We start from the raw sequence: 288,358 nt of genomic DNA, 5'->3' as shown, positions 1-288,358 counted from the left end.
CCCGAAACCAAAATATAAATCACCTCCATTCTCTGCAAATGGGCTCTGTGTTTGTACTGGAGTATGGCTTCTGCAGTCAGCTGGGCAACTTACAACTTTGCCTATACTTCTGCTTGCACCGAGCCTAAAGGTGAGCCTGAAGTAAGAGATTTAGGGCCTTCCAATTTCATTTTTCAACAGAACCTCGTTCTAGGAATTCAGAAAATCGTCTAGATTCCCAGGAATATGTCATAGCTTTTCAAAACCTCTTCTCTCCAAGTATCTCATTCCTCAACTTTTCATTCCATGGTTTTTTGTCTATTGTTTGCCCCAGCTGCTACTCATTGCCATAAGTAACAGCGGCTAATACATTCATCTTTAAAAATTTTTGACAAACACCCCCTAGAAAATAATTCCACCCTGGGAGAGCTCTGAGTTAGGAGAAATAAAAGGAGTCCTTTGAACTCATCCTTCAGAGAAACACAAAACAACCATAATTCCCAAGAAAAAGTGCTTTCTGTCCTCTCTGGCATGAGGGACCCATATCTGGAAAGGAAGCTCCCATCCTCAAGGCTATCCACTGACTGGGGGAGCCAGATATGTGGTAAGTAAAATTTCCACAAAGATCTCTTACCAAGATTCAGCTACCTTTCTTTAAGTGGTCCCCATGGTTTTTGGAAATCTGTGATTAACTTCCAGAGCTCTAATAACGTTGATTCTGACAGTTTTTTAAGAGTTTATTAGATTTTCTTTGTTGCAGAATAGACTTTTGGAGTTCTCTACTCCACCATTCGCAGATTTAACTCCATTCCCCTGTTTTTAAGAAGAAACAGCCTTAACTTCTACGATTGTGAATTGTTTCATAATATGTTTGTGACATTCCTCCACATGTTTGAAATGAGAATGGTTAAGGCTTATGTATTTCTGGCCAAAGGAAAAAAAAGTGGTTGAATATGATAAGGTATATAATGAGATTTTAAACAACCTAATAGTAAAGGCTTTTATGATGGATTTTTGGTTTTTCAGCATTCTTTCTAGCCTCACTGAATTAATCCATCAAAAGGGAAAAATTGTTTAGAAACATTTTTTCCAACAATAATGTTTAAAACACATAGCATTTCTTTTTTTTTTTGAAGATTCTATTTATTTGACAGAGACAACACATGGCATTTCTAAGTATTTTCTATAAGATCATAAATTCTTTACTGTGACTTATTTTTGTCATCTTTTTTTTTTTTAAACATTCCTGAGTTAGGCAAATTTTTCCTCATAGAGACACAATAAATGCACAGCTAAGTGGTTTGCAAAATGTCACACAGAAGTAGTGATGACATTAATATTATAAATCTTATCCATAATTACATAGCCTAAAAAATCATGAAGTCATTCATTTTCTTTGGAAATCTATGGATAGAGCTACAGTGTGACCACAGACAGGTTTGCAACAAAAGTAACCTCTGCACGATGTAACTTATATATAATTATTAGAAAATACAACATTTTAAAATACTGATTTCAAAAAAACTACTTTGGTATGTTAAGGTTTATGCATGCATGTCAGATAATAAAATAGTAATGCCCATTCTTACGAAGAATTCATATCATGAATACTGATGGGAATCTCATAAGAATTAATATGTACAACTGCTTTCACGTCATGAAAAGCAGTTTGTGAAAATTGAAATTTAAAGCACAATGTCAAAATACTGCATGGGTCCCAGGCCCCTGCTATCCATGAAGACAACACTGCTCTTAAAACAGTATTTGGAAATTTAGGTTTGGCATATACGTATTATTGGAATAGTTCGCATTATACTAAGATTATTTTTTTAAAATTAAATGTGACTAGTTCATGATATGGTGCAGTGGTGTATAAAATTTCTTCAAGAGAAAAAATGTTTTTGGACCAGTGTATGATACAGAAACTAAAATTTCCTCCTTTGCCTGTCCCTCATGTGATCATACTTATTAAATAGGCTTTCAGACCCTCAAAATACTCTTTTTTTAGCTTTTGCAAATGGGGTATTATGTATTTGGTAAATAGGAGTTAATCACTTTTTGACCTGCGGTTTGTCTAGCATAAATTCTTATATGTAGTGAGGTGGGAATTCTTTAATTACAGCAAACCAAGAATAAGTGAATTCCTTAATTCAATAAAATCTTTAAAACAACATACCACATTATTCCTTACAAAGTAAAAGCATTGCATTACATAGGCCGTGCATTACAGAAGATATTATTTTTATCAGACTGATGAGGTTGTGGAATATCGGTGAGGTTCAATGGGGTGGAGTCCTGAGTTGACGACCAAGAAAGAATTCTTGAGACGTCTTTGGTGCAAAATGGTGGTTTATTAAAGCACGGGGACAGGACCCGTGGGCAGAAAGAGCTGCTGCCCCGGGTTGTGAGGGATGGCTGATTATATACTATGGGGTTGGGGGAGGTAAGGAAAAGGGTGGTTTCAAGAGTGTACTTTCATATGTTAAAGAAGACTCGCAGGATACCAGAGGCCTTGCCATTGTCAAGTTAAGGTTGTTTACCCCTCTAAGGAAGGCATTAACTTGAAGATAGTTGGGAACTTCCTGGAGGCTGCAGATTATAAGGACATTTAATTGTATCTACATTCCCTTCCGGAAGCTAGGTTATTGATAGAAATGCTTCCTTCTTGTAGATCGCAAAGACATTTGCAAACTGAGGGAGACTCAAGTCTTGCAGGATTGTTGTCTCTATAGGTTAACTATTTCTTTGTCCTTTAGGGCAGGCAGAAGTGCCTGAGGGTTGTTACATACATCCTGGGGGGGGGGGGCGGTTGGCGGGGTGTCAGTTTCTGCTTTGTCCTCAGCTTGCCTTCTGTTCCCTCATCAAGAATGTCAACTTTATCATCACATCCCATTATCCTTCCAAGCCAGGTGATAGAAAAAATACTATGTAGAGCAAATGACCAAAATACCTTTGAACTTTCACAACAGATATCCATAGAATATGAGAAGTGAAAGAGACCATAAAGGTACTAGAAAGTGTTCACATTTAAAATCGCCTCTTTGACTTGATGTATTCTAAAAAATAAAGCGGTATGGATAATGACAAAAACCCATTCAGCAAGCTAAGGAAACAAATCATTTAGAAATTATAGCTCTGGACTGTGAAGTCAGTGTTCAGGTAACAAAACTGATGTTAAAAAAGCTTTCAAAGTGAGACAAAACGAATGACTATTTTTATCAATTCCACTTACTGCTTTAGAGTATCTAGCTGTAAAATGCCAGAGAGGTTTCTGCTGATGGACGTTATGTTCCTCTCCTCTTTTAAAGCCGAGGGGGAGCAGAATTTGCCATACAAAACTTGCCCCCTTGTCAAGAAGATTATTTTGAGCAGATAAAACTTTTTGTGATATTCAGACAAAGAAGCAGCTCTGAAAACCAATCTAAAGCTACCCTTTTTGTAATAGACATTTACAAGGGAAATCTCCATTCGTGAGGATGTCTCCCTTTCTGTACCTGGTAGAGACAGATGACAAGATGATTCTAAATCTCTAGAAACTCTTTATCATTGGACAAAGTGAGGATGTCAACTGTCCTAAAAATCATAACCTATATTACTGGTCTTTTCTTTGTACCCCCATTACAGGCTTCCCCTCCTCCACCCTTCACAACACGTTTTTTTGTCTTTAGCTGGAAATGTTATTTAAGGTGGTGACTTGAGAGCCGGTTCGAAGAGTTAATTCAGTTTTCCTGGGTATCCTATAAATGAGGTACCCACGTTACTAAACCTATTAAAATATTAAATTATTAAACTTAATTTTTCTCCTGTTAATATTTTACTTGGTTTCTCAGCTAAGAACATAGAAGGACAGAGGGAAAGTCACTCTTCCATTCTTGAAAAAGTGTATTTATTAAAACACAGATTTCATCACATACCTCATTTTGCTCATTTTGTTTTACCATTTTGCAAGCATTATTACTGTTTTGGAAATAGTATTTAATTACTAATTATTCAATAAATTGCCAAACAGTTCAATAGACTTCAGTGAACTCTAAAATACTTAATACATTAAAATCCCCCCAAAAGTGCAAAAAACAGGCATACAAGCTGCTTTGTGCAATCCGGCAACTGAAAGACTGTAACTAAGATGAATGCTATCAAAATTCCAAGACATTTTTTTTTAACCACCAAAACGAAGAGAAGGAGAGGAAAGTATGAATCCTCATATTATCGCTGCTCTCTAGGATACAATGTTAATAGATTATTTGAAAAGCGAACTAACACAGCAGCTATATAAAGACACTATTGAAATGCGAAATCAAGAGAATCACCATTAATCAGCATATGAAGAAGACCCATTACAAACTGGTTGCCACAGAGCAGACACAAGGAGTGACCACATATTTTGTATTTAATGTTTAAGCAAATATAACTATAAATTCAAATATCTGACTGACGACCCAGGACAGAAATACAATGAAGTAGGGAAGAAGAGACAAGAATATGATAAGATGAAAATTACTATGGCAAAGCCGAGAAGCATCATGAGGGTGCAACAAAGCATCATAGAAAGTAAGATGCACATTGGAATGAACCTTAAGGGGTGCAGAACAAGTTTCCCCAAAACGGGTCACTTTGGCATGTGGACTGTTTTGAGTTGAAGGCCATCAAAACCCAGTGGACTCAAGAAGAAGTTTTTCCTCTCCCTTAAACTACCTAAAATAATTTATTTTTTGTTTAATTATTTTTTTCAAGTAGGCTTCTTGCCCAGTGTGGGGCTTGAACTCACGACCCTGAAATTAAGCCTTGCATGCTCTACTGACTGAGCCAGCAGGGTGCCCCATACCTAAAAGAATTTAGATAGCAATCCTGGCACAGAAAGACAGCTATTACCCAGAGGTAATTATCTGAATGACCTATCTAGAGGTCAGGGCAACCTTCTGATTACCAAACAGATGCTTTTTTTTTTCTTTTAGTAATTATCCTGTAAATGATCTTACTCCCCCTTGAAGCCCCAGACCTCAATTGCCTGACTAGTCCTTTAGTCCCTATACTTACGTGGCCCCTATAGGTATGTAATTATGTTCATTTTGCTACTGTTAATCTAGCTTATGTTATTTGATTATTAGACCAGCCAAAGAACCTAGAAGGAGAAAATAAAATTTTTTTTCCTCCCCAACCAACTCAATAGATAGTTTAGGAAGCACAATAAGGAATATTGAGGATATTAATGCTAAAGGAGTACATTATAAAACCGAACCCTATGCTAACCTAAACCACGTCCAAAAGGGACAGTGACAGGCCCCTTTCTGGCAGTGAGTGGTTTCAAATAACCAAAGACCCTGTAGAGGCCACTTTTAGGCAGCGGGTTTGAGCAATGGAGACCTGAGTGAGATGAAAGGGTCCGCGGCCGCCACCAAGGTGAATGCAAACAGGCCCATTAGGTGACCCAATATATCTCAAAATACCCATAGGCCCTAGCTGACCGACTGGCTTCTTCCAACCAGGCACAGGTACCAAAAAGGGAAAACTCCCTATGTTCCCGAACCTCCTCACGCTCCCCTTAACTAGAGTCACCCACCAGGGCCGCCTCCTAGCAAAAAGTCTCTCCTTTGCTGTCCTGCCCACTGCTTCCTTGCAGTGTATTCAATAAACTTTTTTTTTTTTTTAAAAAGATTTTATTTATTTATTTGACAGAGAGAGACAGCCAGCGAGAGAGGGAACACAAGCAGGGGGAGTGGGAGAGGAAGAAGCAGGCTCATAGCAGAGGAGCCTGATGTGGGGCTCGATCCCAGAACGCCGGGATCACGCCCTGAGCCAAAGGCAGACGCTTAACGACTGCGCCACCCAGGCGCCCCTCAATAAACTTCTATCTCCTTTGTTTTGCCTTGGGTAAAGTTTTTCACTGCCTGTGCCACCAGCCTTCACCAGATCCGGTTGCCTCACAGACGCGATACAGTATTGAAATAGAAAAACTGCTATTTTGAAGGTTATTATATACCTAAGAACCCAGTAGAATGAGCTTGTAAGAATTGGTTAAAAAAAAAAAAAAAGAATTGGCTTACTTGTGTTACTGATACTCAAGTATCTTTGTACTTTTGTTTTTTAAATTTTATTAAATATATGGAAAAAATAATTTTAAATATATGATTAAAATGGACATAGATACCTTATTTCTGGTGTACCCTTTCTTTTCATTTTTGTTTTTGCTTGCCCCTCCTCTCTTACCTCCCTCCAATCAGTAAATGCCCCTTTTTCTGCCTTAAAGATGACCAATAAAACGTAGTCTGTACCCTTACATATACTGTATAAATAGGTGTACACTATGCATAAGGCTAATACTGATTTTTGTTACTGCTGATTTTATAGCAGTGTCATTAAACTGTACACGTAGGTCTGCATCGTGGGATCTCAATACCTCATGAGAAAGATCCAACTCAACTGGTAAAGTTCTTTTTTTTTTTTTTTATGATTTTTTATTATATTATGTTAGTCACCATACAGTACATCCCCGGTTTCCGATGTAAGGCTCGATGATTCATTAGTTGTGTATAACACCCAGTGCACCATGCAATACGTGCCCTCCTTACTACCCATCACCGGTCTATCCCATTCCCCCACCCCCCTCCCTCAACTGGTAAAGTTCTGATTCAGTATGTCAAATAGCAATATAGTAACTGAGAGGACAGACATGCTGCAATATAACCTGACATTTCGTGACAGAGATGCACATTGTTTTCAAATTTGGGTGTTTTTTTTTTTTTTAAACGAATACTGCGGCAATAAACTTTCACATGCACGTGTCCTCTGCACTTTTTATTTCTATGGGATGGGATCCCACTACGGGCTATACTAATTTTTAATTTTAGTGTATGTTGTCAAGTTACTTTTAGAAAGCTTTTAATGCATCAGAATTTCACTAGCAATTATGACAGTAGCTGTTTCCTCATTCACCATCAACAAGAGGTTGTAGCTCTTTTTAGTTTTAGCCATTTTAAGAGATAGAATGGTATTTCATTGTTACTCTGATTAGCATTTCCCTCACTGAGGGTGAATTTGAGCTTCTTTGCCTATGTCTGTTCTTTTTGGATTTGCAACTCTGTGAACTATTTACATTTTTTTTCCACTGGATTGCATGTAAGATTTTTACATTTGTCATATCCATATACTATCTGTCCAATATTTTGTTGATTTTTAAAATCTCCTTTTGTATTTTTACAAGTACTCTAAATGGAAAGTTGGTATCATTGCTATCAATTAAAATAGTTATGTTCAGGGGCGCCTGGGTGGCTCAGGTCATGATCTCCAGGTCCTGGGATCTAGCCCCTCATCAGACTCCCAGCTCAGTGGGGAGACTTGTTTCTCACTCTGCCTCTCTCCTTGCTTTGTGCTCTGTCTCTCTCTGTCTCAAATGATAAATACAATCTTTTAAAAAAAGTTATGTTCAAAGTGTACTAAATCCACATCAGTGAATTAATGAATGAATGAATAAATAAATAAATAAATTTAGTGGTAGGGGGGTGGGGGGGCGACCCAGCTGCTTTCCTCTTAAAATTACAGCTTCTACCATTGGCGTAGTTTTGAATATACCAGTCCATATGAACCCAAAAATTTGATTTGACTTAATAAAGTAATAATGGGCAGATTTTGTAACAAAATAATCTACTGTTGAATGGCTTTTAAAATATATATATTCAATAAGCAAACATACACAATACTATGTTAGCTATGATGCAATGGGAAATTACTCAAATAAGAGGACTGATAGCTCTCAGGAAAAAGGAGAAGGGAGAAAAGCAGGGAAGGGATGTGTTTTGTTTTATAGAACCAACAGTTCTAGCCAAGGAGACACCCAACTAGGTCTTTCACCTGAGTCCCTTGCTAGGTGCCTCTGGCCTGACAGCTTCTTACATGAGCCAGTTTGAGTTGGATTGGAGATGAAGACAGGGGCAGAAGGCCCCTGATGAGACCTGAAGTTACCTTTAATTCATTCTATTCCTAAGATTTCCTCTCCTGGGTGGGGTTTCCCTGCCACCTTCTGAACACAGGATGTACGCACTATTGCGTTGACATGCTAGGCACGCACAACTGACCCATAAGTGCATACGCAAGCCCCCTGCCCCTACCCTGTGATACGATGAATAAACACTTCCTGCGCTAACTCCATGTGAAGAAAATGCTTTTAGTGCTATCTCCCTGTCTCCTTATTGTAGTAAGTAATCAAAAGTTCTTTGTTTTCAACACTTGTTGGGATGCATTCAATTTGATGCACCCCAAGCAGGGAACCCCTTGAGTTCGGTTACATTTAGTCTGTGCCAGTCACTAGGCATTCTGCTAATTTACTTGTCATACCAACTCTACGAGGCCAGATATTATGTATTGTAGAAGATACAAAATGTCACAGACTTTTATGAGATCAATACTCTACTCACCGTATACCCTTGAGCTGTTTGTAGTAAGACAAAAAACAATATAGAAGAAAATAATTCCTAGGGAGAGTTTTCTTTTTCTCTCCTGATTACGTGGAATGATTGGGAGTGATAGGTATGTATTTGCTACAAAGCATCATTATTCCATGCTGTCATTTTCTTTTTCATCCCTTATGCCAAGGGAACGAACAACAGATTTTCCACATCTCCAGTGGGAATGCTAGAGCCTCTACTCTGATGACTAGATATTTAATTAGTGTCTTTTATACCCTTCTCTCTGGGACTAGAGAAATCAGGATGGCAACTGTAAACACTTCCCCAGGAAACATTCTTCTTTGGACTAAATTTCTAAGTCAATAACAATGTCATTAAAGGTCAAATAAAATGTGATTCCACCCTTTATTTTTCTTCACCTTTTCTTTTTCCATTGCCTAAAGCCTTCAGAAAAGACCAATAATTTTTTAAAATTTCTTTGTTTATATTTAGCTTGTAGGCAAACTATTTGAACTTCTATATGATTTTTATGTAAGTATAGATTCAGATATATAAATTCCACGGCTATAAATCTGGAAGGAGGGGCACCTGGGTGGCTCAGTTGGTTACTTGTCTAACTCTTGGTGTCAGCTCAGGTCATGATCTCATGGGTGGTGAGATGGAGCCCGGCATCAGGCTCCAAGCTCAGCGGGGAGTCTGCTTGAGGATTCTCTCTCTGCCCCTCCCCCCACACCTGGTTGCACCCATGCGCGCACGCTCTCTCTCAAATAAACAAATAAATCTTTTTTTTTCCTTAAAGATTTTATTTATTTATTTGACAGAGCCAGCCAGCAAGAGAGGGAACACAAGCAAGGGGAGTGGGAGAGGAAGAAGCAGGCTCCCAGCAGAGGAGCCTGATGTGGGGCTCGATCCCACAACGCCAGGATCACGCCCTGAGCCAAAGGCAGACGCTTAATGACTGCGCCACCCAGGCAACCCACAAATAAACAAATAAATCTTAAAAAGAAATCTGGAAGGAAATTATCAAGATTGTCTCACCTCCAGATAGTTTCTGTTCATATCAACAAAAATGTTTATCTGTCCCACTCTTTCTGCTATTTTCCTTAGCAACTTCAAAGATAATGTCAATTAATCCGAATTACTGTTATCTTGAAAGCCAAGAAGATGTCCTTGTCTCACTTGAATATTTATTAAAGCCAAATATCAGTATATTTTTGTTGCTTTTCTTGCTTGCTCTTGTATTTCATTAATTTTATGAAATTAAAAAATATATTTCATTATTACTTTTCCTTTAACCCTATTGTTAAAAGTAAAATAAACTTCATTTTAATGTTTGGTATTTTTGGTGTATACCACTAAAGCCTGTATCCAAAAATATAACTACTAGCCTAAATGATCATATTCAAAGATGATATAAAACACATCTTTCATCCTGAACACGTACAAATATTTAGTAAGAATATTCATGATCTGTTCACGTAAACATTTTTCAAAAGTGACATCTAAGTTCTGATTCATATATGATTTCATGAATCTTCATATACCAGGGACCAAGCACAAATTGTTATTAGTGTTTATATTTTCATCCTGAGTATTTTTTTAAATTTTGCAACCTGAAGTCAATTCATCAAATATATTTGTTCAAAATATGCACAATGCATTTTGGCTTCATTCCAACAAACTTCTTCCCATCGAAGTGTCTGCTTGCTTGTCACTGTCAGCCAGTTGTAGTCTCTGTAGATAAGGTTGTTTGACATAGTTCCACTTTTAGTTTAGGTTACATTCTAAATCTGAAGTGTGAACGGTACCTTCTGTTCTTTTACATCCTCCCTACTATAAATGTTAAAATTATTATGTTTCAAATAAAAGAACAAAATCTGCTTTTTGCCAATAAATCCATAGAGTTGCCAGATGGCTTTATCAGCATTTTCAGTCTATTCAATTTGATGACTTATGTTTGAAGCATAAACACCGATTATATCTCCTGTCATGAAAATATTAGGGATGGCCTACCCTCATCAGCACTGATCTATGCATATTAGATTCTCAGAAGGCTCTGATTTCATAATCAGCACCTGCTTTGTGTTCCACAAGGAATCCAAATCATGTAACACTTTCCAAATGAAAAGAGGCATATTATATATATTTTTAACAGAAATTGTTAAAAATGTTTTTGGAATTAAGTTGATAATAATTTTAATGTTCATAGTGTATTTCATATGTCCAATTAAGTTAGATCATATTTACTAATCAGGAAAAAGCCTTATTTTCATAAATCAAATATTATTATAATTCCTTAAGTTCACCATTGTGCACAGCAGATAACTTGCATTTTTGATATTATAGTTGACTCTAGCTGGACATTTTCATTGCTTTAAAAATTACCCTATTTTTTCTTCTGTATTGTAATTTGCAAATGCACATATAGTTATTCTACCTTTAAATTAAAACCATTCCATTATTAATTGGTAGATAAAATTTAACAGAATTAAACACAGAGTTGAAAAAGGAATGGTGAGAGAAAGTAAAATAAGACAGAATAAACAACCACAAAAGCAAAAACAAAACTCAGTAGAAGACATGAAGACCAACATCTGCATGGCAGGGAATAAATCCATTAGCATAGAAGACAGAAGAAAAGTACAAAACTGAAAACAGGAAGGGATGAGTTGAAACAGGTAGTTTTGGAGAAAAGAGAGTGAATAATCATTCTACAAATTCGCAGTGTCCTTGGGGGTGGGGAAAAACCAGAAGAACTGGAGCAGAGGTGACTATATATATGAGAAAAACATCTCCTTGAGAGGGTAGAAAACTCCAACTTTCAGACTGAACAGTTAAGGAAAGTGTCATTAAAGAGATACAATCAAAAATATACAGCTAGCCAACAGGTACATGAAAAGGTGCTCAATGTCACTAATCATTACAGAAATGTAAATCAAAACTGCAATATCACCACACTCTTCTTAGAATGGCTATTATCAAAATGAAGTAGTAAGTGTTGACAAGGATGTGGAGAAAATGGAACCCTCGAGTACTGTTGGTGGGAATGTAAATTGCGGCAGACACTATGGAAAACAGTACGGAGTTTCCTCAAAAATTTAAAACAGAACTATCATGAGGTCCTGCAATTCCACTTGTGGGTATTTTCTGAAAGGAAATTGAAACACTAGCTTTAAAAGTTATATGCACCTCCATGTTCATTACAGCATTACTTATAATAGCCAAGATATAGAAGCAATCTTGGTGTCTATCAATGGATGAATGGATAAAGCAAATATATAGTAATATTTATTATATACTATTTATTACTTAAATATTAATAACTATTATTTGTTACATATGAAAAATATATATAATGGGATATTATACAACCATAGAAAAGAAGGAAATCTTGCCATTCTGGACAACATGGACGGACCTTGAGGGCATCATGTTAAGTGAAATAAGTCAGATGGAGAAAGACAAATACTAGATGATACAACTTATAGGAGGAATCTGAAAATTAAACAAACAAACAAACAAACTGAGCTTACAAACACAGAGAACAGATAGGTGGTTGCCAGAGGTGGGGGGGAAAGGGTGGGTGAAAAGTGTAAAGATGGTCAAAACTTACAAAATTCCAGTTATAAAATAAGTAATTGGGATGTAATGTACAGTGAAGTGATAATTTTTTTAAAGGTTTATTTATTTTGGGGGGGAGGGGCAGAAGGAGAGGAAGAGAGAGAATCCCAAGCAGACTTTGCCTTGAGCACAGAGCCCTATTCAGGGTTCGATCTCACAGCACTGAGATCATGACCTGACCCGAAACCAAGAGTAACAATCTCAACCAACTGAGCCACCCAGGTGCCCCAAAGTGATTACAATTAATAAACTATACGGTATATCAGAAAATTGCCGCATCTTAAAAGTTCTCACGAGAAAAAAAATTTGTATGTATTTGTGGTGATGGATGTTAATGAGATGTTGAGGTGGTCGCTCACAACACATACAGGTATTGAATCATTATGTTGTATAGCTGAAACTAATATAATATTCTATATCAAGTATGAAAAATAGATGTAATCACATATGACCAATTAAATATCTAAAAATAAAGATGAAGGAAAATTCCCCATTCATCAATCCAAAAATGTAGTTTAGAAAAAAAAAAAAAAAGCAACTTTGTTTTTAAAAAAAGTAAAGACACCCTGGCAGGACAAGACACTTCTTAGAAGGCACATACTGAATCAAGAAGAAAATGGAAAAACGTTATAGCTAACCCATTCAACAATGACCAGCACCCCATTAAGTAACACTTCCTACCATGCTGTAACGCTAACAAGATTGCATGACAAGTAGCATCAGGAAGGTGAAGAGTAACCAGTAAGTCAAAAGTTAAACTGAAGCTTTTATATGCTTTCTCTGATCAACTCTACCTCACATCCTCCACTTAAGACAATATATAACAATGCAGGAAAATATCTCTATGTATCTATGGACAGGTATGTATCTATATAAAAGTAATAGGTATGTATATGGTTATAGGTAAATATGTAGGTATTGAAGTCTATATGCTTTGCATAGGTATATAAATCTATATGCATATATATGTATATATGTACACAACTGTTTACCCATATGAGTGTGTATGAGGACAAAAATGAAAAACCACACTAATTATTAGGTAATTCTGAAGAATATGTAAACATGTATGGGTATGTTATACACACAATTATATACAAAAATAATGAATAAAAATGTTAGTGATGTTCACTAAATGGTTATATTATAGGAAAACATAAAAAATGCAATTTTGAATATTTCCTATTTTACCAACAGTGAATTTGCATTTCTTATAAAAAAATCACTAAACAAAACATCATTAAACAATCAATTAAGCTTAATAATTTAATTAACAATTAAAATCTTAATAACCGTTGCTTAAATAATTAAGCAGGAACACATTCTTTGGGGCCCATGCATTTGTGAAGTATCCATAAGCTTACCAATTTCTGGCTTTTGAGAATTACCAGCATTAAAAAAGGAATAAAATTTCCACCACATCACAAAGAGCAGTGTAATTTTTAGTTCTGCATAGATTACTTAGGTCAAAGGCCATTTCATATGGCTGGAAACAGTATTGCTCTGAGTATCCGAAGTCTGAGATTTTTGTCTTGGTTTGATGCTAGCTCAAACTGGGCAAGCTACCAGGAAAAAAAAAACAAACAAAACTTCATGTGTGAGAAGCATTACCTGAGAACTTGCTAATCACTCCTGTTATCAGCTAAGTATGCATTAGCTACTGGTTTACATACGCACAGAAGGCAATGTGCACGCAGCTGGAATGCACTACACCTGCCAAGGGAGAATACCCTGGAGACAGTAACACTGCAAAACAGATCCTTTCAAACCCTGAACTGGCACGTTACTACTTTCTTTCTTTTTCTTTTCTTTTTTTTTTTAAAGATTTTATTTATTTATTCGACAGAGATAGAGACAGCAAGCGAGAGAGGGAACACAAGCAGGGGGAGTGGGAGAGGAAGAAGCAGGCTCATAGCGGAGGAGCCTAATGTGGGGCTCGATCCCATAACGCCGGGATCACGCCCTGAGCCGAAGGCAGACGCTTAACCGCTGTGCCACCCAGGTGCCCCACGTTACTACTTTCTAATGTTCACTCTCTCAGTAATAAAATGGTCACTTCCACTGTGAAAAAAATGAAGAAATAAACATTTTGGATCATTTGATAATACTGAGGACAGAGTGATGTGTGAAAAACATTTAAATGAGTTAACGCTCTGCAGACTGGAGAGTCAATTTCTAAAAACACTTTGGGGAACAATTAATAGAATACATTAAAATAAGAAGGCACAAGTTTTCTGACCCAACAAGTCAACTTCTGACTATTTACATTAGAGGTATTCACACATGTCCCTTAAGAGGCATGCACAAAAGTGTTTTATTTATTTGCATTGATATCTGTACCTAGGCCAAACGGAATAAAAGCTAAAACTCCATCAAGAGGGTACTGACAGAAGCCACAGCATTCCATGGAATACTCTGCAGCCCTTAAAATGTCTGTGAGTGATACATGTATATTGATTTGTAAATATATTAATCAAGGTAACTTACTGAGAAATAAAAAAAAGTACAAAATGGTTACATACAAGTTATATTTAAAACCACCAAATGATCTACGGTAAAGACAAGTTAAACCGTACGTCATGGGAGAGGTCTACCTGATACATATTAACCTAGGAAAGGGAAAGGGCTTGGTAGTGATATTCAAGGAAGATTTGATCTGTAATGGTGATTTTTGAAAATGAGAATATATTCATATATTGTTTTGCAATTGGCATTTGATAAAATTTAATTAAAATAATGGGAATATATTCCATTCATATAATGCTGTGGCCTAAATGTTTGTTTCCCTCCAAAATTCATGTTGCAATCTTAATGCCCACTGTGCTGATATTAGGTGGGGCCTTTGGGAGGTGATTAGGTTATGAGGATTCTAAATGAGATTAATGCCTTTATAAAAGAGGCCCAAGAGTGCTACATTGTCCCTTCCACTGCCTGAAAACCTAACAAGAAGTGTGCAATCTACAAGAGGGTCCTGACGTGAGGACCATGGTGGCAACCTGATCTCAGACCCACCAGCCCCTAGAATGCGAAGAATACATTTCTGTTATTTATAAGTCACCCAGTCTCTGGTATTTTATTTAAGCAGTCTTAATGGACTAAGACATATATCCACTGATTTATACAGACACAATGCTTACTATGCTTGAAATAGAATATAAATATAAGGGCTCTTATATTAATATAAGAAAAGTATAGTGCTCTAAGATCTTGGGGTGGGATTACATTTATTTATTAGCTGGATAATAGTTACCAAGTTCATAGGAAAGAGTCAAACAGCTAATTTATTTCAGGCATAATTTTTATGTAAAAAAGATGGCCTACTGAGTCAGAGCCAAAAAATGTAAAGAGAAGGGGTGTGGTTGGCAACATGCTTGACTTCAGTGAAGTTAATGAAGAGGTATAGAATATACAACCCCAAAGTATACCTTTAGTTGTAAGGATTGTTTTGAGCAGATTATTTTAAAGAAGCAGCAGACATAGGTAAAGCTCTGAAAATGAGTGGAAGTTATGCTTTTATAAAAGACATTTACAAGGGTGCCTGGGTGGCTCAGTTGGTTAAGTGTCTGCGTCATGATCCCGGGGTCCTGGGATTGAGCCCTGAGTCAGGCTCACTGCTCAGCAGGGAGTCTGCTTCTCCCTCTCCATCCTGTTCTCTCTCTCTCTCTCTCAAAAATAGATAAAATCTCCCCCCCCCCAAAAAGACATTTACATTAATACAGGAAATCTTCATTTGTAAGGGCGTCACCCTCTTTGTTACAGGAATAGGATGACGAAAAATATCTAAAAACTCTTATCAATGCAAAGTCGTGACTTAAATCTGCATAACAACTTCACCCTTGATTACTGTGCTTTGCAGGAAAACCTTTCATAATTGGCTACCCCTGTCCCCCACCATCTTTCTTTAATCTTTAGATGGAAATGGTATTTAAGATAGTGGCTTGAGGGGTGCCTGGGTGGCTCAGTTGTTAAGCCTCTGCCTTCGCCTCAGGGCGTGATCCTGGCATTCTGGGATCGAGCCCCGCATCAAGCTCCTCTGCTGGGAGCCAGCTTCTTCCTCTCCCACTCCCCCTGCTTGTGTTCCCCCTCCTGCTGGCTGTCTCTCTCTCTCTGTCAAATAAATAAATAAAATCTTGAAAAAAAAAAAAAAAGATGGTGGCTTGGACCAGTGGGGGAGTTACTCAATTTTCCTATGTCTCTCCCATTTATACAGGAGGTACACATCTTTTTAAATTGTTTTTCTGTTAATCTGTATTTTATTACAAGGGGATCTCAGCCAAGAATCCACAAGAGTAGAAGGAAAATTATTTTTCCTTCCTGACACTATGATGGATTTGCCTTTTCTTTGGGGCAATTCAAAAATTCAACAAGAGGAAATAGTTTCTGAACAGAGGAAGAAGAAAATCTTAAGGCTCCTCTCTGCACCCCCCTCGTCCTTAATGTAATAGGTAAGGAAATGCTATAGAGGAAAAAAGCACCTGGGGCAGGTATGTGGCTAGTATACGGAAAGCACTGAGCAGGGGTGAATCTGTTGTATCAGAAAGCGCAGCAAGAACTGTCACTAGCTAGACCCCAAGACCTGACCTCTACTGTTCAACTTTGTCCCACACTTCCGCTTAAGCTCTTTATTGCAGTTTCTCTCTTAACTCAGGCAAAAGACTGGAGAGGCGTATTCATCCCATGAATGAAACCAAGCACCTCTCAAGCAGTAATGCCTACCTGGAGGAAGAGCTCTTAACTGCCCGGATGACCCGGACCAGTTTGAATTTATTCCCTGACTCACACCTGTGCAGATGGGTCATGGAGTGACCCATGGAGTGACCAACGGTTACTTTTACCTTATTATAATACTAAAATCTCTGCCCAAGGAGGAGCAGAAGCCTGATTTACATAACGTACAGTGTATGTATAGGCATGTTTCTTTAAGGTGCATACACAACCTTCTGCCAGGCTCTACAGAGGATGATACGGCTCCCCTTTCTCAATGTTCAGTATAACCCTAAATAAATGGGTATTCATCCTTGACTGGGGATTCAACGTTCGAAGTTACTCGGCCATGATCTCCTTATCTGCTGCAAATAAAGGTAACTTTGTGCAACAACTCACCTGTTGTAGTTTCTATTTGTGATTCACCAAGGCGCGAACTCACATTAGCTAAGTTACAATTTGGTGATTCAGAGAGGACAGTTGTCCTTTTGAGGTTCTGCCCTCGCCTTCCCTGGTCTCCAACAGCCAGAGCAGTGGAAAGGGAGAGCTTGCCCAGGCTATTCTGCTCAAGCTACTGCGACTGGGAGTGGAGTCCTTTGAGGGGACTCTCCCTTCTTGGTGCTTCTGATTACTGGCCTGGCATTCTGTCCTAACCTCAAATCCAGTGATGACTCTGATTACATTTACTCGGAAGGATTTCTGTTGGGATAAGTTACACCACGTCCATGCTGCAACTTTTAGAGGTAGAACTAGAGTTGTCTCACAAAGTCTGGGCAAGCCGGTGTAACAGTCAAAATACTTGGGAAAATGACAGGGGCCTTCTGGTAAATACTCTGGAACACTGAACAATCTGATTAGACTCGAGTCTAGATATCCCTGGATGAAAGAAGATCACACAATCTGGCCATTAGAGGCTTGGATGCCCCAGCCTGGCAAAACAAGAGTGATCTAACAAAGACTAGTCTAGGTTCTGGGAGATTAAAAGAAACCTCCATCCAGCCTGGTTGTTTGGTAAGGCCTAGGAGGTCAAAAGAAAACTCCGTCCCTCCTGGATGTTTGGTCTGTCTGTTGTTCCCTGTTTAAATCCCTACCCTTGCTACTTGCTGTGGTGCACTTTCTCCTTCCCTTACAACCATGGACAAAGGAGGCAACAGCTCCTTGGGTCAATGGAAGCATACACTGCGGAACAGGTAAGATCTCTATTTAGTAGGTTAAAAGAAAAGTGTTTGTAAAAACTAGGTATTCTAAAAACCAGAAATATAAAAACTAACCCAAATGTTTTTCAAGTTCTTGTGATCTGGGATAATGTTTGGTAAATTAAAATACACATGTCTTTTGGTGTTATCAGCATCAGATATAATAATCAACTTTTATTCTCTCTTAATTTACTAAATTCATATTGTATCTGTTGCATTGTGTCAGCAAAAATGACTTATATGGTTGATCTTGTCTGTCTTATGAAGTTTTCATGGGTAATTGTTAAGAGCAAGTAGACTGAATAGATAAAAAGGTTTGTAAGTAAAACCTTTAAATAGCTTTCAAAATCGTTGGTAACCTGAAACATTAAAGTTTTGCTAAGTTAAATGATAAATTGGGTTGAATTCATTGGGTATCTAAGTCTTCAGACTTAGACTTTACTGAATATAGGTTTGTCTGCTTTTGGTTACATTTGCAGGGAAACTGAGGATACTTGGTTCTGTCAGTAAACATGTTTTATGTTTTATTAAACAGCTGAACTATGAAAAAAAACATGATTCTAGAAATTGTGAAATATATTCATAAATTTCTGATCTAAAAAACTCTGGCATAACACACAGTTCACAATTGATTAATATTTAGTTTTCACTGGAGACTAAGGTTCCTAAAAGAAAAAATTCTGATAAATATAATTGAGACTACTAGAAATAATAAGGGAGACAACTCTGTATGCAAGTAGAGTGAGATATATTTTTGATAAGAAAGATATAAAGTATGGGGATACATTTTTGTTGAAGGAAAAAAAAGTAATTTTGTTGTAACACGAGACTGGTTATTAAAGAGAGAAGGCTTAGGACAAAATATAAATGAAAAAGAAAGCTATAGCAGGTTTATGAGGGGAGTCTTAAAAAAATTATATGCGTGGTCAGGAATGAATGAGTTTTAAAAGTACAACAGTATTAGATGGAGATTTGGTTTTTCTCTGTTGAAAAGATAAAGTTTTCTTAGATTATTGGTCTACTCTACATAAGAAGTTGTAAACAAAGTTTTTCTTTATCTGCCCAGAAAAACAAAAATTCTATGCTTTGTCCTTATCAGGTCTTTGATTAGTTAAAAAAGTTAAAACTTTTCAATATTAAAGAAGCTTAGTTTTGCTAAAAAGTATATAATCTTCTGTAGAATCTCTTATTGCCAGCTTGGTTAAATGGATAAATATTAAGTTTTACAATAATTTATAATCCTATTCAGGCATGTGCTTTAAAACATTCTGAGGTTTTTAACAGAATTACCAAGATTCAAATTCTAAATGAAGTCTTTCTGACTAATTAGGCTTGTTTATTTGGTACATTATGCTACATGGGCAACACTGTAAAAAAAATGATAATAAACCATCTTAGGCTATATTATATGCAAAAATGCTATAATTGTTCTACAAAGCATATGAAATTCCTTAAGTTTTAGTATGTCCTGGTATAGGGTCATCACTCAATATTCTAATTATTGAAATGTTGTATGTCATAGAAATATCCAGAATGCCTTGTCAACTGCATTATAAAGAACTTTCATCAGATATTTAACCATGTCCATTTTTGAGTATTTTTGTTATTTATAGTTACTGTTCTCATGCTCTTGCAAAATGTGTTTCATCTTCAAGGACTTTCATTGAAAGGCCTTTTTGACAAACACAGGTTTTCTTATATCCTTAAGATCATAAAACTAAGCTGAGTAATAATTTCCAGAACTAATGGTGAAGCTGCATTCAAACAGAACAAAAATTAATAACATGGGACTGAATGAACTGAGGAAGTTGATTATAGATCTACGAATCTTGTTTGAAACACTGGTTTTCTAATGTCCACTCTTCCAGATTTGAGGAATCTTTTTCTTTTAAAATATCTATGACTTAAAGATACAATAAAATATTTTTTGTGAACAAATTGAAACATTTTATTTTCTCCCAACCTGAACCCCGCAGAATTCAGAAACTCTCAATGAGTATTCTTCCACTTATGACAATTATAATTTTTTGCATAAGTTCAATGAGAATCTGCTCTCTTTGAAAGAGAACACCATTGGAAACATTGATTATATTACCAAGACTTTGAATGGAATGACATATCTGAGAAAGACATGCATAGACTCAGATATGACCCCACAGCTTTTAGGAACAAAGTTTGACTTTATGGAGCTAATAAAGCTCCTTGAAAATGTTGGCCTGATTATTACTTACAGAGTTCCCAGCAGCCTTACCAGCTAAATAAAGAAGGTCACTTCCTGGCAGGTGCAGGAAATGTCAGGATATTTTGGGAACCTTGAGAAGAGGAATTCGCCCAAATCTGCAGGTATTGCAAGCAGATCAGAAGTCAAGTATTTGGCTTAGCTTCTGGCTTTGAGAGGCTATTAAAAGTTCAATTTGACATTCCTTATAAAAGTTTCAGAAAAGCAAATTAAAAAAAAACTTACATGGTCAATCACTATTCTTGCTCAGCTTCTGTAAATAATTAGGCCAAGTTTGTTAAAACTGTACTAGTTTTACAAACGATTTATCCTCAATTTGGCTACCTTTGAAGGAAATGTGGGTGATTTCAGGGAAAAAGTATGTTTCAATAACACTTCTTTGTGGATGCTAGACTCTAGTTCTGATTTTCTTTTAGTGTTTGTTGTGTCCTTATAAAACTGGTCTGGATCCTCAATTCATCTGGTTTCCTGAAATATCTGGCTATGACTCACCAAACTAAGGTTTCCAATTTTCTTTCATTCACTCGACTTGGAATCATTGAGAACTAAAACTGCCTTTTGCCCTATAGCCTTGCGAACTGAAGCCTTATTTAGGAAGGCTCCGGCTTCCGTATTATCCGATTTTGACAAACTGATCTGTAAATACATGAAAGGCAAGGTATAGCTGTTATCGAGGCTAACCCAAATGCTGGGGCCCTTACAAAAAACGGCGGCTTATTTTTCTGAACAACTGGACATGGTGGCCAGGGGTTGGCTCCCCTGCCTAAGAGTGGCAGCAGCCACATGCCTCTCCATAAAAGCAGCAGAAAAACTAACTAGAAGCCAACCTATGACTGTTTGGACACTTCACCAGGTTTCTGTTTTACTGGAAACCTAGGGACATCTGTGGCTGTCACAAAACAGAATGTTATAACATCAGGCCAGGCTGACAGATAACTACCACTCCCACCATTACAGCTGCCACGCTACTCCCCCAGCATCAAGTACTCGATCAGATTTACTCCAGCCACAAAGATCGCCAGAGTGAACCAATGCAGAGGAAATCTGGTTTGTAGATGGCAGCAGTTTATGGAAAATGGACTAAAAGGGCAAGATATGCAGTAGTATTCCTGAATGCTATTGTAAAGACTAAAAGACCAGCCCTGGCACCTCAGCCTAAAAGGCAGAAATAATTGCACTTAACCAGAGTATTAGAATTGAGTGAGGACAGGTCTTAACTATTTCTACTCATTCTAAATATGCCTTCTCTGTAATTCATGCCCATGGAGCCATCTGGAGGGTTGGGGCACTTCTAAAAAGCGAAAATGGAGAAATTAAATATGGCAAGGAAATCCACAGACTGCTGGTAGCTATACATAAGCCTCAAGAATTGGCAATGACTCATCGGAGAGGCCATCAAAAGGGAAATTCAGAAGTAACCGAGGCAAATAATTTGGCTGATGCACTTAGAAAATGGTCTGCCAAGTACGGGGAGATTGTGCAAGTACCACTAATTCCCTCTCTACGAAACCCTCCTACTTCCAGGATGAAACAGAAAAGCCTGAAAAATCGGCCTATAAATGGTCCCTGATAGTCAAAGGATGGATGATAAATAACAATAGGATAATCTGGCGTCTGAGCAGACTGCTTGAGGACTCCTTAAGACTACATGTGACTCAACTCATTACGTAAAGGAAGTTTTATACCTCCGGTAAATAAGGATTATCAGCACCCGAACGGGGAAGGAAATTATCGAGAAAACAACAAAGTGATGTGCTTAATGCCAGACAAATAATGCACAAACCAGACCTCCAGGACCCCCTCTAGTTAGAGCAACTCAAATCGGGGCTACAATGCCAGGGGAGGATTGACAAGTTTGCAGCAATGCCTACAGCCCCTAGAGGGTTCAAACACCTTTGGTGTTTACTGTAGATAGACTTACTGGATAGATTGAGGCTTTGCCTTGTAGGACAGAAAGAGTTAATACAGTAACAAAGGTTTTTATTAAGAAATAATTCCTTGATATGGATTACCTAGGTCAACCCAAACTTAGAATGGGTCAGTTTTTATATCAAAAATTATTTCTGAGGTAACCAAGGCTTTACATATTAAGTGGAGGTTACAAGCTGCCTGGAGATCTCTGGTTTCCGGGAAGACAGAATGTGCTAACAAAACCCTGAAAAAGACCCTGGCGAAGTTGTGCCAGGAAACACTGGAAGACTGGTTAAGGTTACTATAAGTAGCTCTCAGCAGAATGAGAGCTGCCGCAAAGGGCAAACTAAAAGTTCATTCCATTTGGAATAACTTATGGGGGGCGTTTCCAAAAGGCTCCGACTCCTCACTTCCAGACTGGAGGATTCTCTGGCCATTAAGCACATAATTAATCTCTGACAGGCGGTGGCTGCATTCAACAGGCATGGAAATTGTTGCTTCCCCCAACCCACTAAAAACAAGCTTCACCCAAATAAACCCGGGGACTGGATATAGCTCAAAATTTGGAAAAATGGGTCATCCTAGGGTCAACTATATATATGAACAGAGCCCTGCCTAGTACTATAAACCACATCCTCTTCCTTAAAATTAGAGTCGTACCTTGGATTCACCATACTAAAGTAAAAAGGCATCTGACCAGGGCCCTAGGAGGAGATACTACCAGCACTGGATGACAATAAATATTCCCAGAAGCCACTCAGTGAACCTGAAAGTTCTGTGCCGGGGACACCCGCAAGGTAAGCGGAGCCTCATTAAATAAGCGTTCTCAAATTTATATACTATAATGATCTCTATCTGTAGGATACTAGTTTTACCGTTCTGGTTTCTTTAGTCTTATTGTTTGCTACCAGGTCCCTTAAATAGATGAAATCATTCTCTTTGACCATTCAATAATGAATGTCACAGCTTAGTGGTAGTATAAGGCAAAACAGACAATGTTCTAGTCCCCTCTGCCTTGGTCTGATTTTAACATGAACACCTTCTTGATGTTAGTCCTGGTGATGATAATCCTAGAAATGCCAAAAGCTATAAACATACTTGAACATCCCTGGGAACTAAATTTCCTAGTAAATATCAGTAGGAACATAATACAGGGGAAAAAAAAAATAAAGACTTCTCTTATTACTGTTTGGACAGTGCATACTTAACTGATAAAATTTCTGTCCAATTGCATACAGACCATAAAATTACAAATGGCAGTAATATGAAGATATGAACAGATTGGGGTTAAACATGGTGACCAAAACATATCTAAAATGAGCTGAGGAAAATTCTGCTCCTCTATTAATCATGGTGACTACATCCTTGTCTAGCAGTAGCTACAGAAGATGTACCTTTGTCCCTTCATTCTTGGGGGGGGGGGCACGAATGAAGAACAGAATAAAACTAGAGGAAAGATTTTTCACCAGCTAGACCTCAAGACCTGACCTTTACCACTCATCTGCTTGTTCTCACCACCTCTGTCCCATATTTTCTCTTAAGCTCTTTTTGCTAGTTTATCATGTCTGAAACTATCCCTTGAGCAATAACAACTGCCCAGAAAAAGAGTTCTGGCTGGCCCAGACCACCCACACCGGTTTGAGCTTGACCCAGAATCATACCTTCACAGATGGATCATGGAGTAACCCATGGAGTAACCAACACTTACACTGAACTCATTATAATACTAAAATCTCTGCCCAATGAGGAACACAACCCTCACACAACATACAATGTATGTTAGGTATATAATCTCAAGACACATATACAACCTTAGGTCTACCTCTACACAGGATGACAGGGCTCCCCTTTCTAATATTCATCCTACCCCTAAAAAAGGAACCCAGTCACCCTTGCTCAGGGAGTGAAGACTTCGTAAGTTATTTCCCATGGTCTCCTTAAGTAAAGTATCCTTTATGTGACAACTACACCTTCTGTAGTTTCTTATCTGTGACTCACCAAGGAACGAACTCACCATAGTTCAATTACACAAAAACAGACTAATAAGTAGAATAGAATTAAATCCAGAAAATCCAGCACCTGATGCACAACAAACGTGATATTATTATGGTACTGTTCATCTTGTTGATAAATTGAACTAATAAATTTCATACCACAGTCAATAATTCCCTTTACCTCACTCCATTAAGAAAGTCAATTCCAGATGGATTTCAGATCTACATTAAAAAGGTAAATAAAACTTTTTGGAAAACTCCTACAAGAATATCTATGCATATTTGAAGGATGGAAATATTTCATAAATATGATCTAAAAATATCCAAGCATGAAAGGAATTTTGATAAATTAAACTCAACATTAAAATTAAGAACTTCTATTCATAAACAAACAAACAAACAAAAAACAAGAAACACCACTGAGAAAGATAAAAGGCAAATGACTAAGCAGAAGATAGGTGCAGCATACATTAAGAGATAAAGGATTCATATTCATAATTTATGTTTAAAACCCTACAGGAAAAAAGAGACAATCCTTTAGAAAAATGGGCAAAGCTGGTGAACAGCCCACACTAAGAAGATTTATATGTTTAAAAAGAAACCCAAATCCACAGCAGATGTGTAAACAAAGAAATAATGAAAATAAATGAGATATACGACACAGCAAAATATATCCAATAAAGACGCTATACATATTTTTTGTATTCATGTCTTCCTGAGAACACCATATATAGTAATTACAGCAGACTATAATTAATTTCTTGAATGACGTAAAGTTTTCAAGAGTCTAAAACCAAACAAAAATTTTGTGAAATAATTTGCAATTTTTTACAAACTGCTAATATTGTCATTATATAAAGATATATTTTAAAATTGTAAAGAAAAAGACCAAAGCCCATTAAAAATGTAAAAAAGAAATATTGGCTCAGGGGCGCCTGGGTGGCTCAGTTGTTGAGTGTCTGCCTTCGGCTCAGGGCGTGATCCCGGAGTCCTGGGATCAAGCCCCACATCAGGCTCCTCCACTGGGAGCCTGCTTCCTCCTCTCCCACTCCCCGTGCCTGTGTTCCCTCTCTCGCTGGCTGTCTCTCTCTCCGTCAAATAAATAAAATCTTAAAAAAAAAAAACAAAAAAACGGCTCAATACAAAATGGTGTTAAATGTAGTAAAATATGCTGGGCATGGAGCCTGACACGGGGCTCAATCTCAAGTCCCTGAGATCACGTTCTGAGCTGAAATCAAGAGTCAGACACTTAACTAACTGAGTGACCCTGGTGCCCTATGTAAATTTAAATCTTAGACCAGCTAGAAGAATTGAGGTAGAGTAAAACTTTTCCTCCCCAATATTATGATTTTGACAATGGAATCATATATTTTCCATAGTTACAAATATTAAACTGGAAATGAAAAAAACTTTAAAAATCTAACCCAAAGTAAGCAAACATATCTAGTTGTATATAGTTGGTAGGCTAGCCATAGGGAGAAGTTAATTAATTCTAAAATACAATACTTTCACATAATTCTTGTGGGTTACACTCAAGTGACAAAAGAAAACATGAAAAACTTAAGATTTAATTAATTAATTAATTAATTGAGAGAGAGAACAAGCATGTGTGAGCAGGGAGAGGGGCAGAGGGGGAGGGAGAGAAAAAATCTCAAGCAGACTCTGGGCTGAGCACGGAGCCTGACTCGTAGCTGAATCCCACCACCCTGAGATCATGATCTGAGCCAAAATCAAGATCCTGAACCAACCAGGTGCCCCAAAAACATGAAAAACTTTTACATTTCATTTAGTCCTATTGTATTTTTTAAAGATTATTTATTTCAGATAGAGAGAGCATGAGTGGGAAGGGGAGGCAGAGGGAGAGGGAGAAGCAGACTCCTCACTGAGCAGGGAGCCCAACGTGGGGCTCGATCCCAGGACCCTGGGATCATGACCTGAGCCGAAGGCAGACCCATAACTGACTAAGCCACCCAGCTGCCCGTAGTACTACTGTTGTTAGCAAAATATATTGATATTGTTATTTTTAAAGTACTACAGATATACTGTACAAGAAAGCAGATATGTAATTATGGTATTGTCATTAAGAACCAAAACATTTGGACTAGGAATAAAGAGATGCAAATGTAAAATAGAAGACCTCAAGTAAAATGACTGGAAACTTACATTTGACTCAGAAAATCAGCATAAAAAAATAAGGGCACTGATAAAGCCTAGGACAAATGACAAACTAGTGGCAATGATTACTACTAGGAAGCGGAGTGTGAGCTCCCCAAACCATTTTCCATTAAAGAGAATCAGAGATTTTCAGCGGAATTCTTGATTATAGGTAAAGGTCAAAAAATTGTTCAAGATGATTCTGGGCTATCTTGTTATGCCAGAAAGCAGTGAAGATCTTAAAGACTAAGATGGTCAGGTAGAAAAGATATGAGTCAATGTGGAAGGGTCTTCCACAGGAGTAAGGCAGAGTATACTGATGATCAAATAGAATAACTAAATATTTGAAGTATATAAAAATCCATGTATTCATAATATTACTACATTACACATTATTCTGTCTTATTCCTCCTCATTGGGGTTTTTGGAGGACAGACTCATTTCTCTAAAAATTCTAACTAGTGAAATAGAATCACACATTTTTCTCTGAGTTTTTTGTATAAACTGTGCTTCAAGGTAACCAAAGAGTGGATGAGAGAATGCTCGATTTAGACTAAATATTGCTAATAAATTATTAGAATATCAACATTTGCCAATCTCTGATGAGATACTGAACCACAGACAACCACCATCAATGAGTGGTAAGATGTTTTCGGACAAAGCTTGACAGGAAAAAATTACTATGGAGCATCAGACTCAGACCACGGGAAATCAATGACAACATTAGATTCACTTAAACTGGACAACTAGACTTTATGTCTCATGATGTGATACAGTAAGAAGTAAAGTAAGTAGCAGTGAAATGAAGATGTGCTTTTGCTAAAAATGAATAAAATCAGGACTCTCTATTTAACTAACAGTTTACTGAGAATATAGAAGAGAAACAAGGTAAGAGACAACTTGAAGTAGCAACCTGGAAAATTATGGAATACAGAACATTTCACAAGACAAATGATGTGTATCCTTCTACCAATAAATGGCACAAAAAAGTAGGAAAGACTGTAGCCATAGAATTCGGTTTTTAAGAATCAAAACAACCAAAGGCAATATATGGGCATTTGTGAATGTTGATTTTTACAATTCCATGGTAAAAAGATAACTTTGGGACCTTTGGTGAAAGTGAGATACAGACTGAATGTTATATGATGTTAATTGTTGTTAATATTAATGTGTGCTAGTAATATTTTTGTTATACTAAAAAATGTTTTTATTATTTACTGATGTCTAATAATTTTTTTGTACTGCATAAATTGACATGATCTGGGATTTTCTTTAAAATACTATAACAAACAAACAATACATGAAAGATACATGAAATAATTACATCAAGTTGATACTTTCTGAAACTGAGCGATGGATGCATGGGATTTCATTCATTATAGGATTCTATCTGCTTTTCCATATACATAAACATTTCCACATAGAAATGTTTAAAAAGAAAAGAGGCATAAAGTGCATCAAGGCTTGAGCCTGAATGACTGTGTCCATGCCAGTCTTGGCCTGCCACTTACTAGCACTGCTATCTTTGTCAAAGATAAACGATTTAAGTGACTTAATAGAAGTTAGGTCCTCTTTATTTAACAGATACACATAAGGGACCACCAGAAGACCAAAGAAGGGGCAGAATTTGATAGGATGGGGGAATGTGAGGACATATCCTTCATGTTTGGACTTACAGAGCAGTTTTTTTACTTGAAGCAAATCAATGCCACAGGACTGTTCCAAATTTTATCTTCCTTCTTCCAGGTTACAATAATCAGGAGAACAGAATGTTCCAGGACTATTTTTACAAGCCTTGTGGTTTACTGTCTAGTCAAATTTCAAAGACAGAAATGTAAAAAGAATGAAAAAAGAGCAAAGGTAGAAGACAAAGGGAAAACCGAGGACCCTTGTATTAGCCCCTTTACATCTTACACAACTACTTTTCATGCCACAGTTTGCTCAATTGTAGAATGGAGATAATAGCAGCACCTGACTCCTAAGACGACTGTGAATACAGAATGGGTGCGTGTATATCAGCATTTTAGATGCTCCTTACACACATCCCTGGCATATAGTAATCTCTCTAGAAATGTTTATCATTGTTTTGCAAGGCTTCACACAGGCAGCGCTAGAATTTTATTCTAATATCACATAAATCAGAGTAGCTAAACGATCCTCATGGATGGCATGCCATTTTCTCTCTTCCAAGTTGTGATCACTCTTCCTGTTTTCTTGAAGGTTTTGATTTATTTTAATCATTTGCGTATACATCAGAAAACTATGTTATGAAGAAAAATCATGGAAATGAAAATATAATGGACTTCCTAAAAACAATATGAGAAACACCAGCATTTGGCAGTGCAGTGAAATGTAAATTAAATTCTTCATTTTATCAGTGGAGTAAAAAGTGCTGGATAAATGCAATCAGTGTGAATACAGCAGCCTCCACATCCCAAGTTTAAGAGAGCTTAGTGAGGATAATTTGCAATGTTGGTAATTCAAACAGAAAGAGTGCTCTGTAATCAACAGCTAAAATTTTTCTCAATATTTATAGTTTATCTGGCTGTGGCCTAAGCGATTTAAACATTTTCATATTTAATCTACACGTTAATCCTATAAAACAGCTACTGTGTTAATCCTTGCTTTCCAAATGAACCCATAGTAACTCAGAGAGATTTAATATCTAGGAAACAGCCAATGCACCACCAGTAATGAGCTAAAGAATATATCATATTCTAGCTCTGTCTGGAAAATAATTTCAATGTGGTAAAGATATAGGAACTACCTGGAATCAAATAGAAAATAAGCCTATTAAGATTTTTAAAGATATCATTTTGATTATGTTAAAAAAAAAATCACGGTTCCAGATTTACAAAAGCAAGAAGGAGCCCCATGTAATGGGGTGCCTGAGTGGCTCAGTTGGTTAAGTATCTGACTCTTGACTTCAGCTCAGGTCGTGACCTCAGGGTCATGAGATTGAGCCCCAGGACAGGCTCCACGCTGGCTGTGGAGCCTGCTTAACATTCTCTCTCTCCCTCTTCCTCCCCCACCCTGCTCATGTTCTCTTTCTACAAACAACAACAACAATAACAAAAACAGGTGATATTGAAGGAAATTATAATCCCAACAACTCACTTCAGGTATAGAATAATGACAGAAGAGAAACCTTGCAGAAGATGGAGCTGGGAGTGTCACTTAAAAACAAGGAATTTTCCATCAAAGAACAAAATCAGCTGTAATTAGGAAACTCTCCTAATTATCAGGGAAAAGAGGAGATCATAATGACTTCCAGTCAAGGTTAAATTATTGTAGTGAGCCAATATTGCTGGGTATCTCCCATTTTCTTCTTCCCAAAATGGGAATGCTTTGCTGTTATCCTGTTCCAGCACTCCCTTTGTATACTGGATGTTTAGAGAGAGAGAGTTGTAATAGTTTCCTATTGATGCTGTAACAAATTATCACAAATTTAGTGACTTAAGACAGCATAAATTTATCATTTTATAGTCTTGGAGGGCAGACGTCGAATAAAGGTGCCACTGGTACAAAATCAAATTGTTGGCTGGACTGTGTCCCTTTCCAGAGACCATAGCTGAGAATTCATTTCCTCCCCTTTTCCCACAACTAGTGGTTGCCCACATTCCTTGGCTCCTGTCTCCTTCCTCCACTTTCAAAAGCAGCAGCAGCTGAATGGGTCCTCACATCACATCACTAAGATATCCTTTCATTAATACTTCTTCTCTGACTCTGACTTCGCTTCTGGCTTCCTATTCTACTTTTAAGGACCCTTGCGATTACACTGTGCCCTCCCAGATAAGCCATGATAATTTCCTATCTTAAATTCAGCTGATTAGAAAACTTAGTTCTATCTGCAACCTTAATTCTCTAATGCCATGTAAATTAACATATTCATCAGTTCTGGGGCTTAGGACCTGAACATCTTAGGTGTTCCCCAGAGCAGGGCGGGCGAAGGGGAGGAGGAAGAGGCATTATTCTGTCTACCACAGTGATAGATTGACTTCTCAGTGAATAGATCTCAAGACAAAGAAGAGCTACTTCCCCTTGACAACGTTGCCTACACATGTCCTGGAGATGCTGGACCTGGATTTAGATGTAGTGACTGGACGAAATCTGGGTTTTCCCTTTGGGTATGTTCTCTGCATAAGATATTTGATGAACAGAAGAGTGGGTTGTGGCAGAGTTTCACTAGATGTCCATGAAATTCAGTGCTTCTTGGGCCAACAGCTAGAATACATTTCACACTTCCCTTGCATTTAGGCATATCCATATGAATGAGTTATGAAAAGTGAAAGGTGAGTGTAGGTAGAGTGTGTAGGTTCCAGTTCTGGCTCCTAAGGAACGCCATTCATCATCCTACACATATATGTCCCCCTTGCCTCTTACTTGAGGAAAAGAAAAACAGTGACTTGGAAGTCACTTTTTTAAATGCCTGAGTCACAAACCAAAAAGAACATGGTTGTCTAAATATTCCTCAGAGAACCACTCACAGGTTTGAAACACTAATAATGAACCTTATGTGAATGATCGATAATCTTTTAAAAAGTTGAGCTTTGATTCTTACCTTTTACAGCTACTAATGATACTTTGACATGAGAACATACAAAGTAACATCAACTGAACTGCTATAATCAAAATGTATATTATAAGAATAAGATTTATAACTGATCATGGAAGCTAACTTTTTAAACCACTGACCTCTTATCTTTATTACCTCATCTGTAAAATGAGTACCTGCCCTATTAATTTGATGTAACTCCTGGGAAAGAAATGTAAAGCCCTTAGCCTAATGCTATAAAGCAACATCTCACTAAGGTCTATTATTTTAAAATGGAATTAAATTATAAATTTAAATATTGTCTATTTATACACATATAAACATACATAAAAAGGAGTCAATTTATTTTGTTCACTAGAAATAATCACCATTAAGAAAGATCATGAGGTAAAAACTCAAGCAGACCATGAAACAAGTGGCCATTTTCTCTCCCGTACACCACTGCTGTTTAATTTCTGCTTCTCACTGGAAAACCCTTAGCTGAAGATTCCAGGTTAAGTATTGTTTTAGGCACACTGAATGAACAGATTAAGAATACTACTTCTTATCATATATACGGCAGATCAGTGTCTCACTGTATAAACAGCCAGTCAATAATTAATCTATCCAACAGGTATTCATTGAACATCAACCAACCTCTTATTTTTTCCAAAAAATTATAAACAGCAATTTCCTTTTCATTTTCCTCACTTTTGGTGTAACTGGTATTCTTCACATAGATTTTCACTGCATGTCACTATGTATGATAGTGAAATATATAAAATGTACTCACCTGTGAATATTTAGTACATCTTAAGTTTTAACAATTTCCATTATAACTTAAATATAGACATTACCATTTTCTCACGTTAAAGGTTTTTAAAGGTACTTAAAGTATGCTTCATTCAAATTATATAAAGGTAACATACATTTTATACTCATACATCATGAATAAACAAATTCATATATAGCAGATAAGGCACTTAGAAATTTTACTTAATTTAGGGGCGCCTGGGTGGCACAGCGGTTAAGCATCTGCCTTTGGCTCCGGGCGTGATCCTGGCGTTATGGGATCGAGCCCCACATCAGGCTCCTCCGCTATGAGCCTGCTTCTTCCTCTCCCACTCCCCCTGCTTGTGTTCCCTCTCTCGCTGGCTGTCTCTATCTCTGTCAAATAAATAAATAAAATCTTTAAAAAAAAAGAAGAAGAAGAAGAAAAAAAAGAAATTTTACTTAATTTAGCCCACTCAGACAGAGCTACAGGAGCCTGAAGTTACCATTAAGCTAAAATAATGTCAAGAAAAATAAAAATGTCAATCAACAGGTTTGTTTGAGCTATAAGATGCCAGAAAAATGATTGAGTTGCTTTTATTCTTTGAATTGACAGTACGGAGTTTTTACTATTGACTGAAACTAGCAGATGTTTTGGCATAATGTAGAGACAATTAAAGTATCCTGAACAGATGAAACTCCTATCTTATTCTCAAAGACATGTGAAAAGAATTTGACAACTTCATTTGGAAATAAATTATAATATTTAATGACTACCAACTCTTTGGAAAGCTTTCCTACATCTTTTCTAAGCCCTGCACTCTTTACTTGAAAATCTGAATTTTTTTCTTATTCTAATAAAATTTGAGAGCAGGCAGTCTAGCCCTCATGTAAAATACTTCGGCATGCCATTCCTCATACACCATTATAGCCTTTAGGCACTCCACATGACTATTACAGTTATGTATTGATTTCTTAGTTCATTTAACAAATATTTACCATATTTACAAGACAGTGTAGTAAGTGCCGTAGAAATCCGTAAGTGCCTTCAACATATTGAATATTATAGAAAAAAACATGCACATTTATAATGATAATTAACCACAGTTCTCTATGTTAGTATTTATCATATTTCTTATTACTCGTGTGATATCCACTTTCTCTGCTGAGGTATGGACTTCACAAAAGAAAGGAGTAAGTCTAATAGATTTGTGGCACAAAATAGTTGCAGGATACACATTTCACGAATGAATAAATAGTTTAATAAACATATTTGGTATAAACAATATTATATTTAACATTCTTAATTATCTTGAACTGTGTTTTATATTTTGGATAAATGCCATCTAAAGGTTTCCAAACTTTCTTTTATATATGTCTTGTGAGGAAATAAAATACCAACTTTCAGGTTGTGAAAAGGCAGTGACTCTGTGGTATAGAGTTTATCCTTGCTTTGTCACATTACTAAAAATGTAGTTATATCTTAAGCTGAGGAAAAGTTAATTCAAAATCCTCAGATGACAATATCTAGTTCTGGAATATTGGTAGTTTCACTGTGACTTGTCCTATATGGGCCATTACTTTGAATCTCACAGCTATGTTCTGGTCATAGAGTTAAATACAAAGTTTTATGATAACACCCCCCCCAAAATTCAGGAAAATAGAAATTTGATTTGCTTTGGATAATTTTTTAAGAATTTATAACTGATTTTAGGAATAAACTAAGCGATTTTATGTAAAATTAACAGCGAAGTACTTTTCCTTGACAATCTTACACATCTTTATTGAATTTTGACTAGGAATTTTATTTGAGAAGTTATTATTCCAGATGAGAAATGAGAGACTGACCTAAGCGAATTCCTTGCTTGGCCTATTATTTTTACCGCTTAAGTCAAAGAATTATACTAATTTTAGATAATACCAAAGAAAAAGCTAGCATCGTTTAAGCTGATATGTTGGTTGCACTATCCTTTCAATACATAAGATACTAATGAGGCCTAGAAGGAAAGTGAAAGTTTAAGCTCGGTTCGATATTTATCTAAAGCTACAGATTTGGTTCACTGGCAACTGAGGTACGTAGATGAAGAAGAAATGGTATCTATTTTCAAATAACTTTTAATCTCACAGCAAAAAATGTGACGATTATAAATCATAAATTCTTAATAATGTGGAAGGTGGCACATATCCTAGAAAAAGAAATAGGACACTACGGGAATTTCAAAGAGAATATATAACCCCCAATTTGCCCCTACAGGTGTAGAGGGGTCAGATATGAGGGAAAGAATCAACAGAGGGTATTAAACATTTTTTTTAAAATAGTGGCTCAGTTTGTTTTCAGTCCTTTTGGGGAAACTAAGACTTGATGGGAAGATGTAGAATTAAATTAAAATTCTCTTTTGGAGTGGTATTTTGGGTTTCCATCCTTAGTATGTTAATACAGTAAAATGAGAAATAGAGGCGCATATGTGAATCCAGTAACACACAACAGAGGACATATTAAGAATAGGAGTTCAGACTTTGAATCACGTTTTGTTCACCTAGCCGTTTTCTTGAAGGGCAGACACTGATTTTCAGTTCTGTTTAAAACAACTTTGTAATGTCTTCAACATATTCAAAACACCCAAATCTAAAGGGTGGTGTTAAGATGAGATATCACAAGATAAACAGCATGTATTGATTCCACATCTATCCATGACCATATTTCATTTAAAGAGCTATCAAAAATATGAATATATACTGTCTCCAAAAAGCAAGGTTATTTTCCATACTATCTGATAAATTTTTTTATCCTGACTTTATTGAGGAGTAACTGAAAAATACCATTGTATATATTAAAGTATACAACATGATGATTTGATATATACATTGTGGAATGATTACCAAGATCAAGATAATTAACAAATCTGTAACTCTTTTTTTGGGGATGTGTGGTGACAATGCTTAAGATTTACTCATAGCAACATCCAATGATACAAGACCATACTATGAGCTATCATAACTGTGCTTTACATTAGATGCTCAGAACTTCTTCTTCTTCTTACAACTGAAAGAAGTACTCTTTGACCTACATCTCCCCACTTACTCCTCTCCCCAGCCTCTGGCAACCAACATTCTGTTCTCTATTTCTATGAAATAGGCCTCTTTTTTTTTTTTTTTTTTGAGATTCCACATCTCAAAAAGTGATGCCATGCAGCATTTATCTTTCTCTGTCTGGCTTATTTCACTTACCATAATGGCCTCCAGTTTCAGCTATACTGTCACAAATGGCAGGACTTCCTTCTTTTTTATAGGTGAATAAGATTCCCTTAGATATATCCCATTACCTTTATCCATCAGTCAAAGGACATAAAGATTGTTTCTAAATCTTGACTATTATGAATAATACTACAATGAACATGGGAATGCAGAGAACAACGTGGAAGGACAGCCTCATCAATGCAGGGTGTTGGGAAAACTGGATATCCACATGCAAATCAGACCCCTATCTTATATCGCTTATAAAAATTAACTCAAAATGGATAAAAAACTTAAATGTAAAACCTGAAACCATAGAAGACCTAGAGGAAAACATACGGGAGAAGCTCCTTGACAGCGGTCTTAGCAACGATTTCTTGGATAAGACACCAAAACAACAGACAAAAAATGGTGGGACTACACCACACCACACTAAAGAGCTCCTGCAAAGCAAATGATCGATAAAATGAAAAGGCAATCTACAATATGTGGAATTTAAGGGAAAAAACAGAGGATCATAGGGGAAGGGCGGGAAAAATAAAACAAGATGAAATCAGAGAGGGAGACAAACCATAAGAAACTCTTAATCATAGGAAACAAACTGAGGGTTGCTGGAGGGGAGGGGGGTGGGGGATGGGGTAACTGGGGGATGGGCATTAAGGAGGGCAGGTGAAGTAATGAGTACTGCATATTATATAAGACTGAAGAATCACTGAACTCTACCTCTGAAACTAATAATACACTATGTGTTAATTAAAGGAATTTAAATAAAATAAAGAGAAAAGAAAAGGCAATCCGTCTAGCTGATAAGGGGTTCATACTCAAATATATAAAGAACTCATACCACTCATACCACTCAATAGCAAAAACGTTAATGATTCACTTAAAAATGGGCAAAGGAGAAAGAGATATTTTTCTAAAGAGCAGCTATTTTGGCTAAGAGGTACATGGAAAGATGCTCAACATCATTAATCATTAGGGAAAGGCAAATGAAAACCACAATGATATTATTTCTTATACTAGAAGGGTGACTAGCATTAAAAAAAAAAGATAACAAATATTGGTGAGGAGTTGGAGAAAAGGGAATCCTTATACATTATCGGTGGGAATGTAAATTGGTACAACCATTATGGAAAATAGTATGACTGTTTCCCAAAAAATTACAACTAGAACTAGAACTATCCTATGACCCAGCAGTTGTGCTCCTGGCCATATATCCAAAGCAAATGAAATCAGCATCTTGGAGAGAGATCTGCACCCCCACATTGATGATAACTTACTTTTTAAAAAAAGTCTGACTAAATTGGATTTTCTCTGTCAGCTTTGCTGAACTTTTTAACAGTGCGCTAAAAAACAACTCAACGAGGATGTGCTAACTCAATAAAATCAATTATAATGTAGCGGCTTGCAAATTTATGTTATGAAATAGTTGTCTACCAGTTCTAAAAGACAATGGTGTGCAAGGAAGTATTAAAATACACAAATAGCTACAAGAAAATGTTGGATTAAGATGTACAGTACGAGAGAAAAGCAAGTCCGAGAATTCAGGTACTGAGAAAAAGCTCAACTGATCTATCAGTTCAACAGAATCATCATACATGGAGAAGCAATTCCACCTTAAAAATGGAGATGTTGGATGATGTTCATTGAATCTGACATGGAAGATCCCACTTAAAGTCAGGACTAGAATATGAGGTAGGTATTCCAATTAAACTAAGTGTGAATAGAAGTGCTTGTAAGAGAGTAAGAAGATTTATCTTGGAAGGTATGATTCAGACCAATAGTCTCAAGGCACACCTACATGATTTCCAGCAGAACGTCTACAACTTTTTCCCTGGGTGTTACGTTATCGTAAGTTTTAAGTTATTTTTACACTGTTGGATCAAGACTTTCTCCTTATGATGGAGACTCTCAACTGAAGGGTGAGGTCATTTATCACCTCAACCACCAGAACACCACCGAAAAAACAAGGCTGTAATTATTATTTGCGGGGACCCTACGGAAAGGGTTCATCTTGTCAAACTTCAGGTGTTGGACACGAGAGAAAATAGCTGTTCAGGAAGCCAGCTTCTGTGTTGCCAGTACATAAGAAGGAAGCACATCCACGAAGGTACTTTAGGGCCAGGGATATACAAAAAGCCAGGCGAAGATCTCCACGAAGTTAAGACAGGAATTAAATTCTAGGCCAAGTTTGAATCAGAGATGGCAGAGGCCGCTCGGACGTCACTGTTGGAACAGTACAATGTCAGTCTAACGAGAAAACCATGTTCTGTTCAACAGGGAAGCCACCCGATACTACTCCGGGGAAATTTAATTACTTGAGACTAGCTTCTCCATATTTTCTGTTATTATTGTTATCCCAAGTGATGAAATCTCATTTGCCATGTGGGTGAAAGATGGTAAACTGCTCTCTTGCAAATCATTGCTTTATGTTAGTAAACACGGGGAGAGGAATTGTAAGCGGGAGAACAATGAGTACTGTTACATATGTAGTGTACCTGTGTACGAACGTATACAGAATTTTATCTCGCTTGAGAAAGCTCCAAGTGCCCTTTGTGTGGGATGACAAGAATGCAAACATTATACGGTCTTGTCTTCCTTATCATGCTGAGGACAGTTTCAACATAACACTTAACAGTTTTCAAGTACAAAGGGCCATAAAATTATTTTTATTATTTTTATTTTTACAAGGCCTTATATCAAATACAGTACTACAATTTTATAATGACATTTGGTCACAGTTTATGGCCTATAACTTCTGAAGGTTAAGTGCATTTGTCTAGGTTATTGAATGAATGTGAAATGGGACAAATCTTGGCAGTGCTAGGAAACATAATAATAGATAGATAATCTAGATAATTTTGTACTATGTCAATTGAAACATTTAGAATTCTTACATCTTTATTAATCCTACTCCATTCTTCCTAGTATTTAGTAAAGGTTTATAGATTATTTATAAATAATTTTCATATCAATTTTTAAACATTTTCTATTAATATTAAAACTCAAAATACAACAGGGCTCATTCTGAAATATATATAGAAAATCTTCACCACTCCGTAGCTTACAACTGACTCCCAATATACCTTTTCTTTAAATTTCCAAAATTTAAACTCTAACACATGAAACCTTAAATATATGCTTATAATTCCGTGTCTTGACTAGTTTTAGAAACAAACAAACAAATGAACTATTAACTCAAGAGGAAATATCAATTCCATTGCCCGCACGCACTTGCCTCCAAACAGCTGATGGCCGTAACTAGTTCTTGCTCTGGGAAACTTTACAATGTTAAGTAATGTCTTCACTCCTCAATTTCTTGTGCTGTAAAATTTACTTAAGGCTTTTTACTCTCTTCCGTGTAGGATGAGGATGTCACTGCCTCCATGCATCCCCCACATTCTTTTCCTCTCTCATCTCCCACCATCTGTCACCTACAGTTTTACTTTTACACTTGTCAAGGTTGTTAAATCCTACATTTTCTTCTTCAACCATAATCGTAACTTTCTTGCCTTGCCTATAAATTTGCAAAGCTTAAAATTAAACTCACTGCAAATTCAATAGAATGCAAATAGTATGACTGCCGAAATTGTGTTCAATGACCAACAGAGTAGTGTGTCACGATTACCAATACTTCTGGATAACATGTATCGACTCTAAGTTACTTGAAGTAAAACATTACAGTCATCAAGATTACATATACATATCTGGACCATGGGTGCCTTGTAAAGCTGTTTGTTCCCCTGAATTTTATGAATGTGTTCACTTTTTCTTGAAGAAAGAGAGAGAGAGAGAGAGAGAGAGAGAGAGGATTATTTCTATCCCGAACTCCAACCTTGTATTATCCAACTACCTGCCCCCTGCCCCCTCAAACGTGCTTTTCATTCCCTCTCCTTGTCCCACTAAACGTACACCGTGTTGTTCGAGTTCTTCGCACTCAACACTTTGCTGTCAATCTTGACTCTTCTCTTTTTCTCTCCTACACATTCGATCGAGCCAAAACTCCGGTCAGCTACACCTCTAAATCACATCTCAAATCTATCTCTTGTCATTTCCCCTGTTAGAACTCTATTCCAAGTAACTATCATCTTCCCTCAGAATTACTGTAAAAGTCCCTTTATTGATTTTCCTGCTTCTACTGTTTCCCCCTAACAACCCGTTTTACATACAACAAAGTAACCCCATCAGAGTCATCCATAGGTCTCCTAGCTCTTTCAGAATTAAACCCGGTATTTATCATGGCCTTATGGTCACAGGAGGACTTTCTATACGTTTCTATCTTCTTCTCTTCCAACACTTTGGTTTATTCTCTACACTACAAATGCACTGTCCTCTTTCATGTTCCTGCAACCTTAGGCTTCAGCCCAGGGTAGTGGTTATGAGAATGTCTCAATCCTGTTGAATGGCAGCACTGTCATTCACTCACTACGCTCGCTTTCCCCTTCGAATCCGTTGTAATACCATCCACAATGACACACTTCGATTTATTTGTTTGTGTATTCTATCTCCTACAAGTAGAATATAATCTCCTTGAAAAGACTTCTCTGCCCCCACACTGCTGTGTATACGGAAGTGTGTAGAATAAAGTATGTGCTCAAGAAATGATCACTGAATGAAAAGAATCAATTATATACCTGAGTGTTCTATCCTCTGAGTCATACTACCTAATGGAGTGTGTTGCCTTTTTTGTACAAAGAAAGCTTTCCCAAAGGCCTTTGTCCTCCTGCTTCAAAGAACTGCATTTTTCAGGACTGGTTCACATTGTTACAGGGAATTTCTTAACCCGCTAGCCTGTGAGCTACCTACTGCTTCCTGAGTCCCATGCCTTCCTCTCTCTTTATTTTAATCTCATTTTGCTGAAGAAAAACTTATAGTAAGTTCTCAAAAAGTATGTTTTGGAAGTAAACTACATAATTCATTGCATATCTGAAAATATATTCATTTTGCTGGGTTAGGTAATTCTAGATTTTAAATGCTTTTCTTGGAACTTTTCAAATCACTGTTCCTATGTGTTCTTTATTCAGAATTGCCAATAACAAGTATGATGGTTTCTATTTTTCTCCTTTAAAAATTTTTAAGAACTTTTTATCATTGGTGTTATGAAATCACGATATGTTTATATGTGAGTTTTGTTCTTTCTTTTGTTGAATTTGGTATTCAGTAAGACCTTACATTTTGATGATATTTCCTTTTTCTGTTATAAGATACTTTCTTCTAGTATTTTATTCTCTAATTTCTTGGTTTTATCTTTCTAGAAAACACAGCAGATATTCAAGAATTTAAACAAATACTCTACATTTTGCACATTTCTTATACTTTTCATAGCTTGATTTATAAAGCTATTTTCCAGGACATACTCTCAATGCGAAATTCTCTCTCATTATTTTATTTTAGCAACTAAATTCTTGGTTGCTATGAACTCTATTTTATAATCACTGTTTTATACAACACCTTGTTTTGATAAAGGTTTACTATTTAAGTGCTCTGAAATAAAAATAAAGCAGTTTATCATGATTTTCCATATACTTGAAGAATTAACTCTATTACCTCTGAAATCTACTTTTTTTCATTATATTTACCTTTTTTTTTTTTTTTAAAGAAGTGTGATTTCTTTAAATGTGCAATGGTCCTTAGCATGGATCTTGCCAGTTCAAGCAGGCCTAAGTGACTGGCATACATTTCCTGTGCTTTGGGAATGCAGGTCTGTTTTCATTCAGCTTTTCCTATAAACAGCAATTCTGACATAGGAACTGTGTGTTTCTGTGTAGGATAGGTAAACAGGTTTCTGTCTGTGGCAAGGGAATGGTAAAACAGCTCTCAGGTTGTAATGTCTTTACATGCCAAAAGGACCACAGCATTACAGCATGCCATGAGCCGGCTTCTGCTCTGAAATTGAAATTAAAAAGTTTGGCATGACAGGACTGAAATATTTCATTCTATGTTAATAAGGCTAATGTTTAAAAGATTTATGTATTTATTTTGAGAGAGAGAGAACGAGTGGGGGAAGGGGCAGAGGGAGAGAATATTTCAAGCAGACTCCCTGCCGAATGCGGAGCCTGACATGGGACTGGATCGCACAACGCATGAGATCATGACCTGAGCTGAAACCAAGAGGTGGACGCTCAACTGACTGAGCCACTCAGGTGCCCCTAACGCTAACGTTTTAATGGTGACTGACATCTTTTCACCGAATGTAATATGGAGAGAGACACGAGGCCAGCTTCTTGACTCCTCCGACCAGATGCACCCCTTACCCTGCGTTACCTTGTGAAATCATAAAATGTTGGAGTTATTTCATGTGGAACAAAGGGAGTCACTGGAGGTCCAAGTCTCCTGGTCCCCTCGATTTTGTATGTATCATCTGCACTGCCTCTGTCATGGTTTCACAGGAAGCTCGAGTAACTCAAGCCGATTTCCAGTTGTTCTCATTGATAGGAGCTAGAACTGCCTCTGTTTGTTCTCTCTTCTTTAACATACACAGCAACATCAACCACAACACATTCATGGTTTAAGGGGGGGATAAGGGAAAAACCAACAGGAATGTGAGAAGCCTACACAGTGTGTGTGACCTGAATCAAGTTCATGGTTTCAGCAGATAGCTTCTGACATATGGCCTCTGATGACACTTCAAAAGCACTAGACAAACAGAAGGCCGGTAAGGCAAAGGGTGCCTTTTGATAAATGCTCAAAACAGGGATTTCTAGCTGAAATCAAGAGTCGGACACCCAACCACCAGTGCCACCCAGGTGCCCCATGTGCACACGATCTTCGAGACGTTTTCTTTTTCTTTTTTTTTTTTTTTAAAGATTTTATTTATTTATTCGACAGAGAGAGAGACAGCCAGCGAGAGAGGGAACACAAGCAGGGGGAGTGGGAGAGGAAGAAGCAGGCTCATAGCGGAGGAGCCTGATGTGGGGCTCGATCCCGGAACGCCGGGATCACGCCCTGAGCCGAAGGCAGACGCTCAACGACTGAGCCACCCAGGCGCCCCTTGGAGATGTTCTCTAAGTGGCAAACCCACAGCTCTGGACTCTCACCAAGGGGAAGGGGGACCACAAGATCTAAGCCCAGAGGACAGCAAGCTGCTTTGTACTGGAACCCTTCTGAAGACTGTTGCAGCTGCTTGGAGAACGCATCTGTGTCCAGAGAGCTAGGAAAGCCAGAACCACTGGACCGCTCATGGCCCCTACAGTGGGCCTCCAGCAAATAAGATAATCCATTTTTGTGTCAGTTACCCTTCCTGGGGCCTACTTTGGCTGCATGCCAGCATGAGAAAGGTTTTTCTAAGTGCAGTATACATTTAGATTTTATGTAGTGAAATGTAACATTTTTTTTTCCCTTTTGTACATTCTGGAATTTGTGTTATACTTAGAAAGGCTTTTTTTATGGATGGGGAAAATAAATCTCTTGCTGTTTCCTGTAATAGTTTATTATTTCATTTTTTACATAGATATCCTTGATTCCTTTGGAATTTATTCTGGTGTACAGCATGATGTCAATTTCCAACTTTTTAAAAGCTATTTTTATTACTGTTTTAAATAGCCAACCTCATATTATGGAAATCCTACATATATATAAATTTATTTTAATACACATACACAGTGATCTGGGTTTCTCTATTTATGAAACATTACTTCACTGTTTTAAATAATTTAGCTTTAAAGTAATTTTGCTATCACTTAGGACTAGGGCCCCATTATTATTTTTATAATTTTTTCTGGCCATTCCTACCTTTTTTTTTTTTTTTTTTTTTTTGCTATATATATGGGTCCTTGCAGGAAAGAGACGGCATTTAAAATTTGTTAATTCAGGAAGAAGTAAGTATGTGCAAAGACAGTACCACGTACTATGCCACCAGAGATGGTGCCAAAGGAGAAAAAGAAAGGGATGGTACTGTTCCAGTGACAATAATATCTGGGTACCCATTATATTTAGCCCTAAAGAGGTGAGGAGAAGGGTCAAGAGGAGGAGGGTGTTTGCACAACCCAGAAGTCATGAGGTGAGGACAGTTAACTGACAATAGGACAGGCCACTGAGGGTTAGAGCACAAGCAACTGAAACCAGAAGACAAGGGGCCTGCTGAGAGAGTCCATATGGTTCAGCCTTTCAAGCAAGATGGACAGAAAAGTCTGGATTGGTATATGAAAGTTATTCAACACAGTAAACTGGTATTGGTCCACAGTACTGCTCGTATTTTTCATCTAGGTGACAATTATATAAGTTAATATATATATATTATATATATATAATATATATAAAATGTATATATAAATAAAAACATGAATAAATTTTATCTTTATAACACATATGACATATTTTAAAAGATTTATTTATTTATATGAGAGACAGAGTGTGCAGGTGGGGTAAGGGGTAGACGGAGAGAATCTCAAGCAGTTGTCCCACTGAGTGGGATAACCCACACAGGGCTTGATCCCATAACCCTGAGACCATGAGCTGAACCAAAACGAAGAGTTGGACACTAAACCGAGCCAACCAGGTGCCCCTTTCTATGTTTTAATAAAGAGACCAGTTTATCTAAACTACCTAAACTTTTATATTTTAGAAGCTGGATATGACAATATTTCCACATAATGTTTAAGATTAAGAAAAACTTTAAATTATGTACTCAATTAAGTTGAATCATAATCGTGACGAATACGTTTTAAGGTAGTAATAATTACATTGCATGGTATATATCAGCTTACACAATTTTCACTATCTTCATTTACTTTTAAGATTGTGGGATAGGGGCGTCTGGGTGGCCCAGTCGTTAAGCGTCTGCTTTCAGCTCAGGTCATGATCCCAGGGTCCTGGGACTGAGCCCCGCATCAGGGTCCCTGCTCAGTGGGAAGCCTGCTTCTCCCTCTTCCACTCCCCCTGCTTGTGTTCCCGCTCTCACTGTGTCTCTCTCTGTCAAATAAATAAAATCTTTAAAAAAAATTTAAAAAAAAAGATTGTGGGATAATACTAATCAGAATTAGACTTTGTATACCTAAATTATTTTTAAGTAATACAGAATACTAAAATATCAGTCAATAAGGAGTGTGTGTAGTTCTCAATTTTATGTTCCATACCTTTAGGTTTTATTAACAAACATCTTACTTATTGCCAATTTAACAAAATCTGAGTGATGTTTGTGGCTGTAGAAAATAGCAGTAGATAGATAGACACATATACACATAGAAATAGAGATAAATATTGGTGAATATAGTGGGTTTGCTAAAATACTTGGTTACAACGTGCATTTCTCATGACCTGGGTTCCAGTTTTCTCTGTTAGAGGGTTTAGTAACTGTTTAACTTATTATGTGTTTGAGACTTTATCTAGAAACAAGAATAGCAAAGAGGTATGACTATACATACACAACTTACAACTCAAGGAAAACAGAGCTTTAGCATTGGAATAAAGTGTTTGGTTTTGCACAATGAGAAAGAGGATGGAAAGGACAGAACTAGAATGGACATAAAATGTTACAGAATGTCTGCCAAAGGTGTACTTCATTTCCTTGTTCATAATATCTGCAAATAATGACCCTCAAGAAAATCCATAAAATATACTGAAATTTTTTAAGATTACTCAAGTTTCACGGGTGTATTTGTAAGAAAAAAAAGCATTAAGTAAAATAAGTCAAAAACAAATACCATATGATTACACTTACATAAAATAAACGAAGAAAGAAACAAAACAAAAAAACACCCCAAAAAACAGACTCTTATATGCAAAGAACAAACTGATGGTTGCCAGAGGAGAGGAGGGTGGAAAGATGGTCAAAATGGGTGAAAGAGAGTGGGAGATACAGGCGTCAGTTATGGAATGAACAAGAAACGTGAATAAAAGATACACCATAGGGAATACAGCCAATGGTATAACAATAGCATTGTAAGGGAACAGACGGTAGCTACACTATGGAGAGCCAAGCATAGTGGACTTGTTGAATCACCATATTGTACACCTGAAACTAATGTAATATTGTGTGCCAACTATACTGCAATGAAAAAAAAAACAACCCTCTAAATTCCATAGGAATCGAAAGATTATGAGGATAAAATCCTGCTTGCAGTAATGGTCAAGAGATTCCTAAGGAAGTTTCAGTTGTAATATTTGTTGATAGGAAAAACCACAAACCTATTTAAAAGTACTGATTGCATATATTAAAACAATTACTAGAATGTTTCATTTTTTAAAGGTAAGTAGTATGGTTTCCAGTAAGAATGTCCAGCTTTAGAGAATGTATTGCAGTAATTTAAAGGTTTTATTTTCATAAGCCATGAGAGATATTTAGAGATAATATTAAAAGTATATTAAATATGTATCACATGTATTAGCATTTTCAGAAAGATCATTAATATTTCAATTTTTGCCATTATGTCTGTAAACCAAGGCTCCAGTTAAGTCTTACGGCAAAAAGTTCATTTCCTATTAACCGTAAAAAAAGCGCTCAAAGAGGGACACCTGGGTGGCTCAGTTGGTTAAGCATCTGCCTTTGGCTCAGGACATGATCCCAGGGTCCTGGGATAGAGCCCTGCATCAGGCTCCCTGCTCAGTGGGGAGTCTGATTCTCCCTCTCCTCCGGGCACATGCTCTGTCTCTCTCTTAAAGAAAGGGGGGGGGGGTCGCAAAGATTCTAAGAAGGGACCAAAAATTCCTTCACACAAAGAACTGATAACTGCTTGAATGGCCTTTCTACACCGCAAAATAATAATAACTCCACATTTTAACAAAAGAACAAAATAGACTAAAAGGATCAAATGACTAATTGAGTTTTTAAAAAATATTCAAACATATTTGGAAAATATTTGAGGAATTAAAAGGTCTCCCTAGAATTAAAAAATTGAAATGAATAATTCTGCAAAGGAAAACGTTGGTCTAACCAAAGGGGAAGTGCCTGCCCTTTAATACCAGTGCATTTGAAGTCAATGTCTCAGATTGAAGATTATTAATACGAAATACAACTCCACTCAAACCCATTACATATACAGGTTGAACCATGTCAAATCACCGACGTTAAGTCATTTTTACCTGCAAAAATGGCAATTTCATATGGTTCATGTGAAGGGTTCTATTTGTATGGCACAATGAATTCATCATTTGAAATTATTTTCTAGCAAATGAAACCGTACAACTATGAAATGGTAGACATTGAGGAGTAGAGGACACATGGTCTCTGGATTTAATTCTCTATCTACAGAAGACACTGTTCATTTACCTACCTATAATTAGCTTTTATTTATTTATTTATATTTTAATTTTTTTTGCAGTGTAACAAATTAAGACAAAGAAAGCAACTTGTAACAGCACACTTTTATTATCTCACAGTTTTCACAGGTTAAGAGTCCAAGTATGGCTAATTGGGTTTGTGCTTAAAGTCTCACAGGCTAATAGCAAAGTATAGGTCAGATTGTGTTCTCATCTAGAGGCTTGACTAGGGAAGGATCTACTTGCAGGCTCAAATTTTGGAAGAAACTCACTTCCCTTGTGGTTGTATGACCAAAGCATTCTGGCTTTTTGCTGCTTGTTGGCTGGAAATCCCCCCTAGCTCCTAGATGCTCATAGTGGGTTTACGTGCAATATGAGAGTTGACATGCATTAAGGCTGGCAAGTGAAAGAGAAAGAAACCGGCAAGACAGAAACCAAAATCTTCTTGTAACCCAGTTTTGAAAGTGACGTCTCATTACTTTCACCATTATTAGAAGCAAATAATTTCTTCTAGCTAATACTCAAGGGGATAGTAGATGGGTGTGGGGATTACACAGAGGTATCAATGCCTGCAGCTGGAATCTTTTGGAAGCATCTTAGAAGCTTACCACCATATTCCTCTCTCCGAATATAATTCATGCATGAATCCTGCTAAGTTGAACACCAATCATGATAATCCCTTAGCCTTGCTACGTGTAACTCAACATACTCCATGAGATACAAGAGTGAGCCACCATGAAGAGCTAGGCATTACCATTCTTTCTCATGGTTCAGGCCTATTTAAGACTGTGAAGTTCATTTTGTGATCACCAGGGAGCTAGCTTAAAGACAAAGTCAAAGCTTGGAGTATATCAGAAGAAACTGGGATCTGAATGACAGTTTCAAGACAGAGAATTTGCCAAAGGCGGTCTTCCTAATACAGGACCTTGTTGGTTTAATTAAAAAAAAAAAAAAAGGTAGTTATATTTAATTCCTTCATACTGAGTTCTTCATTGCTTGCAAAGGAACGTACCTTAACTGACACGGTATCTATAAAGTAGAAAAACATCTTGCCTTGTGTGAAGAATTGGGCTGGATCATCCTTACATTTTCTTCCTTCCAACTAGAAAAGTATATGTTCTTTCTTAGATTCCAAGATACCTGGAACATAGATCTACTGAATGCAAAGATCACAGGCAAAGCAGCCCTGGTTTACAAAGTGCTGTTGACCCATGCTTTGGGACTTCAGTGGTTTGAATGAAATACTAAAATACAATAAATTATTACTTCTGAAAATTATGTGTTATCATATAGAATAGTATGTGCCGATCTTCAATGTGCACACAAATCACAGAAGAATTTTGTCAAAACACAGATTCAGATTCAGTTAGTAGGAGATAAGGCCTGAGGATATGCATTTTTGGGCAATCTTCAAAGTGATGTCAGTGTTGCTTACTGTGAAGATCATGTTTTGTGTAGAAAACATGTAGACATACAGACTACTGGGAGTGATTTTATTCAGAAGAGGGGGAAAAAATGAGCTTTTAGCTTTGCCAAGAAAATGATTTCAAAAGTATGTTTAAGTTTGTTTTTTGTCTTACTTTTATTTTACTTTGATCCCGGGGAGATAATCATGAGCTTAAAGAATGCTTAAAAATTTTTAAAAGAAAGTCTAACATGCAAAATAACAGTTTGTTTCTCATTTGTATTTTTATAATTCTGTTAGATCAATGAGAAAAAAAGAGGAGCTTTTCACTGTTAATTATCTGGATATCTATAGGGGAGGAAACTGTATCTGAAAATAATGAGGCCAAATGATTCTTCAATTCAAGGGAAGCACGATGGCAATTTTTTTTTCTTTAAAAGAAGAAAGCTTCCCTTTGATGAGCTGACGGTAACATCATGTTCTCTGCAGTCTCCTGTGACTACTGATTTACATCAAAGCTTTGCTGACAATTCAGCATTTTCACGCTGTTCTTTGGACTGAGTGGAAATGTCAGGTAGTTTAGTTTAGATTATTCACTACAAGGCATAGGAAAGGACTTTTATTTAGGTTGAAAAGAGCTGCAAATTAGTACTATCCCGGAACCTTTCTGGAATGCCACTTCCATTTGAAATCCACAAGACTAAATCATATGACAAAAAATCAGAAACCTTTAAAGGAAGAGCCAATGATTTATTTTATTTGGAATGTATGTATCTCTAACTGAAATTTTAATTACTTTGAATTTGCAGAAGGTGATTGATTGCCCTAAGATTTATCTACCCTTTTCAAAAATTAATATTAAAGGGTTTCCAAGATTCCTGCTTTATCTTTTTCAACTGGTTAGGACACTTAAATACTACTTAATAAAATGTAGTCCTCCGGATGGCAGGAAATATCCAATCTGATGTAATAAAGGATAAGTTTATGAAGCAAGAAATCATCTCCAATTTAAATTTTGCTAACACTAGAGTAGTGTAAATGCTAACATAATGCAGCCATGAAAAAGCTTTAGTTTATTTCATATATAAAAAGGAGTTTGCTATTAAGATAATTATCTCAAATCAACTACAGGTCTCTAATTTTTAAATATAATTTTAGGTAAATACACATATCCCTTAAAATTATGCTTGATTAATTTTATTAGCACAACACTTTTCCTGTATGATGAAAAGGAGGCTTTAATTCATTCTTAACCAAAAGATTTCTAAATTCTGAATTCGAAGGGGTCCCACCAATGATAATTCGTTATATATCAAGTATTTGTAGTAAACTACTTAGAAACCACAATATGGTGAAAAAAAAGAAAAAAAATGTAAAATCTAGAGAAGAAAATATAAATGACTACCCAGAAATAATCTCCACTAACATTTTGGCATACTTTCTTCTAGTACATGAATGCTACTATAGACATACATTCACGAAATTGATGTCATGATTCAAATATTGACAGAGCAAGTGTAGGCATGCACATAAGCAGTTTAAAAAAAAAAAAATTCTTACAGGTATTAGTTGCTAGGGTTACCCTCACAAGGAACTGGGTAGCTAAACATCCCAGAAATCAATTTTCCCACAATTCAGGAAGCTTGAATTCCAAGATCAAGGTGCAGACAGAGTTGGTTTCTTCTGAGGTCTCTTTACTTGGCTTATACACAGCTTTCTCTTCCATGTGCCCTCACATGGTCTTCCATCTGCACATGTGTATTTCTAAATTTGTTCATGTTATAAAGACATCAGTCATACTGGATTAGGGCCCACTCTCATGACCTCATTTTAACTTAAGTATCTCTTTAAAGATCCTGTCTCCAAATACAGTAAAATTTTGAGGTACTAGGAGTTAGAACATTAATATTAATTTTAGGAGGACACAATGCAGCCCATTATACCACTTAAGTTGATATCCTTAACATTTACCCACACCATTAAATATCCTAGTATCAGGGTGCCTGCGTGGCTCAGTCAGTTAAGTGTCTGCCTTTGACTCGGGTCATGATCCCAGGTAAATGGGATCAAGCCGCACGTTTAAAAAAGTGTATACACACACACACACACACACTAGTATCATACAATCTAAATGTAGGAAATCTATAATACATGATTTCCCAATATCACATTTTCACATTATGTTCAGTTTTTACAATTATAACTACATCTCTCTCTAGTAAATCTTTGTCCATATCTTTCTTTTCCTGGATAAATCCACAGAAGTAACACGAACAGGGCAATGGTAGATATTGCTGTGGCTCCTACTACATATTTCCACGTTTCCCTCCCGAAGTGACTTCAACGGATGCATCAGAAAATAGTACACAAGAGGAACTCTTCACAACTTTGAGATCACTCAAGGGTATCATCATTTTATTCTATTCTTACCAGCTTCATCAGGGAAGAAAAAACTCTTACTGTTTTTGCTTTTATTACTATTATTAGTAATGCAGACTCTTCATATACTTATTGGCAATTTGCATTTAAACTTTTATAAAAGAGAATCAGCAGCTAATGTTTTCATAACTATTATTTTGTGTATTTTAGTTCATCATTTGTAGTTACTGCTCTTTGACTGTAATTTTACATATAGTTCATAACAAAGCTCATACTTGAGTTCATAACTAAGGTAGTGTAGAGATATTTTACCTCTTAGTACCGAATTTTAGGGCAGCCTTTCTCAACCTTAGCACTACTAATACTTTAGATGAGATAATACGTTGCTCTGGGTTACTATTTTGTGCTCTCTAAGATGCTACTTTTTCAGTGGTGCATCTTTTTTGCATAATTTGTTCTAAATACCAGACTATTCCATTTTTATGAAAAATGGGAATACCAAGGAAACATGATAATGTGATATTTCTTGTTTTGTAGTAACTGGCCTTAATAAATACGCATCTACAAACACATTAATTATGTAATTGTCACAGCTCTGTCATATATTAAAAATTATATATTGTATGTCTATCATAAAGAGAATGGAAAGTCTTCATTAAGAGATACCTATCACAACAAAACATCTGTAATGAAGTGCAAAACAAGATAAAACTTTGCAGTTTTTCAAGTGAAATGTTATATGTAAACTCAGCAGAAGAAAGCTGAATTAAAACCAAATTGTAGGGGCACCTGGGTGGCTCAGTCAGCTAAGTGTCTGACTCACTCTCAGCTCATGTTTTGATCTCAGGGTCGTGAGCTGGGTGTGGAGCCTACTTAAAAATAGAAAAACTAAAACAAAACCAAATTCTAGATATACTTCCAGTGGAGAGGTAGACTTCTGCATCCTTCCCTTGAGTCTAGGCTGGACTTCAACTACTGTAACCAAAAGAGTAAGGGAGAAGTGATGTTACGCCATTTCTAGGCCTAGCATTTAAGAGGACAGCGGTTTCTATTTCTAGTCTCTCAGAGGTCAAAGCTGCCACCTAAGAACTTTGATTAGCCTGAGACTGCATTACTATGAGGAAGTACATGCTAGGCATGTGCAGAGGTGATGGGAAATAGAGGGAGGGCAATGTTTGGCCATGTGTGGGTATATATCTAAAATAATAGCTGGAGGGGAGGTGTGTCGGGGGGGGGTGAGGTAACTGGGTAATGGGCTATTAAAGGAGGGTGCATGATGTAATGAGCACTGGGTGTTATATGCAACTGATGAATCACTTAACTCTACCTCTATAATAATATACTATATGTTAATTAATTGAATTTAAATGAAATAAAAAATAAAATAATTGAAATCTTGTTCTCAGATATTTGCATTCCAATATTGATTGCAACATTATTCACAATAGCTGAGAGGTAGAAACCAGTTAAATGTATGCTGACAGGGGCGCCTGGCTGACTCAATTGATTAAGCATCTGCCTCTGGCTCAGGTCATGATCCCAAGGTCCTGGGATTGAGCCCTGTGTCGGGCTCCCTGCTGAGCAAGGAGCCTGCTTCTGAACCCTCTCCTCCCAGTTCCTGCTCTCTTTCCCTGTCTCTCTCTCAAATAAATAAATAAAATCTTTAAAAAATATATATGCTGACAGATAAATGGATAAAGAAAATGTCATATATACATATAATGGAATGTTATTTAGCCATAAGTAGGAAGGAACTCCTTTCAAACGCTACAAGGATGAATCCTGAGGACATTATGTTACCTGAAATAAGCCAACCACAGGCAAACAAATACAGAATGGTTCCACTTACAGGAAGTATCTAAAGTAGTCAAACATGTACAAACAAAAAGCAGAATGGTGGTTGCCAGGGGACTGAGGAAAGAGTAACGGGTGAGTGGTGTTCAATGAGTACAAAATTTCAATCATGCAAAACATTCTGGAGAGCTGCTTACCACTAATGCTATTGTATGGTAACCTTCAAAATATGTTAAGATGGTAGAACGCATGCTGGGTTTTTACATTAGACAAGCACCAAGGAGAAACATAGACTTTCTCTGACAAACAAAAATTGAGGTAATATGTGGGCATTGGACCTGTCTTGTAAGAAATATTTTAAAAAGTTCTTCAGGGAGAACACAAATGATAAATGTCAGAAATTCAGATGCATATAAAGGAAGCAAGAATATGAGATAAGGGACAAATGAAGGCAACATAAAATGTGTTGTTTTGCCTTTTTTCATAATTGATCCAATAGATGACTATTTGTTTAAAGAAATAATACCAACAACAGATTTGGTGATTATATCAAACATATATAAAATGAAGGGCAGCAGTGTTACAAGGGCTGGGAGGGAGAAAAGAGGAATCCTGTTAAAATCTATCTGCACTACCAGGGAGTGATATAGTGTATTTGAAAGTGGACTTAGATTAGTTTTAAATATATGTTGCAACTGTAGGAAAAAAAAACTAAAAATGTAAGAAATAAGTGTAAGTGTAACTGATATGCTGGAAGACAGAAAATGGCATCAGACACAAAAAACACTCACCGGAGAAAGCACAAAAAGGGGATGAGGAAGCAAAACAAAGCACTGTCGGTTGAAAACATTTAGAAATATGGTAAATATTACTTAAAACTTTTAAAATTATCACTTTAAAAGTATATTTCCTAGGGACACCAATGAAGATACATAGAGAGGATAAAAGAAAAAGATTTAACCAGATGTTGTTTACAAGAAATCCACGTTAAATGTAAAGACAGAAAGGTAAAAAAGTAGAAGTATGGAGAAAGATGTACCATGCTAACAAAGCTGGAGGTCTACATTAGTTTCAAACAAAGCAGACCTCAGAGCAAGGAAAATTATCATGTATAAAGAGGGGCATTACGTAATAATAGAGGAGTCAGTTCTCCAAGAAGACATACCAGTCTTAACCTGTATTCACCTAGTAATTCGATTTCAGTCAAAATGTCACGAAGTTATTTTGCAGATATTGACAAAATGATTCTAATGCTTATATACAAAGGCCGAAGATAAAGGATAGCCAACACAACCCTGAAGAACAACAAAGCTGGAAGACTGACCCTATCTGACTCCAACACTTCCTATAAAGCTAATATAATTATGACATTGTGCTACTGGCAAAAGAACACATAAATAGATCAGTGAGACATAACAGAGTACCCAGAAATAGACCCCCACAAAAACAGTCTACTGATTTTTAACAAAGACACAAAGGCAATTTAATGAACAAAGGGACAATTCATTGTCTTTTCAACAGATGGTATTGGAATGAGTGGACATTCATATGAAAAACAAAAGAATCCATATAAAGAGTGTATACCTATCACAGAAATTAACTCAAACTGGATTATAGACCAAAATGTTAACTGCAAACTAAAAAAAAAAAAAAAAAAAAAAAAAAATCTGGAAGATAACATAGAGGAAAATTCAGGTGACCTTGGGTATGACTATAACTCAAATATATAACACCAAAAGCATGACCCATTGAAGAAATAAAATTGATAAATAGGAATCTGTTGAAGTTAAAAATATCTTCTGTGTGAAAGATACTGTCAAGACAACGAAAAGACAAATCTTAGGTTAGGAGAAAATATTTGTAAAACTCATCTGAGAGAGGATTTACATCCTAAATTTACAAAGAATTCTTAAAACTTAAGGGTAAGAAAACAAGTAGCCCAATTAAAAAATGGGCAAAATATCCTAACAGACAACTCACCAGAGATATACAGATGGCAAAGACACTTGTGAAAGGATATGCAACAGCATTTGTCATTAGAGAATTGCAAATTAAAACAATAATGGGATGCCAGCATATCTATTAAAATGGCTTAGATCCAAGCAACTGATCACACCACATATGGGTCAGGAGGTTGAGCTGCAGGAATTCTCTCTCAGTGCCACTGAGGATGTGAAATGGTACAGCCACTTTGGAAAACATTTGGGTAGGTTCCTACAACGTGAAACCTAATCTTATAATACGATCCAGCACTCATGCTCCTAGATATTCACCCTACTGATATAAAAACTCATGTCCACACAAGGGGTGCCTGGGTGGCTCAGTCCCTTGCTTGACTCTTGGTTTCAGCTTAGATCATGATCTCATGGGTCTTGAAATCGAGCCCCAGGCGTCCGGATCTGTACTCAGCAAGGAGTCTGCTTCAAGAGTCTCTCCCTCTGCCCCTGCACTCATGCTTTCTCTCTCTCTCTCTCTCTCTCTCTCCCCATCTCTCTCTCAAAATAAATAAATATATCTTAAAAAAAAAAACAACCCTCACACCCACACAAAAACCTGCACATGAATGTTTACAGTGACTTTATTCATCACTGCCAAATACAAGAAGCAGCTAAGATGTCTTTCAGTAAGTGAATGAAATAAGTGGAATATTATTCAGCGCTTAAAAAGAGAAATCAGCTATGAAGCCATGAAAACTGGAGGAACCATATATATACATGTGTATATGTATGTGAAAGATGCCAATCCTCTATATGATAGGATTATAACCATATAACATTGTGGAAAAGGTAAAACCAGAGATTAAAAAAAAAAAAAAAAGATCAGTGCTTGCTAGGGGTTCAGGGAGAGAGAACATGTGAATAGGGAAAACAAGGGGATTTTTAGGGTGGCAGACCTGCTTCAAATGGTGCTGTAATGGTGATACATAACACTATACATTTGTGAGAACCCATACAACAGCACGGAACAAAAAGCGGATCTTAACGTAAACTATGTATATGTACTTCACTTACTGGTTCATTAACTGTAACAAATATTCCACACTAACGTAAGAGGGTGGCAATAAGTGATAGTGTGAGGGAGGGAAAGCCTCGGTATTGTCTCTTTCATTTTCCTGTAACTCGAAAACTGTTCTAGAAATATAGTGCATTAATTAAAAAACATTAATAAGTCATTTAGTTGTAAATTTACAATTTGTTTATTTTACTCTATGTAATTTGTGCTTCAAGATAACAGCCTTCAAAAATACAAAAAAAACCCCATTAAAATACAACAAAATGTAATCAAAATACTTAGTATATTGTAATCAAAATACTTAGTATATTGTAATCAAAATCTTAGCACAACAACAACAACAACAACAACAAATGATTGCGCTCAGTATTTTAAAAGATTGGGACCCTAAAATATAAAAATAAAAAAGCAAGGCCTGGAAAGCCCAGATACGGAACCAGAAGGTAGATTATCAGCATATTGTGGTAACCATTTTTAGAATTACTATTACAGTTATTATTCAAAAAACATGTACCAGTGTCATCAAGTAACATCAGAAATGTCTACTTCAGCTAAACTGTATACACTGATAGATGCCATGGCTTTAGGATAATCTTCTCAAATTTTATTTGTTGTTTCCTGAAACTTTGTTTATACAACACTCGAATGAGACAGCATCTTGTACGGTTTTTTTTTCCCCTCCCCATTTCCAAATGTCTGATGTGAAGGGCAGGACACGGTAGGAGTAGGTTTCATGAATGTTTGCCCCGAAGCTCAAAGTGTTACGCCATCCACTGCGTTACACTATTCCTTGGATTTCTTTTTGAAGGAACAGATTACACAAAACTACTGCTTAATTAAGAACAGATATAAAAGCAGAATTCAATAAGAATATGTGTGGCATGCATACGCAGAGCATTAAGAAAAGTTTTAGCAAAAAATGCAAATAAAGGTGTTTTTAGGCATAGAGGTGGAACTAGGGAATATATCCAAACACCAGCACTTCCAGAAAGTGCTTTTCTAGCTCCTGCTGGTACTGGACTTCATAAAACTCATATAATCATGGTGCTGAGGAAACAACCAGCTGGATCAGAGACGTGTTCGCGCTTGCTTTTCATCTAGTCAGCCCAAACGAACGACTTTGTTCTGACAAGGATTTCTTTCACAAGGGTCCTACAGACCTACAATATATAAATACCAATGCCTTTAAATAGCTCTACCAGCTTACATACACAAAAAAAGAGGATATTATTAGAGTATTTATATAGATTAAAATGTCAACATTTTGAACTGCAATTAAGATTGTTCCAGCTTTTCTTTTGTGAAGCTTTATTTTCAGGGATTCATAATTCAACATAATAATCATTCCCAATATATAACTTGGCTCACAAATGCACAGGATGCAAGGGTTTTATTTTGATCTTAAAATAAAGCAAATTTGAATTTAAAGGAAGTGACACAGTGTAACTCTATTCACTTGATACTATTTTTCAGCCTAGTAACTATTGCAATGGATTTCGTTTTCTTTAGCATATGGCAGTAACTAAATGTATTGTGATTGGCCTTCTGAGTTGCAAAAGTTTGTCTATCTATCTCCTTGAACTGCAGATAAAAAAGGGCAGTATACAGTTGTTTATTATTTCAAAAAAATTCATGCATCGAGTATGTGTAGTCAAGGAACTAGGGATGTTCTATCTGGAGGACAGCTATCTTCCAAGGAGTTTCAGATTCAGTAGGGAGTGGACTTGCACTGTTTGGACATGGCTGGGATATGTGAATTAAAGACACGAGAAAATTAGGGGTGCCTGGCTGGCTCTGCCAGAAAAGCATGGGACTCTTGATTTGGGGGTCATGCATTTGAGCCCCACGTTGGGTATAGTGATCACATAAATTAAAAATAATATTAATAAAAAAAAAAAACTTCAAAGGCATGAGAAAACAGTTGAAACAGCAGAGGGAAAATACTTTTAAATAAATTTGGCCACAGAGGGTACCCTCAGTAAGTAATGAGTTTTATATCCTTAAATGTTTTTCCAGAATGGTCTAAAAGATCTTGTCTACGAGATGTTGGGGGAGATGGCTTTGGGAGTACTTGAGATTCTTTCAAATTTTGAAATCCTAAAAGTTAAATACTTCAAAATTTTGTGGCGCATAAAGAAAACTAGAATATTCGTACTTAAAAGATACTGTTCCAAAATATGTAAGAGCTGAACTTCAGCGTCAACCAGTCCTTTCCAACGATTTCAAGCTGTCTATGGGGTATGAAGTATCTGGACTAAAACTACGGAATATACTTGTAGGATTCGTGTCTAAAATTGGGATAGCCCGTAAAAGATGCATAGGATGATGTATTTCTGGAGTATGTTGATATATTGCTCTTAAAGTTTCATACTACTCATTTTCTCACCACTCTCCAACACTAAGAATTACTACATTTTAATACTTTTAAAGTGATCTCACTATGGCTTTTTACAACTGAGGTGAAATTCACATTAGAGAAATGTGATCCTGTTAACGCGAACAATTCAGGGACATTCAGTACATTCACAAGGTTATACAAGCACCACTTCTATCTAGCTCCACAACATTTTCATCACCCCAAAAGAAAACCTCATATCCATTAAGTAGTTGCATCCCAATCGCCATTCTCCCCAGGCCTGGGAGACCAGCAATTTGCTTTCTGCTTCTTTATGCACTTATCTATTATGGATGTTTCTGATAAATGGAATCACACAACAGGTAACATTTTGTATGCGGCTTCTGTCACTTAGCATCATGTTTTCTAGGTTCCTTCATAGTGTATTATTTATTCCTATTCTTTTCCTTTCTATGGCTGATAATATTTCATTGTACAGATATACAATGCTTCCTAGGTCTTCTAAAAAGTACATATTTTAAGAATCATTTCAATGATGTCTCTTTTGTATGTCATTCGATAATTACTTCAGATCAATGTAACATCTTCTCATGTTGTAAAAAATAAGCATGACTTTCACTTTTGAAAGCCCTCATAGTAAGGAAAGTATAACCTTATAAAATCAGGCACATTTTAATCAATCTCATTATCTGGTTTCAACTTTGTTTTGGTTATTATTCCAATCACCTATCACCTTTGACTTTTTTTTTTTTTTAAGATTTTATTTATTATGTGACAGAGAGACAGCCAGCGAGAGAGGGAACACAAGCAGGGGGAGTGGGAGAGGAAGAAGCCGGCTCCCAGCGGAGGAGCCCGATGTGGGACTCGATCCCAGAACACTAGGATCACACCCTGAGCCTGCGCTATCCAGGCGCCCCCTGACTTTATACTCATATATTTGTGCCTATAATGTCTAACCTTTGGTGGATCAAAAATTTAACTGGAATCCAAATGGAGTTCATCACCAATTTTTTGGTCCTCTTGGGGAGGTACAAGAAGTACCAGGCACGCCCAGAAGTAAGAACCAAGGCTAACGGTTCTCAACTGATTATTCATCCTTCCCTACTTTCAACGGGGAACCAATGCTCATTGTCATCACCCAGACTCCCACACCTTCAACTATCAGCAACTGTCACCACTTGTGCGAATGTGATTCAGTCTCCCCATACCACTTCTCCCACCCGAAACCTGTCATAATATCCCTCAGTCTCCAGAGCTCCAATGGACAAACTGCATTATATCCTCAAATTTTAACTTCTGGGTTTAACTGACATCTCAAGGTCTTTCTAACACTACCTCTCCCATAACCATATCAAAATAAAACTGGTTTGAGTTTCTGTCTTTGCTTCCTTCCCAACACAGGTAGCTCACTCCTGGGAAATGAGGTAACTATTCTCCCTTGCTCCAAATTAATGTTTGCAATCCTTTTTCTACTTTCCTTATTGGTAACCACAGATCTGCTGTGGTCCGCACCATTAGATGACACCAGTCTTCCCTGCTTTCATCCACTTCACTAGCAGTCATGGCCCCCTCGTCCCCGTTCCCCTCATCAGCCATACACTGAAGAATTAGCTCCTGCTTCCCTAGGTTCCTCCACGGTTACAACTATTCTGGATGATTTCAGTATACAAGTAGACGTGAAAGCCACGAAGCTAGCCACTCAGGTAACCCATTAAGAAATACCGTGCCATTCACCTGTGGAGAAGGCAGCTGGCTGACAACCCACAGCTGCCTCACCGTTAGTATCTACTGTAGTATTTGACTTGAGGCTATATTCTTCCCGAGGGGCCCCTGGGCCACGACTAAGCATAGAGATGGTACTAGGTCCTTGTCTGTTCTGACCAAGGCAGGACTTCTATAAGGGTCAATCTTTGCTCCAGACCTATTAGGCTAGCCACATCACCACAACCACATGCAAGTCCGAGGTTCCCTCTGGGTTATGCTCCCTTCTCTCCTTTCCTTCACCTGTGTCAGATACGCTTTGTGGTCTGAGGATTTCCCTGACCAATCTGGTCTCCTCTCTCACAGGAACCGTCCTCCGCAACAACGCTCGGGGACTCCAAACTGCACAACGGTGTGGGCTTAGCGGAGGAACTGGCCTGTCACAGTGGATGTTCAATCCAAGCTCCCAGCCTCCCTCTCTCTTTACCAGTCACTCAGCGATCTTTACCTGTACCTTATTTGAGTACCTGATCTCACATGCACACCCTAAACACTGCTACCACCAATAATTACCATGTTCGAACCAACACTTCAAAGTAGCACAACCTCTAGTCGTGTGTATTTATTCAGTTACTCTAACTCAAACAATTCCTCATTTCATTAAAACCCTATTATATTCTCTAAGAAAAAAAAAAAAACAGGTCTAGAGCCCTGTTAACTAGCAACACACAGAAATTAATATGTCTAATCCCTGACAATTACAAAAACTCTGAAATTGCTTTAACTATAAAATCTCCCTTTGTCCAGTCACAGTGGGATTATGTTAGAGAGCTAGCGGCAGGGAAGGGTCTTGGCCTCCTGCCCCTCTCCATCCTATTTTAGCATTCAGCTTGTTCTGCTAACATGCTAACGCTACTCTGGGTATAGGTGTATATTTACTTTAAATCTTCACTTCATATTAAGGCCCACGGGAAGGGAAGATCAGGTGCAGTAACAGTTTTGTATGTCAGGTGCAGCTGTCCCACCTGGCACTGCCGCCCCCTTGTGGACAGGTGTAAAATAGCTATTTCTCTGGTTTCATGGGCTCTGTGGAGGCCGTTGTTGCCTCTATCCCCACTGCTGTTCACAAAGAGGATGCATGCCACTAGGTGATAATCATTTAAAATCAGTCTAACTGGGAGAAGTTAATACTTTGCCCCAAATAACTTTCTGTACTCCTTCTCTCCTGAGCAGCTTTCAGGTAATACAGGAGACTTCTGTCTGAAGAGTGTCCAGGCTGTACTAGAAACCATCTTCTCATGTTTAGGTAATGCAGTGAATATGTATCAAGCTATCAGAGAGGTTCCCTTAAAGCACCCTCTGAACACATTTGCAGGTGGAAGATGGCACCCCTATTCCTCTCCTTTTGTGAGGGAAGGAGGCATGGACTCCCAGAACAGTGACAGCTCTATCCAAAAAAATCTCCTAACAGAGCCTTAGACATTTCTTGTTTCTCCAACCTTATATATCCTACCGGGAAATGTGGAGGGGTTTTTGGTTTGTTATTTTCTTTAAGTCATGGAACTATTGTTGGATATCTGCAGATACATTTTAGATTTTAAAACAATTTTCCTTGACAACCCCCATGTGATGTTTCTGAGAACTCACCTTGACTGATAACCTTTTATATTTCAACATCTTTGTCAGCACTTTCCAACTAGCATCATTTTTAAATATGAAATACTTCATACATACAAAAGAGTTTTGAGACTAACATAACATCTAGGTACCCATTACCCCAAACTAGCGAGTCATAGCATTTTTGCCACAGCTATGGTTTTCAATTTTTATATGGGGTATTTTGTTGCTAGCCACAGAGTCTATGATGATTTAAGGACATCGTTCCAAACTTCCAACCTCATGTTGGAGCAAGACTTTTTTTTTTTTTTTTTTTTTAAGACTGTACCTTGGTAAGCTTTAAAAACGCAAGCCTTAGCCTTAGTATGAGTTTATATGTTCTATAGAGCTCTTTCCACGTTCCCTATCACCAACCCAATAACCAGGTCACGGCGATGGCCCTATCTTTTCATTTACTCTTTGTTTCTGGCACTTGGGGATTTTCCTTTCTTTCTTCCAAGTTCAGCAATACAATTTGCTACCATTATACTTCATCTGGGATTTTTGAGAGTTTACAGCATGGGAGGAATTTTATGTTGATTCAGACTGTCTTATGTCAGAATAAGAAATCCCCACTCACTCCTCCACTTCCTCTACTCTCGCTTTCAAAATAATACTTAAAATGCATTTGTTGAGGACACCAGCCTTGTTCATAATGATAAATACAGCGACGAATTATGCCTATCATCCTCTCATCAGACTAAACGGAGGCACCGAATGCGTCTGACCACATTATCTTATTTGAGAAAGCCTCTGGCTCTGATCACAAGACTTCCTCCTTTTGCCATCTCCATTTCATGCTTGATCTTCATGCTGGAGTGTTCCAGGGTCAGTACTCTGCCCTTCTCTATTCCCCAACTTTATCACAAGCTTATGTGATGTGCACTGAAGAGCTGCTCCCAAACATCCACTTCTCCTTTGCCACTAGTAAGATTATTTATTGCTGACCATTGACGGGTGACAGGCGGCACTACCCTGTGCGCAGAGTATGCTTTCCTATTCCATATGACTTGCATTAACAAGGAATGTGAACAGGAGCAATGAATGCCAATGAAGAGTAAACACTTAAAAAAATAACTGTGTGTTTCCACAAAGTTTCTTCCTCATTTTCTCATTGCTTTGAAGCTAGGATTACCCATTAGTAGCTATTCCTTCAGCCTAATTTGGAGAATGAAGATGGGTAGAACAGGGCTAAGCAAAGCCCAACAGAGGCACAGCTGTCTCTCTTTCCAAAAATAACATGTGGGAAATAAACTCTTTTGTTGTGGTAAGCCCCTGAAATGCTGGGGTTATGACTGCAGGATAATGTAATACGAACTGATTACTACAAAAACCATCTCATCACCTAAAATTAATTTCTCCAGTTCTAAACTATGGACTGAGTCTCATTCAAGTAACTTCTTATTGATGTCTCCACTTAGGAAAAATATGATTGTTAGATATAGAAAGATAAGCTATTAAGAAAGATTGAAAGATAAAAAAAGTACTCCTTGATAAATGGCCATGACTTCTTATGATTGAAGGGGAGCAACTGTCCGTTAACTCTCATGATTATTAATTAGCACACATTTAAGGAACTAATGTTGCTATATTTACAGGTGTGGCCAACATCCTTTGAAATATGTGCAATATGACAATCTCTCCACAGGGTTTCTTCTCAAAAGTCTAATACATTTACTAGTTGTAATAAAGCAATTTTATAAACAAAAATTAGTTACTGAAAGGTATGTGTTCATGTTTTTGAGTACCAATGACCCATACTCGTAGGATTAGAGGGATATTTTAAAATTATTTTTATGTATGTTAACTCTGTATGGTAGATGTTATTACAATTATTTAGGAAGATTAATACAAAGACATGAATAAATTTCATGATAGGTACATATTAGGAGGAGAAAATAAGAGATCATATTTTTGGATGTAATGTTTATCACTGGTAGGCATGGGATTTGATCTCAAAACCAACACTAAAGCAAGCTGTAACTGTATTTATATGAACCACAGGAGTAAATTACGCTCTAATTCCTTAATATTTATTTCTATTCTTTCATAAAATAATTGAGTTTTATTCTCAAGTAGTATATAAAAACATTTAGTGAAACAAACATGAAATATTTCTCTTTGAGCAAAAACATTGAAAATTCAGTCATTCCCTTGGGGTAGAGTACATGTAGGTAAATTCACTATCGATATACATTTAAAACGCTGAGCACTAAAATGTGGAGCTTTAATTATTGAACTTATGAGGATTATTTAGTATAATTTCACAAACCAGAGGGTAGTTACTAAAAATTACCTTAAAATCTTTCTTTCATGTATAAGTGTGAATACAATTATTTTATTCGAAAAATGACTTCAAAGTATTACAGAGATGTATGTGAAATAAATCAATGAGAAACTATGGAAGAAGGAAAGCTGAAGGCAGAACACCTCAAATTCCAAGGGTTCTGAATGTTATAATGAAGATAAACCTAATAGCAGCAAAACCAAATAGGAAAACATGATTAACAGTATTTTAAGGTATTATAAAAATACTCTAGTTATTTCTAACCAAATATATATATCCAAAGACAACTGAAAAAACTTCAAGTATTTTACTTTTTTAAAAAAGGATTTATTTGCGAGAGAGAGAGAGAGAGAGAGAGAGCGTGAGCAAGAGCAGGAGCAGCAGGGGTGGGTGGGGAGACTGGCAGCAGGAGAGGGAAAAGCAGACTCCCCACTGAGCAGGGAGCTCCATCCCAGGACTCCAGGTTCACGACCTAAGCCACAGGCAGACACTTAATTGACTAAGCCACCCAGGTGCCCCGAATGTATTTTTTAAGTACTGATACATGAGGGAAATTTGATAGGTTGTTATAATAATAATCATTACTACTGTTCTCTGCTATCTATTTCTCTTCTCCTTCTGAGTACAGGGGAATCTGAAATTTCTTGACTCCATAACTTTGAATGGGACAATACAGCTAGTTGTAATCCATCAGTTTTTAGTGTAAGAAATATGAACTACTTCTGGGTTATGGTATTTAATTGTTGGTATAAAATCCTAAAGACATATCTTGCCGTTAGGGTCAGAGATGAACAAGATCTGAAATAGTGGATCCCTTATCTGAACAAGGACCATCCCGTCAACCTGTAATGAACATGAAACTTAGAGGAGAAATGCACCTTTATTTCAAACCACTGAGATTTTGGACATTGTTTCTTATGTGGTATAACCCAGCCTATGGGGATAGATACAGTCCTCATAAGAATATTCTAGGTAATATGGTTACTCATCCTCAACAACAACCCTTAAAGTATTTTAAAAGTATTTTAAAAAGGTCAATGGTATGAAAAAAAGCAAAAACAATACACTGATGACTCCTTAGAGGAACAAACATCTTGTGATCACTGCACTCGATTACATTATATTTCTAAGAATTACCCTTATAGAACTGCTATAAAATAGCAAATTACAACTACAAATAGGATGTAAAATTTTAATAATTTTTAACCATATGTATATGAAATATTATCATTTCATCATATAATCTACATTAAATATTAATAATGTAATACTAAGTCTATAAAATCCAATGGTTTTCAAATGTGTCTACATATATAACATAGCTCAACTCAGACTGGCCACATTTCAAGTGTTCCATTACCACATGTGGCTAGTGATTACAATACTGAACAGTGCAACTTGATAGGCTATAGAATCTAGTGAAATAAATGATATGCAAAGCATTCAGGTCCTTTTTAAATAAATCTTATTTTATCATTTGTGCTTTTAATAGATTATGACTAATAAAGGTATTTAAGGTTACATTCTTTTATAAGAACACAGCAAGAAGATATCCTTTGTAACTAAATTTAAACATATCTATATACTGTGTAAATGAGTAAAATGTACATGTAAAACCTTTTACAAAAATTGAATAGCCTAACCTGAGACTTGTCTGTATATATGGCAATATGACCTATGCATAAAAGTTGGCCTGGCAATAACAATTGGCAGACAGAAACAACATTTTCCTTAAGACATCAAGTGAGTCTTTTTTTCACACAGAGACAAATGGGAATTTAGGATACGTAAGTTCTCAGGTGTAAAGCATAATCACAATAATTTCAGGTTAAAAATATTTAATGTATATGTAATCAGTCAGTTTCTATGACTATAAAATAGTCATCAATCATCTAATTTGAGTATTGTGAGACTAATGATTCTCCCAAGATAATCACCTTGCAAATTCTATTCTTAGATAAAATGATCTGATCTGCCACACAAGTTGCTAAATATAAACAATATCTAAGAACTGTGTCAAAAATGATTTTTGTTTTGAAAGAGTTGGGTATGTCATTCTTTCTAATGATAATTATATAGCAAGCAAAGTGAAAACTCACACCATTATTCTTTAGGAAAATATTCATTTTGCTATTCACCTCAGTGAATGGGAAATACAACTAGCACATTCAGAATGGTTTTCAGTCAGTAACATAAATGTGGAGAAGACGAGAGGGATATGGAAAGTATCACTGTTTTATTCCACTAGGAATTATTACTAAGGCTGACAGGAGTACTTCTCGATCATTTTGACTTTTGGAGAAACTGATATAAGCAAAAGTAGCTGAGGGCCAATACTGATTTGGTACAGTAAATCTTTTATAGAAAGTAAAAGGCGAAGAAAAAACAGTAAAACATGACCATATTCAGTGTCTCATAGATTTCTCCAGAGGGTGGTAAAGAATAAAATAAAGGTGAGTAACTTTGCCTAAGTCAACCTATGTAGAATATTCAACTCATGTAGAATATTAGTCGAGGAATCCAAAGTGGATTCTCCCTTATAAAAACTGATTAGACTAAACTGAGAACTCTCCCATATAAATAATGGAAATTAAGAAATTGAAAAAGATTTGATTTTCATTACAACTGACACAGATTCCAAAGGAGGAAATCTTTACCAAGTATTTATTTGTCTTAGACTTTTAAATGAGTTTATGCTCTGGTTATTTATTGCTATATAACAAATTACCCCAAAATTTAGTGAAGCAAAACAAATGTTTTACTTTGCTCAGGAATCTGTAGGTCAAGAAATGTGAAAATACTCCCTGAGTGGTTCTTCCCTGGGAACTCTCATCTGTGAACTGGGGGCTGCAGTCATCTGAGGTCTATACTGTGATGGACATCCAAAATGACCCATTTTACAAGGTTCATAGTTGATGTTGATTTTTCTGCTTGAAACTGAGTTAGGGTAGTGGGCTAGAGCACCTTAAGAGCCCTCCCTTGAATGGTGATCTCAGGGTAGACATTCCTTTTACAAATGGCTGACTTGTTGTGTTGTTGTTAACCTAAGTACAGCTGACACACAATGTTGAATTAGTTTCAGGTGTATAACACAGTGAGCACCAAATTAAAAGTAATAAACGAATTCAATAAAGTTATAGCATACAAAATTAATATACAGAAATCTGTTACTTCTCTATGCACTAATAACAAAGTAGCAGAATGAAAAATTAAAAATTCCATTTACAAATGCACAAAAAAGAATGAAACACCTATGAATAAACTTAACCAAGGAGGTGAAAGATCTGTACTGTGAAAACTCTTAAACACTGATGAAAGAAACCGAAAGGGAAACAAATGGAAAAGTATACCATGCACATGGATGGGAAAAATTAATATTGTCAAAATGCCTGTACTAACCAAAGCAATCAACAGATTCAATGCAATCCCTATCCAAACACCAAGAGTATTTTTCACAGAGTGAGAACAAATAATCCAGAAATTTGTATGCAATCATAAAAGAAACCAAACAGCCAAAGCAATCCAGAGAAAGAACAAACATGGAGACATTACAATCCCAGATTTTAAATTAAACTACAAAGCTATAGTAATCAAAACAATGATACTGGCACAAAAACAGACAAATAAATCAATGGGACAGAATAGAGAGCAGAGAAATACATCCATCCTTACAAGGTCAATTAATCTACAGCAAAAAAGGTAAGAATATCCAATGGGGAGTGGACAGTCTCTTCAATAAAGTCAAAATGGATTAAATATCTAAATGTGAGACCTGGAAGCATAAGACTTGTAACAGAAACCAAAGGCAGAAATCTGATTGACATCAGCCTCAGCGATATTTTCCTAGATATGAAACAAAAGCAAAAAAAAAAAAAAAAAAAATTGAGGCTATATACAACTAAAAACTTCTTGCACAGTGAAAGAAACCATCATCTAAATGTTATATCCAATAAAGGATTAATTTAAAAAATATATAAAGAACTTATATGATGCAACATCAAAAAAACAAATAACCTGATTAAAAATGGGCAGAGAATGTGAATAAACAATTTTCTAAACTCATACAGATGACTGACAGATGCATGAAAAGATGCTCAACATCACTTATCATCAGGGACATGCAAATCAAAGCCACAATGAGATACCAAATTATACCTTTTAGAATGGATAAAATAAACAAGACAAGAAATAACAAATGTTGATGAAGATATAGAGAAAAGGGAACCTTTGTACACTTTTAGTAGGAACGTAAATGGGTACAGGCACTACGGAAAGCAATATGGAGGTTCCTCAAAAAATTAAAAATAGAAATACCATCTGATCCAGTAATTCTGCTACTGGGTATTTACACAAAGAAAAGGAAATCACTAATTGGAACAAATATCTACACCTACATGTTTACTGATGCATTATTTACAATATCCGAGACATGGAAGCAGCATGTGTACATCAGTAGATGAATGGATAAAGACGTGTACACGTGCGCACACACAAATGCACGAATTTTACTCACCCTTCAAAAAGAAGATAGTATAACACTAAGTTTAAAAAGTCAGAGAAAGACAAATACCTTATGATTTCACTTATACGTGAAATCAAAAAACAAAATAAATGCCTGACTTCTTAATGATCTATTAGTAGAAGTCCCACGGCATCAGGTCCCCTGACTCTATCAGTAAAAACAGTTACAAGTCTGTCCACATGCAAGGGAGGAAAAGCTGACCCGAAGCATATTTACAAATTGCCACAATTTAATATATAAAGCAGTACTGAAATGATCCAGTTCGAGAGTAAATGAACAAACGGCAGGATCACTATATTCCTTTTGCCAATACACTGGACAACATTTTGCCAGGTAGACACTGCAGATAAAACAAAACTCTAAATAAGGTTTGTGTAATTGTAGTTCAAAGACTTTTTCGCAGTTAATAATATGATTTATGTTTTTCTCTATTAAATATTGTACAGTACAGACTTTATGAAATGAGAATTAAAAGTCTTATTCACAAATGAACACAAACATTCCTTTTTCATGATTTAAAAAATATGAAGTTAAAATAACCCAAAATTCCATGGAATATTTTTAAAGGAATTGACATTAAGAAAAAAATGCCCTGCTCTACTTCTTCAAGTAGATGATCAATATTACAATTCATTTTGTATTAATAAAATTTATTTTCTGTATTTAAATACTCATTTATATGTATGTATATAAAAGCATATATTTTAGAATATGAAAGAGGAAAACCAGATTATGCTATACATGGATTTACCTTCAACTGTCTTTTTTCCCCATTAATACATTACGAACACCTTCCAGATAAGACCTTATAGATGTACCTTATTCCCTAAAATGGTTAAGAGTATTCCACTGTGAAAATTTATCTTATTTTACTTGATCAGGGTCATCTGCACGGATAATCAACTTAATTCCTTATTTTTACTGAAAAAATAGTAAACAAAAACATTAATAGTACAGATGTGAGTTATTTCTAAAAGACAGACTTCTAGGAGTAAAATAACTGCCTTTAAGATGTGTTCCTTTTATTTTATTTTTGTAGATCCTGCTAACTCGCCTTTTTCTGTCCCAGCTTAATGCCTCAACTGATATTCTCACCGACGGTGCATGTATGTGTCTAATCAACACAACAGTGGTTATTATGTATCTTAAAATTTCTTGCCAAGTAATGGATAAGGCTTATTAGACTTTCATTTAACTAGTAATAGGGCTGATGGTACGTCAGGAAATATTTTTGAAGCATCTGGATTAAGAGAAACTTTAATATGGATTCAAAATGATTATATTTTAATATTCCTACAAAATAAAACACCAGACTTTGCTACTTCAAGTAGGTTTTGCTTTAAAATAACTTCCTTTAAAAATTTGATAGTTACATTCAAATTTTTCAACTGTATGAGGAAGTTTATCCTCTTATTATTCTCTTCCATCCAAGGAAATATCCAGGAAATATTTGCTGAAACGTGATTCCAAAAGCCATTTGAAGTTTGAATAGGGTGTATATCGATATGACTTAGTTACTTAAAGGTTCATAACACATTCTTGATGGATAATTACGTTTTAAATTTCATATTTTCTCAAATGTAGTGCTGGTCTAATAATGAATGCACTATCTTGACTAGAGATTACAGGACACTGAAGCATTATTTTTTAACTGTAAGCTCAGGTGAACCCAGACAATAAAACCTCGATCCTAGGCTTGTTTGTGGGCAGGGAAAATGGATCTAGCTGAACAGGAGCTACATTGATTGTCGATGTAAAAAGAATACTTTTTTTTTTTTTAATAAACTTTCACTAAAAATGTGAAATAAAACTTTAGGGAAAGTCAGTGAAGCTAGGCCTTGTGGTATGTTGGTCTGCTTTGTTGACTGTTGTGATTTGGTGAAAAGAGAAACAGCAATTATTGCAATTTTATGCACTTTTCTGAGTTATATTCCAATTATTCTGTAGCCGCAGACAGTGGTTTGTTCTCAAATTGTTATAAGTAAGAATCAATATTTTCCTCTATTTATGCAGTTATGATGATCTCAGGGGAAATTATCTATTTAATAATATACTGTATTGAAGGAAAAGATATTCAGAAGGTACTCTCACTGTCAGTCATCATGTGCTAATGGCTACTGAAAAATTAGACTTTGAAAACAAATTTAATACATAGCAACTAAGTGCTTTGTAAAGTTTTATTTGCTTTTCCTATCAATTACAAGCAAGCTCTGTATTACAGAAACATATATCATTCACAACCTTAATCTTCAATAAAAAGGTGTGAAATTTTGATTTTTTTAATCAATCTACCATTGCAGCTCAAATTTGTTTTACGGAAAAATATCACAGAACACTAGTGCATCTGTTTGTTTTGAAATGCTCTATCATATCTGACACAGTAATCATACTCTGTATCTTCAGTTTTGCATCAACTTAATCAACGATTCCCTAAGAGCCAATTTGGAACATGCTCAATGACTTCACGAGATGATTCTATAGCTTAGGTGGCATGAGGCACCATATGAGAAGTCCCACTGGACAGGAGAGCGGAGAGGCATTGTCAGCTCTCCTCCCCCTCTCTGGGATCGTCCAGTTCTAGCTGAGCACCCCCCCAAAAAACACTGCGGAAGCCACCAACTGCCCCGCTGAGTCTGGCCTACCAGTTGGAGCACCGCCTGCCACACGCCAGCTAGTGTATTAGCTAACAGGATGACAGTACCGAAAACCAATAAAAGGTTCTAACTGCGTGGAGTATATCGATCGTTAGGAGCAATCCAAGAAATGCAAATGAAAGAGATTTAAAAAATCTGTTACTAATAGAGCAAAAATCCCAGCAATTTTGAGACCTTGCAGAAACATTCTGCAATGAAAATGAAGCATCCTGTTTTCCAAGTAGATGCATTCACAGTGAAGACATTTTGTGAGAATCCGGATGCTTTCCACACAATTTCTGCTTTGGGAAAAGCAGTTCATGCAGGCACGTCGACTCCCTCTCTGGGGTCAAACCGCACTGTCTTCTGGAGTTATGTGATTTCATAAAATAAAAATTGTGATTAGCACTCTAACCTTTGCCACCGAGGGGGGGAACTCAAGACTGGATTCCACCCAACCAGACATGAAAAACAGTCCAGGACATCTGTTTTCCTCTGAATACTCAAATGTTCCCCAATGGGCTGAGTAACACTTTAAAAAAAGTCATGTCTGAAAACCCGACAGTGAAGACATGTAATCTACTACAACATGAAAGTATAGAGAGAACATGTCTGATGCCCGCTTAAAGGAAGATCTATTTGGGAAACTCAAGGCTCTGACTTTTATTCCATCAATGGATGAGGTGTGCACCTAGTCATATGACCTGCATATACACGTCCCAGCAATGGAGAAGAGAAGAAAAGCATGCCTTTCAGGGCACCTGTGGAGAGGGAAGACTGTGGACGCCAAAGGACAGCATGGAATTGTTGATATTAGAACCGATGCTGCTAATATTTAGAGAGAAGCTCAACATTCTTCAAGTGGCTGGGTTGAGATTCTGCTACAGTTAATTATTACATATTTTCAACATAAATAACAAATAGAAGGAGATACTTTTAGTAAAAATGCATTGCATTTACGTAATCTTCACACTGCACATGGAAAACTGAAAGCATGGTAATAAACGTTTTAAAATCCTTCGAATTGATTTAACAAATTTTAGCTTTACTTTTGATTGTATTTAAATTTTAAATAAACCAGCAACAATACTAAAATGATTACCTCTTTTGGTTGTGCCTCTCTATCACAAAATGAATAAAAAACAATGAGTAAGTTTGAGTACGAGATGGATAATTAGCAGCCATTAGAAAGACCCAATAGATGGGGGAAATTCAGATATTATTTCATGACATATTAAGACAGGGAAGCAGGAAGAGAAGCGTTGCCAGGGCTATGTAACATCTTCATGTGAATTCATACAGACAAGGACAGGACAGGAAGATTGAAATGTAGAAGACAAGATGATATCGGGGAGCATTTCCTTTGCTGTTTCATCACGGTACGATACCCTACGACCAGAACAAAACTCACACAATTAAAAAAATAGCGTGTATGTACTCGGCTATTCCTGTGGCAGTGAAATTAAAAATTAAATTAATATAAGTTGTTAATTCTTTTCCTGGAATGGAACAAGTGTAGAAAATTAGCGTGAGTGTCCTGAGTCTTCTCTTACTAAGATGGATTTAGTATCCTAAAGAGGGGAAATAGGGGTGTATTTTTCTTTTTAAAGCCTTATCTAATGCATGATTACGACCATTTCTAGCTTCACAATCTTTATGATCTTAAGCTTTTCCACACTCAGCTAAGATCCATAAAATGAGAGGATATTAATGTCTGACCTGCCAAATAGGCAGGTTTGTGGTGACGGCCCCAGGACGTAACAATGCACTTGTCACCTGCGCAGTTTCATAAGGCTACGTGCTGTTTTATGATCTGAATAAAATCATGTGTTTAGGGAGCCTCTGTCAGGTTCCTTAGTCCATACTGCCCATGATCTACATGTGTGCATGCTCGACTTGTTTCGGGTTCTTGTCGGTTAGGAAAAAGCTACGTTTTAGACTGTGGGCGATTCGGCGCCCCGAGTGTAATTCAAATCTTCTCTCTTCCACATGTCTACCAGCGACTAATGCTGGGACTGAGAAGGGCTACCCTAGACCTGTTTCCCAACCAATGAGGCTGAAACCTCTGCTACTCCTTTGAGCACATTCGGTTCCCCTTTCCTCTCTCACTCCATTGTTTCCCATGATTCCTCCACCCACGCCTGTAACATCCACCGCAGTTCTTCCCCTTACCTGCCACCACCACGGAGAGGGAGCACACAATACCGAGCCTACCACTGGATGCACAAGCCCAACGTATGTTCTCCTTGTCCTTCAGCTTATGAGATATTTAAGATGTACATCACAACGATTTAATATATGTTTACTGTGAGAATGGCTCCGTCACTTCTAGGTCATTAATATAACCATTATGTCTTATATATATCTTTTGAAAATTTTTTTGGTGAGAACTTTTGACTCCTAACCTCTGCAAATTTCAGCTACACAATACAGTGTTATCCACTATTGATATTTTCAGTAACATTTGCTGAAATGTTTTTATAAAAGCTTCTTTTAAAAAATATGCTCAGGTAAACCAGCCATGTTCTTGGTCTGGTCCCTTTTTATTTTTTTTCTCTCTGGAATGGCTTTGTACAGTATTACTCTAGGTTAACTCAAACTATATTCTACGAATTCCCTTTGTTACGTACTTCCATTCTGGTGCTGGACTCAGTGAGAATGTGAGCATTATCTAGAAGGCAGAGTGAAGGCACAGACATCCGAATGCTCTGAAGGATGATGAAAGGCAGGGCCTCTTGCCACTTACATAGGTTGTCGTCGAGGTACTGGTTTACCACGGCAGGTGTGGTGGCAGCCAGGCATGCAAGTTTTAAATTGCCAGGTCCTTCACTAGATCCTAAGCCAGGTTGTGGAACAGCTCTAGGGCGAAGGGGCCCAGCTGATCCGACAGCCACCCACATGACCAGAGATGGAGCTGATAAAACACAAGCCTGTATTCTAGTGTGTCTTCATCTTCTCCAGGTTGTCCATAAACGTTTACCGTGCGCGGTCTGTCCTTGTAAATTCCAGTTTGCCTTGTTCTCTCCCCCTTGCTAAGTTCAGGCACCAGATAAAGAAGCAGGAGCCTTAGAGAAACATGTCCAACCAACCTCCACACTGACGTAACATGTAGTATGAGACTGGATCCCATATTCTCTATCACTCCTAGTGGGTCTGTGTGTCTGATCACACCTTGACTTATACACTCTGTATGGTCACCTGCCTCCAAGACTGTCCCCAGGGGCCCCCATCTATTCACATCCATGTGTAGGCCCCCTTCACATAGTTTCAGGGTTGGCCTGCGTAACAAACAGAATAAAACGAAAGTGACAGTGTGCACCTTTGGAAGCTAGAGGTCATAATGGGTACTGTGGCTTCCTGCTTGCTCTCCGTCTTTTTGGGATTACTTTCTCTAGGAGGAAGGCAGGTGCCACATCGTGAGGAATCCTAAGGAAAGGCTTGCACTTGGAGAAACTGAGGCTTCCTGACAACTGAGTGACCCTGGGAGCAGACGCTCTAGCCCCGGTCAAGGCAAGGTGACTACAGCCTCAGCCAACAGCTTCATGCCGACCTCATAAGGGACTCAGAGCCAGAACCACAGGGCAAACTTGCTCTGAAACTGTTGAGCATCAGAAACTCTGAGGTGATAAATGTTTGTTATTTAAAACCATTACGTTTGGAGGTTTTACTATATCACAATAGATAATAAATTATTAAATACAGTTAATAAGACCAAAGGCTAACTGAAAAATCCAAATATTTCTCAAATCCCAGAAATCTTGTCACAGCTTTTAAACATATTACTTGTTTACCAAAAGAACTCTCAGAATCATCACAAGATGAAATGAAAATAGACTTATGCTCTAGAAAATCACTAAGAAAATTCTTAAGACACTCTACACACAGCACCATGAGATGTTTTCTCACTAAATAAATCATATTTTTGAAACTAATTACTAAATGATAACGTTCATTAAAAATAACCATTTCAATCACTTAGTAGTAGAAAAAACAAAACAAATGAAGAGACTAAAAAAAAAGTACCCCCTCCCCAAATCCCCCAACACCTTAGGATCAAAATGCTTAAGAAAAATATGCAGGATTTTAGACCTCTTATTTGGGTTTCATTACACTCCACTGAAGTGACTTAAAATTGAATAAAATACCATAGTTACTTAGCACTAAGATGCTCACTGCCTAAATATTCCCTTTCAGGCTGTTATATTCTATATTAGAACTCAATACCCAGTGCAACTTCTGCTAATACTTCAATTGCATGGCTTTTATGTAATGCCACAGATCACAACCCTCATTAAAAAAACAGGAAGTTTAAAAAAAAAAAGTCAAAATAACTTCTTACCTCAGCGAATAAATTTAACTAACCTGAGAATATATCATCTCAGATTCATTATCATTGTGTTCATTGACTCCTCTAATCATTTTTTTACACCTTCTCAAAATGGTGTAAGGGGGGGATGATGTCAGATCTTTCAACAAAAATAAAGCCCCTCCACAACGCTGCTTCTGCTGCTTACCCACCCTGCGTAGAAGCCCACCCCAAGCCTCCTGCTTTCCTTGTCTACCACATGTCTCTGTTGAATGTGCCTAAGGCGTTAGGATGGTTAAAGGCCACATCAAAAACAAGTATCAGCAAAGTCCTCCAAAATAATGCAGAGTCACAGTAATTTAATCTTTATAGGCATTAAATATATCTTTATTATTTCACGTAATAAAAACAGTAATACTTTTTAGAAAGGAGATGGAAATAGGAAGATTTAATAATGTGTGTCTCTCCCTCCCTGTCCCCCTTTCCTGAGGAAGACACACTTGCAGTCTGGTAAATGTCCTTCACTTACTCCTCCCCATTTATGCAAACAAATGAATACATAGACACACATGAGCAACCCACCACAGGGACAGGTATCAACCAGGTGTGTGTGCACATGTGTTATGTCAGACAACGTTACGTCCCCATGTGTGAAGGTGGAGTTTCTGTCTTTTCAGCCAGAAGATAGGGATGATTTTATTTTCATTAAGAGCCATAGGCATTTTTGGAAAGGTAGGACACTACCTGCTGTCTCTTGCGTTATGTGTAGAATTTGGTAAAAATGAAACAAGCAATTTCTGATTGCTACATGCTGTGTCGATAGATCAGCCGCTGCTTTTGTTCTTGGTTTCCACAGAGTGGTTTTAGAGAAAGACTTGAGAAAATTGGTTTTGACACTGGTATTTTATAATGCATAGGAACTCAGGGATGATAGTTTATGGCAGATGCCAACAACCAGTGGAATGGGAACTATCAGAAACCTCTGAAGCCTCACTCCGAAAGAAGCTTGCCACGTTGCAACCTAATGTTACCAATTTCTTCGGTCTGTGGTATTTTGGCGCCTTATTCCACTCACAGATGCCACCTTCAGCAAATCTTAGCTCTCTCTTAATAAATTCGTTATCTATTACAGCACCCAAAATTGCCCCAACACTTAGGATCTCACGATTTCTGTGGAACAGGAATCCAGGCACAGCTTAGCTAGATGACTTGGCTCAGGGGATGTCACAGGCTGCAAAGTGTCAACATCATCTCCCGGCTCGAATAGGGAAAGATCTCTTTCTAAGCTCGCTCGCTCTGTTGTTGTGAGCAATCAGTTCCTCTCTGGCTGTTGACCCGTGACCCCCCTCGGTTCTTTAACAGGCGGGCCCCTCCATAAGGCACCTCCCAGCATAGCCCCTGGCTACAGCAGAGCAAGAAAGCACAAGAACACCTGCTAGTGAGACGGAAGCCAGCGCCCTTTGTAACCTAATCTCGGAAGTTATATCTCAGCTCCTGTGCTGTATTCTATTATTTTATTTTATTGTTAGAAGTCACGAGGTACAGGCTACACAAGATGAAAGGATTACACAGGAAGAGGATATGAGGAGACAGGCGCCACTTTAGGGGCTGCGCACCACACCATTATCTCCCTACCGAAAAGATGCCTTACTTCCCCGGGAAATGTTTGGAGGCCACTGGTGCTAATAATTAAACAAAAAAAGCTTTTAGTTTAAAACAACAACAACAACAATAACAACAAAACAAAACCAAAAACTTTTTTTTTTCCTCTTCTTCGTCACGTATCTAATCTGATCTAAACCTAGAATCTTAAGTGTAATCAGAAGCTGGAAATTACCGGGAATATGTGAAATTCAAATCACTTATGAATTATGTTTTCCCAGCCTGGTGGATGGGAAGCAACACTGTTCCTGAACCCGGAAGAGATCTGAGCACTGTTCCCTGCAATCCTCTCTGGTGGTTTTTCCCATGGCCTGGGGTAGTTTCCTCACATGCAGGTAGCAATCAGTACTCTTGAGGACCAATTGAGGGGGGCCCCCTGAAGATTCTTTCTACTTCATCTCCATTAGTCCATCCTGCAAACCCCAGCTACCTTGCTCTCTCTAGACTCATACTTCCGTCTCCAAAATACAAGAAGTCTAGCAAGTTCTACCTGGGTTCCCCTCCCTGCACCATGGTTTGGACAGTCTCTCGATGCAATAACCTGGGATAATCACAGCGCTCACCTTGCTTGTAGGCTACTTCTCAGAAATCAATGTAATTCACTGCCTGGTATCCTATGTCTTCAAAACCATTAAAAAAAAAAAAACTGCCTCTGAATTGTTTCTGGTAAAAGAATAAATTCTGTCTTTGACTTCATCTTAAAAGCAGAAGTGCCAGAGGACCTAATAAACATTTTAAATTATGTTAAACCAATTTTTCCCTGCTTCAATATTAGAATGAATCTTTAGATTTCTGTTATTTTCAGTAACTCTACACCAATGTGTCACTCAAATAAAGACAACTGCCATTTTAACAGCTGAGGTGTATCTCTAGCATCTTATACCTCAAGGCCAGTTAATCTTTTGAGAGGATGCTACCTTTCAAGAAATGATTAATGCTATGAGACATCCACTTGGAAGTAAAATGTACTAAAATCTAAACTTATGTGTTAAATATCAAAGAGCTCAAGGACCTACAGAAGTTTCATCACAAATCCTAATGTGAGAAGATCTTCTGTGCCATTTAGCAGTCAAAGAGGACAATACCATTCCTCTATCTCTAACCTACCATCGGCCATTTCTATGTACAATGCTACTCTTCAGTATGCAAAGAAGGTAAGCCTCATTCTTTCTATGAATAGACAGAAAAAAAGATAACAAATACTTGAAGAAAGCTTCCAACATGAAAGAGACGAAAGTAAACTCAAAGTAGATAAAAATGATGTAGGAAACAAGATAATGCAGGAAAAGGAAGAAACCTCTAATAAATATAGTTAATATCTTCAGAGAAATCAGAGCAAATGTTGATGAACTAACATTCACTGGAGGCACTGTGTACACGGAACCAGAAAAGAATGTGCATGAAGAGGGATATGAAGAAAAAAGATGTCTTGGAAATCAAAAATTACAGCATCAAAATAGAAATGCAATAAAATAAAGTCAATAAAATCTCCCCCAAAGTAGAAAGAAGGCAAAGAGGTATTAAGTAGGAGAGAACTGGTAACATTATCAAAGGGTCAAACCAGAAAGTTCATTAGTGGCTTGTAAAAGTTCTTTAAAAAAAAAAAGTGCAAAAGAAAAACACCACTGAGAGAGACAAACACCATGTTAGCCAGAAAGTAGAGGCAGAAATATCTACAGGATATTAATACACAAAGGAGAAAGGAAAAAAGCAAACGCTTTCAAGAAGAAAACTAAAATTAAGCCAAGAGCAACAGCACATAGAACAGGTAAACTACAAATGGATGGAGATTATCATGGCACAGAAATTCCCAGTACTAACATCTGGAAACTAAAAGACAACTTGGACATGCTTTGAGAATTCTGAAAAAAAAATGACATTCAAACTAGAATGTTACAATGACATTAAAATGGCAAACAAACATCAAGGTAAAATAAAGACATTTTCACACTTACAGAAATAATTCACCCTCAAAACAATTTCCCTTCCATGGAAACTCTCAGGAACTTAACGGGGAATGTAATCTACTAAAGGAAGGTAACACACCAAGAGAGAAGACATGACTTCTGGGAGCCGAGAAGCAAATCATCTAAGATGAAAAGCAAAAAGAAGTTCTAGAATAAAGGTAAAGGGAAATCTCAGGACGACTGTTACACAGTATGCTAGTTGTGATTAAACTGTAGAGGGGTCACCAATGAAGATGACTCCGTAAAGAAAACAGAAATGGTGCATGAACAACACTGCTAAAATACATTTTACAGAGAATACAGAGCATGTGGAAAGTATTACCAGTGGGTACATTAAAAAAAGCAAATAAAAAATGAAAATACTGTTCCTCAGGAAAATCTGAAGTTTTACAAGCAAGGATCTGTTACCATTATATATTATTTGTCTTAGTAATGGAAAATTTTTATAATGTCAAAATACCATGAAAATTGAGTTACCCCAAAATTGTAATATAATGAAATTGGAAAAAGAAAGGGAGGGAAAATTGGAGAGAAGTGAGATAATGTGAAACATTAAATTCTCAACAGCAGGGGCTCCTGGGTGGCTTAGTCGGTTCAGCATCTGGCTTTAGCTCAGGTCATGATCCTGGGAGCCTGGGGATGAGGCCCCATGTCAGGCTCCCTGCTCAGTGCGGACCCTGTTTCTCCCTCTGCCTCTTTCCTCCATGCATGCGTGCTATCTCTCTCTATCCCTCTCTCTCTAGAATGAATGAATGAATGAATAAATAAATAAATAAATAAATAAATAAATAAAATCCTTTAAAAAAATGAAATTCCCAATGGCCATAACTGGAAAGTGATACAGAGTTATAAGATGGATAAATCACGACACGCATATTTAGAAATATGGAGGTAAATAAGAGAATGTTACGGATTGTAAAGGACGGCCTCTAGAAGCACAAGGTGTAAAGACAGGGAAAAGGCAGAACGAGCAGCTACGCTTTCGGTTTTTGTAAGCATTTCAGATAATTTGCTTTTGTTAATCTATGTAAATGTAATACATTTATAAAATCATAATTACCGCAAAACAACCCAAACAAGATGGAGGAGATGTTGATACTCCAATCCCATATCCCCTTGCCCCAAATGAGTCAGCTGGCATCTCTGGTAGATGATTCCCACACCCTCTGACAGCTCCTCCCTCAAGGGCTTGAGTGGCAGGCAGATCTTCTCTAAGAGTTTTCTAGGCAGCAGGGGATAATGCTTACCATAAACAAAAACAATGGGTAACTGTGGAATCCCTGATACACCTGGTCCCAAATCTCTATGGTATGGTTGATGGTGGTAAAATGTTCCTGCTTCTTATTCACCTAGACAGTGATTCTGAGGCATGTTTACTGTGTTATCTCAGATGGTCCTCAGCACCTTGAGCCCCAGTTGAACACAGCAAACACCTAGCCATTAAAATACTCTGTTGGCTTGTCTCACTTTCCTTTCTTACTTAGGCTTCCTGGGATCACCTCTCAAATAAACTACATGCTCCAAAGTCCTTTCCTTGCTGTCTAATTTTTGGGGAACACAAACAGACAACTAAGAGATGTTCATTAATATTGCTGATTTACATGCTTCCCTTTTATCCCTTTCTTATTATTTATTGTAAGCTTGCTCTTGAGTTGTAGCGATTAAACAACTCGAATGACATACTTGGGTCAGTAGAACCCTAAGGATCATAAAGAAAATTTATGACATGTCATCAAGAATTCCAAAGCAGAATTCAAAGCTGAGCATAGCAACCCAGTCCCAGCATCGTGCCAAAGGGATCTGTAGACCCCCAGAGTGAGGTTCTGCCTGCCCGAGGCTGCCACTGCCACTTCCCTGTGGAGACCCTGAGTGAAGCCGCTGTCACCATGGATGGCGAGGAGGAAACACCTTCCAATGAGGATGTGGGCGATAAGAAGGCAGAAGACTACATTAAACTCAAAGTCATTGGACAGGATAGCAGTGAGGTACACTTCAAAGTGAAAATGACAACCCATCTGAAGAAACTCAAAGAATCCTACTCTCAAAGGCAGGGAGTTCCAGCGAATTCACTTCGATTTCTGTTTGATGGTCAGAGAATTGCTGACAATCACACCGCCAAAGAACTGGGAATGGAGGAAGATGATGTGATTGAAGTTTATCAGGAACAAACCGGCGGTCATCCAATGATTTAGGTATTCCTTTCATCTTTTTTCCTTTACCCTCAATCCTTTTTATTCTTAAAAATAGTTATTTTGTAATGTGGTGTTCAAAACGGAATTGGTGAAAACTGTGCGCACCACATCTCTTTAAAGTATCTGATAATTTGAATTCTAGTGCCCGTTATTCATTATCACTTATTTTCATTGTGCTCATCTTGTGATCAAACCTCAGCCTCCTTCATATATTGTCCTCAACTTTTAAAAAATTACATGTGTGCGCAGAGAGGCCCGGACTGTGCATTTTCAGGCTTGTGATAAAAAAGATCAACCAATGCTAGTGTTCAAAATGACTTCTCAATGGGCACTGATGTTCTAGCATGTGACTGCTTCATTCCTGGACTATGACTTTCTGTGGGAGATGGAAGTTTTTCAGAGAACTGAACTGTGGAAAATGATCTTTCCTCAACTTGAAGCTACATTTAGAATTTGAGTGTCTGCACCAAAAGAAGAGAACTATCAGGCTGGAGCTGAAATAACAGCGATGGTGAGAGTAATGACTAACCTCAAAGATGGCTTCACTAAGGAGAAAGCATTTTAAGATAAAAGACTCATCAGAAGATTCCAGGAAAGCCCTAATGTCCATTAGCAGTTAATAAAGTTATTCATGCAGAAGTGTATTCAACAGAACACTGCTCTTTTTTATTTTATGTGTACTTTTCGGCCTGGGGTATGGGTTTTTTTTTTTGTTTTTTTTTTTTTTAGCTTTTATTTATTCGAGAGTGTGAATATGAGTAGGGGGGAGGGGCACAGGAGAGGGGCAGAGGGAGGAGGGCAGAGGAAGAGGGGCAGAGGGAGGAGGGCGGAGGAAGAGGGGCAGAGGGAGGAGGGCGGAGGAAGAGGGGCAGAGGGAGGATGGCAGAGGGAGGGGGGTGGAGGGAGAGGGAGAAGCAGACTCCCTGCTGAACAGGGAGCCCAATGAAGATGACGACGACGATAATGATGGCAAGGGGCTCCATCCCAGGACCCTGAGATCATGACCTGAGCCAAAAGGAGACGCTTAACCGACTGAGCCACCCAGACACCCCTGGGATGTGGGTTTTAAGTGAACACTGTCTATACCAGCTACATTATGATAAACAAAATATTAAAGCAAAAACCAAAAAATAACAAAGTCAAGCATAACATAGATGGTGAATACTTTGTCAAGCTCTCTACCTGAACTTCAGTGCATTTCCTAAGAGTTGAGGGATGTGTCATGTTATATATAGTCTACAACAATCTGAAGCATACAGGGAAAAATTACCTGTCATATATCACTCTCTTAGATGAGACATTTGTTATGGTCTTAAAATATATCCACAGAACATTTCAACTTCTGTAATTAAGTGGTAGGTTCTGTGTCTTTTCTCCTTGAATCTAGACTGACTTCTGGGATGGGCTTTTAGCTATTTGGAGGGGATGATGCCAGGTGAATTCTGAGGCTCTGTTACCTGGTGCTCCTGGAATGCTTGATTTTGGCATGCTTTCCTCTAAGACGTTTTACCTCAGAAAACTAGCCACCACGGAATTAAAACCAAAAATACCAGGAAAGGCTGTATACAGGTGTTTCAGCCAACATTCCCAGTTGAATTTCCAGACCTTTAATAATACCAGACTATGTGCCACACATGTATGTGAAAGAATTCCAGATTTTCATAGCTCTCAGCCATTAAGTCATCTCTAGTCTTTGAGTCTTGCCAGCTGAAGGCCCAGACATCATGGATCACAGTCAAACCATCTGTGCTATGCCATATCTAAGTATCTAATCCACAGAATCTGTACACATTATAAAATGGTTGCGTTACTCTAAAACGTTTTAGAATGATTTGTTACACGGCAACAGTAACTGGGACACATTAACTTATTCTAATTAATTACTAAAAATGCATACTGAGGTATATGTCATTTAGCTAAACAAAATTTTAAACATTATCATTCCTGTTCCTGACCACATTGTTGAAGAATTCTGGTTTAATCCACATTATTGCCCTTTAAGGGTCAAGAAAAACATGTCATCTCCTTCAAACAGGAAAACAGAAAAACCCAGAATTAGAAAGGAAAGGGCACAGCATACATTGTTATTAGTAATAAGAAAACGTGCACCATATATAACAGAGGAAATAAATGCAGATCTTCCATTTGTGCAGAATACTGGGTATTTACTGGAGCAACTTACTGTTATGAAAGAGTCTTTTTTTTTAAATCACCATGGCATCCAACGTAATGTTCCAAAGGGATTAATTTGGTAGGAAATTAAATGCTTCGCCTAGATACAAGATCTTTTAAAATTATATATGTGCCAAATTGTGCTAAAATAATTGGGTAGCTGAGGACATCTGCTGCAATAAATTCAAATAGTGAAGATTCAATTTAAATTAATACAAGACGCCAGATCAAAAAGAGCCTTTATATTTCTCCTGCTTTGCATGGAGAAGAGCCTGGAAATAGTTCATTTTAACTATTAAAAAAATTACTTGAAAAAAAGCCTGCAGTAGTCTAATCACAAAGTAATATCATGAAATGCTATTTTATGAAGTAGGGCCACAATTCATATTAAATCACATCTAAAGGCTTCATGGTCACTTCCTAGATTGGGTCATATCACCTGAAAGTGGGCAAGGACTACATTTTAGGATCTGATGTTACTTTACTCAGTGACATGGAAATAAACTGTTTGGATTGCTTCTTGTCTGCTTGTTTTAAAGCTCAAGAAATACAGCAGTTAGACGTCAATACCTCACTGTCTATACCAGGATAAATATACCTATGCAAGCCAGTCATTACTGCGTACTACTGCATAAAGGATAGTCCCTTGTACAGAATGTTCTTGATTAAATTTAGCAAGGACTTCCGTCATATTCATTGTATATTTATGCGATCCAGAGGCTTTAAAGAGCTGGCGTGCAATGACCTGGTTTAGATAAAGCCTAATTTAGCTGAGAGACATTTACAATCTCATTATCTAATCCAGCTACATAATCTTCTTGAGATACCATAAAGTTTGTAAGATGCCAATACCAATGGCCCTTCACGGCATATTTATAACTTCAGTTTTCCCAAGGAAACTCCCTCAAAGAGTCCTTTAGCCTTTTCCCTCCAAAAGGGCTTAACTGCTGAGCGCTCAAGAAACAAAGTGTGAATAACCAGATACTGATGGCGAAGTCAGCTATGTCATTTACTGGGTCAAGGTAGTTGGCTCATCTGAGCTTCAGATACTGCTATTGAGATGAAAAAAGAATATTTACTTCACAAGTGCTTGAAAAAGAAAGTGAAATAATTTTAGAAAAGACGCTGTTATTTGATACGTGTTCTGTTCGGGCCTCTACCAACATCTGACCCAGTGCTACAAAATCAGAACCACACCTGCAAAACTCTAGATATGAACCAACGAGGGCTAGAGTCAGTGGGAAGTAGTGGGAAGTCCTGTCTGTGGTAAGCACAAGCAAAATTTAGGAACGTGCTCAGAAGTCAGAATTTGTACTGAGCCATCAGATTCCAGTATAATGCTTTTAACCACTTCCTAAACTAGTCATTAAACCCATGCTCAGAAGGCATCAGTCAATATGGGACTATAATGAGCGAAGGGGGAGGAGAGAAAGTAAGATCTTTTCTCACTATAAAATGCTGGGAGGAGTTTCAAGAATGAAGGAAGCCGAAGAGTCAAATGCCATGAGGAAGTCCATCTGGAACATTAGAGAAAACACAGTTCTGGAATTGGTCCTTGCATGGGGACATCAAGAAAAGTTTTATTTGAATGGTACACAGAGACGATTGCTTTTGGTGGGCTTACAAGTGAATTTACATGAAGAAAAAAGGGAGAGTGAGAACCAAGTATATTCTTACTATCAGTTCAGTTTTGAAATAAAAGGAAATAAATTAGATGGTATCTAGACAGATTAACTCAGATTTTCTTTTAGTTACTTCATTCAAAAACGTATAGAGAACACTTACTATTTTCCCAGCACTATTCTGAGCACTAGGGATGTATCAGTGAACACAAGCAGAAAGATGGGAGATTCAATGAGGTTATTTGTAGGCCAGGGGAAGGGCCAGTGGAAAAATAGTAAACAAAGCATTTTCTTACACATAGTAAAGGTGATTTGCCTCCAGTGCTGAAACTTGTTCTGTCGATGGAAATAAAATTAATTATGAAACACTCTCCTTTTTCTAAGACACACTTAGTAGCATCCCTGGGCAGTCCATCAAGATTTCCATGTCGGGATATGGGTAGTATTCGATACATCTATTAAAATGTATGTGTTAAATATGTTCTTTGCTTTATAAATATATATATCCTTTGCTTTGTAAAATCAGGTTACTCTTCTGCATAATTGTTCTTAAGACTTTTTACAATGCGAAACATGTTCTCATATAGTTCATTTTGTAGTTAGTGCTACCAGAAACAATTCCAAAATACACAATAAATGAGTTCGTGAACAAAAACAAAAATTAAAAATTGGAAAATGTGACATCATGTGTAAGATCAGGAATTGAAAGAATTAATGAAATCTCTAATACTGGCCATAATGGGGATATAAGTTGTAATATACAAAGCTTTCAGTGGGACAGAAGTATCCTGCTGTTTTCAAAATGGTATGATTGTGATGAAATTATAAATACATATTTTAGAGGTAGGGATTTCAAATGTGGGCTTGGAAACTTAGGCTGAGAAAGTGATGAGGAAAAACAGTCAAGAAAAGTTTGCAGAAAATCTGGGACTTCTCATTATTTAGGACTAAACTCTTTAAAGGTCTAAAAGGACAAACAGCTACAAGATGCCCATGTCCTAAAGTGATTAAACTTGAAAAGGGTCTAATTTGTAAGAACACTACTAAGAAGAATGCAGGTAGAGTGATTCCATTTTTATTAACACTTATAAGTATATATAATGTCATTATGAGACCAACAGACCAGAGAAACATGCCTTACTTGGCAAATTCACTTTTTCTGATTTCTGTGGAGCCTCAGAATTCCATGATCACTTGTTTTTACTAGATGTTATGCCATTTCTTTCTTTCTCGTTTTTTTAAACATTTTTTTTTCTATATACCCATTTAAATCTACCTGGTTTTACTCTGTCTTCTGCAATGGAAAACTTAATAATCCACCAGAGGAGAAATGGTCATGGCTATTACTGAAGAGGATATATTTTAAAAATTTCTATCAAAATTATATAACGTATAACCCTAAAAATTATGAAGACTAGCATGCGGTGGTATTTAGTTCTGGACGATCTCAGGACACCAAAAGAATAAATGGGGGTAAATGAGGATTGTGTTCATTGCCTTTTAGTGTCTAATTATCTTCACCTTTCTTCTTCCTCAAAATCTTGATTCCCCTTCGGTATGCTCTTTTTGAGGAGCAATTGATTTTCCTATCAAAGAATCTGTACATTTGTGTGTTTACAAATAAATAAGTAGAACAGCATCAAAACAAACACAAAGCACTTTAGTGAAAAAAATGTAAATAAAGCAGAAAAGAAAAATGGACTCTAATATTTGCCAACTGAAATAATTTGTGATCAAAGACTATTTACAAACCGACAGGAACCATATTTCAAATCTTGATCAACTGTAATGCTATTCTCTGGTACAGTTTCGTGCCATGAGTCACGTATGGAAATCATGCATGTAAGTAATTCTCAATTATTAATCCTGTATATATCCAAGTGTGTTGTTATCAGTCACTTTTTATAAGAAAAATTTTATCATCATATTTGACACAACCATAACCAGCATATTAACTTTTTAACCCTCAAATCAGGATTTATGAAAACGTATGAGTCAATCCCTTCACAATTAGGTCAGCAAAATTTCTAAATTCATCCCTCATTTCTCAACTTCTAACACTGGAAGTAAAACTTCCTGGGGACATATTAACAAGTGATTATTAAAAGTAAGACTAATTTTCATACATGCTTATGGTTCAAGATAGCAATATGGAAATATTTGTGTTTCATGCATACTTTATTTTAGGTCTCTAAAGGCATTAAAAAATAAAAAAAGATGTGTTTTCAGTCTGTTAGTCTTTTATGTATTAGTCCTATACAAATAACATCCAACTCTGAAAGGAGTAGAGGAAAGAATACTGCTGAATCTAGACTATAGTCAAACATGACAAGCAGTCTACAATCGCCCCATTATTGGGATAAATGCCTGTACTAGAACAATGTTTTCTCACCTTTTTAACACCTAGTTGTCCCCTCTCCTGTTTGAGTTGCTAGTTTCTTGCCAGGTCAAATGGGAAAAAGCACAACGTTGATGTTGTGGCAATTCTGTTATTTCATTTTTCCCTGGTGCTGTAAATTATCACAAACACCATACAGCATGAAATCCTAAAGTCACATCGGTTTGAATACCAGGATCAATTGCCTGTGGTTACTCAGAGATAAATGCTAGGGCAAGATCAAATCCAAATAGAACCCTTTTAATCTTGAGGGCAGGAGTCGAATATTTGGAAAGGTCAGCACTTATGAGCAGAGTCTCATTCCAGTTAGTCTAGGTTTGGAGGCAGAAATCTACACAGTGAACAAGGGATATCTGCTCATTCCTGGCCCTTTCTCACCTTGCCCTCTTGTAAGTGAAGGGTATTTAGAGGAATCCCTACAATGCCGAAGGGTAGGCCCATGGAGAAGGAAGTCTTCAATCCATGTAGCGCTCCCTCGTCCTATGTGTGCTTTCTCTTCCTGGAGAATATTAGTTTCTGTACCTGAACAAGGATAGTACAGACATGTGCTGAATGAATAAAAAATAATTGACTTAATTTTCCTTAACTTCCCTTAGAGGAAATTCAGATAGATTGGATGGAAGTTCCTGTAATTATTTTTTGCTGTTTCACATGATTTTTCTAAGATAATGAAACAAATGAAGTCACTGAGGAAAAAAGGAGCAACCAATCCAAAATATTCAATGAAAACTACTGGACAGAAAAAACAGATATAAATTATCATAGTGGATACATTAATATGATATATATGAATAGTTTATAGAAAAACAAAAATGTGAGTTTTCTGGAATTGTGGCATTTTATGTGCTTTATCTTATGTTTTCTTCCTTTTCTAAGTTTTCCAACAGCAAGCATATTTTTTTATACATTCAGAAAAAATGTGTACACTTAAAAAAGTAGGCAGAGGCTACGTGAGCTCAAGTGAGAATCATTTTTAAAATACTATTTCTGGAACATGTACATTAAAGGGTGCCCTGTGATTTCACACTTTCAGTGGAGAGAAAAACATATGTTAATACTATTTACTGAGAGGTGGAATTCCAGTTTATACGAAAATAAAGAGGGCATTTCTGATGTTTTAATTCCCATCTTCATTTTCATCTTAGTAATATGCACAGGAACCTCCAGTCACTCAGTCCCTTACCTGCCATGATTATTTTAACAGTATCCCCCAAGGCTTAGCATGTCATTTTGTTTGACCTTCAGTTAACTAACTCCTGCTGATTTCTTTAGTGTCTCCTAAGACAGGTTTCCCTTACTTATATAGAGTCTAATGGAGATACTCTTGTAGGTTTTCTTTTTTACTATGTCTCAAAAATCCCATTAACAGAATCTCTATTGTAATACTCATCTAATTATAACATGCTCCTTGCTGAGCTCAGAGGGCAAGCATTCTAATAAAACTGTGGTCCCATACTGAGAGGTGGAAAGAAATAACTGTCATTCTCACATCAGTAGTAAATTTCAATAAATTAGAGTCTGCAGAATTTTAAACCCACTTGGCAAAGGTAAAGTGAAAGGGTGAACCTACTACTGATCTGGGCATTAACTAGGGATATATAAATGTCCCCTTTTGATTTTAACTGGATTCTGGTTTATGTGCCTTAACTACACTGTCTCAATGCTATTTTCAGAAGAAATCCTAGGATCGATTCCCTCTGTGGCTCTACTCATTCAGTTTTCTTCCTCTCAGTCATTTCCCTCCTGCTAGTGTTTGGCCGAGTTGTACAGTTTCTTCAATACTCCACACAAACAGCACCGTGCTTTCTGATTTCATCGTAGCCCAAAATGGTCCTACTCTCCCCCTCTTCTGAACATACTAGAATCCTGTCTGCACTTGCGTAAATGTGCAGATCATTTTCCATGTTGAATACATTTGTTTCTGTGCCCATCTGTGATAAAATCTAAAGAGGTGTTCATCTGATCGAAGAGGGAGATGTTATTTCCCACACTCCTCTGTAATTAAGCTTGGGGACAGTGACTGAGCTCTAGCTAACGGAACTTAGGCCTGGTTCATAAAGTATCTTACACTATCCTACTCTCTCTCTCTCTCTCTCTCTCTCTGCTCATTGGACTACTGAATACAAAGAATCCAGTAAAGAATTTGAGGAGTCCCTTAAGTTAGGGGAGCCATAAGGTGCAATGATGTGGATTCCCGGCTCACCATGTGGAAGACTTTTTGATGAAAACCTATTTAAACTGTTAAGTAAGTAGAAAAACGTGATTATATTATCATAGAATTTTGGATTATTGTTGTTATAGTGGCTAGCTCTAAAGACCTTGATTAATGCAATATGTATGTCCTCCTCATAGGTTTTCAACTACGCCTGATATACTGAAGTTTCCCAGAGCCACATTTCTAACCGTGACATTGTCCCTAAACACTGAATTTGTATTTCTTACTGCCTGCTCTACATCTCCCCAGCGGGTGTACATTTCCTTGTGGGTGTTCCAACAGACTTTCACATAGGGCATTTACCAAACGTAGGCCAAGGTCATCAGCTGGATTAGGTTCCCAGGGCTGCTATAACAAAGTACCATAAACTGGGTGACTTCAAATAATAGAAATGTAGTACCTTCTAGTTTTGTAGGCTAGAAGCCTTAATGAAATAAAGGTGTCAGGAGTTTCATACTTAGTGAGAGAAGAGTAGAGCGAAGAGAGCCCTGAGCAGTCCCCCACCACTGCCGCCACATCAGCTGCCAAAGTAGGCCCCAAGCACCATCACCATGAGTATGAGCAATGAGGCCAGATACAGCGGCCGCTCCACACCACCTCCCCTCAGACCCCACCGTAACTGTTGACACCAAGCTGAGTACCAGGGAGCAGTGGCCCTGGTTGGCCTCACATCAGTGGTGCCTGCCGGTAGTGTCGAAAAGCTACTTCCAACGGTTTTGGGAACAGTACAGTGTTTCAATGTAAGAAACACCAATGGTTTTATCAAGAAGAATGACACCAAGGAAGATGTATTTGTACACCAGACTGCCGTAAATGAGAATAGGCAGGACGTGGAACAGACCGTGGTGGAGCTCCAGCAGAAGACAGTTACTATGCCACACACCTTAACCATTAGGGAAACTATCCAAGTCACTGGGGTCCTCCAGGCAAATACAAGCAGAATTAGCAGAATAGTGAGAGCAGGGAAAAGAATGAGGGGTCAGTGAGTATTCTCCAAGGCCAGAACTAACAGCCCAAGCCCTACAACAGGTGACGGCTACCACCTTATTGTATGTGGAGACCCTAAGGGCGGTGATGACGGTTTTCCAACCCTCCTGCGCAGGGAGAAGGGATGGAACGTGCCAACAACTATGGCACGGGACAACAAGGTAGACCAGTGAGACAGCTTATATATGGGAGTTATAGACCGTGATTCTACTGGGTCCTCCTCCCTAAAGATAGTCTAGAGAGGGCAGCAATGAAGAAGATAAGGAAAATCAGGGAATCACAAGGTCAGCAGTCAGTCACCTCCACACTGGTACCACTGCAATGTCAATTGCCCATACAGATGCCCAGAAATCCATGAACAACAAGATGGCAAGTAGATAATCCAATCCACCTGCTGTTCTGGAAGCTAAGGAGGTGGGAACTGAATAAATGCCACTTACCATCTCTAACATCATCTCGTTTAGTCATCCACCAAGAAGAAATGAATATGAAATTCCAGCAATTAGAAATTAACTAAAGATTGCAGCTGAAAACCTTATGTGCTTGCTTTCTGTCCACTGACCAAACAACTAGAACTATCTGCATTATCTATCTAACAGGGAGTTGGGTTTTTTTTAATCATTTTTACATAAAGACATCCTTTTTGTGAACAACAAACATGTTTTTTTGGGGGGAAACCTAGTTTTTCTCGATACACCTTCAAAGGTTTTTAATTTGTTTCATATCTGGTCAAGTTGAAAGCTTAAGAACCTCTTTTATAATTTGTAATAAAAGTTTACAGACTGATTTTTTTTTTAAAGTCAACAAATGGCAAGTACCCATTATTAAAGGTGTGAAAATAATGAATGAAACAAAGAAACTAAGAAAGAAAGGGAAGGGATGGAAGAGAAAAGAAAAGAGAAGAAAGAAAAGAAAAGAAAAAAAATAAAGTTGTCAGCAGGGCCGTGTTCCCAATGAAACCTTTGGGGGAGAATCGTTCCTTCCTCTTCCTAGCTAATGGTGGTAAATATAATAGTGGTAATTTCTTGGCTTGCAAATGCACCACTCCAATCTCTCCCTTTGTGGTCATATAGCATTCTCCCTGTGTATCTTTGTCTTCATATGGTGTTTTTCTCTTTTTATAAGGACACTAGTCATACTGGATTAGGACTCATTCTAACAATAACATCTTCATTGCATTAAATCTACAAAGACTCTATTTCCAAATAAGGTCACTTTCATAGGTTGGCGAAGGAGAAGGGGGTGGTGGTGGTTAGGATTTCAACATATCCCTTTAGTGGTTACAGCTCAACTCATAACATCAACCTGCAATGCAGCTTAAGAGAATCACTATAATCTTCTGACTTGGTACTAGAACTTAAGAGTCATTCAATATATACAGCTTTCTTGTCCTTGCTTGTCAATACAGGATAAGATTTCTCCCGTGGCTTCAACTCTGAGATCAAGCATCACATGTTCTATTGACTGAGCCAGGCAGGCATCCCAAAACAAAAGGATTTGTATTTGACATTCTTAAAACATTTTTTTTTAAAGCATCCGGCTTTCCTTTTCCATTAAATAATGTTTATACTACAATGCTCAATGATCTGAAATTGCTATGAACATAACTAATAAATTAGATGGTAAGCTCCAACCTGAGAATAGAAGTGGATGGGGAGTTAGATATCCTCTAGGTAGATTTAACAACATATTTAAAGTGCTGGGAATTGGCCCCTAATCACAGAAGACTAAGGCATGAGTGGGAAGAATAGATTCCTATTTTCAAGAATGTGATATTTAAGGGGAAATTATATATGGTAGTGCTGGCTCAAAAATAAATTTCCTGTTTTAGGGATATTTGAGCTCACTGTAGTTATGTGAAAGTGACTGTGATATGAGAATAATTAAAGGTACAAAAGAAGGAGAATTACTGATGGTGTGTGTCTTGTAAGAAGCCATCAGAAATAGGAGGCCAGGTATTTGTTGAGCCAAATGGACACTAAGAATGGAAGTTTCCTTCTAGAAGGCTAGGAATGGTCTCTTATACCCAACGTTGGTCACTGACGTCAAGTTCCATTCTATTCTTAAGTCCTGGGTTCTTTCTCATCTTTTTTTTTTCCTTAAAGATTTTACTTATTTATTTGAGAGAGAGAGAGAGACAGAGAAGCAGGCTCTTCGCTAAGCAGGGAGCCCAACATGGGGCTCGATCCCAGGACTCTGGGATCACAAACCAAGATGAAGGCAGATGCCCAAAAGACTGAGATGCCCAGGAGCCCCCTCATCTGTCTTGAAATATTTGTCTTTGTAAGAGTTATACCACTGGTCTAATATCTATAAAAGGGAAGCACTGTTAGAAAGGCCTATAATGAGTATTCTATTTTTAGTTCTACTGTGACAATGTTTCTTCAGCAATACAGGTGTCAGCCTTTGAAAATACTGAATCAGGCTGACCTCTTTATCCAATAAAAAAATGGAGACCTTGAAATAGAATGGTTAAAGTGTGTGGACTCTGGAGTCAAAAAGACATGAGTCTGGGTTCCACTCTTGCTACTCACTAGGTATGGATCATGAAAGTTTTACTTAAACTAAACGTCAATTTCATAATCTATAGCTTCTAGTAGTTTGAAACTCATATGGTTGTTGTAACATTGAATTTTAACATGGAAATTGGCACCCTAAAAAAATACATTGTACCTATGATTTTTATTATTTTAAAATTCCTTATTAGCTATTATACATGACTGTAGATCATGTGGATCAAAAAAGGATGATTTTATTCTTTTTCATGTGTGTTCAATTTTGTTTACAGGGAAGCAAGAATATTTAAAAAGTTTTAAATAGGGGCGCCTGGGTGGCTCAGTCGTTAAGCGTCTGCTTTCGGCTCAGGTCATGATCCCCGCGTTCTGGGACTGAGCCCCGCATCGGGCTCCCTGCTCAGCGGGAGGCCTGCTTCTCCCTCTCCCACTCCCCCTGCTTGTGTTCCCTCTCTCGCTGCCTCTGTCTCTGTCAAATAAATAAAAAAAATCTTAAAAAAAAAAAGTTTTAAATAATTATTGAAACCGTACTAAGATGCGATGTTCAGAAATATAATGTAACAGCAACACCAACAACGATTTAATTTATATTCACATACTACGTGTTCTTAGAGCTTCATAAAAAGCCTCTGTAAGTGAAATTAGTCTTTGTACAATTATTTGGTTCGAGGGTATATAATTTGTGGCATCATTATTATCTTAGGTAAAAGTAAAATAAAATGCTTAAACCTACCAGTCAAACAGGTAACAAGATATAACCTATTCCAAATAGTTTTGATTTCCCAATTACATGCAGAAAGTAGCAGTTCCTTAACACCTGAAAAATTTAAAAAACTGGGTCAGAAATAAGGGTTGCAAAAATCTCAAAAGGTTCAGATGATATCTCCAAGGCTCTGATTAAACCTGAATAAAACATTTTCCTAAAAATTAATGTTCTAATATAGGAAGCGCCAAATGATTTGTGATTTCCAGACCTTTTATACATCAGTCCTGAGGCATGTCTTTTTTTATATTTATCCTTTTTTTCCTTTTGCTAGACAATAAAAAGCCTGAAACAGGACTCTTTAATTAAAACAAGAGAGTGGATGTTTAAATCAAGGTGGAATATGAAGAGCAGAACAAGTGCTCAGCAAAAGCATGTTAGAGTATTGTTATGGAGACAAGTCTTGATGAAGGCAAAATTATTTTCCAAGTCATGATTCTCAGGAACTATCACATAAATAAATTAGCTGAATTTTAAAAATTAATCACAAGTAAAAGAAGCAGCCAAAAGAAGCATGACGAGGATATATGCTCATCTAGGCACCAGGATTTTTTCCTCTAAGTGAGAACTGAAATGAATTGTAAAAGCCAATGAAGCAGCAGAAAGATGGTTGACTATAAATCCCAGCCAATGTCCTAGATATGTCATTCTCCATGAAAGGCATGCTTTCTGATGTTGCATTTTCCATTAGCAAATGGGGCAGCAGAACACCAATGTATGTGCTTTCCTGACTCATTTGCATGTCACCATTTATAACTTTCCGCTGCCCTGTGGCATTGTGGCACTCGCCTCCCAAATGAGGAATATGCAGCAGTAATAATTTTTTGATAACACCCTAGTAATTACATGACCCTTGAAGGGCTTCTTTTCAAAATTCAAAACTCACCTTCCCTCGCTTGAGTGTGAATCTAATCTCATTCTTGGCTTGGAACCTGGTTATTAACTTTCCTTTTCTTGACAGATCTGGTGGGTGATGGTAGAATGAGTCAGAGAGAAAGGTCAAAAAGAAGGGAGTTGGAACCAAGAGATTTGCTACAAGTAGCCTAAAGAAAAACATTAAAAAGGTGCTTACCACCTCTTAGAAAATTAACAGTCACTGAAGAAGGCCTCTGCTCAGCGACTTAATTTTTATTCTAAACGAAAAACTGTGTCTATTATAGGAACTATATTAAGAACAGGAAAAAAAATCGAATACGGGATTATATATGTGAACGTATGTGTATTTAAGGCCCAAGTAAGAGAGCTTCTGACCTTTTGGTAGCATTTGTTTACCTGTATGGAAATCCTCTTGGAGATTGTATTAGAAATATAGAATTTTATCTAAGGGAAACTGTATAAAAGCAGAAGAAACAAGTCATATACAGTTCATGACTGAATGCTACACACATTATGTTAAGGAATCCTGTGATTCAAATGCTGGTTTTGGGGTTTTTTTTTTTTTCCATTCAGGCTTTCATGTGTCTAATGAAAATCCCTAGATTAAAGCACACTGTCTTGAAACTGCTGTCAATATACAAATTAGTGTTTACCTATAGAAGCCAATGAATGGGTGATTCTCAGGAAGCTCTAAAAAAAAAACAAAAACCCTAAATAATCTTAGATGCTCGATTAATACACTTTAATACTTCTTTGTTAATCACTGAACTCTCTTAGAAATGGAAGCATGGGCAATAGCCCTTTCTCTGTCATAGTTTTCACTATCACTTAAACTCCCCTCTCTTCCCTATCCTGGTTCAGAGCCACTCTGTAATGTCACTGCAGTGGCCACAATGCACTGAACAATTCCGTGCAAGGCACATTTACATACATTAAATGAAAGGTGCCCCTTGAGCTGCATAATGCCTCAGTCATACCATGATAATTTATTAATTAAGCACTTCCTTTTCACTATTTATTGGGCTAGGTCCTGAAGATCCAAAAATGAATAAAAATATACATGGTCCTATATAAATATAATGATTATACTCTAATGGTGGAGCCAGAAATTAGTCAAGCAATTACACTAAGAAATGTAAGGTCAACATGATGGCAAATAAAGCGAAGGAGAGGGTTATGGTCTAGAATTGTGCTGTCCAGTATGATAAACATGAGCTATCTATGATTTAGTACATTCAAATTTGAATTTAGTAAAAATAAATAAAATTAAAATTTCTTTTCTCAATCACATTAGTATTTTCTTTCTCACAAAACATTAGAAACTTATATTCTTAGATTCATCATGTAGATTACAAGAAAATAAAATGACTACATGAGAAATGTGCAATTTGATTTCAGACATTCAAAGTTTGTAAAAATGGTAAAAATAACATTGATATAATAGTTGGATAAGCTCTAAGAAAACTGTGTTAACATTTACAAACAGAAAGACTGGGGTAACCACATGCTCTAATTCTAACAGGTCAAGTTCAAACAGTGGCAGTTAAAAAAACAAAATCTAGACCTTGTGATTCTTAAGCCAATATTGTTTCCACTTCTTGAAATAGCCTTAAATTATTTGAACGACTCTAAACAACATTTTAAAAATATATATTTATAAGTATATCCATATATATAACAATACTTTCATATTTATTGTTCAATTAAAACTGTGAGAAATATTATTCAGTTATCATTTTGTCTGAATTAATCAAAGATCTAAATGTTAACAGTTTAAAAAGCTAACAGACATAATATGTTAAAGGTTTATTTAGCTTAAAGATGGTTTCATTTTCTCTATTGAAAAGTCATGAATAATACGCACCATAATAATTTTTCCTCCCTCTATTGGCTGAGGTAAGTGTGAATGTGATTATCACAGCATTCAAACTGGGCTGCTTAAGGTAAGGGGTCACATTCAATATTTACAGTTTGAATTTGGTTTGCTGGAGGTTTACAAGATAGGATGCAGTGATTTGCGCCGTGATGAATTACACTTTGTTTACAAATGTATTTTTAATTTGCTTAAATACAAAGTGTAAAACAGCTATTCAAGTCTGTTGTAAAACTGGAAAAAATACTGTTTTTTCTGCAAACCAATGACCCATATTTTTATATCATCTTATAGAATACTATAGTTGATTATATTAATGTATAAAAATAACACAGTAAGTTAGATTCACTTCATTGTACTTTCATATCAAGATTCAATGTGGATCAAATCCATCTAGAGAGATTGTTAAAGAAAAAGCCTAAGTAAACTACTCCTTCAAATTGGAGGATTGCCCTAGAATAATTATTGAATTAATACTGTGTGATAGACACAGTTTTGTAGATGTTATAATCAAATATAAAGATGTTTATATAATCAAATATAATAAAAAATATAGATGTTTAATATCTATTAATTGCCTACTTTCATGGAACTTAAATTCTATTGTGGGAAAAGAAAGAATAAAGAAAATAAATAAAACATTATCTCTTGCTCGATGGCAGTAAGTATTATGGAAGAATGGAAACCATGGAAGAAGAGGGAATACTTAGGAGGGTTCAATGTTTTTAAAGAGGATGACCAAGAAAGGCCCTATCTAGAGAGTGGTATTTGAATACAAATGAGAAGTTGATGAAGGAGTCAGGCATATACATCTGCAGAAAAGAACAATACAGGCAGAGGCAACAGCAATCCCTAAATACATAATGGGACTCCATGTTTACAGAGCTCGAGGAATCACAGAGAGCAAATGCCTAGAGGAGAGCGATCAAGACAGAGGTAATGGATTATGAGGTCAAGGACTTGGAAAGGGAAACATTTGTGACACTTGTTGCCCACTGTAACAGCATGGGCTTCTAGTCTGATTGATCAGAGAAATGACATGAGCTGATCTATTTTTCAAGTTCACTGTGCATGCTGTACTGAGGAGAGACGGAAGTAAAGCAAGGAAAGAAGTAGGATATTGAGGAGACAACTGCAGTGATCCACATGAGAAATACTGATGCCTTGGGCTTGGCAATAAAAAGGACGAGAATTGATGAGGTTCTGGACACACTTTGCATTTATATCGCATAGAGTTTGCTAAGAGATCGCATAATGGACATGGGGAAATCAGGAGTCCAAACCGACTCCAAGATTTTTAGCCTCAATAACTAGAAAGATGGAATTTCCAGTAATCGTCATGAGAAAGACTGAGGTACAGGTTTGTGAGGCAAGACAACAGGTGAGTTGTACTCATGTTAAGGGCAAAATGTTTCTTAACCATCCAAGGAGATGCTGAGTAATCGGTTGGGTATAATAGAGTAGTTCAGAGAAAAGGCTCAGGCTGGAGTTATAAATCAACAAATTGTCAACTCGGAGATTAGTTTCAAAGCTCTCTGACACCAAAGCTGAAGGGTTTAAAGGGGAAGAGGTTTAATGACAGCCCTACATAGAAGCCAAGGACCTGAGAAGGAATACATCTGATGGGGCTATCAAAAGTGGCTGAGATGAGCTAATGAGTTCCCTGTAGACACGTTTTTTGTTTCGTTTTGTTTTAGTCTAACTGATAAAACAGAGAGTAGAATGGTGGTTGCCAGGGGCTAGGGGGTGGGGAAAACAGGGAGAAGTTTCTCTAAGGCTACAAGCATCCAATTATTAGAGAAGTTCTGGAGACCCAATGTACAACATGGTGACTATTGTGAGCAATACTACATTACATACTTGAAAGTTGCCAAGAAAATAGATCTTAAATGTTCTGAGCACATGCGCGCACGCGTGCGCACACACACACACAGCAATTTTGGAAGTGATGGATGTTTTAAAAAACCTTACTGTGTTAATCATTTTACAATATATACAGGTCTCAAGTCATCGCATTGTACACCTTAAACTTATACAATGCTGTATGTCAACTGCATCTCACTAAAGCTGGAGAAAAGAGTATTTCAAGAAGAGCATGAACATTTGTCAAATACAGCTACTATGTTAAGAAAGATCAGCATGCCACATTCAGCAATGTGTAGATCATCAATGACTTTATGAAAGTAGTTTTGGAAGTGTAGTGGTTAAAAAACCTAACTGTGAGTGGGTTTAAGAGCCATCAGGAGGAAAAACAATGCAGTTAATGAGCATATGCATGGCACTTTCAAGAACTGTGATACATAAAAGGAAGAATAGAGATGGGATGACATCTAGAGAAACAAACAGATTGGATTAAAAAAAAAGTTTCAAGCTGAAATAATTATAGTGGGATCGACAGAACAAGCAAGCTCAAGGGGAAAAGGATGATGCAGGAGACAATGATAAGAAATGCTGAAATATGGCATTGAGTAAGTAATCTAGACAGAAATCTATCACGGGGTACACCTGTCAACCTATACTGGGAACAGAGGAATCCCATCCAGAAAAACAGGAAGGGAGACTGAAGGGAGGTGAAAACTGTAGGTAGGTGAGTGAATGTTATGGTTGAGATTATGAATATTCTTCAGGATAAGCTTAAGTCCTCAGTGAAATAAAACTAAAGTCCGTGAACTAAGAGACAAAATAGAGGGGAAGGTTGAGGTATTGGATGAAACAGTCGCTATGAGAGTCAGAATAAATGGACTAGTGGGAAATGGTATAAATTCTGGGAATTATGAAGGGCCCATCCAACTGATCACTGTGGTGATTGTTTTTTCCTTAAATTCTCGACTACTCTGAAATAAATGTAAAATTGGGGAAAAGTTAGATTTAACAGAATTGTGATTTTTGTTAGGTGTTATAGGTTGGATTGTGTCCCTCCAGTGCTCATATTGAAATCCTAACCTCCAGTGCTGTAGAAAGTAACGGGATTTGGAAACAGAGACTATATAAAGAGGTGATTAGGTTAAGATGAGGTCATATGTGTGGGCCTTAATCCAATTATGACTGATGTCCTTCTAAAAAGAAATTAGGAAAATGCACAAAAGAAAGATCATGTGAAGAAAGACCAAAAAAGATGGCTACTTACAAGCCAAGGAGAAAGACCTCAAAAGAAGCAAACTCTGTGGATAACCTGACCTCAAAATTCTAGCATCTAGAAAAGTGAGAAAATAAAATTCTGTTGTTGACATTACCCAGTCTGTGGTATTTGTTACAGCAGCCCTAATGATGTGGGAAACAAAGGCAGAAGGAAATGCAGATAAAATTAAATGTTCTGGAGTACCTGGGTGTCTACCATAGGCTCGGGTCATGATCCTGGGGTCCTGGGATGGAGCCCTGCATCAGGCTCTCTGCTCAGCAGGGAGCCTGCTTCTCCCGCTCCCAGCTCCTGCTCCCTAGTGCTCTCTGTCTCTCACTTTCTTAAATAAACAAATAAAATCTTCAAAATAAATAAATAAATAAATAAATAAATAAATAAATAAATGTTCGCACAGCCAGTAGCCCCTTGAGGAATACCTGAGGCAGACAGAGATAAGGTTTCTCCGGGAAACTGACAACTGTCTTAACGTTAATGCCTTGCTAGAGGGAAAGACTACCTTAGCTTGATAATAGCAAGGCCTCCAGCATCCTGACAGTCTTCTGTGTCTGAAAATCCTTTTTACTTCCCCCAACCCCAAAGCATATAATCCATCGATCCTCACAAACCCAGCGCAGCAGCTCTTCCCCCCACTGCTCCTGTCCCCGTGCTTTAATAAAACCACCTTTTTGCACCAAAGATGTCTCAAGAATTCTTGGCCATCGGCTCCAGACCCCAACAACACTGCTCCAAAAATACCTGACATTTGTTCAAAGGTTTAACCTATCGTTTTAGATTCCTCGTGGCAACATATGCAAGTTTTGGCTGATTCACACCATTTCCGAAACTTGGTTTTGTTGATTTCCTTCAGCTACTGTAATGTGTATGTAATGGGTGTCATTATGTTAACTTTTATCTCCCTGATGCCTAAGGATATAGAGCACCTTTTAATATGACCTTTGACCTCTAATAAATTTTTCCTTTGGGAAGTTCCTGATCAAGTCTGTTGCCCATTTTTGTCAGGCTGCTTGCTGTTTTACTTTGGATTTGTAGAAATCTTCTGATTTGTTCTGCATACATATTGCGTGTCACATATATGCATTGTATTTTCTCCCACTACGTAGACTCCCTGTTTTCCTAACGATGTCTTTTAATGAAAAGAAATTTTTAAAATGTAGGAAATAACTTATTTCTGTATTATTTTTAGCACTTGCACAGTTCCATCTAAGAAATCATTTGTTCAAGTTTATGAATATATTCCTGTTTCACAATATACATTTTACACATTTTAAAATATCACATGGAGATCTATGATCCATCTTGAACTAATTTATGTGTGTGGGTCTGCTAGATGTTAATGTTCACTTTAATCCCTATTGTATACAGTTGCTCTAGCATCATTAGTTGAAAAAAATTAATTTCCCCATTATGCTGCTTTAGTGCCTTTGTCAAAACGCTATTTACTGTATAAAGGTGGCTTTACTCCTGTAGTTTCTATTGCATTCCATTGATCTATTTATCTTAGTGCTAACATCATACTGTCTTGGTTACTGTAGCTTTATAGTAAGTTTTATACATTTCCTTTTCAGGAATATTTTTACTGTAATAGATACTTTGAATTTTCATATAGGCGTTAGAATCAACTTGTGAATTCCTACTTTAAAAAGACTGCTAGGACTTTGATTGCATCGAAATTACATAGCAATTTAGAAACAACTTCCATCTTAATAATACTGAATCTTCTATAAACATGTTTTCTCTCACAGTTTATTAAGGTCTTTTAACATTTTTCTCATTAATGTTTTATTTCAGTGTAGAGTCCTTAGGCATAAGCTGTTAAATTTCTCTCGAAATATTTTATTTTTGACACAACTAGAAATGGTAATACTTTAACTGTCATTTAATTGTGAACATTTTTTTAATACTGCCTTGGTATTCAGTGACTTTGCTAAAATCACTGATTTTTTTCCTGATGCATGGGTAGATAAATAGATGTAGATTGCTTTGGATTTTTTATATACGCGAAAGGATGTTATCTCTGGATAAAGACATGTCTCCTTCTTCCTCTCCTATCTTCATGGGTTTTTATTTATTTAACTTGACTTATTAACTGTCTAGGAATTCTAACGCAACGGTGAAGAGAAGTGGGAATATTCTAGATTCGGTACCAATCTTTGGAATACAGCTTTCCCTCTTTCAGCATATGCTATGCTAGCTGCTGGTTTTTCAGGGATTTCTTAGGTTGGAGATGTTCAATTTTGTTCTTAGATTGCTGAGAATTTTTTGAATACATTATTTTTACATTTTGCAAATGTTTTACAGTAACTATTGAGATAATCATATGTTATGTTGGTATCTTTTCAACATCAATATGGTAAATTACACCACCTAATTTTTTAATAAGAAAACCTTGCTTCATAGGATAAAGTTTGCTTTTCCACTTGGCATTAAAAAAACTATATATTTAAGAATGATTTCTGATAATATTTACAGATATTTCTGGATGCTCATCAGGTATAGTTATCAATAGTTTTCTTTGTTCATAATTTTGTATGGTTTTGGTATCAGGATTATGGTAGCTTCATGAAATGAGTTGGGGAGTGTTCAAGCCTCTATTTTCTGGAAGATTTTGTTTAGAGTTCTTTTTATTTCTTCCTTAAATATTTATTACTTACTTTGCAAATTTGTTCTAAATGAGAATCTAAGGCCATACATTTTGAGACGCTGCTTTTTACATTCTACAAATTTTGATTTTCCAGTTCTTTTAGTTCAAAGCATTTTCTAAATTCATTTCTGATTTCCTTTGTTAACCATAGGTTATGCTTAAGTGTGTGATTCCTAAGTATTTGCTGATTTTTTAAAAAATATATTTTGTTACTCATTTCCAAATTGTTTGGGCAGGTGACAACCCTATGTACTTTTCAATCCTTTTCAAAGTGCACTGAGGCTTCTTTTATGACCCTGAATATAGTTTATATTGGTGAATGTGTATGCCATGTGTAGGAGAAAAGAATATGTATTCTGTACGTATTTTGTGTACTATTCTAAAAAATTGGGGGTGCCTGGATGGTTCAGTTAAGAGTCCGACTCTTGACTTCAGCTTCTTAGGGTCATGAGATCGAGCCCTACATCGGGCTGCACACTGTGCCAAGAATCCTGCTTGAGATTCTTTCTCTCCCCCTCCCTCTGCCAATCCCCTGCTCTCTTCCTCTTTAAAAACAAACAAACAAACAAAAAACTTAAAGCCCATTCACTTGGTTAAGTTGAATGTTAGTATAATGGAAATGTTTTATACTTTTACTGCTTTTCTGTATTATATAAATTACTGAGAGAAGTGTTGAAAACTACAACAACTGATGATTTTTGTATTTATCCCTCTAATTCTGTTAGTGATTGCTTATTGTATGCCTAGATTTATTAATAGGCCATACATAGGACTGGTGTGTGTATTTTTTTTTTAAAGATTTCATTTATTTAAGAGAGCACATGAGAGAGTAAGCACGAGCAGGGGGAAGAGGAGAGGGAGAGGGAAAGAGAAAGAAGCAAACTCCCTGCTGAGCATGAAGCCCTGCAAGGCGCTGGGTCCTGGGACCCTGAGATCAAGACCTGAGCCGAAGGCAGAAGCTTAACCAACTAAGCCACCCGGTGCCCCAGTACTGTTGCAAGTTTTTAATGAATTCACCATTTTGAAATTATAAAGTAACTCTCTTTAACCTTGGCAATATCTTTATCCTGAAGTCTACGTTGTCTGACAATTACATAGATTTTCAAGCATTCCTATTATTATGATTTGTATCTTTTATGTTTCTCATCAGTTTCTTTTTATCCTATCTATATTCTTGTATTTAAGGTTCATGCTTTATAAACAGCATATAGTCAAGTCTTATTTATATTTTTATCTCGTTTCAAACTTTCTGCATTTTAATTAGAATTTTTAGTCTATGTACATTTCACTTAATAATTTGTAAGCTTGGCTTCAATCTATCATCTTGCTATTTATTTTCTTTTTGACCCATACATTCTGTTACTTTTGTTCCATTCCTACCTACTTTTATATTTCATTATATTTCTTATACAACCTATTGTTTGAATAAGTATTTCCTTTCTAAATTATTGTTTGTGTATAATACACATCGTTAAAATATAATACGTGACAAATCAGTGTTCTATCACTTCGTATATAAGAACTTGATACTAATATACTTCTACTTATCGCCCTGTTGCCCTTTGTGCTGTTTTTGTACACTTATTATACACATATATTCATTTATTTATGGTGTATGTATACACACAGACATATATACATGATAACTGTCCATCTTTCTCATGTTTTTTCTCACAATGCTCCACCTTGGACAGTTTATACTGTCCTATCTTCAGTTCAGATACTTTCTTCAATACTGATCTTTTCTAATCTTTTGAGTCTGTACCATTAATTGTTCATTTCAGATATTGTATATTCCAGTTATAGAATTCCTACATTGTTCTTTCCCATAATTTCAATTTTTCTATAAGATTCTTATTATTTTCATAACTTCTGTCTAAATTAATAAAGCATTTATAATAGCTTTAAGTGTCTTTTCTGCTAATTTCCATTGATTAATTTTAGCTTCATTACAGGTCACAAATTGCTTCAACTCTTCTTTTTTTTTTTTTTAAAGATTTTATTTATTTATTTGACAGAGATAGAGACAGCCAGCAAGAGAGGGAACACAAGCAGGGGGAGTGGGAGAGGAAGAAGCAGGCTCATAGCGGAGGAGCCTGACGTGGGGCTCGATCCCATAACGCCGGGATCACGCCCTGAGCCGAAGGCAGATGTTTAACCGCTGTGCCACCCAGGTGCCCCTGCTTCAACTCTTCTTGACCTAGAATATTCTAAGCTATACACGTACAGCTTAGTATTCAGCCAAAGATTCAAGCAGATCCCTACACAAATTTTTGGAGTTCATTCTCTTTGTGAAGTCTTCCTTTCTGATACCCTGCCCCACAAATTCCAGCTACTTTAGTAGGGCTGAACTACAATTTCAATCTCCCAAACTTAATACAAGATCTTTACGCTCTCTTTGGGCTCCAGCCCTATGCCATGATCTAGAAAGTGCTTCCAGTCATAAACTCAAACACTTTGTTTGCCTTCGCTCAGGTACATTAATCCTGCCCTACTTGTTATCTAGTCTGTAAATGGTTGTTTCATATATGTTGCCCAGTTGTATAATTTTTTTATGTTGCAGGGTATAGTCTAGTACCAATTTTTCCACCATGCCTGAATGTAGAAATCTGTTATGTTTCATTCACTTTTAAAATCATTAGATGATTATCTCCTTGAACATGTATTTATGAACAGTAGATGCTAACAGAAGTATACAATGATTAATAACATAATATCCCTGCCTTGAAAGAGTTTTTAGTCTTTTGGGAGTGGAAACTGATAAAAATAATTTCAATGCAATGTGATAAGCATAGAAAGGGAACATTTAAAAGTAAGTGGCATGGGATAAAAACAGAAGTGTTTATTATACATTTTATTTAGGCCAAAGTTTTGTGGTACTCTCTAAGATCAAAGATTTCAACCATGGCTGCAACACTGCAAGCCTGCTGGGAAACTCAGGGTATCGGTCCTGACGTATGGACCCTGCCCCAAATTTCCTAAGTTAGTTGTCTGGGGTGTGGCAAGGAATATTGACTTTTAGAAATCTCCCGTTAATATCTGCTTTGAATCCAAAGGTGACAATATCAATCAACAGTGATTTTTATCACATAGGTTTTATAAATAAAATGTGGATTGGTAAAAACATTAAATATAGTTCTACTAGCAAAAATATTTACTCTGCATTTTCTGTTGCCAATGTCTCAAAACAGTTGTTTCGTATATTTTTCCAGTATTATAGTTTTACCCTGTTTTGATTAAATTATAGTGATTAAGTGGGCAACGTATCCATTCATCTAACAAATATTTATGTTGGTCCGTGTGCATCTGCATTCTTGTTAGGGTGCCTATATTTATTTGAATGTACAACTATATTTATGATCAGATTCCCCATTCTGAAAATCACAAGAATTAAGCAGATTTTCCAGATTCTGAGGATATCCCTCCCAGAGATAAAACAGTACACATATAATAAATTCATATACTATAAAAAGTAATTAAGGAGGGAATTTGGGAAAGATATCAATAAAGCAATCTGAATCTCTAACATCTACTTATATTTTGAAAGAGATATGCTGATAAAATCATGGAAAAAACAAGATTTGAGAAACTAATTCATACATTACGTTAAAATGTATTTATTAGTGGGGGGATACGTGTGGGGCAGGATCAAATTTGAAAGCTAAGTGCATGTTTGCCGTACTAAAAAGGGGCATGTGACCTAATAAAATTTGCAACTCTCCAAGATCTAAAATGCCATGACAAGAACGATGACGACTCTTTTTCCACCTAAAGGAGAATGAACTAATAGAACATAAGATAACCACAAACAATGTGCCAATGAGAAATGCTAAATAGCTTATCTCACCCAGCTACTTGGTTACTTATACAATATCCATAGCAGAAAACCTGCTTATGAACACAGTCGGTTTTGGAAAGTGTTGGAAAAGATCACATCTAATTTGAAAAGAGGAAAAGATCACATCTAATTTGAATTGTCACACAGAGTTAGTGATTTTCAGTCTATTTAGTTTTGCTGCAGCAAGCCTGGACCTTCTGCTTCTTGCTTGCTATTTTCATGGCATAGCATTCGACTAGCAGCAACCCGTTCGCTATTTTAATAATAATTATTTTATATTGAGGTGTCTATATGACATTTGGTATCTTGAGATTGAAACTCTTAACTGTATACTTTACTTCCAATAATTCCTTGGCATGTCACATTTTCTAAAGCAATTTCTGACTCTCAACATGTGTTATCTATAGACCAATGAGACATTTGGTATGTCAATGCTAAATCTTTCTCATCTTGAGCATCTTACACCCTTAAGTACAGCAATGACTCGAGACAGTCTATGAGAAACTTCCTTTCTCTCTTTCTCTACAGGCCTCAGATCACTTTTTCAAGAACACTTCTCCAAGAAAATCGAGAGTAAAATAGCAATTAGCACTATCTTTTTCTGATGTCAAATGCCCACGTTCTGATAGATGCTTAAGTAATTTAAAGTGAAAAAATTACTTCTGTTGAATTTAATGCTTAAATCACTTAGCAGGGTTTTATTCCTTTTAAGTAAAAATATAATGATGCTGAAAAGGCTTAATTTTTCCAGCAATGCATCCGAATTCAAAGTCCAATCCTGACAAATTGCACAATGATTTGACTGAGAACAATTTAAAATGAATGCATGTTCTCAATTTCATATTTGAAGATCTAAGAACCAGATTTTCCTAAAAAGCATGTTAATATTTTTTAGCACTATAATATTCTTAAAGTAATTAAAACCAAGTCCTTTCTTTATAACGTTTGCAATTAAAACTAGTTTTTTTTTAATTGAGATATAACACATATAACATCATATTAGTTTCAGGTATACGACACAGTTGTTCAATATAGACACCTATTGTGAAATGATCACCACAGTAACTCTACTTAACTAACATCCATCTAGTTTTTTTATGATAGAAAAAAGAGATGGGACAGGAAGAAAAAAAATGGGTGATTTCACATGGATACCATGGAAAAACAACATAAAGGTGACCGTACTAGAAAAATACCTTACTCAGAGTCACTGGCAATTGATACTTTTCAGAGGACAATATTTATCACAATATCTTACTTCCAGGATTGTCTTACGGTCCCCAATTACAGTGTACGAGGAGGAGTTTCATAGGAAAACATAACACTGTTTCACTCCAAGAACTATCTTGTTCTCTTCCACTAGACTCTAAGCTTCATGAGGACCAAGTCTGTGACTGCTCAGCTTACTAGCTCATCTCCAGAGCTGGGGGGCTGGAATAATGGGAATTATCTGAAATACAAAGTGTGGTGAAAAGAATCCTTACTAGGAAGTCAAGACTTTACATCACCCAAAACTAGAGGGGTCCCCTAACATCCCCTGACCTCAGACATTAGAAGAAAATAAGAATCAGACAGTTTTTAAAGTTATCCTCAGCTCGAACATATACAACCCTAAACGAATGAGTACCTCCGAACTCTACCATACAAACTGTGCTTCTACTAGTGAGCTTCATCAGTAAACTGCGGCAGGGAAGTCATGTGTAATGGGACCAGCATGGCACTTGGAGTCACTTATTCATAGCAGTACATCAACCTTCTCTGTCCTGCAATTTGTACTCACATATAATAAAAATGAAAACAAGCTGCAATGTTATGATTTGATGTTGTTATGATTGGTTCATCTTTGTTATGATTCAATTAATAATATACTACACAGAAAACCAGTAATTACTCAATAAACAGTAGCTACTAAAACTTTAAAATATTTTTATAGGGGCACCTGGGTGGTTCAGTCGTTTAAGCACCCAACTCTTGGTTTCAGCTCAAGTCATGATCTGAGGGTCATGAGATCAAGCCATGCATCAAGCTCCACACGCAGCATGCAGTCCCCTCCCCCCACTCCCGTGAGAGCTCTCCCTTTCTCTAAAATAAATAAAGAAAATCCTTACAATATTTTTTAGAAATAATACTATAGGCTTCATGGAGGCTAATGCCACACCTAGCCCATTTCCCAAATATCCCCAACGCTTGGCCCACTGCCTTATACATAATGGTCATTAGTTAAATCTATGTTGAAATAAAATTAATTCCACTATTAATTACAGAAGAATTGGACTAAAGCCCAAACTCCTTATCTTGGCATTATAATTCCCTGGCAATTTGGCTTTCAATCAACATTTCTTCCAGCTATTGTCCCTATACTGCACATATTTTTGAATCATATTTAAATATTTCACCTGTATGATTTTCTCCTCTGCCACTCCTCCTCCCATGTGACTGAAAGAGCCAAAGCTTCTTTCAGAGGGATCAGTGTGGTTCCCCCTTTCTCCCACCCGGTGCTCCTATGGAACATTTAATAGCCAATTCCTGGTATAGAGGGCAAGTTCCCTATGAGGAGGACTTCTTCCTTTTTTCAAACCAAGTATCTATTTCTGACATATAGTAAGTCCTCGATATATATATTTTATAGAGTTAGATCTTGAGTGAATAAGTGAGAAGAATGAATAAGATACATATTAGTTATGTTTTCAGGCATGAGTTTAAGACAAGAAATGTGGCTGTTATTGTCTCGTTAAAAATGGAAATAAGACGGTAAATCAATCCCTGGAAATACGTTAGTCATGTAACAAAATTGACTGCAAAATGTCTTTTTTGCTTACCAGGCCTGTTCACTCCCAAAGGTCCTTTTGGAGAGGCATAGCATTGCTCATTATTATGTTATCTGAACAGAATTTTAAAAACTTTTATGATTTTTCTGCTTACTTGGCAAAATCATGAAAGAGGAAAGTTGGCCAAGCAGAAGTTGTTTTAGGGGATTAGAAAAGAGTTCATATATTGCTACCAAATGACAAATTCAAAATTTAAATTATCCAGAGACCTGGACATAAGTTTTACATCAAAACACACAGTTATGCTTTGGAACTGGTTTTGGAATTCACTATTAATTGCTCTAATTTCCCACGAATTTAACAACGTGTTGATGGACACAAAAGTAAGAAAATCTTTCTATTCTTCACATTAATTTTGCTTCCAATGCTGTAGAAAAGAAGGCAAATACTAATTATCTTGTTTACAATCATCTAATTATTGGCAAGAGAAGGATTAAGAACTTCCGCCTAGCAATATGTTTCTACATGCAAAATAAACAACACAATTAGGAAAAAAGGCAGCAAGTAGATGGAAAAAGATTTTTCTGATTTTCCCATTCCAGATGCTTAAATTAATAGCTCGAATGAAACAAGAAAATTTATTGAGAATTCCAGCTAATTCCCAATGTCCGGAGGGAACTGACAGTGCAACCTGTCCTGTCATTTACTAAACATACCATTAAAAAAAAAGTCGAGGGTATTTAACAATTGTAGTTTCTCTTGCCTCCAGCAACAAATAGTTCATATAACATAAGTACGTATGGAGGAGTCGTTTAGACAAGTCAATGCCAACACTGAAATTAGAAAGAGATGTCAATTGCTGACAACTGTTATACACTTGCTAAACACCAAGCACTTTTTTTAAACTTTTTTTTTTTTAAAGATTTTATTTATTTATTTGAGAGAGCGCGAGTGAGAACAGAGGGAGGAGCAGAGGGAGAGGGACAAGAAGATTCTGCACTGCTTGGGCTCCATCCCAAGGTCCTGAGATCATGACCTGAGCCAAAACCAAGAGCTGGTTGTTTAACCTACTGAGCCGCCCAGGTGCCCCTACACCAAGTGCTTTTTGAAGTTGTGCATATATTACCTCAGTTAATTCTTGTGGTACGAAACAAAACATGAAGTGAGTTCTATTATGATCCTTTTTCACAGATAAGAGTAACTAAGTTTGTGGTTTTGTGACTTTATGAACCTCATCCAATGTCACACATCACCTTCAACACAATCCCAATCAGTGTAACTATAGAACCCAGGTTCTTTACACATTGATCTCACCACTATGGTCACTGGGTGAATAGGGAAACAATGGCACAAGAAGAGATGGCAATAGAAGGCAAAATACCATACCACTTATGTGAAATAGTAAGAAAAAAATACTTTGTAACTCAGGCATGAAGGTAATTAGTGTCCCACATCCTTCACTGCCTGATAGAAATGACAGCTGTTTAATTATTTGATTTTCTAATGCTGTCTCAAGTGGCTGATTGACTACTCTGAGAAATGTGGTTAACTTCCTCAAATAATGAAATTTACCTGTCAATATACTAGGAGAAAAAACACCGTGTAGATTTATCCATTAGCCTGCACCTACCTTCCTAACCAAAATGTAAATAAGGTTTTTTTTTCTGTTTTCTTTTGGCTGATTTGTTTTGTTTTGGGTTTCTTGATTTTTTAAAATTTTCTTTTCGTTTTCACCAGAGAAAACAGTTGCACTATGTGACAAAAGAACCAAAGATACACACATATACATGTACTCACAATGTGGAGGCGCCTATATACACAAGGCAGGCTATAAAGGGCCAGGCAATGTAGAATCCTATTAAGAACTAATCTGGAGGGGACAAAGACCAGCAATAATGATAACCTCTTAGAGGAATCAAAGATTTCCTTGGCTTCATTTCACACAAGAGATGAAAAACGTTGTAGTCATTAAGAGTAATATGCTAGAAAAAAGAGAATTTGGGTCGTGTCCAAAGTATCCAAGTATCCAAAGTATCCAAGTATCCAAAGATACTTATCCAAGTATCAAAAGCCTAAAACAAAACAAAAATACTCTTGCTCAAAATAGGACTGAAAACAATGTCTTTTCAACTATCTTTTGGCCCCAACTGCCTTAGTGTTAACAAAGCTATTTGCAAACTACATGCACTGTCCAAAATTGGAATATATTGTATCGTACAGGTAGAAATGAACAAACTATGCATTACAGTAAGCCAGAAGAAATCTACTCCAGCATAAAACCTAAGTACAGCTCAGAAGTCACAACTAACCATAGCCTATTCTTAGTGGTCCACAAACGCATTTGAGGAACAGATGAAAGTGAAATTAAGATAATTAGGACTGTACTACACACAGTACACCTAGCAGATTTAACAGTGATAGTTACAATAGCATACTGCCCCATACTTCCTTTGGATCCTTAGTCAATACTGGCTCTGACTCATAAGATGGAGAGAACATCTGGTCTACCCACAAGTAAGTATTAAAAGGGAAAGACTAGGGCACCTGGGTGGTGGGGTCGGTTAGGCGTCCTACTCTTAGTTTCAGTCCAGGTCATGACCTCAGGGTCATAAGATCAAGCCCCCCATTGGAATGTATTACGTATGTCAAGTAGAAAAAATTCTAATGTATTTTTTAAAGTAAATTGAAACTGGATTAAACAGTAGGACAATATTAAAAAGAATGCTATGAAAGTCTAGCTAAAATACATATTGTTAAAAGGAATGGCTTCCTCATTTATTCATCTAAGTGAAAAATAGATAAATACCAGACAATCTATACACACAAAATGTTTTTTTTTTTAATTTTTTAATGTTATCTGTGTATATTTTTTCTGGTAAGAAAAGAGGTAAAATAAATTTGGGTCCACTTAAATACGAATGTAAAAGATTAACCTGAATTTTAATGCTCCTCTCACTATCTTTAAAATGATTAAAAATAAAAAAAGGCCTTGAGAACAAGAAGAAATGTATCTCATCTATGCAAAATTAATTAATTGTCAAAATACATTTCAAGAAGGTTGTAGAATCCTATACTGTGAAAATTAGCAGTTGTTTCCTCTATATGAGACAAAAACATACATTCTTGACATGTAAATTTTACAGATGTTCTCAATCCTAATTTATTTACAGCACTTTGTTCCTGTTTTGTTCCTCTTTAAATTTCAGCACTTTTAAAAAGAAGCTGAGAACAGAATCTGAAGAAAACATTAACTACTCTATTTTCTGCTGAACAACAATACAAACCAAATCCTGGCACCTGTCAAGAGTAAATGAATGTTAAAAACAAATCTCAGATTTTATTTTTTTCTCACATCTCAGATGTGAGTCACATGACACAAACTCAGATTTGAATCTGGTACTTGAAAGAAGCAAGCGGTCGGCTGTGCAGAGAGCCAAGGATGCAAGTTTATCACCAGCAAAGGTGTGAATTATTCATCAAGGAAATACTGTTTTTACTTTATTTTTTAGTTTTAGAGATAAATCAGTCACTAAACTGCTGAACTGAATTGAACTAAACTGGCCAACAAAAATAAGGACAGTAGAGATTCCAAAGACTAAGCATCGCAAGACACTCTTGGACTCAGCACTTCGTTAGAATCGGCAAGGAGGGGGCAGGGTATTGTACAAAATTTCCTTCAAAACACTCTATGAATTCATGTTTGTGTTTCAGTTTTCTTTGTGACAGTATTACTTGGGATTATTACCCTGTTCAAGTGTATGTTCCCTAAATGTTGCAAAGTGAGAATTCCCATTCCTAAAACAAATGCTAAAAAATATCATCTTTAGTGGGTAAGTCCATTTAAAATTGCTGAACAGCAATATCTCAAATTCTTTGAATGTGTTGATAAAGCTCTGGGTACTTTTTTATGAAGGTTAGAAGAAACATAGTAAATATTTCTGATACCCTGACAACACGGCTGTGGGACAACATTTTGATAAAATTTCTAATAACTGAAAAGATTTTTCATGTCTTTTTACAAAGATCTTTTAATTCTCTCATTTTTTAAGCCACAGCAGACAAATATGCATCTGTAAATATAAAATTATGTCCAAAATCTCACTGGTGTAATTTTTTATGCTAAGTCATGAAAACTTCTCAAAATATGTAATAACACTCATGTATATTCATATATTTATAGACAGACATTTTGAGTAACAGTTCATTCCAATACTTCCCTCCTCTTAATATTTCTGCATAAAATGCACAAGCATATAAACTAATTGTTGTGAATAAACAATGGAAATACTCCACCAAGTTCATTGCTCTTTTATAAATATATATACACACACACACACACACACACACATATATATATTTCTGAAATGCTCTCAGTGAACGTTGTTGCATTTTCAACTAATCTACTCTGTAAACAATATATTCAGTAGTCTTAGTCTGGAAAGAGCAAGGTTAGTAAAGAGAAAAAATACTGGTGAGGATGATGATAGAGTATACTTGTGGTTAAGGCAGTATAGACCGAAGATTAAGGTTTTGGTAACACCTAGGGTAATGGAATGTCAGGGAAAATGAAGTGTCACGAATATTATTGCCAGACAAAGGCACAAAGAAAGAGCACCTTTGCAGTTGTGCTATACTTGAGACCATCTGAAGCTGATAATCAAAAGATTGTAAGGATTGTGTGATTGATCACTGTGGACCCGTGAAATGCCAATCTCTTTTTTTGAACATTAAAGTGACCTAAGAGTTGAAGTTCAATGGTATTGTTGGTGGCTCAACCAATCAGTAAGAATTGCAGGGACTAAAACATTATCTACTTAATACAGCAATTATTGTTTTTACCCAGGATCGCTATCACAAAGTAACACAACAGCTCTCACAGAAATAAACAAACAAGATGGTTGATGCGGCCTTATTTTCTACAGTAATTGCCAGGAAGACAGATGAATAGTCAGGTTAAATTCTTCAGACTTGATCCTGGAAAGCTGGAGAAGTTGGAGTAAGTGATACTTTGCAAATATGTCTCTTTTCTGCCTTATGGTAAAGTGAATGATGGCTCAAGCCAATCTATGCTGTTTTGTGTGTGTGTGTGTGTATGTGTGTGTGTGTGTGTGTGTGTACGCACACACGTGTTTGGGTCCCTCGCTTATCATACACCGTGGGTGGCTCTTTCTCAGGACTTTTAAAGTACAGTCAGAAGAGACGGCCATGAGGAAACATCTAGCTGCAAATTAGCTCCAAGAGTGGACAATGACTGGAAATATACAGTACAGTATTAATCACACCACAACCTCATCTCAGGTACATTCCTTCTTGCTGTACTTTGGGGTAGCGAGCAGTCCTTTTGGCCGTTATGGATCAGGGTGAACTTTCCAACGGTACCTTTCTACTTGAAGAATACTGCAGTTTGATTTCAGCATTTCCTCTAGACAGATTCTGAACTTAAATAGCTAGAGAACTTGGCTCCACCATACATTCATTCTATTATATATATCTTCACAGAGTTCAGAGTACATAAAACCTACCAGCTTTCCAAAACAACTACTTCATGAATCTTAAGCAAATATGCTATAATGAAGAGATGACTGGGTTTGAATTAGGAAGAGATGACCCCTACCAAGTTATGTATTTGCATATGCCCATCCAATAAATTCTACTAGGTGTCTGGTTGTGGAAGGTTCTGGGGGATATTACGATAACCTGAACCTAGACCTAATTTTAGAAACCACAGTCTAGTGGTTTGCCTGGCTCATAGTAGACACAGTTATTATTTGTCATATAAACAAGTTTAAATGAAAATCTCACGTAACACCCAAGCAGATATTTGCCCCTTCAAAGTATGCCTCTTGGGCAATGTTTACGTATTTCAATTATCACCATATAAGCCTTAAGTCATTGATTATAAAGAATATAATGAAACCAATTTAGATATAAGTAACTGCCGGCTCACGTCCTTGTTCAATTAATACATGAAATATTTATTAAGTACCAGCCATGTAACGGGCACCATTGTAGGCATATGTAACACATAAGTGAAAAAACCAGAGCCATTTTTCTCATGATACTCTATATACTTTTCAAATAGTCTGAAAGTAAATGCGTCATCAGTAAATGGTTCCAATTCACATTTGTACAACTGATCCCATTTTTAACCATGTATTAGCTGGCTCAAATTCTGTATCTCATGATAGTTAAGTTGATTTAAATATTTCTATGTGAATTATAAAAGTAGAACCACACAATAAGTACATAATGGCTTTGTATTTGGTAGGTTACATTAAAGCTTATAGCCAGAGATCGACTTTTGACAAGTTATGAGTATCCCAAATTGCCCCAAGTAGAGAAAGATTATTAAATGAAGCACAATTGTTACACTAATTTTATTTCAACTTTCTATTTGATAAAAGCTCTGAATACTATGAATAGGCGTACTTTATTTGGCCAATGTTTATTGTTCTGCCGGTTGTGATAAGGGAACTAAATTGCTAAATGTGAAAGTAATGTGAAAATAATTTTATTTTTGAATGCTCTAAATACTGCTATGTCACTTATCCTGAATCTTAAAAAATACCTAATTTAGTAAAATTTAATGATTTTCAAATGTATTTTTCCATGATTTTCTATACATGTGACTTATAAACATGAACATTTTTATATATATGCTAACTTCTTAGTAATAATGTTTATTAATCCTGGCTTTTCATCATTTTTTGAAACATTAAGTATTGCATTGATTCTTGACTACATTTTGCAAAACAAACTACCAAACAAAAAAACCCACATAAATACACATAGCAAGACATATAAAATAAAATTTTAAAGTGTTATTTGTAGTAAATAGCATTTTTATTATTTCAATCCTTTGTTGATTGTACTTTAATTACTGCTCTGAGAGCTCATAAGAAATGTCTACTAAAGATTTTTTTCCTAGCTGGAAGAACTTGGATTGCTGAGATTTGGAAATATGTATATCATTTCTCTACTTGAAAAACCATTCGATTCTTAACAACACTTTAGTTCACATATTTACAACAAGAAATGTGTTAAAAAATGACCTAATGAGTCAAAATTTTAAGTAGTTTCCTATCTTTAAATGACAGGTTTGTGAACGTTTTAATTTCCTGACTGAAACAAACTGACTTTTTCTGGATAGTCTAAAATACATACTTTGGCAGCTAACTCAGTCTTCGTAATCAAATTTGAAAACAATTTTTCTTTTTCTAAGAAACATTTCTTCACATTAGTGTAACTGTTCATTTTTAGGAAATTTCTCCTCGCAAGTAAACGCTTCTTTTATCATATTAAATTTTGTTATTCATTATTGTTGTGACCCTATTTTCCAAGGCACCTCTAGCAGAAGACTAAATATTTTAAATCAGTAATATGCAACAATTAATGAGATACAAATTCTGGCTCACATTCCCTTTTTCAAGCTTATAAACTGACTGCCAAGAATTAGCTGCGATGCTTCATAAAAAACTGCCAAAATCAAAACAAGTAAGTTCCACAGGGACAATCAAATACAGCGAACTAATGAGAACTTCCAAACCATAGTAATATTATAAAGGAAGCAAGTGAAATTGTATCATGGCTGTGAATTTGTACATCATCTTAGCCAATGAAAACTGGGACCTAAGGGTTAATGAGGCCAATATCAAGGTCTCTATTCAGCAAGGTCCAAAATATATAGACAATTATTCTGTTTCATGTGGAGATTAATAATCTTTAACCTGAATGGCAAATTCAAGGATGCATGTAACATGTCTCCAGAGGAAATTAGGGCCATATATGGATTCCCTTAAGCACTTTACAACAGAAACAATTTATTAAAAATCTGAACTATTCAGCAACTATGTAGCTGACCCTAAAGAACTTCACAGACTAATAAGGGAGGTAAAGGGTAAGCAGACATTAAAAAAAGAGTATTTTAAAACAGGATAATTAGTGTACTAGGGAAAGTACTCAGTGTACAATGTTAGCTTAGAGGATATGTGTTTCAGGAAATTCAGGAAGGCTGTGGAGGGAAGATACTAGTACTGAGAAGTACTGCAGTCAGAATACGCGTATGTGGATATTCCAAAAAGAAAGAAGATATTCCAAAGATAAAGATGGTATATTGCACATGTGTGTGCAGATGTATATTCATGTGTTTGTGGAGCATGAAATACATGGAAATGAGGAGAAATATGCAGGAGGAAATCATTAAAGACTTGATGAGCACTTAAGAGTTTTGATTTTAATTTGGTAAATGAATAGGGTTTACTGAAGGGTTTTAACATGTAAGTAACATAAATGATTTTGTATTTTCAAAGGATTGTTCTGTTGATTTAGTGGTCTGAAGAGAGCCTGCAAAACACATTACCCCCACACATAGTAACCTGACAAACCAATGGTGGTTTATTTATTATTTCTGACAGTTTGCCTAGTTCAGGAATTCAAAAGCAGCTTGACTCAGGGTTTCATGTAGTGGCAGTCTGGATACTGGGTGGTGTGAATTCATCTGCAGGCTTGATTGCGCTACAAGATACATTCATTTGCAAGGTGACTCACTCACATGACTGACAAGTTCTTTCTGGCTATTGGCTAGGAACATGAGTTTCTCACTGTGTAGACTTCTCTATGGGGCTGTGTGAGTGTCCTCCTAGCATGGCGACACAACAAGGGACCAAGAAGGAAGCTGCAAGACCTTCAAAGTCAAATACTATCACTTACACCATATTCTATTTTTCAGGAAAAACAAAACAAAACTTAAAACTCTGATTCATTGTTGCAGCAGCTTTCACAATAGGCATGAGAGATGATGATTATCAGGGGCCATCTTGGATGCTATATATTATGGAAAAGATCCAAGTATCAGGGCAACGAAACCAGATATAAAAGGGAATTATTTGTGAGAATCAAAATCAGAAATAATGACCATCCTAGTTATAATCATAAGAAAGGGGATAAAGAAAAGAGGCCTTACTTGAGACACATTTAAAAAGTAGAATTCACAAACATTCTCACTGATTAGCTGTGGAAGGTAGGGGTGCACAAAGAGCCCAAGATGATTACAAGGTTTTAGGTTTGGGTTAAGAAAGGGGTGGGGCAGGGGTGCCTGGGTGGCTCAGCCGTTAAGCATCAAATAAATAAAATCTTAAGAAAAAAGGGGGGGTGGGGCAGGAAATCATGATAAAGGAGAAAAGGCAAGATTAAATAAGATGGAAAGGTGATCCTTTATTTGCTAAGATGGCATTCAATTTCCTGAGGGACTTTTGTGTGGATATAGTAATCATAATCATAGATGGCACAAACTGAGAAATTTTTATGGGCAGGTACTCTTCGAAGTTCTTTACATATTCATGTATTAACTAATTTAATTCTAATGACAAATGTTAGAAGTAGGAACTAACATTATTCCCATATTATAAATGAAGCAAAGACAGATCAAGTAATTAGTGTAAAATTCCACACGAAGTATCTTTATTTACATTAGAGCTAGCGATCAAAGTCACCTCTAGTTCTGCCTTTTTTTTTTTTTAAGATTTATTATTTATTTATTTGAGAGAGGGAGTACAGAGGGAGTGGGAGAGGCAGACTCCTTGCTGAGCAGAGAACCTGATCTGGGTCTTGATCCAGGACCCTGAGATTATGACTTGAGCTGAAGACAAATGCTTAACCAACTGAGCCACCCAGGTGCCCCTCTGCCTAACTACCTTAATTGCTATTACCATTCACCCTATGGTAACCATCCCTTCTGTCTGAACATCTGATAAAATCACTCTTACAAAGCTGTTTAAGCATTAAGATGCCAGATGTACTGGAAGAAATTTCCCAATGTGAATTACGAGAAAACTGAATTCCAATAGATGAGTTTCCATGATAGAATTTCTATTCCTAAGAAGAAAAGGCATGGGATTGGATATTACAGGGTAGTGCATCAAATTATACTATATCTGATTCACCAATAGTTAGGAAAAGATCATAAACATGGATTAAGAAAGAATAATTGTAAATTGGTGAAAGAAAATTTTAATATTTCTGTCATCCTATCATGTAATTATATTATACAAGGTATGCTGTCTTTTGGAAAGGCCATTCGATTTCTTAAGTGAATGAAGTGTGTTTGAATTCCGAAAGCACATAAATGTCAGGCATGCCACATATCAGAGCAGTAAAAACATTATCAATAATTCAAGCAAACTATAACATTCACTTATAGTAATAAATGCTTACCCTTTCCACAGTGATTTGAAAATTCCAAAACCATATGAGCAATGATCTTTCTTTTTCATTGTGAGATTTTATTATGATATCTATAATTTAATCCCTATCTTGACTATATCTACCTTCAATCCTCCTGCACACAACTGTGAAGTAGGAATTTTAATTCCTATTTTACAGGAAAAGGATTTACTGCGTGAAAGAAATAAGAAATTTGTAAAAAACTACGCATTCAAATCAGGGGAAGAAAAATCTAAAAGTAGTTACACCAGAACGTGAGAGTCTGTGACACTTCTCTGCAGCACCATGGACTACCACTTGTGTCCAACAGTCACAGAGGCTCAAGAATGAAAGAAGGAATGTCAAAACATGCTGGGTTTCAATGAAGAAATACACATTGGTAAAGACAAAAACATTTGAAAATAATTTAATTTTCTTAGACTCAAATGTTTTAAATTAGAAGATGAGAAATGTATACACATTTATTTAACAAGGTATCTGTAACAAGCTCCCAAGGAATACCTTGGAAGGAAGCTTCGTAACCAGTAACCATCTGTGACTGAGCTAACGGAAACTTTCTCTGCTAACCATCTACACTATAGTTCTACTTATGTCAACTTACAAACATTATGCTCAGCACTTAACATTTGCTCGGAGTCATTCTTTTCTACACTATGCTTATTCCGCTACTGGATTTTTTAAAGTATGTCAATCTTCTTAGTTATAACCCCCCCTCTAGCACTCATTACTTTAACTGTAACCAGGTCTCAACTAACTCTCCCGATTCGCTCAGCAAAAAGAACTTGAGCATGTTTTATCTCTTAAAAAGACTGTGTACTAGTCACCAAACTTGAAGTAAAAGAAATGCAGCAAAATGTAGCAAAAATTTTTTTTGGCCCAAGCTTTTATTAATGTTGGCTAATGATTCTTGCTACACATAAAATAAAGATGTCATGTACTTAATATATAATAGTCTGCTACAGGGATGCTTTTTATATGAGACTTATTTTATTTACGAGCCAAAATGAGAGCTTGCAGGGAGGCACAAAAGGTAGGTGATGGGATAACGAAGTAGCCAGGGCTGCCACGAACAGCTGTGCAAGATGTGCCTTGACCAAAAGTACTGGGCACTGGGGCAATTGAGCTAGGCGTTAAAGCCTATGCTTTCACCTGAAAAGACGGGCATTTTTCTAAATCTCACAAAGATGGCATAAGCGTAAATCCAGGTCTATAGGAGAGAGATTGTTTTTTCAGAGCAATAAACACGCTAAGCCATTTTAACCAACACCACTCCCATTACGTAGAATGGTTTTTCCTCCTTTCCTTTACCTCTCTCTTTTCTCTTTTTAAAAATCTACGTGACTGTTAACTTCCTATGAGTTATTGCAAGTTGTGAAGTAATGAACAAACAACTTGTGGGCCCAGTTCAGTTCACATCTTTTTTTGTACACGCTGCAAGCTCCAAAAGGATTTTACATTTTAAATGGTTGAAAAAATTGAGTATTTAATGACATAGGACAATTATATAAAATTCATATTTCAGTGTGCATGAGATGGTTTTAGGTGACACAGCCATGCTTACACATTTAAAGATCGTCTATGGATCCTTTTGTGCTAGTGATTAGTAGTTGCAATAAAGACAGTATGGTGTCCTACGTTGAAAATATTCAGTATCTGGAACGTTACGGGAAGTTTGCCAGCCCACGAGCTGGTAAGTTCACGTTAATTGACATGTTTCGTCTCATTTTATTGTGTACATTCCTCCTTTCCCTGTGACCTCAACCTGGAAGTACAAATATCAGGACTTACGACATGAGTAATCAGAGAACTCTTCAGAATCTGGTTCCAAACAGTTACTCAGGTCTCCACCCAGCACTAAGCTCTATCTTCCCAAATCCCACACTACAACCACTCTTAATGCCCCAAGGTTCCTGACCATATATTCTTTCATACCTCAGAGGGTTTGAAAGTGCTCTGGGTTTTCAGGCCAGGATAGAAGTCCCTTCTGTGCCACTTGAAAGTGGCGTGGCTTTAGATGACTACTTCAGAATTTAGGTTCACGGTTTTTAATTAAAAAAAAAATTTTAATAGGATTGTTCATCATTTCCTCAAAGGACTGTTCTGATAAAAAGATTACAGAATATGAATTGCCTAGAAAATAAGCTGATACACAGTAACTTCTAGTTTTCTTTTACTTTCCTTCAACTTGCCTTTTCTTTGGAAATTCGAATTTTAAGGCAATTCAGGTATCACCTCCTCTGGGCAACCACCTTGGAATCTCTCACACAGAGCTAGGTAATTTTTTTAAAAAGCTGGTTGTCACCGTGTGCTCCCATAGCCTTCTCAAAGGGGAATTTGTAACATTTCAACAGAAATACTAGACTTACAAGGTTACTACGAAGTCTAAATGATCTTAGTTATGAAAATGCCTTGTCAAAGAATAAGCTCTCAAATGGCCACTGTTGGTGCATTAGTTCTTCTGTTAGCCCCAGATACTCATCTAGTACCTGACATGTGGTAGGAAGGTAGAAATATGAGATGAATGAATGAATGCATAAACGAATGAATGAATGCATAAACGAATGAATGGCCTAAAGCAATGATTCTCATACGTGAGCTCGCATCAGAATTAGCCAGAGGGCTTGTGAAAACCCAAGGTACTGGGTCCAAAGGCAAAGTCTGATTCCATAGGTCTGGGCTATGGCTCACTTTTGCATTTCTAACAAGTACCTGAAAAAAGGTGGCAATGTTGATCTGGAAAATACAATCTGAAAACCACCAGCTTAAAATAATCTTAAATAAGTACTCAGTACCAACGATGCTGTCACACACCCAGTGATCAATTTCTGTTTTGCTTTGCACATTTGGCTGCTCCATACTTGAAACTGGTGTTTTAAACTCTAGAATATTCTGCACTCTTATTTACCCACATCTTTACTGAAATGATTGGCTGAAGACAGAGTCAACATTACATGGTTAAATTAGAGAATATTTTATCAAGTGTGCATTCCAATCTTATTTGTGAATAGCACTTTGCAACTTGAAGAAACACACAATGACAAGAGCTAAAATGAAACCCACAATGTTGTATCATTAGTTTGTATTTCAATAAAAGAAATGATTTAACAAAATAAAATGTGAAGTACATAACAGATACAAAACTATAAAAAAATCATTGATAATTTTGTAAAAAGACATCGCTATAAGTTAAGAGGTGGGATTTTAATGGCACTAGTGCATTGCCTCCGTTGAAATCTAGAAAGACCTACAATCAATGTTATATTTAAATTCGTTGTGCTTATATTACTCTTCAAAAAGATTACTTTTTTACTATATGGAAAATGATTACCAACAAAATTTTAAAATGGTTGATTTCATATGTTTTTACTGGTAAATGCCTTTTACAAAAACTGTAAATAAAATTTTTAAAGATGGAGAATCACTTAGGGCCTGAAACTGACCATAAAGTATGTGTATGTATGTGTGTATATATATATATATATATATATATATATATATATATATATATATATATATATATGTATGTATATACCTATATATCACACACTGCACATTGACATTTCATTATGATAGGATAATTCAGATGTCAAGGAGCTGTGATTTTACTAACTCAACGATGCAGGGGTGGAAAATTATTTTCACTCTATACTTTCAGGTTCTTGGGTAAGACCCACTATTACAAAACACAGATTAACAGGAAAATAAAAGAGTGTGATCACATCTATACCTCCTCAGTTTCTCCTGTGTCTCTCCCATGTGTACAGGAAGTATACATGTTATTAAACTTAAACACTATTTGTTTTTTCTCCTGCTACTCTCTCTTTTATTCCACAGGAGTCTCAAGTAAGAACCTAAAACTGTAGAGGGAAAATCATTTTTCCTTTGCCATACCAGGAAAACTGAATTCCTCCCTGAAATGGTCCAAGCCATAACCCTAAATATCATCTTTAGTTAAAAACAAAAGAAGACCCACCCCTATGTTTACTGCAGCATTATTTACTATAGCAAGACATGGGAGCAACCTAAATGTCCATCATTAGATGAATGGACAAGGAAAATGTGGTATATATACACAATGATATATTACACGGCCATAAAAATGGATGGAAATTGTGCCATTTGAGGCAACATGGATGGACCTAGAGGGTATTACACTAAGTGAAATAAGTAAGACTGAGAAAGACAAATACTGTATGATTCCACTAATAAATGGAATCTTAAACAAAATGCATAAATAAACAAAAAGCAGAATCAGAACTATAAATATAGAGAACTGGTAGTTGCCAGAGTGGGGTACGGGAGTTGGGCAAAATTGGTGAAGTGGGAGATACAGGCCTTTAGTTATAGAATGAGTAAGTCACAGGAATAAAAAGCAAAGAATAAGGAAAACAGTCAAAGATATTGTGACAGCAATGTCATGGGACAGGTGGTAGCTATATTTGCATTGAATAAAACATAAAGCATAAACTTGTCAAATCACTAAGCTGTAAAAAAAAAAAAAAGATGATGCTGGGGCGGGGGGGGGGGGTAGTCAGTTATAGGAGGTTACCAGAAAGAACACAGAAAACAAGGGTATGATTGCTATGCAGATTTAAGTCCTTCTCTCCTACATTGGTAAGAGTTTCTAGAGATTGAGAGAGATCTCTGCATTCCTAGTACAGAGAGAGAGAGAGACAACTTTACAAGTGGAGATTTCCCTTATTAATGCGTCTCTTAACAAGAGGGTAATTTCTATTCTGCTACTTTGTCTGCTGCTTCTTGAAAATAACCGGCTCAGAATAATCTTAATGCCAAAGAAACATATTTGGGGGTGGCATATTCTGCTTCCCTTCAATGAATATGTTGACTATGGCACTATGTGCAATAGCTTTTTCCATTTCATTTTTCATTCTAAACTCCAAAACTTTAAAGGTCAAAGTGGATGTAAACTCATGTCATGGGCTGATTTCACTGTATAAGCAAGACTATAATATAGATGGAATCTAAAGCCACTTTTCTGTTTTAATAAAGAAGAAAGTGAATAGATCCAGGACATGAAAGATTATCCACGTACAGTGATGTGAGCAATTCACTGAAACTGATTCTGAGTTACACCTCCAACCCTTTAAAGTGGATGGATAATAAGAAAAGTATTACATTTTAGGAATGTTTGGTTCCTTTAAATCTCCAAACTCTGTACGTTTTATTTTCTTCTGAAGTGTCTAGCAATCTTTTATGCTATTTTGGACTAGTCTATGTTTATTTTTGTCATAAGAATATTTAGAATCAAAGGACAAAAATGAAAATGATGTTCTCCCTTTTAATTCTAAACTGTGAATGTCTGTGGATTTCTAACCTCATCTGTCCTTTACAAGGCTGTTCCCGTTATCAGTGAAAACCAGCCATCAGGGCAGTTAGTTATGTAATCTCCCTGAGCAGCCTTAGAAGCAACATTCTGAGCAAAAAAACTTGCATGTCATTTCTCTTTCAGTGAATTTTTGTTTTGCACCCAAATCAATGATAGCATGCAAATACTAGTACGATGAAGAGCAGTGCAACAGATGGGTAGTCATACGTATTCTCTATCAGAAAGGAATGACCCAGCATTCCTCCTAAGGAGATGTTTTCACAGATTGGTTAAATACACCAGCTTTGCAATCAAAAGGATCTGTCTTTATTTCTTAACTCTACCACATGATCTTGTCCAAGTTTCTTAAACTTTCTGGAACTTTGTACTCTAATCTGCTTAGTAGACATAATAACGTAGACTTAGGACATTTGAGGGGGGTAAAGCTAGTGTGTAATTTGCACAATATGGTATTATGTTATGCCATGTTTACATGGCAATATTTTATTCACTGATTTATATCAGGATAATAACAATCATGCCATAATTCATTTTTGTTAAAAAGTCATTCTTTTGACAAAAATTAATTATGAGATTATCATCATTATTGGGTATAAATTACTGAATATAACATGGGGTTTGTTTAATAAGAAACAAGGTAATAAACTATGAAACAAAGATAAACATTTTTTCTAAATTCCATTCACTTATGGTGATAGGAAGGGTGAGCATTATTTAGAAAAGCTGATGAGGATACTTAACTCAGACAGTTGAGAGAGAGAAAAACAGGAATGTGACAAGGAAGAGGAAGAATGTTCAAGGCAGAATAAAGAGTGTGAATAAAGTGGGAGATAACATGAGGGGGTTCCTTATTAGCAATACTATTTGGATAAATTGAACGGATTTCAGCACACTTGCCTCTATTCTATTATTTAAACATGTGCCTTGTTGGGGGGGGGACTGAAGAGTAAGCACAGTAATTTTTTTAAAGATTTTATTTTTGAGCAATTTCTACACCCAACATGGGGCTCAGACTCACAACTCTAAGAACGAGAGTCTCATGATCCACTGGCTGAGCCAGCCAGACACCCCCAGAGCAAGCACAATAATTCTGATTTGATTTTAGCAAACACTAGGAGAGTCTAAGTTTTTATACATATTGACATTTGCTTAACACTGTGAAAGAAAAAATATTCTGACACTTGTTAAAAACAATGAGGAAGATGATTCAGGACGATTGTGATAGGTGTCAAGACTATGGCCAAAGAGAAGGGAGATGGGGCTCAACTTCAAATACAGTAGAGACAGATGAAGATTTATAGCCAACTAGCAGATTAGTTTTGGGGAGCAGTGTATGGAAAATTGCTTAAAGGAGACATCAACGGTGGGGGGCATTCTTGCAGAAGCCAGGCCGGAGTGACAAATAACAAGTATGGGGGATGAGGAATTTGATAAGATATCCTGTGCAATGTGATATCAAGGGTGGGGCATTCTCACTAAATTAACCTAAAAGGATCCTTACTACAACTGACTCCGCAGGATGAAGACAGAGACCAGGACAAGGCCTAGTCAAAAGAAGGTTCAGAGGATTCTGTCTAAATTTTGGTCAAGGGGAGTCCTATCAACACAATCACCCTGTCACTAATTTTTGTTTTAGGCTTATTAGATTTACTATATTTGACTAGCCTTCCATTGAAAACTTTTAAAATTTGTAAATCAAATAGAAGGACCCATACTACTGCCTATCACAATCTCCTACTGCAATAAATCCACTGACATCTTACTTCCTTTTGATGCTAATATAAGACAAAAAGATGGTGAATCATGAAAATAATGCTATTTTCCTGCATTACAAATCAACCACTAAATAAAGAGAAAGAAACATTTTTCCATTTGTTCCATTGCCTTCTTAAAGCCTGTATCACGAGCGTCTGCAAAATGAGGCAAAAAAAAAAAAAAAAGAGAGAGAGAGAGAGAGAGAGAAGATCATGGAATAATAAATTGTGTGGGTCCTCCAAGCCAAATTTGGGGTTTTTAACAGAGTCCGAGGATGTGAGGCCTAAAGCTATGCAAGGCTGTAGAGGGACTTAGCAGGAATAATTAGAAGAAATTAGGACTGTAATTACCCAGAATGAAGCCTACAGCTAATACCAGGGAAGCTTGCTTTATCATAGGTATTTCAGAATAGAGCTTACATTCTAAGGTCATATGAACTCAGTGGGGAGGCATTTGCAGTTACTGCATAATCTGGCAATTAGTTAACTTTCCAAAATGTAAAAGGCAATCAGACTCCATGTTCCTTAAGGGTGGACATCATGCCTTATTCTTTGAGATGCTTGGACTTATGAGCATTGTCTTCCTTCATTAATTCATATACACTCACTTAACATTATTGCAAATCAACACAAATTTCAGGCTCTGGGGTACGGATACAGACATGAAGTATACAAATCTTTGTCTACTTGGAGAGACAGATAATGGAATATCCACAATATGGTGCAACAAACTATTACATTAAGGATATACAGAGTGAATTATTAGAAAACAAGCAAGGACTATACAGAGATCAAGAAAGGGAAAGTAGGGTACTGGAAGAAGTCATCTGATCTGACAACAGGAATTAACTAGGAAATTAAGTACATTTGTAGGAGTTACTACTGATGGGGCAGAGATTCATTTTTAGAAGGAAATTTGAATGTATACATTCATAGACTTTTTATCACCTGGAGAAGTCAGGAAACTGAAAGCATCATGGCATGGATGAGCCATACATTTCACATGGGAAAGACAGACCGAAAGTGAGCACGGGTTCTGGGAAGGTGAGCAAGGAAGGCCATGGATAAAGAGTCTGAACTTTATTCTGAGAACCTTTAAAAGATTTTAAGCAGGGTGAAATTGAAAGGGAGACCAGTTAAGAGATTTCTTCAGTAATCCAAATTAGTGATTATTGTGAGAGCCTTAACGACAGCATGGGCAGGAAAGACAGAGAGAAATAGCAAGGCATAAAAGGAATTTTGGAGTAAAATTCGTAAGGATGAAAATCACTTAATGTGGGGACTGGAGGACATTATAGACCATAGAGGCCAGATGTCTGGGTTTGTCAGTTTCCATCTTTCTAATACCTTGCCCATGCTGAGTAAATAATAGGTGCCAAGGAAGTGTTGGTTTAAAATGTACAAAAACTAATTATATGACATTGTTGATTTGCTGAGAAATTTTTCCTAGTACCTATTCTGAGTTCAAATGCAACCACTGTAGACAGTTTCTATACAAATGAGCAGATTCTCACCTCAAGTGTTTAGCTCTTTACTTCCCTGAGGACTTACTCTATGGCACCTGACCCTTGATGGACACACATTCAGAGGAGCTAAGAAATGGCACCAGTTGATCAACTGCATGGATATCCCTCCACCATGATAAATGTGCCAACTTCCCTATTCCTTATTGGGACAGATGTGAGATCTATTCTACACAGTTGAGTTTCCAAAGTAGGACTGAGTTCTAGTTGCCTAGAGCAGTTAATTCCTTCTTAACTCACCCCTGATTTTTCTCCCTTTCCTATCTCAGTTTCCTAACTTTCTTGCTTCTACTTTCTGGGCTCTCTTCTCTTGCTGGAGTTCTGCTTCTGGGTAATCAAATTTAATACAGGAGTAAGGTGATTAAGTAGACTTTGGAGAGAAAATTGGAATCCTCTTTCCATCACAACAACAAACAAATATTAACACAATAATATAAATTCGAACAGGTCCTTAAAATGATGGGTTTGCATTTTTTTTTTTAAAGCTAAAGCAAAGAAAGATAAATCCACTTGAGAGTTGCCACATGAGATGGAATAATCTTTCTCAAATAATAAACAGAGAACATAAATTATATTGTTACCACACAATGGAGAAAGAATTTGGAAACTAATTTCGCTCTCCTAATACATTACAGTCAACTATCTCAGGCCTGTCTCTCCTTTGATCCAAGGGATCTCTTGGCAGCCTTGCTCCAGGTGGTGTTATTAAGCCCAAAGCCGGGGTACAAAGCAGAAGTCCAAAGTCTGTTGAATTTGTTTAGCAGCTCAGGGATTTTCTATCCTCACCCAGTTTTCATCTTTCTGAAGAGTAAATGAATTTCACATTGGACCAGTTGGTATCCAGATATTAAATTTACCTTCAACAAATTCCTAGGATTTTTGACAAAACGCAGACTCACAGCACTCTTCAAGGTTAAAGAAATCAGTTACTCAGAAGACTAATCACAATGATTAAGCACATATTATATTTCTCAAATGCTGTGCTTGGTTCTTTCTTAGAAGCCATAAGGAGAGATACATGAAAAAAGATGCAAACTGAATATACAGCATGGTGATTATAGTTAATCCCGCTGAACTGTATACTTGAAATTTGCTAAGGATGGATCTTAAGTGTTCTCACCAACACACACAAATGGTAACTATGTGAGGTGAGAGGTGTGGTAATTAGCTTGACTGTGATAATTATTTTGTTATGTATATTATATCACATTATACCCTGAAAAAATTCATATTCTACAGCAAAAATATCCACAATTTTGATTTGTCAATCATACCTCAATGTAACAAGAAAAAAAATTTTAAATAAAATTAATTTTTAAAATAGAGGGCCTGGCTTCAATCAAGACATCATCAGTGATGTAGAATCTCTGAGATATATAGTGTTCTTACTTTTCACACATAACTAAAAGGTACTGTAAAGATAAGTCATTAAAATATATAAAAGTTCTTTATAAATTATCTATCACCATATATAAAAAATAGTACTATTTTAGGTTCTTGAATCCAGGTTTAGATATTTGAATGAATCCTCTATGCAGTGAAGTTCTGGTAAAATGTTTTAAGAATGGTACAAAGAGGGCACCTGGGTGGCTCAGTTGGTTAAGCGACTGCCTTCAGCTCAGGACATGATCCTGGAGTCCTGGGATTGAGTCCGGCATTGGGATCCCTGCTCAGGGGCATGCTTGCTTCTGCCTCTGACCCTACCCCGTGTCTCATATTCTTTCTCTCTCATTCATTCTCTCTCAAATAAATAAATAAAATCTTAAAAAAAAAAAAAAAAGATTTGGTACAAAGATTTAAATTGATATTTTTTTAGAAAGAGAAATATAGCAGGATCACATAAAATGAACAGTTCTTCAAACAGAGAGATTAGAGATAGCAGAAAATTATGTTTTGTAATTCTTAACTAAAGCCCTTAACTAAGATTCTGGTGGTGGGCAAGGAGAAAGAATTCTAAATGTTCCATTAGAGGAAGGAATGAAATGATTTCAGAATTATTTAGCTTAAAAAGATAAAGGAAAAGGGAAATTGAAAGCAGCTCTGTGTTTGGTAAGTGGCTGAATAATGCTGCCTTTGATCAAAACAAGAGGTTGGGATGGGAAATACATTTCAGGCGAAGGGATGCATTTACCTCTTACACAGTTCGCCCTTGGTAAAGTTTTCCACTTCTCTATCATCTTGAATATTGTAGGGGGCAAGCAAGGGCAGATTGGCCCAAGATGGGCCACTTAACACGAACCTTATTTTGAGTTAAAAGCAATCAAGACCCAGCAGATTCAGAAAAGGCTCTTTACCTCCCCCTCAACAGTCCGCCTATACCAAGAAGACAGCTACTGTGGCAGATTCCTCTTTACCTAAGAAATCTATCTGCCCAACAGGGCAACCTTTGTTTTCCACCCATCTCTTCTCACCTTTCCGTTAACGGTCCCAATTTGTATTCTCCCTTTTCCTCCCCTTTATATTTTCTGACTCCTATCCCTCTCCTTAGCTCACATAAACACCTTGGTGCCTAGCATTCTTTGCAATTTCCACGCCTGTGTGGATGACTCATATGTAAGCTATTAAATTTAATTTTCTCCTTCTAATCTGTCTCAGGTCAATTTGCTTCTTCGTACAGCTACAAGGACCTGAGGAGCAGAGGAAATTCTTCCTCCCCCAAAAGTATTAAGGATTTTAGCTTTGTTAGATAGAAAATGGCTGATTATGCAATAATATTACATGATTTGTAAATCCTTTCTTTACTCAGGAAATCATAAATAACCTCTACAAAATTAATGTCTATTCATTGGCACTATTTTTAATACTATAACTGAGATAGGGAAACTGAAGGAACTCCATGAAGAATGGCCTCTTTTTTTTTTTTTTTTTGCTCGTTTTCTAGCTTCTATTCTTTCTAGGATCTGTACCTCTGTCTTACACATGACTTATATTACAAATTATTACTGTCCTACTTAGAAGCGTCAAGATGTTAATGATTTCCTTGGACTCTTCTAGCACACTTAGATAACATCTAAGGAAGGCTAGGCTGTCATGTGGGTATTCCAGACCACTGAATCTAGACATCTTGACACCAAGAACCCCTGGCTCCACGGAATAAGCAACACGGAGGACAGCTAGACATTTGTCCTCGCTTTGACCAGTTCCTGGATGCCTGAGAGGACAGCTACACCAGACCACAATCCCCAATAAAAACCCCAAACCCTAAGCAAAGATGAGGCTCACTCTTCTTTCTAAGTCTCCTAGAAGCTCTGTTTGTATCTGTGCTTTCTCTCTGCCTTCAATAAGCTCTACTTTCACTTCCTGCTGGCTCAAGTTTGACTTCTATCCTGTGCTAGAGGCAAGGACCCTCTTGGGTGGTCCTCTGGGACCCACTCTCAGTCCTGGGACCTGGGCTGCCTACATCATAACTGATAACACATTGCATATCTGTTATGAAAAATTTTTTGTAATTTCAATTTATAAACATCATTTATCTATAAGATCCCTATGAATCAAACTTACAAAAACACTTTTTGTTAAAGTCAAAGTCACAATTCCAAAAAAAAAAAAAAAAAAGACTACGCATCATTGCTACATATCATATCTATTAAAATACATTTTAGGACTAAACTTTCATCTCTTATTATAATGGTCATTTTTTAAATCTAGTTCTCTATCTAATTCTGATAAAGATGATACTATAATTGTACTAACACATTAAAATTTGGAACAAAAAATTAAACATGAGCTTTTAGTATCTTTCACCAATTATTCCATTTCCTTAAAAGAACAAAAAACAAAAAAAAAACAAAACAAATTTCATCATTTCATCCCTAGGAATATATGCTCTTAACTGTACTTAAATTACATCATTCAACAATAGAGAGAATTCCTTTTTTAAAAAGTTAATTTTTGTTATTTTGATATATCTGCCTTCCTTAAATATTAAAAACTACCCACAGATAGTCAATCTAAAAGTAACAAATTGGTAATTGTATTGAATTTTTGGTGATTGAAATATTATGTGTATATGGATCATTGTAACTATTTTAAACACTGAAGAGAGGTCGGAATTGTGAATTGAATCTTAATGGATTTGTATTTATATGGGTAATAAATTCTACCTAAGGGGCGCCTGGGTAGCGCAGTCGTTAAGCGTCTGCCTTCGGCTCAGGGCGTGATTCCGGCGTTCCGGGATCGAGTCCCACATCAGGCTCCCCCGCTGGGAGCCTGATTCTTCCTCTCCCGCTCCCCCTGCTTGTGTTCCCTCTCTCGCTGGCTGTCTCTCTGTCACATAAATAAATAAAATCTTTAAAAAAAAAAAAATAAAAAATAAATTCTACCTAAAACATTCAGTTAAATGTGACTACTGTTATCTTTTTAGTAACATCTAATTAATTGGAAACAACTATGTAAATGACTACATTTCCCATGGCTCAAAACTGTGTTCTGCATTGAAAAGACAAGTCATACATCTATTAGAATTATTTTGTTACATACTGGGTCAAGGAGGGTTAGGAAACATAATTTAAACAATTAGAAGATATGCAAGAGTAAATTTGATATTATTTCATGAAAGTAGCAAATTCTTCCAGATAATGTTGTCACCAGCACCTTGATTCAAGATGTGTACTTGTGGTACACAACATTGTAAAATATTATAAGGAAACCTTTCATAAGAAATTCCTAAGTGAGTTAAATATGTTTCATATATTGTCACAGTTGCTAGAGCCAAAAATTTAATTTTGTTTTTCCAAAAGCGTCTTTTTAAAAATTAACATTCTTCTCTTTGGTCCTCTATCAACTACAAATAGCCTAAATCATAAGCTTCAATGTACTGGAGCACAGGAATAATGAAGAAATGACCAAAAAAAATACTTTAATAATGGAATTATTGTGTAAAAATAAATGGCCTCCATATTGATGTCATCACAAAAGTATAACACAGTAATGCACAGAATTAAGCTGTAATGAATAATTCAAATATATTAAAAAATTTAGGCCTGCTGTTAATTCCTATGTAGTAATTTCAATCATGAAAGGAAGAGTTTATTGGTTTAGAAACTACAGGCTAGATTGTTTACTGTTTTTCCAAGGTACAGTTTTACTAAAATCATTCACTGATTAAATTCTTTAATGATGTGAACAAGCCAACAATTTGTTAGTTTTACTTCAACACTTAGTTCAAGTGAAATAATAAGGCCAGATTAAGAGGTGCCTAAAATTCACAACCTGATAAAAAATATATTTGTTACTAAAAGTAGCACTACCATTATACGTTCAAAATCACTCCAGATCCTTGGTATTAAATCTATTTATAACTAAGCTTTTATTTTTAATGATCTATGATAATTATTACCCTAAAATTAGAGGACAAGATATATTTCAAAAACGGTCCATGGATATGAGATTATTTTGACTTCAGTTTGTTTTATGCCTCTTTCATTGATCTCCAACTCATATTGTTATGTTTAATCATTAAGGTAATAACCCAGAAACATCAGTGTATAATTTAGTATTTGCTATATTTTGCTCTGAAGAACGAAGGGAATGCAATGGTTTCCAATTATTATATATAATTATAAATCTTTCTTTAACATTTTTTATTTTAGGAGTGAGTTCACAAGAAATATTCACGGGGCAATAATGTAAGACCAAGTAAAGATAATCAACACAGTTTATAATGATCAAACCGAATGTAACTTCCCCCAAATTTATATCCTCTTGGAAACATAGAATGTGACCTTATTGAGAAAGAGGATATTAGCAGATATAATTAAGGATCTTAAGATGAAATCATCTTGGATTCAGAGGGGACCCTAAATCCAATGACTGATGTTCTCCAAAAAGAAAGAATAGGGAGACTGGGCACAAAGAGACACAAAGATCAAGAGGACAGAGACACATAAAGAGAAGGCCATGTGAAGTTCAAAGCAGAGATTGGAATTATGCTTCCATAAGCCAAAGAATGCCACGGACAATCAGTACATTCAGAGAGGCAAGGGAGGAATCTTTCCAAGAGCTTTTGAATGATACGGCCCTGCTCACAGATGACTGTAGACTTCTATACTCCGCAACTGTGAGGAAATAAATTTCTGTTATTTTAAGCGACAGAGTTTGTGGTTCTTTGCCGAAGCAGCCCTAAGAAACTAATACAAATATAAGGGTACTTTTCGAGTTATAAGAGATCTAGTTGTCTGTGAATGGAATTGAATTCCTAAAGAATGTTCTTCCAAATTGTCTCTTAACCATTTTTGAAAATTAATAATAAAAAAATAAAATGGTTGACAACAGTTTTGCCAACTACTTTGTCAAAATTAGAGTAAAAATATAAAGTTGGTTATATTTTACTAAAGTTTTACTGCTTCTTTTTTTCTTTTTAGCTCACTGCTTCTGAGAATCTTAAAGAGTCAGATTTAAAGAACATTTATTCTATGAATTTTCCAAAGACACACCATATCTTTTATTTTTTCCTTTCAAGCTCATAAAATAAACCAACTATTTGATTATGTGGGGGGAGAAGAATTTCCTCTGCCCTTGAGGCTCCATCAAGGAGGAAGTCAAGGGACAAATAAAATGCTTTCCTGAATCAGCTGGGTTTTGATTGTTTTAACTCAAAATAATGTACAGGGCAACCATGGCTCATCTTGGGGCAGGCTGTTTTGGCCCATACAATTGTTAATTACCAGATAATGGAACTTGAGAAGAATCAATAAACCTATCAATGCCATGATCACATCTCTCTACATTTTATGATTATTCCTAGTAAGACAAAGTTTAGACACAAATCTACAAGTATGTTATAATTTAGGATTGAAGAAAATGTAGTTAAAGCTTATGTCAATCATAAAAACAGGAAGGAAATCTTAATTCACAGTTCTTTTGTTAACTTCTTGCAGAAAATTAATTTATTTTGGATCTTCTATTCTTGCCAATAAAAAGTATTCAAATACACAAACTAGCCTAACACCTTAATGAACTAGAAAAAAAAAAAAACAGATGAAGCTCAAAGACAGCAAATAAAAAAAATAAAGTTCAGACCAGAAATAAATTAGAAAATAGTTGTGAATTTTTCTATTGCTTTCCTAAAACTTGGTTTTTATGAAGATAAATAAAACTGACAAACCTTTAGCTAGACCAAGAAAAAGGGAGCCTCAGATAAGTAAAATCAGGAATGAAATAGGAGGTATTACAAGTCATACCGCAGAAATACAAAAGATCATGAGAATACTATCAACACTTACACAACAACATTTGGATAACCCAGAAGAAATGGATAAACTCCTGGAAACATATCATTAACCAAGACTAAATCATGAAGAAAATAGACAATCTGAACAGACCAAATTACGTATACAGGAAATGAATTAATCATCAAAGACATCCCAACAAAGAAAAGTTCAGGACCCAATGTCTTCACAGGTGAATTTCACCAGATATTTAAAGGGGAATTGACACAGATGCTTAAAGTCTTCTAAAAATTGAAGAGGGAACACTTCCAAACTCATTTTATGATGCCAGCATATTACCCTCATACCAAAGCCAGACTAAGACATTACAATATGACGAGGAGCCAATATTCCTGTTGAACATAGATGAAAAAATCCTCCACAAAATACAAGTAAACCAAAATTCACAGCACGTTAAAAGGATAATATACCATGACAAAGTGGGATTTAGCCCTGGCATGCAAAGGGATATGGGTTCAACAGTCGCATATCAGTAAGTATGTACATTACATTAACAGAATAAAGGGTAAAAATCACATAATTATCTCGATAGAAGCAAAAAAGACATATTGATAAAATTTAACACCATTTTATGATAAAAATTCTCACTAGCAAGGTATAGATGGTATCTACCTCAACATAATAAAGGCCTTACCTGACAAGCCCACAGACCACATCATACTCAATGTTGAAAAACTGAAAACATTTCCTCTAAAATCAAGAACAAGATTAGGATGTCCATTCTATCCACAACAATTCAGCAGGGTACTGTAAGTCCCAGCCAGAGCAATTAGGCAAATAAAAGATATAAAAGGCATCCAAATCAGAAAAGAAGTAAATGATCTCTGTTTGCAGATGACAGGAATTTGTATGTAGAAAAGCCTAAAAAATCCACACACATAAAACCATTGGAACAAGTAAACAAATTCAGTAAAGTGGTAGGCTATAAAACTGACATACAAAAATCAAGAGTGTTTTTACACAGTAATAGTGAGCAATCTCAAAAAGAAATTATTATAAATTCCCATTTAAAACAGCATGAAAAAGAATTTAAAAACTTATGAATAAACTTAACCAAGGAGATGAAAAACTTGTACAGTGAAAACACAAAACATTGCTTAAAAAAAAATGAAAGACACAATAAGTGTAAAGACATCTAAGTTCATGAACTGGAGACGTAACATTGTTAAACAGTCCATACTATTATCCAGAGTGATCCATAGATTCAACATAATCCCTATCAAAATCCCATTGCATTTTTTGTGTGTGTATGAAAAAGAAAAAGTGATCTGGAAATTCACATGGAACCACAGAAGACCCAAACAGCCACAGAAATCTTGATAAAGAATAAAGCTAGAGGTACCACACTTCCTGTTATCAAAAGTAATACAAATCTACAGTAATTAAAATGGTATGATACTGGTTTAAAAATGGACATATAGACCAATGGAAACAGAGTTCATAAATAAACCCACAGATACCTGGCCAACTGATCCTTAACAAGGGCACCAAGAATACATAATGAAGAAAGGTTGTGAAACTGAGTATCCACATCAAAAAGATCGAAATTGGACCCTTATCTTAGACTTCCAACAAAAAACAACTCAAAATGAATTAATAAATTAAACCTAAGACCTTCAAACTATAAACTCCTAAAAGAATACATAATGGAAAAGCTTTATGACAGTGGTCTTGTCAATGATTTTTTTTTTGGATCTGAACCCAACATCACAAGCAATAAAAGCAAAAATAGACAAGTATGACTGTAACCAATTAAAAAGCTTTTGCAAAGCAAAGGAAATAACACAGAGAAAGGCAACATATTGAATGGGAGACTATAATAGCAAACTGTATCTTCAATAAGGGGTGAAATTTAAAATACGTAGCTAAGTTCTATTAACTCAATAGTAAAACAAACAAACAAAAAACCCCCAATTAAAATTCGGTTACTGGTCTTAAATACACATTTCTCCAAAGAAGGCATACGAATGGTCAACAGGTACATGAAAAAAAATGCTCAACATCACTAAACATCAGGGAAATGCAAATCGGAATCAGAATGTGATATCATCTCATACCTGTTAGGATGGCTACCATCGAGGAAAACGAAAGATAGTAAGTATTAATGATGATGTGGAAAAACTGGAATCCTTTTATACTGTTTGTGGGAATATAAAATGTAACAACCCCTAGAAAAAAATGGTAGGGAGGTTTCTAAAAATATTAAAAATAAAAAGACCACGTAACCCAGCAATTCCACTTCTGGGTTTATGTCAAGAAGTACTGAAATCTGGATCTCAAAGAGATAATATACACTCCCAGGTCTATTGCAGAAGTATTCACAAAAGCCTAGAGGTAGAAACAACTTCAATGTACATCAGTGGATGGGTGGCTAAAAAAAATGTGGTATATACATATAATGGAATATTATTCAGCCATAAAAATGAAAGAATCATACTTTCACCTTAAAAAGAAATCCTGCCATATGTGGATGAACCTGGAAGACATTATATTTTATGAAATATGAGTTAAAGAAAGACACGTACCCAATGATTCCATTTACATGAATTATCTAAAATAGTTGCATTCATAGAAACAGAGTAGAATGCTGGTGGCCAGAACTGGTGAAACAGGGAAATTACAAGTTGTTCTTCAAAGAATATGACGTTCTTTACACAAGATGAACGAGTCTATGGATTTGCTATACAACATTGTGGTCCCTAATAATGCTACATCATAACACTTAACAAAACTTAACAGTGTTATATGTAATAAAACTATATTGTGCACTTAAAATTTTATTATAAGAGTAGCTCTCTTATAAGTCTTACTGCAGTTATTAAAAAAAAATTTAAGGGGATTGTTAAAGCATTTTAACTTTCCAGTATATAAAAATTTAAAACACTTTGTAAAACCCCCAATACAAATATTCTAACAAAATGAGTATTTTCTTCTTCAAGAACAAAATTGGTATGTCTTTTCTCAATCAAAGCAAAAATCAACTGTAATACCTAAGAATCTTCCATCTTTAAGTACTGAAGTTAATGGAAGTTTAATTATAATTCCCACAGCTCATTATAGGGTATTGCTATTCTTACACAAGTTTTATGTCTGTACATTTAATCAAATAAGCATTTAAGTAAAGAGCCACAGTTAGTAAAATAAGCAAAGAAACAAAGAACTTTATTTCTATGTAATTGAAAACTAAATGGAAATCATTTAAAAATAACAATAGTATAGAGAAATCCAAACTCATTCAAACACACTAACAGTGCCATTTAATATCCACTTTTGAAACTTAAGAAATGGTTCAGTTCTTAAAACATTAACGTACTGATTAATGGTTAAGTGATTCTGTATCTACATCACCCGTCTTATATATTTATTTATTTAATTTCAATCAGCCAACGTATAGTACATCATTAGTTTTTGGTATAGTGTTCATATTTAAACAAGAAAACTATAGGACTTTTACTCTGTCCTACACAATCAATATAGCCAAAAATAGAACATTTTGGTTTATGATTTAGGAGTCTTGAACAACTTCAGTATGGAAAAGTGACATATGACTAAAGAATGGGGGCCTGGTGGAGAGTTACATAATTTAAATCTACACATTAACATACACATCTAAACTTTTAAATGTCTCATTTTCAGCATCTATATCACAACAGTCCTGTGAGGTTGACAGAGCGGTGCTATCTACTACCGCTAGCCCTGCAATTTACTGCCTGTCAGCCAGGTCACTGAATTACCTGCCCAAGATTACTCCCCAGCTGCCATTAGCTGAGTTAATAGTTAAGGCCCATATTTGCTAGTTCTGAATCCACAGTGCTTTTGACTGTAACATTTACATTATAAAGAGAAAAAAAAAACCTGAGAAAAATCTATGGAAAAAAATTATGCATGTAATTTTGAGGATAAATTAAGATTTTGATAGTATTTAGGTGGGTTTACAAAGACAAGTTTCGAGTGAACATACGTTTTGCTTTTTTGCCTAGAAGATGTAAAGAAACCAACAAAACAATACAGCTTTAAAAAAATCAAGATAAAACATGATTTAAGACAACTTTTGTGAACCGAAATTGATGATTCCATTTGCTTCCATGATTCTCAATTACTGATATAAAAAGTGGATATAGTAATACCAGTAACCACACATATTTACACTTCGTATATTTTCAAGAATTTAAGATTCACTGTAACTCTTTGTAGTAGGGTAAAATATTCTCCCATTATACAGATAAGGAAATCACAGAAAGCACAGATTAATGAAAGAAATTTCCTTAGCTCACAGCTGATGAATATCACTCCCATATTCAAATACAAAGCGCCTATAGAAGTTTCCTGGGCTTCGGATTTATATGAAACAATAAAACCTTGACATACAATGTCTATTTTATGGTTATTAAAGAATTCTGTAATTCTCTCATTCATTAATATACTTGTTGACTCCATTTTTATATGATATTAGGCATTAAAAGATGAATGATGGAATATTTATCACAGCAAAGTCATCTGTAAGCTTAAAATCACAACATTCAGTATTTAATAGAACAGGCAATTTTCCCTATCACTTTTAAGGAAGAAAACATTTTAGATATTTTTCATTGTAACTACTGTACCAAGGCACTGTAGTGACTGCAATTAATTTTGATATTGCTATAATTTTAAATATTATCTCTTTTTTTAAAAAAAGATTTTGTCAGAGGGAGAGAGAACACAAGCAGGGGGAGAGGCAGGCAGAGGGAGATGGAGAAGCAGACTCCCCGTTGAGCAGGGAGGCCAATGTGGGGCTCAATCCCAGGACCGTGGGATCATGACCTGAGACAAAGGCAGATGCTTAACCGACTGAGCCACCTGGGCACCCCTGAGTATTACCTCTTTAAGATAGGAATAAATGATGGGGACAACTGGGTGGCTCAGTAGTTAAGTGTCTGCCTTCAGCTCAGGGTGTGATACCAGTGTTCTGGGATCGAGCCCCGCATCAGGCTCCTCCGCTAGGAGCCTGCTTCTTCCTCTCCCACTCCCCCTGCTTGTGTTCCCTCTCTCGCTGGCTGTCTCTCTCTGTCAAATAAATAAATAGAATCTTAAAAAAAAAAAAAAAAGTAGGAATAAATGATGGAACTATCAGGGAAAAAAAGAAATAAATAAATAAAAATGAAAACCCAATTTTGAAAATTATTTATGACTTGACTGTGAGGAAATACGTGACTCATATTAATGGAACACTCTTAAGAGAACTTACAATTTTCCGTTTTTGTCAAAGAGCTGTAAACTTCAGGGCACCTGGGTGGCTCAGTCGGTTAAGCGTCCAACTCTTGATTTCAGCTCAGGTCATGATCTCAGGGTCATGAGACTGAGCCCCACATCTGGCTCCTCACTCAGCCTGCTTCTGATTCTCTCTCTCCCTCCCCTAGCTTATGCTCACTCATGTGTACGCGCTCTCTCTCTCTCTCTCTCCCCTGCCCCCTACCACCTCAATCAATCAATCAACAGTTTTTTAAAAAGAACTGTAAACTTCTGAGAAATAATACATTAACATTTATATGCAGGAATACAACAGAGGAATTCGTACACACTTAGGATAAAGTAATTTTTGCATGAACCTTAAGAAAGACAGAAGCCCATATTCTGGAAGCCTCATTAATTTTCAAAAAGCTCTATTTGAATATTCTTGGCTTCCCTTGCTTGACTTAGGTCTGTAGGAAGGCTGTACTCCAAGTCAATTACATAACGACATAAAGGAGGTCAGTTGTGTATTTTGTAAACCAGGTACATAATTGAGTCTGTGCCTTGGTTCTACTATTTTGATCTTTCCCCACTGTTTTATATGGACCCTGCAAGACTGTGTGCCAACATCTGCCCATTAGTCTCTGAAATTCACTGTCCTGCTATTTAACGAACCTTCTCATCTTCTTAGTGTTGTCTTTGTATTTGATGAAAACATTCATGACACCTAAGTAAACACTACCTTGTGTTTACTGAACCACTACCCCCTCTACTCACAAATACACAGATGCACACACATAATGAAAGAAAAAATAATTTTAGAGTCTTTTCAGTTTTTTTCAGAAATTCTTCCTAATTTCATGTTGGAAGAAATTTTACAAAAAGCAAAGCTTCTTTGAAAGAACTTCATTTAATACCATCCGAAATCCACTGGCATTCACCCACTAGAAATCTCACAGTTTCTCAGGAACAATGGCTGTAGCTGATTATTTGATTATACTTAAAAAAAGAATTTAAACGGAGTTTGATGTGAATGGCCATTGACCTAGAGAAGACCTGCTCTTTCTCCTTGTGTTCCAAAGGAGAGCTAGCAGTTTCGGATTAATTAAAATGAACAAGTCAGCTGTTAGAGATAAGTAACAGAGAAGTTCACATTAAATGAATTGAAGGTTTCAAATACCTATCAAGCAAAAAGGTATTAAAGTTGTCATCCCAATGACCAGTGCGTGCTACACCCAAATACCCAATACATCCAAAATACAGATCTTGAACAACCCCTTTCACTGTTGTGCTGTATTCTGGGAATAACTGCATTTAGATTCAGGATAAAAATGTTTTGTAAATCTATCAAAATGAAATATACAGTACATTACGTGTCACTTTCATCAATGTATTTGGATAGTCAGAATATTTCAATGTGTTAAATTTACTTCATCTAATTTTAAAATACTCTCCCTAATATCATACAGCCAGGAATGACCCCTCAATAAATACTGGTTGACCAAGGACAGCAAATGTTATAAAAGATGGCTGTGTTCTGCTCAGACTCACAGCCACTATCTCTCATACACACGCACAATATGACAAAATTAAAAAGAGGAAAAAGCCAGCACAAAAACGCTAAGGCCCATCTATAAGATCAACACCACCAGCAAAACCAGACTTGTTTTTGCTTTACTGTAAGGGAGAGACTAAGGTGAAGAGTAAAAAAGAAAAAAAAAACAAAAACAAAAACAAAACAAAGACAAAAACAAACCCTACAGTAGCCGGGACTCAATTCAGAAGGGTTTTATAAACCGAAGCCAACAACGGGAATTGTTCTTGGAAGCAAATGTACAGTCATAGCCAGTCTTGGAGCATGGATATCACATGCAACATATGGCAGATTTGTTCAAGCATATGCTACAGCAATTTACACTCGTGGAAACTTCCTCCTCTCCCCCCATCCTTTCATATGGGAGACTGTGTTTCTGGGGTTAACAAAGCAATAGGAATCTAATATAGAATACAAGAGACTTGTATGTTCAAACCAAACTAGAAAGTATAGGTTGAGATGTGGTTCTAGGCACCATAGGAAAGATCAAGTAGCTACAGTGTTGGGAGGCTACAGCATTACAGACTGAACAAGATCCTAATATGTTACCTTTGGTAACCAGCATTCATTACATTTCTATTGTATTTTCAGAATCCTTGGAATAGGTTCCCTTTAAACCGGGGGTTAATCTGGGGTTCACAGAAGCACAAGGGCTCTGTGGATAGAATACAGGGGTCCCTGAACTCAGATGGAAAAAATGTCTTCAGTAGGTTTAACTCAAATTAACCTTTTCCCTTCATCATGATTAAGTAATAAACAACAGTAGTATTAGCAGTTATTATGATTTTTTTAGCCAATAGAAGTCACTACATTATACTTGTTGCAGATCTCTTAAAGTATCTATTACTGTTATGACTTCAAAATGGCTATAGCTATTAGACCTACCAAAACATATTGTTATTAAAACATTAATAAAGACAAGTTTGTACTCTTATCACAAATTTAATATTTTGATGAATGCATTTTAAGTGGTTCCACTATCATCCTATTTATTTAATTCTACCCATTTAATAATGTTATTCTGAGAGAGCACATACACAATTCACCAGAGTTTCAAGAAATTTGTGACTTTTCAAAGGTTAAGCACACCTATTTTAAATATATAGAGAAACTCTAAGGGTTTACAAATGGTTTTGGGCAATGGCAACAAGACACTAGATATGGCCCTTAATACAAGATTTTGCTTAGTCTGAAGTGAGAAATCTGACAATTATTTGAAATAATAATACTATGAATGTTGTGTCAGAGATCTAAGCTTTGTTACTGTCTGTGAAATTTACATGTTTCCGGGCCAGTCAGAAACTTGGAAAGTGCTTACAAGCAGTAGTCTCATTGTGTGAGAATGAAGAAAGGGTAAAGTTACATGTGTGCTACTAAAATTCTAAGTGGGAAGATTCTTATAAAAGTGTGAGCTCACACCCAATGGACCTATGCATATCTACAACAACGCAAACACACATTCATGTCAAAGAATTTCAATCCCCCATTCATCCAAATGTGAGTATCTATCTGCCCATCTTCTTAGGAATCATTTCTGGGTGAATCCCTAAAGCAAACTTTCATCTGTTCTTATTATCACACATCCTTGAAAGTTTAAACTATAAAATTGACATTCTAATCTTAAACCTCTATACATAAAATTGACCCTGAATTTTAAAATTCTACACTTAAAATTGACATTTTATTCTGCTGAGCTAACCATTTACACTGTCATGAAAATGCCAATTGACTTTCAGCGTTCTAAATATTTTTTATTTATTTCATTGCACAGGGCACTTGAGGAAGTTGTGGGGTTTTTGTTTTGTTGTTGTTGTTTGTTTTTCTGTGTTTTTTGCCAGAGGGTTTTAGCAAATTCTTTTTCAGTAAATGTGTTTATTTTAATCTCGGTGACCAGTGGGTTTAATAGCGCTCAGAGGGAATTGTAGCCTTGTTCTGTGTGGGCAAAGGGCTCAGAAGAATTTACCAAAGTCTCAAAAGAAAGCCACAGAGAAACCAGGTAAACAAGATTATTATAATTGTCTTACCCTACGTTCAGAGCCTGGGGTGGAAGTTTCTTGGGGACTTTGCAAAGCAGGAGTACAAGAAAAGTGACACAGGGAAGGGGGAGGGCCAGTACTGAGGATATCAAATGCCAACCGTAAAGAAAGCAAACACCAAGAGACCACAGAAAGCCTTCAGCAGGCAACAAGCCGCATAAATGAAAATTGGGGTCAAGACTATCAAAGCAGCCAGGATATGAGGGGTGAGGGACCAAGGTCCAGAGGTGAGAGAACCTAGCAAAGTAAGTATGACAAAGCCTCAACAAGTTCTAAAACCCAAACTATAATAAACAAAAAATAAAATCATAGATAAGTATATCATAGTTTAATGAAAATCAAATATAAAGAGAAAATCTTGAACAGGGCATACATTACCTTCAAATAAACACTAAGACTTAAAAGTTGGTTTTTCAATGGAAAATACAAAAGCCATGAAACAACAGAAAGCCATTTTTAAAGTACAAGTAACTACTAATCTAGAACTCCCTACCCATTTAAAATTTTTTCCATAATGAATATGAAATTTAGATTCTTTTACATAAATGAAAGAGAGAGCTTATGACCAGCAGTAGCACACTGTAACACAGGCAAAGGAACTTCTTCAGGCAGAAGGAAAATCACCCCAGGTAGAAGCATTTGTTCCTGGAAATGCAGGAATAAAGGAAGATAACTACACAAGGTTAACAGGTATTGTTATACCAATTAATACAGAATATTATACATAATATTCATTGTGTGTCCTGGCATTAAATATTTATAAAATTAAAATATATAACAATATTGCAAACAATGAGATGGCAGTAAAAATATGTTCATACTTTTTAATACTGTCTGGAAAGTATAAAAATACTAAATTATAGTCAACTCTAATAAGCCACCAAAAGAAGAATAAAGAGATAACTAATGACCTAAAAGGAAGGGCCACTTGAATTAAAAAAAAACAAAACAAACCTTGATCGTTCCAAATACGGGCAAAAAGGAGCGGAAAAAAACCCACTAATAACATTAATGAAGAAAATATTAAGAATGATTTCTTATGTTTAAATTTGAACATACCAAGAGAATGAGAAGACAAGCCACAGCCTGGGAGAAAATATTTTCAAAAGACACATTTGTTATCCAAAGACAGAACTGTTATCCAAAGCATGCGTGCGCGCGCGCACACACACACACACAAATTCTTGGAAGTCAACAATAAGAAAACACACAACAGGATTAATAAGTGGGCCAAAGACCTAAACAGACACTTCACCAAAGAAAATATCCTAAAACCCATATAAGCCTATGAACAGTTGCTCCACACCTTATGTCAGCTGGGAAGTACAAATTAAAACAACAGTTAAGACACCACTATGCACCTATTAGAATGGCCAAAATCCAGATCACTGACAAGGCCAAATGCTGACAAGGAAGAGGAACAACAGGAACACTTCTTCTTTGATGGTGGGAATGCAAAATGGTACAACCGTGTTGGAAGACAGCTTGGCAGTTTCTTACAAAACGAAACAAGGACTCCTTGGTATTTACCCAAAACAGCTGAAAGCTTTTATCTACACAAACACCTGCACATGGATGCTTATAGCAGCTTTATTAGTAACTGCCAGAGTTTGAAGCAATCAAGATGTCCTTCAAAAGGTGACAAATAAACTGTGATACACCCAGACAATGAAATATTATTCCGTGCCAAAAACAAATGAGCTATCAAGCCATGACAAGACATGGAGGAACATTAAATGCATATCATTAAGTGAAAGAAGCCAATCTGAAAAAAACTACCTAGTTCGTAATTCCAATTATATGACATTCTGGAAAAGGCAAAACTTAAGAGACAGTAAAAAGATTAGTCATTGCCTGGGGGGAGTGGGGGAAGGGGAAGGAAGAGAGATGAATAGGCAGAGCACAGAGGATTATTTTGGGCTTTATGATACCATAATGATGGATACATGTCATCATACATTTGTCCAAATATACAGAATGTACAATACTAAAAATAAACCGTAATGCAAACTATGGATGGACTTTGCATGATAATGATGTATCACTCTAGGTTCATCCTTGGTAAAAACTGTACCATTCTAGGGGTACCTGGCTGGCTCGGTCGGTAGAGGGTGCAATTCTTGATTTTGGCGTCGAGAGTTCAAACCCCACACTGGGTGTAGAGATTACTTTAAAATAAAAATCTCTAAAAACAAACCAAACCAAACCAAACCAAACAACCCTACCATTCTGGTGAGTGATGCTGATAATGAGGAAGGCTATGCATGTGTTGAGGCAGAGGTTATAAGGAAAATCTCAATACCTCTCCCTCCCAGTTTTGCTCTAAACATAAAAGCTATAAAAAAAATAGAAGTCTTAATTCTTTTTTATTAAGTAAGTTCTACACCCAACACGGGGCTTGAACTCACAAACCCAAGATCAAATGTCAAATGCTCTACTGACTGAGCCAGCCAGGTGCCCCCAATTCTTAAATTAAAAAAAAAAAATTATACAACAATTGGCAGTAGACAAGACTACTAAACATTGTCCAAAAGACAGTTGATGTAACCATATTTACGTCAAACGAAGTAGACTTCAAGGCAAGACTCTACTACTAGAGGCAAAGAGGGACTTAATTGTTCAGAAATTGTTCAGACTTACTAGATACCTATATCTACCTATATCTATATCTATATCAAATGATGAGGGAGCAGAAGGCTAGCTGAGAACAAAGCACAAGCTGACACCCTGCAACCCGCCCCCCCCCCCCCCCGCGTGGTTGGGTTTTGTGTGACATTCATCCAGGAAGCTCCCAACTGTCTTTATGTTAATGCCTTGCTAGAGGGAAAATCAACCTTAATTTGACAATGGCAAGGCCTCCACTATCCTGTGAGTCTTTAGCATATGAAATTTCTTTTAAAAATCTCCCTTTTTCCTTACATCCCCCCAAAGCCATAGTATATAATCAATTGCTTCTTACAACCCCGGTGTGGCAACTCTTTCTACCCACAAGTCCTGTCCCCGTGCTTTAATAAAACCACCTTTTTGCACTAAAGGCGTCTCAAGAATTCTTTCTTGGCCATTAGCTCCAGGACTCACTCCAACACACCTCAGCTATATTCCAAATCAACAACATATGGTGCCCAACATGTGTGTGTGTGTGTGTGTGTGTGTGTGTAATGCTTTAATCAACAACTCCTAGAATATATATTATTTGAGGCACTGTTGGAACATAAACTCAAACTGACCATATTCTGGATCATAAAGCAAAACTCAAAAACTTTGAAGGGACGGACAAAGTTTAAATATTCTCTCTGACCAAAGTGGAAAAAAACCAGTAATGAAAACAATTGAAGAAAGGATATCCTTAAATGTTTATAAATTAGGCAACATACTGCTAAATATTCTTAAGATCTTTTTAGATACAGAAATTTTATAAAATTAAATACCTGATAATAATAAAATCTCTTCTCAAACTGAAAATGGAAGGAAACTTTTTAAGCCTGATAAATGGAATCTATTATAATACAACAGGATATGTAATCCCATGCTTGCTTAATATTAAAATGAAGAGGCAGCAACAGCTGTCCCATTATTATTGAAACCGGGAACTCAAGTCCTGGCTGGAGGACATGGCAGGTAATTGGACCAATCACCTAGGACCACCTGGGGTTGAAAATGAATCACCCTGAAGATACTAGAAATCTAAGTCTGTGCTATACAGGAGTAAGTTTGCAGTTGTAACGATCTCTGAGGGCAGGAAATAACAGGCAAAGAGTTAACATGATAATCAGTCCAACATTGTTGACATTTACACAGATAACCAACTAAAAGCTCACTGGAATGCCTCCAGTCAAAGGCAAGGAGAAATTTCAGAGAAAAATAAACAGCCTCCTTAAGTATGCAATAAAAAAAATTATAGCATTCAAGGAAACCAAACCATGATAAAGTTGGAAGACTGCATTAATACTCTGAAGCAGGGTGTCTGGTGGTATAGTCGGTTAAGCATTTGACTCTTGGTTTCGGCTCAGGTCATGATCTCAGGATCTTGAGATCAAGTCCTACATCAGGATCCACACTCAGTGCAGAGTCAGCTTGAGACTCACTCTCCCTCTGCCTCTCCCCTGAGCTTGCTCTCTCTCTCTCTCTCTCTCTCAAATAAATAAATAAATAAGTAAAAAGTCTTTTAAAAAATATTCTGAAGTAGAGATATAATAAATCATTCTTTAAGATATAGTTTCAGGATATAAAGACAGGTGCAGAAGAGTGTTTATAATATGCCATTTTTCCTCAGAAAACAATACGCACGTGCACGCGCGCACACACACACACACGCACACACACACAAACTCGTATCTTTGGAAAGAAATCTAAGACACTGTGAACTGTGTTTGCCTCTACAGAAATGAACAGAGTGGCGGAGTAATAGGAATGGGAGGGAAACCATTTGTACAGCTACTGTACCCTTTGAATTTCATTTCTTGTTTATGTATCAAGTACAAAAAAATTTCTTTATCATTGAAAACAAAAATAAAATGTACGACATCAAGAGGATAGTTATAAAACCAAGTAATGGCTGGGAAACCTGACATAACAATGGATTTTAATCTGTGTGTGCCTGTGCCTATATGCGCACATGGGTCTCCCTGAATCATCCTTTAATACTTTGTTTGGAAGACTGTGAGAGGCAATATTTTGAGCTAGTCACTGCTCAATTGTCCTGGGAAATCTGAAAGCAAGGCTAAGCACTGTCCCTTACAAACCCTAGCTTACCCCTAGACACAATATGTACGGAATGAAGCAAGTTTTAAACCTAACTCCCCCATTTCTCCCTTCATCAAAAAGGTAGCTGATAAACTAGGTCTTTTCCCATCAATTCTTCTTTGTTTCCAGGGGCCCCCAGGCATCCTAAAAATCATATTAACAGTATGCATTATTGCAGAAATAATTTCCAAACGCCTGCAAGTTTATACTAAGAGGGCATATTAAAAGAGGTAGGGATTTCATGTAGTATATCTCCATGTTCCCTGCTAATTCCACAACTTTCCACTTTTCTTCTGTTAGCTGAAGAAAGTACGGTCTTTTCCTTGTTGCCAGTTCCTTTCCCTACTCCCTCCTAATTACTGTCCGAAAGACTAAGGATACTTACGAAATAGCTATGAACAAAAAAATATATATAAATGGGCCATCCTCAGGGCTGAGTTTGTATGATGATGAGTTTTGGTAAAGGAAAGGAAGGAAGTTCAGATACTGGACCTGCTGCCTGTGAACTCCATTACACCTTTGCTTTCATTTGTGAAACGGTTTCATGAGGCAACAGATCCAAACATTCCAGACATCAGAGGACCTTTGTGCGCTATGGTGGGAATGTAAGTTGGTATAGCCATGATAGCAAACTGGATAGGGCTTCCTCAAAAAAGTTAAAAACAGAACTGCCATACAATCCTGTAATCCCACAATTGGGTATTTATCCGAAAGAATTTTAATTTAGATCTCAAAGAGATATCCACACTCCCAGTTCACTACGGCATTATTCAACATAGCCAATACTCGGAAACAACCTAATGTCCATCATTGGATGAACAGATAAGGAAAATGTGGCCCATTCCTGGGATGGAATATTATGCAACATCTAAAAAAAAAGAAATCCCACCAATTGCGATAACATGGGTGGACCTGGAAGACATTATGCTAGGTGAGAGAAGACAGACACAGAAGGGCAAATATTGCATGATTCCATGAATATGAGGTATCTAAAATAGTCAAACTCATAAATACAGAGAGTGGAATGATGTTGCCAGGGGCTGGGAGGAGGGCGAAATGTTAGAGTTGCTGCTAAACAGAGTGCATGTTTAACATAGCACATGCAGTTAACAATACTGCATAATGCACTCAAAATTTTGTTAAGAGGATAAATTCTCATGTTTAGTGTTCGTAAGAACAGTTCCTCTGGTAATAGAGCCAACAGCTGTCAAATGAAATAAGCAAAATCGCTATGGAAATCAAAAGCTGCATTTGAAATTGCTAAAATCAGGGGCAATAGCTCACCCTCCAAATTGGTGTATTTTCACATATGAAAGTCCTTTATGTTTAGCCATTAGGAATTTCAAAGTCAAAGCAAAGGCTGGTGTGCTGCTGCACTATAAACCGGAATTTCCTTGAGCGGATTTTTTGGTAGAATTACTCCTACAGCCTGCAATTCAAGTGTTAGCAGGGGGCTGACTCCGATCAGAAAAAAGAGAGAGCTTCAGCAGAAAATCCACACATTGTCCCTACAGCCTGTTCTAGTCATTGTCAGCTTCAATGTGACACTGCCATCACTGAAAAAAAAAAAGTTCTGACCTCAAATTATTCCTAAATGTAATTATTACTGTATTTGAAAAAAAAAATCGGTAGTTATTATCAAACATTTCACGTGAAGGTTTTTTGAAGCAAGGGCATTTTACTTCTTGTTGTTAATTTAAGCCACCACCACCACAACAACAAAATCTTCATTTTACTACGTGCTTGTTCCAGGACAAGCACTTGTCTAAATATTCTATATATGCACTGCTTCATTAACTTTTAATAATAACCCACAGGAAGTAACGATTATCAGCATCATATTATGGATGACAAAACTGATCAAGGAAGTTAAGTGACTGGGCTGAAGTTACAAAATTAGTAAACCAGGTACTGAACACCAGACTACATAATCACCATATTATAATTTTTAAGCAGCAACACATCACATGGCCAGACAAATACTTTTTCATGAATATATACTGTCAATTTTGCTTAATTAGGTAAATTTCATTTGCCAATGGGATCAAAGTAAAAAGAATAAAGAAACATTTTTTAAAATACAGACAATACTTTATGAAACATATCCTAATCCTAACTGTATAGATTGGCTTGAGTTTTGTTTATTTACTTGTTGATTTTTTATTGCCTTCACAAATATCGAAGTCCTATAAAGAGAAAGAACTGTTTGTTCTCCAAAGTATCTCTGTCACTAAGTGACAGGAACTGGCACATGGTAAATATGAAATAAATATTTGATGAATGGATGACTTAATGAATAACAGGACAACATATTTCCTGTTAGTTCCTTAACTTGCATTTTATTTAACACTGTACATATCACTTAATACTTTTCCCTCTGTCTCTACCGCAGATATCAGTATGCTATGAAAGTAATTTACTTCATAAGCATTTCCTGAATTATTACATTAAATGGCACATGTTTCGAAAAATTGCAGACTCTTCCCTTCATCTGTTTCTTCCTGCCCTTATTTGAGCCTTCTTTTGTAATTTTCAAAGTGAAGATCAGGAAATTGAGAAATTAATGAAAGGTAAGAGAGAACAGAAGACAATGGAACACTTGCCAAAAGACTGGTCCTAAAGAAATTGTGAGAAACAAGCAGTAATAGAATAGAACAGAAGAAGCCTGTAGCAGGAGGTGGAGAAATTTTTAGTGACGGTCAAGATTAGGCTGCACAGGAAGCTAAACAGACGGTGAGGAGACCAACAGAAATGCTTACTAACAATGGGTTTCCCATCTATGGTTGCATATACCGCTCAGCTCAACTGGACAAGAATTGCTACGGTAGGGGCGCCTGGGTGGCACAGCGGTTAAGCGTCTGCCTTCGGCTCAGGGCGTGATCCCGGCGTTCTGGGATCGAGCCCCACATCAGGCTCTTCCACTGTGAGCCTGCTTCTTCCTCTCCCACTCCCCCTGCTTGTGTTCCCTCTCTCGCTGGCTGTCTCTATCTCTGTCAGATAAATAAATAAAATCTTAAAAAAAATAAAATAAAAAAATAAAAAAAAAAGAATTGCTACGGTAGCAGAAGAAGCTGATCTCCATCTGATACTTAAACAGCTACTGTAGAAGAATGGGGATTCTTCCCTTGTGATCTCTGAGGTTTTCCATGAGGTGTATTTGTCATAGTGTTCTGCTGTCAAACAGCTAGGTGGTTGGGAGGGTCAATGAATAGCTCTCCCAAGCACTCCACTGAAAGGCATAAGGGAATTTCTCCCAGGCTGCCAGGCCCCGGTAACACAGTGTTAAGAATTAATTTCTGGTGACTATAAGACCTACATTCTGGGAGAAAAATTACACACACACACACACACACACACACACACACACACACACACACTTGTCAAATATCAGTAATTAAAGAAAACTATTTCTGCAGAGTTCATGATGGCCATCTGGAGTTTCTTTGACCTTTCTCTTTAAGTTAAGAGTCAGTTGAGGCATAGCCATTAGGCACTTAAAAAAACATATTTTCATCATACATTGTGGACCACAAAACTGCACTATTAGGCTGTTAAAAAAATCATGAGGAGTGCAAATGTTCTCCTACCATACCTAGCAGGAACAGGATTGTAGACAGAAATACCTGATGGGTTTCAAGGTGACATGCAGTTTTCCAATCATGTCTTCTACGTGCGTTATGTGCACGTAGCTAGTCACCTAAGTGATGTAATTAAAGGACTAAAGTGTCATTTCATTACTTCACCTTTTAGGATCCAATTTATCCAGCAGTTTTTTGTTTTTTTTTTTAAACCACTAGTTTGAAGCTCAAATCTTTTACAACTCTCAGAACAGATGGCACAGCCATATTAGCAATGACACTATATATACACACCAAGTGAACTGGTGCTATTATCTGGTTAAGTGACTGTCAGCATTTCCATTACAAACCCCAGCTTTCAAGGGTCTATAATTCAGATACTTTAAATAACATCTGGCTGAAACTTGGTGTATAGAAATGATGAGTGTTGAGTAAAAATTAGTATAATTTTGTGAATGTGTAAATACTTCTGGAAGACTCAGCTTGATCAATCGAGTCCTTTTTTTAAGGGCTGACTTCCACTTATCAGTATATTTTGGGGGTCCTAACACATGCCATTCATTTACTCAAGTCAGTCATTCATTCATCAAATATTTCATATTTACCATGTGTCAAGCCTTGTTCTAAGTGAGAGAGATATTCTGGAGAACAGAGTTTCCTCTCCCTACAGCGATTATATATGCATCAAGAAAATAAAATAGATACACCAATAAATATATCTCAAGCTAGTATGCACAGTTAAGGATTAGAGTACGTTTCATAAAGTATTCTCAGTATTTTATTTTATTTTTTAAAAGAGTTGATTTATGTATTTGTCATAGAGAGGGAGAGCACAAGCAGGGGGAGCAGCAGGCAGAGGGAGAAGCAGACTCCCTGCTGAGCAAGGATCCCAATGCCACACTCAATCCCAGGACCCTGGGATCAAGACCTGAGCCAGAGGAAGTTCCTTAACTGAGCCACCCAGGTGCCCCATCACTATTTTAAATACTGTATCTTAGTCCTTCTAATCTTTAATTTCACTGTTGAGAAAATTATCTCAATCACAGTTAATGGGAATAGATTCAAAGTACACCACAAAACAGTATTAGTTGCCACAGAAATTTCCTCAACTGGCATCACAAACTTTAAATGGACAAAAACATACTTTAAAACATAGAAAATGGGATTTAAAAACATATCATGTCAATTTTAAGATAACTAATATTTTATTGCCAAAGGGGAAAGAGGGACTCAGGTTTTGCAGGTCGTGAGGCTTATACTACTGGGGGAGTCTTCTTGTATGAAAATGTAGCTCCAGTAACAAATCAAAAACATAAGTACAAAAGTTAGTATCTAGATTGAGAAAAGAACAAAAAGTTATAAGTTGATAAAAGCTTCCACATATTTCAACATCCAAACATCCAAAAATCCAGGTCCTAGATAGAAGCCCATTTAAGTGACAATGTCTGAAGCTTTCATTTCACAATCTCCAAGGTAAATCTGTCTCTGAGTAAATTAATCGCCAAAAGTCAACATGGTGAGTTGATACCAATCTTAAAACCAAGGAATTTTCTAAAACCTAGACGCAAATTTTTAAGAAAATATAAAACATACCAAATACTGATTGAGTTTTAAGAAATAAGAACCAAAGATTCAAACAATGTAAGAGTAATCAGAAGAAATCACATTTGTAAACACCTGTCTGCTGCCTAAGATACTTTTACCCGGTAAAACCACATATCGTTGTCTGAAAACGTCTGTTTTCAAGGCCAGAATATTGCTTTCTCCCTACTCAATAAATTAATTTCATGTAGCAAACCCTGTCTATTTTGGGCACACGTAAGATAAGGATCCTAAGGCCATATCTCATTTTGGTGAAAAAGAGCATTACACTAACCCACAGGTCAAGGGCACATGAGCGATGAATGATCATGGGTGGCCCACAAACTCTACTTGTTAAGCCTAAGGATTAGGGATACAGAGTCAAATCTATTTTTTCACACTTACTATATTAGAGTACTGAGGTAAATGGATTTCTCTCTCTACATCTCAGTTGTTTTATCTACAAAATTTCAATAATGGTGTCTCTAAGGATATTTTCAGGCTTAAATGATATTCCTACGTATAGAGAACCATGCATAGAGCACAGAATCAACAAATACTAGCTTCGCGTCCATCTGTACTTCCAAGTAGTGTGAACTAGAACATTTGTAGAAAAGCAAAATATGTTGTGTATAACCCAGTCTTCTTTCTGGTAGTGTCCAATCACCATAAGGTGATCTCAGCACTGAATGATAATGTCTTCTATTATAAGAGCTTCCAGGGACTTACTCTATCTTCTTAAAAAAAAAAAAGAAGAAGAAAAAAAAAAAAGAACAAACGTTTCTGCATCTATGTGCATTACAGAATTATTTGTTTATCAGGTGAACCATCCTGTAGGTATAATGATCACAGTTGCTTTGTTCGAAGATAGCCCATTAGCCAGCCAATTATGTTGGTGATCTGTTAGCCTCCTTTACAGTCCAAATGCTCCCTGCTCTCCAATTCATATGAACCTTTAAGAATGCCATATGCTCAAATTGCCTCACTCTGTACTTAGTCCCTTTCCTACTATTATCCCCATCTGTGTAACTGCATGCTTTGGGGAATGAATACTTGACTTTTCGTTGGTTTTAAATCCAAGTTACTGCCTGGTTTATTTACATGTGCTTTCTTTAATTGCTTTCTTCGGGTATTGGTTTCATGTTTACATGACTAAAAATCTTGGTTGAAACAGTCTGTTATGAGAATATGTGGAAAGTTTCCAAGTTGCCATTCTTATTCCTGGTCTGCTGTTATAAGGATATGACCATTTATGTTTCAATATGGATGACAAGACACATCCTATCTTTGTGCCATTATCAAGCGCTCCTTGGTTAAGGACTTTCTGAAGAGGTCTAGCAGAAGAACTTTTGGGTGGGGGTGGAGGGGAGCGCCTGGGTGGCTCAGTCAGTTTAGGATCCGACTCTTATTTCTACTCAGGTCATGATCTCAGGGTATTGAGATCAAGGCCCATGAAAAGCTCCACACTGGGCATGGGGCCTTCTTAAGGTTCTCCCTCTCCCTCTGCCACTCCCCTAGCTGCCCCTGTCTTTAAAAAAAAAAGGGGAGGGGGGGACTCTTTGCCATTGTTCTACAAATGGAGGAAGTTTAAGAGAATACTTTTGTACACTGCCCCTACCTCATGAAAAGAGTAAATGACTTAATGAATGCTATTAGATTATCCTTCTGCAGCATACAAGTTAAAAAAAAAAAATAGAAAAGCAGGTTGTAAAGCTATTTGGGTCAAGATTTTCCCTATTTAAAGGCAAAAGTTTTTCTATATATTTCAGAATACACATTCTCTAAAAGCAGAGTATGGAGGACTTCAGAAAGAAAGGTCTAAGAGTTGAACACAAACTTTAAACTCATTTATAAGTCCCCTTATTAGTGGATAGATGTGAGATCCGTAGAAGTGGTATTATTTTGCCAATATTTCTCCAGTTGGAGCTCCTAAGATACATATCAGGGAATGTCGTATAAACACAAAACTCAAACAAAGTAGGATACATCTTCTGTGAATATTCACTCGATCAGAAATTGGAGGTGACTATCAAATAATTTAATAGTATGTCATTTTTGGAATTAACACATAGATATCATGAAATACAATGTAAAGTCTTTTTGATTAAACATGAGATATCAAAAATAGTCGAGTCTGGTGGCGAACCACCACGTGTAATGAGCCACTCTGCAAGGGGAACATGGCCATTCTCTGCTGTTACTGGTGTTACCGTGGCAGAAATGTTTAAGGAGGTATGGCGTTATACAACGTGAAGTACCATTCCACTGTCTCTCGTGGCAAAGCCTATCCAGAGGGAATTCCCAGAGAAAACATGTTCGGGCATAAGGAATGATACACAATTAAGAGGAGAAGTCAGAAACACAGTGCAACATGGTGTATAATGCCTTTCCATATCTTATCACTGTCATGGACGTATGCCAACAAAGGGTAGACAGGGATCACGACACAGATATATCAAAGGAAAAGGACAAGCAATGCATATATATTTTGATACCTACTTTATTTGAACTGAGGTGGGACTAATTCTTCATCACTTTACTTATAGTGATAATTAAAGAGTAAACGGTACCTCAATTGAGGAAATTCTTAAATGATACTATGTATAAGTGTTCATGAGGCACTTAGACATGGTTCATAGGCTGAAGGCATAATTCAGGTTACTAGAACTTTTCAATAGGATATTGTTTTTCTGGTAGAGTAAAATTGAGGAAGACAGCATAATATTAGAACCTCAGTCATTGGAAAGTAATGATAACCTAAACTATGCTGTACTGATCTGAGCTGGGCTTTTACACGACTTACGAAGACAGTAAAAGTACCATAGAAGATTTCATAATAGTAGACTAATATAAGGGGAGAAACGTCATTGATATTTTATTGCCAACATTCTAATTACATAATTAATTCTGCCCAGTACAATCAGGGGTTGACAGTAATTTCAAAATGTTCACCTTATGTACGTAAGCTAGCGATGTAATAATTGCATTTCTAAAGGTAGTTATTTCTATTAAACTTTTCTCCAACCCGGGGGCGCCTGGCTAGCTCAGTCAGAAGAGCATTTGATGGTTGATCTCAGGGTCAGGAGTTTGACCGCCAGGTTGGGTACAGAGCTTACGTAAGTAAATAAATAAGGAAACCTAAAGAAAGCCCCAAGGACCAAAAAAAACCCCAAAAAACAAAACAAAAAAATCCTCCGTCTCACAACTTCTCTTTCTAATTGATTTAAGATACGTTAGTCACATCTAGTGTGACATCTAAATCCATTCATAAGAGATTTGCAATAATTATTTTCTAACATTACTATATTTATAGCCTCTTGGACTGAAGGCTGAATGAGTATGTACGTAAAGTTGTAACTTGCCCGTTGTTCGTGTACATTTAGGTATAATTTTGACTAATAAAACTGGACAAAAAGAGGTAAAAAGACTATACTTCATAGATATTAATTTTATTTAGATCTCTCTTGTCATGGACTACATATATGAAATTATTTCTTAAAAGCTTTGGCATCAGTCCATTCACACTATTATCGTTCTCTGTCTCCTCCTCACATTTAAAATAAAAATAATGTTCAAGACATATATTGCTAAAAATAGGTTAATGAATAACTGAATAAAATGATCAAACACTTAAGGTGCTCAGGGAAAAAACCACAAAACCCTGCTTTGCCTTTTCTGGCTTAGCAGATCAACACACAGATCCCAGTCTCCTACAGGGGGAGCTGCCGCACTATTAAATGCTGAAGACCTGGCCTGCAGGGAGAGGTCTACAATTTTAAGCCTACTTTACATAAATAGAAAAGAAATAGCAAGGGCTTATTAACATGTAATTGTGGAACACGATTTTTTTTTCTTTCTTTACAATGTCACAGATGTCAACTGAATGTTTCTAAGGAAGTTGATACTACAATCTGTTGGTAAAACACGGTATTTTTTGTTTTGTTTTTAGAAGATCATAGATCAGGTGTCAAAGCAATGTATTAAATGTGGGCTGCACAATACTCGAAAAGACAGATAACATTACAAAAGAAAACAATGATAACAATTTCAGAGGAGTGAGGGACAAAGGAGGGACAATTCCCCCATTCTTCTGCACCAACAAGGGGAAATATCACAATACAACACAAATTTTATTAAATTTATATCAAAACTTAATGGCTGATCCTGGAAATGTGGTTTTGTAACAGCTGATCAAATCATCATGAAGGGGAGAGAGGAAGTAATTAAGATGAGATTTGTCAACTCTTTTTTATGTTCTGAGAAGCACCAAGCTATAACTTGCTAAATTTAATTAAGTTCTGATGGAAACCTCAGTGTCTTTATTTGTTTCCTGACTCTTAGCTAAGGGTTATGAATAATAATTATTTTCAGTTATTGTTTTCAAGAGAATCTAACAATCTAAAGCATAAATCAGTTATTAGCAAACAAATACTTTAATATTAGATAACTATAATAATGCTAATGATGAACTGAAATAAAATAATTTGACGATTTAAGGCAAAGTTCCTAGGGTTATAAAAAGTAGTCAATAAAGACATTTGACATCCAGCAAAGCTGTGTTTATGCAATAAAATTATATCTTTTCTAAAATTAAACACCTAAGTGAAAAATATGGTATCTTTTAATGGTGAAAGTTATGGAAATTGCTGTTCGCCTTCCCATTTTACTGAAAGAACTGTACATTCGTTAGATTTCTTATTTAAATTCAAGAAAAGTATTCAATTTTACTATCATGTTTTTAGATAATAGAGTTGGTTATACTACAAAAGTTTAAATATTTACAATGCTCTATACCTAGATGATTTATACAGACATTGAACAGACCATTTACAATATTTCTCTAAAGCTTTATTTTTCCCTTTTACAGTCACTGAATTCAATGCCTGAATCAAGCTCATAAATTACATAAATTATTGGTTAGTACAGTTACTATTGCTTTTTCCACATGCTAAACTCTTAATCATACCTTTTATAATGTATAAATTGACAGTGAATGGGCTAAAAGTTTTTTGACTTCAAGCAATTTTTAGTGATTAATTATTCTGAAATTTACTAAACTGATGACAGAGAACAATACATTTGAAAGTTTTCAGCAACTGCACAGCATGATTCTTATTCAGGATCTGAAAGAATATAATATGCACAACAAAGAAAATGGAGTTTGTAGCAAAAATATTTTTATAGAAATAGAAAAATATATTTTTTATACCCTTCACAGGCTCAGAGTTTTACCAGTATCAAAAAATCTCACTGATATTATTTCTCTGAAACTGGAATGTATCAAAAGAACTACTGAAAATTGTAGGATAAATGATTATTTTCATCTACAAGGCTGTTTTATACTACCTTTCATCTAAAGAATTTCAGAGTCCTTAGCATGTGAAATGACTGAGTAAATCATGCATGCACTCAACTTCATTTGAAACAAAAGAAGAAAGTGAAATCCGAGGTTAATCAATTAGTTAATGTGAAAAGTAGTATTATTAATGTAGCAAACGTTCAGTGAGCATTATACCTGGCAATGTAATAATTCTTGGAAGCAAACCATACAGTGAGATATCATGCTTATCTTCCACTAGACAGTTCTAAATACATATCAAACCTCAGGATCTGGACAGGGAGAGAAGAGACTTGTAAAACTGAGGATCAGTATTTATACAGATAGCACAAAACTCAGAGATGCCAGTAGAGAGACAAGGAAAGAAAGAAAGGCATTCAGAGAGAGCTTTCCTAAGGCAATCAATATTGAAGTATACTTGTAGGTGCAAATATAAGTCAATCCCCCGCCGCCCCATTCTTCCAATGAGACAAAACATACGCATATTTGCATAAATTTGCAAACAAATATTTTGGTTAATTTAAATAGAAAACTTCAGGTAAATATAGAGGGCAAGTTCAAATACCGATCCCTAATCTCTAATTTCATTACTTCGGTTACATATATTTAAATCTCAAATATTAAAATACACTATTTTGAAATAGTTCTTTATTCCACTCACAGTTAATAAAATAATTTTATTAAAGTGCTTCAAAGCCAACATCACCACCAATGTTCTCCCATCACCTTGGTACCTTTTCTGAGTCCTCTAACACTGTTTTAGAGCACAGACTCACCACTTCACTCTAAGTAATTAGAGTCAGCTCAGTGATGAATTTGCATTTGATATTCTCACTGGAAATGTTAACTGAAGCCATGAGTGCCCAATTGCATATTACGGAGACTTGAAAAAAATCATCCTTTTGGCGTACTTTTGTGATCTCCACAAAATAACTACTTCTGATAATTCATTATTATTATTATCATTGTTATTAAAGATTGATTCGTTTTGGGTGTAGGCTTGGAATAAGGCTTTGCAATTTTTTTTTTTAAAGTAAACCCAACCCCATGTGGGACTTGAACTTACAAGTCAAGATCAAGAGTCCCATGCTCTACCAACCTAGCCAGCCAGACGCCCCTGATAATTCTTTTAAAAGCAATCTTGAAAAGATTTGTTTTTAGTGACATTTGGAAATATATAAATTGACATAGGAGGTAAAAATGTTCTACTGGGTCAAGGCAGGGTGGTGGGGGAGGACAGGCAATTGCTAAATGAGCATTCGTCAGAGTTAAGGGGTACTTAAGTGTTCACAGTGTGAACGTTTTGGGTAATGTTCACTGAAGTTTTTTGGAAACTTTATTTGCTGATATGCAGTCTGAATTTACAAGAAGAAAATATAATAGGCTGTATTTCTCTTTTTTTAAATGACATAACTTTTTTTTTTTTCTTTTTTTGGTGGAGCTTAAGAGCGAGACTCTGGCACATGCTGCAAACAAGAAAACTGTGTTTTATCTCCGAGGGTACAAAGAAGGGTCTGCAACACTGTCAAATGTAAAGTGCGGAGTGACAGCACATAAAAATGGAAAGGTCCTTGGGGCCCTTGTACACCATGCTAAGGATTTGGAAATGGGTGGAGTTGGCATTTAGTTGTATTGGGCAGTGGGAGTGGGGCTGGGAAGAGTTATAGGATATGTTCCAGAAATCACTGCACGTGGTCATATTCAAGTGATTTTTAGGAGTTAAATTAAATAGAATCAGGTGGAATAATCCATTAGAAACATACGTCTAAATCTATCAAGTTTGAATCCATTCAACATCTTTTCCCAAAAGGATACATGTATTTTGTCAGGAGCTACGAACATGCCTTACTTTCAAATATTTACACAATACAATTGCCATTCTGGAATCCTAGTTGAAACCATTAGTTACACAGTGGCATTCCGTGAATTGGGGGGGGCGGGGCAGCAGGGGGGCAGTAAGTATATATATATTCTAATATAGATTGCTGGCTTTGAATTTTGGAAGGGCTAACATGACTCCAAATGACTTCTCCCAGCTAAATTGACAATTTTGGATCTCCTTTGACTCAATTTCTCTCTTTGACGAGTTGGCAACACTTCTGAGCTAAAATTAAGCTTTGAGTCCCTTACCTGAATGGCCTCTTGCCTACTGACATATTCATATTTTGATGGCTAGGACAGTTACCTACCCAGTGCCTACATTTATATTTTCAGGAGAAAAAACTCTTGTTACTTGTTTTTGTCCATTTTGCCATGGTTTACACTTATGTGTAAAACAAAACAAAACAAAAAATCCCAAACTTTTTCACATATTATGGAAAGTATTTGTGGTACAGTTTGGGCAGAAAATAGTGAAAATGGCTTGTAAGAACACATATTCCAGTTCCTTTCTCTTTACTTCCCTGTATGCTTCCTACATCATGGGTTGAGAGGCCTTCTTTCAGCATCTATGTATCTCCTAGGGGGTTACTGGCTGTACAAAGAGGTCCCATGGCTTCTCGGAGATAAAAACAGTCAATGAATATATCTGAAGTTGAATATTTTTGTTCCCAGCCATCAATGGGTGTGTAATTCACCATTCCAAAATGTAGTGATTTCAAACAACATTTAGTTTGCTCACAGCGCAGGCAGGGCACGGCAGGGACAGCTTGACTCTGTTCCATGTGCCATCAGCTGCTGGGGCTCAAAGACAGGAGCCAGGAATAGACTGAAAGCACGTCCCCTCACATGTCCCGGGCTTGCGCTCACAAACACCAACGGCAAAGGGCTGGAACGGATGAGGCTTCTTTGATTTCTCTCTGTGTCCCTATGTGGTCTCTCCAAAAGGTCTCTCCAGCATGGTAGCTTTGAGGTAGCCAGACTCCTCAGATATCAGATCCCAAGACTGGTGTCCCAAGGGAAAGAGAGCCTGGCAGACGCTTATCTCCTCTTAGGACCCAGCTTCAGAAGTATCCGTCATTGTATTCTATTCACAGAAGCAGACACTAAGCCCCTTGCAGCCCATTGTCCCAGTTTCAAGGGGAGTTGAAATACGTACATCCTCCTGATGGGGATGGTTCAAGAGTCTAGTCACTTAAGCAAAATACAATCTGGCAAGTACGTGTGGCTGAGAAAATTTTTCCTCTTGGTCCAATTAAAGTCGGTGCCACATATAGTCACATCATACTGAACACAGTTAATGAATGGTTAATGTATTATAAATGGGTATTTTGCTTGGAAAAACTGACTAGCTAAATATTGCCATGCAGTCTGGATTAATACAAAATATTATCTAGGACCTCAAAATAAACATCTTGGAAGCAGTGTCACTAAAGCAATCCAAGAGATATAAATGGGTAACCCATTAACACAGTTTGAGAAAAATATATTTAAAATTCTGCCTATCCCTTTTAAAGCTCTAAATGGACATATCCTTTTCAGCAATTAGAGAAGTAGCCAGAACACTAAAAGTGCTCTTCAAATATAAAGTATAGGATCTAGAAAATACATCACTTCCATGTCATTTATATTTCATTTTTAATTTAAACCTCAATCAGTCTTCTTTTTCTAATTTGATCCATCCATTTCCCACTCTCTACAGTACAATACTCATTTAAAATATAAGCCCTTTTTGTAATAGATGGTTTTTCTAAGAGTAAAATAACTTCAATTATAAGGCCGGAGGAGGGAAGGTTGAAGTTAAACGCTTCAAATAATTCCATATTAAGTACCTAAGAAGAGGAAATCAAGAGCGCTGCCATGGCAGAGCAGAGGAATAGATATTCAAGGAGAATCTTCTTTAACAACTACTGACCCCTGACGATTTCTGCATCGAGCTCTACCTTACTGGCTGTGGCACCATGCTATCAAAACAGCCCAACTGAAAAAAAGAGTCATTTTAGCGCATGCATTATCTTAGGAGAATTGTTCCTAAAATTTAGCCACAGAGTGGTCTTGAATTATCTTCTTCAAATAACTGACTCAAGTTAAAGTGGCAGATGCTTTTTCTTCACTGACCACACAATCATGTGCACGTGTATTTCTCACTGTTCGCTGACTTGCTTCCTCTCCTCTTCACCTAGCTCAATGCAGCTGGGCTTCTTTGCACCTGCTTTAATACTCAAAAAGCCCCTACTGGTATCCAATAAAACAACAGAGTATATATTGTATATTGATCCCTTAAAATCATATTCTCTTAGAGACTTACATCTGCTGAGAAGCACAGGGAGAGAAATTTTGGGAAAAAAAAGAGAGAGAGAGAGAGAGAGAGAGAGAGCAAGAGTGAGAGACATAGGTATGAGGAGACAAATGAGGGGCGCCTGAGTGGCTCAGTCGTTAAGCGTCTGCCTTTGGCCCAGGGCGTGATCCCAGGGTCCTGGGATCAAGCCCAGCATTGGGCTCCCTGCTGTGCTGGGAAGCCTGCTTCTTCCTCTCCCACTCCCCCTGCTTGTGTTCCCTCTCTCACTGACTGTCTCTCTGTCAAATAAATAAATAAAATCTAAAATAAATAAATAAAAAAATAAAGAAGAAGAAGACGACAAATGATTACTTTCTTTTCTAACTCAACAGGTAAAATCAGACCGCAATCTCTAATGTATTAGAATGAACATTGTCCCATACTCCCCATCTCCAATACTCACTTCTCCTGATGTGGGGAGGGTGACTAACGTTGTGGAAATGTGTCCTCTAGTGGGCACAGTTAATGCACAGCAGACCTCAACCTTTCAAGCTGTCTGCACTAAGCTGAGCTGGAGGTAACAGGTTCAGGTAACAGGTTAGTTAAGTGTCTGCTCAGAAGACTCATCTTAGGAATGGATTCCTAGGAATGGTAGACTTTGAGAAGGAGAAGATGCTGACAACTTCGTTCTAGTGGATATAAAATAGCAGTGGTTAAGTGTCTGCCTTCAGTTCAGGTCATGATCCTGGGGTCCTGGGATCAAATCCTGCATCGGAATCCCTGCTCCCTGGGGAGCCTGCTTCTCCCTCTGCCTCCACCTCTCTCTCTCACTCTCATGAATAAATAAAAATTTTTAAAAAAAGAATTTATCTGTCTCTACTTTTATAATTAACTTTTTACAACTGCTTGGAAAGATCCCTCATCCTTGGATCATAATGATAATTCTCCTGTATTTTCTTCTAAATATTTTGTTCTCCTTTAACATTTGAGAAATTAATCCATCTAAATAGGTATTTGTGTGCGTGTGTATGATTTAAAGTAGAGAATGTTTTTGTTTCTTAGATAGAGAGCATCATTTGTTCCATTAATTTAAAAGACCATCTGTTCCCCACAGATCTTCCTTGGTACCTGCGCCATTCATTCATTCACATACACACACAACACACATGCACACTAATCTCAGAAGCATACTTGCTAGCATCTTTGGCTTTTACATTGTTTCAAACAACAGTTTGTCTATAACTACAAATACCACCCTGTCTTTACTGCTACAAGCATATACTAATGAGTCTTATTTGTTTTTTAGAACATGTTGCTTTCTTTGGATTTTGCTCCTACTTAGAGATTTGTCAAGCTCCTTCACGAAACATATTAAGAATATTATAATCTTGGGGCGCCCGGGTGGCACAGTGGTTAAGCGTCTGCCTTCGGCTCAGGGCGTGATCCCGGAATTCTGGGATCGAGCCCCATATCAGGCTCCTCCGCTATGAGCCTGCTTCTTCCTCTCCCACTCCCCCTGCTGTGTTCCCTCTCTTGCTGGCTGTCTCTGTCTCTGTTAAATAAATAAATAAAATCTTTAAAAAAAAAGAATATTATAATCTTCACTGGAAATATATAGAACAATTTGGAGAATCAGCATCTACATGAGACACGGATTATATCTATTTACTTGTCATCTTTTCTTCTTTAAACTAAAAAGCAAACCTCATAAAACTCAGCCATCTTTTGAAACTTGTTAGTAGGTAACGTAGATTTGGGAAGGTTAATACTATCTTTTTACTCATATTTTTGGGCTGCTTGTTATACAACTTTTTGTTTGTTAATCATCTATTGGGTTAAATTCCTATATTCTCTTATTTAATTCTAAAAAAGACATTCTCTCATTTTTGAGGTATTTCATGTAGACACTCAGACTTCTTGCTACAAATGGTAGTATCCTTTCGTCATTTCTAAACCACAAACTGATCATGTATTTTAGTTCTGTTATTATACTATATAGACCCTACATAAACTTTGGGGTTAAAGTAATTGTTCTGGGCATCGGTGTCTTTTTCCCCCTCCAAATGAAAGAAAGAATTATTGTTAAGAATTATGTTGGCTGGTTAATATGCCCAGATATTCGTTGGGGCAGAAAACAGATCAACGCTCCCTAATCCTTTCTTACTCTGTGGCACAAAAGAAACGTACCTTTCTCAAACTTCCTTAGGGTGTGAAGGGGGGTCCTATTACGGAATTCTGACCACTAGCACATGGGAAAAAATCAAGTACATGCTTCCAAGAATAAATCATGACTTCCAGGCATAAATCAGCATGCAGTATCATCCAAAGTGCTTTCTGTGTGTAAAGCTGGAAGCAGGGGACACCAGAACGTCAGTGCCATGAAAGAGAAGGGGCAAAGAAGCTATGCTACTGTGTTTCAGTCTTGGTTCATCATTCAACAGTCTCTGAGGTTTACTGGAGTACTCACAGGAAAATATCCGTGGGAGGGAAAAGGAGAAGTTGAGAACAATGGAGTCTCCGTAGAAGCTTCCATTAAAGCTAAGAAGCACTGTAAGTGGGCTCACTCTTCATTTGTCCCAGCCCTTACATCCACATGTCAATCGGGCTTTGGATACAGGAAATCCTAGAAATAGCCATGATCTTGGGGCACAGCACTTCATTAACTGAGGCAATCCCAAAAGAGAACGACAACTTAGGGCTTTGTAGCAGTAGCACTCATAGCCTCTGGGGGAATAGGCTCTTTAGTCTTTAAGGTGACTCTAACAGGTGGGTCACACCAACTACCTGCTTCAAAGCGAGATGTCTAAAGCACAGCACACTCTGACGAGAGTGAACACCAAAAACCTAGTAAACATGTTCAACTCCAGAGATGCAGGAGTTTATTCATGTCCATAGCTGGGGTTCATTACCCTACCTGCTATAACAGTTCAAGGAAGGTTCTTTCTATTCCCTCTTTGCTCAGAATTTTTGAAATGATGAATGGTATTGAACAGCAAGTGTGTTCAGCTAATTTTCAGTGGTCTTTTCTTGAAAATAGCATGGGGAATCGATGTTCCAATGTCAAGCAGCTCTTGTACTACTTGTTTGAACTCAAATTTACTACTGGCTATTATTTGTATACATAACTAGATGTCATATATTTATATTATGTTTATGTAATATCAGTTTTATAGAATGATGTCATTAGTAGTTCTTATTTACCTATACTCTGGACACTTTACAGAAGACTACAAGTATCTTTTAGTTAAAACTTGGAGGGAAATGCCTATAATTTGGGGTCTGGTGCTTTCTTTCTGAAGAAAAAAACAAGACTTTTCAACTTCTCTCATGACCGTAAGATATTTTGGTTATTTCATGTCTCCTTGAAGTGACACTGTCAAGATTTTAAAAATTTACAAGCTATATTTTCCTCTTTTTAAAAATTTGGTATTTTTTATAGCCTCTCATCACATCCTCAGTTTTTATTCCCGTGGTTAATTTTTGAAAAATATTTAATACAAAACTATTTTATATTCTTCACCAGATGATTCCAACATTTCAACTCCCTAAGGGAGTTATGTACTGTTCTGTTATGTACTGCTTCGGCTGAGTCTGTGTCATTGTGGCTTGTTTCCCTGTTTTTGGTGACATTTGCTTATGAGGATGTACGTGGTTGACTGTAATGATAGGAACCCAAATACAGATTTAGAGGCCGGAACCAAACTGGGATGTCCTCTCTTCCTCTGAGGATGTTTGCCTACCAAGGACTCTCAGGTTCTACTCCTCTACTTTGTGGAGGACCCAGGGGTCGAACCTGTACACTTAGCACGTATACTCATAGATTTACCGTTTATTTTCAGCACACTACCCACTCCCTTTACACTTTCTTCTCCATTAGAAACCCCTTACCTGTTTTCAAGTCAGCAATGCATTCAGTCAGATATTTGTTACAAAATGTTATAAACAACTGCAAGAGGGAAGTAAATCTGTAAATATGTCATCTATTCTTAATGACCATTTCCCTATTTCTACAGTAGAAACAATTAAGAGAGAAGGACAAACAGAAATAATATAATTGACATACTATGGGGCTACTAAGACATCCTCACTGCTGCTGCCACCACGGCCACTCTAACTTCCACCTCTTTAATTATACAGGTCCAGCTACTTGTTCCAACAGATGCCGAAGTCTCACAGATCTAATGAAATAATGACAATAAATGAAGAGACTTTTCCTTCTCTTTCCCCTCCCCTTCCTTTTCACATCAATTCAGTTGTAAAGCTCTGACAGACAGCTGCGTGAGGGAGGAGGGGTGTCATGGCATGAGCAGTCAGAGTCTAAGCAGAACGATACAGGTATCTATCTATATGACGGAAAATGGCCGGGCATAAGGGGCCAAGGCCTGAGCACAGTGCAAATGGCATCCATACATGTGAGCAGTCAAGAGCCCGTGGGGGGTTAAGAAGGGCTTCTGTGTGGGGGTAAGTGATCCAGTGAGATGTTTCAGAACCACAGTAAAGAGGTCCTCCATGAACGGATGCAGGCCAGCCAAGTGCCAGAGGCCAAGCAGAGTGGATGGCTCTGTGCAGGGTTTAAAAACAAGAGAAGGAAGCAAAGTCTTCAAGGAAGTCAAGTTTGTCATCAGGGGTCAGATTCCAAGTGGGGTGAAGATACCATTCACGTGTATGGGAGTCCAGCATGGGAAGTCAGAGACTACACAGAGTGAAGAAGGTGTCAGTATATCGAGAAGGAGTGTATCAGAGCCTGACTACAGTGAAGTGGGCATCCATGTGGTAAGGAGGGGTGTGACCAGCCAGATAAGGGGTGAGGAGGGCAACTACAGTGGCAGCGGTAGCAGATTGGTCATATACAGGGGGTTTTATCAGATACTGAATATATTAAGGTTAACAGGAGCCAGGATTCTCACTGGTGAAGAAATAATTTACAAATATGAAAAGGAGAAAAATAGAATAGGTCCTATGATTTTATATATACACATGTCTGTATGCTTTATGTACGTATGTGTATATATATATATACACATATGTATACATCATGTATAAGATACCTATTTCATACATATTCATAAGATAAATAAGTCATGTATATTCATATATATAATATCATGTATAGGACATACACCTTGGAGCAATGACCCACACAAAAGCACCAAAATTCTGGCACCCATATCTTGGCTTCTCAATATCAATCTCCACTAGAAGAAACCAAGGCTTTGGAAGATGGATGAATCTATGGCTGGGGCAGAGAAAATACAAGATGTAACTGGAATATCCTGTTGTGTCAGGTAATAGGAAAGTGGTCCAAGAATGATGGGGCAAAACAAAAAGATACAAGTTATAGAGGCTTCTATTGGCCAAATCTGAGCTCAAGATAAATAATAATAGTGGACAGTAGGACATTTAATACAATAAGAAATCTGTCTCTATGCTTAAATTGCAGAATGAATAAATAAACAGGTATTTATTTAAATAATTTCAAAGTACCTTCCCCCAGAAAATACTTAGTAATTAAATAGAAGGGTAATTTTACAGTACCTAGAAGATGACATTTTACACAAGAGAACAAAGTGAGCATAATCAGTAATAAGGCAAATCAAAATTGTCCCCATTCCTATAGGAAATATTGAGAACAACACAGCATCACTTACTAACTTGAAGATAATTCTAAGGAAATGTCAGAAAAACCCAAACTGAGGGCATCTCTACAAACTAATTGGCCCGTAATCCTCAAAACTGTAAAAATCATGAAAGTCACAGATAGAAGAACAATTTCAGACTGACAGAAACTCAGAAGATATGATAAACTACTGTAATATCTCATTCCGAAGGATACCCTTTTGTTATAAAGAACATCACTGGGACAACTGGTCTATGAATGGGATTTGAAATCAGTTGGTGGTCATCTAATAACAGTAATGTCCTGACTTCAAAACAAGGGCATCCCCTATATCATTAGATGTTTTAGAGGGGTTAGGACATCAGGTTAGCAACCTATGCTCTCGTAGTTCGGGATAAAAGAAATTATTTGTTCTTATAACATTTCCACAAGTTTGAGATTAAATTAATTAAGCAAAAAGACCACAGTATCATTTGCAGATAGGGTGTGTGCCTGAAATGTAGTATGTAAGCAAGAAGTATTTGTGACGTGATTTGATGAATGAATTTTTTTTTTAATTTTATTTATTTATTCGACAGAGATAGAGACAGCCAGTGAGAGAGGGAACACAAGCAGGGGGAGTGGGAGAGGAAGAAGCAGGCTCATAGCGGAGGAGCCTGATGTGGGGCTCGATCCCATAACGCCGGGATTACGCCCTGAGCCGAAGGCAGACGCTTAACCGCTGTGCCACCCAGGCGCCCCAATTGATGAATGAATTGAAAGAGAATGAAAAATAAAGTTTCTTTGTTACAATGAATTGATATGCTTGGAAAATGAATAAATCGGAAGGTATACACTGCACATTTGAAAAGAACGAAAAGAATCATATTCAACATATAACAATTAGGTCATAGCAAACTTTTCAGGAATGCATGTATTGGATATACTTAAAACTATTATACACAGAGCCTCTATCTCTGAGATCGCAAGAACACTGTAAAGAAAAACATGACCAAAATAGCAGGCATCGATCACTGTGTTTTTTTTTTAAAGATTTTATTTATTTATTCGACAGAGATAGAGACAGCCAGCGAGAGAGGGAACACAAGCAGGGGAGAGGAAGAAGCAGGCTTATAGCAGAGGAGCCTGATGTGGGGCTCGATCCCATGACACTGGGATCACGCCCTGAGCCGAAGGCAGACGCTTAACCGCTGTGCCACCCAGGCGCCCCCGATCACTGTTAATCAGCCTCTACCTCCACTCACTTGTGGAAATTCCTTAAAATCTAAGTGTTTCAAAATGGCTCCAGGAGCACCTGGCCTAGAGAGGAATCATGTGCCTAAGGTGGCAGCAAGGATGATTTTCCTACAATGCTGTGGTTCGCTATTCTAGTAAGGTTTCCTCTTTCTGTTGAGGCTTAGATGCATCGCCAATTTTGTCATTGCCCCCAGAAGTTCCTGTCCTATCTGTGCCTGCCAAAAGCAGCGTTTCAGCGGCTGGTGCTTGCTGATGCGTGCAACATGGTGGCTAATACCTGGTATGGAGAGTGACTATGTCTGAGATGAGAATATAATCCCGTCACTGCCAAAGTCACTAACAAAACGATATCATTCTTCAGAAGACATCACTCAATTTCTTCAGGAGAATCAAAAATGGCTCTAACAACTTCTTGTTAACACGATCTGCTTGTAACCAACCTGCTTCGTGTATTAATTCAGTTTTACGTTGTTTTCTGATCACTAGGACTTATGCTAGGCCATAGTCAAGAGTTTAAAAGGCTGAAAAGGAGCACAATCTGAGTTGTAAATGAAACCGCTCCTTCTAATATGTTTCCTTGCTTTGAGCTCAATGTGTAGAACTTTTTTTCTTTTCCATGTGGTCTCTCCAAAGAAGCTAACGGATAAGGCTACCTCTACCTACCTTTCCGATAAACACAGATACGAGTAAACCTAAGAGTCATTAAAGTTATGACTCAAGAATCGCCCTAGTACACACAAATGCCCTTCGAGTTCATACACAAATGCTAACACGTGCACGGTTTACTACCCGATAGCTTAGAAAAGTATACCAAACTCCATTCATCTGGATTGCATTGTTAGTTCATTACTCTGTTCCACTGTTAAAGGCATTAGTGAGTGGCTTTAGGTAAAACTTGTACCAAATTCCAAGGACACCTTGGAAATTCCATGAAATACATGGCCTCTTATTTCAAACTGTCCACTAAATTGTCATTTTTTATTTTACACTTTCTGTAAACATATATACAGAAAGCATCATACCATGCCCTATTACATCAATTATGAAGTGTACCTGTGTATATACAGTCCACAAAGTTGTAGTCAAGCCAAATTATCTATATTAAAAATTATGCACAACTGACAAATTTTAATATTTTTAGTTAAAGCAATTTAATACCCCTTTAAAAACTATTTCATTCGTTGGGAAAAATAAATTTAGCTCCTTTATTTTAATGAAACTAAGCATCACGTCTGTATAAAATAATTTAAAATTGGGACACTAAAATACACAAGTTTTCGGATCCTTCAATATATTAGCTAATGTAGGTTTGACAAATAGAGAATGGCTTTTACTACTCCAGTAAATAGCATGATCATGGAAGAAGTTTTATCTTTCAAGAAAGCAAGTTCGTAGTAATTAAACATGTACATTAGATGAATAATACAGTTCCTTTTAAGAGAGGGTCTTCATTTGTAACACTTGCTTAGATGCTAATGTATAATTTAAATTCTTTGGGGATTTTCAAATAAGGCAGGATAAATAATACACCGATAAACACTCTCATCCTAAAATAAAAAAAAAAACAAAACTCACACAACTTCATGAAGAGAAACCACTCCAAAGCAAACGATTAACATTAAAAATGGGGAAAGAAGTAAGGGCAAGATGACAAGGGCATGACAACACTAATTATTTTTGTGACATCATCCTGTCATTTAAAATGACAATTTCACTTTGTTAATCTTAGTTTTTTTTTTTTTAAAACATCCTGTCTCCTGTGGTTTACATTTTTATTAGATAGCTTATTTTTTTATCTTAATGTACCAGCTGGGTTATAAATAATAATCTGCATGCATATATATTTTCTTTTTTAAAATTAATAATGTAGTTTAGGGAGGGAAAATTTAAACATAATAAAAACATATTGAAATGAGGAACATTAAGAATTTTTGTAAATGAGCTCTGAAATTTGCTTCTGTATTATGCCACATAGAACTATGGGCTGCTTCTTGGGAGAAAGGGTAGATGAACATCCAGGAAGCTCTTATCTGTTTCTTGACCATTTTCACTTAGTCCATTAAGGCATTTCTACCCTCCACCATTTTTTCCCAAATTGATTTTATGCTCCATTAAATTATATATTAATAATCATGTAGTTAAGACTGTCTCATGTGTATTCTCTCTCTCCCTTTAAAGGTTAGTATTTGCGTCAAGTAGATTTTGAATATTCAGGCATCTGTGTAAGAGTTGTTATGTTTCCTCTTATTCCCAGCTAATTGAGATAACATCCTTGTATTAAGATCTGAGATTTGCTTAGAATCTCCTCATCCCTACTTGTAAATACAATAAAAATTGTAGGCTTTTGGAATATATTTTTGGTTGTTAAAGCTCTGCCTGGGACACCAATTAGTCTCATGATAGCCTATAAAGAAATGCAAAGAATGAAACAAATACCTTTAATATCACAAGCTTCTCTGGCCAAAAGGCAAATAGCTGCAACAGTGAGATCATTTAATTCCTGTCTTTTCAGACAATACGCTTTATAAACCCAACCAGACCTCCTACAACTGGGAATACTGTGGTGGAAGGGAAAATAAATCGGTGGAAGAGAAAAGGTCAGGCCCAGCTTAAAAAATCATTTGAAACCTTTTTCTGGCAACTAGCTTCGATGTACAATGGAGACTGTTAATAAGATATCCTAATACCCTGTTGACCAAATGGTCTCTATTTTTAACATATCTGATTTCCAGAATCTAGGGTTTATGACGAGGAGTAAAGACCTAACAGGGTGTGTAACAGGAGGGATCCTAATTTCTAAACACAAATTTCCTCCCTGGCCATTTTTCTACACGATTTTTGCTGGGTATGTTATTATTATGATTCTGTGTAGGATGGCTTATTCTCTATGCCTAACAGTTATTCCCTGAAGAGCTGGGGATTGGAGACTATTCCAATAACCAAAATATTTCCTGAAAATAATCCCTTGCCTTATTACAGTGTCACGCGAGGATACACATTTGTCCCTGTGCACATAGGTTTACTCCCCCCAACTTGCCATCTGATTTCCTTTTGTCATGGTAAAATATGCAACACATAAAATCTACAATTTCAGCCATTTTTAAACGTACAGTTCAGTGGCGTTAAGTGCATGCAGAATGTCATACAATCGTCACCAATATCCATTCCAGAACCTTATCATTCCAAAGAGAAACTCAGTAGCCATTAAACAATAATTCCCATTTACTCCAAATGCCAGCACAGGGCAAACATCATTTTCTTTCTGTCTCTACGAATGAGCCTATTCTTCATAGCTCATATAAGTAGAATCATGCAATTATCTTTTTACGTTTAGCTTATTTAACTTAACATAATGTTTTTAACTTTCAGGCACATTGTAGCAAATATTATAATTTTATTCCTTTTAAAAGATGAATACTACATCATATACACACATACGCACACACGGATATATATGTATGTGTATATATGTACGCACATTTATGTAAATACATATACATGTATACAAATATACACATACATGCAGGCATATAAACAAACCAAACATGGTTATTCATTCATCCGTTGATGGACATTTGTGGAGTTCCCACCTTCTGGCTGTTTTGTATAATGCTGCTATGAACAACGGTGTACAAATATCTGTTTGAGTTCCAGTGTTCAATTATTTTAGGCATATACCAAGAAGTTCAATTGCTTGATCATATGGTAACTCTATATTAAGCTTTATCAGCAACTACCATCCTGTTTTCCCTAGTGGCTATACAATTTGACATTCCCATCAGCAATGCACAAGGGTTCCAACTTCTGAAGAACTTCAACATTTGTTAATTTTCCATTTTTTTGATAGCCACTTTAATAATGTATATACACTGATGTACACGCCATTTCTTTAAAAGATCTTATTTATTTATTTGATAGAGAGATCACAAGCAGAGGGGAAGGGAAGGGTAGAGGGAGAAGCAGACTCCCCGCTGAGCAGCAGAATCTAATGAAAGCTGAAAACAACAAGAACCCATCTTTTCAAATCTTTTTTATTTTTTTTAAATACTTTATTAGAGGGGCGCCTGGGTGGCACAACAGTTAAGCGTCTGCCTTCGGCTCAGGGCGTGATCCCGGAGTTATGGGATCGAGCCCCACATCAGGCTCTTCTGCTAAGAGCCTGCTTCTTCCTCTCCCGCTCCCCCTGCTTGTGTTCCCTCTCTCGCTGGCTGTCTCTCTCTCTGTTGAATGAAAAAATAAATAAAATCTTTAAAAAAAAAAACTTTATTAGAACGAGAGGGAGCTAGAGCAAGAGAGAGCATGAGCAGGGGGAGGGGCAGACAAAGAGGGAGAAGCAGACTCCCCGCTGAGCAGGGAGCCCAATGCAGGACTCGATCCCAGGGCCCTGGGATCATGACCAGAGCCAAAGGCAGATGCTTAACGAACTGCACCACCCAGGCATCCCAGGGTTTACAGAGTTCTAATGCTAAGGTATACAGTACTTCTACTTTCTTCCTCATATTGCCTCATGAAACATCTACTATTTATTGAATACCAAACTCTACTAATATTTGTTAACTGGGCATTTCCTAATCTAGGGTCCCATTCCTTCTTAATACCTTGAGGATAGCATGGAAACTCAAGATAATTATCAAACACTTATTTGAATGGGGAAAAAACCACTATTCCAACAGGCAGATAACAGAGAATTTAAGATCCATGAAGAAAATCATGGAGAGACAGCTAAATAAGAAGCCTAGGAAAAATACACAGCTATCATTATGGCTTCACACCTAATATTTTAATCACTCAACATTGCTAAAAGGACAAATGTGATATTAACTTTATGCTTGTTATTATAATAGTAAAAATAGTTTAGGTTCTTTTCTCATTAGATTAACAAAACGATCTTCATTTTACTTTTGTGTCCCTTCATTGTGTTAAACACAGCTGAAGCCAAAATACGTATTTTACAACTAGGCTAAAGAAGAAGTACAAAGATTAGGAGAAACACTGTCCACATTGCTCCATGGTGGGAGGAAACGCAAGGGGGTAACATAAGTGGAAGCCTTCAGATCTGGCAGGTTTCAGATTATCTTAATGGCAATTACTTCTACTTGCTGCTTCCCAGTAGCCCTCCCTAGAGTAGTACCTAAAAGGAAAAGGGAACCAGACACAAGGTGGGGCATTTGTTAACACAGAAAAATTAGCTAACACACTATAACCATGGAGTGCAACCAGTAGAGTGTATTCTCCCCAACTGTTAACCCAACTGGGTTCTTTAGGAGTCACAAGATTAGGAATTGTGATTAAAGCCTTCTTATGTATAAAAACAAAAGTGGTGTATTTAAAAGCACATTGTAAATATAAGAGTTATATGCAAATATAAGGTATTATCAGCATATTTTAGAATGTAATATGTAAGATATTCTTAGGAAAAAGATAAGGCTTTTAAAGTGTTACTAAAATGTAAGTTATTATAAAGGGCAGAAGTAATCATATTTTTCAGCAAACTGACCAATCTGCTTCAAGATAAGTCTGCTGTTTAACAAAAGAATGGGGAGTCTATATTTGAAAAAAAATAGATATAGAGCATTCATTGATTTAATGAGATTTTCTATTTTTAGAAATAAATTCAAATGGATATACATTAGCTATGATCCTATATTCTAATTATATTAATTTCTAATGTTAAAATGATATTTTACCTAATATTTAAATCACTTCTTTTTATGTGTACAGTAGTTATCTACTCTGCTAAAATTGAAGAAAAGCCCACTAGATTGATTAGGCATCCTCTCCCAAATCTACTTTAATTTTCCAGGTAATTTAAATTAAAGTCAGTTTGGGAATAGCGTGTTGCCATAAAATGCTGATTGCAAGTGGATACTAGTGATTGTTTCTCAAACTCTCTTTCCCTGTGGGATAGGAAAAGGAAGGAATTGCTGCTTGGTAACAACTGGAAATAGTTTGGGAGCTAATGAAGTTACAGATGCCTTAAACTTGTCATTCTGAGCATTCACTGAGGAGACGGAACCGAAGAGTGAACCTTGCATTTAGAGTGGTTAGTCTCTTGAAAAGTATATACATAAACACTTGATTAGTTAAGAGGTACCAATTGACCTTTTTTTGTACTACTTGAACTGTAGAAACATTAATTATAAAACTTCTAGAAAGAATCCATATTGTACATTTCATCTTCTCATCATATCTCAAGTAACTGTAATAATTAATTTAGATAAAGTGTCCAGAAAAATCCATAATATTACCAAAAGAGTGGAAAATAGATCAGTGAAACAGAATTGCCAGGTAAGACCAGAAACATCTATACATGAAAGGTGAGTATTTGATACAGATGCCATCATCAACTAGTAAGTATGTTAGATACTAATTTAGAGAAAAGAAATTAAAGATGGGGGGCGCCTGGGTGGCACAGTCATTAAGCGTCTGCCTTCAGCTCAGGGCGTGATCCCGGCGTTATGGGATCGAGCCCCACATCAGGCTCCTCCGCTGTGAGCCTGCTTCTTCCTCTCCCACTCCCCCTGCTTGTGTTCCCTCTCTCGCTGGCTGTCTCTATCTTTGTCAAATAAATAAATAAAATCTTTTAAAAAAAAAAGAAAGAAAAGAAAGATGGATATGTAACTTATTCCATTCATAAAAGTCAAGATGCATTAAAGACTTAGTATAAAGAAAACAAATTAAGTGTAAGAAGGAAGACAATGCTAGGATCTTGAGCTAGGAATGGATTCTTTAGCAGTAAAAAAAATTTTTTAAAGGAAATCATATAAACTTGACTACACTAAATTTGTTTATTTGCATGGCAAAAGACAGTATAAAATTATAAGTCAAGTGTAAGATCATAGAATTGTATTTGCAAAATACTTCACAAACACAGGATTAGTATCAATAATATGCAAAATATTACTATAAATCATAAAAAATAAAACAACCAAATAGAAAAGCAGACAAAATTCCCATGAAACAATTCACAAAAAGAATTTCAATGAATACGGAGAAAAAATGATCTGTAAAAGATGTACAAGCAGTAAGGGAAATTCAAATTTAAAAAAAAGATAATATACACCATTGCTTTTAACCCATCAGGGTAGTATAAAGTTACAAAATCTGAAAATAACATGACTGATACAGTTGCAGAGGAGTAAGATCTCTCCTACACTACTGTTGAGAGTTTAACTGGCACTTTGGTAAAATTATTAATCATAAAAATACACATAGCTCATGACTTCGGAATTTCACGACTCCTTGTTTGTAAGGATAATAACTCAAACATACATGAAAAACATTTCTCTTTATTTTAAAGATATTGTTTATTTATGTGAGAGAGACAGAGATAGCGAGAAAGAGCATAAGTAGGGAGGACAGGGAGAAAGCAGGCTCCCTGCTGAGCAGGGAGCCCATACTGGGGCTCAATCCCATGACCTGAGCCTAAGCAGAATGAGCCACCTAGGTGGCTTTTTTCCTTATTTCCTTCCTTCCTTCCTTCCTTCCTTCCTTCCTTCCTTCCTTCCTTCCTTCCTCCCTCCCTCCCTCCTTCCCTCTCTCCCTCCCCCTTTCTTTCTTTCTTTCTTTCCTTTCTTTCCTTTTCTTTTTTCTGTCCTTTCTTTTTTCTTTTAAGATTTATTTATTTTAGAGACAGAGCCAGAGAGGGAGAAGGGGCAGAGGAAGAAAATCTTAAGAAGACACAGCACTGAGCATGGAGATTGAGACAGGGCTCAACCTCATGACTCTGACATCATGACCGGAGCAAAATCTAGAGTCGGTGGTGGCTCGGGGACGCCTGGGTGGTTCAGTCAGTTAAGCATCTGCTTTTGGCTCAGGTCAGGAAGTTGGGGTCCTGGAATTAAGCCCTGCATGAGGCTCCCTGATTAACGGGGAGCCTGCTTCTCCCTCTCCCTCTGAGGCTCTCCCTGCTTGTGCTCTCTTGCTCTCTCTCCCTATCAAATGAATAAATAAAATATTTACCAAAAAAAAAAAAAAGCTGGTGGCTCAACCAACTGAGTCACTCAACCCAGGTTCACCTACATGGAAAGCATTTCTAATTCATCTTTATAATAACATAAAATGGAAGCAATGTATATGTCAATCAGTAGTGGAAGAACTAAAAAACTTGGTATATCCACACAACGGAATAGTATGTAGCAGTAAAAAGAAGGAGACGTAACTCAGTAAATTTGAATATTTGTCTCCTCAGGACACAACACTTACTTTAAAAAAAGCATGTCACATGACCCATTTATATAAAACCCAAATAAAAAAAAACATAAAACACCAAACACTGGTATCTCTATGACATATTTTATGTTTTAATTTCATAAGAATATTTCTGTATATTTAGAAATGTATGCAATATGATGGCATATGAAATCAACAATATCATAGCTATCGTGATTTTAGTGGTACACATGGATAACAAGATAAATGAAAACAACATACAATAAATCATAAAATGATAAATGGTAAGGAAAAATGATAACACAAGGAAGGAGAAGAGGAATTGTGAGAGACAAAATAAAAAAATTAAGTTGCATTGCCAGAAAAAGTATCACTGAGAAGGTAATATTGCATAAAACTTTCCAGAAAATGAGATAGTGAGCCATAAAGGTATGTGGGAGGAGAATATTCCAGGCAGGAAGTGCATGGCCCTGAGATGACAGCATGGTTGACATGGTAAAGAAAGGACAAAGAAGCCAGCCTGGCGGGAGTGGAACAAGTGTGAGGTATATAAGGTCACAAAACTATATGACAGGGAAGGGGCACATGTCAGAAAGATCCTTGATTATCACAGAAAAACCTCTCATTTTTTCTCTGAGGGAGATATAATGCACTGCAGAATGCTGATTTCACGCGTGACATCATCTGACCTAATTTTTAACATAATCGTCTAGACTGTTCACTTAAGAATACACTAAGGGGGAAAAGATAAAAACTGGAGCAATGGTCCAATTATTGCAGAGTACTGGCCAAGGGATAATGGTGATTTATCTTAAGAATGGAGAGGGTGAAGCAACTATAATTTAAAGGCTGAATCTACAGGATTCATTACCAGAGAGGAGGTGGGATGGGAAATAAAGTAAAAAGTCAAGTATGCTGTCCAGATTTTTGACCAGAGAAATGGTAAGGATGGAATTGCCAGTAACTGTGGGGGGGGGGGGGGAGGAAAAGGAAAGGAACATCTTTGCATAGGGCCTACAGGGTCAAGATTATACATGCTAAGTTTGAAATGCCAGTCTAAGTATCACATATAAATGTCAAAAGTCCAGGCTAGAAATATACACAGAGGAGTCCATAGGAGAAAAATGACATTTTGAGCTAGGTCCTGGATGAGGATGCAGGTTTTGGTGACAAATGGGTGAGTTTAGATAAAACAGAGGTCCAAGGACCTTGTCTGAGGGCAAGCGAACATGTAGAGGTCAACAGACGAAAACAACAATTTCAACAGTTTTGCTGTAGTAGAAGGAGGGAAGAAAATATGGCTGAAGCTGAAGCTAGAAGTGAGGTCAATTTAGGGAGAATGATACCCTGTTTTTATGCAGATGGAAGGGATTCAGCAGACGAAGAGGTTTTAGGAGATAAAACTCAGGAGAGAAATTGCGTGACACTCTGGAGAAGGGATATGGTTCATTCGTGGAGGATTTAGCCTTACCTGGGTGTAGGGACAATTCATAGATAATCTAGAGCGTACAGACAATGATAAAGGTAATTGGGCAGATGTGGCGGTGGTGAAGAAAACTTGTGTTTTCTTCTGCTTTATTTTTTTTGGTCAAACGGAGGATATACATCATCAGCTGAGAATGATCATAGAAAAGGAGGTGTTGAGAATGTAAAGAAAATGAAAGAATTAGAAACTAGTTCCCTAGGAGAATGGACTGGGGAAAGATAGTATGATTGTTAGAAAGCATTAGGATAACATAAAGTGAGTGACAAATGAATTTAAGTGAGCCTAAATACCATGTATAGTGTGTTCTCCAGCTATATTTAACTATGTGGATGCCATCAAGGATTAGGCAAAAGAGTGGAGTCAATCCGCTGCAGTGTATCTGAGAAGGTGTGACTGAGGGAAGGGAAAGAGATTTGAGATCTGTGTAAGGGACGAAGAATAGCGATTGAACATGGAATTAAAATTGGGCTTTAAAAAAGGAAGTGAAGACAAGAGGGACGTGAATGAAAAAAAAAAAGATAGAATCAATGAATTGAAGGTACAATGATGGTTGAGTTGAGGGATTAAGTTGGGAGATGGCAAGTGGTATTTGGATGGTGGAGGCTTGAACTGGAATTCTGGAGAGGATGTACTTACTGGAAGTAACACATCTGATGGCCATTAGTTTAAGGTTAAGGTATGATGGAAGACAAAAATCACTGGACAAAAGAAAGGGAAGGGACTGAAATCCGAGTAATGGAACGGTCACCAAATAGATGCTGGAATCCACTGTCAGCTACATTTTTAACAGCAACAGCAAACCAGAACATGACAGTGAAGCAGGATCTAACACTAGTAAAATAACAGGCCTAAGCCTGAGGAGCTGTGAATAGCTGCAATAAGGAGTCATGGATACTCTGAACTAATGACATAATATTCAAACATTGTGGTACTTTAAGAAGAAAGAAGGAGAATAATCTGGAATCAACAATTAAGAGCAATACCACTTGTAGATTAAAAAGGTAAGAGTACAGAAATCTAGGAAGAATACAGTCACCAATTATGAGGGGGTCAGCAGAAGCAGTGTTTTTTTAGGAACAATGCCTAGTTTCAGTCTAATTAAGAAGGTAACTTTTATTTGAGGTATAATTGACCTGTAACATTTTATTAGCTTCAAGTGTATGACATAATTTGATATTTGCCTACATTGCAAAATGATCCCCACCATTATTCTAATTATTGCCACCACAGGATTACAAAAAAACATTTTTTTAACTGTGATGAGAACTTTTTTACTCTCTTAGCATCTTTCAAATATGCAACACAGTATTATTCACTATAGTCACACTGATGTGCATTACATCTCTGTGACTAATTTTATGGAAGGTTGTACCTTTTGATTCCCTTCATCCCCTTCACTCACCCTACACCACCTTTCCTTTCTGGCAACCACCAATCTGTTCCCTGTATGTATAAGCATGTTTTCGTTTTTTTTTTTTTTAAAGATCCCACATATAAGTGACATCATACAGTATTTGTCTTCCTCCTTCTGACTTATTTTACTCAACATAATACCCTCAAGGTCCACCAATGTCGTCACACATGGCAAGATTTCATTCTTTTTTATGACTGAGAGTAGTCCATTATATATATATCACATCTTCTTTATCCATTCATCCATCGATGAACACTTGTTTCCGTATCTTGGCTATTGTAAACAATGCTGTAATGAACATGGGGTGCATATATCTTTTCAAATTAGTGTCTTCATTTTCTCCAGATAAATACCCAGAAGTGGAACTGCTGAATTATATGGTAGCTCTATTTTTATTTTTTGAATGAACATCCATACTGTTTCCATAGTGGCTGCGCCAATTTACATTTCCATCAGCAGTGAACAAAGGATCCCTTTGATCCACATCCTTGTCAACATTTGTTATTTCTTGTCGATTTGATAATAGACATTCTAAAAAATAAAAGATGATTGCTCATTATTGCTCTGATTTGTATTTCCCTGGTTCTTAGTGATGTTGAACATCTTCTCATTTGCCTGTTGGTCATCTGTATATCTTCTTTGGAAAACATGTACATTGAGATCCTCTGCCCATTTATTAATGGGTTTGATGGTATTTGTTTGTTTGTTTTGGTTATTGAGTTGTATGGGATCTTTATATATTTTGGAGGTTAACTCTGTACCAGATATGACACGCAAACATTTTCTTCCATTCGGTAGGTTGCCTTTTTATTTTGTTGATAATTTCCTTTACTATGCAGAAACTTTTTAGTTTGCTGTAGAACTACTTATTTACTTTTGCTTTTGTTGACTTTGTCTTTGGAGTCACATCCAAAAAATCATCACCATGACTGGTGTCAACGAACTTACTGCCTATGTGTTTTTCTAGGAGTTTTACAGTTTTAGGTAGAAAGAAACTTTTTGAGCACAAGTTTAGAATACAGTGGACTTAGCTGATAATTGATCTTAAAGTACACACGGTAAGATGAAATAACTTTGGCATGGGGAAAGAAACATATGTTTTATCGCCAATCCCCCAAGATTCAGTCTCTACTTTGTGCTACTGTATACCCCAGGAATCTGACCGCTATGGACTACATCACCTGGCTTCCTTATTGGTCACCATTGGTTTGGGTTTGGAAAAGAGGCGACACTGTTAGGAGACTGGATGATGAGAGCAAAGAGAGAACTGGCGTGTCCATTTTCTCGCCCACTCTCTCCCTGTTTCAGGCCGTTGTTCTGACAATGTCTGGTCCTATTCATCATGAAAACTCTGATTATCCTCTTTCACTGCTGGAGCTTTCACTAAGCTCCTTAACTACTCCTTTCTCTCACTGTCCTCATGGTAATGATTTATTTTTGTTGTTTGTCTCCGGGTACACCAAATTCTTCTTGATCGCCTTAACTCTACTCAGACCTCTGTAAACTGCCCCTTCATCAAATCTCTTCAGCTAAAACATCTGAGTGGCATTCTGTTTCATGATAGGACCCCGACTAATTCAGGCTATAATAGAGGGTCACAACAGAGCTGTGTACAAATTACAATTACCAGGATGACCAAGGATTCCTATGGTGACTTCCAAGAAAGAAATAAAGAATATGAAGAGATCACTGTTAATTTTCCCAAAGCAGAAATCTCTGATTTGTTAAGAAATAAAAATTCATGGGTTCTTGCCAGGATCCTGCAGAATTCTAGGCTTCTAATTGACTCCTGCTTCTGGAGACATGCAATCCTCTAGGGGACAGTTAATACAAGTGTGTAGTTCTTAATCGACTTGCTGGTTGACATTTAGAAAACGAAACATTAAAACGGTATATAGTCTGAGAGCACAAAAATAAAATGCATGAAAATAGAAGTCAAACATTAAGCCATTAAATGAATGGACATTATAGGGTTTAATGTGTATTATTCACATATGAATGGGGACAAGTGTTCTTGAATCTGGAGAGAAGTATAAAGCTTTAGAGGAAAAAAAGTATAGTTGTATAAAATATTTTAATGCAATAGCACTTTTGAAATAGCTTTTCTAAACATCGTGTAATGTTACATCCTTCTAATTCTAGACCTGTATTTTCAAGCAATATTTGAAATAGTAAAATCTGAAATGCGAGGGCATTCAAAGATGAATTTAAACCTTGTAATACTGGTATTTGAATCGTAGACCAGGCAACACAAACATAGCAGTTACAACTCCGAACTAGAGAAGATGAGGTTAGGGTCCTGACATGGATGCTCATTCCGTCCCAACTTTAACCTTCCTATCTTTTTAAAGGTATGTTCTCAGGCCTTTGGGACCAGTTCTGACTCTGGGAAGGAATTCTGATGTAATAAGAATAACTTCTACTTGAAACTTATGAAAATTAATCTTTGTTTTCTTTAGTAGCTACAAAGCCCAGTGCATTTCTTGCAGTTTGCATGTAAAGACTGTTATTCGGATCTAATTTGTAGATTCTGAACGTTCATCCAGAGTTTCCATTTTTACCTTTGCTACAAGACAATGTGCTCCAGTTCCAGATCATTGGTCCTTATTCTCCTAGCTTAATGGCTCTAGGTTCTGCTACTCCATCTTTTAGATGCTGGATTTAATGATCCTAGACAGTTTCTTCATGACTCTAGTAATATTTTTTATTTGTCCTCTGATCCTTGTAGCGTATAGTACTTCTGAGAAACACTGTACCTGCCTCCTCTTTTCTCTTTCTACAAATTTAACTCAACTCACACCCTCTAGCCCTCCTGGTGACTGGTGAACTCTGTTGTCTTACTAGGCAAGTCTCCAAATAATATGATGCACTAAAATTCTCTATGGTTTTCAAAGATATACTGGTATTTCCCAATTGGGCACATACAGAATTTAGTTTAACTAAATGAACTTATTTAATCTAATAAATTTAAATTGTTTATTAATATATTGACCATCATAAAGAACAAAGAAGAATTCTATATGGATAATTTCTGGCATGAAATCAGCAACAGGAACAGTGTCCCTGATAACTACGTTGATTATTAGTATGGCTGAAAAAAATCTCATTGTATCTTCCTTTTGTGCTTCTAGGAATATAATTTGTGGGCTTTAAAGCAGATGTATATGCCAGAGGTTCATTTCCAAAAGTATTTCATATTGTGTTTCATGTTATGCCCAGTAGACTCTCATACAATTTTGATTGGAAAACACGCTGAAGTGGGTACACTGCAAGTATATGGGGAAAATGTAATACTATGTAAAAAGAGGTAAAGTTGATACAAGAAAAATCAGAAGTTTTAGAGGAGAAAATCGCTTTCCCTACATTGAATGCAGTAAAAAATAACTCTTGAATTTTATTTCCACCATATATAACAATCTGCATTGAATTGAATCTATTTCTACCCCATGACTTTGATTTGTTCTCCTTTTCACCTTTTCCTGCCTCTTTTCTAACTTCCACAACCTATCTGAGGATTTTTGCAGAACTAATCAAAACCAATAATTCTGGAAAACAAATTCAATTCCTCTCTACACAGAAGAGGTATACATATAAATGCCCACACGCATATTTATCTATAAATTATCTTTAGCAGTGTCTCTGCTCACTCTCAGAAGGGCAATATTAATCAGTAAGCAGATCCATTGTTACTGACTAGCCCAGATCTATCTAGTGCAGACGCTAAAGATATTCCCATTCACCACGTTCCCTGTACTTAAATAACTACTTATGTTCAAAACAGCATTCTGACTTCTATAGTCTTCATTACTCTTTCAGTTTAATTACTTCCCCGAGCATTCATACGTTCTAATTACTATGGGATCCATAAGAACGACTGCAACTCCACTGTATTTCAGTATCTATCTATTCTTCTTAAAGATGATATCACATGTTCCACCCCTGATAACTAATATTCCAAAAGGACTCAAGAAAGACAAGGCAAAATTTGTAGAAGGGAAATTAAAATGAGAAAAGCTTGGAAGAAAATTTACCTCAATATACCATGATGCCAAATTTACTTGGTGGTCAATCTACTAAAACGAAACAAGGCGAAAAATGTTACAATCATGTTGAGGATGTCCTGAAATTTGAGGCCAACTCTGCTCAACATTCACAGCAACCAATCACCTCATGAAGTCAGAGGGGACGCCTTCCGGCGACACCTTCCACTGCTGCTACCGCCGCTGCCACAAGCACCACCACCACCACCACCACCACCACCACCACCACCACACACACACACACACACACACACACACACACACACACTCTCTCCAATTCTTATTCTTCGACCCATGGTTCCAAACCAGGCTCATATAAACCTATCCAATATAAACCTTACACCTTTTCCACTTTTTTTTATTTTTATTTTTTTTAGATTTTTATTTTTATTTTTTTGACAGAGATAGAGACAGCCAGCGAGAGAGGGAACACAAGCAGGGGGAGTGGGAGAGGAAGAAGCAGGCTCATAGCGGAGGAGCCTGATGTGGGGCTCGATCTCATAATGCCGGGATCACGCCCTGAGCCGAAGGCAGACGCTTAACCGCTGTGCCACCCAGGCGCCCCACCTTTTCCACTTTTATCCACCTTACAAATGGAATGGACATTCTCTTATCAAAGTGGAAGACACTTAATCCTCAGTGCTTCTGCTATTTCCTGGGAAAATTCACCACTTTTTTCTTTTAGAAAACTCCAAATTTATGGACTAGGAGATACATTTAATGGGTTCTTACGTAATTCTATAATGTTTCTTCCAATAGAAATACCCAGCATACATTTGCTTTCCAATATTTAATGTTATATTCACTTACACTTTTTTCTAATACCATTTTTGTGACTTCACTTTTCCCCACTGGAATCCCTTTAAATGGCAGAATTAGTCTTATTTTTTTTATTTTCTGGCTTTCGGGTCAAATTCCGTAAGCAAGTCAAACACATATAATCACTAGGCTAGCATTGTGAATGTAGTGAAATATTTCTTCCAGAGGGCTGATTTTAATTATGATTCTATTTAAAGGATATCAGTAACACGGTAAAATTTACATCCACTATTCTTCTCTGAAATAATAGGGACTTCATGGCATTTTTTGTTTAAATATGTTTTATTATTTCCTTTGAAAGATGTGTTAAAAATATTCAAATGCTACTGATAACGTGTACCAAAAAATTATATTACTTTGTTGAAAATTACTATTAATATTTAATCCACGGCAGATGAGTTACTATGATTATGACTAAATTTCACTGTTAAAAATGCATAATTTCCAGTCACCAGGCACACAAGAACAAGCCGTGACATATGCATTCTCCAAGATAGGCTTATCAAACATTGAATCAAAACCTTCCCTCCTACTCCTAAATTAAATGAATTTGATACTATCAGAGATCTTAAATAACAGATTTCAACGAAAGCTAAAATGTCACAGTTTTCTGTGAATGATCATTTGCAAGTCATGTTATTGAAAGCAGTAGTTATCATTTTAAAAGCAACACCATCTTCAAATTTGCCCCCTCTATTATCAATACAGAGATTTTTTTACCATGTATTAATAGCAATTTTGATAAAAGTTAATTGATATAGAACTAAAAAATCTTTTAAGCACCTCCCAACTCATTTAGTTAACCCCCACGACCCTGTGTGTAAATAATATTGTTATTTCCACTATATAGACAAAGAAACTAAGACTATAACTAAATTACTTAAGATTACCCAGGTGGCGACACAGGGCATAAATAACAACTGCTTCCTCCTGTATAACATTTATATACAAGCTTCTATGTACTTTACAGGCAACAGACAAGATTGAGGTCATAAAGAAACAGAGACGCCTAAATACTGACTGACCAACTATCTTGGTTTGCCCAAGACTGTATACTTTCCTGGCATGTGCAAGTTTCAGTACTAAAACCAGGCAGGTCCTGAGCACAGTGGGATAAAGTGGTCACCCTAAAATGGTCTAATAAATATGAAGTTGTAAAAACAATGCTTGACTCATAGTAAGTAATATTTTTATTGATTAATAAGCAATTTGGGAAACAAATCTCAAAACTATAAAGCAACATTTTTTAGCTCACACTTCTGTGGATCAGTAACTTAGGATGGGCTCAGCTAGACAACTCTGCTGGTCTTATTGGGGTTCACTCATGTGACTGGAGTTACCTGGCCTTACTCACAGGTCTGGTGTGAAGTCCTGGCGAACGACAGGGGTGACAGAGAACATATATCCAGTAATCTGGCTTGAGCCAATTCATATGTCAACAGTCACAGGACTCCCCAAAGTAGGAACAGTGCTCACAATATTGTCTCACAGTTCTCTCATAACCCCTTAGTCAATTCATTCTCTACTCCCAAAAGACATTTTCTCAACGTCTTTTTTCTCCTTAAATATCACTCCTGTTCTAGCTCTCAGGTGATGACCTTTTTACTAAATGATCTGAGAAAAACAGAAGCGATCAAACTAAAACCTTTTCTTTCTTCTCCTATCAAACTACTCAGTCATTGCCCTTAATACTGGTAGAAAGAATGGACTGTCTATGCATCCAATGACAACCCCTTCTCTTGCTGTATTGAGTGCACTCACCCTTCCCAACTTAAAAAACGTTGCTCAAGCCATGGATTGGTAAACTCAATTACCATTACAATCCTGATGCTCCCACAAATTTATCTATAGATTTAACACAATCCTTATCAAAATCCTTGCAGGAATTTTTTTGGGTAGAAATTGACAAGCTGATACTAAAATTTTTATTATAATGTCAAGATTCATAATAACCGAAACAACATTTAAAAAGAAGAACAGGGGGGCACCTGGGTGGCACAGCGGTTAAGCGTCTGCCTTCGGCTCAGGGCGTGATCCCGGCGTTATGGGATCGAGCCCCACATCAGGCTCCTCCGCCATGAGCCTGCTTCTTCCTCTCCCACTCCCCCTGCTTGTGTTCCCTCTCTCGCTGGCTGTCTCTATCCTGTCGAATAAATAAATAAAATCTTAAAAAAAAATTTTTTTAAATAAATAAAAATAAATAAAAAGAAGAACAGGGTGTGTGGGTGGCTCAGTCAGTTAAGCATACAACTCTTGGTTTTGGCTCAGGTCATGATCTCAGTGTCGTGAGATCAAGCCCAACATCTGGCTCTGCACTCGGCATGAGGTCCACTTGAGACTGTATCTCCCTCTCCCTCTGCCCTTCCACCCCCCCCTTAAAATAAATAAATAAGTAAATATTTTTTAAAGAAAGAAGCAGCTCACTTAAAAAAAAACGTTAAAAGGTTTATACTTCTCTGTTTCAAACTTACTATAAAGCCACATTAATTGAGGCAGTGTGGTATTGGTCTAAGGCACATAAATCCATGGCCAGATTCACAGCCAACTGATTATTGACAATAATTTGATAATAACTGACAATGAATTCAATTGAGAAAAGACTGCCTTTTCAACAATGTTTGTATAAGACAACTAGATATCCACATGCACAAGATCAGTTAAGACTCTACACCACACACAAAAATTAATTCAAAATGGATCAAAGATCTAAATATGAGAGCTAGAAGTATAAAGCTTCTAAAGAACACAGGAAAAAATCTTTATGAATTTGATTTCGGTAAAGAGTTTTTAGATATGACACCAAAAGCAAAATCAATAAAATTTTGAAAAATGATAAATTGAACTTTTTGTGCTTCAAACCACACCACTAAGGAAACTGAAAGTTTTCGCCAGAATGTGGAGAAGCTAAAACCCTAAAACATAGCTGTTTAGATCGTAAAATGGTACAGCCACTTTGGAAAACTGGTGCAACCACCAGTTCGGTGGTTCTTAAAAAGTTTATCATAAATTTACCATGCAACCCAATAATTCCACTCCTAGTTTCTACCAAAGAGAAATGAAAACACATTGAAGACTTGCATACAAATGCTCATATCAGTGTTACTCATAATGGCCCCAAAGTGGAAACAATCCACATATCCATCAACTGCTGAATGATAAACAAAATGTTGTATTTCATGTAACACTCCTGTGATATCAGTCAAAAGGAACAGACCATTGATGCATGCTACTATATGGAAGAACCTTAAAAAACATGCTAAATGAAAGCAGCAAGATTCAAAAGGCTATACATGTCATAAGGAATGTCCAGAAAAGGCAAATAAATACACACAGAAAGCAGATTAGACTGGAGATTATAAATGGACATAACGGATCTTTCCAGAGTGATGATAAGGGCTAAACTCAGATTATGGTAATGGTAGCATAAATAAATTTACCAAAAATCATTGAACTGTACACTTACAATGGGTGAACTTTATATTATATAAATTATACCTCGATGAAACTGTTAACAAAAAGGATTTGTCAACCATAGAGAAGTCGGGAGTAGCCAAGGGGACAAATGAGGAGATGAAAAGACAAGGAAGAGGGAAGGATCCTGGGATGATAGCTGGATTCTGAGGCCAAAGGATAAAATATGACCAGTGGAATAATCCCAGGGACAGATATGGTCAAGAAACTTTAAGAATGTTTAAATCATGTTCCATTTTCAAACTTGCTAATGTGGGATGAAAATACAGATATTGCAGCATCAACTCTTCTAGAAATTCCTTACATCAATACATCCTTTATTTTTTAAGTAGCCACATCTTTCCTTTTCCTCATGGGTAATGAATGTTTCATTCATTCTCTAGAACTGAGCATAGGAAATAATGTCACTATGATGTACTTTGGGAGGAAAAAAGATGCAAGATTCACAAATTTATTCAGATCTCTTCTACTCGGAGGTAAGAATTTTGTAGTCTGGCTCTGTAAACTTCAGATGACTGTTCCAACTTCCCAACTGGACTTAGGAAGAACCTCCATCTTGTGGCTTCCTACTTTCTTTCTTTTTTTTTTTTTTTAAGATTTTATTTATTTGAGAGAGAGAGACAGAGATAGCAACAGAGATAGCGTGAGAGAGCGGGGAGGATAGGGCAGGGGATGAGAGGGAGAAGCAGGTTCCCCACTGAGCAAGGAGCCTGATGTGGGACTCAATCCCAGGACCCCGGGATCATGACCAGAGCCCAAGGCAGACGCTTAAATGACTGAGCCACCCAGGTGCCCGGCTGCCTACTTTCTATGGGGAATTAGTTCTAGACCTTTCTGTCATGTTCCTGAAATACACAAGAACTAATACAAATGTGACCAACATACTGACTAGAAGGGTCATGAGATACTATGGCAAGAGAACCCATGGATTTGCTCTTGGATCCATCACTGATAGTCAAGTTTCTATCTTTATTTGCTCAGATTCATATTATTACTGAATATACTTACAGACCACACTGGAAGTACACTGTGCTTTGCCTAACATAATATTAGTAGAACAGTTCAATGTGATTCTCCCAAAAGAGATGAATTTCTTGTCTTCTAATACAGTGCTGACACAGTGGTGTGCTACCACATACTGAAGGTTCATACAGACCAACGTTTAAATCTCAGCTCTATTATTAGTTTGCTGTTTATCTTTGGAGTAGCACCTTAATGTTGTTTAAGCTCATATGCAAAAATGGGCATAATTACATTTAATTCATAATGAGTTACTATGAGGTTCAAATTAAAAGATATATCATAGTGTATTGCATATAGTGGACAAACGGATTTACAGAGATCAATTTATTATTTGTTATTGCTCCATGTTTTCCTTATTGGCATAGTCAACATGTGATTTAAAATTTACATCACCTCCTTAGGGATATTCTGTTCAGCAGCCCTTTACTCCAGTGAAAAATGAGAAATTATACATCTATCCATCCACCCATCTATCCCTACCTATTAACTGACTCTCTACATATAATTTTAAAAGCGATGTTTAATATACTTAAAATATGAATATTTCCAATAAATGTTGCAATGTACATAGAGATTACTCATATGAGATGTTACTATCAAGTAATAAGATAGATTTCAAATAATAACACAGACTTCTGCAAACAGTTGGGGAATTGATCTTATTTTAGAGACATGGTTTGTATAACATGGAGAGATAATTCGGCTACTCTAAGTCTTACTGGGGAACTATAAAGTAATTCTAATGTATTTTTTATAGTCGAAATATATAAAATTCTACATCCATAGATGCCTCAAGGGATTTGTGTGATAAAATTATATCAAGCTATATTTCATAAACCAAGGCATTTATATGTTTGGAATATTTTTTAGCAATTATCTATTCCATACTGAGGAATCGTTGGGGAGTGAGTCTATTTAAAAATTATACATGTTGTAGAAATAAACTGGCAAATTTGTTTTTTGCCTTAAAACTCATTCATAGTCTCTATTTTGCAAGTAGTCCGCAATTCAGATATTTTCTCCCCAGTTCTCTCTATCCCCAAGTTCTCTGTTCTTGGATTTCTAGAAAATTTTGGTGGCTACCCAATAGTCTATTCTCTCATATTAGGCTGGGCATTCCAGAAGCAGACCCAGAAGCAAGTACTCATTTAAAAATGATTTGCTAGAAAAGTGTTAGGGGAGTAGGGAAGAAGGGCTGAAATGGCGAGCAGTCTAAGCAAGGGTATAATGTCAAGCAAAGCCCCAAAGAAGATAGTTTGTCTAAATCCCACAGAGTAGCTTTACAAACAATGTTGATCACACGTAAGAGTTGTCTCCATCATGGCACAAGTGAGCTGGAGAATTTCTAAGCCTTACGTCAGTCACTTATTGGTTAAACATCTCCTGGCGATAGGAATTTTGAGGCTTTTCTGCCTTTTCGTGTAGCCAAGCAGAGCAGGTTTGGCAGCTTGAGAACAGTCCTCAATGAAAAGAGATACATGTGCTGGTTACTGGGAGTGGAAGCACCTAAGCACTTGGTAAAGAAAACATAAATGATAAAACCACCCTAGGGCATATGTGTAAAGCATTGGCAACATGTGTTACACATCAACTCACTCCTTGAAAAAATTTTTAATTTTTTTGGAGACTGCCACTGTACACAGCCATAGCTAGATCATAAATGGCCCACATGTTTATGGTAATTCTGTTTCCTTGGCCTTTGAAAGACCTAAGTGTGAGCATGTGCCTCTTATCAGGTATATGGAAAATCTACGTTAGTTCTCTGGGAATGCTGTTTCTCCCTGAAAAAGTATGATCTTTCCTCCTTTGTTTTTTTAGATGTTGCCACTATAACACTTGGAACTACTGTAGTCATCATATTTCTGTACGTGAAGGACTTCTGTACCAGAAGACATTGCAGAACCACAGACTCATCCAAGAGTCTGCCAATCTCTGGACTTCTGGTCAAATAAACAATAGATGCCATTTTGACTTAAGTCAGAGGTGTTTGACCTAGAGTGTATATACCTCTAGCTCAGGCAAAGATTTCCCTACAATAGAAAGCATGGATTATGCAAAGACAGTGATTTTCAGGTCTTCAATGTCCATAGTCTTACCTAAAATGAATCTGCCTACAAAGTGCACACACATGATGGAGGTGCTGGTTCCTCTTTTCCTCCCACCAGCACTTGTAAGAGACAGAAAACCTCCATTCTATCCCTAAACACTGCCAAAGATGGTAAAACCCTCCAGGATACAAAACAAAGGACAATTTGCCATAATATAATTATATTGGTTTTGGGGGAAAGAATGATTCTAATTATGGGATAATAAATCATTTTGTGAGGCAAGTGGGTTCTACTTCCTTGGTTTCCAAGGAATTGAGGGGAAATCTAATCAAGTTGTCAGCTAAAAGATGATTAAAATACTAACTTTTGGTTATTTTTGCATGTAACTTAGGAGTTCAGAGAGGTGAATCACTAAAACAAAACTCATTTCTCTACTTCTTCTGAACAAGGTTTATCAATGTTCTGTATTAACGAATTTAAAAATGAGGATAAGGTCTATATTCAACCTGGGCTGATCCTGGCAATAAGTAATATCCATTCAGGAATACATCAATTATGAAAAAGAAAAGAAAATCCCCATTTATCTCATTAAGACATAAAATTTTCAATGAATTATTTTTCATCTTTAATAATTATTTCTCAAAACTCTGTCATGTTTACATTCTTTTGATCACTTGTGTATTAATTAATATCGTGATAATTCCTACCCAAAATTAGAGTTTTATATTATAGCAAATTAAAAAACATAATACTTCAAAATACAAACATATTAGTCACTGGGATATGATAGAGCAATTACTAAATTGTAAGCAGAAAGTAGATCACATTACAATGAATTCTGAGGGAGAAATGGAATGGAAATGCTGATTCCAATAAAAAAAGGAATGAGGTAACATTTCCAACTATTAAGAAATATTCGTTTATGTTTAAGCAGATGATAATGGATATCAAGATAATAAACTATATTTCATAGGAAATACCTAAAATATAATACTGCAATTTCACTTTCAAATATCACTATTTACAATTCACTCTAAATTGTTTGCTCTGAAATTATTGTAAAGCTGCACCTTGAACATAAAAAGAAACGTGAGAGGGAGTGCATCATTTACAAAATACTTTTCTGGGGTATGAGAGCAACATATTTTTAAACCAACTGGTTTAAGATAAAGACAAATACTACAAGTTCTCACTTATTTGTGGAATCTTAAAAGCCAAAGTCATACATTACAATAGTGATTGCCAGGGTGCTGCTGGGTGAAGGAAATGGGATGTTCCTTAAAGGGTATAAACTCCCAGCTATAAGATAAATAAGATCTGTCCATCTAATGCATACCATGGTGACTGTAATTAATTAACAATACTGTATTATATACAGTTGACCCTTGAACAACGAGGGTTTGAACTGACAAGTCCATGGGGATTTTTACCAAAATGATATGAGGAATGTATTTCCTCTTCCTTATGATTTTCTCAATAACATTTTCTTTTTTCTACCTAACTTATTATAAGAATATAACATCCAACCCTGATCCAGTACCAAGCATGGTACTAACCCCTTGAACCAAGAAGGGTCGACCCCTCCCCCATTTGAAGACAAAATATAGTCTACAAATAAAGTGAAATGTATAGTCTAGAAAGCTTGCAGAAGAGGATGGTACCCTAAATCTGGGTCCTTTTTATAACTGAGAGGTAGGAATGGAATACTAGAACTTGAGGAACCCTCAGTGAAGACGAAATAAACTAAGTGCAGCACACACCCGTGCTGGAGATCAATCACTGGGATCAGCCGTGAGGGAGAATGATTTTATTGTCATCTTTTCTCAGGCCAAAAACAAGCTACAATCCCGGTCTACGGAGACAGCAACCCAGTGGGAAAGACAAACAATATACAAACAAATGAATACATGATAGTCAAGTCCTGATCAGGGCAGACCCTGAAGATAAAGTAAAGCATGGTAAGGAAACAGGGAGACTATAGTGAAAATCAGGAGGTCAAGAAAAGTCTCCTTCTGAAAGACACATGAAGAGTGAACTGAGTAAAATCAAAGAGTGAATCATGGAATTGGTGGAATGTGATCATCCAGAAAGAGCAAACAAAAAAATTTTTTTTCATTTACTTTCTAACTTTTTAAATGGAATCTTAAAAGATTTCAGTTCTTATTATTTAATCAAATGTTATGACCTGACTTTAAATGCATTATCAATTTTGCTTTACCCATATATTCCATGCTATTTCTGCCACGCTATTTCTTTAAGTATTCATACTCAGGAACACAATCGTACCTCCTTATTTCTTTCTTACCTTTAATTGGGTCATTTTAGTCTTCTATGTCACTCCCTTCTATGAATTGTCTTTCATTTCTTTATTAGTTTTGAAGTTGGTTATTCTATACCTATTCTTCCACGAGTTACTTATACCTTTTGTGAACACTATAATATAGATTTATATGGAATTATATAAATAATTTGTGTATATTTGTATGTGTATATAGACACAGATATTTTATATATATATACACAAATATATATATATATGTATATGCACTATAGATACATTCCTCTTCATTCTCCCGTCCAATACCTCCAGCACCTTACTGAAATCAGCTTTTATTTTTAGTCACAGATTGTAAAACAAACAAAATACTATATTATGAAACATCAAAGATCTCAAAACAAGAACAAATTTGTCTTTGCAAGTATACTATGTAGTCTTGAGTGAAGGAACTTATATATAACTTAAATGTTACCACTTTGCATTGTTCCTACTGTTTCCCTGTCCAATCTCGACCCAATGTGCCATTCCCCCGATCTTCGAAGTGTGAATCTTCTTGATAGCATTAACCACTGAACTTGGGCTTTCTCACTGCTTACAACCTCGTACACTGGAACAAGTTTCAGAGTGATTTCCGTAAGAAAATACAAATTGATACTCAGCAACAATAAATGAAGGTGAATCGGAACAGAGAGCTCAGGTAATACCCAGTTATGTTTGCAAATGTTTCCCTCTTTCTCTCCTATGTCTTATTTCTCTTCCAACCCATTCACACTATTGCTGGCTTTGTGGTTGGAAGAACTGGCAGACCTTAAGCTTTCTTTCTGTTAAGTTTTGGATTTTGATTTATCTTCCAGATCCTTCCTGAAGATGCAAGAACAACTGTCAGGAGGCACAAGGAATGAGCAGTTTTGTGCATAGGCTGCAAGATACAAGGCCCTTTCTACTTAATGTCTCATACCTTGACCTTTAAGCCTGGGCCTCAGTGAAGGGCATTTTGGGTGAAAGGAATATGAAAGGAAGCAAAATGGTATAATAATGCTGTTATTCTAAAGTGCAATATAATACCAAGATTTCTCATTATGGGCCGAAAAATGGAAATACATTTTAGGGCTGGTTTGACATATATACTTAAGTTCTAATGTTTGTTTATATATGAAACCCTCACATTCAGTTCCCCAAGAAAATACAGAAATAGCAAATTTTTTCTAGTTGATATCAAAAAGTTATTTTATCGGGGCGCTTGGGTGGCACAGCGGTTAAGCGTCTGCCTTCAGCTCAGGGCGTGATCCTGGCGTTATGGGATCGAGCCCCACATCAGGCTCCTCCGCTGGGAGCCTGCTTCTTCCTCTCCCACTCCCCCTGCTTGTGTTCCCTCTCTCGCTGGCTGTCTCTATCTCTGTCAAATAAATAAATAAAATCTTTAAAAAAAAAAGTTATTTTATCATATTTTCTAATAAGTTTTTTTGAAGTTTTTTTTGGGGGGGGAGGTGTTGTGTGTGTGATATGCTATTTCGTAAATGTTCTTAATTTTAAAAAACAGTCAAAATTGAAAAATGCAATCACTTCAAAACATCACTGTTAAATTTCTGTAACCATAATTCACTACTTCAAATTAATTCCAACACCTATGGCAAGGGCCAAAATTCAAAGCACTGACATCAGATGCTGGGGAGGATGTGGAGCAATAGGAATGCAAAATGATATGGCCACTCTGGAAGCTAAACAGTCTTAACATATGATCCTGTCATCGTTACCCTTGGTAGTTATGCAAAAGAGTTGAAAACTCATGGCCACAGAAAATTCTGTACATTAGTGTTTATAGCAACATTATTCATAAATATCAAACAATGGAAGAAAAGTATCCTTCAGCAGATGAATGGAACAGTAAACTGTGGTACATTCTTACAATGAAATTTTATTTAGTGATAAAAAGCAACGAGCTATAAAAAAAAAGAAAAAGGAAGGAAAGAAGGAAGACAGAAAGACAGAAAGAAAGACAGAAAGAAAGAAAAATGGGGTGCCTGGCTGGTTCAGTCGGTGAAGTACTTGATTCTTGATCTTGGGGTTGTGAGTTTAAGACCCATGTTGAATGTAGAGCTTACTTTAAAAAAAGCAAGCAATGAGCTGTTAAGCCATGAAAAGACATGGAGAAACCTCAAATGCATATTGCTAAGGAAAGAACCCAGTCTAAAAAAGGCTGTATACTGTATAATTCCAGCTATGACATTCTAGAAATGGCAAAAATACAAAGATGGTAGTGTAAGAAGGATGAAGAGGAACTCGACTCGAAACATCTTTGAGAAAATAATTTTTCCATATTTACCTGATTCTTTATAATAACCACAGATCAACTGTGTACAGTGATTGCACCAATATGAACCCAGAAATTTCCTTATTGATACACATTTATCTTGCTTCAAATTATAACTGCATGCAAATTATAATGTAAGGATATTCTTGTGTATTTATATAAATATCCCCTTAGGACAGATTATTAGATATATGATTACAGGGTCAGTCCAACAGTGTTACAAAATCTTGGTAGATCTTGCCAATTGATTTCCCAAAGTGTTTCAGCAGTGTTCACTTCAGTCAATGTGACGTGAGAGAGCTAGTCTCTGTTTTTTTATGTCATTCGAAATGACATTTTTTATAAGATTTCCTTATTATTTTTTTAATAAGTAATCTCCATACCCAATGTGGAGCTAGAACTTACAACCCAGATATCAAAAGTCCCATTCTCTACCATCCAAGACAGTCAGATGCCCCAATCACACTTTAAATCTATGGTGATCTGAGTGCCAAAATAATCTAATTTCTGCTTTAACTTGTATTTTACTGACTTCTTATAAGGGTGAGCCCTAGTGAAACTTTTATTGGCTATTTACATTTGTCATTTCACAATTTGCTTTGTACTGGCTTTTTTCCATGTATGTATTACCTTTTCCTTATTGATTAAAAGAAGTTTCAAAACTTTTATGGATAGTGACCATATGTCTGTTATGTATGACAAATATTTTCTCCCAATTATCTTCTTGCCCTTAATTTCATTAATCTTATCTTTTTTGTGCACTGTTATTTATATTATTTTCACAAAAGGAAATCTGTTTAACTTCATAAAATCTTTCTTCTTTTCTTCCTTCCTTCTATCTTTGGATTCTAATTTTCCGGAGGCCAGCTATTTATATAACATTATAAAAACATGTCTCTTTTGTAACTTCTATAATACTTACTAATTTGTTTAAATTCAGTTCAACAATTTTTCTTCCAACATCAATAATTTATATTTACTATAACATCCTATTTGTTTGAAATGTATCTTTATCATACATTGAATTCTTGTCTATACTTGAGTCTTCTTTCTGAATTCTATCTTCTGCTATAAAAAAATTTTGCTTCTTCCTCGAACTCTACCTTGTTTCAGTCAGTATAGTTTTATTTTATATTTTGGTTTAAAATAAGGATAGTTCCCTATCTTGTTCTTTGAAAAGTATTTCTTGACATTTCTCATGGTTTTTTTTTCCTATTGCCGTATGAACTTTAGATTCAGTTTGTTGGATTCTTTCTATAATAGAATCATTTGGGTATTTCATATTGAAATTACATATTCAATATGAATGTAGAAAGAATGGATATATTTATGAAATTGGTAACTTTAGTCAGAGAAATTTAAACGTCAAAAACATGAACAAGATGGAAAAATACTGGGGCGCCTGGCTGGCTCAGTCGGTAGAGCATGTGGCTCTTGACCTCCAGATTTTGAGTCGAGCCCCACGTTGGGCATAGAGATTACATTAAAAAAAAAAAAGATGGAAAAATACAGAACTAATGGATTAATCTTTCACATCATCCCCAGTTATGTACATTCCTAATTTCTACCTCTTGTCAGAGCCATTGCACCATGAAGCAATATGGGTAGTTTAAAGTAAGCTTATATTAAGACTGAACTTATTTCAGTATAACTAAGAAGAAACAAAAACAAAAACAAGAGATCCATAGGAACATACCTGAAAACCTAAGAATGTAAGCTGTTACTCTAGCCAGGATAACTTCATGCCAGACTAAAATAAAATTTCACAGGATCCTTTTAACTATCTACCCTGAGTGTCCATAGCACTCTTGGCTCTTGAATACAGCCCCAATATGCAGATGATTTTAAGTCCTCCTATTTTGATTCTCTTCAACTCTCATTTCCCAAAGCTCTCCCTCTGATTTTCTCTGTTGAATGCAAGGTAGATATTTTCTTATCTATTTTAAGTTAACTTTTTATCCTGAGATCATCGTAGAGCCACATACATTTTTGAGAAACAATACACAAAGAGCCTGTTCCTTCTTCACCTAGTGTCCCTCAATGGTAACATCTTCCAAAACTATAGCTCATTATCACCACCAGGAAACTGACAGTGATACAATATGCTGACTTTGTTGAGATTTCCCTAGTTTTACTTGTACTGGTGTGTGCGTGCCTCCTTAGTCTTTTTCTACTTCAGATTTAATTAACTACTGTACATCAAGCTTACGAGTATTTTATCTTAATTACAGAATTACAATTTGTTTAACAGTTTTGCTGTAGATGTGATGTACTGTGTGGCCCAGGATGATTTGTCACAGAGTTTAAATATATTTAATATATATTAATAATATTAATGTGTTATGGAAATTAAACCATAAGACCATGAATTTGTGACATGTGAACTCATATGGATCAAGAAAGATATTTCTATTTGTGAGAAAGAGGTTGGTTTCTCATCTGCTGATTTTAATTTATTGGTATGCAGTCTAGGTGATCGGCTTTCCAAATGAGTTTTTGCTTTCACATTATTCCAGTGAGACATTTATAATTAATGCTACAGAAAAATTACACTGGGTTAATATTTAGTCAATCTTTGTCAATACTAAACAAAAGCATAAATCTAACACTAGATGGAAAAACCAGAATACAAGATTGTTTTAGAATAAATAGGGTAAATGTTGATTAATTTACTTGCAACTACATTTTTCTTTGATGAAATTCTATTTTGGTGGCATGACTATCTTTGTTTAAATTCATTGTTTCATCTTGTCATAACTGTTACTCATTTATACACAGCCATTTGTGCTTAAAAATAAAGTCATTGCTTAAAAGGACATGCTCTAATGTTTATTCCTTATTTTAAATCATTCTGTGGGTCGTACTTTTTCTCATTATGCTTGGCTCATCATAAGAGGAAAGAATGTTCAGTCTCAAAAATATTCAAATGGAATTCAAAGAGGATCCCCCTCAAGTCCAAATTATAAGGATAAAAACTTCCCAACTAGGGAAAACATGTTCTTTCTTTTCTTGTCTACCTTTTATTATCATTTTTGGTGTTATGATCTAGAATGGTTGTCATTTTCTTTTCCTTGGGATTTTTCCCCTGGAGTTCTGGGCTATATGAAATGCTTGGATTCTCTTACACCATGGCACATTTCTGGGCACAATTTATTCTGATTTTTAACATCTGTTTGACAAAATAGGGCAAAGGTCAAAGAAAGCATAGGTAGATCAGTTAGCATAGTTGTGAAGCTGAAAGCCAAAGAGAGGAGCCCATGCTACCCGGGACTCAGATCATCTTCTCTAGATTGACTTTTGCCAACCCTGAAGAGGTGATTCTATTTTGCTACTGTTAAATTTGAAAGAGAAAGAGGAGTAATAAGCAACATCTTCATTGTTGCTACTATTTTGTTCACCACAAAGTCTGATATAAAGCAAAGTTAAAGGAAAAAGGAAAGCATAAATACATTATGATTAACATTTTCTTGAACATAGCTTCTCTATCCAGCAATAGGTCTGTTAAGCCAAAGATTTTATGTCACTGTAGACTTAGTATTAATTGCTTTTAAATTGGTCTGTTAAGCCAAACATTTTATGTCACTGTAGACTTAGTATTAATTGCTTTTAAACTGGTATGAGAATACTTACTGTTTATTCACTTTCCACATCTATAAAGAAGAGGATAATAATAATATAAAGTTCATATAAGCTGAAAATTTGAAGATAATTTTACTAGATTGAGAAAAAAGATAAAGAATTCCAGATAGAAGGAATATTAGCAAATGTACATAAGCATAAATATGCATATGAAGTATGATGAAGTATATCCAGAGCAGAGTACACTGCTATGAATTACCATGAAAAATAATTTCGTGTAAGATAATGAAGGGCTCTGGGTACTCTGAAAACTATTTTAAGGTATTAACATCTTCAAGGACATTTTGAAGATTTCATTTCCTACCTAGCACTCTTTTGTGTGTCTCTGACATTTTCTTCTTCCCACCTATTATATGCAATCTTGCACTCACTTTCCCATTAATGTTACCTTCTATCAAGGCCTCTAATGGTGTTCCTTATTTGATGAGAATTTCAGATTTTTTTTTTTTAAATCTTATGTAAGGAAACTGAATTCACAAAGGGAAATGTGGTTGGGTGTGAAACAAGTTGAGCAAATGCCTGGCTAGGTGTTATCCTAAGTGAGGCAGAGCTGGAAATCACAATAGCTGTCCCTTGAGTCTCCTGTTAGGTGAAGTCAAGGCTTTGGAATCTAGAAGCATTTCCATGCCCTAACTCTGCTAACTAGAAGCATTTCCATGCCCATACTTCTGGAGGGGGCTTTCCTTCCTGCTATAATGAAATATCTTCCTCTGTAACTACTGCTAATATGACCAAGTTCCTAGGATGAATTGATGCTGGTGCAGAGTAACAGGACAAAAGGAGACACCCCAAAATAAATAAGCTGAGGACTATAACAGTGAAAATAATTTAATTCTATACATACTTTCCAGTAGGATAGACAGCACAAAAAATGGAAATGCCTTCTTTGGCCTTTAGAAATGATTGGCATTTCTCAAGAAATAACTTATCTTCCAAACCAAGTAAATGCTAAGTCTGTAAAGTAAAAATCCAGTACTCTCTTGTCCCCTCCATATACCTGGAAGAGCAAAAATAATAATGGAGAATGGAGAGGAGAAGCCAAAAGTGGTATATTCCAGTTCACATACAATATTAAAGGGTTGAAAGCAATGAGCTAAAGGTAAGACTCTCCAAATGAAGACAGACACTTCCATTACCAGAGCAAAGACCTCCCTTTATCCCTACTACATCCTCCATCTTCACAAGGGTGCCTTAGATAAAGTTTCATTCTTGTTTGCATAAGGAGAACACTGTACTCTGCTTCAGATAAAGGGGTAAAGAACAGGACAGATTCTACACACTCCTAAGCCCACATAATCACGTAAGTACCAGTATTCCATTCAATAATAAATGTTTATTCAGCATCTTCCTCTGAGCCAGGTGACTTTTTCTGGGAACGGTGAGAAAGTCCTTGCACTCATGGAACTTACATTCTAAAGGAAGATGAGTCCAATAATTAAAAGAGGAATATACTGTATTTAAATGTAATTCATCATGTCCCATAGTGACCAGTAGTTTGAAGTAATCTCAGGAAGATGCAATAGCCATAAATAGATATTGCTCCTAAATTAAAGCGAACCTTTACTCAGGAAACCACTTGCAGGATTTAGGTCGGGAAGAAGCATACCTGATGCGAGCTGCCAATTTCTGTATCAGACACAATGCAGCTGCTTAGATTGAGAACAGCAAATATTTCTGTGTAGCATAGCTTTCTCTATACCCACCCTACAGCGGCATCTGGAACACCTTCTGGACAAGTAGGCTCTTACTAGAGTTGGAAAGGAACCTAATTCTCTTAAGGTGTTTTTGTTTTATATGAAATATACTCATTATTTGGGAAGAACTCCCATTAATAATCCAAGTATTTCTATTGAGGAGAATGATTATAATTTTAGGGTTTCTAGATTCCTAGACCAGACTCAGAGTCAGCAGGGATGCATCTTCAGCAAAGGGGAGAAAAATGAATCAGTGCCAAAATGTTCTTGAAAAATATCTTTGGCATGAGAGCTTCAAAATTCAGTAAAGGTTGGGGCGCCTGGGTGGCTCAGTCGTTAAGCGTCCGCCTTTGGCTCAGGGCGTGATCCCAGAGCCCTGGGATCGAGCCCTGGGATTGAGCCCTGCATCGGGCTCCCTGCTCAGCGGGGAGCCTGCTTCTCCCTCTCCCACCACCCCCACCACCCCCCCCCCGCTTGTGTTCCCTCTCTCGCTGGCTGTCTCTCTCTCTGTCAAACAAATAAATAAAATCTTTAAAAAAAAAATCAGTAAACGCTTATTCCACATAGTGAACCCCCACACTCCAAGTCTGGATTGATATAGTTAATCCATTTGAGTATGATACTCTTAATTAGGAGCTCCAAATGATGAGTTATTACACACTTAGCCTGTCCCTGACCCTTTTCCTTTTTATCTTGGGTGAGGTTCCTGTATGGCTTTTCCACATTTCCCACGTTGTCTGTTGGATGGCCTATTATTTTCGCTTAGCTAAGCTTAACACGGCTTAGGCTATGCAATGAATGGATGAGGAGCTTAGGCCTGGCTGCAGGACAAGAAGGTCAGCCAAGAACATAAGGTGCATCTTTATCAGACATTATCACATTCTGTTGCACATTTCTCTCTTTCTCTCTTTCTTAAAATCTTTATTGAGTTCCATATAAAAATATTTATTGAACGCCAATGAATGCCACACATGGCACAGGAACAGCGAAGGTCATTCATTGCCTTATGAATGTCATACTCAGATGCCAATATAATTTCATGTAGTTAAACCCACAGGGTAAGCATTCACTGTAAATATTTATACAAAATCGCAGGAAACAAATACTCAAAATGAGGAACATTTACTCTACACAGAAATGGTGAAACAGCAAACTCCAGTAGCCACAGAAAATCAAAGATTAATTATGTATTATGAGTATACAGCAGCAATTTTAAAACAAGCCTTCCACCTGATAGATGGTGTGGCCTGTTTCTGAGCTATAGATGATATGGCCAATTAAAAAATAATATACTTTGTACCAGTGATAACAAATTGTCAAGACTTTACTGAGAATTACTTTATCAGCAACTATGTAGAGTGATAAATCATCATTACCCATCACCCAATACTACTCAAGAATACCGGTAAGCTTCCTCAGAGCTCAGTGAAAATTTCCCCTTCATAATTAACCCTCATTAAGAGGTTGCAGGTTCTTTTCCCACCAGAATGAGCAGCAATGACATAAATGTGGCTGAGAACAGCTGTGATACAGGTGTTTTATGTTTGGTGTGCTGAGAGTAGTTCATCACTCATGAAGTGATGCTTTTTTTTTTTTAATCATTCTGTTGCATGAAATGGAGAAGGACACTTAGATTTATAATTTCTAGGTTGTTAGAAGAAAATCAAGGGAACAGACTTTTTTTTTTTGCCACTGGGATAATAAAATATATGTTTTAACGTTTTAAGAAATAAAGCTTTTAACCTTAAGATTTAAAATACTCCATTAGGTCACATAGGAAGTGAGCAAGAGTTAACAGGGCTCCTACTGGTCAAATTGGGACAATTTGAACATCACAAACAATAGTAATATTAATGGTTTATATTATATTGAATATGAAAAAAACCAGTCGATAGCAATACTCAAAAACAAAAAGGGGAGAAGGAGAAGATTTTCATTGCAGAAAACCACTAACACATGTATATGAACAATACAATTAGAAAACTAACAGTGACCTTTGCAAACACTAATACAATTATTGATTTAGGCAATAATCATCAAAGGATGTTAACACCATTGAGTGAAATGTTCATTCTTCAAACTAACATAACAATAGGACAAACTGACATAATGTGTTTTCTGATACACTATCATAAAAAATAAACATTACACTCAGAATTCTTTTAAAAACAATATATAACAAGAATTAATGAGGAAACATTTAGATGAATCATAACATGGGTAATTCTACAAGACAGCTGGCCTGGTCTCTTCAAAATATCACTGTCATGAAAGACAAAAAAGTAATGGGGAATTTCTAGATTAAAAGAATTTCAAGAGACATGACAACCAAGTGCAACAAATGATCCTTGATTGGATCCAAACCCCAAACCAAAACTCTGTAAAAAAGCACAGAGAAGAAATTTTGGGAAATTTGAATATGAACTGTATGTTAACTAATATTATTTTATCATTGCTCACCTCATGGGGAGTGATGCCAGTGTGGGGGTTATGTACAAAAATGTCCTTATACTTAGGAGATATAGGACGATGTATTTGTATTGTTACTGTGTCTACAACTTCAAATAGTTCAGTTGAGATGATATAGATATAGTTATATCAAATACGGGAAAATGTTTTCAAATAGATACCTTTTGACGAAAGATTTTATTATTATGTTGTAATATTTCTCAGATTTTCTTGGTTGCGTGGTTAAAAATGTAGTCTTAAATACATCAGCCATTTTCCATACTGTAAGTAAATTCTAAAGTGGAAAAGAAAAACTGGTTCATTCTATCTTTAAAGGCTAATGAAAAAACTGACCATGCACAACATTCCATACTAATAAAAAATAGCATTTTGAGAAAGAAAAGGAGAGACAATTTAAAAGATTTTCACAAATAAAAAGAAGACTATTTGGAGAAAACCAAATTATTTGCACTGATTGTCCTCATTTTTTAATGTTCCATGAAGACAGGGATTTTTGTGTTTTATGCGCTACTTTATTCAATTGCCTAGACTAGTGCTACCACAAATGAGGTATCGAATAATAGATTTTTGAAAGAATATGGGGTTTACTAACTGCCTTCATGCACACTATCTCACTTAAATTTATACAACAAATTGGGGGGCTGGGGGATCTCCTATTTTGCATAGGATGGAATGGAGAGTCAACTACTTACTGGGATATACTGGAGCAATGGTGTGAGTCAAGCTCTATTCAACTGCAGAGCCCATACATACATAGCAGGTGTACAGCCCCTCTGAACATCATATAGTCCTTTCCTTTCTGTTTATACGAAAGGAAGCAGAAAAGTAGGAATCTGCCTTTATTAAGGTACTACAGATCACTAGCTGTAAAACAAAGACAATGCCCTATATTCTTTACCCTAGTCTATGTAGGAAATACAATCCCAATAGTCTTTGCTAATAAGGGCAATGAGTATCACAGAGAACTACTCTGGCTTTCAATTTAGATGCTGCTGGCTCAAATTTTAATTCTGCTCCTACTGCCACGTAGTTGTATTATGTAATCACACATTTCACGTTATTACGTCAGGGTTAAAGAAGGATCCTTCTGAAGTGTCTTCATGATCACCAAAGCAGAGGTTGAGGGGAGCTGAAGTGTCTCACACTGATACACGCCACCTCGGCACACTCTCAAGGGAACGAGTCATATGGTTGTTAATCTTTAAAGAGATGGGGAAGGACAATTTTCACGTAGGTCTCAAATATGAGGGAACCCTATACCCGCAATCATTTGCAATATGTGACACAAGGGTCATTAAATATGGATTTGAAGATTCAAATGGAAAACCTAACGGGGAAAATCCAGAGGAATATTACTTTGTAGGAAGAATATTTTGTACTTAGTATCATTCTGAAGTGCCTTTATTCGGATATTTTTAAGAAATGGAGTAGACAAGCACTGATTGGTTACTCCTTTAGCTAAAGGGGTTTACTACAACACTAAGAGATTTGAAATGGATGGTCATTTAGGAAACAAGAAATGGTGTGACAGTTATGAGTCTTTCAATCCACACAACAAACATATAAAGTCAGTACGCTCATCTTAAGAGAAGAGCAGGACTAATGCAATAACTCTCGCTCCCATGTGCTTCTACTCCGCCACACCTCCAGTCTACCATCCACACTGCAGGGGGCAGAGAGATTCTCTACAATCATGTCACTCCTCTGCTCAGTGCACTACACAGGCTGCCTAACTCAGAATAAAAAAACAAGGTCACGGCATAGTCTGTAAGTCACAGCACAGTCTGCTTTCCTAATCCTTATACCACCCTCTACTTTCACCTCCTCATTTTATTGCTTTCTCTCCCTCACTCACCCTGCTTCAGCCACCTTAAGTCTCCTTGTTGTGGCTCAGATAAAATCAGCACACTCTTTTCTTGGTGCCTTTGCACTTACCCATGAAATGGTCTTCCCCTGTACCTGTTGTTCTCAAACTTTAGCTGCATGAGAAGCACATGGCATGGTTGGTAAAATACATATTGCTGGCCTCCACTCCTACAGTTTCTGATGCATTAGGTCTGGGGTGGAATGCAATGGTTTGTATTCCTATCACCTTGCTACAGGTTCAGGGATTTTGATAACTTTGGCTCTATACAGCCACATGACTCACTACTTTCTTGGTATCAAGTATAGGCCCTAATGAAAGATTCTCTGACATTCGATATTTTAAAAAGACCACACACTTCAGTCTTTATCATCTTTTCCCACTTGTTTTTCTTCATAGAACATATCCAACGTCATGTATTTCAATTTTCCTGCACTTTCCCTTTTTCTCATTCATACCCATCAGAACTCAAGCTCCATGAAAGAAGGGACTTTATCTCTTTTATACATTATGTGCCCCAAAGCCGAAGTCATTATCTGGCACGTAGTAAGCACTGAAAAAAATATCGGCTGAGTTAATGACTTAGCAGAAATTTTGGCAGACCATCCCCAATGACTACTAGAAGTAATTTTTGATCCAAAAAATATAGAGAAGGTAAATCTAATGATGATTAGGGGGAGAGGGGATGAAAGATTACTAGCACCTGTGAAATTTTTAAAAAGCCTTTAATTTAAGTAGAATCAATTTCTGAGTGAACAGAGAAGATAAACTGTGATCTTCATTATTTACAGATATTGAATAGGCTTATACAGGGAGCCCATTTAATTGTAGGAATGAAGAAAGTAGTCATAATTGTTAAAGAGACTGATTAAAGAAGCTTTTACATTTCTAAATAAACTAAAAGTGTCCATAGTATTGACTGAGTTGGGGGAGGGATTGCAGCAGTGGAAGGGGGAAAAGGATTTCCCCACCTTCCTCATCAGCCTCTGAGTGGTGTAAATGTTTATCTTGATCACAGAACTTGTTAATGTAATTCCATGTCTGCCATACTCGCAAAACATGCAGCTGAGCTGTGACCACATTGATACATATTACAAAACTTCCCAACTGTAACCCACTTCAGACAAGAATGAACACACAATTCTTAATATGTTCAATCTCTTCCAACTACATAAAAGATTCACATTATGTATTTTAATAAAACTTAATTAGAATAATTTTACATTTACGGAAAAGCTACAAGGACAGCATAGACTTTTCTCATGTACTCCACACCTACCTTCCCCTATTAGTAACTTCTCATGTTAGTATGATACACTTATTACCGTTACTACTGATACACTGCATACCTTATTCAGATTTCTTTAGTTTGTAGCTAATGTCCTTTTTTATATTGCAGGATCCCATTCAAGTTACCATGTTACATTTAATCATCAGGTCTCCTCAAGCTCCTCCAGCCTGTGACAGTTGCCCAGATTTTTCTTGCTTTTGCTGATCTTGACAGTTTTTAGGAGTACTGATCAGGTGTTTTGTAAAATATCCCTCAATTTGGTTTTGTCTGATGTGTTTCTCATGATTAGACCAGAATTACGTGTTTCGGGAGAAAGATTATGAAGATAAAGTACAGTTCTAATCGTATCATATCAAGGGTTCATGCTATCATCATGCCTTAACATTTTTTAAAGAATTTATTAATTTATCTGAGAGAGCGAGAACCCACAAGCCATGGGGAGGGGCAGGGGAGAGGGAGTAGGAGACTCCCTGCTGAGCAGGGCTTGATCCCTGGAGCAGAAGGCAGCTGCTTAACCAAATGAACCACCAAAGCACCCCCTGCCTTCACATTATTAATGTTAATCTTGATTACCTGGCTGACATAGTGGTTGTCAGATGCCTCCACTACAAAGTTATTCTTTTCTTACCCTATGCATACTGTACTCATTGGAAGAAAGCGACTATGTACAGCCCACACTTAAAGGGTTGGAAGTTAAGTGTTACCTCTTTAGAGGGAAAAATCTATAAAACTTACTTGAGATTTTTCTACATGGGATATTTCCCCATTCTCTCCCACTAATTTCTTCATCCAATCATGTATCACAGTATGGTCTCATGGATTATTATTTATACTCTGAGTTATACTCCAATACTACATTCCTTATTTCGTTCAAATTGTTTGTGCTTTGGCCATTGGGAGCCCCTTCACTTAGCTCCTGTATCACTTTGACCTAACATCACAGCTGTGTATTTTTTTTTAAGTACTTCCTTATTTTACGGCCTTACAAGATGCTCCAGTTTCATCATTTATTTTCCTTGCCCTAGTCCTAGAATCAGCCATTTCCCAAGGACTCCTGGTTCCTTTTCTTGGGGAATGACATTAGAAATCAAGCACACTCCTTCTCCAGGGGAGTTATTATTTCTAGGCCCTCTCAGCTGACAGAAAAAGAAAATACGTGGGTTCTAAAACATGCATATATACATCCCTTATCTCTCTATAGATTCATTTGTATATATAGCAAATTAAACAGGAGCTCATACTAACATTCTTAACTCTAATCCAGGATGAAATGGATTATTCTAGCCTTTCCATTTAGTGCTGTAATCTCTCTCTCCAACAATGAAAACTCAGGGTATGCCCACCCACCATCCATTTACTTAATTGTTCAATTCCTCTGTACATGTATAGTAGTGTCAGAAATGTTAATCCTGGGGCACCTGGGTGGCACAGCGGTTAAGCGTCTGCCTTCGGCTCAGGGCATGATCCCGGCGTTATGGGATCAAGCCCCACATCAGGCTCCTCTGCTAGGAGCCTGCTTCTTCCTCTCCCACTCCCCCTGCTTGTGTTCCCTCTCTCGCTGGCTGTCTCTATCTCTGTCAAATAAATAAATAAAATCTTTAAAAAAAAAAAAAAAGAAATGTTAATCCTTACCCCAGGGGAAATAATTCTATCAACCAAAGTGTTCATGCACAGTTCCTTCTGCCTTTAGTCTTACAGACTCCATGCATTTCCAAAGCTAATACTTAAGTCAGCAACTTCTACCCCACCTACTTCTTCAATGAGGTAATCTCATATTTGTAATTCAGATTCTTTTCCTACAGTAGGCATTTCTTTCTGGGTTTCCCCTTACCTGTTAAATATTTTTTTTAAATTTCCATATATGAAGTTTCACCCTATGCTAAGAAATTCTGTGGGCCTTGTCAAATGCACACCTTCACGTCTCCATCACTACAGCATCATACAGAACACCTTAAAACATCCCCTGTACTTCATCTATTGGGCCCTGCTCCGCTCTCATAACCCTGGTGGCAAGTACTGTACCGTGTGCCATCCCCACAGCTTTGCCCTTTGCAAATGTAATGTAACTGGAGTCATACAGTACGTAGCTTTTCTGACTGCTTTTTCTTCCCACTTAATAAGAGCCTTTTAAAGATTCATCCAAGTCTTTGCACTGCTACCTCATGCCTTTTATCACTAAATATTATTTCATTATGCGGATGTACCACATTTCACTTATTGGCTTTTTGAAGGAGATCTAGATTGTTTCAAGTTTTCGTGAGTATGAATACATCTGCTACACACATTCATGTGCAGGTGTTTGCCTGGACATAAGTTTGCAAATCAATTAGGTAAATACCTAGGAACCTGACTGCTGGATCAGATGGCAAAATTATCCTTAGTTTTATAAGAAATTGCCAAATGCCTTCAAAAATGATGCGTCCACATTACATTTTATTAAAAAGAAAAAATGCTTTGGATGTTTAGCATTTGTAGGTGGATACCACAAGCATGGAAATGGATTCATTAATAACAGTGAGTTGAATAAAGCCTATTTCAGGCTCACCCCATGGGACATTCATCACAGAGCAGTGCCAACACACTCAATTCTAATGTGTCCACTCAAGAATGAGCTTTTGATGTCAAGGCAATTTGGCCGGCTGCCAGATGGTGCGAAATGGCTTTGTGCATTAGTACCGGAGAAAGTTCTAGAGCCCAGTGCTCATTATTTGCCAGCTTCTATGGAAGCTGTGTGTTTTATTATTTATTTTTTTAAGTTTTTATTTAAATTCCAGTCAGTTAACGTACAGTGTAGGAAGCTGTGTTTTAACAAAGAGCCTTGAAACTCCTCATTCTGCACTGCAGTGGTAATAAGAGAAGGTATCAGTCTTTTTCACACAGAATTAGCTCCACCAGCACGCCGTTCATTCAGGGGAGAAATGAAAATTTTATTTCTCAGATGTGAGTGAAATCTAAGGGAGGTTAAACCCGTATCTGAATTCTGAAGCCTCAGAAAATTCAGAAAGACAAGCTAGATCCATGCCTTTACTTGCTCCCTTTCCTGTCCTTTGCCCATCATTTGGACTCTTATGGACTGAACTCACACAACTGAACCTTCAGCATGCATCAGAATCATCTGCAAGGCCAACTAAAACATGAACTGCTGGGATGCAACCCTTGCATTTCTGATTCAGTAGAGCCACAGAATTTTTCTTTTCTATAATGTTCCCAGGTGATGCCCATGCACTGATCCGGGGTCAACACAGGGCCTAGTACTGGACTAAGTTACTGCATTCCTACGTTTTCAAAGTCTTCTGTTACTTTAAGAACAAACAGTTATCCTTTACATAGTTTGAAGTAACACATTTTGAAATTTGTAAATGAAGTGCTAGTTTACCTAAACAACTCAGTAGCCATTCTCTGCTATGCAAGTAAAGAAGAAAGCAGCTGAGTTCACTGGACGGCAAGTAAACAAAGGGGAAAAAACGATCTTGACATTCATTTTTCATGCAACCCATGTTATCAAGTAATCCCATTATGTGCCACAGATGGTACTTATTAGAGTGGCTTAGCTCCTTGCCATAGCTACAATGTTGTCGATTATCTCTGACGGTTTCCCAATTCCAGAGAACAAAGCCACAGCCCAGGTTCTTGGTTAAATTTAAGAACAGGAAATCGATTATGTTTTTCGCCCCTCTTTTTGTAAGTTCCCCCCCTCCGGAAATTAACGGGCATCTCCATCCTGCACGTTTCGACTAGATCTTAGACATCCTGGTTTCTTCCTTGCATCTCTCTCAACCTATATACTCAAGAATTTTTTTTTTTCATATTGTCTTATGTAAATTTAGCGACGCTTTCTTTTCTTTCAGTAAATGCTTAATTTGTGTCCTTTACTCGTCCCCTGAGATTTCTTTTTTACCCCTGTTGCCCCAAAGCAAATACTTCTCTCCTTGCAGTTTTATGTTCTATCTTCTCTTTTTCAAGGCCGAATATAGAGTGTACAAACCTGAGGTCGCATATTTATTCTCTGACTAGATTTTTCTAAATAAACATTCCTTGGAAATCGTTATAAATCAGAACGTTAGATATAATTTCATTTTCGTTACAGTAAAGTTATACTTGTTCAAAGTAATTTTATCAGTTCAGAATCACGCAAAATAGAAAAGTTCCTGACCTCTGTTACCCATTTCCCCAAAGGTGATTCTTGTTCTTTTTTGTGTGTTTGTTTTCTTACATTCTCTGTATGTAAAGTGAACGCTTACACGTTTTAATTAAAAGTTTTAAGTTAAAATTGAACTATACTGGACATGCTTTTTAATCATTTCCATTTTTTATTTAAGATATGTTACAAGTCTTTACATTTTAGCACATGGAATTGTACTTCATTTTTCCTACTCTATATGTAACATTCTATTGAATGCACGCGACATAGTCACTTTCTATTAATGGACATTAGTTTGTTTTTATAATCGCATAATGAACGAATATATTTCTCTTAGAACTTGTGTGAACTTCTCTACAGAAGCAATTGTGTGTGTACAAAGTAACATTATAATTAAGATCTTTTATAAATCTCAGAGCTAAATATGTTATTCAAGTTGAAGAAATTTGTAGAATCCTGTGGTCTATCTGCATTCCTAACTTGTTCATTCTACTTTATGCTTTCACTACCACTTGATCATAATTTATTCTTTATACATTTGACTTCTATGGAATATTCTTTTTTAAACTGAGGTACAGTTGACATACAATCTTATATTAGTTTCAGGTGTACGACACAGTGATATGACAATTCTATATACATTACGAGATGCTTACCAACAGTAAATGTAGTCACCATCTGTCACCATAAAATTGAGTGTTTGTACCTCTTAATCCCCTTCACCTACTTCACCCATCCATGGTATTGCATATGGCTAGATGCGAGAAAGACTGACAAAACAAGTATTCAGCATGGTCAGCCTCCATTTTTGAACGTGGGACCTATCACTAAGAAAAAATTGTGGTAGGGACTGGGATTGCATATGCATGATTTCAATGTTTGTCATGGTGGTGAAACAGAAGTACCACAGTTTATTCAGTGATAACTTCTATCAACTTACAATGACATTTTCCATTTTCCTATCTTTCCTGAATAGTCTCTCAGCTCTCACCATAAACTTCACAGGCCCTCAGTTACTTTCTATTATCTTCTGTGTTCACTATTGTCTTTTTATTGGCCTGCCATTATGATACTTGCATCTTCTGCTCCCAGAATTTTGCTCATTCTTGAAGTTACATAGCTTGCAAAACATGGAGGCGACTGAACTAAAGAAACTTCAAGAATGTGTCTCATTTTGTATATTTAAAAGAACAGTTACTACAAGTGATAATTAAAATGCTTCATTTGGGGGTGAGGCATTAAGCCAATTATATTCTTATTAATATTTCTGATGCTCTAGAACATCTTGTGTTAAAATGAAGGTGATGTTCCTAATTACAATACAAAAACCAAATATAAAATGGTGTCCCATTAGAATTATAAATATACACCAACATCACAATAAAAGATGAGACACTAAGTTACTGATAATTTATTTAAAATACCGTTCAGTCTTGTTAAAAAGTTAAAATGTTAAAGCTAAAGAGTAAAAATGATTGGGGAATGAAGAGTAATTTTTAAAAATACATAAATTTTAGCTGAGTAGAGGGAAAAGATCCTAATATTATATTTACATTTGATTTTATTAATACGACTTCAGAAAGTTATGTTACCTTTATCCTTTCTCTATTAGTGAGTGGAACATTGGGAATAATCTAGAATACTAAGGTTTTCTAATAGGAAAGTAAAAAACATTTAATATATACTTTATCATTAGAACTCAGCATCAGTGGGATTTTAGGAGTACATGTTCTCTGTGTTTCTGAAATTTCACTTGCTTTCTCTTTCATTTGAAATTAAACATACAAAATAAGCTAATGTTTACACTAGGAGTCTATCAGTTGTTGGTATACAAGTAATTGTCTATGTTAACCACAAGGTCTAGATTATGATCTTGACCTGTACGTAGGGAAGTAATTAGATTGCACTGAATACTTTTAATTACGCATTGCTTTGTAACCTGTTGCTCTTTCTTCTGAGCCAATCAGTTTCTTAAGTTGGGGCTTCGAAATAATTGAATTTTGATCAAATAATGATTCTTCCTGCTCTCATGCCAAGGCCTTATTTAACTCTGCAGTAAACTTTATATTTTTCATAAAATATGAGTACTGTCAATCTTACTTAAAACTAGCCTATACTATATTCTAGAAGTTGAGCCTGAGCTCCAATGCACTAAGACAAATATATCGTAAATAGTACTCTAATCCAATGAATAGATTACCTTTCTATGTTTTGTTTACCCTCGAATACACTTATGAAAATTTAAATTTTTGAATAAACATATATTCTTAGTGTTCTTTGCTAATTCCTCTATATTCTAGTTCATTACCAAACTAACATAACTGACTGTGTGGTAGTAATTACAGAGTTTAAAACTATACTTTTAATCTCCACTGTGTTCAATAAGCATTTATTGAGGAATTATTACGTTCAGAGTGTTACAGATCTTTGCCTTTAAGGGCTAATATATTTGCATAACAACAGACTTACAAGTACAGAGAAAATCAAGTACAATATAGAAAGCAGATGCCAAAAAGCCAAATAAGTCCATCAGGCCACATGTTCTATAGAAACTCAGGCACTAAGGAGATAACTGAGCTTCATAGAGAAAGAAAAGAGCTTGATATTTTGACTTTAATTACAGCTAACTTTACCAGTATTTTCTATGTAATAGGCATTGTGCAGTGCTCTATACCGCTTCTTAGTATTTTGGGAGAAAGATAGAAAGCAGAAAAGCAGATCATACATGACTCTTAGAGCCAAATGTGAAGTTCAGCCAGGAAACCAAAAACCTAGTCTACCAAGAGCAGTGTTTTCAAGTAACAGTTCAGTAGTGAATATAAGATTCACAGAAAACCATATTCCAGAAAGCTCAGTATGCAAGAAAAACACTGATCTAGTTGTCAGGGTACTTGGGTTCAATCTGTACATCCATTGTTCAGGTATACCACAGAGGCAAACTATTTCACCTATGCTTCTCATTGCCCTCGTGTAAGACACAGCTAGTGGACTTGATGGCACTTGATGTCTTCAGCTCTAAAAGACCATGGTTCAACAGCAAATCACTGAAGGTTTAACTGGGAGAATGATGTGAAAAGGAAATGGCAAATATCTAGGCTGGATGTTAGAGAACAGTAAGTCTGGAGGCCAAGAGAACAATGACCAGAACAATATAATGTGCCATGCTTGAGGAACTATTGTGCTCAGTGCATTATACATAATGATGGTGTGCCTTGTTTAATATCCTGTTAATGTCCATTTTCTTCAGTGGCTATTTTCTGTTTTGATGCTATTCGGGATTTGAGAAACAAAGTTCATATTTTGGTTTGTTTCTTCAGTGTCACAACTTTGTATTTTTAAGTTGACCTTAATTTTAATTGTGAACTATCTCTGTTTTCCTTTTTAATACCCTAGCCTACTTTTAATTCAACTGATATTTCTATTTGAATTTTAGATCATTGTTATTTTATTATTTTGCCTACTTTACTTCTTTGAAGCCACCCTATTCTTTTAAATACAATCCCACTTTTTCTACTTCTTAATTTCCCTAATGAATTCTATTTCTTTGAAGGAATTTCTTTGTTTAGTTAACTTTATTCATTCTAGATAATAAATACCATCTGTTTTATTTCACTTTTATTTAAAATGCTTTGTATTTAGAATCACCATTCAATCCTTCCCTGTTTGTGATTCTGTTCAGACCAAAAAAAAAAAAAAAAATCATTCCACTTATTCCCTAGAAGAATGTTGAGCATTTTGAGAATGCTCAACCCAGAAAACATAGAAGTTTAAGCCGACCCAAGTTTCCTATGTGGTGCTGACGCTTTTCTGTAAAGTTGATAAGTAAAATATCCACTATTTCTACAAATGGGATAAGCAAAAAAATATTTTTTTTCTTGAAAGGTCTAAGTAGGAAGTATTTGGGGTTTTGTGAGCCATCATTACTTAACTCTGCCACTGGAGCATGAAAGCAGCTACAGACAAAGAATGGCTACAGCTATAGGTCCAATAAAACTATTTACAGCAGGCTGGATTTGGTCCATAGGTCACAGTTTGCTGACTTCTGTTCTACAGTATCAAGTACTTGATAAGCTTTCCTTAAAATGTTATTTCCCCTTTCAAAAAAAAAAAAAAAGAGAGAGAGAGAGAGAGAAAATGTTTACCCATTAAATCATTTTTATATTATAAACCTGATTATCGGTGTCCACAATTTAGCATTTTCATGTAATAGAACTCTTACAAAACATGAAGTTAGTACATTACTTAAAGAACATTTATTTAAACTTTTACAAGATGACAATTTTACACTCTAAATGATCAAAACAATAAACATTCTTTAGGTTTAGGAGTGAACAAGAAAAAAACAAATTTGTTGCAGAGCTCTAAGGCTGAAATTCCTTGACTGATTTTCACTGCTTTTCCCTGTAGCATAAAAGGGAATCTGGACCACATACACTTACATCCGTAAGTCTGGGCACAATGGTAGAAAGAAATAGAGCCTGTGTTAGAGATCGTTCTGAGGAAAATACAGTAGTCGGAAAGTTCAAGTAAACAAAGAGTTTATTATAAGAATAAAAGAGAATCTCACTGAGAAGAAACTTGCAGAAAATATAACTAAGCCCATGGGGCACAAAAAATCATCAAAGGCATAGTCTTGATTTCTCTCCTTTGTCCTAACACAGAGTTTTCCACCCATTCTTCATTATGTCTGTTTCATCACCCTCTGAAGCCAACTCACGTCTGAAAAGCTTTGATGTTTGTTCATTCACAATTTTGACATCTATACATTTTAGAGCTTGCCCCATACTGGTTCTGGATCTTTGTTTACCAGATCTTTCACTCCTGGCATTCAGTGTCTTATAGCTAAAATGACTGTCCCTTAATCAGGGATTCTGACTGCCTGCTGGCTTGCAATGGATTGCTTTGCTTTGTGTTAGTTGCTCCCATTCAAAATAGCGATAGGAAGTTTCTCCCATTCAAATAGCGATAGGAAGGGTTGGATCATGTGACCAGATGCCAAAATTAAAGCCATTCAATGTTGAAATAAATTTTCTGAGTAGGAACGGAGGTCAATGAAGGAAAATAGACAGATGTGTCCACTACAGCCTGAGACATAAGATTCCCGCAGTTGAGAAGTTATTATTCTTGAAGTTAAAAATGAGAACTCTTTTAATACTAGGGTTCATAAGACAGAAAGACTCTTGACATTAGTCAATAGGTGAGGGTCCAGTGAACAGGCTAAATAAGCACATGATCTTTAAACTTTCCCAAAATAATCATAGGCCTAGGGGATGAGAGGGAGGTTGTGATCCAGGGTCAAACGCTTGATGTATGGGGATGGTGGGGAGGTTAGTAGGTGTTAACAAGGACGATGATTTTTTTTCAAGAAGACGGAATAATAACCGTGGGTAAGTGACATTGAGTATGTAGACTGTGAAGCCATAAGCAACCTACAATTCAGAGTTTTACGAAGAAGAGTGCCATGGAAGAGACCAAATTACCTCCAAAGATCTTCTAGCCACAATAAAGTGGCTTCAGTCCTCTGTAACCCTTCTTTCTCTTGCCTTTGTGCATTTGGACAAACTATCTCATTTGCTGAAAATGTTTTCTTGAACTCACTCATCCTTAAGCCCTAGTGAAATTACTAATCCCTTCTAAAACATTCCATACTTATTAAGAATTAAGTTCTCACTATTGCACATTCTCAAGCCACACTGTAGGTATATGCATGCATATATACATACACAACACATATTTGGGCAGTTATTACATTATTCTTTAATCAAATATCACATTTATCCACTGTACAGTAGACAGCAAGCTTGTAGATGGACTATTGTGCAGGCACACAGTAGGTACGCAACAATAATGACAAAAGCCCATAAATTTAATTGGAGTGAACGTATTTTTACCTGGCCAACGAAGACTGTAAGTAGACTCTGTGGTAAAACAGACACTGGTATCAGTGGCTTTGATAGGGTACAGACAACCTCTAGGTCTGGAATAGAATTCAGGCAGCACAGGCTCTATATGGTCAGTAGAAACTCACATTCTTAAAGCAAACACAAGGAATAATTTGAGAGGTAGCAGAAGGGTAACGGCTAAGGTTCCAGAGACAATCAGAGCCTTAGCAGCAGCAGGTAACCTAAAAAGGCTCAGACTGAATAAAAGAAAGATACTTTGGAAGTCAAAGTCATAGAAGAGGGGGTGGGGCTGGGTGACATCCACCAGGAGCTACACTGATATTGGTGCTCTTGAGCGTCTTTAGGATGGGATCTGAATTGGATGCTAGAGATATAAATATGAGATCCTCGTATAAGGGTAATGTGGGTGCTTGACCTTGACCCCTTGGGTCCCTTTGTCCATTCTTGTGATTCCCTGTTTTGTGTACTTTCACTTCCACCAGCCACGGTCCTACCATGAGAAGAGACTGAAGGAGCCCTCTGTAGGATCTCACCTAAGACTGTGAACACATTTAGCTTCTTCCTATTGCCTGACCTGCTTTCCCTTCTAACTTTTTTTTTTCCTCTTGGGTAATGTTCCTTAATAAATTACTTGAACAAAAAATCCTTATCTCATGGTCTGTTTTTTGAGTTAACCCGATCTAAGACACCTGCCCAGAAAAAAATTAAGGCTAGTGGGGTACCTAGACAGGCCTGGACATCAGAGATTATACAGCATTTATATAAATTAAAGAGATATCCAAACTGTTTGGTGAGTCACATGAATAAAAGAATGTTTATTTTTTCCATGCTGTACCCCCATATCAAGTAACTAAACTAGATTTTTATCAGAAACTGTCTTCAAATTCTAGCCACGATTATAGTAATTGAGAGGAAGATGGATTGACTGTAGTTGACAAGAAGATTGAACTCTTACTAATGCTCACTTAATGGAATGATTGGCATATATACGCAAATAATGAATCATGGAACATCACATCAAAAACTAAGGATATACTGTATGGTGACTAACATAACATAATAAAAAATTATTATAAAAAAAAGAAAGATTGGCATAATAACAGTAATCCTCAGAACCAGAATAAGATCAACAATGGAGTACTTATTTTCAAGTCCAAAGACTAGGTCTTACTTTTATGTGACTTCTATTTTACCATAAAACAATGCTTAGTTTCTCATATTCTTGATGTACTCTCTCACAAACTTCATCAATCAGTTTTGAACCCCTTTCCATCTTTCTGAGTTATCTTTTCAGTGGGTTCCACTACCTCCTTCTTCTGTTTAAATACTTGTGTTTCCCAGATCCCATGGTTTACATCTCTTTCCCTCCATCCGTCTTTTCTGAGGCAGTATCATTGATGAGTATGACTTCCTTTCTCTTCCATAGGCTAACAACTTCCAAGTCTCTTTTTCTAGACACAATTTTTGGTCTAAATGCCAAAAATATGTAGCATGTAATTTATGCATCACATCTACCAGTCAGAAACCAGAACTCTCCTTCCAGGCCCATGCTCCACAATACTGCTACTGGACTGACATTTCTAACATACAAAATTAATCTTCTCAGAACTAACATAGTCATGTGAAGTGGGGCTGGAGAGAGCAACGTGGTTGAATATAGAGTATGAATGTCACTTGTGGTATAAGCAGCTCATCTTTCCAGGGATGTGTGAGCAGGCAAGAGTAAAAGCCCCAGTGGGATATTAATCCAGCAACGTCTACATGTTTTTAAAATTCATACAGAACCACTATAAAGACTTGTTGACTTGATTACAGATGGAGATTTCAGTGTGCAAGTGGACTTCTGGGCATAATTCATATTGTCTTTGAGCAAAGTGTATCCACAATATACAATAATATTGTATAACAATCAGCCACACCATTTCAGTGTCAAACAAAAAATAACTTCAGTTCGTGAGTCTGTAGGAAGAAGCGGATCTAGACTAGACTTCTATCTTTACTGTCCATCTGTCTGTGGTAATCTGCAATTTGGCTAGGTGGCTCTGCTGATTTTTGTTGAGATCATCTGTATTTCTGGAGGTTGGCTAGCTGTTGAATGGACTGAGGATAGCCTTGGATGGGATGACTAAAGCAACACAGTTTTGCTCCCTAGGTCTCATCCTACAGCATGGTAGTCCAGGCAAGACTTTCTCCTGGTGATGAAGGGGGACAAAAACAGCAAGCAGAAAAACACAAATGTCTTTCAAAATTCTTCTTGCATCTTATTTGCAAACATGCTTTTTATCAAAGCAAAACACGTGACCAAGCCCAGTACCAGTTTTGGAGATCACCACTGAGCAGGGACAGAAAGAGGAGTGAATGAGTGCAGCTTTCAACACAGTGATTCCAACACATGGGAGAGTACATGTAACCAAGTCAACGTGGTCATTAGAAGACAGGTTACCAAAGGAGTAGCTTAATGGCTCAGTTATCTTTTCTGGAATATGTAATTTTATTTTGAATATTTAAACCCAAAACAGTGTTACTCCTTCCAGAGGTGACAGAGCTCTGTTTTGAGTTATATCAGTAATGCCCAATCAGAATGAATGGTCTTGTAAACCTTGTAATAGATGGGAAGTGTAGGCCTTACGCCTCTCATCTCTAGTAAGTTCTGAGATCAACCTACCTCCTTACCTACCTACCTTCCTTCCCACCCTTCTGCCCTCCCTTCCTAAAAAAAAACCTACCCATTTGTGAGACAAGGACACATTTCTATTTACTGGATTTTGATTTGTCAATGGAATATGCATCTGCTCAACAAAAACATAACAATGTTTCTGGAATTTTCAGAGTACTGTATCAGAAGAAAAGACATCCAGACTCTCTAGGAATTCACCCTGAACTTCAATTTGCATATTATGCTTTGTAACAATGTATATTCTGTGACTGAACATTGAGCTAAGTTACACCGATAGGATTCTAACTAGAAATGGGAAAACAAATGACTGTGGATTTTTTCTTTCCTCATAGTTAACGTCAGGCACTCTTGTGGTCTCCTTGACTGCTATATTGGTGGAGATGCTAACGATCTAAATACAACAGATGCTTGAAAGTACAGCACAAGTTAAAATATGCATCCAACAGAAATTTTAAAAAAAAGTGGGCCGTTTGACACGCACATAGAGAACTCTTCCTATAATTAGAGATAATTACCAATGTTAGGAGATCAAAAGCATCTTTTTTTGGTTCTTGAAAAGCTAAATTTAAACTCTGCAAACAGACGCCAGCAGGTACACGGAAATTACAAGATGCATAACTTCCTATGAGAAGGGGCCAACCCATTTTAAAGCTATTCATCTTCTTACCATTTTATGTACACTTTTCAAAGTGTACCTTAAACAAATGATTTGTTACATATAGTTTCTAGCAGCATAATTTATTTTTCTTGGGTAAACACTCACTCCGTGTAGTCAAAGAAAAGAACAGAACCATGGTGAACTTCTACAAAATGAAAACAAGTTTTCCCTATAAATGCATTCCCACTGAATTGCTTTCCATGACATACTCAGTTTTTAAACAAAATTTGCATCTCAGGATTATAGTAGAAACATCAAAATACCAAATAGGGGTATACAACACAAGCTCCCTTTCTTACTCATGCATAAGCCCTGTCTTAATTTAACTATGCTATTTAATTTCCACAGACATTTTAACTAATTTAAGTCCCTTTCCTATTTTATATAAAGTAGAGAATTCATACGTCCTACTGACAAAAAAAATTATGTCAAATATAACTCAATTTAAAAAACTTAATAACTTAGGCTTTAGGTATCATACAAACTACCTGCAAATGGAAATCTTCACCTAGTAAATATATATCTTTATTTTCCTGACTCATAGAATAAAGCATCTTTTTTACTTTTGTCCCCAATGAAAGGCAGATGCGAATATTCGTCTAACACTCAGGAGGACTCCTGGAACAGTTCCTCAAATCAGAGTGCTCAAAGAAAGGGAGAAATGAGTACTAGGTAGGTCATTAACAATACCTTGCAGATAATTTGGGTTTTTTTGTAATGAGACTATGTGGAGCTTTGTAGAGTATACACATATATATATTCTTCTCAAATGTAATTAATTGTCTCCCCCTTTCCTGCACGCAGCATAATTACTAAACTTCCTACCATAACATTCAAGATCCATTTAAAATATGGCACTGGCTTCCATTTTTAAATCCATCCTTATTCTTCCCAACACATTCTCTGGTGACAGTGGATTATTCACTGAGCATCGAGCATATTATCTACTTTTCTACCTCCAAAACTTTTCCTGTGAACCTTTCCTTTTTTCTACACTCTCTCTTTTGCTCTCCACCCCCTCTTATCTCTTTTGACCTTTCCTTTCTGGCCCAGCTCAGAAGTCAACTTGGGGCAACCTCACCTGGTCCCCACATGCATATTTAAGTACAGCCTTAACTGTCTTCCCAAAGCACTTTGAATAGAACTTGGCTGTATACATTTTCACCTCAATTTCTATTTCTATTCCATTTTCTGCAGATCCACTCTTCTTACTAGGTGTTAAGATAGTTATGCTTCCTCTGGGGCGCCTGGGTGGCACAGCGGTTAAGCGTCTGCCTTTGGCTCAGGGCGTGATCCCGGCGATCTGGGATCGAGCCCCACATCAAGCTCTTCCGCTGGGAGCCTGCTTCTTCCTCTCCCACTCCCCCTGCTTGTGTTAACTCTCTCGCTGGCTGTCTCTATCTCTGTCAAATAAATAAATACAATCTTTAAAAAAAAAAAAGATAGTTATGCTTCCTCCAACTTGTCTAGAATCTAACACAGCGTCTTACACACAGTTTATTTACAAGTGCTCAGAAAAATATTCCACAATCCACGATGATATTGAGAATTTAAATACTAGTTTACAGAAGGGGTCAGCAAACTGTGGCCCAAAGGCATACCACCTGTTTCTATAAACTTTACTGGGACACAGCCATACCCATTCGTATCTGTACTTTTGGTGCAGAGAAACCATATGGTCTGCAAGGCTAAAATATATACTGTCTGGTCCTTTACTGAGAAATTTTGCTGACTCCTTGTTTGGAGCAATCTAGATTATTACAACCATGAGAATAAATATACACATGTGGGTACAATGTGTCGAGTTAGTCTAAGCAGTATTTATTGTACCAAGTGGCAACTTAAGAAAAAGTATATGGCGACGGTCAGTTTTATGTGTCAGCGTGGCTAGTATATAGTCCCTAGTTATTCATTTGGCCAAACATTGATGTAGGTGTTTCTGTGAGGTCATTTTGCGGCAGTGAAGTGCATGCTCAATTGATGGTAACTATAGATTGTCTAGATGACCTAGGTGGGCCCTGAATCAATCTGCTGAAAGGTCTTATAAAAAAATCAAGATTTACAAAAAGAAAAAAATTTCCATTTTACCTTTTCCTGGTGACCCATCCCAGAGATTTCAGGTTTAACTAGCCGGCCCTCACAAATACATATGACAAGAGCTTACAATAAATCCCTTAATAGGTATCTCCTATTGATAACATTTCTTTGACTGAACCCTGACACACACATTTCTGTGACCTGAAAAATTTCACCCTAACTACAATGAAGGAATTTATTTTTGATCATGGGAAAGATGTATTAAAACATGTTAAAATCTAGAGGTGGCTGGCTGGTTCAGTCAACAGGGCACACAACTCTCGATCTTGGGGTCTTGAACTGGGCGCAGTTTACCCCCCCCCCAAAAAAGTTAAAACCTGAGGACTTCCAGGGAAAACAGTGGACAAGGAGCACCCTAAGCTGACCTTGATTCATACATACAACTAGATAATACCCACATCAGTTTAAATAAACGAGAAACGAGCCAAAGACAGGAACATACTCTCCACAGCTAAATGTAAAGAGGCCACAAAAGAGGGTAAGGAAGGTGGAGACCCAGTCAGGAGCTAACCAGACCCACAAACCTATCTAAAGAAGGAGGAACACTGTGGACACAGAGAGGGGAAAAAGTCAGACCCTCACACCAGGCACCCCAGGCATGGGGAACACTCATCCCCATAACATTTGTTTTGAAAACTAGAGGGGACTAATTTCATGAGTTCTTAGAAAATCAGCTGACTCAATTCTGGGAAAGCCAGAAGGGCAAGTGGAAACTGAGTCTCCACTCCTAAAAAGATAGCACAATAAACAGCCCTGCATGGACTACAACTGATAAATGAATTCAGTAACTTTGTGGATACAAAACCCAACATACAAAATCCATTATGTTTCTAAACACTAATAATGAAGCAACAGAAATAGAAATGAAGAACAAAACATCATTTACAATTGTACCAAAAATAATAAAATACCAAGGAATAAACTTAACCATTGAGGTCAAAGACCTGTACTCTGAAAACTATAAAACACCGATAAAGGAAATTGAAGACAACACAAACAAATGGAAAAATATTCCATGCTTCTGGACTGGAAGAATTAACATTGTTTAAATGGCCATACTACCCAAAGCAAGTACAAATTTAATGCAATCCCTACCAAAATATTAACAAGATTTTTCACAGAACTAGAGCAATCCTAAAATTTTTACAGAGTCTCAATAACCCAAATAGCTGAAGCAATCTTGAAATAGAACAGAACTGGAGGTATCACAATGCCAGATTTCAAGACATACTACAAAACTGTAGTAATCAAAAGAGTAGGGTACTGGCATTAAAGTAGACACATAGATCAATGGGACAGAATAGAGAGCCCAGAAATAGACCCATGATTATATGGCCAACTAATCTTCAACAGAGGAGGCAAGGATATACAATGGGGAAAGGACAGTCTCTTCAATAAACGGTGTTGGGAAACCTGGACATGAAAAAGAATGGAAGCGGACCACTTTCTTACACCATACACAAAAATAAATTCAATAGGCATTAAGGACCTAACTGTGAGACCTGAAACCATAAAAATCCCAGGAGAGAACAGAGGCAATAATCTCTCTGACATCCGCCGTAGCGATATTTTTCTAGATATGTCTTCTGAGGCAAGGGAAACAAGAGCAAAAATAAAAATCTGCAGAGCAAAGGCAACAGTCAACGAAACTAAAACCTACTAAAGAGAAAATATTTGCAAATGACACATCCAATAAAGGGTAGGTAACAAAAATACATAAAGAACTTCTACATCTCAACATCAAAAACACAAATAATCCAAATTAAAAATAGGTGTAGGACACCAACAGACATTTCTCCAAAGACATCATGGAAAGATGCTCCACATCACTTATCAGGGAAATGCAAATCAAAATCACAATGAGATATCACCACACACCTGTCAGAATGGCTAAAACCAAAAACACCGAAGCAAATGTTGATGAGGATGTGGAGAAAAGGAACCCTCATGCACTGTTAGTGGGAATGCAAACTGGTACAGCCACTGAAAGAGAGTACAGAGGTTCCCCGAAAAATGAAAAAAAGAACTACCGTATGACCCAATAATTACACTACTGGGTACTTACTCAAAGAAGATGAAAAAATTAATTTGAGAAGATATGAGCACCCCTATGTTTATTGCAGCATAATTTACAATAGCAAAAGTATGGAAGGAACCCCAAGAGTCCATGAATAATTGAAAGGATAAAGAAGAGTTGGAATATACAGAAAATAGAATATCAGCCAAAAAGAAGGATGACAACTTGTCATTTGCAACAATATGGGTGGAGCTAGAGTATAATGCTAATAAGCAGACTAAGTCAGTCAGAGAAAGACAGATACCGTATGATTTCACTCATTATGGAATTTAAGAAACAAAAGAACAAGAAAAAAAAAAGAGAGAAACCAAAAAACAGACTCTTGACTATAGAGAACGATCAGATGGTTACCAGAGGGGAGGTGGGTGAAATAGGTGAAGGGCATTAAGAGTACACTCACCATGATGAGCGCTGACTAATGCATAGAATTGTTGAGTCACTATACTGTACACCTGAAACTAATGTAACACTGTACATTAACTACACTGGAATTAAAATTAAAAAAAATAAATACAAATAAAATTTAAGTTAAAAAATAAAATGCTTACAAGCATATTGGACAAAAACCCACTTTTTTTAATAATAACTTTTTATTATGTTATGTTCGTCACCATACAGTATATCCTTAGTTTTTGATGTAAAGTTCCATGATTCATTATTTGTATATAACACCCAGTGCTCCATGCAATATGTGCCCTCCTTAATACCCATCACTGGCCTATCCCAGTCCCCCACTCACTCCCCTTCCCTCTGAAGCCCTCAGTTTGTTTCCCAGAGTTTAATTTAAAAAAATGAAACATGTTTAAACTTTTTTATAGGAGGCTTGAGAAGCAGCATTATGATAATATTGCCTTGACCTGAGAGAAGTAGAAAGACATTAAGATTTTTTTTAACTAGGCTACTTATTTCAACCCATTATGCAATTCTCATTTCTTTTATTGGAATATGGTCACACATGAACTGATTATCAACAAAAAATAATTTACTTCTTAAAATCCCATCTATTTCGAAACCCTAATTCTGTGATGTCCAAAAGATGTACCATTTTTTATCAGCAGCAAATGTTACTTCCTAATTTGTTAGTAATGCCTGAATGTTCAGCTGGGGAGGATGGTGGGGGTGAAGAAGTCAAGCATAATCAAAAGGGGGAAAGTACAAAAACAGTCATTTTCACTATGTAATCTTGTTTGGATACATCAGTATTCTATTTCCTTTAGCCTTTGCTTATCAAGTAACCTTCCTTTATCATGAAAGCAAAGACCTGAAATATTGCTCTTTCAGGACTTCTGCTTTTCAAGTAAGTTCCCGTCATCCTCTAACCCTCCAAAGCATTCAAAAGTTAGTCTTCATAGGGCATTGTTACCTCCTGTCAGGACCCAAAATATAACACTGCAGGGATATTGGGTTTGTTTATGTATTTTTAAAAAGTACATCCAGTTTATTTCAAACTAATTATATCATTCTGAATCTCATATGCAAGATCATTGAACTAGATGTTAGATTTCCTGGGACCTCAGCTTGATTTCTAAAATTATTACCTGTATGATCGGGCCAGTTACTTAACATTCAGGAGTCTTATTCTCTTACGTGTAAATGAGAATGATCATTTTTTTTTATTTCTTTCGACTGTTATTTTCAGTATAAAAAAAAATTGGAGTAAAGTTGCAATGAGAACTCTAACACAAAGGTGGTATTACTTTGAGGGACAGTGTCACAAAACCTTTCAAGAATATGATGAAAGCTATGGGTATTTTCCTTGGAAAAATACACACTTTACCATACACATGAAATGTTGCTCATGAGTACACTATGTTCACAGTTCAACGGAACCCTACCTTTGAACCAGTCCATGGACCTTTACTTAGAACCCCTCCTTTAAATTGCTATATAGATTTAAAATACTATAATTTTATACAGATGTACAATATGCAGTCAAAAGGAAAGAAAATAAATGTTGCATATTTATGCTTTTCCCATTATTTTAAATTGTATTTTTGACAGATGTGTTTACCTTGTTGTTCTACTACTAATTGTCAGTTTCTCTCACATCACTTAGCCTTTGAATAGGTCATAATTATACAGTCCTCTACAGTGTAATCAACAACTAGAGAGTAAAAGACTATTCCAAGACAAAGGTGCCACGTGAAAGCTCTCCTTTAAGCTTTAGAAATGAAAGAGAAGGAGAGGAGACACAGATCACGTGGGACACAGATTTGCAATAGCTTTTTATCAGGTTTTTGCTTTGGGGTTCCAATCACTCTTATTTGGAAGTACCCAACTACCTTGGTTTATTTGAATTTATACTGAGAGGCAATTGGGAAAACTTTCAAAATACAAGCAAAGTAGATTAAATAAATCATGTACGAAAGAGTGATAATGAGAAACAACATTTCCTATTACAGCTATATTGTTTTTAGTTCTATTTCTTTTTCTGTTAAGAGATCCTCCCAAAACTATTATTATCAGTAAAATAACCTTTGTAATACTCAACTCATCTATGCTTTGCATCAATAAACCTAAGAGGATTCCCATTCATTTTTTTTTCGATTTTGTTTATTTACTTGAGGGAGAGAAAGCACACAAGCAGGGGGAGGGGCAGAGCGAGTGGGAGAAGCAGAATCCCCTACTGAGCAGGGAGCCTGACAACTCAGAGCTCCATGCTAGGACCATAGAATCATGACCTGAGCTGAAGGCAGATGCTTAACCGACTGAGCCACCCAGGCACCTCAAGAGGATTCCTATTTAGACAGTTAACACACACACACACACACACACACACACACACACACACACACACATACACACACATATCTATCTAAACTACATGGTGCAAAACATTCAAAAGGAGAACAATGTGATCAAATACACCCAATCTCTTTTAGGTCTTGGCTATGATTAATATTTACTGGTTAACTTTTACATTACCAATAATGATGGTCTTTTCAAGAATACTTGGTCTTCTGATCAGCAGTAGCAAATTGCTCCTATTGCTCAACAGAAATATATACATAAAGCTTTCAATTCTTGAAAACATCAAAGTTTTGACCATTGTTAAACTTATTTTTCCCTGACTTGTTTTCTCTTTTTAAATCCTAGAATGGAAAAGCAAAATATTAAGAAGAACATATCAGAGAAAATATTTCTGACATCATATATCATGGTTTAGAAAAAATGGAATATTCAGTTTTATTGTTTTCTTCCTACTCAACTGAAGTGACCAACATTCTACATTAAATTAATACAATCTGATTATTTTGACATGATGGTAGGTTTACACTACCGAGAAATAGATCTGGTACTCTAACAGATGCTACCGAGGCTCAGGAGAGTATAATTTAGATTATGATACTGAAATACCGATGCAAATTCTTAGGTAGTATTACTAAGTAAAACCACTTGTTCCCCCTCCTGACCCATTTAGATATTTGTAAGCAAAGTACTCATGCTTTTGCAAGCAACGGAGTTTGCAAGAATTTATAGTCTCATGCATGGAGAAATAATTTCTAATTCTTCCCTTCTAGGTCTTTAGAAAGCAAACATGAAGGGTATCATATTGAGAAACGAAATTTGTTTTTGTCTAATTACCAAGCCTTGTTCTTAAACTCCTCTGTTTTTAGTGACTGCTAATCACTTCTGAAGGAGCTTGGCAATTTTTCAGAATATGTAGCATAGGAGCAGGAGGCATGGTTCACAATCCCAACAGGGCTAGTTGAAGTCCCATACCAAATGCATGAAGCTCATGCACAGTGATGTTGTACTTATAAGGATTGAAAAGGTTTTCTACGTTCGGACATGAAGTAATAAACATTAAGCAATTTTAGCTGAGTATTAAACAGATTGAGAGGAGAATGCATCTCATACAACGTCAAAGTTGAAGTCATTTTAAAATTCTTTTAAGAATATGACCTGAATATGAAAAGTATTAATAAGGGAAAACTTTCCCAGAGTTAAGTGTATAAAAGCCTTATTCTGATGTAAATTACCCTAATTTTGTTTCTTAAAATAAACATATTTAATTATCATTTACCCACAATTTCCTCAAATCATAGTTAAAATTTTCATATCTATTCTCTGTAGATCCTATCTTCCTTAATTGATTCAATTTTTCTATCCTTCACTTAAAAATGGGTAACTTTTTCTTAGCTTCCAGGCTTCTTAAGTAATTTAACAATAGCACAATTATTAGTACAATCTATAAATATAAAGGCCATATGTAATAAAGAATTGATTGATCCAATTTCATGCAATTTGAACAAAATGACTAAATTTTTTGACTGGCTGCTTTGTGCAGCCTAATAGAAGTAATTCTCCTTTATGATGGCTCTACGAATGTTGGCTTTATGGATGAAATAAAAATTCTTAAATAGTTGGTACAGCAACTCTAGGAAACAGTATGGAGTTTCCTCAAAAAGTTAAAAATAGAACTACCCTATGACCCAGCAATTGCACTACCAGGTATTTATCCAAAGGATACAAAAATGCTCATTTGAAGGGGCACATGCACCCCATTGTTTGTAGCAGCACTATCCACAATAGCCAAATTACGGAAAGAACCCAAATGTCCACCAACTGATGAATGGATAAAGAAGTTGTGGTATATATGTATGCAATGTAATATTACTCAGCCATCAAAACGAAGTCTTGCCATTTGCAACTATATGGATGGAACTACAGTACATTACGCTAAGCAAAATAAGTCAGTCAAGGAAAGACAACTATCATGTGATTTCACTCACATGTGGAATTTAAGAAACAAAACAGATGAACACGGGGGAAAGGAAGGAAAAATGAAATAAGATAAAAACAGAGAGAGAGGCAAACCATGAAAGACTCTTAATTATAAAGAACTGAGGGTTGCTGGAGGGGAGGAGAGTGGGGGGAGGGTTGCACTAAATGGGTGATAGGCATTAAGGAGAGCACTTGTTGGGATGAGCACTAGGCGATGAATCACTAAATTTAATTCCTGAAACCAATACTACATTATATGTTAACTGACCAGAACTTAAATTTAAAAAAGAAAGTAACAATAAAAAATTCTTAAATAGTTTGCAAACAATGCAAAGGTATAAACATAATGACTTCATACTTTAAAACTATGGTATTTTTTCCCCATTTAAAGCGTATACCTTCCACACAAAGAGTAAGCAACCACTCACATGATACGCTTTAAGTAGTTCCTTTACCCCTCGCAAGATCACATTTACCAGTCTCCCAATGTGACATTTCATTTTTAGAATCAGGCACCACTGATTCCTTTTTTTTTTTTTTTAAGGTTTACTTGTTTATTTTTAGCACAAGGGGAGGGGCAGGGAGAGGGAGAGAGAGACTCTCAAGCACACTCCCTGCTGAGTGTAGAGCCCAACTCGGGGCTCAATCGCATTACCCTGAAATCATGACCAGAGCCGAAATCAAGAGCTGGCCACCCAACAGAATGAGCCACCCAGGCACCCCTATTCTTCTTCTTGTTTTAACGTACAGCTAACTCACAAACATTATGACCTTGGGTATAGAATGATTTGGTATACAGATATTTTGTTATAGATTTTTTTACAGGTAAAATAGAATACTATGGCTGCAGAGATCAGAAAAATCAAGAAAAAATATCAAAGGGAAAAATGAGTCACTAAAAGGCAGACTTCACTAGGCTTACATAATTTACAGCAACTACTTTTGCTATTAAAAAAAACTATTTACGGACTATGAGTTCTAACTTAAAGGGGATGAAACTAGGAAGTTGAAGTTCGATTGTCAAACAAAAACAATGGTTGGTCAGATGTTTTTTGAGCTATTGCAGTAAAGATATTTTCCATTAAATATGAATGATAAAGAGAAAAAATTAGGGCGTTAGTAGAGAAACAGTATTTTTTTTTAAGATTTTTAAATATATTTATTTGACAGAGACAGACAGCCAGCGAGAGGGAGAACACAAGCAGGGGGAGTGGGAGAGGAAGAAGCAGGCTCCTAGCAGAGGAGCCTGATGTGGGGCTCGATCCCATAATGCCGGGATCACGCCCTGAGCTGAAGGCAGACGCTTAACGACTGCGCCACCCAGGTGCCCCCTAGAGAAACGGTATTTTTGACGGCCCATATGTGGCCATACTTGACCTTATTGCACTAACCAAGGATTCACATATATTCAATTGTGATAGCATGCAGTTAATTTGCTAATTCAATTCGACATACACACCTTAAAAAATGAAGGTTACTCTCAATTTAGCCACTTGTCAGCACTATCAATATATAGCCTCTGCAATTTCCCGTAACTACAACTGAATTAAATTAGTAAAAAAACAACAACAAAAACAAAAACAAAAAAAACTAAAATGACTTTACAGCGGAAATACTGACCCTATTACTTTCTTTTAAAATGTTATTTATATAGATGGTTAAAAAAAAAATACAAAAAACCAACAGGTGCAATATAAGATTAATTATATGCTTGGATAATTTCTTCCATTTTTCCTGTCTTCTTTGTCTTTAATTTACAAAATGTTTTTGATTAAATGTATTTATATTTTCTTGAATGGAGTCAAGAATTTTAATAAAGACATTATTACCTCTGCATACTCTCCAACTCCCACAGAGACAAAATCTGTAGAATGTAAAATCAATTCTGTGGCCATAAAACAAGTAGCTTAATTGAAGTACATTTATTTTGGTCTGCCTTCCACAAGTAAAAGTTATTTCAGTTAACAGATGGGGAAAAGTCTGGAGGTCTTAAACCTAATACTACTCTAATAAACTCAACATAAGGCTCTTATTTCTCTAACATAAAGCAACTTAATGCAAATGAGGATACAAAGTAAATATTACTTAGTGCTCATTATGAAGTGTTAAATCCATCATCACAGCATGTGGTTCAGGACCTACCAGTTTAATCTACCAAGTAACATAACATGGGTGTGTAAATATGTGCTCCCTCAGAATCTAAAGTGTATTTCATTTGTTAAAACCTGTAATTTTTAAGTACTTTCTAAGTGGCATCCTGTAAACAGAATGATAAAGATGAATTGCAATTATGTGTCTTTTAAATAAGGATATCTCGTTGTGTCTTGGTACCACAAGTGAAAGACCAGATTAAATTAATGTCCATCATTAGCAGGACAATAAGAAACTTCATGAAATGTTTGTAATTTATCTTTACTCTTCCTAACTATCAACCTATGAAACTCTTGTATGTTTTGGTTCCAACTTTGAAAATGTAAATTTATTTATAAATTCCAGATTCATTCATTCATTATGAAATCAATAAATACAGGTGCCTCAGTGGCTCAGTCGGTTAAGCATGTGTCTTCAGTGCAAGTCATGATCCCAGGGTCCTGGGATTGAGCCCTGCATCATGCTCCCTGCTAAGGGGGGAGCCTGCTTCTCTGTCTGCCACTCCCCATGCTTGTACTCTCTCTCTTGCCATCTCTGTCAAATAAATAAAATCTTTAAATAAATAAAAATATGTTGAAAAACATTCACATGTTATTAAAGTAACATGTCAAACAATAGCATTTAAATAGTGTTATTTATGGGGCGCCTGGGTGGCTCAGTCGCTAGGCGTCTGCCTTCGGCCCAGGGCGTGATCCCACAGTCCTGGGACCGAGCCCCGCATCGGGCTCCCTGCTCCACTGGAAGCCTGCTTCTTTCTCTCCCACTCCCCCTGCTTGTGTTTCCTCTCTCGCTGGCTGTGTCTCTCTAGGTCAAATAAATAAATAAAATCTTAAATAAATAAATAAATAAATAGTGTTATTTATCAACTGGTGCTTACATTTGTCTAGTATATAGACTATACCATTGGAACAAACTTGTTTTAGATATTCTCCTAATATTCTTTAGGTGACAGCAAAATAAGAGACCCAAAAATATAGCACAGATTTTCCCCTCCCACTCTCCACTGAAATAGAAAATATTCTAAATGTATTTCTACGTATCAGTTTCAGAATGACTTCTATTTTGGCCTAAATTACCAACACAGGGTATGTTTCAGTTCTCCTTTGCTTGTATTATTGAAATTAGCCATGTTTTAACAATTGGTCTAAAAAGAAAACTAACCATTTTGTAGGTGTAAGCATGAATGAAAGGAAAAATGTAGTAAAAGATTAAAGCCACATTTCTGTTCTCCGTGAACTAAATTTAGAAGATATTTATGATCTAGATATTCCTTGGGGTCCTGACCACTTGGGGCTAAAGACTTGGTTGCTGTTATGGCCCCATTTTTGAATGATGATCCTATTCTTATGAGGAATGTCATTAGGTATTGAAGAGTGTCATCACTCCTATGAAAAATAAGGATGTACTCAGATAAAATTCTCAAAACTTACGAGGGGAAATCAACCTTCTCATGCTTCCCCTATCTGCAGTCACCATGGCCTTGTGAATCAAGTTGTTCCTTCTCCCCCACTGTAAACTCAGAGAGGGTGGCTCATCTCTCATTAGTTAATCCCCTGCTCCTGCCACATAAATAACCATATTCAGTAGGTCAATTTCAAAATAAAGCTTACCTCCTGCTTTGCCTGAACTCACCTTAATTAAGTTTAGGAAATCAGATACACAACCTTAAGACGTTCTGATAAATGGCTAATACCATTAGAATGCAATTGGAATTACAGATCTTTAAAGTATATTTAAACCTAAAGAGTTTGTATAATCTAATATCACTATTTTTCACATAAACAAAATGAGGCTCTGAGTGTACAAGTAACTTGCCAGACTTGTGCTCATTCCAAGGATACAGTTACCTCTCACCATACTGCACCATATTATTAATTTACTGTTAGTTGAGTATTCTGTTGCATGCTAACTGATCCTGCCACTATTTTAGTATGCATATACAAGTGTACAGAGTACAAGGCTAGCCACAGCTACACTGCATATGAAGTCAACTACTTATCAAGACTCAAAGTATCTACATATTAAAGAGAATTTTAATATTGGTTTCTATTGTCATCAGGATCTTATGTATTTATGCAAAACTGTTCTATCAAAATTAAATTACTAATTTTCTACCTACCTAATAACAATATATGATGTACACATCCTTAAAAACTGGTATGCTTTCAAATAGAAAGCCCCTTTTATCAGGAATGTTACTTTCATTCTCATGAAGATTCTTAAGTTCTAAGAGCAAAGTTTGATAGATGCAAATATATTTAATATTTATTTACAAATTTAGTATTAATTTATTTAAATATTTAATATTTATATAAATTTTTAAGTTTATATATTTAATGTAAATAAATATAAATTAATTTAAATAAATATAAATTATTTATTATAATTTAATAGTTATACAGATATAAATATATTAAATAATATATTAAGAGTGTTTTGGATCTTATTTTCTTTTTAGACTTCAGGGGCAAAGAATGCAGTTAACCATATTTTATCAGATTGGCAGGTTATGCAAGACCCCATTCTTGTTTTATTTCCTTTTTTAAAATATTATTTGATGTCTGTCCATTTATCCTCATGTCCACTCTCATTTCCTCTCCTCCACCATATGTATTTCCTCACCACCTTACTCACCACCATGGGCACTCACTATAATGTGTTATATGCTAACACATGCATGTAAGCTTGACAATGCATTACTGTTTATGTGTTTTCATAATCACATATGACATGCTATATTTCTCAAGTTTTTCAATTAAGTCCAATTTTAAGATTTATTCTTGGGCTTTATGTATAGCTAACTAAACCCTAATGCTGCAAGCATTAATTAGTTTTAAAAATACCCCACTATGATTCATCTCACTTTTCTAAAATGCCTATTTTCTCATTATCATAACATAAATATTTTCTAATAGAATAAGTTGGGGCGTTCACCATTTTTACAAAGACTTTATAAGAAAATCATTACGAAACAAAAGCCAGCAACATACTATATTGAAAAGAGTCTTGATAGTGATTCTTCAATGTTCCTTTTCATCCTCTCTGGTCCAAGTCACACAGGACTAGATGTTAACACGTGTGGATATAATCCCGAAAGTGACCTAACCTGCTCTCCGACTTTTTATCAAGTCATTTACTGTCTCTTGACTTCTTTCTTTTCACTAACAAAATATGTAGTTTGGCTCTATAGCACTAAAAACTTTTAGGTTCTAAATTCGAAGCTACGTTAAATTATTTAGACTACTTAAAAACTAGAAAACTTGTGTAATGGCGTTTGAAACATGAAGGGCACAGGAGTTGCAGTGTGCCCCACGTACTGACAGCAGTGGCACTCTTCATAGAAATATGCTAAATACAACACTCTGAAATTTCAGGGATAATCAAACCTCTATCTATGCACTTAACTGTATTAACCTGGTTGAAAATGTTCAATGGTAACACATTTAGAGTTAATCTTAGAAGAACAACATCTGCTAACAATTGATAAATGTTTGAAACAACTATTTCTGAGAACAATACAGAGAATTTGCTGTTGTGAAACTCTTGCTTTCAAGTTTAAGTTCATATCTCAATGTTGACACTTAAAAATTACTTGACTTTTGACATATTATTAAATCTCTGAATATTCTGACACAGAAGTGAGAATAATGGCATTGTTTAGTATTAAAAGTAAAAGAGAATGTCATGTTGTTGTTTGTTAACATGCCACGAATCATTGTAAGGTGGGGACTGTGACCTACTTTTCATCCTTTCATCTGAGAATAATGTCTACTAACGTACTTATTCCATGTTCTGTGAAAAAATGAGTAAATTAATGAATCTTAATGAGTCTATTGCATATCTTTATAAATGTGTGTTTTTAAATGCAATGAATCTTACCGTACTGAGAGAAGAACTATTTGGGAGCTAGGCATTCGGTATGCATTATTTCCACCTTCCCATAGCACATAGAACTGAATCAGAAGCAATGATCAAACCACAAGTATACTAGAGCACTAGCAAAGACTGTTTAGTGGCATTACTAGTTCATTTACTTGAACCTTTATTGTAAGAATACCTTGCATCAGACACAGTGCTGGTCAGTGATCTAATGTTTTGTTTGGACGTTTGGAAATTTCTATCCATTTGTCTTCATGCAGATAGAACATCTGGGTGGTTAATCATTTCTTTTACTTGCACATTTTAAAATCTACAGTGTTGTCCATAAATAAGTAAATCAATCAATCAACTTGACCTATAAGATTATTTTTTTAAGGTTCATTCATTTATTTTAGAGAGAGAGAGAGAGAGAGAGAGGATAGGGAGGTGCAGAGGAAGAGTGAGAGAGAATAACAAGCAGACTCCACACTGAGCATGGAGCCCGACCCTGAGATCAAGACCCCAGCTGAAACCAACAGTCAGATGCTCAATCAACTGCACCACCCACGTGCCCCAAGATTAGTATTGTTAATTCTTGACTAATTTTAATCAAGTAACACACATAGTTTAGCATTAATTAAACGTGACTACCAAGGTTAAAATAAAAATATGACACTGTCCTACCGCCTTACCCACCTCCCAATTCCTCTGTCCTGCAGGTAAACAGCTTTGAATCTTTTAGCTGCTTAATCTGGCACTTTTATAAGTCCATGTATCAATAACACGTGTGTATGTCCATGTTTATTTATCCATATAATCAGACTTCAAGTTTCAGCGGAAATGCAGTTGTCACTTAGATCTCAATCTTTCCATATCTCCTCAAAAACATACTGATAAATTCAGAGAAAACACACATGTGTGGGTGCATGTGCACCCAGAAAGGATGCTTACATTTATTGTTTTCTTCTTTAGGTAAATGATGGATCAGCTGTTCATGCAGTTATCCCTGTTTACCTTCTGTTGACCATCCGTTATTGTCCTAGCACAAATTTTAGTTAAATCGGATACTAAGTATTACCATGCTTTCATCAGGACTGGTGCTCTTTTTGTGCACTGTACACGTTACCTTCTAATCTCCTTCATGGTCAACCAGGAAATTCCTTGTGAGTCTCTCCTGGGTCAGGGCTCCTGTTCTCTGAATGCCATTTCGTCCACTTGCCTCACTCACAAGCTTGTGTAGCTGGAAGGCATCCCTTAGTAAATTATTTTTAAAAGGTACAGGAGAAGTATATTTTTGAGATGTTTGTCTGAAAAATCTTTATTTTCCTCTTGCATGGTTGATTTATTAGTTGTGTAACATTTTTTACACACTGTTCTGATGCCTCTTTGTTCTTATGTCACTATTGAGGTGTCCAAAGCCTCAATATGTGTCTGATGACACATCCTTTGTATGACATTCATTTTTCCTCTTAGGAATCTTCTGGGAATTTCTTTTTGTCTCCAGTGTTCTGAAATTTCATGATGCTATTTGGAGAGGGGAACTGTTTTCATCTATTGTACTGGCCACTCAGTGGATTCTTTTAGTCTGGAAATTAATGTACTTGAGTTCTGGAAAATTTCTTGAAATATGTGCTTATTTCCTCTCACATATTGCCTCTGTTTTCCCTTTCTAAAAAGATTATTATTCAGCCATCAGGCTTCCCAGAACAATCCTCCAGTTTCCTACTTTCCTTTTCTTTGTCTTTTGCTCTACTCTTGGGGATTTGCCTACTTGTTTCTTCCACCTCGTCCGTTGAAAGTTTCATTTTTGCTGCGATTGGCAGGTAGTGCCGGGCAGAATTCTTTAAGAAGAAATAAATTACATCCTTTTTGGACCAGTGAGAATTTATCAGAAAACTAGCCCTAAATTTGTTCACTAGGTAACAGAAAAGGTAGGGGGGAAAAAACTCCAAGTCTTTCAGTGTAGGAAGCGGCAACCACCCTAGGGCTAAAGGAACAAAGGTAAGGGGTTAGAATAATGAAAACCTAGAAACAGACTGGAGGGGTCTCGTACAGTGGATACCCAGATCTCAGAGAAGAAAACACTGCTTAATTGGTGCTGCTGTCTCGGGAGTTCAGAGGAGGGGCCGTCTTGGCCTGTGACCTAGACCTCGGAGAGGGGCTCTACGGCAGACCAGCACTCATCACTCTCTGATAAGCGGAGGCATGATGAGGCCAGTTTCGCCCGTGCTGGAAAACCTGCAAACTGCTGCTATGAGAAGAAAGTGATGCTGCTGGGATGAAGTACTGATGGGAAGCAAGTGGGAAGAAGTCCTTTCTCCTTGCAGTGTCCTTGGGGCCTCGCAGTGTCCCTCTCATACCCTCTACCAACATAGCCTAATCGGGAGCCGCTGGCCAAGCAGAAATAGGCTTTACACAATCTCTGTCGGCCAGCAATCACAGAGCTAAGTACAGAAGGATGGGTTTGGGGCTGAGAAACAGTATCTCAACAACCCCAATTTTATTTTTTTTCCAAAGATTTCCTTTTTTATAACATTGATCTAACGTCATGGATGTGTTACCTTCTCTTATTTCTCTGTTGATATTGAAATGTTATTCTCTTTGTATGGTATTTATCTCTCCGAGTTAGATTTTTTTGTTTTTCCTTTGTTGGTACTTTTAATTTGTCTTCCTACTCCTTTCTTGTTTCCTTTTCAGTTATCTTATTCTATGCTTGAAACGTTCTGGGAACACTCGTGCATCTGCCTATAATTGTAACCGGCAGACTAAAATTCTTGAGTATGTGGAAGGAGCTGAACAAATTTAAGCTTTTTCCTAGGTCCAAATGAATAAGGATTCCTTGGGGGAAATCCTGGTGGCAGTACCTTTAGGTCTTTCCGTTAGGGCTGATGGTCTCCTCACAGAACTCTCACAACCTCCTGCCTGACTGGTAAAACTCTGCCCTTGAGCACAATAGGGAAAGAGTTCTGTGATCTAAATATTTCGATAAATCAATTACTAGCCATCCACCTCCTTTACAGAATTTTTTTTTCACTCTTTTCAGTCTATTGCCAGGAGTGTAGATATCATGAAACTATCTTCACTGCATTGATGTTGTAATAATTTTATTAGTCCAGTAAGTCTCCACCTTCACACAGATGTTGTGTTGTTATTTTTAGTTGTTTATTAAAAATATACACAAAAATAATTCTTAAATGAAGTACTAATTATTTGGGACTAGAAAATTCAGGCTAATAGAATCTGAGAGTTTTCCTATTAACCTTCTCTGGCAACTTTCATTCCTCAATGGCCCTTAAAAATGTTCAAAGAGTTAATTTTGTAAACTTTTAGGATTACAAAGTGTATAATCCCATAAAATTGTCATCAACTTAAAGCACAGGTTGCCTAAAATAGTTACTTCTTATGAATAGGAATTTGGAAAATACTCAGCATGGAATCCTAAAATGTGTAATGCTGTACAATTTACTCTATCTAAACTTTGATTTTTTTTTTAATTTAGAGAGAGAGAGTGTGAGTGAGAGGGCGTGAGCTGGGGGAAGGGCAGAGAGCAAGGGAGAGGGAGAGAATCCCAAGCAGACGCAGGGCTCAATCTCACAACCCTGAGATGGTGACCTGAGCTACCCAGGAGTCCCTAAAATTTGACTTAAAAAGGAAGTAAGAATAATACTTTCTAGATCACTTAACTCCCTAAGTCTATATTGCTGTAGACAGTACGTTTTACCAGAGTTTCTATGGGTCCTGCAGGAATCTCTGTGCATCACACAGGATAAGAAAATGGTCAGATTTTATATTGAGGAAATTGTCATTAACATAAGACTGATACCTTAATAATGTTCTACATATAATAATAGTTTAATTTGAAGTTGAATTTCAATTAGTTCTTCTGTAAAGAATGAATTATTACTATCATGCAATATTAGAACCTCAAAAATCTTATTTGTATTTGTTTGCAAATCAATAAAATGTGGTTTCCGCTTATCAACATCTTTCTATTAGTTATCTATTTTGAGATTAGCTACAGACAAATGTAACTGGAAAGTAACATTGGTAGTATTAAATGAGCATGCATTCTCATTTGATCCTATGATGATTCAGATTAACGTAGATTCAGCGTGTAAATACTATGAGATTCATTTTTTGGCTTCTATGCTCTTCATATACAGACAAATGTATAATTTGAAATTCCCCTGCCAGAAGGACTACTCAGTATAGTATCAAAGAACAACCTAATTATTACAAATATACATAATGCCTAATCTACAGCTAAACAAAAGATACAAATATTTTAATATAACAAATAATAGATTCTATTTATTAGTCAATGTATATCAGTTGCAAAGACCTTTGTGTTTATTATCGCATTTGATCCTCACAACAAAATAATATCATTATACCATTATCCACACTCATACAGATGACAAAATTAAAAGTTAAGTTTCAATGTCTTGCCCAAAATATATGCAGCTTAAAAATGGTTAAGGCAGGGGTGCCTGGTTGGCTCAGTCAGGACAGCATGTGAATCTTGATCTTGGGGTTGTGACTACAAGCCCTATGTTGGGTGTAGAGAGTATTAAAAAAAAAAATCTAAGAAAAAGCAATACTAGAAAGTCCATTATGGATTATATTAGGCAAATCAAGGTGCTATACTACAGTGTGTGTGTGTAAAACAGCATCCTGTTCTAATATCACTATTAGCCCTACCTACTTACAATGATATACTCTATTATAAGCAGAATGTCTTAGATATCTACATACTAATCCCCAGAACCTGAGAATATATATTAGGTTACATGGTAAAGGAGAATTAAGTTTAAGATGGAATTAAAATGGAATTAATCTTAACTACAGAGAACAAACTGAAGGTTGCTGGAGGGGAGGTGGGCAGGAGGTATGGGTTAAATGGGTGATGGAGATTAAGGAGGGCACTTGTCAGGAGCACCGTGTTTAAGTGCTGAATCACTACATCGTACACCTGAAACTAATACTACACTGTATGTTAACTAACTGGAATTTAAATAAACACTGGAGAAAAAAAATAATAAAATGGAATTAAGATTGCTTGTTGGGTGACCTTGAGATGGGAGGTTTTCCTGGATTATTTTCATGACCTCAGTGTAATCAGTAGATCTTTGTAAGTGGAAAGGGGAAGAAGAATAGGGAGAACAGTCGGATTACTATGGGAGACAGACTTGGCCCAATATCTCTGGTTTTAAAAGTAGAGTAAAAGGGCCATGAGCCAAGGATGTGGGTGACCTCCAGAAGCTCAAAAGGGCAAGGCAAAAGATTTTCCTTCGAAACTCTAAAAAGGAATGCAGCCCTGCAAACACTTGGATTTTAGTCAAGACAGATTTAACATTCCTGAACTACCTAATGGTAATAAATGTGTGTTGCTATAAGCTAATAAGTTTGTGGGAATTTGTTACAGCCGCAATAAGAACCTAATACACAATCTCAAAAAAGAACAATAAAGAGCTAAAAAGTAATCAAGGAAAAGCTTTCAAATTTAGTTTCAGTGCTGTCTTTTGAGGAAGTACGGCACTTTATACTAGTAAAAATTTGTCTTGCTTTTTTACAGTGTTGGCACAATACTCACATATATAGGAGAATCTGAAAGACTGTGCCAAAGCTGTAATTGAGAAATAAGACATACAAACAAGTGTTCTGCTTTTTGCTGATGATGTAGCAATTACGTGACACTATTCATGTAAATCAGGTAACATGTTCTTTTAAAAATCTTTATCAAAGATTTTTTACTCATCTATAGAATTTCATTAAATCATTCTGAATTAAAAGAAAAAAAAATGGTTGTTTTCTTTTTCCCTACTGTCTTAGCCAGAAATTTCTATAATGTACCATAAGAAAATGCCCCCAAACTCAGTGACTTATCACAACACTTGATTTCTCTTTTTCCAATACTTCGGTGGTGTTGTATGGAGTGCTGTTTCAAACTGTAGGTCTGTGGTTCATCTGGAGGAGTCTGTTCCAGGTCGAAGTAAATTTCAGGTTTTCTCTAGGGCTCTTATTCTGAGCCCAGAGAAGAGGGGCAGGGGCTACCTGGGGAATATTTTTCTCATACTTGCACTCATGAAAGCTCCCAGATGTTTAAGCAGCAACTTGTGAAGCTTCTTTAGCTCTTAATTTAAAATTCACACACTGTTACTTCTGCGTCCTTTGTAAAGTGAATCTTTTTTCCTATGGCCTAAATCAATGGGCAGAGAAGTATATGGATGCCTTGGAGGAAGGGGCAGGGTAGGAGATGAATACTAGCTGAACCATCAGACACTGGACAACACCCAACTCAACAGAAAAAAAGAATCTTGCCTAAAAGTATAATTTTCATATTTCTCTAAGTATTGGTATTCATTGTCCAGTCAACTAATCACTCAGTGGCCAATGTCTATTCAACCATAAAGAGCTTGAACATTATAGTGAATTAAGCCAAATAATTTTTTCTTGTAAATTTTATTCAATATTATACTTTGGACCCTCAAAAAACATCACCCCGTATACTATATCGGCTTGGGGAAGAACTATTTATTGTAAATGCAAATTTAAATGGTCATTCATATTTGCACCTTAGGGTTGTTATATCTGTTAAAGGCCTAATAAAAATCAAAAATATGAATTTAGAAACATGAATTTAAAAAGAGGAAAATGATGGGGCGCCTGGGTGGCACAGCGGTTAAGCGTCTGCCTTCGGCTCAGGGCGTGATCCCGGCGTTGCGGGATCGAGCCCCACATCAGGCTCCTCTGCTATGAGCCTGCTTCTTCCTCTCCTACTCCCCCTGCTTGTGTTCCCTCTTTCGCTGGCTGTCTCTCTCTGTCAAATAAATAAATAAAATCTTTTAATAAATAAATAAATAAATAAATAAAAAGAGGAAAATGAGAAACTAGTCTTGGAAGTGAAATCTATTTGTTCAAGAACGTGCTTTTCAAAACAAAACCCTGAGTATTTAATATAATGGCCAATTATAGTCTTTGATAGAAGAGGAAGGTCCTAATTGTATCTCTGAACTGCAGGGAGTTTTGTTAGAACACAACAAATAGTTTCCTATACGGGTACCAAATTTATTTTAAGAAGTTATATTTAGTTCTTTTGAATATATGTTAGATTGGTCAGACATGTTCTTTGCAGTCTATAATTAGCCACACTGTTAACTTTTTCATATTGCTGTCCAGTAATTGGAAAAAGTAAGTTTTACTCATCAGTAATAATAAGCATTAAATATCATTCTCTGGGATCTAGTCCAATAGCATTATTAATATACAATAAAACTTGGTTGTTTGAATTTTTATTATATACTAGGTAAAGAGACCATAACAATAGTATTTTGTTATTTGTTTTAATTGGCTTTCATCATAGCTAATCTCCTTAGAAAGTGTACTTATTTTAAGTTCACCTCTGTAATATCATTTTTAAACACAGTACTTCCATTTAATAAATAGAATATTAAATATTATATAATGAGACATATACTCTTATAAGTTAGTAGGGAAATCATAGTTTAAAATCTAGCTCATCTGGGTCGCCTGGGTGGCTCAGTTAGCTGAGCTTCCAACTCCTGATTTCGGCTCAGCTCACGATCTCAGGTTCCTGAGATAAAGCCCTGTTTCAGGCTCTGCACTCAGTGGGGAGTCTGCTGGAGACTCACTCTCTCCCTCTCCCTCTGCCCAACCCCCTGGTTGCTCGCTCGCTCTCGCTCTCTCTCTCAAATAAATAAATAAATCTTCATACATATAAAATAAAATAAAATCTAGCTCATATGCCTGTTCTACTCTTTATCCTTTAAGAAGGAAAATTAGGTCAAGAGGAGAAATAATATGCACTGTAAGACTTCAAGGCATTTACCAAATTATCTTCATGTTATATAGCTTATTTATTGACTTTTATGTGGATACCATTCTCTTAGAAGTCTTAATCACAGTGTATCCCTAGACTTTTAGCTTTGGTACCCTTCCTTTGTTTCATCCATATTGTGCTAATTCCCTTTGTCAGTCTGCAATACTTGGCCCCTACGTTCACCTTCCTGGTTGGTCTAAACTTTCCACCTTTGCATTAGGTAGAAGGATCGAAGAACATGCAAGTTCCGATAAATGTTTGTATTTGATGCATGTGCATTATTTTAACAAATTATATTTACTACTGACATTCCTAACTTTTTTTTTAGAATTAGAAATGAGCCATCATTCAATAATTCTCTCCTTGCTTCTTTTCTGCAATACCTTTTTATACTGTGTGTTTGTTGTTTTCTTTTGTTTTTATTTAAAACTATCCAGTCAAAAAAGGATTTTTATTGGATCCTCTTCTTTCATTTGCCTCCTACGATTGAGTGCCTCCTATGATTGAGTGCTTCCTAGCTTTCTTGTCTTGGTTCTTTCTATATATTTATACTGGGTACCTGCAATCAAATCCCAAATCTCAACCACCAAAAATTTATGCTAACGACTTATAAATTTTAATCCCTAAAACTATCTCCAAAATTTTCTCTCTTTCTCTCTCCATCTATCCACTAGGCTGGATAATCCACAGACACTACAACTAAACACCCTCCAAATTCAACTTCTGTCTCTTCTTCCATTTGTCCCTATTTTATTTAATACCATCCCTATGTACCCAATCACTCAAGCCTAAGATTTTAGATTTACCCCAGATTCTTCTTCTCATCCCCTGCAAGTTTCTGCAGATTGCTCTTGTATTTGTTTTTCTATTTGTTCCATCCTCACAATCTGTATTTCTACTGTTTTATTTCAGACCACCAAGCAATACACTGAATTGTGCTTTTTATCATGAGCTCAATTCACTACCTGCCTCCACCACAAAGCTGGGTATCTGTTATTTCCCAGTCCCTTCCAGGACCACCCGAACTTTCTCTACATTGCTCTGTGAGGTGGATCTTTATGGACTATATCCATGGGCTTCACTATCTTCTGACTTCTGGTTGGTTCCTTTCGATGAAAAGCTCAGGAAGGAGACTGGAACCGCATTGAGAGTCAACTCTGAAGTATTTATTAGCTCATTTGTCTCTTAGTGAGTCTCCATAGCTTGGATTCCTATCTCCACCAAAGGCCACAGCTTCTGTCAGGCAGTCTTTTACATATAATTACTTCTCTGGGTTAACATTCAGCTTGCCCCTTCGGGCCTTGCAGTGTGTCACCACTGGCTCATGCTACTCCTGCATTACCGCACTGTCCCTTTCGGTTTCCCTAAACTGTATCAATGCCTCTGCAAATAGTCCTTGTATTAATATTTCCTCACATTATTCTGTAGGAATATACCCCCTGATCCTTTCTGGGACTTGACTGACTCATCCTCTTAACTAGCCATATGTCCCTGCACCAACTGCTACATTTCAATAAGCCTCAGTTTTCTCACTGTAAAAATGTGAGCAATAGCTCTTCATATGGTCCTAATGAATATTAAATGATATTATCTATTCAAGTGCCTAGCACAATACCTAATAATACAGGCTGAACCACGCAATATTGCCATTTTGGTAGGTCAGACAAGTTGCGTGTTAGCTAATTGTATGTGTTTCAAACTTTGCACTCAAGAAATATTAGCTTTTATTATCAATACCCTCATTATTTTCTCTTCATCTCAATTATAGCTTCCTCACTTGTTCCTAACTCTGCTCTTTGCTTCCATGTGCTCTTTAAACATACCAAACTGTTTCCTTCATTAGAAGTTCATGAAGTTCTCCCTACCGGTCATGCAGAGTCACCAAAGACTTTTTCCTCTCCTTTCATGTACCAGTTTTGATGCAGCTTCCACAGAACAGCCTTCACCAACAAACTCTGCTAGGTAGTTCCCACCCGGTGTATGTCTTCTCAGAGATGCCTAGCTGTGCTTGTCACAAATGCCATACTTTATAATAATGAGTATGTGTTACTTTTAAATTGTTTCTCTTACTCATTTACGTATAAAATCAAAAAGAGAAGGAATTATGTCCCATTCACTCATACTTGTAAAAATAACCTCTATGCCAATGTTTGGCTCTCAATAAGTATTTGTTGGAAGTATAAATTGTTAAATAGAAAATACAAAAATAAATGAAAACCTAGGTACATGCCCCTTGTTACTTCAAAATTTTTTATAGGTTACCCCTCGGTTCAAAATGAAAATAAACACCTTGGATCCAGGCCTACCTCATTCCTTGGATTCTTCTAACACACTCCCACAAACACTTTCTGCTCTCAGCGTAACAATTCCCACCATAAATCACTTAGCTTATTCACATCTTGTTTCCTTTACCCTATTTTCTGAGTCTGAAATTACTATCTGCCCTTTTCTTCTTAGCCAAGTCATTATACTCTTTCAAGACTCAGTTTCAGATACCCTTTCTTCAAGACAGTGTTATGAATTCCTCAGTCTGATATAGGTATCCCTCATCCCTGTTATCTTAATAACTGGATGGGCATAAATTTTAGCTCTTGCCTAATGCGTATTGTAATAATCAATTTATTATTTATAAATATATTTGTTATGTATAAATATATATTATTTATATATTGCTTCCACTGCACTATGAATTCCGTAAAGATAAAGGGCCATCCTTTAGTTGTCAGTGAGCCTCTATTTATGTCACAATGCATACTAAAGAGTTGGTGCTCCATATATAATATTGTTATCAATTTCCAAATATCTTCTAGGCTTTATGTTAGGTGGATAGGCATGGAAAATTGACCATAGACCCACAATCTGTTCCCTTCATACTTAAAGGAGATGAGTGATGAATGATCTCTAAGAGCTCATCTTAACAAACATGCTTACAATCTATATTGCTAACTGTAAAAAACAGTAAGCGTGGTTGGCTGGAGAGTATGTGGTAGTCAAGTGAACATTTTACTATTTGTGCATTTATATACTGTATAAAATGGAGGATTCCCTAAACTCTCAAAAATTCATGTTAATCCAAAAGCAAAAATTAATCACAATTTACTAGAAAATGAACACCTGACGTCTTTGAGCTCCTCTAAAAAAAGGAATATTGCATCTCTTCTTGATGCTTACCTACAGCATTTGAATCATGACTAGAGTTTGGTGCTGGGTAAGATCTATTAGTAGTGTGAACCTGATTTCATAATTAAATCATTCGTGGTAATAAGTAATGCTACACCTGAAAAGGGAAATTGTTGATGGGAGTATTACTATCTCATATTAAACAAAGTGTCTACTTCAAGGGCCTAATTATATAATAAGATAAATGTAGAGTGAGATGGGAGGGCTTTCTGAACACATAGGTGGCAGATAGCAAAAATACAAGGTAATAGTGCATTAAAAGGAGAAGAACCTAGGTCTATACAAAGGGGATATTAAAAAGAATCGTTCAGATTAATAGAATGTGTGGGTTTGGGACAGAACAATAGGCATGGACATAAAAGAAAAACAGCCCTTCTGTATTTTTTAATTCAAAAAAAGAAAAATACAGGGAATGAGGAAAACCTGTGCTTATAATGCATACCTAGTTTTTACTTATTTCATTTATATTTGGTATACCACACCTAGAAAACTGAGGTAGAATGATTCCTAAAATGAACTGTGAAATTCAGTGGTTTCATCACTAACCATGACCTTTAAGAAGTAAAATTATAAACAGACAGATTATGAGTATGCAGAGACCACTATCACGTAGAGTCAGATCTTAAATTTGGATAAAGGTATCAGAGAAATACAAACAGAAATGCCATCAAATAGGCCTCTTTATAGTTCAGAACTTCAAAATTTTATGGAGTAAAATTGGCACATACGGGCTCTGGTTGACTGAGCACTGGCTACCTTAGGTTTTGCTGAAGTGCCAGTTTAATGAATGTCTTTAATATCTTTCATGAGGTAATGTTCAGGTATTTTTTTTTCCCTTTCATGGACCAGATACATGGATCAAAGGGGCTATAATTATAAGCAATCTGATTAAAAACTCTTATAGGTGAGTGAAAAAGTCACGTGCAAGTTTAAATATCAAGAATGTAAAGGTATGTTCATTAAACACAGAGGGGAGAAAGCATCCTCTAATCATTGGGTATTATTATTATTTGGTTCTAAGGCCCTTTCCTCCTGTTTGACTCAATGACCTATATATGAGTTTTGTTAGTTGTGACACTTGAATTTGCAAATGACCAAGATCCAGTTCAAACTATTTTAAGCAATAAAGAAAATCAGTGGCTGATCTAACTAGAAACTCTACTTTCATTAGTTTAAGTTCCCTTCTATTAGTGCTTTCAGCTCTCCATCCTATAGTGGTAGCCTAATTCTAAGGCTTCTGCACATGGAAGTCCAAGAACCATCAGCTGCTCTAGGCTTCCCTCATTTGCAACTGAAGTCCCATGAAAAATCTCACAGACGGCTCTGACTGGCTAGCCTTGAGTCCTGAGTTTATTTCCAAATCAATCCTTTTGCTTGGGAGTTGGGATATTCTCATTACCTAAGATCAGACTATGTGATCTTCCCTAGATCTTGGGGGGGGGGGTTCAGTGAGCAACTACAGAATCATCTGGACTGAGAATATGGGATTCATGTTCCCTCACCAAGAAATTTTGATCTAAGATCTCTTTCAGCTCACCTGCTAAGTCCGTATATCTCCCTGCGTTTTAAAAGTTGTTTTATAAAAGATCTATTTCAGAAACGGGTAAAGCCTAGTATATTACATGTATCCTGTGAGGGCAGAGCAATAATTTTTTGTTTTTCTTTTTTCCTGTTCCTCCTTTACTTCTATCCTTTAAAAGTTATAAAGTTGGGAGAGCTGGGTAGGTTTCTTTCTTCCTTCCCTTCCCATCCCCCTCCCTTCCTCAAGTAATACCTTGTTTGAGAATATTTAACATGAATTTCAAAAACTCCTATGCTATACCTATATGAAATAAAACTGATAAGAAAAAAATGAGGTCAGGAGAAATTAAGATGGGGAAATAAGATAAAAGCAAATAATACTACTAGCTTTTTTTTTTTCAATGCATTCATATCCTAAACATCTCCTAATGGAAGAAAATATATTCTGGATTCCAAGCATTCTGTCAGACCAGTCAAAAAGACCATGATTCAGTTACATGATTCAGAAGGTACAGTAGGAGAGGAAATCAAACAGTTCCTCTGAAGAAACAGGTTTTTCTGACTCTGAAACCAGAAAGGTATTTCTTTTAAGAGCCATCATAGAGGGGGAAAAAAGGGGAGGGGTCATCATAGACAGAATAACAAATAATGTAATGTACAATAGTGTCAATATTCCTCTAGTAAATGTAGCTATTAAATTTATGAAAATATTTGAGTTCAACATTTCTACAATACATGAATCCACTGGATTTAAAGAACTCTTACTTTAAATCCACCAATACAAGTTAATATCATTTAATGAAATTTCAAGTCTATAAAAAACATCCTCAAAAGGGGTTTATAGAATATTGGTCAAAATCATAACAGGACTCATAAAGACTGCATTTTCTGCTCATGCCTACTGTGAGCTATTGCAAATTTGTAACCATGGTAGTGATATTACCAGATTTGATTTTTGAAAAATTATTCCATTATCTTTTGTAATAATGGATTGGGGTTTGACATTAGAGGTAAAGTCATGGTTGTATTAGTTCAATCAGAAATGGAAATGGAGGAACTTTAGTCAGAGATGCCTTTGTACACTCAATTTTATTCCCTCTAAAATGCTAAACTACTTCTTTCTAACTCCCTCTGGTTCTTCATACCTCGGTCTCTATGTCAATTCATGTAGCATTCATTCCCTAACTTTTCTACTTTCTCTCAAAAATTAGGTCCTACTCCTATGTGACCCCTCCTCCCTTTGTCACATAGGAGTATGTTTGGCTTATTGATTTTTCCTCCCACAGAGGTTGTATCCATCATCTCTATATATTAGCCCAGGGATATAATACAGAATTATAAATCAATGGATGAACATACAAATGCATAAGAATAGAAAGTGTTAGCCATGTGGAGACCTACCAGCCTGCCAGCTCCATAGATCACTGAATTGGAAAAAAGCAGCAAATCCCTTAAGTATTGTATAAGGGTATCCTATTTGGAAAAAATAAAAACATGGGAAGTTCTAAGAAACTAGACCTTCTAATCTTGTTGCTTTTAAACATACCTTATTGAAAAAGTGATAGATTCAAAAAGTTGTTAGAAGGACAAAAATAACTTCACTGTACCTTAAGAAACCAGGTCATTTTTTTTAAAAAAAGAGAGTATCTACTGAACAATATTAGTTAAAGCAAAATGTTTCATAGCAATGAAAAAAAAATCAAATTAACAGGGCACCTATTTCCACGTCTCTAAATCAAGACCCTAGGCTTTTTTCCCTACCAGTTCAACTAACAGCTCCTCTCAACCAAGAGGACTTTCTCCTATTAGTCTATTTGAAGGCACAAGACTTTACCGGACAGGATCACTCTTACAACAGAATGAGTAAAAGTATTAAAAAAACAACAACAAAAAAGATTATTGCAAACTCTGTATTCTCTAATGTTTCTTTCACCTTTCCTTTCTTTAGGTTTTGGTGGTGATGATGGTGGCATTTAAGGACATTTGGGAATGGCCATATAATATTCCAAATAAATGATATAACTGGATTGGCTCATGTACCTGGCTCAAGTGCCCAGGGTTGCATCACTTAAAAAGACTATCGATTTTAACAGCAAATGCAAGTGTCTTACACTTCAGAAGTGGGGGGAAAAATGACTGAGCAAGACTGCCATCTACTTCTTAGAGACCACATTGATTAATCCCTGTCAACACCTATAGATTTCACCTTAAACTCTGCCGATTTTCCACAGCTTATTAGATGCTAGGTCTTAAGCAGACAGAGCAAAGAGTGGGGAGACCTTGACATTGTCTTAAATTATGGTGACTCGGTTTGGATCTTAACCATTGTGTAAGAAACTGAAAAAAGGTGGATAAAATGTCAGGAGACATGGAGAACTTTTTTAATTAAAATTTCAGCACTTTAGTACATAACCAAGATGTTCTAATATTTGAGAATTGTACGAAATGGTATATAAAATACTGCTATTGATATCATCATCTCTAAATTAGGAGATGAGTGATAAGGACTTCCGGCAAAAAGCGTTAGTATATCTGTAGAAATAGATTATTCTCCATGTTACACAAGAAAGTTACTTTTTACAAACTAAATGCGTTTTACTTTTTGCTTTTTAATTTGATCATTGCTATCTTTTCAATTTTAGAAATTGGGTTTTTGGTTCCAGGTTAAATTTTTTTCTCTTTAGTAAACAAAACCAACTGCTGAAAAATTGTTGAAGCAATTATTTACTTAATACGATTAGATCCATAAACATTGCCAAGAAAAATCCTGTGCCTCCCTGCTGGCTAAATCCTCTGCAGGTTAAATTGTGAAAGCAGAGAAGACTTTCCATTTAGGGGCATGCTTTTGTTCAGTGCTTTAATTCTCACAAGAGAATGGCAAGCCTACCTTCAGCTATGTGGATTCTTAGAGGGCATGGTTCTGCACCCTGGTGACGTCACAGAGTAGCTGTGCTCCCAGAGCTCCTCTGTAATTAACTTCAAACGCACTGCCATTTTTTAGAACTATCTAAAGCCACGCTGAAGCACACAACATTTATGTAAGTTTGTCTGAAGCAGCCTCCCCTAAATATACTTGACCACAGAGCCTTTTCTTTTGTAAGGAACATACTTGAGGGCATGGTTGTGTTCAAGGGCGGGCACAAGATAGATGAGCCAACAATGGAGGATTAAAAAAAGACAGGGAACAGGAAAGAAGCCCCCCAAAAAGTGAAATAATGGAAAAATAGGGAGAAGAAATTTCAAAGGAAAGTATTTTCAGGGGCCAAAGTTATATCCTTACCTCTTGACATTTGAGATGTCGACACTGTTCCTCCCCCAACATGGAAGGACGGATGAGAAGAGACCCTACCCACTAGTGTGGTCATCTTCATCCTTAATTATAAAAATCCTGATTGGAAAAATATAGTCTAACTTGTGCTCACAAACAGTAGCAATTCTTCTCTCTGAGAAATGTAGTCATTTGAATTTAAGTCTGATTCATTTTGGGAGGCAGAAACAGAAGAAGGGGTAGCAAAGTAACAGTTCCCTTCAGGAGCCAACAATAAAAATAAACTCACTGTTATATTACATACCACGTGTTGTTAAACTGATTATAGATATTTTGCTAGGTATTTTATACATGTTATCATATTTAGTCCTCAAAACAACTACATGAGGGAGGTACTGTAACTCTTTTATAATGTAGGAAATTACTCATTTAGAGTAATAAAGCTGGTATTATAGTAATAAAGTGAGAGAGACACCATTCAAACATAGGTTATCTGACTCCACAGTATGTGGTCATCTGGTTGTCTTCTCTCTACCATATTACCAAGGGTTTCTACCTATACCAAGGGTTTTCAGAATTTTTTTATTTGTATATTAAATAGAGCTGATAAGAAAATCCATATGTGCATGTCTACCTGTTCAATAAAATGTTTTGTGTGAAACAAGAGCCAGAGGTCAAAATTCATCAATTACCTAAATTGTATGCTCTCCAGCCCTAGATGGTCCTCTTTCAGTATTCTAAGTTAGGGACGTGCCACTCTTTCCACCCTATGATCTGTGTTTGAGTATCTTCTGAACTAGCTTAATCGACCAAAAATCTTTTTTGAAATTTTTCATATGCTCTCACCCCATGACTAAACTGAATTAAATATTCAAAAGGCACTTTTAAAAAAATGCATTGCTTCAACTCAATTTTTGGTGGATACACTCAAAACAAGAACCAAAAAGAGATGTGATAACATTTGCCATTCTTTCTTATTGCCTTGTGGCAATCATGTCTGAAAAACAGTATCAACAACAGTAATGTCAACACAGTGACAGATTTTGAGGGTTTCCTATATTCCAGGCCCCATTCGATGTCCAAGGTTCCAAGGAAGGACAATCTGCCATTCTAACATTCTTTCTCAGGATGACAGTGACTGCTAGTGGGTGTGATGTAACAATGACCCATTGGTCAGCTCAGGACTTTTTCTACATCTATTCACCTCTGTTTTGTTTTGCTGTTGCCTTGATTTCTGCTCACAGGGTACACCATGTCAGACAAGTTGCATCAGAAATTCATCTGACTGAAAATACACCTTCGGTCCTCTTGTAGTAAAATGTTTTGTTCTCAGAACCAATCAATGATTCTTCTTCCTCATCTATATAAAATATATCATCTTATCGACACTAATGGTACTGTGTCAGAATGCCCCAAGTGAAACATGTAATACTTAGGTATCCATGCAGATATATCCTATCTACAACCTGATTGTGATGCACAGTGGGCTTTTGTGGTTCTTTTTCCTTTTTTGTCATTTTATTTCTACTGTTTCTTCAGATCTGTTGATAAATTGTGCATAAGCTTATTCACAAAACCCTATGAAGAACCTTAGGATGCAGTTTTGCTCAGCTAGAGCACGTGTCCCCTCTTTTGCCCCCACCCCGTTAAGACTCTAGGATGGACTGTGAATAGTGGCAGAACCTTGTTTTTCACAGAACCACAGTTATTTGGGCAAAGGGGAGACTGGCAAAAGACATAAGCTTGGCTTCAGGCACAAAAAAACCTGGCATCTTCCCAAAACAGCAGTGCAAACGGCAAGTATCCTGAGTTAGTCACCAGTTTGTATTTCCAAATGGAAAACAATAGTTCTCTTGGCCGACTGAGGCTCCAAAGAAGTCTTCCCATACCTTGCTGTATAGTTTATTAAGTTTTGGATGAAGTCCTTAAGGCTTTCTCTATTCATTAAAATCCAACACCATGATTTGCAGAACTGTCATTCTCTCAAAGCGATAATCACTGATAAACTTTGGTAATATCAGATTCTTTAGGTCTAAATGAGGGAGAATCAAGGGTTGTATGGCAAAACAATAATTAAGGAACATACCCAAAGATATGACCATCACACTTCATGCATAACCACCTGGTCATAGCTGGGCTAACTCTCAAGTCCACAACTCTCCACTGAGCAGATTAGTGACTTTGGAAAAAAGATTACAGCTTATATATTAAAAGCATGAAGTCAAATACATAAATCAGAAGTCAAGCTTCACACCAATTTTCCATGTGTCCTTGTAAAAGCTATTTAATCCTTTTCTGTTTCAATTTTCTAATCTATAAAACTGAGATAATGTCTATTTGGCAGGTTTGTTTTGAGCACTAAAAATGCATATACATATACGGCACATGAAAGAGCACCAGGCCCAGGATAAGCTGCTGTGGGTACCCTCAGCTACCTGAATAATCTAATATGCTATCAGGTAAGACTCAACACTTTTCACAGACGTCTACATTTAACAGTTAGTAATGTGATCAAAATAGTTCATGCCATTCTACTAGTTCAGATGAGTTTGGCTTTATAGTCCCTCAATACTGCTTAGCAGAAAACGCTTGCTACTTGGAACTCCCTTCCCTTTTCTTCCACTGTTTCTCCTTATTAGTTATTGAGTGACTCTGCCTTGGAGTCACTGCCTCCTTCTGATCCCACGAACACACCATACAAAAATATCCACATGGTATCTAGGTTAAAGGTTCTCTTGGTTTTCAGTCTCATAGAAGAAAACATACCAATTAGGTATTAAACTTTCAGGGATTCATGGCACTTGAAGGTGAATATGTGACCTTTGTGTTGCCAAATCTTTGGGATCATGAGCAATCTTCACATGCATAAAGTATTAACAGGTTTTAATACTTTGAATTACCTTAAGCCACAAGTATTACATATGAATATACTTTGAAACCATTTAAAATACTATGGCAAAAAAATTGTAGCAACGGAGATAAAGTTTTCACAAAAGTACCTACATTCTCATCTACCTGTTACATTACTGTACTTACGACTTCTATTCAGAGACATTCATTGGACTTGCAAAATACTAGGATTACTGAAACAGGTATTCAAGGAGAAATAGGGGGTCAGCATCTAGCTTTTGCAATCCAAAACTGACTTTGAGTTAAAAGCATGATAAGAACTTTAAAGGTGGATTTTACTGAGAGAATGAGGATTTTCTAAATTCATCTAAGTTCCGTTACCATATTGAAAAATGGATTTGGAAGACTACATCATAGAGCAGTCTCATATTTTGCAGAAGGTAACCCTTTTTCACTTGAGCTGTGGATTTTAGTTTCTATGGGCAAGAAGGAAGATACAATTGAGGGAAATCCATGGTATAAAGGAGTGGTAATCTGCCCTTCCCTTCTTTCTCAGTGGTTTGTGAGAAATGGAAAAGAAAGGTAGCAAGAAAGATGTGTTCAATCTACTCAAAAGTTAGGTGAAACCAGCCAAGGGAGCACCTTAGGGACACCAAGATAAGTATGGGAGATCTTGAGAACACCAGGGGAACAAGAGGTAGCCTTCCCTGGAAAAGCCTGTAGGAATCTGAAAGTCTTGGGTCTATCCAACAAGCCTCTCTCTAGACCAAATTCAAAAACCCTCACAGTGACAGCACAGGGGTAATGAAGGGGAAGGACTAGACAAATGAGCCTGAAGCAGCTTACCTCTGAGGCAACTTGGGTTTCCCACTGCCTGGGTGTGTAAGTGCCCTAGTGGGAAGACTCCGAGGAGCTAAGAGGGCCAGCGGACACCAAGGTAGACAAAGGGGCAATGCAGAGAACAAATGACTGATATCATGGACCGATCACACCAGATCCAGATCCTCTTTATTAAACGTGGTCACCAGGCCAAAAAGTACAAGAGACCAGCCACTGTACATCTGAGACCGAGAGAATCCACAGGACAAAAAATGAAACCTAATTCCTCCTCTCCCCTGCTGCCAAGAGAACCAATCATCCACACTTCCATACACGTGGTCAATACAAGGTGCCCTTTTATCCCCCGAGAGTAAGCTAAGCCTAACTAAATCCTCAGGCTCCTTATTGCAGAGCATCAGGAAATGGAAGAGAAATAAGAAAACAGAAGCTTTACTCAAATTAGATTGACTTATAACAAAGACAAAATTTAAACTGAAAAACTAACATTTTAATTTCCATTGCCAATTTTAAATTTGTTCTTGACGCCATTTGTGTGTGTTTGTGTGTGTGTGTGTGTGTGTGTGTGTGTGTGCATGCGCGCACGCACATTCCTGAGTGAGAGGATTGGGTGGATGAGATGAGGATGGCTTGTGGAAGACAGTAATGATGACAGTATCGAAGAACAGGTCACCACTCACTATCTGAAACAAACAAAAGCTGTATTTATTGCCAGTTAAGCAAGGCAGACCTATGTTAGTAGCACGCCATCTCTGAACGAAGCCAAGTGCTGATCTCTTACGGAGGTCAGGTAAGCAAAACTTCTGAGACTGGCAGCCCTCAGAAGCACAGTATTTAGGCACTGGTTGATCTTCAGCCATGGGAGCATAATTACTGGAGTGTGACTTTTGCCGCGTAGTAGACTTTCAGAAGGGTGAGGCTTTTACAGATTGGCTGGTTTTCAAAAGCCTATTTACTGGGCATTGATTCACTGAAACATGTTTAATACAGGTTCTTGTCCTCAGGTGTTAGTATGGCCAGAAAACAAGTCTTGTCCTAGGAAGAAAGCTGCTTTTGATTTTTGTTTCTTAAATTCTCAATAGAAAACCAACTATATTTCTGTGCCCTACTTGGGTACACAGTATAAAACTGCAACTCTGCTCAGAAGAAAATATTATCTTAATATAAATTACATTAAAGGTTTGTAGGCAGTTTTTGCTTATAACCTTCTGTTCCCTAAGAACTCTGAAAAGTCAAGTGTCAAGAAAAACATCAAACCTAAGCAATCCTGGAGAGGCTGGCCAACGATATATAATAATTTATTTTAGCATCAGGTATTTTAAAACAATGGAGAAGTGAAAGATGAAGATTTTAAAACATTAAATTATATTAACTGACCTGTATACAATTTCAAGAGGTTTATAAAACCTAAGAGTTTATTAGAATATTTTAAATTAAAACAATTAACTGGGAAAATATTAACCCCAATATTGACAGAAACAATATCTTTATCATACAGAGGGTAAAAAGTGATAAGCTAAATACCAAGTTCTTTAAAAAATGAATAAAGATTATCATTTGATTCAAATAGCATGAACATTTTCTTTTAAAAAACATCAGAGTAATTTCACCTATGAAAGACTACTGGCCATGCAAATTATAATAGCTGTCATCGGAGGAAATATACTCACTACTAAGCTACAGTTTCTTTCAATGTCACCCCATGAAAATGACAAGTAAAAAAAAAAAATAGTAATTATTTTGTTAAGAAGCATGCTGCTGCCTTGCTTCGAGAAAGTGCTCTCTGATCATATTTGTGCTAGGTTTCTCTTTATATTAGTCTCCGATTGCTACTGTAACAAATTACCACAGGATGGCTTATAACAACACAAATTTATTGTCCCATATTCCACAGGTTGTAGGCCAACAAAGGTCTTACTGGACTACAGTCAAGGTGTTGGCAGGGCTTCGTTCCTTCTGTAGGCTCTAGGCAAGAATCCATTTCCTTGTCATTTCCATCTTCCAGATGCTACCCTTATCCCTGGCTCATGGTTCCCTTCCTTAATCTCAAAAGCCAGGATCACAGTGCCTCTCTGGCCCTTCTACCATCCTCCCTTCTCTCTCTCTTCTTTCTCCCTTCTCTACTTTTAATGATCCTTGCGATTACATTGGGCACATGTGGATTATCGCCCTATTTTAAGGTCATGAGATTAATTCCATCAGCCAACTTAATGCCCCTTTGCCATGTAAATGATATATTCACAGGTCTTGGGGATTAGGTCTTTGGGGGGTCACCAGTCTACAAAGGATACCCTTTCTTGCCAAGAAATACTATCCTGATCCCTATCAGAGAGGTGAGCAAGACGGTAATTGACTGAATTTAAATCAATCATCAGATTTTCTTTACTTGATCATCAAATAAACCATTCAGAGAGTAGGGTGGTCTGTGACCCAAGTAGGAACTCACACAGGGGCAGTTAAAACCATCCTTGGGATTTTCTTATTGGAGACTCATCCCAAACCTATTAAAATATAATCTAGGAGGTGTTGTCCTTCTAATAAATTCTCTTTCATGCTTTAATCTCTTTCAAACTGGGTTTCCTTCCTTGCAATCAGGGCCTTCTGCATCATTTGGCTGAAAGTGACCGGACAGAATTCGGATACGGAGGGAAATTTTTTTTCAACCTGACTATCCACCTCTTAAATTGGTACTACTGGAGAGTGATATGAACAATGATTTATTGTCTAATTTACTTTATTTTCTGAGAAAGGAGTGTGAAAACCACAAGAAAGGAGTCATAATCTTATTTCTTAACTGAATCCCCATGAGCAGCTAAAAGGCTGTGGCACTAGAGGGTAATAAATCAGCTTAATATGGTATTGACTAATGGTTTTGTAATTTTCAAAGTGCCTGTATTGTTCTAAATCTTGTTAGGATTTTACACTGCATTGATATGATTTCTTTTTGTAAAAAAAAAATAATATGCTCAAAACTTATTGGTGACCTTCCAATTTCATTTTTTTTGCGCAACTGAAACCATGGCAACCTGTGGATGGAGACTTTCATTTTTCCTCTGTGTTAAAGGGATCTCAATCTTCTAGGACTAACCTTCTTGCAGATAAAAATCGCTTTGCCACAGATATCTAATAGGAGTGCATTTCCCTAAACCTTGAAATAGATCCAAATACATTATTTTCCATACTTTAATACCATCTAAATTTAAGTGGTTGATAACATATAACAAAGTGATTTCTTTCATTTTTTTCAACAGTTTTCAACATGTTTTACAAAAGAAAATTATAATTTCTCTAACATGGCATACTATCTCTTCCCATAGTAAGCTACAAGCAGTAAAAATGGGACCAAGTGACTAAATTCTCTATCATGGGTCATGATCCAGTTTAACTATAGTCTGAACCTGAGGATATTTTATGTGGATTACTTATGAGTGTGCTCCAACTTCTCAGTTACAATAAAGCATAAAAGGCATTTTATTCAGTTTAAGTGTAAAACCAAACTATGGGAACTATATTCAGAGTAATATTTGTAATAAAAAGGTAATACTAAGTGAAAAAATGGTATTATGATGTTATAGAACGAGCCTCTTGTTGGGAATCCAGCTCTTTGGGATCTGGATATATTTCAGTTGTCCATTCAGGAAATACTGCCTTGCTATATGCTGGGCCCTGCACCACATACTGGGGTATAAATGGTAAAATAAACCAAAAAATCCTTAGTCCTCATGGCATCTAATGTGAGAAATAAAAAGTAATGACTATTGTGAGGAACGATATTTGTATACAATAAAAGAATAAAAGGGGTACAGAGGTACATGTAGTTTGTATAAGGTCCCTCCACAAAAATGTCCACATCCTATCTGATAGACTATGTGACTTCATTACCTTATGAGGCCAAAGGGATTTGGCAGGTGTAATTAAGGTAAGGATTCTGAGATGAGGGGGGTTCTCCTGGACTTCCTCAGTGGGACAGAGAGGAAGGACAGAGTTGTAGAAAAATGTAATGACAGAAGGAGGTCAGAGAGTGGAAAAGATGCTGAACAGATGGCTATGAAGAGAGTAAAGAGGCCATGAGCCAAGGAATCTCCGTGGGTTCTGGAACTGGAAAAAACAAGGAAACAGATTCTCCCTAGATCCTCTAGAACTAACAGGGAGGGACCTGATGACACCTTCATTTTAGCCCAGTGAGACCCCAGCTGGACTTGTGACCTAAATAACTGGAAGAAAAAAAAATGTTTTGTGGCGCGCCTGGGTGGCTCAGTCGCTGAGCATCTGCCTTCAGCTCAGGGCGTGATCCCAGGGTCCTGGGATCTAGCCCCGCATCGGGCTCCCAGCTCAGCGGGAAGCCTGCTTCTTCCTCTCCCACTCCCCCTGCTTGTGTTCCCTCTCTCACTGGCTGTCTCTCTCTCTGTCAAATAAATAAATAAAATCTTTTAAAAAAATGTATCGAAAAAAATGTGTTGTTTTAAGCCCTTTAGTTTGTAGTCACTTGTTACAGCAGCAACTGGCAGCTACAACCACTGGTAAGCTTGTCCTCCGGTAAAAATTAATCTTGGATATTGTTCTATGAAGAATTCAAAATGCAAACAATGGATTTTAAGTGAATAACAAAGAGTGCAAGTACAAATATGTACATAATAATGTTCTAAATAATTCCTTTGTGCTTCTCAGTGATTCACTCTGATATGATCCTTTGGCTTTCATTTCCACATATGACCATCTTGTTGATCTCTATTCATATTCAGTGTAACTTTCAATATTCCCAGTTCTTTCACCCTCGTCTTGACCCCATCCCAAGCCTTTATAAATATATATGAATGCACACACACATACCCCTAAACACATACTATAATGCTTTTCCATTCAGAAAACTTATAGCAAGAATCCCCAGCAACTGCATTGGTAAGGACTTATATTTTCTTCCAGAATTTAAATAATTTTTTTCTCTTTTCTCATTTTTCGATGTTCAGTGATTTTCACTGAGTGAAGTCAACAAACACCTTGCTGAGTGGAGTTAAGATCCAACAATGTAAAAAGAAAAATGGAAATGTCATACATAGTGCTTAAGTAGTGTGTATCTGGGAGTCCTCAAAGTACTTTCAAAATTATATTCTATAAGGACTACGCATCACATACCACACTTCAAAATTGAAATCTTTGGCGAATTGCCTTGATTTTTTAAAATTTATTCCATGTACTGAAAAATCTCTTGATCTGACAAGTTTTTAATCACATATTCCAGGATCTGAATCTGAAAAATCTCCAAAATGATTCCACCAAATGTGCCCAATTCACACACACAAACTAATGACAGCATCCCTCAGTGCATGAGAGTCACTCATGTGTGTGAAACAGAACGTTCAAAGAACCATTTCCCCAAAAGAGGAACTTTACAATGTATCATGTAGGAAACCCAGATGTCTTAGAGAAATCTCCGATGAGATCACTCAGCAGTATCTCATCCAAGCAAGGAATTTCATTCCTATCCGTGGATTTAAAAGAATTCATCTCAAGTAAAATAGGTGAGTATGTGATTCTTTGCTTTTTAATGGTATTGAACCAATCTGACTTGAGTAATGTTTTTCTTCCAATTTGGTAAAATGATAACAAAATTTTCCATGATCCCTTCAAAGTAAGAGAAAAAAACTTTTCCCATTTAAGAAAACAACACTTTTGAGGGCTCTGTGAATCCTTACAATATAAATGTCTCTCTTTTTTTCCCCCTTAGTCTCTTTGCCCTTTTATTGTTACCCATTATCAAGTCACCCTGCAAATCAGAACAAAAATTTACTCAACCATGACAAAAAAAATCACTCTTAAAGTTTGAGGAAACATGTCTGGTGTTCACAATACAAACCTCGCTCCTCACCTATGGCGAAACCTTCTATCAATTTGCAACATAGAGATAAACTAAGAGTTTATTATGCAACACTGCAGATACCTGGATAAAAGGTAAAATAACCAGTAAAACAAAAATGATTTCTGGTATTTGAGATGTTTAGGGATTTGTTGTCACTGAATTTATCCAGATGTGATAGATATTTTGTAAAGATTTTATTTATTTGAAAGAGAGAGCACTCACACAAGCAGGGGAGGGGTGGGGGGGCAGAGGGGGAGGGCAAGGGAAAGTGACAAGAGCCCAACAACGGGGCTCAATCCCACGACCCCAAGATCATGACCTGAGCTGAAACAAGAGTCAGTAGTTTAACCACCTGAGCGCCCCAAGATGTGATCGATATTTTAAACAACTGAATTTAGTCTTTCTTTTTCCTTTAAAAAACTAATAAACACATTGAAAAACACAGATCATTAATAAACTCTGGGATTTGTTGAGGATTCTCTTGTACACAAAGAGAAAGTAAAATGACCACGGTTTCAGCCAGTCATGTTTTAAAATTAAATCAAGTGTTAAAACCTATCTTGAAAAGGCTGCTGTGCCTAAATACAATAAATTGTGAAGCATTACTATGAGAAATATGCTATGCTCTTTTTCTGTTTTAAAAAAGCATTTTTAAATATTAAAAGAATAGACACTCAAAGGCCCTGTGACTCACTGCTGGTATTTTCTAGCAGAAACATACATTACTGCAGAATGCTGAGGCATCCTTAAAAACTAATTATTTTTTCAAATGTTGACTTGTGGCAGTTTTCCTAGATGGATTCTTAATTGAATCCTACTCTCCATTTTTTTAATTTAATAAAAATATTTTGCATTGCATCTGTCTTCTACTGGCAATATTGCCAGTTCGTACTGATTTTTGGCATATTTTCCCTCTTAATTGCCTTTTCGTATTCTACAGCATTATTATGCACTGATTTCAAATAAAAGTAAATGGTGATTAAACACTTTACACCCTGAAGAAAGGGAATTTGAAAGCCTTTCTGAAATGGAAGCAATCCTTGCAAACTCTATTAAAATATGAAAAAAATAACTTACTATTGGGCATTTTAAGAACGAAATTTATTTCCAGCATCTGTGATTGCAGTTTTCCTTAACTAAAAACTCTTGATTCATTTTTATAAAATGTTTGCCTTTGTGACATATGTGATAATCCTTATATTTCATTTCAAAAATAAAACCATATTTATGAAGGTAATTCCTGGCTATGGCATATTTATTTTACAACCACCAATGGGTAAATATACTATTGTTTCGAAAAGTTACAATTTTTTTCAGAGTACCTATATGAAATCTTAGTTTTCCTTTGTTAACAAAAAAGAAATAATTATCCCTAGCTGATTATCCAATTTCTCATAAAACTCTTACGTTACAGAACCTAGACTCAATAAATATAGCAATTTATGGTCAGGAGGCAAATAGCAGCTTTTTTATTTTGCACGAAGACGAAAAAGGAAGAAAGAGTTGGTTCCCTGGTCTATTCCTTATTTATGTCAAAAACTTAAATTAACTACTGGTTTTGAACTCATTGCCATGTATTTAAATCAATTAGGGAAAAATCAGAGGGTCAATACAAATGTATTTAAGGTTATAAGATAGGTTCAAAGATTTATTACTAGGACCTAAGTTTTCCATTAATTCAAGAATACTGTAATCAGAATTGGATTATCCCGGCTGACTGGTGCCCTAATGGAACTCAGGTTTCTGATCCTGAAACTCTATGAAGAAAAAGGGAAGTGTCCATAAGCCTGCCATCACGACATATATGTCCAAATATGGATTTGGCAATATATGAACTTGTCCTGTTAAATCTATGAAATTCATTTTTATCTTTTCTTTCCATGCTCCTAATCTCATAAAGTTTTCCTATTCAGTCTGACAAATCTTTTAGGCCACTTCACAAGGCCAAGTTCGAGTTTGAGACATGTTTAACACAAATCTCTCTGCCTTTGGCAACTAAAGTAGCCAAACAGAGTAATTGAATAGGTTTACTTGTAAAATTTTCCCTACCAAGGACTTTAAAAAGTCTTGTCAAAGTCTTAGAATATTCCTAAAATGATATCCTAGGCCATAAGGAAAACCCGAATACATTTCCAAATGTGCATTTTGTACAGTTATCACTGTTGGAACATAGTTCAATAAAATTAGAAATTAAAGGCAAAACTTTAAATTAAAAAAAAAGTATTCTGGGGAGAACTCTTTTCCAAAAATATTTCAGAACAAAGGAGAAATTAAAACAGAAATTTTAGACTGTTTTTCATAGATCAAAATGAGAAAATAGCCTGTAAAAAAAAAAATCTACTGGGGCTAAATTTGTACTCAAGAAAAAATTAAAGGCACTGCGAATCTTATTTCACTGAATGAGAAAGCATAATAAGTGAAATAAATTCACTCCAAGAAGCTAGAAAAGCAACAACCAAATAAAAACAAGAAAATTAGGAGAGATAATATAAAGATATAATTAGATAAATTCACTAGAAAACAGAAACATTACATTTTTTAAAAATACCGTAAGTTTTTTTTCATAAATCAATACATTCATGATAGACAAACTTCTGTGAATGCCCATGGAGTAAATATTTTTAAAGCTTTGTAGGCCATTGGATCCCTGTAGCAACTACTCAAATCTCTATCTAAATTCTAATTGTAATTAAATTACGTTAGTTACTGGAGTTTGGAAAACTGATTCTAAATGTAGTCTGAAGGAATAGAAGTGACGTTAGCCTACCTTTATGAAAAGATTATCTGACCAGAGGCAAGGACAGGGGTTAGCAGTCTCCAACTGTTAGCTCTTTTAGGCTCCACCTCAGCTTGTGAGCTGAGTTCACACTGTTCTTACACTATCCCCGGAAAATAATTAAGCAAGTAGCTCTAATTCCTATGTCACTCACCAGTGCTGCCACCTTGTTCTCTTCTGAGCTCATAACTATCTTTATATAAAAGGTCTTGAATGAATTGAAATAAGAAAAACAGGGGTTTGTTCTACAGATGTCAGCTAAGAATATGGGACAGTTCTGGAAAGGGAGAATGGCTATACTAAAGGAACTCTCAGTAATGACTAAGAGTGGGGAGGGAAAAAATTCTCAAAGGGTAGAACTTAGAAGAATACACCTGGTCATTCACTATGTCAAGCAAGATGTGACCATATGTATTCACAGCCGGTGGCATATGGCCTCACCAGCTGATCAAGATCCTAGAAGGAGAAACACTGGGAGACACTGGGAGACAAGAAAGTCGGGAATAATGGCATGTGGATGGACAGGAAAGTGGTAACTAAATGAGCCTATCTTTGTATCACTTGTTATTGCCCTCCAGAAAGCATCCTCCATCCAAGTGGCACTAAACAAATAGACAAAATGATTTAGCCAGTTGCTATTAGCCAACCTTCAACATTGGCTACCCCAGAACTGTCATGACAGGTACACCAATGGAGTGGTCATGGCAAGCAGAGATGGAAGGTAGCGGGGCTCAACACAATGGCCCCCCTAACTTACCTGGGCTAACCTAACTGTTTCTGCCTTTGAATGCCGGCAAGAGAAACCAACAACGAGCCCCTGGTATGACAGTATTCCTCAAAGAGACTCCTGAAAGAACCAGGGGTATATATTTATTCAGGTATAAACATCTGTTCTGGGCATGGAATTTTATTTCTTGCCCACAGTGTCTCAGCCAGCATCACTACTGGTAGCCATTTAAATTACACTTTGGATAAATGTTTAGTAATATGAATAATATATGTTATGTGACAAAACAGCATCCAATCCCATAATCATTGAACTATGTATGTATGTGTATGGAAAAAATTGTCCCACATGTATTACGGTGATTTTTTTATATGAGTTTTTCCTTAATTTTTTCCTCATTCTACAGGCTGATTTTTATGTAGGAAACATGAAGTACTCTAATAAATATTTTTTAATTTAAAAATAACATTATAAATCATTAGTTTTCCATTGAACAGAACATTAGTGAATACCATGATAGGTTGAATGTTTCATCTCCTGACACTGAAAATCTTGGTCACTGAATCAAGTTGTGAATTTTGTAGACAATCTCTGCACTGACCAGACTTAATTCTATTAGAGTATGTTGGATGTCAATTTAAATAATCATCTGTAACTAATACAGCCAATAGGGATGGAGTAAGCAATGTGATAGCCCTGGGTCTATTTGAAGGATTGCTGCTAAATAAATAGACAAGGGCTGCAGTTTATAGCTCCTTCTCAAATCTTTGGCAGAAAAGCTACACTACTGAATGAAAATTCACTTTGCTTAAAAAAAATAGTTCATATGTATTTTTTACCTTCTCCCAATCTTTTTCACAAAAGGAAGGGCTGGTGAAAAATACAGCATTTTATCAATTGTATATAAAGTAAGCACTGCCAACAAACATATGTCCCTGGGGACCCATAGACTGCCTAACAGCTGTGAGTCTCTGTGACTGTTATCTAAAAGCAACATTCAAAAGGCTCCTTGGGGACAAAAGAATATAGGATACGAATAGCTTGTTAGTCTGTGTTTGTTGTAAGGGGTATTGTAAACCAAATACGAATTTCTTCTTTAGTGGCTCAACAACTAAATATGTTTGCTAATCAACGGCCAATAACATTAGTATTTATTCATTCTTATATTGTTGCAATGAAATAGGTTCATTTTATACCTACAAATGTGCATCCACAGCTCAAAGCAAAATTGTATGCTTTCCCTGAAGATTTATTATTTCAATGTCTTTTTCTCTTCCCTTTGCTGAGTTCATTTTAGAAAGAGATAACTGAAATAAGCATACACTCATTTTACCTAAAACTCTAAAACACTGTGGGGTAGAATAACGATGTAGATGGTTTTTATAAGTAGAAAAACAGACCAACTCTCCATTTCGAAGAATCGGGAATAATCTGGTAAGTGCTTTCTCATTAAGGTGAATGTATTTAATTCAAATGACAACACTAATATAACCTACCTGCCTCCATTATTTCATTATCAGGATGCAAGATTAAGTATTTCTCTTTCACACAGTCCTACCTTTTCCAGACTAGTATTATCAGTTGAAGATTGATTTAATAAAGGAAAATCATGTAAGTAAAATTATGAAATTCTTAAATACATATGGTTCAAAGGACACAATACCTCCGTGTTTTCCTAACAACCAAAGACTCAATCAGTTTTAGAAAGCAGTATTTAATAAAGTATATTTTCTAAGCAAGTAATTCGTTGAAGTGTTAAATCATTTTAAGTGAACATCATATGCTGCAGAATTCAAGTGGGTATTATTTTCCCTAGTCAGGAATTTTAACTATCTTGTTTTAGTTTCACTGATATCATTTAATATCATGGCAGGTACTGCATAAATGAACAGTGCTGGGTGTGGATAAAGCCTTGCAGAAAGCATTCTCTTGAACTATAGCTGTTTTCACTCTCTGCTAAAGACTCACTTTGTAAACTAGAAGAAAAGCCCTATCAGCAAATTATAAAATGCTATTTGCTCTGTTACTCTGTTCAGACAGAATCTGTCTAATCCTGTTTCCGGAGGAGCTGCAGTTGAGTCATGAGGAGGTAAAAATACTAGTAGCAACTGCTAATGGAAAGACCAAGAGAAGGCTATCGTGGAATAGGACAAATAAGTTTCCAAAAACCAGAAAAAGTTTCTAGAGAGTAGTCAATGCTGCTTTCTACTTCCTTTCAGCAAAATAAACAGGAGCTGGTAATCTAAAAGGTCACTCTATCAGGCCAACTAAGGCTGGATGAAGAATCCAAACTAGCAGTGGGTTACACAAGATAGAAGTTTAGTGTTTACTTTATTAAATAATAGCCTAGACTAGTTGGTCCAAAGATTCATAGCAGTTGCAAAAGATGACTTGGTTGTGCTACCTCCTCTTGCGTCACTTCCTCACTGTGGTCAGGTGGCCACTCGAACACCAATATTGTACCTCCCTTCTGGCTAAATGGAAAGAAAAACAAGGAGGATTCCTCCTCTGAAGAAGCACAAGAAATCTCGCAGAATTTTTTTGATACAACTCTAAAATACATCGCAGTGTCCAGAACTTGGTCGCGTGGCCACACTTAACTGAAATGGAAGATGCAAAATATAATTGGTTCCCTGTATACCCAGATAAAAATCAAGAGTTTTGCTCCTGTAGATAAAGGGCAGACAGCAATCCTTCATACAGCACAAACTTTTTAAAAAAATATTTTATTTATTTGACAGAGAAAGAGAGAGAGAGAGAGTACAAGCAGGGGGAGCAGCAGACTGAGGGGGAGGGAGAAGCAGGCTCTCTACTGAGCAGGGAACCTGATGTGGAACTTGATGTGGGGCTCCATCCCAGGACCCCAGGATCATGACCAAAACAGAAGGCAGACGCTTAACCAACTGAGCCATCCAGGCACCCCAGCCACAAACTTTTAGAGAACTGCTCTTATGTCTCTTTTTGAGACCAAGGCAGTATTAACACAGACGGATATAGAATTTTATAGGCCAAGTGTGAAAATACAGAACTAACATGGAATATCAAGGGGAGCACCATTTTTTATACAAAGCAACTTTGCTGCTTTCTGTTCAACAAAATGCAATTAAAGTTTTCTTTTCAAATGGCTTATTTTTTTCATTTGCTTTTGACAACATAGGTACATGTATCTTTTGCTTTACTTCATGAATATGAAGCTAATCATATGCTTTGTAAAGTATTTTATGTAAAAACAGGGGGGAAAAGACACTAAAACTCAAAGATGTTTAGACTTGGAGGAAATAACATATCTCACCTATTAGGCCCTGTTCCTATAACCAAAAAAACTGGTATTCTTTCCTTAACTCCAAACTACTCTTTGCTGTCTTTTTCATATACAAAGGTATAAGCTTTTAAACCCACTTGTGGATCCCTCTTACTATTGTAATCTGTTTGAAAATATATAGTTTATTAATATTTATTTTATCAAACATTTATTAATATATATGTTTTAATTATAATATAAAGATAAAATTATATAGATATATAGAGAGAGAATAGTTTATTACTTTGGCTTGCTAAAAAATCAAAATAATCTCAAGAAGCCTAAAGAAGAAATAATAATCCATAAACTCTCAGAATGTATATTCTGGTATTTACTCTTAGTATCTAAAATCTGGAACACTCGATTTGTTCCAAATTTTATTTCTTCTTTGTGACTTTCTATAAAAACATTTACAATATAATACAAATATAATTTCACATTAATAAATCTGGACAATGGCTCCATTAAGTTATGTCCACAAAGAGGTATTATAATTTTTTTTGAAGAACGTCCATATTTTTACTATTAAACTTGATTATTAAAGGTTGACTTTTGCTAATTACCTTAAATGCCATATCTCGGTAAACAACCATGATTATTTATTTGGCATACATTTATTCGGTATAAATTTTTTTTTAAGATTTTATTTATTTATTTGACAGAGAGAGACACAGCCAGCGAGAGAGGGAACACAAGCAGGGGGAGTGGGAGAGGAAGAAGCAAGCTCACAGCGGAGGAGCCTGATGTGGGGCTTGATCCCAGAATGCCAGGATCACGCCCTGAGTCGAAGGCAGACGCTTAATGACTGAGCCACCCAGGCGCCCCTCGGTATAAATTTCTATAAATCAACTTGATTTTTGCCAAACAAAAGACATGCTGCTTCTTAAGGATTTCGATGCTTGATGAAAAAACAAAACAAAACAAAACAAAAAACACCCAGAAGCTATCAAGAATTAGTTGTTTCAGAAATGCAGAGCACAGTACATTACACAGCACCTTCAGCAGACAGGTATGAAACTAAGTAATGAGTTAACTTATTAATATAACTTAAATGTTGGACAATGTAATTTGCTACCCTTCCTTTAACTGGTATTTGATCACTAATACTTTTCATATGCTTCAAATCTTTTTGAATTGTCAGTTAAAGTCTTTCCCCAGGGTCTAGATCAATGATTCTCTGACTTTAATTCATACATGAATCACCTGGTGATCTTGCTAAAATGCAGATTCTGCTTGTTTAACAGTGGGGTGGGGGAGGGGGGTTGTTGAGCAGTTGCTTTTTTGACTACAACTTGAGTGACGAAGTTCAAGGATACCTAGAACCAATGCAACTTTGTAAAAATTACTTTACTTTTGGAATCACCAGAACGTTTACTTATGAAACAAAAGTCTGTACAGATATAAAATGGATTAATGCAACTTGAGAATAACGGATCTTTTAAATTTAGACATCCATGTTATGTTCGAAATGAAACAGCGCTTTTAGTTGTAGTTTTAAAAGGATTAGTAAATTATTTTTACCTGCGGACGAAATACCTGCCTCCCTTCATGAGCTGGAGCAGCCCACCTGGTACACACCGGCCAGCTTCCTAGTGACGACGGTGCCTGTGCCGAGCTTTCACTGCCTCCATGCATTTGCCCTTATAAAGGGGTCAGTGCAGACTAGCTAAGGTCCTGTGCAGATGCTATGACATCTGCTTAGATCCATGAAAAGAGCGTTCACTTTGTTTTAGCCATACTAAAAAGGAACGATGCGTATTCTGATAAGACATCTCCATCAATGGTTTTCTGTTGTCAGCTCAGCTCAACTATGGAATATATAGAGATTATAACCCTTAGTGCCCCCTTGGGAAGATACCTAGACCTCATCTCAGACCCAGGCGTTTCTTGGACATGAACATTATTTTGAAGCTTTTCTTGTGGTTCAAATACAAAGCCAGGTTTTTAAGTCTCTGCACTAGAAGGAAAAAAAAACTACTCTAGCTCTCAAACTAGAAAATGTGTATTAACCCGGGGCACCTGGGTGGCTCAGTAAGTTAGGTGGCCTACCCTTGGTTTTGGCTCAGGTCATGATCTCATGGGTCATGGGATCCAGCACCAGCAAGGACTGTGCAATCGTGGGGTGTCTGCTTGGGATTCTCTCTCTCTCTCTCTCTGCTCCTCACCCCACTCGTGCTCCCACTGTCTCTCCCTAAAAATATTTTAAAATATGTGTGTGTGTGTGTGTGTATTAACCAGGCTGACAGGGTATGAAGAGAAAGAGAGGAAAAAAGACCATCTAAATTCATACTTGGAATTGCCCAATTTACCAAGCTAAAATACAAGACAACTAAATTTTTATTTCAGATAAACAATGCATTTTTAGACCCATGAAATATTTGACACTTACTAATAGTACAAAAATACCCATTGTTTATCTGAGATTTAAATTTAACTGGGTCTATGGTATTCACCTGGCAACCTCCTCACAAGGGATGCTTCATCTTGCTCGGGAAGAGAACGTAGCTAAGAATTACTTAGAAAAAGGTATACATCATTACAGACTATTAAAAAGATAATTTATTACACTGAAACTGTTCTAAGGGGGAAAAAGGACTAATTCTTAAAGTTAGGGTTGTGGCAATAGCTTGACTGTTGGTACTAGTTTTAAAGTGATGAGTTTTCATATTTTCCCTTTGTGTGGTTTTTTTTTTTTTTTTTCTCCTCCCTGATACGATAGTTACATCAGTGTGAAGTTGAGAGGAGTCTCAGCCTGGGCTGCTGGCCAGATACCAAGGTAATGTTGGAGCCCTGCTATGACCTTTTAATAGTAGTCTGAATCTACCTTGTCAGAACATGTATTTGTAAAATGTTCTCCCAGACTTCTCACTAACCACGTTCCCAATCATCCTCTTTGGGCTGCAAGACTCCCTTTGAAGAGACATCAAAGCACACAATGAGATTTGGATGACTTTGTGACTCAGAACGTATAATTCTATTCTCATTCACTTTATTACTACCTTTAGCAGGTCATACAGACCTAATACGGGTGAGACCATGACTGCTGGAGAGAGAAAGGGTTATTACTCCATAAAGAATATGTACCTGTTTAACCAAAGAAGTGATGCCACATCATTGTCCTCTCCTTAATGAGTGTAGCAATCTAGTACATGATGGAATGTATACATATGCATACATCAATTACTATAATAAAAGGTATAACTTCCAGGGATTTAGGATTTTTTTCTCCTTTTCCTTAAATCTCTTACATTGATACTTTAATTACCAAAAATACACAAAAACCAAAATAAAAGGAAAAAAAGCCTAAGTTCCCTTACTGAAGGCAGTTAGGCAAGTTCTGGAAATCCTGTTACTTTAGACCAAAGAGAAGTCCTGGAAAACTTCAATTAAGGCAGAGGAATAAACGGCCCAAGAATTCAGAAGGATTAATCAATCTGGTAAGGATTAACCTAGGAAGACTTTTTAGCAACATTGGTGTTTTCATTGGACCTTGAAAAATAATATTTTAGAGTTTAGATTAAAACTATAATTTCTTAAGCAGAGAAGCCTAAAACCAAAAAAAGTAAGTGCAAAGCTAACAGTATGCTTCTATTGAAAGTTCTGTAGTGTAGTAGCACCCCTAGATACAAAGGAGAGAAGCCACAGGCTACCCTGGTGCTTTAGGGGGCCCACAAGACATAGATACACATGAAAATAAAGTTGTTATATCACACCTGGGAGGCTGTGTTTACTCTGGGTTTAATGCTTAGTGCTAAGAGAAAAACTTACACACCCTAAACATCTGTTCCCTCCCATCAAACAGGGAAGCCCTTCCCCAGATCTTGTCCTCAATAAAAAAAAAAAAAAAAAAATTTACAAGTTTACTACATCCAAATGCCATAAAGGTTAAAATTTGGGTCACTGCCAGTGTGAAAGATAAATATTGCTTCAGAGTTTGGGGAGAATTTGAAAGGCAGAAACATTTAAAGAAAAGAAATTAATTTACTTCTTAAATTATTTCCATCAGCATGAATCCAAGCACATTATGCCTATTGAAATATAATCTCCCAGTACTAGTTCCAAATATCCATTTTTTGCTTCCTTTAATGTCTCACTTATGGGTCCAGAGGTACCTAGGAATTACAATAGGATTTTCCAAAGTCGAACATGGCAGCTAAGGAGTATTTTACAATATTACAAAATCTGTTACTTTTACATTTGTACATGTGTAACCTGAGACCCAACATGATTTACATTGGCAAGCAGACACTAAACCCTAGAATTTCAAAAAGCTTATTTTGTATGTTTAATAATCATAATCTTAAAAATTAAGTTAAAAACTGAACTTTAAATAATTTTAAATCTATTTTCATCACTTACAGATTGTATTTTGTCTTGATTTTTTGTCTTATCAATATGTATTAGTATAATTGACATACAATATCATTTGCAGCTGTACAATACAGTGATTTGACCTTTGTAAGCATTGCAAAATGTTCACCTGAATAAGTCTAGTTACCATCTGTCACCATGCAAAATTTAGTATTAACCATATTCCCCATGTTGTATATTACATCCTCATGTTTTATTTTAAAACTGGAGTTTGTACTTGATCCCCTACATCCATTTTGCTCCCCTAAACTCACTACCCTCTGGCAACCACCAGCCTATTATCTGTATCTGTGAGTCTAGGTTTTAATTTGTTCTTTTATTTCTTTGATTCTACATATAAGTGAAATAACACAGTATTTGTCTCTCTGACTTACTTCACTTAGCATATAAAACCTTCGAAGGTCATTCAAGCTACCGCTAAAGGCCAGATTTCATGTTTTTATGGCTGAGTACTATTCCATCGTGCTGTGCATGTGTATACACATCTTTATCCATTCATCTACTAATGGACACTTAAGTTGTATCCTATCTTAGATATTGTAAATAATGCTGCATGAACACAGGGGTGCATGTATCTTCAAATTAGTATTTTTGTTTTCTTCAACTAGACACCCAGAAGTGGGATTGCTGGATCATAAGGAAGGTCTGCAATTTTTTGAGGAACCTCCATATTGTTTTCCACAGTGCCTGCACCAACTTACATCCCCACAGTGTGCACGATGATTGCTTTTTTCTACACCCTCATCAACACTTGTTATATCTTGTCTTTTTAATAGCCATTATAATAGTTGTGAAGTGGTATGTCATTGTGGTTCATGTGCCCTTGAGGAAAGATACATGGCATGTGGCCTTCCTTTTTCTCTTTTGTCTCTTCCTCGAATCAAGAGGTTATAGAGGATAAGATTGAAGGCATTAATCAGATAGATGGATACAATTCTAGGCCATTATAGGCTTGGATAATATTTTAAGAATAACGTGATTTTAAAAATTAGAGCTACATGATACCGTGTTTTATAAAGTGTAATCTGGTGTAGAACATGAAGGAAATATCTGATGAAGATAGGACTAGAGAAGGAGCAGAGGCAAGGCTCTATATATGAAATGAAAAGGCTCAAAATAGCGACAACATAAATGTGAATAAAAAAATAAAATACATCAAAGTAAGATTTTACATGTTGTTCCTTAAAATATACATTACGAAGAGGGGCCTGGTGGCTCAGTCAGTTAAACCTCAATTCCTGCTTTTAGCTCAGGTCATGATATCAGTGTCGTGGGATAGAGCCCTGCACAGGGCTTCACACTCAGTGGGGAGTCTGCTTGAGATTCTCTCCCTCTCCCCCTCCTCCCACTCACGTGTATGCTAAAATAAATAAAATCTTTTAAAAAATGCATTATGGAACCTCAACAAACAGTACTGAAGAGAATGGTTTGAAAAGAACTGGAACTTAAAAATCATCATTTTTGTGGTAAAAGCATGGCAAATGCCAAGAAAGACCTTGAATAGAGTCCTAGTTTCACTTTATAGTTCTCTGGGAAACTGAGCATTATTGGTTGAATTCCTCGAGCATTCGTTTTGTCATCTGTAATATGAGAACATATACTTCGGTGGGTGACTTAGAACCAGTAGATCGCGTGGGTGGAAGTGCTTAGTATAATCCTAAGTACTGTGCAAAATATAATGATAAATCATTTTTGTACTAATATTGGGAATTGTTAACCATTAGATGACTCACCTTATGTTAAAGTTTTAATATTGATAAAAATCATCTGCTTAATGATTTTGTTTTATTAAAAATAAAAGCTAAAATCTTTTTAGATTCTAAGTCCATAATTTCTAAGGATTCCAAAACTAGGCAACCATGGCTACAAATATGACACATGATAAATTGTTCTGGAAAGAAAAACAGTAAGATTTGCAGTTTGTCATGCATTTATAAAGGTTATTATTTCAAGAAAGCAGCGTAATCCCATTGTTTCTATTCATACTCAGTTTAGGTAACTATTTGTCATGGCCTAAAGGCTTAGCACCAAATGAGCGGGCAGCTCAGAAGAGCGAGACAAAAAGAAACAGAGAAAGAGAGATTTCTGAAGTACATGTTATCTAGAGCATATCATTGCATACTTCAAGAGGTTGTTGAAATAGACTATAGTATGTTTCCCCACCTTTGAGAAGGTTCATTTCTTATATTAGAATTAGTAAAATATGAAAATTCATATCTTTACTTCCCTTTAGATCAAAATTAAACTATTGAGTCCATATAATCAAACATGTAGAAGAAGCAAATTGAATAATCAAATACTGGGGTTTAACATTTGAACTATTGCCAGAAATGACTTCTAGACATCATAAGGTTTACTTGTGTTCATCTTGTTGATACATGGTATCCAGAATTATAATTAAAGTTATAAGCCCTATTACATACATCAAAGACATGCTTTGTAAACAGCTGTAAAAAAGCACCCTGACAAGCAGTTAAAGTCGATAAGTTTGTAAGTATTTTTAATGCCACAGACATCATCAGAAACTATATCCACATGCTTTTCTAACATGCTATTTTAGGCATACCTGTACATTTTAATAACTGAAAAAGCTCTCTAAAATCTAATTGTTAAAATCATTTTCAGCAATTGTAATAACACCTGAAAGCTGCTAGTTAATGACTATCTCCTATGTGTGAGATATGTTAAACACTTTATCTGAGAAAAACAAACAAAACAAAAAAACAAGCAAAACCCAATGTTAATGATAATAACAACCTTACATTATTTTTCCCACCAGTACAGAAAACTGAAACTTATGTTTCAAATGACTCTACAGATATGCACAGTTGAAAGTAATTTCAACACACAACACATGCTCCCCATATCACCACTCAGCAGCCTTGTTCTGACCCCACCCATCTCAAGAAGGAAGGGGGTGTGGCAATCTACCACCTTCCTCCAAAATACACTTAGCTACCAAAACCACTAGCAAAGCCATCAAATCTAAACTGGGCATTCTCAAATTCCTTCTGTATGACAGTACCGAAAAGAATCCCAAGAACTCTGATTCATTCACCATCACCAGGAATCCATCCCATGTTCTGGGCATCTTCTCGTAGCATAAAAATTTATGACCCCTCTCCAACTTTTAACCCTCTTTCATTCTGTTCCCCCAGAAAACCTCATCTTTTGTGAATGTTTTTGCTCTGACTGAAAGCACACATTTCCCTGAGGACAATGCTCTCCACGTAATCTCAAGCACTTGCTCTCTTGCCACTGTGACTAGAATAAGCATCAGGGCTTTACTTGCTTCTCACCACCACTCCCAGGCAATTGCATGGTTATTCCCTATCTGTGGAAACTTCAACTTGAAAGGTAAGTACATTGACCTGTCACCTGCTATTCCTCTTTGATGCAGGCATGCGTACACCTCCAGTCTTTCTCCCTCATTATTGAACAGATTTAGCTGTTGTCTCTCTCACATTCTCTCCAAACTACTCATTTCCTAATTCCTGGTCATCTCTGGTTCCAAGTAATTGCCCATGTACTTGGCCTTCTTTCGTGTTAGTATGGATAAATTGGCTGTATTCCTGGTTAAGGCTAACGCTTGCCTTAGTGCATAAAATCATCTCTTATTTACTTAGGGTCACTTTTTCTGCACTTCTCCACTCCCTATTATTCCTTTCCCTCACTGTGAAAACACTTCAATCACAGTGGAGTCACTTAGTGACTTAAGTGTTCTTCTTTTGAGATATATATAGATCCCCAAATCATCTATACTCGCTGTTTATACGTGCTTTCCTTCAATTCTTTCTTAGTTTGGGGTCAAGCAGGATTTTTGGTTTAACAAAAACCTGTTTCTGAAGAGGTCACATAAACTTAGCACATTTATTGGCCAATTCTCAGTTCTGAAATTACTGGAATTTTTAGTAGGTTTTCACATCATGTTTGACACCTCCTTTCTCAAAGACTTTCTTCAAGTACACCTCTCACTCTGGGCTCTCCTCCGACCTCCTTCCTACGTTTAGTTGTCTTTATCAATTCTTATCTTCCCTTCTTCTAGTTGATGGAGTGTCTTTGTACTTAAGTCTTTTGATTATAGTTCGGTCTCTGTGCTAGGTAATCTCAAATAGACTCAGGCTGATAACATTCAAATTCATGCATCCCTTGAATGTCAGACTCCTTGATTTAACTGCCTACTTGACATGTGAATTTGAATGTCAAATAGACATTTCAAACTTAACAGGTTAAAAACTGAATTACCAATCTCCCCCTACTTGGCAAAACTGTTCTTCCCATAGTCTTGTCATTTATCTCAAAATAGAAACAAAACCCTTAATATGAACTACAAAGTTCTACATGAGGTGGACCTCTGAGACTCCCCTGACATTATATTCTACTACTCTACCTTCACTGAGTCTACTCCAGCCAAATGGCCTTCTTGCTAATTGCAGAAAAAAAAAGAAAGAAAGAAAAAAAAAAGAGAGAGAGAAGAAAAACATTCAGTCCCTGACATAGAGGCACTGGGCTGACACCACCAGGCCACAATGTTACTATAAGCTGTCCTGATGCCAACAATTAGGTCTCAATATTAGGATAACTGGTATGATGTTCACAGCTAAGCCATATTGTTTCCTTGATAACATCAATGGCACTATATAAAGTGCCAGGAATGTGGTCAACACTCAATCGATATTAGCTGAATAAAGAGATTAAATCAATAAATGTCATAAACAAAGGCACATAATATGGATTTTTCCATTCTAATTATAGTATATCTGAGGTATATGGATGGTTCAAGTTGGAAGAAGCCCAACTACACATGTCTGAGCATGTTTAAAGTAGATTTTACTAATAATCATTATCTATTTCATTTAGCTTGCATCAACTTCTAACTTATTTTAAAATTTGCTCTTTTTTGCTTATTTCATCTTCTAGAAGTACGTAGCTAACCATTGATTTGATCCTGTTTTTACAAGAATAAGAGGACTTGATTTTGGTTTTAGGTTATATGTCTTGTGATTTTGTTCTAACTTGAACTTAGCATCTCTCTATAAGATCAAAGGAGCAATTTTTCTTTCATTATGGGTTCTTTATTCATTGCAGCTTAAATTCTTGGCTGTTGTTAGTTGCCTAGTTGTACCAGTAGTTCTGGATAAGGCTTGAATATAGGGCTGCACTGTGATTTTGTTGATATGTTGAATTTAATTTTTTTTTTCACCAGGAAGTCACATTTGCCTGTTCCCTGTATATTTCATTTGACTTTCCAAACTTGTTATTTAGGATGTATGTAGGTAAACGAAGAATTTAATCAGTATTTACCCTTTCAGGAGACTCCTGTCTAGGTGGAATATAAGAAATCACGTTGATAAATGTGTTTTTGATAATAAATTTTCTATAATTCTTTTTTTAATGTATGAAAATGTGATTAAGATAGGTTTAAAATTTCAAATGTTAATTTATCTACTTCAATATTATACAGTCACATTAGAATAAATATTAGTTCAATCATAGTGAATATTAAATATTCCCATTATAACAGATCTTAATAGGCTTAGGTATGAAGAACACAAATGTATAATATTCATTAACTAAGATAGTTATAATTTGTGTAAGTAATTTTTTAAAACATTTATATAATCTGTTTGCAGGTTAACTTATTTCAATGGAGAAACATTTTTAAGTTTTTATTTGATTTATACTTTGTAAGGATGTATCATTATTGTAAGTACAGAATACCCGTAACTTTTTTTTTTAAATATCACATTCAGTAAAACAAATGTGTATTTATTTGTCTATATCTAAATGTGGCTATACTGTGAGTTTGCTTATAGAATATATACTGTGAAAAACAGAATTTATTTTTGGTATTTTTTATTAAAGAAATAAACTGAAAAATACTGATTTTAGATTTATCAATTGATGGCAGTGCAGCTAGGTTTTTCATCTGTTAGATTCTCTAAAGTATCTTACCAAGTCCCCTTTGCCCCCTTCAGGAACACCTTCATTTTTACTCGAAGAGAAGAGGGACAGTTCAATTCTTCAAATATTTTAAAAAGTGTCTCAATCTCCTAAAGGGCATATATGAAGTGTTTACAGCTATCACCAAACTTAAACATGCTATATGGAACACTGTTTTACTAAATCTGAGAAAATGAGAGTGTCCGATCTTACCACTTTAACACTGTTCGATAGTCTCCCCACTGCCTCCCCAATCCATGGTTTTGTATTCTGTGGTCAAACTGTCCACAAAGTCAACAAAGGTCTAGAGGCAGATAATCCTCCTTCGGACATATCATCAGGTCAGTAGTAGCCTAATTGTATGTCACAAATTCTTATGTCATTCACCTCACTTAATCTCATCTTGTGGACATTTTATTATCTCACATCATCACAGGAAGAGTGTAGACTATGAACCAATAACCATTTGAAGAGAGAAAGACCACATTCAAAGAACTTTCATTACAGTATATAGTTTATATAGTGTTCTAGCTTCTTATTATTGTTAATCTCTTACCATGCCTGATTTATAGTTATCGTAGGCATGTACGTATAGGAAAAAACACTATGTATGTTTAGCCACTATCCATGGTTTCAGGTATCTAGAGGGGAGCTTGGTATGTATTCCCCAAGAATAAAGAGGGATTACTACATTTTAGGTCAAATCAAGTGCAATTAGGCAAGAAAATGAAACAAAAGTATAAGGTTTGTCACACAACAAGCAAAACTCTCCTTAAGGACAAACAACATAATTGTCTATATTTAACATCCTAAGGAACCTTTGTTTTTTTCCTAAGGAATCTTAAAATCCTGTTAGAATAAGTAAAATGCATATGCAAATATCAACTGTATTTGTTTATGAAAGGAAAAACTTGGAAAATAAAAGAACTGTTCCATTTGAAATGGCATAAAAATTTAAATAGAGAATAAATTTGACAAAAGATATACCACTCTTCTACATTCCTAAGTCAAAGAAAAACTAAATAGAGTGCTATCTCCAAGTTCATATAGTTGAACACTTAATATGGCTAAGATGTTCTTTCTAAATTGATCTAAAGATACAGCACAATCACAGTCAGTATCTCAGTGATCTTCATTGAAACCTGTAAATGCAGGGACACCTGGCTGGCTCAGTCAGTAGAATGTGCAACTCTCAACCTCAGAGCTTTGAGTTGGAGCCCCATGTTGGGCATGGAGCCTACTTTACCAGAAACAAAAACAAAAAAAAACAAACAAAAAAACATGTAAATGCAAAAGACCTATCACTGCCACCAGAACAATTTGAAAAAAAAGAGGCAAAACTGCAGGACTTAATACTACATGATTTCAAGACTTCCCATGAATTCAGTAGTCAAGGCAGTGCAGTTTTTATAGGATGTTACGCAATTAGACCAATGGAACAAAAATCGAGTCCAGAAATAGACCCACACATTTATAATGAATTGATTTTCACAGAAGTGGAACAATTCAATGGGGAACAAAAAATTTCAACAAATGATGACAGAACAACTAAATATCCACCAGGAAAAACATGAGCCTCAATCTCTACTCACACACACAAATTCAAAGTGAATCACAGACATAAAGGTGAAAGCTCCAACTATAAAACTTCTAAAACAACAAAAATCTCTGCAATCCTGAGAAAGGCGGTGTAGACAGACAATAAATGCACTAAGCCTAAAACAAACACTTAGAAATTGGTCTTTGTCATAAGTAAAATCTGTTTCTCCAAAGACCATAAGGAAAATAAAGTCAAGACTCGAATCAGAACAAAATACCTGTAATACACAAAGACCTTGTATCCAGAATATGTTAAGAACTCTTAAATCTCAGAAGTCTGTTTTGTGAACACACTTTATAAGATAAAAAACAACAACAAACTTTTTTGATATTATTTAAGTAATACGGCAATTTCCTTACCTGAATCATTACAGAAATATTCTGGAAATGAGGCACGCTAATCACCTAAATCCATTCAGATATACCTAGGAATACATAAAAGTAAAACACAGTTAAATAAAAAAAAAATTCCAACCCAAAACCAAAGATAATAATCAAACAATAAAAACACCAGTTCTTTGACTAAAAAAAGCATTATTTTATCAACAAATATATTTTTTAAGATTTTATTTATTTATTTGACAGAGAGAGACACCGAGAGAGGGAACACAAGCAAGGGGAGTGGGAGAAGGAGAAGCAGACTTCCCGCTGAGCAAGGAGCCCGATGTGGGGCTCGATCCCAGGACTGTGAGATCATGATCTGAGCTGAAGGTAGAGGCTTAACCAGCTGAGCCACCCAGGCGCCCTCACTGTCCTTTTCTGTAAGATATTTTCTCAAACCTTCAAAACTCTCATATATATTTTGTTCTTTTTGATGATTGCATATTTGGTTTCAGGTTTTTTTTTTTTTAATTTTTAAAGATTTTATTTATTTATTTATTTGAGATAGAGCATGCAATCCGGAGGCAGAGGGAGAGGGAGAAGCAGGCTCCTTGCAGGGAGCCTGACACGGGGCTTCATCCCAGGACCCCAGCATCATGATCTGAGCTGAAGGCAGATGCTTAACCCACTGAGCCACCCAGGCCCCTTTCAGTTTCTTTTCTTTCTTTATTTGAAGTTCTAAAATCTGGTAACAGTGTAACTGTGTATTGCTAAAGTGATTGCTGGACATATTAAACATCCATTCAGCAAATTTATGGGACATCCATGCCAGGTCCATAACTCACAAATGAAGAAAATAGATATGATCCTTGGCCTTATGGAACTCACAGTTTAGCAGGGTTGATGAATAATAAATAAGTAAACAAACAACTAAATAAATAACTACAAATAATGGGTTTTTATGATGGAAAAGGGCGGTATAATTTCAGTTCAAATATAAAGTCATCAAGAACAATTCTCTAGTTATTCTCCCTTTCTCTGGTTTCTCTACACTTGGTTTACCAAGTCTCAACACCAAAAATGATCTATTTATTTTACCTTGAAACATCAATTTTCAGACTTGACATTTTAGGTTGGAACGTCTGGGGAAGGATTCCGTAGAAGATAGTATCAAAATGTGTATAAGATAATTTTTCCTAACTTAATCACACTTGACATTGACTCTCAAATATAGAATATTGGAATTTCATTAAAATTTGCAATTCTTAACATCAATAGCTAGTTAATGACAATAGTGCTAAGACCTGTTCAAAAATTACAAATTTCAAGTATTAATATTTGGATGTTTAATTCAATATGCAAAGTCTTAAAACCATCATGAATATGGTATTTAGAACATCTTCACATTGATAAAAGACTGGATATAATTTAAGGGAACAAGATTATATGTTATGCATTTATGCATATTTCCACAGCTGTAAATTCACAACTAGCGTAAAAGGACTGAAGTAAGTAATGACAGTGTTACAGTGTTGTGGGTACTGCTTAAATAAACTTTCTTCCAGAACAAAGCTCATCATGGAGGAGAAATTAGGTAGTATAATCCAAATTCAAGAAGACAGGAACAACAGGAGCAAAGAAAAAGTAAGTTTAATAAAATTTAAAGAATGGAACACAGAAAAAGAAAAAAGAGCGGAACACAGAAAAAGCAGAGTTCAGAATATCTAAAGGAGGATTCACTGTTAATTCATGAAAACAATAAAGAGCAAAGTCTAGAATCATGAACTTAGAAAAACTATCCTGACCAGTTTACTCTCTTAAAAGCACAGGAAAACAAATTTGATTTCAAAATGTCAAACCAACAACAAATAGATCCTGGTCAAAACTCAATACAGAATTACCACATGAAGAAAACCTAAGTACCAAAATAATGTATAAACACTTAATGAAAGGGAATCTTTGCCCACAAACTAGATTTTTATTTTTATTTTTTTTTATATTTTTTTATTATGTTAGTCACCATACAGTACATCCCCGGTTTTTGATGTAAAGTTCGATGATTCATTAGTTGCATATAACACCCAGTGCACCATGCAATACGTGCCCTCCTTACTACCCATCACCGGCCTAACCCATTCCCCCACAAACTAGATTTTTAAAAAGCAAAATTTCAATCTAAAACTATTTTTTCGGCTGTGCTGAAATACATTTAACATATAATCTTGTGTACATTTAAGGTATACCATGGGCTATAATACACATACATACTGTGAAATGGATATCGTAATAAAGTTAACACCATATCCACCACCATGTATGCTCATGTTCTTTTGTATGTAAAGAGAACATTTAAGATTTATTCTCTTAACAGTCAAGTACATGAGATACCCCAGTAATATTCATCCTGTTAAAGGAAATTGGTGCCATGTGACTAACATCTCATTTCCCACAAGCCCCCTGGCCCCTATCATTTACCATTCTATATTATTTCTCTGGGTTCAGCTTTTATTAGATTCCACATGTAAATGAGATAAGGAATTTGTCTTTCTCTTATTCATTTCACTTAGCATACTGCCTTTCAAGTTCTGTTTTTGTTCGAAATACCAGGATAGTGCTTTGTATGGATGAATAATATCTGAGAAAAATATCTCATTATTTTAAAGAAAATAAACATTTTCTTTATCCTTTTTTTTTCTATTCAAGATTTTATTTATTTGAGAAAGAGAACATGAAAGAGAGAGCAAGTGAGCATGGGCGGGGTGGGGGTGGGTCAAGAGGGAGAGGGAGAAGTAGAATCCCGGCTGAGCAGGGAGCCCAATGCAGGGCTTGATCCCAGGACCCCAGGATCATGACCTGAGCTGAAGGCAGATGCCTGACCAACTGAGCCACCCAGGCGCCCCTTCTTTATCCTTTCATGTGTTGATGGATACTTGGGTATAGACTGTTTCCGTATCTTGGCTATTGTGAATATACCACAATAAACATGTGGGCGCAGAGATCCAGATAATGATTTTTTTTTTCCTTAGGGTATATATTGCTGGGTGATATGGTAGTTTTGTTTTTAATTTCTTCAGCAACCTCCCTGCTGTTTTCCATAGTAGAGGCACCAATCTACATTTGCACCAACAGTGCACAAGGGTTCCCTTTTCTCCACATGCTAGCCAACACTCATTATCTCTTATCCTGATAATGGCCATTCTAACAGGCTTGAGGCTGCATCTCATTGTGGTTTTGATGCTCAACTCCCTGATAATAGTGATGTTTAACAGCTTTTCATGTACTTGTTGGTGCTGTTCTTTGCAGGTCTTCTTGGAGAAAGGTCTATTTAGGTTCTCTGCCCATTTTTTAATTACATATGTTTTTATTGTTCTTGATTTATAGGAGTTCCTTATTTTGAAGATTAACCCCTTATCAGACAGTTTGCAAATATTTTCTTCTGCATAGGTTGTCTGTTCATTTTGTTGAATATTTCTTTTGCAGCTTTTCAGTTTAATGCAGTACCACTCGGGTTTTTTTGCTTCTGTTTCTTAACGCTTTGGGTGTTATATCCAAAACATTGTTGTCGAAGCCAACATCAAGGAACATTTTCCCTACATTTTCTTCTAATAGTTTTATGGTTTCACATCTTTGAATCTGTCTGCTCTACACTTCTTGTTCCCTCTTCTCAGGAGTAGGGGGTTTCTTAAGATTGTAGGCCTTCCCTCAATGTTGCAAAGATAAAATACATGCTCACAAGCTTTTCCTTAGGCAGCGCTGAATGACCAAGTTTATGTGCTTTCTACAGACCACACAGAGTGGGGCTGTGTGGTGTGTGTGTGTGTGTGTGTGTGTGCGCACCTGTATGTTCACTAGCCATCTGCAAAGTCTTACTCTCACCACCCTTGTGGACCTGTACAGGGAGCTGGCCATGAAGCGAGTGTACGCGGTGATGAGGCACATTCCCAGTGGCTCGCAGGCCCATCTTCTTGATGGATTCCCTGAAGCAGTTAGTAGGATCTGCCTCTCTCAGAGTCCTGGCTGCTGCTCTCTCAGCTGCTTCTTGCACCTCAGATGTGCACCTCTCCTCAGTGTTCCGGACAGGGGCAATAAACAAGTGGGCCTCTTTGGCAGCATTCCACACTGCTGTGGAAGCCACGTGCTTGCTCACACATCCTCACTTTCCTCTATGGAAGAAATCACTGGCTGAGACTAGACTCTTGCCATTGAGCTGTGGAGCCATGGGGTAGGGGTCATGTGGGTCAAGTGAAAGAGTCCCTCTTATTCTCTTCAATGCATCTAATTTTTTTTCCAGTGGTATACTGGAACTTTTGTGCTGGACTCCCTCTCATCCATGAGGGACTGTAAGAACTGATGTTATTGGGGGATGGGGTGAAGACAATAGAAAACTCCTATTCTGCCATTTCGTCAGTCCCCCCAAAGTTATCTAACATAATGTCACAGTTATCAAAGAACAGGGAGTAGGAGAACTTGGTAACGAGGTGATTGGAGAAAAGGAAGATTCGACAAAAGAACCAGCAAGGCTAAGAATTATAACTAGAACAAAACTATTTCAGGTACAGAAACTAAAAAGAAAAGCAAATAAACACAAGGAATACTGTGTTAAGGAAAGGAGTATATAAAATATAAAAAAACTCTATACATATATTCCCATATAAATAGGAAAAAGCTATACAACACATACATGGTTGGGGGGGGGACACATCAACCAAAGCTATCAACACTCACATACATTGTAGTACAATTTTATAGTAGGACTATAAGAAAAAGGAAAAAAAGGGAATGTTTGGGCAAAAATGCAAAACTGCATATAAGGGAAAATAATCAAATTTTAATCAGATTTGACAACAGTAATACTTCATGCCAGAAGGCAATGGAAGTGCCTATTCATTATATGTTGGTAAAGAAAATTTTAGCTAAGAATTTTATATCTACCCGATAAATATTCAAGTGTTAAAGCCAGAAACAATCTTTTGCACATTCAACACCTCAGCAAATCTTTTACCATGAGACTTTACACCTAGTAACACTCCAGGGAATCAACTTTAGACATCTGCAATGACTAGAGAGATAGCAACTTCAACAGTGGTAATGAGAATTAAACATTACCTATACTAAACACCATAGGCTAGTTGTAAGGATGACAAGATAGTATATAAAAGTCAGGTGTTCTGAAAATACAGATGGCCTCAAGTAAGAAAAAGAGAGAGAGAATGGGGAGAGTACATGAAAAGTAAAATAAACTTGCAGATTACCTTATAAGCATTAAATAAACGAAATAGGACTATTTCAAATGTGATGCTAAGAGAAAGGGAAGAGATGAGGAAGAAGATATTAGCTAAAATTAATCTCATACTTGGGAACCAATAAATTACAGCCAAATAAAGGGCAAAGGAGACTATACTTATAAAGGTAATCATTATTGAAAAGATCTGAAGCTTTCCTAAATTCCAAAAGATCTGGCCAAGAGACAGAGAGAGACACACACACATGTACAAGTGTTAATGGGTTGAGTGCACCTTTTAAAAAACAATTGCTTTAACTTAACAGTGCTAAATCCAATAATATGCTCGGTGCAAGAGATAAATACATTCAAGAAACTAAGAAGATTTTAAAGGATAGACATAAAAAGAATGTAGAGTTCAGGAGATTTTCTCCCAATTTTCACTTTCCCTTTAGAAATTGGGCATTCCATAACACAGTATAAGAAAACGTAAAACTTCAGTCAGAAAATACATTAAGACAAGGAAAAATGCAATGATTCATTTAATATTTTTGGAATATTTTCAATAGGCTTGTTTTAAGATAGCAGGCCACATATTTAAATATCCAGGATTACATTACTTCAAATATGGACATACAGAATTCTTGAAACGCAGTCCTATCATTAGTGTATTCTAGGTTTCCCTCTTTTTAATGGCAATTAAAGGGGGTACATACTATTTATTCTGATTCAAAAGCATTCTAGGGCAAACCTTTCATTATCATCACAGCATCCATCCACACTCGGAACACTAGTTAGTAATTGCCAAACTGTCATGGGATAGGGTTAAGAAAAGAGATGACTAGAAATCAGAAATATTACAGGTAGAAAAAACACAATATTTAAGAAGTTGATGTTAAAGACATCCTTTGAAAATGAATTTGCTTGTCTGATATGGCTTTACAAACTGCAAACGCATCAGTACAATTCAAGGATTGTTGAGAAACAGTAATTAATGTTTCTTTCTTAATCTTGATGTTTTAACAATGCCATTTATCCCCAAACTTCCATCAGAACATTTTGAGGACATTTAGGACTCCGAACCTATTCTCATCAATCTATTTTTAATTAAATAATATCGTTTCTTCAAATCTCTATTAACCAGAATGTTTCGCTTGTATAATTATTTTACAGTATCTTCGAATTTTCCACATGCCTGAAATGCTTTGTTTTAGTCTACATCATATTAAAGCTTTTTGTCTTGTAAAGTTCCTGATAAATATTCTGATTTTCCTGTACTTTCAGTTTTGTCTTCCTCTAGGTTTAGCCTTTTTTTTTTTTTTTAAATCTTCGGCCCTTGTGTATCCAACCAAAACGAGCCCTCTGAAACTTTTCTGTGACTCACTAGTCCTTTTCAGCAGATGGCAAGGTTATTTAGGCTAAACAACTTGTCAACAGGGCAAGGTAATTATTCTCGTAAGTTTTTTTTTTCTAGAACAATAGGGAGTCTATGTGTGTAAAATTAACATTGACTCATGCTGAAAAAAGGAAAATGAACTGAACAAATTCTCATGAAACATGGCTATACTGAAATCATGAAAGTAAAGTACCACAAAACACCCAAGTGAACTGGAACATTCCATTGCCATTTTGTATTTTTATTTTTGTTAAAATCAAGGCTAATCTGGTACAAAAGCTAAAAGCCAAACACTCTCTTTTGCTCCCACTAAGCTTAGATAAGTAAATTGGCCTTATTGAACTGATATAGTTAAATATTTTTCATTTATCTAATTTTTCATAAATAGATAACAGAGGTCAAGTTTCCATTGGAGCTGGAGTTAGAGAGGGGTTTGGGGTTAAGAGTTCTAACACCAATCACTTATTAGCTAAGTGAAATCAGGCCTTTGTGGATCTCAGTTTTAGTCATAAAACTGAAATGATAATACTGAAAATACAGGGTTGTAAGTATAAGAGATAATGTGCAACATCGTTATTTATTCACTAGCTCAAATAAATAAGCAAAAAAGGCAGAACACCTCAAGGAACAAGATCAAAAAGAATATTTTGTTTTTCTAGCAATGAAAGTGATTTCTACACATATTTTGATGTATGCATTACTGCGTGACATCAAAGAACACTAACAGTGGCCTTACAGGCTTTACTTTTATATCTGGTAGCTGATTACCGCTAAGCCAGGTCACACCACTTTATGCATTTGCCAGAGGGAAGCTATTCATTATCATATAATCCAGCCAGCTATAGACACAGTGATCATCATGGAAAAATCTCAAGTACTTTGAAGCATGTTCTTAAAACTGTGTTTTTGTAAATGTAATTACATCGATATCTCTCCTAGCATCTCATCACCCAAATCCCAACTACACAAGCTATTCGTGTGTTTGCTTCAGCTACCAATAGAGAGAACTCAGCACTTACTGATCTTGACCTTCCCAATGAAAAACAAACAAACAAAAAAATCCTGTCAAATAAAACGCTTAGTGATCAATCTAGTATTTACTGATTTTACTGAATTTTTCCCCAAGACTGAGCGGAGCTTTATGACGCCAGTCACAACAGCGCATTCCAACTCATCAACCTCTGCCACCTCCTCCAATCACAGTTGTCAGCAAACTGGAGCGTTACCTGATTACAGGTGAGGTTCTCCTAAGAGGGACTCTCACGCTGACCACATTAAGAAGTAACTACCTCTCTTTCAAATGCCTACAAAATGGTTTTCAGATTCCTTAAAGATGACCAACCTAACACCACACTATAGCAAACACCAAATATACTCCGCAGTTGTAAGTATTCTCATGGTAAAGTGTTGTGCTGGGTTGGAAAGAAATGATTTCGCTGGGGCACCTGAGGGGCTTAGTCAGTTAAGCCTCTGCCTTTGGCTCAGGTCATGATCCTGGAGTCCCAGGATCAAGCCCCACATTGGGCTCCCTGCTCAGCGGGGAGTCTGCTTCTTCCTCTGCTCCTCACCCTGCTTGGGCTCGCTCTCTCTCTCAAATAAATAAATAAAATCAGGAAAGGAAAGGAAAGGAAAGGAAAGGAAAGGAAAGGAAAGGAAAGGAAAGGAAAGGAAAGAAAGAAAGAAAGAAAGAAAGAAAGAAAGAAAGGAAGGAAGGAAGGAAGGAAGGAAGGAAGGAAGGAAGAAAGAAAGAGAGAAAGAAAGAAAAGAAAAAGAAAGAAAGAAAGAAAAGAAAAGAAAAGAAAAGAAAAGAAAAGAAAAGAAAAGAAATTATTTCCCTAAGGAACGGGAAGTGGTGATGTATCTGGTGAGAAACATCTTTAAAAACCCTTCCCTTAGAGGGGTGCCTGGGTGGTACAGTCACTTAAGCATCCGACTCTTGGTTTCAGCTCAGGTCGTGTTCTCAGGGTTGTGAGATGGGAGTCCCGAGTCAGGCTCCATGATCAGCACAGTCTGCTCGAGATTCGCTTCTTCTCCCTCTGCCCCTCCCCCTTGTGCTTGCTCACACTCTGCTCTCTCTAAATAAATCAATCTTCAAACAAACAAACAAAACAAAACAAAACAAAACAAAACAAAACAACCTTTCCCCTAGAGATGGCAGTATTTGGTAGTTCCTGAGCAGTGGATTTCAGACACAAAGCATGTCAGCACACCACTGAGGAAGCCTATGAATTCCTTACATGTCTTATGGACTGCAGAAAAGGTGGG

At 36.5% G+C, this 288,358-nt stretch overlaps 2 pseudogenes; both read left to right on the top strand.

Annotated features, from left to right (window-relative positions):
- The first annotated feature begins 79,501 nt into the window (after positions 1 to 79,501).
- On the top strand, positions 79,502 to 79,807 carry LOC123796266 (small ubiquitin-related modifier 1 pseudogene; annotated as a pseudogene).
- A 3,648-nt stretch (positions 79,808 to 83,455) lies between these two features.
- LOC123796264 (Y-box-binding protein 1 pseudogene) lies at positions 83,456 to 89,406 on the top strand (annotated as a pseudogene).
- Positions 89,407 to 288,358: the final 198,952 nt, after the last annotated feature.

This window comes from Ursus americanus, chromosome X (assembly GCF_024610735.1).
Source record: "Ursus americanus isolate L20-20 chromosome X, mUrsAme1.1.p, whole genome shotgun sequence".
NCBI lineage: Eukaryota > Metazoa > Chordata > Mammalia > Carnivora > Ursidae > Ursus > Ursus americanus.
Note: the sequence above shows the minus strand (reverse complement) of the source record. Positions and strands in the feature narration are given on the sequence as shown.